The sequence below is a fragment of the Magallana gigas genome, chromosome 6, assembly GCF_963853765.1.
Source record: "Magallana gigas chromosome 6, xbMagGiga1.1, whole genome shotgun sequence".
NCBI classification, from domain to species: Eukaryota; Metazoa; Mollusca; class Bivalvia; order Ostreida; family Ostreidae; genus Magallana; species Magallana gigas.
In genome coordinates, this window is record NC_088858.1 from 46239209 (window position 1) to 46501059 (window position 261851).

Here is a 261851-nt window from a genome sequence, read left to right on the forward strand (position 1 = left end):
TTTCCCCGCGGCACCTTCGATGGGAAAAATTATAAAAATCTGTTGCATCACGAAGTCTAGAATCATACAGCGCGATGTAGGCAATACATGTAGATCTTTCTCAGAGCGATCGTTAACCCACTTAGAAAAGGGATTTGCAATTTGTGTTTTTAAACAAACAACATCAGAAACAATCTAGGTTAAAATCAGAACAGAGAGGCTGTTTTAACAACACCGTTATTGATATTTCTAACAATATTGCGGAGAAAATCGTTATATAAGAAACAGTGCTACCGATCATTTAGGTCGGGTATGCATCGAGAACAAAGCAAGATCGCACCGTCAATGACAAAATCTATAATTTCTAGCGGATACACCATTATGCACACGAAATGGCTCTGTGAAAGCTGAGAGAAACGTCGCAGGTTTAGGGATTTTTTTTTCATCAACGAAATCGTATCACTGCGTCGCGTTCGGAGAGCAGTTTGGTTGTAATAGAGTGAAAATGATTGTCCGGAATTTGATATAAATTTGCGTTAATGACATTGTGACGCGCGGTGTAAAATCAAGGCGATGACAACTGATGTATCGCCAGAGTAGCAAAGGGACAGGTGCAAGTGGTGAGTGTATGTAGGAAAATCTATTGTCTTTGTGGAAAACTATAACGTCATGTGATTTCAACGGCTTATCGACAAAAGCATTTCACTGCTGCAACTCGTGTATACAGAGTAGATGTTAAATTTACGTGCACCTGAACGGTTTGTCAAAGCGCGCGAGCTGATCGCGTGCAGATTGGACATTTACTTTAAAACAATGTAAATAGGAAACGAGCGCTATATGTATTATTAATTGAATTGTATACTGTGTAAGAGCACGAAGGAGGAAATATTTGATGATGTTAGAATATACACCTATTGTTTCATACATCGATTCTGGTCGTCTGCTGGATTTAAGCATAAATTAAATGATATAGAAAGAGTCGCCATTCTGGTTTTAAAAAAGAATTGTTTGTGACAGAATCTGATTTTAGAATTTCACTGAGAGGAACATTGATATATATCAACATTAACGCATTACAAGCCGTTTGCGTAATTTTAAGCCTTTTCTCTGTTATCCGTCATTTTCAACTTATCGCGACGGACAGAAATTCATGTTTAATGTAATTGATGGATGTATTTTTTTCATAATTTGCCATGATAACGAGGAAAAATTTACCAGAAATTACAATTGCCTAGAGGTAAGTAGTGCATATTTTTTTTAATTTGCCGACCTCTCGTAGATCTATTGATTCAGTTCACAAAGTATCTGATATCACTATGTAAAATATTTGAAATCGTTAACAAAAGAAAGACTGTGACATGAAATTATACAAAATTAATAAGGTTATTGATCAGGAGAGAGGCTCTGATGTTTTCTCTCTACTTTTAAGTACCACACCGGATGGTAATTCCGGAATGTGTCTTTTAAAGCGCTGTGATTGATGTTACAAAATGTGAAATTGTCACTGCAAGCCAAAGCGAGCGTCGCCGTTTTCAGAAGAGAGAGAGAGAGAGAGAGAGAGAGAGAGAGAGAGAGTTAAATGACAAGCTATCCAAAGGCTAATGGAAAAGAAAACCTCGCTACTGCGAAGCCTTTTTGTATTTCTTGTAGAAGCAAAAATATAAAAGGAAATAAAGTGAAATTAATTATACTAGCGTTTCAATAACTTCGGATTAAAAATGAGATGGGAAATGTCGGAACTGTTAAAAAAAATCGATGAAGAGATGAAACGGGGTTGAATTATTTGTTTCATTTTAATCAAACCTGGATTAGTTTATTACGTGGATATCTAGACATTATATGGTGGCATGTATGATGTGCTGATGGAGAGGCGGAATAGCATCACACTGCAGCCTATGGTAGCCTTAATAATTCCCTGCATCAAATTAGCTGTAATTTCCCAGGGGCATTATTAAACTATATTACTTTCTACGAATAATGGAGGAAAACAGTCAATATTTTCAGATAGATATACATGTACATACTCTTTAGAATGCAAAATTTAATCATTTAAAAAATCAATACGGTTTTAGTTGAAGAAAATTTGATGCTTGAAAGTCTCAAACTTTTTTGTTTAATTATTTTTTTTTTGTTTTTTGTTTGTTTTGCAGTAAACACTTGAGGCCATGCAGAAAGGTATTCGGTTTAACGAAACTCAACTGCAATATCTGGCAGCCAAATCCCGCCGAGAGAATACCATCTCCGGGTACCTGCACAAGCGCAGTAGTGACACGGGGAAATGGCAACTTCGGTACTTCGTATTGTACCAAAACTTACTATTTCACTTCGAGAGCGAATCAGCTCAAAAACTCTCTGGGGCTACTCTATTGGAAGGAAGTTATTGTGAAAGGGTGCTGAATCCGGCCGCACTAAAAGCCGTCAAAGACACAGAAAAACAGGTATGGACCGAAAGCATCGACAATAATAACAATATGTACTTTCATGTCGTGCGTATTATTTGTAGGTTTACACAACCTAACTGAATTATATCTTGCCAGCAGGTGCGCGGTTTGTTGTTTTTTTTAACTCTGAAGTGGTATACTTAATAAATGAAGTCAAAACGGTTACGGTGATCACGCATAGACAAGAAACAAAACATTCATAAAAATAGAACGAAGTATGCATGTGTTTATTATTACACAACTGGAACAAAACCACAGTTATATTCATTGTTTTTCGAAAGATCTCTTCGCTGCGATGGCCTTTTTTCCAGTTGCCATCGTAATATGTAAACTAATCTATAAAAATAGCTGAAATAGATGCTGTAGCACAACGTATACGTTAAATCACCTGAAGCAACTCAAATTACGTTTATAGGGAAGAAGATTATTTTCTACAACTGCAGATAACGCAAGTATTTTTAACTTGTTAACACGAAGGAGCAAGTCATGATGATCTTTCATTTTACGTTTCGTTTCAAGCTATTTGTAGAGGTTTATCTGAAATGCAATTATGAATTTAGCGTAGTATATGTCTTGCAGTGTTGTAAAAGGATATGAATTGTCTTTACGCGTGGTTTTGGACGGTCGTGAGCATGGCAAACAATACAGTACCATGTTCCAAATGACTACTCTTTTTTTCCCACTTTGAACAGACAATTTGGAGACTCAATTTGGAATATAACATATATGCTCTAACTTCCTGCATGCATAGTGAACCATAGACATGTATTCAAACCATAAGAAAATGATTAGTTTGTTGGTTCATACGAATATTACGGTTGTTAGCATTGCTGACAGACAGACAAAACTTGCATTAGTAGTTTTTCAGCATTTCAGCATTACATATACCCTCTTAGAACGCAATTGAAACATCAAAGATATCCTTTTTTTCATGTTTCACATTTCTTTAATTAATAATTCAAGTACGGGAAATTTTGAACATGAATTAGTATGATGTAATGTAGCTGCAGGTCTGTAGCTATAGTCTGGACCTCCCAGGTCGTCCTTCCGAATTTTTCCGGACCGGGAGTTATATACAGATCTGCAGCTAGAAGTCATGACAAAGGACCAATTTGTACACACTATAGTATCTTAACTTGGTCGTGTCATTGGATGATTGTTTTTTTATCCGATCTAGTTTTAACCGAATACTCTAGGAAGCGTACAACCTCTATTGAACAGTTATCAGTTTTATGACAAATAGCTCATGCAGTTTATATATGAATTGTTTATCATTTTGTGCAATTTTGATTCTTGTACAGGCTTGGATCTTTCTCCCGTTAATTTAACCTACCAAACGATTTTATTTATTAAGAGAGAGAGAGAGAGAGAGAGAGAGAGAGAGAGAGAGAGAGAGAGAGAGAGAGAGAGAGTTCCCAACTAAGCATTATCTCCGATGAATCTAACTAGTATCTAATGACAGAGCATTGGGCATCTATAATTCCGGAATAGTCGCTGCATATACGGGAGCTTGCACGTTGCACGTCTATGTTACAGTTAGAACAGTGTCACATTTGCTGATTAGTATTCTGAAAGTAGGTGACGATAGTCATGCATATTAACTTTCGGAAAAGTTTAGTATTATTTTACATGAAACTGCAGATATAATCTTTCTCACACACTAAATGGAACAATACAAAAAAGCAGCCAGGATTTAGTCATTCTGTTCTTATATTTGGACTATGATGTAATCGGGAAAAAATAATCTGTACATCAATCCTAGTAAGGTTTTATACAACTTAGGTATACGCGTCACTTTTCTTATGGAGATGTCTCACTTTTTCTATAAAAACTTGTGCTCTCTCTCTCTCTCTCTCTCTCTCTCTCTACGATCATCGTTGTGTAGTATAAATAAACAAGACGGAAACGTCTTTCAACATCAACCCAGGTTCATTCTTTTCAGTTTGCCTCTGAATTACAAAATAACAAAGATAACGAAGATTTACAAATTTATTAAGCAAAATCAAATATTGAACATAAATAACATTGTTTGATTCCGGTTATAATCTAAGAAGGAGAAATGAAAATTTACCTTAATGAATGCCGAAAAAGGGGAGAGGGGGAGAGCTTTGTCCGTAGACCAACAAGAGAGTCTCTCGACAGCCCTCTGACGGCTGTATTTATATACTTACAGACAATAGAATTTAAATAACAATAGACAGGGCATCAATAGTCTTAAACAAAATATAAACGGAGTATAAATTTCCGGAATCAAATATATACAAATACATATAGATATACCACAGTTGTATACAAAAGTAACAACTGCCTACGTGATAAATCTCATGCATGCAATGCGCTAGTTTGGTCATCAGTTACCTTTTATCACTGCAATAATTTCTACATTTACTTAGTTTTGTGTACAGTCCAGTATATATCAGGACAGCAAGCAGGTGCTCATCGTAAACATGACCATGATCAGTGTGTATCGATTAATCGATAACCAATCAAACTTTAATGATTTTGTCGTATGTTGTTGTCTATCCATGAGTTTATGTGATGTACATATACATGTATATAAACAAAAATGGGTATGCAGTAGGTACATGTACACTTATTAGTACGTATTTTTGCAGAAGGTTGAAAAGTAGATACCGACACCTTAATTTACCGTACCGGTAACATGATTTACCGTTAATTAACACACCTTTATGAGTTGAAGTGATGTAATCATCCATTGAGAATCACCAAAAACAGTTTTTGAAGAGCACATGAAACAACAGGCCCTGGGGCCATAAAACTGAGACGATCTTACTTTTGATCTAAGTGTCATGTTGTAAATTTTGAATAAATTTACAAGATGACATAAGTCTCACTTTAACAAAATGAATATATAGTGGAAAAGTAAGACTTAGATCAAAAGTGAGCTCGTCTAAGTCTTATGGCCCCGGGGCCAGAGGGAGTCTGTGTTGGCTTAGGATCCGTCCCCTGTAAACAGGACGTCCGTTTCGTTTTGTTGGGCCGTTGGGATACATAAGTAGCGATGTTGTGTTTGACAAATCAATATTTTACATTGACGAATTTATAATACCTTCGACGTGACAGTTGCTAAAAACAGCGTCATTTTCCGGGCGGAAATTGTTTATTCCTCAATATTTGCTTCATGGCTCTGTTTGAACGCCAGTGTTGAATATTCCCAGGAAAACAGAAAAATGCATTGGGAAATTGGTATTAAAAATCGCGAATGCGAGTCGCCTTTCTGTTCTTAGTATTGACTCCCTGTTGCGTTTGAAGCATTGGTAAAATGTGATGCATGCGACGACACTGCAGAAACGGAGACCATCTAGCCGTGCCATAAATACCATAGAAACCATTTTTTTAACTGTAAACTTCCGCGCCAAAACAGTGTATGGAGGAAACTCTAGCTTTCTTGTATCTTTTGAAATTGCATAACATGTTTGAATCTTGGAATTTTTCCTTTTTTATAAGTGTTATTAAAGGTACATACGTATAAATTAAAACTTTCGATATTTCAAATCTGACTTCAAATAATAATATAGAAAATATAAACTGTATATGGTAGGGTATTCAGCCTTGTTTGTGCCGAGAAAAAAACATTGGTATATGTTGGCAGTTTTTGTTTTGAATGTTCGTAACTTCTTTTGATATGTAAAAGTATTTATATGCAGTTGATTAATAATTCGTTTTGTTTTTTGTTTTTTAAATATAACTATATGTAGTATTAAACTGTAGTATGCAAGATATCGATTGCATTTGTTAAAAAAAACTACACAAATTTAATTTCATGAGAATACATCCATGAGTGTCATAGAGTATGTACAAAAGTATTCTTACAACTTGGCACACTCTGGCGAGCCGCTGTGAGACATGTACCTTTTAGTAGAGCCTCGTCTTTCCTTTTAATTGGAGAGTCGTCTTTTAAATCACGTAAACAGACTGAATTTCGAGAAACAGAGGAATCGGTTGATCAACCTTCTGAAGTAATGGAGTGCTTTGTCTTTCGCTTAAAAAATCAATATTTGGATCTTAACCATATTGTCTGTTGTTATCCTCTGAAAGTTTCCAGTATCGAAGATTGGTAGTCTTCAAAGTTTACTTCTTTAACCAAAACGATTCTCTGTCTCGCTGATAATATGCCAGTGTTCAAAGCAACCCAAGCAACAAATAATCATATAAAGTTTTTCAAGAGGTTGGACTGACTTCATGTATAACTGGGAGTATCGTATGGTAGATAGTCCATGGTATTGAGACTCTTTGGCGGCATGAACACAGATTGCTTGATTTATTTTCCCTTCGCTATACTTGATGTAGTTTCATACATGATGTATTTCCCCCTCGCTACAGCTTCCATGAAGTAGTTTTCCTTCGCTATAGCATACTTGGTGTATTTCCCCCTCGCTACAACATACATGATTTAGTTTCCCCTCGCTACAGCATACGTCATGTAGTTTCTCTTCGCCACAGCAACTAGTTGCTGGGGAAAATATTTATTACCATGCAAAGAAAAAAAAACCAGAGTAAAAACACAGTATTAAATCAACTAAATATCACGACATAATTTCTCTGCATATATCATGGTTAACCATAAAACTGGTTTTGGTCACGGTGAGAGGAAATTTTCCTCTTCACAAATTATTTTTAAAAAGGCGCAAAAGAACAACGTGGTTGTTGATAAGAAAAACTGCATTGTGGATGTCGTCTGTTTCTTTATCGTTTTCTGTTGAAATATCAGTCTGAATCTGCAAATCGCAGCAAAGGGTTTTCCGTCAATGAATAAAGAGAGGAAACGGATAATGGGAGTAAAATATAAATAGGACGATAAAACAGCCATTAAATAAACAGCATTAATACTTTCTTTGGTCGAGAAATTGTTCCTGCAAGACTTGAAACGGAAACTTTGGTATTTTTGACCGAACACAACCATAACGAGTTTATTTATAACTATGACGTCAACATCGGTAGATGACCGCTACCGCGAAATTAAGATGGTATGGGACATCTGTCGATATTAATGTGGATTAAAGTACTATGAAATTGAAAAACTTTCACCGGTTTAGAATTTTCAAATTTTACAATATTTAACCAAAAATAGCTTTTAAAAATATTTGAAAAGGTAACAATTGTAAAACCCCCAGCGGGATTCGAACTCATTATATACAGTACATGTTCGTAGTAAACCCTCTGACCCACTGCGCTACGGGGTTAGGTGACCATTTTGGGAAAGAAACTACTTATATAATTACATTTTTTTATTGTTTATTTCGATAAACAATACGTCACAACATGGAAGTGTCCCATACCACCTTAAGTCACTTTGAAATCATTGGTGTGATTTCAAGGAAACATATTTTGACGTCAGGGATAAAAGATATTATCTTAATGTATACATTGTCATTTTAGCAATTATTTCAGTAGAGCATGTTGTTATCAAAAGTTTGTTTTGGGTTTGCCATTCAGGTCAGTACGTTGCTATCAACAATTATTAAGAGCTTAACTGAAAAGGTACCTTTGTATTAAAATATGTGTAGAGCTTTTAGTTTGTTGTTATCTTGACATATATTTTTATCCATTATTTTTCATGCTTGTAGTCGACATGATGAAAGATGTAATAAATTGAATTTCTTTCTTGAGCAAATTACTGCAGCCAAATGGATTTTATTTGCAAAGACAATTCCCAGCATGCTAAAGTACATTAATTAAATGGGTGTTGATTTCCAAGTTTATAACAAATGTAGGGACGTTAACCGAGGCTCTATCTCCTTGTCTAGCCCATGGCATTTGTTTATACGTGATAGAAATGAATGATACCCGTCTGAGATTCGCTCTAAATGCAGTTTATGTACAGTTGTTTTAATAACGCCTCGAAGTATTTAAATAGTAGTAAAAGAGTTTCGTTATGTACTGTAGGAGGAATGTTCATGCAGAATTTGTGTTGTTCACAACATACTCTAACATGCATCAATTTAATATATGGTAGAATTAAAAAAAAAAAACTTAAAGTAAACAAACCAGTAACACTATAATATATCTGTAAAGGATTCTCAAATGATATCCTGTACCATAATGGAATTTTGTCAGCTGGAGTAAAAATTGTCAGCTAGAACGTGATATACGAGTAATTATATAATGTATGAAATTGTTGTTTTGTCACAATTACACACACAACAGGAGCGCATGTCATTGCTGAAGGGTCTAACAATTTACTAATAGAGAAATGGAGAACTATTTCCAGTAACCAAGGTGTCACAAGTCACATAGCTGCTATCGGACGTTTGTGGAACGGCCGCGTCCCTGGCGAACGGAGATTTTATAGAACAGCTTCTAACGAGCCACTGGAGCTTATCTCGTTGAATCAGTGTAATGGGGAAATTAGCATTATCCAATACTTCGCCAACGGCGTTGGCTAACACTGCTTTTTAGGCGGAAGCGCCTATTGCAATTGCTTTCATGACCTTATACGTCATAGGTCAAATTCCTGCCCTTTTTCATGGTAAACTATCGGATGTTATTTAAACTAAGGGCACACAACTCTATACCCCCCCCCCCCCCCCCCCCCACTGTTCGATCCCCGTTTAAACATCGTTTCTGATAATAGAACTGTGGTATGTCTCTAAATTTTTACTTCATCGTATTTAATTATCCATTGAAAATGCTATAGCAAAGATAACAAGTGGTAGATTTACGTTTTTGATAGTACAGGAACGAATGATAACTCTTGCGATGGTCTGCGACATAAACGAAGGATAAGCACGGAGTCTGATGCCTGTAGATGAAATTCCGACGGAAAAAATAGTTCAATTTGAAATTGCGTGTTTATGAGTACAGAACGAAAAATTGATAAGGAATCAGGTAATGAATGCTTTTTTTAAAAAAACAAGGGTGTGTATAAATCTATTTAAAAAAGATTATTTGAATGATACAATGCCTATAAATTATTTATAAACATACCAACGTTTCGCGTAGTAATCTCAGACAATACTGCATTACGTTATGCAGTGTAAAAGATTTGTCAACAAACCCACGTTGAGAACAACTGGTGACTGTCCATCTTCGACATACGTAAGGTAAGTTAGGTAATTAATGTGTTATTGCTCATTGTATAAACGTTTGCCTCATCATTTTAGATTTTCATGTTACAATAATATTGATCGAGGAGCTGGTACATTCTTAATCCGAAATTCCTCTGACTCTAATTCCCGCTTATATATTGTGACGTGCGGAGGAGACATGTCACAATTTAAAAGCGGGGGTTAGAATCAGAGAAATCTCAGATAACTACATAAATTTTATGAAAGAATTTATTTTGTTTGTGTTAGGCATTCATCGATAATTCTGAAATGACGGTCTTTTGTTATGAATACTGTACAAGGCGAGGCCTACAGGATATCTTTAAAGATTAAACTTTAGCACAATGGAATCGCATATAAAGGAAGATAACATTTCCTTTTTTTAAACCTTTAATATTTTGTGACATCTTTGCAGATCTATATGTTCATATGGTGATTTTATAATTTGTTACGAACTGCACTGTATGATATAGGGTTTATTCATTTTGCTTACAAAAAATTACAATATTCAGCTTGGTTTAAAAATGACTCATGAATAATGCAAATGAATTTTCTCTAAAATATCTCAAATATAGCTTTTAAGTATCATACAAGATACAATTCATTGGTTGATATAATACTGATATTAATACATAATATGAATATTCCAGATAGGCTATTGATTGCAAATTATTTAATTGAACATTTAAAAAAAATTAATATGATTTATCCTTTTACCTACTGTATTTACTTGTATCTCAGAATTACCTTATCATTACTCTATAATGAAAGTGACTGAAATTTCCTATGGAAATTTCTCTACATCATAATTTATATGATAATTTTGATGACTGCATCTTTTGTTTTTAAATTTTAAAATTTCCAATTCATGAGAACTTGGACTATATACCAGTATATCTTTGATCTACCATGTTCATGATTAATTGCAATTCCAAAAAGACTCAATTATATACCTGACAATGATTATAGATAATAACCTAACATATATCTTTTTGTTCTATATGTATATGTTCTTTCAGATGAATGTCAAGAAACTGATTAACATTAACTGACAAGAGGAGACAATGAGAGCTCAACATCATTCTTCATCTCTGGTGAAGGGGAGAGTTGCTAAATTTGGGTGCACAGCTAAATTCAAGCAAAACAAAGAAAAAGACGGATGCTATAAAAATGCGGTGTTGGCTTCCCAGTTCAGCACTTTTAAAGAGGGACAAACATTGCACGTTTGCAACTTCTAAATGGAAGCAGGGCATCTGAAATATGCTGGAATCCTCATCTTAGTGGCCTTAACGCCATTTTCAAGGTTAGTACATACAACTAAATTTAAATACGATATTTCCCGTGGTTTTCTTGTTTAAGTATGAACTAATTATACCCATACTTGGATGGAGATGGGGTATATTGTTTTACCCTTGAGTGTCTGTTTGTCTATAACACAAATTTTGTCAAAGATATCTCAGCAACAATCGCAGATCCTTAAAATTTTAACTCAGTCTTTGTTAAGGTAGGCCATTCGGTAAGATTGATTTTTCAAAATATTTGATGTCAACTTCCCATTACATGTAATGTTAACTATGCTTTTTTGTATACTTATCAGAGCAGGGGTATCACTAGTGAGCATTGACTCACAGATATCTTGTTGTCATATCTTTAATAATATAGTAAATATTCTTGTACTAAATGCAATTAAAAACTAAAGAATTTTGGAGAAACAAAATTAAACTTTCATTTACAGTTCAATCACTATATTTTCCATTTGTTGTATGTAATATACCAAAATAACCTTACAACTATTGATAATTCATTTTGTGTGATCTTCTTATATATCTCATCCTTTATTTGCAAAATACATGTATACTTTTGAAAATAAATTATTTAAGGTAAAACACATATAAATTCAAAATATTTTATAGATTAATTTTTTTTAAAATCCATGTTTTCTTTATTGGAGGTCAAGTATATTGTAATGAAATATTGCTTGATAACATATCCATTATTCATTTTTCATCAACACATTTTAGAATATCCTGCTGAAAAAGACAGTTTTCATTGGTATAATGGATGCAAGACAACACTAGTGAATTGAAATTGTTGTTACCACAAATGGCACACTCCATGATAACACGCTTTACAAAAACACCATTACGGCATGCAGCCATAAAGGGATTCTTTGAAAGTCTATGTTCTGTAATGGTGGAAGATTCCATTAGTATTAAAATAAAAACTTAAAAGTTAAAAGTTCAAATGTCTTCAATACTAGAGACCTGTGATTTGACAGTACAACATGGAGCAATTGTAAAGGACAAATAATGTGTACGTTATTGAATATCAATATATAGTTATCCATAAATTACTGGGCTTTTACATTGTATTGTAATTCTCAACATTTGCATATATGTTTGATCTTTGTAAAATATATTTGGTATACAGTACAGTAAGTAAATACATTCTTTCTAAGTTTTAAACATTTGTCAACAAAATATATGAAATGCAATCTGAGGATCAATTAGAGGTCTGCAATTCTCCACATATAAAATGACTTTGAAATCATCCTGTTACTGTTAAACTTGAGAATATATTACGAAAACATCAAAATCTCTTTATTGAATACCTTTTTTTACAACACATTGTCCAGATATTTTGTGTATTATTCTATGAAGCTGATTTCTCAATGGCTATTGCTTCTCAGGTAAGCAAAGTGACACACATACTACTTGATTTTGTAAAATACTGTAATCAAGTGATGTACAAATGTAACTTCTGCATTTTTGTGAAACATTATTGTAAAGAATAAAATACTACAGTTTCAGAAGTTCAGTTTACTAAATTCTAATTCTATAATATTCTTTCATCATTTTGATATCAAAATGAACATTTTTAATAAATCGGCATAATAAATGAAAATGTATTCCTGTAATTTCAGCTTGCATTTAAGTATCAATTGTTATACGAATGTATTTCACAAAACAAATGTTTTGATATTTAAATTGCTCTTCTCATTGAATCTTTATTTAAGGCATGATCCAGACTAATCTGGTGCAGTAACAGAGTATTTCCACATTTACTACATGTATATACCTTAATTGACATATTAGAATAGTGTTTTATATTATCAAACTAATTCTTAAAAAGAAAATAGTTATAATAACACTATGACATTGACAACTTGCAATCATGCTTCCGCCTATCAGTACTTTCAGTACTTTGATTGTTTTGTATAAATTGCCTTAACGAAATATGGTTAGAAAATTTACAAGTCGCTCAGAAAATTGCGTGATTCTAACTTAAATGAATAAACGAAGCACATTCTGTTGTTCATCAATACACAAGTAACAGCCTCTCTTTCACATTAACATACACCATGATATCCTTTTTAATTTTCTAAACTGAAGTAACTTTTAACATGCCGATGTAGGGGCTGAGGGCCTATTGCTTATCCCTACGTCTTACAATAGTTAACTTCCCAGTAATATCAAGATTATTGATAGAAGAATTGTTGTCTATTGTCCCGTCGAGATTTGTTCACTCTGATTGTGACGTCACAAGTTACTGAAATGACTATTAAAGAACTACGTTCATTCATTTTATGTATTGATTAAAATTTCGTTTAGAATTATCTTGTTATTTATTTATTAACGAATGCATTAAAAGGTCAGGTACACGTGATATATCATACAGTAGGAATTCTATGAAAAAATATCCTTGACACATTTTTCCAGAAACAGCTAAAGTTAGGGGGTTATTGTTCAGATATACTAGTAAACAAAAAAAAAAAAGATTTGTATGAAAAATAATAATAATGATAATAGAAAACATTACAATCACTATAAGGTCTTCCGTTGTAACGGAAAACCTTAATGAATAAGGAAATCTTTTGTTCCGAAGAAAAATATTCAAATGCATAATAGATGGGAACCATTACAAATAAAGATATTGTCAAGACATTCGTGTTTGGCAACTTGATGCGATTGCCGCCGATTCAGGCGTCATGCAAAGACGCGCTTCCGAGAGACGGTCACAATAAGGTGTAAGGCAGCAGTGCTCTGGTTGTATTTCGTTTGCCCCAAGCCGTATCGCGATATATAGACAGTCATTACTGTTCGCGCACCTGCCGTCACTGGTTGTAAATATTAATTAAACATATTCATCCATCTTCAAAGCCGTATGTACGCAAATACGGAGATCAGCTGGTTGCTACTTAAAGGTTTATCCAAAACTACAGATCTGCTGGAAACTAGTGTACTTCATCAATGGTGATGGAGCTTTTAACCATAACTTCAAATGTTTTCTCCTCTGATTGCACATGCGATACGTGTGTGAACTGATTAAAAAATCTTTCTAAGAGGGGTGCAGGGACATGATGAACAAAATGTTTCTTGGGTAAATGGAAAAAAGATAGAATGACGTTGCATTAACAGCGTTTTATTCAGGCCAACCAAAGTTGCCCGTTTCAAAGTGTTGATAGAATATTACAAATAACCTTCTTCGGGGCAATTTTTCATTGTCGTGTGACCCATTTTATATTTTTGTTGCGGCTGGCAAAAGCATTGATTTGGTGGTAGAGATTTTATGAGTTGTACAACATTGGAGGATATATCTAGATGATTTTCAAAATACTATTATTAATCATGGCAAATATGGATTCAAGGTTGTTCTTCATTCCGTAGTTTAATTGCTTATATGAGCTATTGTGGCATATCAAGAGTTTCTCGGCTTATTTTGCACCTTAACGGCAAAATGAATGAATGCATACGTTTCCCCCGGTTTCAGAATTTCGCAAGAATAGTTGATTAGCTCCGCAATAAACTGCGGTGATAATACTTAATTTATATCACGTGCTTTAATGGCCCTGGATGTTGGAACAATTGCTTTATCGAAATCGGAACAAGTTTATGAACCCGATCTTCTGTCGTCAGCTATCGGCGACAGCGAATCAATAAACAATGATTAATATGTAAGGAAATCTCAATCAATTACCATAAAACGACTGTAATTCAAGTCCTAGACGCTGTAGTGTGATACTAGATTTGACACTCATCCAAACATGGCTCTTCATAGTGCTAATCATTAGTTTCAAATGAAGCTGTCGGAAAATTTTACTTATAAATTTTCATTTAAAATTAGCTCTTCATTATTTTATTGATTTTTCAAAACACAATCCGATTCGCGGTGAAACTGATGGATCCATCAATCAAAGGGTCATAGGTCAATGTCCATTGAGTTCAAACCACAATGGAAGGCGATGGTCTGATCATCTTCTATCAACTTCTTCCGTTTCCAGATGGTCGATTCGTGAAACTGCATTCATGCTTGAGCAAATTAACATTTATTCAGATTCACAGAATTGAATCCAAATTAAGTTAGAAATTTGAAAGTCAGCATATCGCGATTTTGTGATAGTAGGTCCTAGAGTCGTTGTTCCAGTTGTGGTAGCAATACAAATCAAAGTCGGGTGACAAAATTAGATTACGACTCTATTCGGAATCTGTCTGCTGTTGGGGTGTTTATTTGCTGCTGTTGAGAAAGGTCTGAAGCGCCAAACTCACACCTCGTCTGCAACCGAGATAGAATTCCCGCGGATTGCGTCACGTGATAACTCTCGCTAGATCGTTGGGACCTAATGTCGTTAATCATTTCTTCTGAAAATATCGCTGCTGTATTGAAATAAATGACCAATAAATGTTATTGACCTTCAAACCGAAATTCGCCCCAAAACAAGACTTTCCAGAAATTACTGCAAAGAGTCTGAACCCATTGATTTCACTCGAGACAAGGTACTGGTATATGCAATCGTCCTCGGTTGCATTGTATATTTTTTTTTGTTGGAGTAACTTTTTTTCTAATGACCGAATTTTAAAGCTTACGATATCTTCCCCATTGGTTAGAGAAGGACGACGAGACCAATCGGTTACTAACCTTAAAACATGCATGCTCTCTCTCTCTCTCTCTCTCTCTCTCTCTCTCTCTCTCTCTGACTAAATTGCGATTACAAGGACTCTCTCTCTTTCTCTCTCTCTCTCTCTCTCTCTCTCTCTCTCTCTCTCCTTGTGACTAAATTGTGATTACAGGGAAAACTCAAAATCTGTCTCCGACATGAAAGAAGCTCTGCCCTGTAATTGATTCCATTCAGATTACAGATAACATTCTAAACCCTTGTAATTACGAAATTTATAAATAAGATTTAACGCAACCTATGTATATAACAGTATGCTAGCGACATATGTTTTATCTATATCATTGTCATACCGTAAAATTGATAGAAATATTCAAGCTTTGATTTACAGTGAAAACATGTAGACGGTATTTTGACCGCAAAAAATGGCACATTTTGATACGTTCTTCAAAATCAAACACGTGTGTACAATTATCATTTGTCTATAATTATACTAGTTATACATTTGGACTGGAAATGTCAATCGATGTTGCCTCTGTGGTCAGAATCAAATTTCCTGGAAATTACGATATTTATATATAAGTTTTTCATCAATTATCTCAATGACAGTCAGTTGGAGATCAATTTAACGAAATTAAAATTTCAAAACCAGATACTGGATCACGTTTTTTTTAGGAGTTTAGAATCAAAACCAATACTAGGCAGTGTTTGGATGAATAATTTAGAGCACAGACAAGGATCCGCCTTATACAATGGTAAATCGGCGTAGGTGTCGTCTTTCAGGAAGTTTCCCCAAATGTCTGTTTTCTTTTCTTCGTGCGAATAAACAAACTGGTGCTATGAAATGCTCGGAAAATGTTCGTATTTATTAAGCTATAAATCGTTAGCTTTTTTTTTTTTTTTTACTTTTATAAGGTTTTGGTTGTTTTTTCTTTTTCTTTCAAAAATTGGGTTTTGGATTTCTGTCGAAACTCATAACCCTTTGATTGATGCATGCATAACTTAGTCTCAATCTGAGCAGGGAATATTCACTTTTAATTTCTTTATAATATTACGATATACAACTGCTGTTCAAAAATATGAATAAAAGATACAAGTCGAGTTGTAATTTTTGGCAACTGGTTACTGTCTAGGCCTAATTGTTTATTGGTTTTTCCCGAGCCCTGTCGAAAAAGCTCGACTCGAGAAGATTCGATTGCGAGAAGAGGTGGCAAGGGAAAGTTTCGTAATTTCGTGTAATAATGAGTGTTGTTGCATTTTAGGGCTCTTATATATTGCAGAAATATATGAAATGTTTTTATTAATGTGTATTTATAGTTAGGCAGATATTTTATGCCCCACATTTAGCGAAATCAGATGCGAAACTAACATTAACGTTACTGAAAACTGCTGAAACTGAAAGTTATCAGGTTAAGTTACTGAGTCTGAAAGGATTAAGTTTCTGGGGTGTAAAGTTGCCATATGTAGTCAAAGTCTCCTTTTAAACTGTAAAACTTATCATATGAAAAACCAAGGAAGAGTGAAAGTTGGGTAAGATAATTGAATAACTTTAATAAGAGTAGAGGAGGAAAATTCCGAGAGTAAGAAAGATTGATTAGCAACATACTCATCATTAACTGCTGATACCATGGATCACGATTTCCAAACAAATTGTCAATTATCGCATCTGTGGGCAAAAAATCGTAGTTGAATAGATGAATTGTTATAGAGTGTTTTTGACAATAGTGGTAAAAAACAAATTCCAGGCTTGTAAGAAATCATGTTGGAAACTAACTTACTCCATGGTAAATTCAGGGGAAAATTAACTGCATTATAAGGGTAAAAAAGGCTCTCTCTGTAGCACCTGCAGCATCTCTGTCTATATGAAGCACTCGGGATTTGTCCGAATTAATTTCAAATAAGAAATTGAATTTGTTGGAGCTATGGAGTAGAAGAAAGGCTGTAGGAATTTGAAGCGGTACGCAATGTGATCCATGCTGGGGGAAATGATTTTGGATGATTAGCTTATAATTAGAAGTTGTTGAGAAGATTCTATAGATTAGAAAATAATTATGTTTAATGTTTCATAAATGGTGAATATTGGGTATTAGAAATGCATGTTTATAGCTTTGAAAAAATGCTTACAGCATGTACATTGCAATTGTACATCTAAGAAAAGATGATTTTTTATGGTTTTTGAAAAACTAAATTTCTCTCTCTTTCTCTCTCTCTCTCTCTCTCTCTCTCTCTGATTTAGCATTCAGAGATCAGTCTTCTTTGAAGTAAAAATGGCAGGCAGTAGCCTCAGTAATAGTGCTTTTGAAGGCATGATTTACATCAAACTATAGGTGGATGCTTGCTTATATCTGGAGGATAAAATGTAATGAAAAGATACTACAGCTTCAATGATATTCTCTGGTACTTATTTTCTTAGATTTAACAAAATTTACAGTTTTAAGGATATGTGTTGTAAAGTCAAGGACAATATTCTATCAGTAACATCCTTTGTAACATATATAATTTCTATGAACATTGATTTTGTGCAAAGGATCCAACTCCACAAAAATTTGTATGAAACAAAAAATGATGAAACTGCAGTGTTTTTTGTTCTTTAATCATTTATAATAGAAATCTGAAAACACATCTAGCTTTTCTTTAGAGTTCTCTAAATAGTTCCAACACTCTTTACTGTTGAATCTTTGAAACTCATGGTGCATAAGTTTTTGTAGATTTTATCCCCCCCCCCCTTTGTCCATGAATTTATAACCTTAAATAATTAATACCAAACAGAATATTAATTTTGTATTTACACAAGTAAATGCAAAATTTTACATCCTATATTATAAACCATTAAAAAGCTGTGAATGAAATGATCACCCACACATTTCAACAATTGACCACAGAGAAAGATTCTTTATTATTTTTGTGCTAAATCGCTGAAAGTCGACCTTATTGCCAACTTGATTCTTGAACCTGAAGTATTGTGAAGTACAATGCACCCAGATTTCATTGTGATTAAACTAACCTTCTAACCAACATTGGGAGCCTAGATAATAGGGGTTAAATTATGATTCAGCAGCCAGTAGTACACTAAATGTTATAACATGATGATGTGTTATTTATACTCCGTACTTTCAGTAAATATTAAAATATTGTAACCTTCTAACTGCAAGTAAATCATGAGCATACCAATACTTAATTCTTTGTACATTCTAGCTATTATTTTGTCATGCTGCTGAATTTGGATGAAGTTACTCCATCTGTATTGAATGATGAAGTGAAGCAACCTGAGAAAAATTGTATTTTTTTAATACGGGGTTGTTACATAATTCACAATCTGAGTAATTCATGAAATTGTGCATTTCATGTGAAGAAAGAAATTGCTTTCAACAAAAACAAGTTTCCTATCATAAATCTTTCTCTGTGTTTTTGGCTTAGTTAGAACTTAAAAGATTTCTGAAGTCTGATTTTCTCTACGATTTGCCAGTGTTTTTTAAATGCTTTTATAAAGGAACCTGTGGCTTTAGAATTGGAGCGAATCTTCAGTATTTCGGTCACTTGATTTGATATACAAAGTAGTTTGTTTGAAAACTTACTAATATAAGTATACTCAGTTACAGTGTGTAGCAGTGACCATGATGTTTTGACCATTTTGACCATTATGGTTAATTAGTACAGAGGATTATCAGGATTATGTATTTGCCATGCCCCGTCATATTTTGGACATAATGAATTTTTTTCTGCAACCTATATAACCGTTGAACAGCAGTACATTTTAAGTTTTGCTTGTATACATGCAAATCTAAGACCCTGGGATTAATACTTGTCAGCATGTACGGGCATTATTTAGCAAATCAATACATCGTGTTGTAATGTATATGTAACAGGTGGATTATTTTCTTTTGCAAGATGGATATATAAAAGAAAACCTCCAAAGCCAAACAATAGATGCAATTTTTTCAATACACTGCAATCGGTATGGTAGAAATAAATAATATTCACTGAATGTCAGGATTTTTTTTCAAAATGTCTTCTGGTAATGTTAATTAATGTCATGCCCTTGATTAAATTAAGCTGCAAGAGATAATTACTGCAGTACTTTTAGGTACAAAGTTGTCTGTCGGTTGGGGTTGGAAAATTCATCAGGTTCTATTGACTGACAACATGTAGATTTCTGCCGACGAAAATAAGGATGATTATCATCCAGTAAATGGAGAGATCTGAAGCACTTCATTTATTATTGTGAGTCAAAATATAAGGTTCATGAATAAATGATGAATCTTCTTGTTCCATCAGTGACAAGTGTCTGTGTCATTGATTTTTAAGGGCACCCTGATTGAGAAATCGTCACTGCGGGGATAGATTGCCTCTGTTCTTTAAAAACAATTTGCTATTCTGCATTGTTTTACAAAGACTTGGGTTCTCTTGAACAATCATAATTGAGCCAGCTGCCTCAATGAGATCAAACTAGTGTATGATGAATCTATAGATTTTGATGCAATATTAATATAAATGGCTGTTTTGTATTTGCAGTGTGGTGTTAAGCTCAGAATAACCGCACATCATTTTGAATAGCAGTACAATGTACTTGTCTATTATCGATAACAACTGTGTTTCACACTTGACTTAAATCTTTGAAATAAAGATGAATACTGTAAAGCAACTTTTACTCATGTGCGAGAAATTTTGCAAGTTTTGCTAGAGTTTCGTCGCAAATATTTCTCGCCGCAAGCCAATTATCATTGTTTGGTTGTTATAACAAAAAGGGTGTTGATAAGGCTTGGTCGTGAAAATAAGTTTAAGTCTGTTGAAATGCAAAATAAAGTTCAATGTGGCAAATAAAAGTTTACAGTAGTTAGTTAGTACAGTAAGTTACAGTAGTTAGTATTAACAGTATATCTGTTAATTGACAGTTGTTAAGAAAATAGAAACATACTTCCATTTATGTTCCTAAAGTTGCATACATGCAAATGTATCTACCTTGCTATAAAAATAGAAGGAGGAAAGCCAGTAATGTTGACTTTCAATAATTTTTTGTTTGACATGGACTTTCATATTTTCCTATTTTTAGAATTGAAAAGCCAGTAATGTTGACTTTCAATAATTTAAAAGTCATTGCAGTTCTGAAAAGGACTTTTATATTTTCCAATTAAAATTCAGTTTTGACCTAAAATTTATTTATAGTTTATTGGTTCATGCAGTTTTCTCAAATACACAGGTACATGTATTCATTGAATACTTATAGTAATAAATACATTTTCTATACGATACAGCTAATTTTACAATATCTATATCAGCTTTCTCAGGGCTTAAGCAGATTTTGCAGAGTTGATATATATATCCTGCTACGCTCACATGTGTCTATCAGGCTCATATGAAAATTTAAGAAAACATTTTGTTGCTAGAACAACAAATGCTACATGCCTGTCCTTATCACATATTACATATACTTGTGGACACCCTCTTATTTTTTTCACTTCAGAATTTGTTTGCATAGTTTGCCATTTTTGTTCAAATTCTCTGTAAAATTGCTTATATGCAATATTGCCATTTTTGTTCAAATTCTTTGTAAAATTGCTTCTATGCAATATTTTTCATAATTGAATTATGATGAAAAGAATTCCCTCAGATTACTGTACTTTAAAACGTTCATACTGTTCTTTGTTAAAAAGGACCTAGACGTATATGAGAACCAAAATATTTAGTGACTGTCCTGACTATTGTACTTAACATCATGCAAATAGATATATGTGCCAGCTTTCCAAACATAATGAAGTTCTGCTAATATACATATAGATAAGCTTGACATTTTGAGTCCAGGGAAAAAATCAATGTGATTATGATATGCTAGCTACTGAAATAGATCTATTATGAGATTCAAAATAAATATGATTCTGAATAATAAGAGACTTCATATCTTATATAATCTTTAAACTTTAACCAAATTGCATCCAAATATGATACCAAATGTTGCTATCAACTTGATTGATTTTTTTTTTAAAGTTGCATTATCTGCACTTTTTGTGGAGTAGACAATATGCCATGCATTTGATTATTAAGTTGTAAGCACCCATGAATAATGAATAATGTTAGCCTAAAATCTGTTATGAATTGGAGTGTTTGATTCTCAGGGATTTCAAATGCTTACTCTCTCTTCCGTTGTAAAACCATACAGCATCATTCATCATTGGATTAGATCAACTCCCATGATGCATTAGAAACCTTGAGGAGTGTTCGATTAGTACTGTGAGACATACCTTAAAGGAGTCTATTGTATCTCCTCCCGTTGTCTCCCTCAGGGATCAAAACGCTACAGAAATTCAGTATGGAATGTATGTTGTATTGATTTTGAGTTGAGAAGTTTAAATTATGTGTGAATTAAGGTTGAATTTTCCCACAACTTCTCTGTTGCAGAGAGCAGCCATCATTCCTTGGTATCAATTGTTGTTTCCCTGATGAATTGTAAAAATAATTGTCTTCTCTCTGTGTCTCCTTTTCTTTAGATTATTTAAACGAATTGATGAATCTTTACAGCAGAGATTTGTTTTGAGCAATAATAATAAATAATATGTTTATGCATCTATGTATTCAAAGTTAAGAATGGTTAATCTATAATTATGAATATTTATGAATTATCTTCCTTATTTGGGAACTTGAACTGTTCAATCTTGTTAATTTTTTATTTCTATATTAACCATATTTAAAATAAATGGAAATAAACCTACGATATTAAAAGTGCAAGCTAGTGAAAATGTTGTGGTTTTAACTCTATGAAAAAAAGGTATGTTTGAAAATCACAGATATCTAGCCAGTGAGTAATTTGCAGTGAATATTGGTAAGTTTTTCAGTCGACAAGAACAGCATAGAAAACCTAGTCCATCGTTTGCCAGATTTTTAAATGAGTTGTACAAACCCCATGGATTATTTCTTCGGAGTTCATTTCCTGCTAATTTCCTAACCTCTTGTAGAAATTACTTAGAAACATCAACTTTTCTGATCACCGGGGCACTGATGTGTCAATTCCTGATATCAAATATTCATGGTGACTTTTAAGGACTACAAGCCTCTATTTCCATGACAATCTTTCAGACTGACTTGTACAATAACAAAATTTTTATTGTTAGGTAGACTGTTTCAGGAAGTCATGTTTGATGGCATGCAGAAACGCTGCAGTTTGATGAATTAAAACAAATTTGCAAATAGCAGTGCTCAAAGGGGGTTTTGTATGTATACTATTGGGAATCAAATCAATTGGTGTGATTAATCACCCTGATCATTTTCCACTTGATGATGTGCAATTTTAATGCAATGGAGTCCGGTTGATAGCATAACAAATGTGAAGGTATATGCTCAGCTTCTGACAATGACATCTATTTTTGGAAAGTTAACCACTTAGGCATACATGAAGATTGAACAAAATCTCCAGAAATCATGAGTACATCTAAAAAAAATAACTTAATGACTAAACTAATATATCTGAAGTAAACCATCAGCTATTCCTACCATACACATAGTGGATTTTGATGAAGTTTAAAGTTATGGATTGTTCATTTTCAAAGTATAAAATGATAAATTTCTTAAATAGTACATCATTAATCAAGAATGAAATTAACGCAGCTGAAATTTCTTCCGAGTCCTTTTGATCCCACAATGGCATTTCCATACCATTTATGCTGCACATTACAGGCGATTTGATTTTTGTAGAGTCTCCCGAAACACTGGGCCGGATTATTTCACAAGTTAGAGGTAACTAGATGTTTGGTTCTCTTTCACTGCAGCCGTAGATTCTGCCAGGAGGCTTTCTATGCACAAGTTGTAGAATTTTAACAGCCTCTACATTTTGGTTTTCTCCTACAGCACTGTTTTAGAAAAACATCTTCATTTATTTCTTTTTTCTCCTCAGTTTTTTTTTCCATACCACTTTTATATTCTTGCATTACACACATTGGTGCTCAGTTGTTTTTCTCAAGTTTTCTTCTTGGTTTTAAGTTTTCTATTTTTCTTGAAATAATTGATGAGAGTATTCATTTGGTAGATAAATCATGATTCTAGAATAGTTTTCAATGGGTTAAAACCATTCGGATTTACTTGCTTTGATTTGTTAAGTATCTACAATTAGATCATGCTCAGCACATTCTTGCTCTATAAAGTCTTGAATTTCTATTTCAAAATTAGGCAATTAATTAGCATGATTTAAGTCAAAAATATGCATGCTGATTTTATCTACAATCTTTTGAAATTGATTTACAGAGATTTAAGAAAATAGTTCTTGTATGTTATTGTAACTGCAGAACTGTAACAATATGGGAAATTTTGGTAATGGTCGGTTCCATCAACCAAAATTTCCCATCAAGCTACAACTCAGCATCTAGTATTATTGTTCTTTGCCCTCCGTTGTATAATATATATATATATTTAGACAGCAAAGGGAGATGCTTGATTGGTAAAATTTTGTTTTAAATTTTAAAAAAATCTAAATTGCAGGATTTACAATCAGGACTTTATAATTACAGTACTTGAACCTTAGCGAACCTGCAGATATGATTCCTCTGAATTTTTTCATTAGTATCGTAGTTAGCCATTCACTAAAACATGTTTATTGCAGATTACATATTTGCCACCAAAATCCCAAGTATAACCTCCAAGTTTCTGAGGTGGTAAAACCGAAGTGTCAATAAAAAAGGCCTGTTAGTATTTGTTTTCTGTCAGTGTAACAAACTGTTCAAGTCCTTCTGATTCCAAGAAGACTGCTAAACTAGCTGAAAAATATTGATTATATATTTACAATCATAATGTCCAATGATCAGTGGGCATTAAAACTTGATCCCCGGAAAAAAAAGTTCAACTACAGAACGCAGTGTGGGAGTATTGTATTGCAGATGGAAATGTACAACACCTTGTTTGTATCTGGAGAGGTCAAGCCAAGGGCTAATGAGTGTGTTTGTTTATCAACATGCATGGTCGCCTTCGGGCCAATGAAGGGCGCAAGTCCATGTAATTTATACCTCAGCGCCAGGCGACTTTGGTGCAGTCCATCATTGCTTGACATTAATTAAGTAATTAAGTATGGTAGAAGTAGACTATAAACACCGTTAGTGTTGTTGACGGTTGAAACATGACCCTCAGCAGCTAGTAGATCCCGGCATTACTCAGTCAGCCTCAGCTATAGTGTTTGTCACAGTAATAATGGCTCCTTCTGAATATCACATGATATATACATGTATTTGGTCCTTATACTTCAGAATAAAAGCTGAAGATTCAGAAATTGCAAGTTTATAGGATGGAATTTAACTAATAAACATAAATTTTGTATCCATTAAACCCTTATTTATACTCTTTCAGGTTGCTTTAAATTAATATGCAGACTTTATTGTACTATATGGCCATCATGATGCTTATAATTATGTACCAACAACATTCATATTTTTTAATTTCTTTTCATTTAATGTATTTGTCCTATCTTTAAAGGAAACAATAAAGATGTTGTTTTTTTTCGTTTCAGTATTGTTTTACTATAACTTACAAGAGCCAAAAAAATGAGATAACCAGGCAGATAGACTTCCGCTCGGACACCGAGGCAGAGTGCAATGCCTGGATCGACCATGTCAAGCGGGCTCCGTAAGTAACCAATGGAAGGGTATCGTTGTCGCATCATTCAGCCAGTGCACCACACTGAAACATCATTCTAGGGTCATTATCACTGCATAAGCTTAATATTGTTGTTCAAAATGCCCATAATCGATAAAAAGATTAGAAAATCCATGATTTTAATCCGTAATTGCTATTTTACAGCATTAGTGCATAGCTCATCGGTTCTTTTGAGTAATGTGACACCTTTTAAGTATTTTTCATGCATTCAGAATTGGTGTGTCTTAATATGCAACAAATTAATTGGATAAAAATTATTAGAGAACGAAAAAAAATTCTCTGTATTAAAATTTTTATGGAAAATAAGCTTCTACAGAAGTGAGGATCATTTACCTAAATATGAGGGTAAACAGGCAACCAATCACTCAATAATAGATAACTACCCGGTATTCATCATGGACATGTGTTAATTAAGCCTATCAGATTAGAGACTCTAAGTCATAATCAACCAATCACTATTCATCATGAATATGTGTAGCCTATCAGATTAGAGACTCAATGTCATAATCGACCAATCACACCTCGGAACCAATCCCATTCTACTAGAGTTATTTATCCTTAATCGTGCTAATTATACACATGTACTTATAACTGGAATCTAGTACATGTGTATAATTAACAGAATGGAGGATTAGGAACTCATTGCATAAAAAAATTATGTACCACCACAAATCAAGAGGGAGATAATATAGTATATTTAATTAGTATGACATATGTGCTATACAATTGATGGTATATAGTGCAGTAGAAGGTACATGTACTGAGAAAAAGAAAACCCAACACATTTAACTAAAATTTCGAACATAGAGCTTGGAAAGAAAATCAGGGATCATGTTTCTGAATGTAGAGCATTGATTGATCATACCATGAGAGCTCTCAGTGCTATAATCATCAAATAAACTAGCTCATATTCACTTCATGTGTAGCAAATCATATCATTTATAAAAAGGCTTTGAAAGCACTTGATCAAAAACCAATCGCACGAACAGAATATGAAATACCATGAAATACCACATTCCAAAAAAGAGGTTTGGAATGGCAGGGTACTTTGTTGGAAGCCATGCAATTGCGAAGTAAGGATTTGTCAAAGTACACTTCATTTAAGGTAATTGCCTGTAATACCTTATATATGCTTAAGAGTACACCTCTCAGTTGATGATATAATATGCGCAGTCAACAATTGACTACCTGGAAAGACTCATCATATTGAACTGAAAAGACAACAGAAATTGATACTGAATTACCATGGTGACCATACATACCAACGCTGATAAGCAACGGTCATTCTTATGTACCCTTACTGACTGTGACCCGATTCATTTAGAGTTTTTCTTGTTTTCATGAATATTTATTGTTCTCAAACTTTCAAGGAGAGAACAAAATTCTTTAGTTTTCGGAAATACAAAAATAAAGATCATGTTATGAAAACATATTGTTGAATGATGCATAAACACATTTGATTAGGTTCCCTTCATGAAAGTGTTAAGTAGCCAATCAGAATAGAGCATGATTTATACAGTTTGAACAAGAAAAAATTGTAAGTCGGCCCATGTTTAGAAAGCATGCAAATGCAAGACTGGCCGTCATATGTTTCTGATGATATTGCATACTGAGCTGGTAACTGTATCATATAGAGAGTGACCTTTTGAATCAATAGACCATTTAGTCAACCTGTATTACAGTGAAACTCTGTTATCTCGAACTAGATGGGACTGTTTAAAAACTTTGAGATATCAAAGTATTCGAGATATCGAGATATCGAGAGTGGAATACTTAAAAAATAAGTAGTTGGGACTTACAAATCACTTCGACATAAATTATACAGGTTAATGACATTCAGTCTGAGTCCATATCATACAGACAGACCACATCATGAATTGTTTCTGAACAATCATATTACCATGAACGATATAATTTGACCATATCATACAAATTGACTTGTTCATGAATCATTCAGATAACCAGAAAAGAGGGCTGGATGGTCTCACAAGGGCCAAGCCCGTTTTAACATTAATTTCATAAATGGTTACATTGAAATTAATGTTAAAACGGGCTTGGCCCCTGTGGATTGTCTTGGCCATTTTTAGACAAAATAATGTTCATCTCCTTAAGAAGAAAATCTCTATATAAAGATTACGGAAAATATTCAAACTTATTAATAAAACTAAAACACAATGTATATGAAAATAATAATTCATAACTTTAAGAATATATTCATCTCCTTATGAAGAAATCTCTATGTAAAGATTATGAAAAATATTCTAACTTCAAAAGCTAAAAAGTATGAAAATAATGATTCATGACTCTAAAATAACATCTAAAAATTTAAGGTAAGTCTGATGGCCAATTTTTGACCAGCCAGCCTTTTTAAGCATAGATACAGATTAAAATAATTCATGTTTAAATGGTATTAAATGCCTTATCATAAGTTATTCAGATTAAAAACATTGTGAATCATACTGATTGACCATATTATTTCATGATAAGTATGAATTTTAATTAAGAATGATTAGAATTGAAGTTACATATCCTTCACCCCAGCCCTGGAAAAAAATTCCAAGAATTCAAGTAGTCCTACCAAAAAACCGTCTTTCAGCTCTTATAGATAGTTCATATAAAAAACGTCCAGGACAAACAACCAGCAGTATAAAAAGATAGATAACAAGTCCCAATCTTTATTCTTTAGGATAAATGCAAAGAAAAACAACTCTTTTGTATGTTTAGGAAGAGACCTGGCACTGAATTGAGAGAATTGATTTTATCTTACTGCATGGTGACTAAGCAAAAAACCAAACTAAAATGTGATTTGTATCAAGCCTACAGAAACATATGGTTCATTTTTATAGATGATATATCTGCTTCTGATGCAGGGTCACATATTTTATGTTATTAAATCATTGTGTTATGTTCTCAATTGTCCATTATTGAAAATTCTAAATTCCTGATGAAACTGACATATTGAAAACTCCTGTCAGGCTGTTTAATACTACAGGTTATTTCTCTTTGATTCGGTGCTGTAGAGGGGATGGAATTTCCGTGACAGGTAGAGTGAGGAGCTCATTAACGATCCTATTAATCATTGTCAGGTACAGCAAGGTGCTTGAGCAGCGAGAGGAGCTGGAACAGAAACACCTTCACCTCCTGCAGATACTGGAGAGTGAGCGGCAGGCTAAGTGGCACTATGTCCAACAGACTGAGGAACTGGCCACATCAGTCAAAGAACTGCGGGCAGAGGTACTGGGGAGGGGCACAGATGTCAGAAACAGTAAGGGGGGGGGGGGGGGGGCAAACAAGATGTCAGAAACAGTAAGGGAGAGGGGCAGACAAGATATCAGAGACAGAGGGAGGGGTAGACAAGATGTCAGAGACAGAGGGAGGGGTAGACATGATGTTAGAGACAGAGGGATGGGAGGGGAATGGGCAGGAATAATGTCAATACAAGGGGAGGGGAGATATGACATCAGATTCATTCATGATGTCAAGAATGAGGAGAGGGGTAGACATGTCAAAGACAGAGGAGGGGGCATACATGACGGGGGCATGCATGATGTCAGAGAAAGGGGAAAGGGTTGGCAGACATGACGTCAGAGACAGAGGGGAGGGGAAGGCATGATGTCAGAGACAGAGGGGAGGGAACAGGCATGATGTCAGAGACAGAGGGGAGGGGGCAGGGGTGATGTCAGTGACATAGGGGAGGGGGTAGCATGATGTCAGAGATATAGGGGAGGTTGGGGAGGCATGATCGCAGAGGGAATATAGTAGACATGATGTCAGAGATGGTGGGGAGGAGGAAGGCAGGCATAATTTCAAAGATAAAGGGAAGGAGAAAATATAAGAATATAAACATTTCATTTGGAAAACATGTGTGCACACTGAAGTTAGGACTGAATGAGCAGATTTGGTCATTATTTAGACATGTTACTTAAGATCAATTCTATGTAAGAATCAAAGATTTATAAAAGGATCTGGCCACGCATAGTCACCAATTTTCCTTATATTTCATACATGGACACACATAGGTGTAAAACACAAAAAAAACACTAATAGTTGGTTGCTAGGGGTAACTGTTGCCATAGTTATCAAGGCTAAAGATAGAAAAATAGCAAAACTTACCTACTTGCGTGGCCACCGAATTTTAATTCTTACATAGAACTGATCTTAATAGATAAGTATTCACTACACTAAAAATAATTTTTTTTCACTTAGTGTATGCTGTAAAAAAATTGGTATGCAGTTCTATTCTAAATTTAGTCAAATAAAAAGAAAGGGTTATCTTCCTAAATGCATGCAATATACTGGTCAAAAATAAAGTCATGACTGTCAATTTCAAAAGTATTGTTTCTGTTTAAGTTAAGTAAACCTTAAGTTAATTTAAATGTTCTTATTAAGTGGCTATTACCATTCCTCATTTCTCATTATGTATGTTGTTCAAGTTTCAGATTTTGTGTATTTTTTCTTTGACAGCTTCAAAAATACAAAAAAGAGAGAGTGTCCACCACCAAGGTAGATGAAGAGACAGATGAAATTAAAAAAATCAAAAAGGTGAGTTATTTTATGTTCAATATTTACAATTATCATTAGCAGTAATCAAACGAAGAAGGCAACATATTTATTATTTGATCATTTCAATGTGAGATAGGCCTAAAAATCTAACATTTTTCAAAATTATTTTTTTATGATTTATATATTTTAATTCTATTTATTTAAGAAGTGTTATTTATATTGTTTATTAATCATTTGAGATAAGGAGGCGAGGAAACTACCGTAATTTTAAAAGAATCAAATATCAATATTACTTATGCATATAGGGAATTCAAAAAGAATATTTGCGTGCTGACATTCTATAAACATCCTGTCACAGGTTCAGAGTTTCTTCCGTGGTTGGTTGTGTCGAAGGCGATGGAAACAAATTGTGGAGCTGTACATCCGTTCTCCGCACGCGGAGAGCATGAGGAAGCGGAACAGCATCGTGTTCAGTATGGTGGAGTGTGAGGAGGAGTACAATCGACAGCTCTCCACCCTCGTCACCTGTTTTCTCCGCCCACTAAGAATGGCTGCCTCCTCCAAGAAACCACCGATTACCCATGAGGACGTCAATTCTATTTTCTTGAACAGGTAAAATTTTTACTGCTTGTTTGTTTTTTAAAAGTTGTCAAAACCCTTTAATCAGAATTTGCTGTCTAGTTTTGTTTTATAAAAAGCAGTGAATTCTGTTTCAGGTTAATTATTGAGAGATTAGAGCTAAAGTTATTTGTTTATTGACATGATTAATGATTAATACATGTACTTTTTTTTGGAAACAGTGAAACCTTGCTATTTTTACATCAAATTTTCCTGAAAGGACTTTGTGCTCGACTAGAAAACTGGCCCACTTTAGTTTTAGGTCAGTACCTTCTTGTCCAGTTTCTGTTATATTAAGTGTATCAATCCTTATAGCTGCAAGTGAATTTTAGATAAGAATAAGAATTTCATTAAAATAATAATGAATATCATAAAAGAGGATTCTGCATGGCTTTCATTTCACCATGTTCAGGATCAAAAATTGTTTTATGATTACAGCTAACAGTTAATCTGTGGAAAATATTGTTTCATGTTTAGTTTAATAGATTGATAAAATACCATGATTCCACAACTTTATCCTATTTGAATTTGAGATTTTTGTACATACAGGAGATCTGTTTGATATGCTGCTCCCAATGTTGTGTATATACCAGGAATATGTTAGAAATCACCATTATAGTCTTCAAGTTCTGGCCGAATATAAACAACGACCCGAGTTTAATACTCTTCTGAAACGCTATGAAGAAAAACCCATGTGTGAGAATCGTACATTGGAGATCTTTCTTACATATCCTATGCATCAGGTATAATGTTTTTTAAGTGAGTTAAATTTATTTTTTGCAATCAAATGTACTATTGAAATAATATTTTAAATAATTATATTTAGATAAAAACAGCACAACCAAATTACCTTTTCAAACTTATAGAACTCATGAAAAATTCCATTAAGCCACTTATTTAATTTTGTAAATAAGCTGCACTGAATTATCTTTTAATTAGGGCCATGCACTGCGTGCGTCCTATAGTAATCAGTCTGTCTCTCTGTCCTTATGTCTGTCTATGCATATCAGATGGCTTGTCCGGAGTATATCTTCTCTTCCCTTTGCTCAATCTAGCTCATACTTCACTCACATAGTGTCTATGGTCATAGGGTGTGCAGTGACCTTGAAATAAAGTTTGTAGGTCAAGGTCATATCAGACCTTGCTAAAATCCTATTTCAGAGGATATATACTTTCCACTTAGCCTTATTTCGCTCATACTTCAAATAAACAGAGCTGATGAATAAAAAGTGTGTAGTGACCTGGAACCAATTTTTAAGGTCAAAAGTGAAGGTCATTGCAAAATTGTATAAAAAATCCTTATCTGGAGCATATCTTCTCTCCCTTTTCTTCAATCTGCTCTTACTTCACTCGTTTAGTGCCTTTGATTAAAGGGCATGCAGTGACTTTATATGATGTTTGAAGATTAAGTGTCAAGGTCATATCAGATCAAACAAAAATCTTTTTTTAGAGCATATATATACTGTCCACTTAGTCCTTTTTGGCTTATACTTTACTTAAACAGAGCTTTTTGGTTAATTGTGTGCAGTGACATTGAACCAAGTCAATGTGAAGACCATAGTAGATCTCTTTATAATCAGTTTTATACCATAGATTATTTCCCATTTGGTTAATCTGTTAAGATTGAACAAAAATGCCTGTTTGTAAGTGGTAATGAGATTAAATTAGACATTCTATGCCTGTTGGAAAATTTCGAAGTTATAGGTCAAGGTCAAAGCAAATGTGCTGTTTATATTTACCCCATATGTATTTTATGTGGAAAACTTTAAAAACAACAATGGTTTTCGTGGTTTTGATAACCTCCTCAGCTATTTAAGGTAAAATATGATAGGAAAATTCACAGGACTTTAACTTTGGTGAGTTTGGTGATATTTATTGATTTTGACAGATCCCTCGTTACATCATCACCCTTCATGAGTTGCTGGCCCATACCCCTCATGACCATGTGGAGCGAAAAAGTCTGGAGTTTGCTAAGAGTAAGCTGGAGGAACTCTCTAGGGTGAGCAATTGGTCTTTGTCTATATATAGAGACATTTTAAACATGTTTATTGGTTCTGTTTATTTAAAAAGAATATATTCTTGGAGATGACTACCGGCTTTGTGTCTATAAAAAGAATCTTCAAAGATGAGAACTTTTTTCTGTGTCTATGCATGGATATGGACTCCCCAAACATGGTCTATGCATGTGCAAGGTTCCATAACTCATAAATCTGGAAACCATTTGTTTATGTCATTGAGTTTGGTGTTAATGATAGAACATGCATGTGTAATTATGTAGTGGAGTTGTGTTATCCAATTCAATTATGAGATAGTATTCATCAATGGTAGACTCTGACTCAGTAGTAAAATGAAAATCTTCAATGTTCTATAAAATGGGTTTGTCATACCAGTCTACCCTTTTAAATTTTTTGCACAATTCTGACATTTTTTTAAATTTACTTTTGACAACTTTGCCTGGCAGAATTGCAATAACTTTGTACAACACTTAAATACTATTATGATAGTAATATTTTTTAAATTTAAAATCAGAAAATGAAGAGTACCAGTAGATACTTTATATCCAGTAATTTTTAGGATGATGTAATTTCACTTTTTTGATACATCACAAAATATTCAGAAATTTTTTCTGGTATTCTTAACCATAAGAAACTTTTTAAATTGCAAAAAATGATTGACTGATGCAAATTGGAAAAAAATATGCATTTTCCCCTTTTCTTAGCAGATTTTATGACATATGAGAAAAAACAACCAGATATACTGTAACATATGAAGCATATGAATATCCCTGATTTTATAACCAGTCTGTATTGTTTTGTAGATTATGCATGATGAAGTGAGTGAAACAGAGAACATCAGAAAGAACCTGTCCATTGAGAGGATGATCATTGAGGGCTGTGATATCTTACTGGATGTCAATCAAACATTTGTCAGACAAGGTGAGCTATAGGGTACTCACGCTAGCCCCCTCTTCACCTTCTTCACCTCCCAAGCAACTGCACCCTTTGTTGTGTTTGAAGTAAACTCGTTATTTCAACATTGTTTAGACAGTTTTGAAAGTGTTTGAATTTATTTCAGTCTTTTAGTTTTTGAAAACATTACAGAGTTCTTGAACTTGAAGGTTGAAGAACTGTGTAAAAAGTACTTGAGTTTCATAATTTTCGATCCTTTCACCTATTTAGAATTATTTTTCATCCTGTCACTTTGTCCTATTGTTACTCCAAACCCATCTATTTTGACAAAGTGTTCGAAAGATGAGGCATATGCATACTATCCCGTAATAGTGATAATCCAAGTGTTTTGACAAAACGTGTACAAAGAGCTGGTACGATGTCATTTGATATTTTGATACTGCTGTCATATAATATTTTGAACCCCAAATAAAATATTGAACCCTGGGTTCAAAATATTATGACAGCAATATATTGAATATTTGATGGCTTTATTATTTTATGGTCCTATCTTCACCAAACTTCGAAGGGTGATGCATCTTGTGATAGATACTTACCGGTAGGCATTTGACAGCCTCATTGTTAACCTTACCTCAGTGAGCTCTGTAAAATTTGATTACCTATATTTTTTATGTAAAGATTAAAAGCCTGTAGGACCCATAATCAATTTATGACATGTTTAAAGAGTAATTCTTTGTCATCTGATATTTCATCTTTGATACAGTGGAGCTTCAGATATCTAGATGCCATGTTATGACATTCAAAACAGTAATATTCAAGTTTGTAAAAGTCCCTGATTTATTCAAACTTTGGATCTGTGGGTTACTTGTTTGATGACGTATCCATTATGCCAATTTTACAATGCAACTATGGTAAATCTGTTGCGATGCTCTGTCATAAAAAATGTGATAGTGTGTATATATACCAAGTATAGGCTCAGTATTGCCTCGTTCCTACTAGCATTAGCTAGTAGGTTAACCTTTTAGCTTAGTTGGTAGAGCGTTGGTTTTTAAGCTGAAGGATCCTGGGTTCAAGCCTAGTTGTTGTCATTCCTCCTCTTCTGTTGCAAAAGTAGAAGTCATCTGATGTGGAGTACTCTTGATACCAGTTTAAGTTTGAATTAGTGTTCAAATTAATTGAGGCCCTTTTGACAGATGATTTAGATTAATTTAGAGTGGTATAGGACACCTCCATATTGTGAAGAACATCCTATCAAAATAAACAATAAAATCAAATATAATTTTCTAAATATTTTCTTTCTCCAAATTGTTACCCAACAGTGTTGCACAATGAATTAGAGAGTTCAGTATGAATCTGTAAGTCATGAGTTCCAATCCCACTAAGGCTTTTTATATTGTTACCTTTCTAAAAATTTCAGAACGTATTTTTTTGGCCAAATGTTGTAAAATTTAGAAATTCAAAACAGGTGAAAGTATATTGATTATAATGTACTTTTATCCACGATAATATCAACAGATGTCTCATACCACCTTAAAGCTGTTCTAAATATGATTGCCATGGCTATATAGGGGAAGTTCTGTCATCAGAATTTAGCTGAGGGCAATTGTTAAAGGGGTCGTAAACAGAAAGTCCTCAAATAGTGTAAGTAAAGAGAGAGAGAGAGAGAGAGAGAGAGAGAGAGAGAGAGAGAGAGAGAGAGAGAGAGAGAGAGAAAGAGAGAGAGAGTACCACAGTCCCACAAATTTTGCTTAATTTGACAAAGCATGCATAATCTCTTTGATGGTTAGTAAAATATTGGACATTATGAACAGATATTTTGACTCATTTGTCTTGCAAAAGTAACCCCTTTATACAAGTCTACCATTATTAAATAAAAAGGACTTAGACAAAATTTGACTTCAAATTTTTATTTTTCCATTTTCAATGTATATAATGATAAATATAGAAGTTTATAATGCTATGTCAAAATTTGAAAGTCAAATATCAAGTTATAAGCAAGATATAGAGTTCATAATTCTTTGTTTTGTAAACAAAGCTTGAATATTGTCATTTTTTACCTATCTATAGTATGTGGTGTAACTTTCAATCAAATGTATCTTTCTTTTGTTGATAGTAGTATTTATGAAGATACCGAATTAGTTTAAATTGTTTTTTACGTGTCATTTTGTCGAAGAAATGGTAATTCTGTACAATACATTTTTTGTTAACAGCTTTGTTTACATAACAATCAATTTTTACCACTTTATCTCGCTTGTAACTTGACTTTAATATTTAGTATTTTGGTCAATGATTTAAAATGCACTAGTAATCCATATTATACATAAAAATAATTATTTTTTTTTTTATCACTAATCGTGTCCAAGTCCCTTTAAATCATGCTCCATTTTATAGTAATTGCAAATCAAATAACTAATAGTATTGAAATGCATAAATAAAGTTTACTGTTGATAAAATGCTTCAACAATGAGCATTCGCATGAATTTCACTTGCATTTGAAATTTTTCTGTCATGATTCTTTGTGGGGGATTTCACAAGAGATCATGTGAAGAATTTCTATGCTAATATACTACATTGTTTTCCCTTGGACTGAAATGTCACACTTTCATTGGTTTAAACATAGCACATGATTGCCTCATATATCTCTATATTTGTTCAGTGAGAAATAATATTAGGCAATATGGCCGCCATTGGCCAACGCTTCGCTTACTTATTTTAACATTTCATAGTATTTAATACATAAACCGCATGCTGTAAGTTCTTAAAGTTTATGGAGTAGTTGCCCTTTGAAATTCTTTAAAATTAGAGTAGTTGCCCTTAGAATATTGACGTCACATTGTTTTGTCTGGAGCAGAGCAAAATGGCAGCGTGGACATTTGCTCAAATCTCTGCAGAGGAAAGGGAGAAAACATTTAAAACTGAATAGCAACAAAACATTGTAAGTAAACATGGGTGAAGCAAAGATTTTTAAAGAGTATTTGAAAGGTGAGATTGAAAATTTTGAAGAGTTTCAAATATGCTTTCAATGAGTTAATATGGATGAGACTTGTACATGGCTTTGTGTAGATCATCGCTATTTGTGAATAAATATGTCGTTTGATAGTCCTCGAGAAAACAAGACACTTATTAGGTTATAGTTACTGACTCACTACGGAAATATATGGGGTTGATCAATCTCATAGACGGCTCGGCTTCACCTCGCCATCTATGAGATTGATCAACCCAGTATATTTCCGTAGTGAGTCAGTAATTAACCTAATAAGTAATAATATTCACCTGACCAAAACTCAGTTTGATAAGTACTAGGTATGTAATACCCCCTACCCCTCCTCCCCATAACATGGCCTGGGGTATATAGTGTTACCTTGTTTTGTCTTTCTGTCATTCCATCATTTTTCCTCTGTCCTAATTTCTCGTTTCATCATTCTGTCATCATTAACATTTTGTTCATTAATTAATGGCAACAGTTGGACATCTTTAACTCAAATTTGATGTATGAATGCGTCATAAGTAGGTCAAGTTCAAATTTTGAAATTATATTTTTAGTTTCCACACCCTTACTTTGGAAGGGATAGAGATAAAATGTCAAAATTGCATATACAGGTATTTTAACAGAAAATGCAGGTCAAGCCAGGTCCGATGATTTCTGACAGAATTATACCCCTTGAGATAGGGAAGTTTTAGAAATGTCAAAATTTCCAATCATTACCTCAGTTACAAATGTACAGGAAAGAAATCTTCAGTGCAAACAAATGTAAAACTAAATATTATGGTATATTTGGGGTAATATCGGCCACCTATGGGCATGACATCTAGTCTAAAATAGGATAAGGTGGTCATCTGAAATTTTTAAAAAGAGCAAGCAGTTTATTCAACTAAAGAATCAATAGTAAATAAATTCATGTGGTTATACTTTTGTGACAATTCTATATTAGTGTTAATTTATAATCATTATTTCCATTGGAAATAAATGATTAAAACAGTGAAAGTACATTTCTGCATTTAAATTTTCTCTTTCTTGTTTGTCATTATTTGCATATGCCTAGTGTTTACTTGGGAAATATTGATGTCTCTTTGGGTATGAACAGAGTAGGATGTGTGAACCTAAGCTATGAGATCAAGTCAGTTCTCGGGTTCATCGTCTGTTTTCTGTCCAGCAAGGCTCGGCTAACATCTCTGTCTCATTTAATCAATTCCCAGAAGAGAACCTTTTCCCACTGAAGTCATCCTTTTGAATATTATTGGAAAGAAATATTGATCTGTTTAGGTAGAGGTACATTCACACATTGGCCATTCATTGCACTGATTGCTTAGATTTTCTCTGATACTGTTCAATGTGAAGCATCCTATCTGTTATGTAAGAGTTGTGCTTTTTTTGACCATATGCTGTCAGCAACTGCCACCATATTTTCATGTTTAAAGTGTGGAAAAATAGTAATTTGAATTTAGGCAGATGTTTGCATGGACAGCAAACCCCTGTTTTGTACAAACGTGGATATAGCCAATTCATAGATGTAGCAATTTTCCTTGTAAAATTTTATGGTTATAATGAACTGTAATGAAGGAATATACAAGTGAAATGAGTTGTGTTTACAATTAGAAATATTAAAGTGGAATTAATATTTGTAAGTATGCATGTCATATTTAGAATTACTGGTATAACTCTCCAAAGTAGAGCAGATATGGAATTAGTTACTTTGTTAAAAAACCCAGCAGTCATCTTTCATAAAGCATGTCAATTTGTAATACTGTATGCAGGGTTATTTTTGCTCCATGTTATTTTTGCAAAATGGTTTCTCCCTGTCTTGAATTCAACCAGACAATGTTGTGTTTAAAGAGTGATAATTTGAAACATTTGAATTCGCCCAGTCTTAAATTAAATTCGCCTGCTGACGACGAGGGCAAAAGGGGCAAAATTAAAACGGGGGCGAATATTTCCCTGTATACAGTATGTTTTGTTTTTTTTAAGAATAAGATCTACAGATATAAAGAAATATTCAGATATAAAAAAATTATCAAACAGCTTATGAACTTTTACTGGTTGATAAAATTTCAAGCTTTCAAAAGTCTGGTTTTTGTTGTCAATTTGGATCAAAATAAAAGGGATGCTTTATCATTTCACACACTGAAAAAATGGCTGAGTGATAAATTGAATATTGGTAAGCTGATGATTACCAAATGACAGGTTGATAAATTAGACAAGTTTTTGAAAAATCTATATACTTTGATGCAATTACCTTAGGCACGAGTTTGAAAAATTATTTTCATAAACATGTTTAATTTCAAGGTGAACATATCATATCGAGCTGATTATTGATTAGACATGAAAATAATGTAAAAATATTGATCATTTAGACACATATCACTTAATCATAATATAATATCATTAAGTAATATATGGTGATTAGATTGTGGAGATGCATTTCTAAAGTGTGTTTTCATAACTTAAATGGCTGTTCTGTAGCAGTTATTTTACACAGACTCCAGCTATCACAAACATGTTTTATTTTTGTATTTTTATAGGCTGAATAGCCTGTAACGGAGCTACAGAACAAGGCTGTCCCAATTAAGATTTAAGACTATTGATTTTACATGGAGTCTGCTATGTGCTTCATAATACAGAGTCCGATTTATCCCTACACAAACCAATTATTGGAAAATCTCTACAAATATTGATCATGAAGATCTATACCACACATATCTGTCACATCAGTAACGGGGAGAGGGTGCACTGAGTAAGGGGAGACAAATTGATCCTCCAGTGTACTGCTCCAAGGGTCACGGGGTGGCCACTAGGTGGCGAGTTATTCCCAGTATCCTATGCACATGCCCAGAGAGACATAAGACTACCAAGTCATTGAACCTCAGTCAACGTCTAAGGATCATAAAAAATACAGCAGATAGATAGGACTTATTGCACCAGGTAGTAATACCATCTCTCTTTTTTCTGCAGGTCCCCTAATCCAGGTCTTTAATGAGAAGAGTAAGTCGAGTTGGAGCCGCATTAAGGATCGCAGGGAGAAGGAAGTCATTTGCCAGGTGTTCCTCTTTACCAATCATATGCTCCTGACAACTCGGGCATCCAATGGCAGGCTTCATCTAGCCAAAGTGAGTCTATGTAACAATGTGTTTATCAGCGTAGAGATGTCAACGTTTATGGAGTAGACAAGTCGTAATATTGAGTCCGAGTACGCTTATTTCAATGACAAGTCTTTTCGAGTTAGGAAAGGTCTATATCAATGACACGTCTCGTTTTAGAGTTGAGATATACCTATGACAATGGAAAATCCCATTATGTTCTCCAAGTAGGTTTATACTTAAATTTGTAGGTTAGATTAAGTTACAAGTAAATCTGCGTCAAAGAGTAGTTTCCTTTATGTTGCAAGTGTTGTTACAAAGGGACTTTTTTGGTCAGTGGATATCAATGGCAGTTTATGTCTAAAATGTTTAGTTTTAATGGAGACTTTTTGTGTTTGTATAGAACATCTCTTATTTGACAATGTATGTTTGAAACAGCAACATATTTTGTCAAAGACTGACTGAAAGAGGCATGTCATTGATATAAACAAAGCCTGGCTTCAAGAAGACAATTATGTCACTGATGTAGACACACACAGACTTAGATAAGGCATGTTATAAATATAGACACCCTGACTTAGATAAGGCATGTTATAAATAAAGACACACTCATTTAAATGAGACATTTCATTGATAGACACACTGACTTAAATAAGACATTTCAATGTTATTGTCACATTGACTTAAATAAGACACTTCATTGATATAGTCATAATGTGGTTAGATAAGACATGTCATTAATATAGACATATACTGACTTTCTTCGCCTATATCAATGTTGTCACATCCAAGTCAATGTATAATGTCTATACCAATGGCCGGTCTTGTTGACTCAGTATTAATCTATATGAAAGACATGATTCATGTCTATATTGTTAAGATGTCTCATTTAGTATATGTCTATGTCAGAGACATGTCTTGCTCAGCCTATGTCATGCCATCTCACATTTAGTCAGTATATGTCAATGTCAGATACCTATTTCCTTTAGTAAGAATGACATGCCTCGCTAAGTCTGCTATGTCAATGACATGTCTTGTTAAGTCTGGCTATGGCTATGTCAGTGACATGTCTCGTTAAGTCAGCTTTGTCTATGTCAATGACATGCCCCGTTAAGTCAGCTATGTCTATGTCAATGACATGTCTTGTTAAGTCTGGCTATGTCAATGACATGTCTTGTTAAGTCTGGCTATGTCAATGACATCTTGATAAGTCTGGCTATGTCTATGTCATTGACATATCTCGTTAAGTCTGCTATGTCTATGTCAATGACATGCCTTGTTCAGTCAGCTATGTCTACGTCAATGACATGCCTCGTTAAAGGACAGGTGACACAAAATCATTTTCTTTTAAAAACATTTTCTTTCATAAATATAAATCAGTTTATAACAATTTTTCCATTTGACTAGCATCAGATAAGAACACACAGCTCAATTAAGTATGCTGAAAATCCCAGCTGCAACAGATCTCCGAGTTTTGCCGATCTTTAATGAGATAAGAAACCCCTGTGCGTTATTCGTCAAAGATGACATAGTCAGCTATCGGCTACATAGTAAACAGAGCAATGGACGAGGATTTATTTTCACGTACAGGATAGTGTATTTGTGTTGCAAATAATGATTTCAAAATAAAGCACTATCAGATTAAAGTGAATTTATTAAAAGCATATTTTATTGAATAGCGTAGTGTATGAAGCCTCTCCTGAAAACAAAGTAGTAAGATTATAGAATGTACAAGATTACATGTTGTATTATTGGTTAATGGAGTTTTTGAGAAATTTTGTGTACATAAGATAGTGGTAATAGAAATTGAAAAAAGTAATTAATTTAGAATGAATCTGAAGATTCTGTGATTGATAATGATTTATAGCAGATTATCATCCTGTCAGCCAGACAGGCAACCACTTGTTCAGATTGTCAGTATTCAGTAAAGTTTGAAATATATTGTTTGAATATGCATACTAATCCAATCTTGCAGATCCAAAACATTGATTTGAATAAGTTGATATTAATCTAAATATTTTTTTTCTTAAAAAAAACTAAACTGGGAGCACGATGAGTTATATTTTTATTATATCACATATAAATCCTTTTTTGTGTACTATTTGTATCAATTGGTGTTGCTGTAAAAAATAATTCATTGTCCATCTGAAGCTAATGTCAATATATAAGAAGTCATCAGTGTGCATAACAGATCGTTTTTGGGCTTTTTTTTTTTTTTTAGGTTTGATCAATAGAGAATAAATTATACACAACTCAGAAGTACTACCAAAAATGATCTTCATAAACTATTAAAAGAAAGATCAAATTACATTTGGATAAAATTCAAGGAGTCTGAGATTAACACGTCTTTAAAATCTGAATACTATGTTAAAAAACTACTGTTTCAGTCTTTACTGATTATGAAAATTGGTAGTTCTTTTAATTCAAATTCAATAAACAAACATGATCAAATACCATACTAAAAATGAAATTAAAAGATGTTTGGGTTATAAGTATTGAAATTAAGGTAGACCCCTGATTTTGTGGAACTAATGAAATTTACAAACATATTTGCTTAACCAGGATTTCTGGTAATACTTCTTAAATCAAAAAATCCTTTATTAAGTCCAATTAACTTAATTAGGGTTTATTAAGGGTTTAAGGTCCGGTGAAATTCCTGGTTACGAAAAGTCTCTATACATTATCACTTACTATGTGTTGACAAAACAAAATCCTTTCTTTAGAAACAATGATTCCATGTTTTTTTTGATGACTTTTAAAAATCCAACATCTGACATATATTTTCCAGCATGAAGCACATTGATCAATGAAAAGTTAATAGAACAGGTCACAATTTTTACTCCTATTCATAATTGCTGAGGAAACAGAAATTGGGTTTCTATGCTTAGAATAACTCTGTTTATATACAGGGTCTTAAACTTTTAATTAGCAATGAGCAAAAGTTAATGACTTCAGATTTTAGATAAGAGCAAGTTAGAAATCCCTATGGGTGAAAGATACAGCGAATGGGCAGTGTGTCGGCTATTACGTCGCACCGAAGGTTTCCGATCTCAGAGGCTTCAGATATGCATATTGAGGTCACGTGTCTTATCAGCTCAGTAATTCAGCAATAGCTGTGAAACAGATGGGAGTAGTAAGGAACATTTTGCATAAATTGTGTCCCACTCACAATGTAACTTGTTGGTCAATGTTTTTGTGATTGTGTCACCTGTCCTTTAAGTCTGGCTATGTCTATGTCAATGACATGTCTTGTTAAGTCTGGCTATTTCTATGTCAATGACATGTCTCATTAAGTCTGCCATGTCTATGTCAACAACATGTCATATTTATTCAGAAAAGGATCTATCAATGTCATGTTTTGTTTATTCTATGTCTGTATAAATGACAACCTTTTTTGGTCTGTCTATGTTAAGTCACTAACATGTCTAGTCAGCATTTGTCCTGGACATTGATGCCATGCCTCAATCAATAAGTGTAGGTCTGTGTCGGTGACCTGTGGACTATATTGGTAAGCTTTAAATAAAGTGGTTTCCTGTCAGTGTTTATTATAAATTTCCAACTAGTACTGGCAACAGCTGTTTTGAACAGTTGTTTCACCACAAAACCCTCAACTCCTGTTAAATAAAACGACATTTGAATACATTTCACATCTAAATTGTATAAATTGTAATGAAAGCATTAAACTGCTGTTTGTCCCATATTTGACCTTGCCAAAATTAACATGTACTAGCTTCCTGGTTCAAATGCTCATGTTTATCAAAACTGTAGCTGAAAACATCATTTATATCATAGTTATTTACTAGACGGTCTTTAAAATTCTATATAAAGTAAACAATTCTAAAAAGGAGAAAATATTTTTACAGTATTTTTAGCATGTTCCATGAACAATATGTTTAGTGTTGCTTTGTGTCTGTTATCTTTAACCATCTGCATACTGAGGACAAAACATTTTATGTGAACAACACAGTAGACAACTGTCTGCTTTGTTGCAAACAGGAACTCTGTACATTTAAGAGAGAGAGAGAGAGAGAGAGAGAGAGAGCAAATATTGGATATGGAAACATTCATCTGAATTGTAGTCTGGGTTTTTTTTGTTTACATAAAGATAGCCATCTTTACTGTGTCAGGTTTATCCTTGTATTGATTGATACGTTCCGTCAACCAAATATCTTGCTTAATGTGACATCCATGTGTGTTTAAGAGTTTTTCAACTCTTGGACATCTGCTTCTGACAGATTGGATGGTTCATTGATCCCTACCTAATACAGATGATATGAATTGCACATGCACATAATGTTCATCATTTCATATGTGAACAAATAAAACCTTGTGTTAAGTCTGCTCCTTCCCTGCTGCTGCACAAGCAGACGTTTTACCGTGAGGCCGGCAGGCTCCCAGAATTTTGTCCGGTCTAGGCGCGGTGTCAAGGGCACTGGAATTGTGATCCTTTGTAGTGCTATCGTTTTTGCCCTGTGAGTGTGACGGGGGGCTGAGGTAACAGTTGGCATGGGCTGACACTTCACCGCTACATCGACGGTAAACAGGATGTCAGCGTAATGATTTCACGTTAAGTTTATCTGAAATTGGATTTTAAACTTCATATGAATATTTAATTGAAAATGTTCACAATCTCAATCCAACTTGTTATTGTTTACATAAGGTAAGATATTTTGGTGGTGGTGAAATTTCTGCTGAATGCCTTGTTTGACCAGGATTTATTCACAAGTAGAGTGAAAAAAAGAATTAATATTGTGTTATAAAGTTCTGAAGCTGAAGAGGATATATTATACTTAAGTACTTGACAAACAGGAGTGCTATGGTACCAAGCTTTACCTGGGGTTACTATATGTGTAATTGAATTGTATGTATTTAATGATAGTCCAGTTAATTAAGGGAATTGATTTCTGGATATGGAAAGAGTGAATCAATTCTCATTTTGTAGTTGAATCATAAATTGAAAAATGTACTGGTTAATTTTCTGTTTATTTGAAAGGAATTGGTACCGATTAGTCATAAACATAACCAAAGACAAAAAGTTTTGTACTGAATATTAACAAGATGTGTATCTACATTTTCTGTTGTGGTTTGCAGTGTTGAATGTACAAACTTTTGTCATTTGATTAAGAAATGACAGTAAAAAGGAAGACCATTTTACTAAGTTTTTTACATATATTGATTGCTTTAATGTTTTTTTCTGGTACGATTTGTCGAAAAAAAATGCCCTGAATGTTTTTTTAACTTGATCTGGATGTTTTTAAAGAATAGTCTTTAACTTAAGATCTGTTTTCCTTCCATCTTCAGATTTTGCCTAAAAGGCAGGTAAGAAAGCGTTTTCACCGTTGACATCACCATGGCAACACTGTCATCACTGGCACCTCTTTACTTCATTGTGTAGAAAAAAGACCAAAGTGTTTGGTTTCTGTTTTATTTCCACGCAGTCTCCACAGTCTCCACTTGTACTCCCTGATTTAGTATGGTCTGTATCTGAAAACGTGAAAGCCCTCCATAAAAGCTGCAAAAGATTTTTGAGCATTTAAAAGTTTCTAAGTAAAAAAAACTTTCATGAAATAATGCAAAATATAGAGGAATTAATTTCCCAAAAAGTATGTTAATTGTACTTTCAGTGAATTATGATTCCCCTTTCTTCCCCCCCCCCCCCCCCCCCATTCTATATTTGTCGTGTTAGTATATGCATTTAGAACTCTAGAGTAACCATTCTCTGACACTTGTAGAGCTCAAGGTTGTTTTTTCCAGCTCTGATCTACAGGATGGCATGATCTATCAGTCCCAACTCTTTAGTATACATTCCTGTTACTCTTGTGTTTCTTGCTGAATGATCTTTAGTAATCGATAGTTGTGTACTCAAATCCATTGCATGGACCGTCATATTGAGTTGATTGCAACACCATACTTATAATTTATAGCTGTTAACTTTTAACATTTCATTTAGTTTTCAGATTCTCTTAACAAACCTCTAATCTTGGATATATGCATTTTAATATCTGCAAAATAGTACTAGAAATTTTCTTTAGTTTTTAGGTAGACAAATACCTGTTTTCATTCCAGAAACTTCATGTATACAGTTTCACAGCGAGGATTCTGAGCCAACATGTATATAGTACATCTTGTAGCACAATGTGTAGCACCTATCACTGCTGGTAGACAGTGCTGAAAAACAACACACTATATCGTGGTCCAAAAACCACAATGTTCATGTTCACTTTGCAGTGGACAAGGTCAAAGCAAATTTACTTGAATAAATCTGGAAAGCCAAAAAGATATAGATTTAATTTTTCATTGTCTAAATAAATGTAATCTGAATATGAAACATCATTGCTACTGAATTCTCCAGTGCATGAACCAGTACATATGTATTACCATAGAAACAAAATGTATCATTTCTACATGTTATTAATTCAAGGAATGGACTTTTCTATGAAATTCAGCAGAATTGTCCAAAAAAATAAAAATAAAACTCTATCAGATGTTGCCACATATTCATCTAGCACCTAGAGCAATTCAACAAAACCCTTTTATGATCTTGTGTGTATGGACTTTCATATTATTTCGTATATATTCAAGGTCTAGCTGGCGTATTGATCATTATCTGATTTTAGAGTTTTCATAATACTTGTACTCCTTTGTAGATTTTTCACTTACATTGTTCTAGTTACATAAGCATTGTTTTTGTCAAGGGTTAAATGTTTTAAATCAAAAACAGTCATATTGACACATACATATAAATGGGATATTTGTGTAAAAAATTCATATTAAGTATTGTATAATTTTAATACAAATGATAAGTTATATATAAAAATGTCTTGTTTTTGTCTGATAGTAATGAAAATTGTTGCTTTTCAGAGGTTGTATAATGTTGCATAGGCTCAGTGTCATATATTTGGAGTTTCTTGGTAATGATTTTTTAGGGAGATCAAACTTAACATTTTGAATTTTAGTTTTAGATGATGTATTTGCTTGTGTTTCAGCACTATGGGAAGATCCCACTTATAGACTGCACTCTAATTGAAGATCCAGGAGCGGAGCCCTTTATAAATGACCCGGACAGTAAGTCGTTTGTTGTCTGACTTATAAGTCTAGTACTGTAATCTGTTGCAGCGTTATTTTTGCCCCATGGTGTTTTTTTTTCCGCCGTTTTGCCCTGTCTTGAATTAACACAGACAATGGAATTTATGATAGATTATTTTTCTAATTAACAGTAATTAATAAATTGTTTCAAACTTGATCAGTCTTAATTTGCCCACTGAAAACAAGGGTGAAAAGGGTGAAAATAAAACAGGTGAATATATTTCCCAGTATACAGTATGTAGTACCATATTATTCATCTTTCTCAACAGTGAGCATTGAAATAGTAATTTGGTACCTTTCAAAATATAGACCTATTACAGTCATCTCTCAAAACTAGGCTAGCTATTTACCAAGTACTTTTATTGCTGATATAATGTATATGTATATCATAAAAACAAAAAACCTGGTATATTCATTTTTCCTGGAAGAAAGTTTTTTTTCAGTCTCGATCAATACGGGGTAACAAGAAATTGTAAACTTAGTTTATTGTGTCTCTCAGATAATCGTAGTACCACTGCAGTCATAACAGTGATACTGTTAAGACAATTATAGTTTGCACATGATATGTGCATAACTGGTCAAATCCTTCTGATTGACGAAAGGTAGTAACTGCAGCGTCGTGAAAATCAATACTTGTATCTATACTCTTAAACCTTTATGCAATGTTATTGCCATTTCATACTTACTGTACTCGTCGGAGATTTTATGACTAGAGATATTTTGGTCACATCTTTTTTGTATCTGTTATAGCATCTTCATTAGACTCTATAGACAGTCTGCGTAGTGCTGGATCTGTTAACACCCTGATACAACCGAGCGAAAAAGAAACCCGCACCGATTACAATGGACTAGACTTCAAGATCATCGTGGACACTAAAAGCGGCAACGGAACGTCAATTACACTAGTAGCAGCCACACGGCAGGAAAAGCTAGCGTGGTGCTCTGATATCAGTCAGGTAATATAGAGATATTTGGCAGTCTCAATCTATTTACCCAATCAGAACATCTGGATTATACTAAAACCATTCATTGTTTAGGAAAAAAAATTGTGTTAAAGGTTGCTCGACATAATGTACTCCACGTCTGAACCCATGGGTTTTCTGTCCGTTACACTGAAAGCAGTGTAATGGATAGAAAACCTGTGGGTTCCGGCAATGAGTGTACCATAATATTTTTAGATTGCCAATTTTTTGCATGAATGTTTTGTTTTGAATTATTCTTCATCAGTTTGGAGATGAAAAGAAATTATTTTATAAAATGATATCAAAAACATTTGGTGGTTATACACTGATTACAAATGAAAGCTGCAAAATCACATATACTGTTGCAAGTTGTATTTTTGGAGTTAACTGTTAAACTTGTATGAAGTGTGTATTTACTGTAATATTTTTCAAGGATGACTGTGTAATTTTGTTGGGGTTGTAACCATATACTCTTTTGCTATTGTCAGTGCATAGAGGATCTACACTACAGTGATCTCTTGAATACCTCAATGAGTGAATCATCCTCAGTCACCATGCCTCAATCTGTCAGGTGAGTGTACCTCCATTTACCTCACTCCATCCTCACTCATTACAGCTCATACACACTCATCACACGCAGTAATCAGACAGTTAAACTGAATCTCAAAACTTACGGATACTTCCAGGCACTGACTGGTCTTATCTTACCTATTAAAAAAGTTAATATAAAAGATATAAAAATTAAATTGAAATAAAGTTACCAGTATTGCGCAGTTGCAAAATATGTTTGGCTTACTGTTGATATGTACAGCTGATGCATGTACAAATAAAGATCAAATAGATAACTTAGTCAGCTATTATTCATGGAATCATATCAACATAATGAAAATTTTGTAAAAACTTTATGGGTCTGTAGTTTTATGTTTGGAAAACAAAACAAAAAGAGGAGGTGACACTTGATTAGACATATTACATCTTTCCCTTTATGCCATGCCAGTTTTTCTTGGCCTGCATGTTCTACAACTAATAGTTTATTTATCTAACAGACTAACACATGCATGCTATCTTTCCTATTCTGACCTTTCAGGATATAATGACAGTAAAATGAGTGTAATAACAGAACAACAAAATTCTTGAACTTCTAGAAAACTTTATATTTTGTATCAAATGTAACAGCAAACAGTCATAGAATTAAGCCATTTGTGTAATAGAATGACAATCATAAGTTCAGTACACTCATATTTACTTATTGTTTTATATAATTATTCTTCCAATAAAAAAAATCAGGCAATTAAATTTTATTTTCTTTCCAAGGTTTTTAATACATTATACATTTGGAATATAATAAGTTAAGATTAAAAAGATTCAATGAAAAGATCCACAAATGAAATAATTAGAATATTTTAATTGATAGCAAACTCTTATGAATATGTAAAGAAAAGGGTTAATTAATTGTTTCCCCAAAACTGTTAGATCTGTATCAAAAATTAAATAAAGTTTAGGCTTGAGTGTGAATGGAGAGACAGATGCCTTGTCTATCTCTGAAAATCAATATCTGCACTTACAAAGCTTTTATTGTGTAAGTTTTTGCATTTAAGTTCAGCTTACTACAGCATACTTATTTTTAATAGATTTTTTAGTCTATTTGCCTTCTCTGCGTTTGCAAAATAATCAAACTATTTGTCTCCACTGAATGTTTAACTTACTAGAAACATTTTTAAGCTGATTTTTAAAGTAAAAAAATATCTGTTACTAGTAGATTGAGAATTGTGTTTTACATTAGATATGAAGAATTGATCTAACTTTAATTTTTAATTGGATATAAAGAATTGATATGATTTAAACTTTTAATCATATATAGAACCTTGATGACAAGCACCAATCTATCTGAAGCCATTTTCATTTGTTAATTCATGCAATCATTTCTATATAGCTTGTATATTTTATGCTCAAGCATTTTTGAATTTAGAAAAAAAGGAAACCTAAATTTATTAATTTTTCACGTCAAACTAAGTTTAATGACTAAATTTTAATGTTTGGCCTAATTTATAATGGTGAATGCATGCATAATTTACTAACTATTTACACACCATGGAAGTATGATCAACCAAACCAGTTAATTCTCTGCAATGTTCTGGTATTATTTCACAAAAATTTTTAAAAGTTAAATGTTTTAAAGTCCCCTATTAACAACCAGGTGCTCAGCATAATAATCCCTGTTATAAATTACTAGGTGGTTTGCTTGCCTGCACATTAATATCAAGCTTGGATCATCACAACTGAATCAATGAAGTTTTCTGTTCAACATTTGTCTGTCCTATCAAAATGTACTATAATTATATTATCAGTTCATTTGTTTCAATTCCTTACTTAAATACCAAGAAATCATTAAAATATGTGATGGCCCATTTTTTTGTGAATTTTGTAGGAAATCTTTTCCATGAAATTTATAATCATCTTTACTAAATTATAAAATTTGATGTTTATTCACTATAATGAAAAGCAAATCCATGAAATTACTTCCCTGCAAGCCCTGCATAAGAAAACTTTGATGCATATGCACAAAAAATTTGGACTTCCAAAATTATGAATGATTCAACAGTATCATTGCTTGAACATTATTTAGAAAATTACTTTTTCTCTCCATTAACCAGTATTTGATAATTGTGGCTTGATAATGTTTCATTGAATTTAGATTAATGCTATGAAATAAGTTGTTTATGCGCATGCAAATGGCATAATGAAATGAGGATTTGCCCTATTACATGGTAAGGTTTCATCAAATTCATCGTTGGAAACCCACAGCAAGTCTGGCATATGCTGCGAGACTTACCATGGGTTTCCGACGATGCATCAAATTTGATAACTGTTAGCCCCTCCCTCCCCAGCTTGCCCTTCAGCTTGTGACCTAAGCATCAGGTGAGCTATGTGGCCCTCAAGCTCTGTTTTGTTTATTCACTAGTTTCATTCTTGCATGCATTTCAGATACATCCACAGCACTCAGATATGGTGAGTCCATGTTTTGCCACTACAGGTTGTAGTTGTGTATTGATTTTTAACCGCATGTGGAAAGAAGGGCAAAAAGCAGCAATGGTCGCAAGGCTAAAAATAACGCATACAGATCGTAAACAAAGATTCTTGGAAATTTTCATATTGATTTTATTTCAGTATATGCAGTTTTATTTTTAAAAAAAGATTTTAAAATTATGTGACCATGCAATTGCGCTGAATTTCTACTACGTGATCAACAAAGGTTCGCTCGAAAGGTAGTTTTAAGATTTTGCAACCTGTAAGACTCTCTTTCAAAATTAAGACATGTTACAAATCACATTAAAAAGGAACATTGAAGCAAGCATTTTTATCAGATGTTAAAAATTTCATTAAACATTAATTATTGAACAGCTGGTAAAATTTCGATAATGAGGATTTTTCCTATTTTTCTCAGAAAAAGGATGAAATTGATACTCCATATTTAGATAATGCAAACCATGCAGCTCAGATCATTAAACTCTTAACATGAAAACACAATGAAAATTCAATGATCTCATCTGATGGCTGTTGTTTAAATCCAATCAAAACTTGATAAGACAAATTTGTAAATAGCTTCTAACAGTACAGTGATCAAAGTCTAGAACTCCAGCATTTTATTAGTTGTAAGCAATATATGAAGTTAATATTTATTAAGCATAGCTAAATTTATGTCAAAAAAAGGACAATGAACTGAAATTAGAGACGATTGTTTACTTGACACTCTATTGATTTCATTATCGATTTAATTATTATAGAGTTAAGGTCTGACCCTCTTGAGACTGCATGCACACTTAAATTTCAGAGCATATGGGAGTAGAGTTAGAGTCACTTGCTATTTTTTCTGTAAAATTTTTAAAGAAGCAACTGTAATTTATATTCTTGTAATAATTAATAAATTTCAATCGGGCTCATTAGTCAGTAAATGAATTTCCCCTGTACTGAAAATCTTATGATATTGATCGACCTTCTTGGATTTTAATAGTAGTACATATTCTCTAATTTAAAAATGCAATACATAAATTGAAATACATTTCTTTATACAATGAAAATTTCTCAAAATTTAGAAATGGGTATTTATTATTGTAAAAAGGGACCTTAATTCAGATTGTTAGTATTTCAATATACTGGTCTGTCTTAGCTCTAGTTGCCATTTACATTGTCTATATACGGTAAACTCATAGGAACATAGTGAAATCTTGGATATATTTTGAAGTTTTGTAGAGTTTCAGTAAAATTCTGATTGTAATTGGCAAACTTGCTATCCTGTTAATTACGTTTATTTGTTTCACAGATATAACGAATTATAGATATGGCAAAGTAAATCCACTGGTCCCTAGGAATTCATTTTGTCCAAGTATTACTGTACTCAGTGTTCTGTTAGTGCAGTAATAGAACTGCATCATAGAGTTATAGATGTCCCACTAGTGCGGCTCTGTTATACATATTTTGTTTTGTATGTCAATATCTGTTACTTCTGTGACTAGTTTTAACTGAAAATAATGTTGATATGAATTCATTCTTTGATTATTATGAGGTGATCAAATACAGTCAGGCATGGTCAAATCTATCATAAATTAAGCCCTTTGGGCTTTATTGGATTTGATAAATTTGACTGCATTTGATCACCTCATAATACTTAAACAATGATTCTTAAATATTTTTTTATAAAAGAAATTTCAGAATATTGGCTTTAAAGGACACAGTCTACTAAACAGAATTAAGTGACTTGCATACAACATTGAGTTTCAGAATCGAGCATTTCTTCTCTTTTAACGATGGATTTTTAGCAAAGTTAAAAATGTATTGCTTCACTTGTTGTAAAAGATCATGTCTATAGTTTTAAAAATGTTATTAAATTCTTTGGGAGGTGAAATTGCCAATTTCCATGGTAACTGTGTATGGCTTTTTTCTGATTATAGGTCAGATCGTAGACTGTTTCTGGATGATGTGGACATCAAATTCAGCCGAACTCTCAACTCCTGTAAAGTACCACAGGTATGTCTACAACATTGGTCCTCACTAAAGATTTGTTATTTCAAAAATGTGTTAGGATTTCGAGTAAGTTTTTAGCAAACAAATTAAATGTAATGAAATCAGAGATGTTGAAAACCTGAAAAAAATGAAATGTTTAAATTGTTTTAGTACAATTATTACACTATTTGAATTTATCTTGTATTTATTTTGTAGATTCGACATGCCAGTGTAGAGCGTCTTTTGGATCGTCTGACAGACCTCCGATTTTTGAGCATCGACTTTTTGAACACATTTCTCTTGACATACAGAGTGTTTACTGATGGTAAAACAGTTCTTGAGGCTCTGAAGCGAGTCTACAAAAACCCAGAGAGTGGAAACCTCGAGTCAACCCTGGCATCTTGCCAGTACGTATATTACATTATTTTTTTTCTAGTGATATAATATCATATCACATAAAAATTAAGTCATAACCTAGGACAAGTGCATAAGCTGTAATTGAATGAAGCATTCTTTTGACAAAATGATAGTTAAGAGTGGAACAGAATTACACACCGTATTTGCTCTACAACAATATGCATGTATGTATAGAAATATATATCATATCGTAAACTAATAATTCTAATTGGTAAATGCTGATTGTAGAGGGATGGGGGAAATCACTCTGAGATATACTTTCTTTATGTGATAATTTATCACTAACTTTGTATATTAACATTAAAAAAAGATATCAAGGCATTTTACACAGTAATACACGTACCTGTTTGCCAATCTGAGTTTTTGATGAATGATTCTATCAATACAATGTCTGTAAAAATTGTACTTCAATGAACATATCATTTTAAGGATCAGGTATTTATGATATCGAACAAATATGAAACCACAGCATATACAATTGTATTAAGTATCATTATTAAATTCACAAAGCATTTAGTCAAACAATATTTTGTCTTGATCTACATGTATTGATTAAATTTCTGAATTTGAAGGTCCCAGTCTGAAACCAACCTGTTTGCTGGTGGAAGCCCTCCTCAAGAAATCTCGGGGGAGCTGCCCAAAAACACAACTCACCTGGTGAAGCCATGCCCAGACAACCGCCGAATCAGCACTGGGAGTATGCCAATCTATGAGACAAGGCTTCCCAAGCTGACTCAGGAGTCTTTTGGTAGGGGAGACCTTAGTTCACCAGTGCTAGACTAAGTGTATTAACATTAAATATTACACACCATTTCAAGTTGCTAAGAAGGCAGAATTTGGGTGATGATGACACTTTTTAAGGTAGCAGAATTCATGCTAAATGTTTTTCAAACGGTAGAGGCGAAACGGTTATGTGGCAAGTCAAGGTTACAACATTTCTCAACTTTTAGATATAATTTATCTTTAACCAAAACAATAAAAAATTGAATAATTCTATTTTCAGCTGAATCAGAAGAGGAATCATCTGGGGACACTGGTGAGAGTGATGACGCACCAGACACTTCAGCCCTCGTAATCCCTGGGGCCCAGACGCTAGCTCCTCTTGCCATCTCAGAGAACCTGAGTGAGAATGATGTCCAAGGAATTATCTTGCCTGACTCCCTGCGCGGTGAATCCACAGCTGATAATTTTGACGAGCTGTACAAAGCAGACACAACTGTAGCCACCACTGTCTCAACAAGCTCATACACACTCAAGTCCACTACTAGCTCCGACACCCTGACCCCAGGAACCAGTCCAAAACCCTCCCCCAGGGTCAGTCCAAGGGTGGTGGTCAACGACCAGTCCTGTCAGACCAATGGAATGAGGTCACCCAGCCCTCGACTTGGTGTTAAGTCGGGCTTCTCCGGAGAATCCTTGTTGGAGTCGTTGTCCCAGATCATATCTCCGACCTCGCCTAAATCATCCAAGCCGATCCGCATACCTTCGCCGTCATCTAGAAGTGGACCTACCTCTCCAACGTTCAACCTTCCGTCGTCCCCACTTCATGGACGTACCTCTCCACTGCTTCGCCACACGCCACGATCTCCTAGTCTCAGTCCCAAGCATCCACGACGTACGCCGTCCCCGATGAGTCCCAGCATGTCGTCCCCTAACATCATGACACCCCACAAAATCAAGCAACCTTGTAAGTAAAGATGGACAGGAAATTTGGTATTATATAAATAGTGCCTGTTTGGGAGGGTAAGAGTTGAAATTGACACCCCTCGAAAACCATTGTCAACCAACGCGAAGTGGAGGTTGACAATGGTTTTCGAGGGGTATCAATTTCAACTGTTATCCTCCCAAACAGGCACTATTTATTTTGTTATACTGAATGTCTTAATTTTAAAGAAAACATCACTGCTTTTAGATAGGAATAACATGAATTCTAAAGCGAACCGTACGCGCATTATTTTCGCGCATGTAACAATTCGTAATGTTACCCGTTGCTAAATGCGTTGCTAACGCTGAGGGTAATAAAACAAATTATGAACTGCGTCTAAACCAATCATATTTCAGTATTTAACTTGAAAGTATAACAAAAGCAATTGAATCATTATTGATATCATGAAATTAAAGTTGAACATACATACAACAATGAAAAAATTTTGATTGTTTTATTTTTCTTAAACTAATGTTTGATGTAGATAAAAATTTTATACATGAATTCACTACATAATTGTGTTCTTCAGTTCTGGGAACTCGTGGAAGCCTAGAGGCAGAGTCCCTCATCACAAACACTCGTAGCTGTAGCCTGGTGTCCCAGATAGAGGGCTCCCCTCCCTCAGCCAAGGCAGGCGTGGTGGTCAGCTCCCACCGCAAGTCCAAGAGGAGGTAACTCATCCCTGTCTTTCTCCCTCTGTGACCCTGACAGTGTTAGTGTGTGCTCTCTATGTCATCAATCTTTTGAAATCAGATTCTTCACTGAGGATAATTATAAATATGCTCTCGCTTTTTTAACCAAATTTTTATATTTTTTGTTGTTTGATCTTGAAATTTTACCTGCTTTCACTTTCAGCAGCTTTTAAATTGTATTTCTTGACTGATGCAAGCTAAGCTAACTATCTGTAAGGCTTGTGTGCAAACTTTTACATTAAGTTCACCTTTGGAATGTTTAAAATGTTGGTATATTTGTAAAAGAAGATTTCCTTTTGCATTAAGTATTTACTTTTTACTCCCCAAAATCAACCAAACTGCATTGCAGTTTTTGACACCTGATACAAAAAAAATATACCATGCAGTCAAATTGAAATACTTCTCCTTTGCAAAACAAATACAAGTGTATACGTTTTACGAATTTTTGTAATTTTGTAAGTATAAAAAACATAAAAAGCTGGTTTTGAGCATGGAGGGCCGCAGATTGTTAATAATTACTGAATAATTCAGTGGGCTAGGGCTATATGATTGGCTGATTTTGAAAATTTAAACCACATAGTGTTGGGTATCATGATAATTTGCATTGCATTTTCAGAATAAAAATATCTTGCATAACATCACCACTACAACACTTTCAATAGGTTACAATTATCTTGAACGAAGGTAAATTATTTTGATTTGCCTTTCCTGCACACGGTACAAACATTATTCATGTAATTATTTGGTGTGTTGGATTGTGGGTAAGGTCTCTGTGGGCCTCTGTAAGTACGTTCTGTTCAGTGTGTCTACCCTTTTACAGAGCTACCTGGACCAGTTTTAGCCCAATGTTCTGGTAGGTATGAGGGACATGGTGTAGACTGCCAGAATCGTACTGAACTCTAGTCCGATAGTTATAGTCCATTAGTCTAGTTACACTACATAGTCACGCTAGACGCTGTTATTTATTGCTCGTCTCTAAATTAACTCTATACTAACTTAGAGTAGGGATTTCATTACTAACTTCTTGTTTTTAACAGGGAACTGAATTGTCACAAGTCGGTTTAGTTATTAACAACTGTATATGTCTGTTAGCTTTCATTGGCTGTAGTCTGACATAGAAATAGGTTACTATGTTGTGATTTCGTGAGCTTTTGTTCGGTACAGATGTGCACTGCAGTTTATGTGTTATTCTTTTATGAATTTGAAAAATAAAGATTTAATTGGTTATTTTTTACATTTATCTATAAAGATTTGCAATTGGAATTCTTTTTCACCCCCCAAAAAAAACCAGATGTGGTAAAATACATGCTATTATTTTTGCTCCTTCACCTAATGACCACCTTCAGTCAAGAATAATAATATTGAAACAGTATATTGTCATTAATGTATTATAATAATTTATGTTTTGAAAACACTATCTCATTCTGTTCCACATTATTCATTAAAAGTCATCCTTTTTTTATCTTAGATTACAAAGTCAGTATCAATACTTGTTTTTAATGTGAAATACATGTAGTATGAGTACTAAGCAGTCAATCATCAATTCTACCGAGCCAAGTCATTTCTCTTTTATAATAATAGATGTTCTTATTTTGTTATTAGACAAATACATACGGTATATTTTAAAATATGTTTGTCTATTGTTTCATATCATCCAATGTCTGGAATTGTTAGTTTTTAAATGATGTATGAAAAGTTCATTAAAGAAAGGATCCAAGTAACCTTTATTTGTACAAATACAATAAAATGATAACAGATAACATGTATTAAAATTTTATTAATTTGTTTGAAGACCTATCAATGTATTTCTGTTTTTTTACATCTTTATTATCTCCAGTACAATTGAGTGAAATTTGATGATGATGATGATGATGATGATGATGAAGAAGACAATATGTTAATGATATGTTCTCCTATCCTAGGTCCAGTTCTTCTGCTGCAGTGGCTGCTTTTGCTGCAGCAACAGCTGGCTCAGTGACCCCAGACCAGCAACAAGCACAAGGTCGTCTGCAGCAGGTCTCCATGGCAACAGGAGGTCAGCAGACGGCACAACAGAAACAATCACAATCCTCTCCTCGCTTTCTTACCTCAGGTACAATGTTAAAACAATTACTTTGACCAGGAAGAATGGTCAAATGTACTGGATCAGGCAGAATGGTCAAAAGATAAATAAATCAGACAAAATGGCTAAAAGATAATATAAATCAGGTACAATGTTTCAAAGATTATATGATTTGGGTAAAATCTTCTATTTTGATGTTTAACAGTCATCAATTACAGTTTTGATAAAACTTCGTAGAGATTTTTTCATGCATCTGATTCTTTTTTCTATTTTAGAACAATCAAGCAGAGTGGTGAAGAAGCGTGAGTCTGTGATCAGCACTGCTGCTACCATGAGAGTCCTGAACATCATCAAGCACTGGGTCTCCAAGCACCAGCAGGTAGCCATGGCAACAGTTAGCTGCTGGCTTTATACAACTGTGGCTGACCTTAAAAATCATTTGAGATTAAAAACTATTTAGTCTTATCCTATACTCTGTAATATAATGAACTTTAATGTTCTGTTTGATAGGACTTTGAGTGTGACAAGGAACTTAAAGCAGCAGTGGTCGACATGCTTCAGGAGATGGCCTGCAACACAATGCTGAACCCAGCAGAACACAAGGTACTTTTAATCCAACTTTTTTGGAGTGCTGCAAAATGTTTTGAATATATCTTGTCCAAACCAGTCCATTCCTGTTTCTTATATATAATATGCAAAATTATAGATGTAGGCTCCTCTTAGTACTGCAACTTTGGTATATATACCGGTCGAGAAAGTAACGGTCGGTTGCTTTCCGATCAGAGCATTCAGGTTCTACACACTTTAAAATGCATGAACTACACACCGTAGTTAAATGTTTTTAATAAAGAATAAAGGAAACAACAATCAATAAAATACAAAATACATTTATTCTTTGAAAGAATTTCCAAGGTATCCATTTTATTTTACAAAGATAGTGCTGCCTTACTTCACATGCACATTAACAAACACGTGTGTCGTTCATACAGAGTTCATAAGGTCTGCATCTTTTTAAAAACCCCTGCAGCACTACATCCAACACAGTAGCTAAATCATGGTAAATCCAAGAAAGTAACAACGTAACATCGTTTCCATCAATTTTTGCAAAAACATTCCGTTTATAAAATCCATGCGATCATTGGCATTGCTTGATCTGCCACAGTGTGTGGTTGCACATGTGCAATGTTATAACATACACAGGAAATGTTTGAAGTATATGTTCCTAGATTTCAGTCTGTCTTGTTTTGTCCTTCATTGGATATTTCTTGCCAGTGCAGTGGTTGTCATTATTTTTGTTCAAAACGCATTTTTACACGTCTTTTCTTCCAACGTAACATTTCGGGTGTATGAAATACCTGAATGCGAGGAAGCATGAATAGTGCTCTCGGCCTTATATAGTGGGTGTGTAGCGATGAGCAAAACAATAGAAATCGACAACTAATATGGAGGTAGTCGGAGATAAAAGGGAATTTATGCGTATTTTTTAATTCATGTCAGCTTTAACAGTGCCACATATGACATGGCAAGTTTTATAAATTTTGAGTTTCACGAATTTGTCACTACATGCATAAGGAATGAGAATTTTTTATGCAATATGAAGGAATGTAGAAAGTAGAAGTCCCAACAGTGCTCATTGGATCCTAAATTTCTGCCTTTTCCTTCCAACAGGTGGCCCTATCCTTGCTGAGAACAATAGCTAAAGACTCTGCTGAACAGAAAAACAAAGTGGACTTGGAGAAGTTACTGCAGCCACCAGAGGTAAGTTCTGATACCAAAGAGTGTGTATGGCTGAGGGTTCCTGAAGATTTAAAGAGAATTTGGACTGTTATTATAAATTTATGAATATTGAAAAAGTGAGCCAGACATAATAGTTCTCCACACCTTTGGGAAAAGTTTCTCAAACTAGCACCAACTAATGATTTATTAAAGGTATGATAAAGTAGCATGTGTATGCCTTTAAAATGACAGGAAAAAAAGGGAAATATAGGCATAATTTTAAAAAAATATTGTGCAATACAATTCTAAAACAAGAGTCCTTGCTATATTTGAAATTGGGATATTCATGTTTCAGCGTACTGTCATTAAAAGCATTAGTCATAAGGTGTGGAGGACCCCTATACTCATGACTTAAACACTGCAAGCTGATTGACAACAATGGGAGGGAGCTTGATGTGTTAAAGTTTGTTGTATAGTTTGTTTATGTTTAACTCTCTTTGTTTGGAACAGATTTCTACAAAAGAAAACTTTGACACCCTGTCAGCAATGGACATAGCTGAGCAGTTAACCTTTCTTGATCACAAGATCTTCATAAGCATTCGCAGCGAGTAAGATATAATACTTTCCTTCCTATATATTTAATTAATTTTAAGCAATTAAAACTTTTGACTAATTCTTCTCTCTAATTTTTTTTTTTTTATAACAAAACAAAACTCAACAAAGCCAAGTTTAATATTTTTATAAGTACTGTGAAGTGCACTGGTTATAAGTTGCATATCGCCATTTTCTTTAATACATAATGTAGATAAATAATACTTGGCATAGAAGTTTAGAAACAGTGTAAGAACGTTTTTGTTTCAGGGAGTTACTTGGTCAGACCTGGATGAAGTCAGAAAAGTCAACAAAAGCTCCCCATGTACTGCTGGTCAGCAAGCGATTTAATGAAGTCAGCCGATTGGTTGTCTCGGAGGTAGTAACTCGCACTGTGCTTCAGGAGAGGGTGGCCTGTATTGAGAAGTGGGCAGCGATTGCAGACATTTGTCGGTGCATGAACAACTACAATGGCGTCCTGCAAATCTGTGCAGCGTTTGTCAACAGCTCTGTGTATCGAATGAAGAAGACCTGGGAAAAAGTTCCAAAATCAGTAAGTTCAAAATAACTGTCAATTTTAGTTGGATGAATAAAAACAATTATCTAGTGTTGTAATTTGCAACAAAATATGCAACTTTCCTCTTGCAGTTTTATAATTAAAATCTTGTAAATACTAAATATGCTGGTACATATTTGTACTAAGAGTACACAAATACTTTAAAATATCTAATATATAATAACAGATATTATCAATATTTTTTTAATCTAATTATTATTTAAAAAATATGTATTTCAACAAATGTGACGTAAAACGGTTGTTGTTTTTTTTAGACTAAACAGACAATAGAAAAGCTTCAAGATTTAGTGTCTTCCAATGGAAGATTTAAGAACATGAGAGATGCTCTGCACAGGTAAGACACTTTGAAAAAATATTATCCTGGTCAAGGCACCAAATTATTTTTTTTTCCGTGGACATATTTTTTTTACAAAATGTATACAAACTCAAAGAATAACAACATGTTGTACATTGATCCTGTAGATGTGACCCTCCCTGCATTCCCTACCTTGGGATGTACTTGACAGACCTGTCAATCATTGAGGAGGGCATACCTGGAAACACAGATGAAGGGCTCGTTAATTTCTCCAAAATGAGAACGGTATGAAAACAAAGATATTTCAATAGTGAAGGATAATATTCCAAAGCTATTGCCAGCTGCCCCCTTTTTTGGATGAATAAAGAATAAACTTAATTTTTATTCTAATTTTCAAATTGTCAATAAAAAATGCCACTTTCAGAATAGTGTTAATAGTTTGGATTATTTAACATTATACAGAAATGGTATCATCAGTTATTGTGTTTACCTTTTGGCAGTAAAATTGTTTTTGAAATGACGATTGTAAGAATAAATACCCTTTATACAAAATACTTTGCATTAAAAAATTATTATAAAATCCAAAATATACATTTGTAGATATGGGTTTTTGATATCAATGTTATTATGTTCCTGTATTCTACTGCAGATAGCACATGTGATTAGAGAGATTCGGCTTTTCCAACAGACACCTTATAAGATAGAACACATTCCAAGAGTAAGGAGGACATTTTTTTTCCAAATTTGAAAAAAAATCATGAATTTGTTATTTGCCAAAACTTAGATGAATATAATGCATAATACAAGTATATGATTCATGTGTAATCATATCATTTTTTTTGTAATATTTCTCTTGTTATGTCGTAAAAATACTGTTATTTGAACATAGAAAGTAACAAAAATATAGAATTTTACAAATTAAAGTGTCATTCAAAAAAAGTCATATGATTATTTTCTATTTTGCATCAGGTGACCAATTACCTGCTGGACGCTAATCGTCTCCTTGACGACGACCAAACATACCGGGCTTCCCTGGAGATCGAACCCAAGCAGTCTCGTTTGTCCAACGTCTCAATCAATCCGTCCTGACGGAACAATATCACTGGGACTTCCATTGGAAAAAGCCAATCAGCAAAGGGCTTTTACGGGGGATCAGAATTCCCTTTCAACGACCCATTCCAGACTCTTTCTTCTGTGGTTGTCAAGGCATTCCATGCATAGTGGAGAAACATCGAAGATAGGATGTAGCTGTTGTGAATTTAAGGTGTTTTAAAAGGCTTTTCAGATTGCATTTTGATTGATTTTAAGATGTGCTTCACATCCAAGCATTGTGTATGGCATCTTCTGTTGGTAAAAACCGGTGACTTTCCAACTTTGTCTGAAGTACCAAATTAACCAGAAAACTCAATGATCTTGGATAATTCTTTTTATTTATACCCCAAAATGACACACTATCAACTGTGATCAATCAGATTTTTTAGGAATCACCATGGAGACACATTTTATCACACAAGATGAAAAGACAAAAGGATAGCTGAGTGATTTTTTTCTGCAATCTCTGTGAGGAAAGCGAGTCCAGGTTATTATGTATGTCAACAGTGATCTCATTCGATTTGATGTTCGTGCCATGGTGATGAGGCAATTTGTGGCGTCTCTTGTCTGTTTTCAGCTGTAGTTAACCAGTTGTTGTCATGTCCATATAGTCTCACTCGATATTCTATTTATTATATACTTGTTATATTTCTTTTACAGTTTTGACACTGCATTTGTGAAGATTAACACTTGCTTTAGACTTAGACAAAGTTATTCAATTTCTGGATTTGAATTGTTTGATTTTGGTTTGTAAGGCTGTCTGAGATTGGAGCACATTTGACCCTGAGTGGTGTTTATGTTGTCTGTCACGTTTTCTAACATTTATAATATTTGTAGTAGATAACTTGTATTGGAAAATTTTATATGCTATTTCCTTTCAGTTTTGGATGCACTAACTAAATCTTAAGTAAGATAACAAACTGTAATCGGTGTCTTTGGTAATTGGATTGAAAGAAAAGTTTGGCAATGTTCTTTAATGCTCTTTTTCTCCATTGAAAATTACATTCCAGTATTATGATCACCATACCCCAAAATTTTATTGGGTCATTCCAGATCTGGGCTGATAAGCTATCTGCATTTTACTAAACCAATGCAAAACTTTTTCAGCATGAAAACCAAAGAGCTGAATTATGTACATACACAAAGAATTTGCTTTCAAATAGTATGTATAAGAAGCCCTAACCACAAAGACTTAATCAATGTTATTTTAATTAATTACACACCAACTAAATACCCAAACACAACATTTGACCTGCAAGTAAGAAATGCTTTAACCCCATGAAATTGTTATCAATAATAAACACAAATGTTATGTCAGCAACAAATTTTAAAGCAGATGTATAATTGGTAAATAACACTTTTGGAGCATTATTATAATACGATATTATTGTAAAAAGCAAAATTGGAATCAATTTTAAGTACTGGTATGTTGGGTAAAGAACAATCTCCCCTGGTTATGGATCGGAGAGAAAATTCAGAGTTTTAGAAACTTTTGATGAGAAATTACATGTATATATTTATATGGTTGTTTAATCCATGTTTTCGAAGACAAAATCTTTTAAATTGGTGGTCCAAGCAATTCCATTCCCTAAAGCAGTGTACACACTTTTTCAGACTTATTATTGTTGTGCTTTTTCTCTAGCCCTTCCGGAAGCAGCCTATATTATTATTAGTTGAATGAATGTACTGTTTTTATCTGACATGACACTGTTTATATATCTTCCCTGTCAACTGTTACTATATATATTTAATTCTATTAAAATCTTTCTTTACAAATCTGTTTTCTGTAGTTAATCATATTTTTTTGTATCATATAGTTCATACCAAACAAAACAAAGATTAACGTATATTGCTACTGCAACACAAACAAAAACATTTGTGTACGGAAACTTGTAGTTTTTAAACTTTGTTTAGGCTAACTGAGCAGCAGTGCTAAAATTAACCTGGTCTCCTCAGCGCTTAATATGACAAACTAAAAAATCCCGATGTTACTTCTTATTAAATTTTAATATCCAGTTCTGTATGGATACAAAAAGGAGAAAAATGTTCATCCTATTTTTTAAACCTTGAAAGAAAGCAACAAACTACAAATACAATCAATAAAATAAAAGATAACAATCAAATAGAACACTCGGACAATAAAGGAATTATGGACTGCTTTATAAACTTCTATGAAACACTATATAAGAGCAAAAATATTAGTGATGACGCCATTGAAACATATCTTAAAAATATAAAATGCGAAAAAATCACAGAAAATGTTAAAGAGAATGAGATAAACTGCCTACCATGCGCGAATGTGAAACGGCGATTAAATGTATGAAAAATAATAAATCTCCTGGACAAGATGGACTTACAGCAGAATTTTATAAAATGTTTTGGAATGATTTAAAAGACATAATACGCATCTCTTCTTAAAAGCATTGAAATAGGAATCCTACTATTCTCTCAGCGAAATGCCTTTTTATCTATAGTTTTTAAAAAAGGAGAAAAAGACAATTTAAAAAAAACTATAGACCTTTAAGCTTAACTAATGTTGACTACGAAATATTTGCATATGTCTGAGCTTTACGATTAAAATTATAAATCGTGAACAAAGTGCTTATATTAACGGCCGATACATAGGCGAAAACGCGCGATTGATTTTAGATGTATTTGAATATTACGACTATAATGATTTGGACGGAATATTACTATTACCATATTTCGAAAAAGCGTTTGACTCTATAGAATACAATTTTATGTTTAAAACTTTAGAAAAGTTTAACTTTGGTTCAAAATTTATCGGAATGATAAAAACACTATACAATAAGCCCACATTTGAATTAAAAAACAATGGATGGATGTCAAAACCATGTACAATGCAAAGAGGAATGCATCAAGGCTGTCCTGTCTCTGCGTTATTATTTATACTTGTTCTAGAAATACTAGCTGTTCAGATAAAGAGCGATAACGAGATCAAAGGGCTATCCTTTCAAAAAAAAAATACGTGACAGACGATAGCATAAAAATGATTCAACATGCAGATGATTGCATAAGTATGGTACAAGATACTGCAGTTTTATCGAAATGTATTTGATGCCTTTAATAATTGTAAAATACAAAAATCGCGATTAGTAGTTTAACAAGAGATGAGTTTTTAAGCCAATTTTTATGGAATAACAAACTATTTCAATTCGATTCAAAGCCACTATGCTTTTATAACTGGCATAAGTGTGGCATATTATATGTTAAAGATATTTTTGATGAAACTGGGGAACAAAAATTTGATTGTTCATATGCAAAGTACGTAAATATGAAAAATGATGTACATGTTCTTTTTAAAAACCATGTTACAAAATCTATAAGATCTACCAAAAGCAATTTTTACTACTCAATATTCATTGATAATAAATTTCAAAAATCGGTCCAAGAAAATAAATGGAAGCGAATATTCAACATTAAGGAAGGGTATATATGGAAAATGTTTATGTGTTTAAAATAAAGAATATGTATGAGAAAAGAATAGCAGAATTAACTACAAATTGTTCAATGATATATTAAATAATAATGTATATGTGAGTAAATGAAGTAAAGATGTATTACCATTTTGCACTTTTTGTAACCTTAAAGAAGACATAAAACATTTGTTATATGATTGTGAAATTGTCAAACCTATTTGGGAAAACATTATTCCTTTCTTAAGTTTACTGTTACTTCGAAAATTATTGTACTTGGATTTTACAATGAAGTCAACGAAAAAACATTGGTTTTAAACAATTTAATAGCTTTTGTTGCACATACAATATATAAATATAAGTTGAAATGTAGATTTGATGATGAAACAATATCAAAGAAAAAAATTCGTTATGTATTGAAAGGTAAATTGAATGTCCAAAACACTGTTTTAAGAAAGATTGATTATATAAGAAATAATATCTATCAAGATATTTGTGATTATTTGTGAGTTTGTGAATAGTTATCTTGTCTTGTTGAAACTTCATATTGATGTGTGAAAATATGACATTGATTTTAATATAAAAGGATAAAAAAAAGTATCCATTTATTTAGTAAAAAAAAAAAAAACCAAAAGCAAAACACCCAAAAGTTATATTAATGGATCCGAGATATCAAACTTTAGATCCTGTTTAAATTGTAAAAAAAAACCTACAATTTTTGTCTGTAATTGAATGTTTATTGGCTAAACCTGGACCAAAGGAGTTGTTGGAAACGGTACTCTGTATTTGCAAAATCGAGTTTTTCTCAGACGAAGACTCGCATATCTTACACTAGGGCAATAAGACGATATATTCTAACTCGAATGAATTGAGAACCATGCAATACATTTTTGAACTTTATGATTTTCTTTTGACTATGAACAGCCAGATAAAAGTATCTTTAGATAGACATGGATACTGGAGAAACAACCGACAACACTGTAATGACGTCATACTATGATCGTAAAATTGAGAGAAATTACTAACCAACAGATATTCAAGAAGCTGTGGATATCTGTTGAATGGAATAATGAATTGCAAAACTTTATAGAAAGTGAAGCATGAAAAAAGTATATCTAGTTCAGGAATCCCATAAAGACCAAAAGACTGCCTTTCTTCCAAAGGTTTCAGTATCTTCGATTAGTGAAATATTGCAAACATTACATTGCAAAGGAAAGAACTGGTGAGCAAACTGGTGCCTGAATATTTAAAGCTTTGAAAGAGGTGCTCCTTTACTTTGCTGTAACTGGCAAAACGATTTTACAAAAATCAACAAACGTATACATTTATCATTCAACTTTCGAGCAATAATTCGCATATGAGATTGCACATCTAGAAGATATACTCGCTGCAAGCATGGAATCAAGTGTACAGAATTTGTGGAAAAATTACTTTGAGCCAATGAGACATTGAAAAGATCGATTAAATGTAAAAAAAAAAAATAAAAATCAATTTTGTAGCCAATCGAGGGGTGTTTTTTGGTCGCATAGATTCACTAACTAAACTTGAGTTAGTGCCCACCGTCTCAAATAGGTTCTGCCAGCAAATCATATGCCACACCTCCTCGTGGTGGCCCTAGTAATGCTTTAGTAGCTAAGTGGCAGTGACGAAATGTGAGTATCCGGCGCCTTCAAATAACCGGAACACGTGACTAAGGAAAGGACACTCTGACGGAAAACCACTGGTCCTTTAAGCTTGAGTGAAAATAGGACGACGAGGGGTGAAAGCCTTATGGAAGCCCAACGTCTGACTAGATCTCATGTGACACCCTCAATAGTGAATCGTCTCAATAACAAAGACATAAATACAAAGTTAAAAGACTGCATGAAATTTATTTAGAGGAACACAGACGACACTGAAGATATCGAGAAAAGGCGGGAACAGTAGAAGATGGCATGTGCGAAATAAAATGAGGAAGTACTAGGCTCCTGGAAAGGAAAAGAACAAGCCCTGGATCAGCGAAAACACATGGTAGCTGATAAATTAAAGAAAAACCATTCAAGCAAATATAGACAGCATATTATCAAAAAAAAGTTAAGACCAGATTGATCAAAGATCGTCGAGAGAAAGACAAAGCAGTCAAGAAAAGTTAGAGTGAGGACAAAATGAGATGAATTGCAGAGAAAGCCGAACGAGCACAGAAAGCAGGGGAAAACGGAAAACGAAGGAGCTGTATAACTTCAACGGCTCACGGGAAAGAGTAACAGACAAACAGCGGCAGTGAGGAGCAGGGATGGTGGATTTCTGAGGATCTGAAGAATAAAGAAGCGAGATTTGACAGATGGAGGGAGCACTTCGAGGAAGTACTCAACTGGTACACCATATAGTCATCACTAAAAATGAATATGAAGAGGTAAATAAATTAGACATCTCAGAATTAAGCGACACCCAGCACACAGGAACTAGGAACTGCACTGAAGATACTAAGAAATGGGAAGGCCCCTGGAGCATATCAAATAAAAGTATATATGTTTAAGGCAGACCTTGACTAAACCAGTAAACTCAAACACACTTATGAAGAAAGGAAATGGTGCCCAAGAAGTGGACAAAGGGGTTGATCTTCAAAATTTTCAAGAAAAGGCAACTTGCAGAAGTACAGGAATTGGAGGATAGTGACTGTGCTGCCACTAGCCATCAAAGTACTCAACATAATCCTCATCAACAGAATACTGACGAGAGAGAGAGAGAGAGAGAGAGAGAGAGAGAGAGAGAGAGAGAGAGAGAGAGAGAGAGTGTCAATCAGATCTTTATCCTCTGGAATATTCTGGAGCAAGCCAACGAGTGGAATGCTTAAATCTACATCCATTTGGGACTTTCAGAAAGCACTGTATGATGATTTTCAGTGGTCTGTGACAGATGACAACAGTTCTTTTTGCCCTTGATGACCGGAGTCAAACAAGGCTGCTGCATATCATGTTCCTGGTTCCTCATCATAATAGACTGTGTACTGCAACAGACGGTCACGGAAAAGAGAATGGGAATTCGCTGGAACTTCACCATGCGAAGCCAGCCTGACAGTAGGAAATTGTGCAGCAGAAGAAGTTGACAGCTTCAAATACCTTGGTGCCAATGTCACCACAGACGGCGGGAGTACGGCTGATATCAAAGTAATGTTCAATGGCCGGTACATCCTTCAGGAGGCCAGAGAATACCTGGATGGCTATGAGTATAGGTAAAAACACTATAGTCTCCCTTTTCAAGAGCCTGTGCTGTCTGTACTGTTTTATTTATGTGAGACTTAAAAGCTCAGCAAAATAGAGGAAAAGAGGATAGACACCTTTTAGACTAAGTGCCCTAGAAGAATTCTCAAGAACAGATGGCAGGAACATTTCCCGAACAAGACAGTTCGGAGATGGCAGTTACATAAAACATCAGTTGTGGCGTGAGACGAAGGAGATGGGACTGGATCGGACACGTTTTAAGAAAGGATCCAACGGATGACTGGGTTGTGTCATTCGGGTGAACGCCTGAGGTAAGAAAGAAAAAGGTGCCGATCAAAAAGGACACGGCAGCGGATGGTGGAGGTGAAGCGAAACAATGCAGACTGGAGCTCCTGGACGCGGCACCCCGTGCAGATTTAGATCGACATAAATATCCAAGTTTCTTGTGTCTCCTGGCATAGAGAGAATTAAGGTGAGGTAAGTTTTTAAGGTTACACACTTGATTGTCTTAGACTTATCAAAAGTGTTGGGTGGTGTTAATCTTATCCTACACAGCAGTATTAATGCGGGTTTCGGCTTTGTTAGCAGCCATTACACATTACTAAATATTTAACCCTTCACTTAAATAAACAAATATTGCTTTGATTTGTTTATCAAACAATTGTTTTAATCATTTTATTTTTATTATTAGTCCGTTTTAACTCCGTATAAATCCGTCGTAATTTGTATGTATCATATTCTATCCATTCTGTAGTGCATCCGTACTAACTCCGTATCAATTAACGATCATTAGACTTTCCGGTGTCAACCGTGGAAAATACCGTGGAGTTGATCCGTGAATGTGTGACCACATGGGGCTTAACTCCGTTAATCATGACATTGAGTTGCTCATACTGGTGTAACATAAATGGTAAATGAAAATGGGTGATGAGTACCGAGAGACACTCTGAAGTCGCTAACGCCCGATTCTTTGATTGTTCCGAGTATCTCAGATCACGTGATCAAAGGGTATAAATACGAGATGCCGTGAGTCAGCAGTCAGTCGCAGTGTAGACGCTGAAGTGAATACTCGCAGGTAAGCTTATTGTTCGTAAGTCAATATTGCTCAGCGATTTGCAGGACAATAATACTGGAGTATAGAAGCAACTTGTCTTCGTGAGCGTTGCTTGTTAGATTCAGCGGGTAGACATTAGTTATCAGTTACGAGGGTGCTTCGTGGGGTTGCTTTGAAGTGACCGATAGAAGCGACGGGTTGCTTTGAAGTGACCGATATAAGCGACGGGTCGCTTGAAGTAACTGGTATAAGTGACGGGGTGTGTCGGAGCGACGCATAGAGTGCGGCTAGGGCCCATACATTCAAATATTTATATTTAATTGAATTTTGAATCAATAAACGCTAGGGAAGCGACAAGGAAAATTATTATATATCTTAAACTATTATCATAAAAATCAAACACCTCAGCAAGGTATCTGAGGGGACCCATTATAAATATTAGCGTGTTTAGGCAGACACGTTACACTGGCTACAAAATTCGCCTGTCACTAATTGCCTTTCTTTTTATTTCCACGTCTACAGCATTTTTGCCATGAAATCATAGCTACTGCACTTTTTTTGTGGCGACATCATACGCAATTATTCGCTTGGTCATTGAGCTGAATGAAAAAATTATTATATATCTTAAACTATTATCATAAAAATCAAACACCTCAGCAAGGTATCTGAGGGGACCCATTATAGATATTAGCGTGTTTAGGCAGACACGTTACAAAATTTGGCGCCCACGTTGGGACCACGTTTGATTGTATGATTTTTGTCCATTAAAGTTTTTAAATAATAATCTCGTGTTTTTATTGTAAAAATGGCATTGGAAAATATTACCGAGGAAATACAGAGAATTGAAGCGGAGCTTGAGGAGCTTAACAGGACGACGTTTGAACACTCGATGAAACTTAGAGAAGATATGAAACAGCAGACCTCGACTCCAGCACATCAAACTGTTCGGAAAAGCGACTCTGGAATTATGTCTGAAGGTCCAACAGAAATCAGATTCAAAAGAAGAGAATATAACCAAATGTATGACCCTGAATATCCAGAGGATCTCGATTTAACGGCATCGCCGAGGTTTCGTGAGAAGAATCGAATAGAAGTAAGGGAAAATGAACCGCGAATTACTGTCAGGCGACAACGACCGCTTGAAGCGCCCACAGAAAAAGATGAGGGAGGATATAAAAACCCCGATACTTCTTTTAAGAAGCCATCCAACTATATAAAGCCAGCGACATTTGATGGCAGCGCTTCGTGGCTAGATTACAAATCGCATTTTGAAGCGTGTGCAGCCTTGAATGGGTGGACAGACAGGGAAAAAGGTCTCTACTTAGCAGTGTCCTTAAGAGGAAACGCCCAGGGAGTGTTAGGCAACCTTGCTGGCGAATTAGGTAGAAACTACAATGAACTTGTAAGGGCTTTAGAGGATCGCTTTTCACCTTCAAATCAAACAGAGCTTTATAGAGTTCAATTGAGAGAGCGTAGACAGATAGCAACAGAGACGCTCCCAGAATTGGGCCAGACAATAAGGAGATTAGCACATTTAGCTTATCCAACGGCACCGAATGACGTGAGGGAAACGCTTGCAAAGGAACAATTCATTGATGCTTTGGTGGATGCGGATATGCGCCTAAGAATCAAACAGGCCAGACCACAGAGTCTAAACGATGCAATAAGGCTTGCAGTAGAGTTAGAGGCTTTCATAAAGTCAGATTTCGGGAGAATAGAACAGAAGTCACACTTGCGTGTGGCTAATGGTGACTCCTCCAGAAATAATGATGCCGACAACACCGATGAATTGACGAAGTGTCTAAAAAGCTTACAGAGCTCTTTGAATGATCTAAAATCAGAAATACGAGAGATGAGAAAGCCTGATGATTCAAGGCGACCAGCTCAAAATGGCAGTTACCAAAGACACTTACCGAAAACAGTAAAGTGTTATAATTGCCATGAAGAAGGACACATAAGCAGACAATGTCCATCAAAGCAAAAGAATAGAAAACGTCCAGTAGAAAGCAACTACGGCCCTAAAGCGCCACGTCCTGCATCAGTTAGTGCAGCAAAAACCAGACCGGAGGAAGAGGTTAAGCGACCTTCAGTGGCGTTTAATAGACCGAGTGAGGCCGGAATGTATGCCGTTGTCTTCATAGGCGGAACTGAGATAAAAATGTTGGTAGATACAGGAGCGACTGTTACCTTGCTTTCGGAAAGAGCCTACGACAGAGTTCAACAATCAAATGGCACCTTTGCTATAGACAAAGTAAAGCAAGATATTATGACCGCTGAAGGCAGATCTTTGAGGGTGTTAGGAAAAATTGTGACCAATATTCAATTAGGTGATAGGGAATATCTTTCACAAATAGTAATATCAGACATAACTGTGGATGGAATCATTGGCTTAGATTTCATGACTGAACATAAATGTTCGTTAGATATACCTAAGAAGGTATTAAGCATCGGCAGAGAGAAACACTCGTTGTTGCTTGAAGGTACGCTAGGGTGTTACAGAGTTGTTGCTTCAGAATCGTTCGTTGTTCCAGCTAGAAGTGAAATCATCACAACTAGTGATGTGTGCGTGCCAGATGGGGTATACCTTTGCAGTGGTTTGGGGATCGTAGAGCCAAAGGACTGTTTGATTACGACTAATAGAAGTCTGGTGGGGAGGACTTTAGTAAACAGTGAAACTAGAGTACCTGTTCGGTTTATGAATCTTTCACAAGATCCTCAAACTATTTATAAAGGGACTAACATTGGACAACTTTGTCCAGTCGAAAAAGTGTTAGAGACTACAAAAGCGACCGACCACCAAATGACTTGGTCAAGGGAACTTGAAACTCTGAGTGAAGTCACGAAATACAGGTTGAATCAAGAGCAAAGAAAGTCAGTGGATAAGCTTATTGAGAACTATGCCTTTTTGTTTGCTAATTCAGATAACGATCTCGGGAGAACAAACGTAGTCAAACATAAAATTGACACTGGAGATGCTCGTCCTATAAAGCAACCACCAAGGCGACTCCCAGTCCACATGAGGGAAGAGGCAGATAAATTAGTAGACGATATGCTACGGCGAAATGTCATAGAGCCGTCTTCGAGTCCCTGGGCCTCTGGGGTTGTTCTTGTCAAGAAGAAAGATGGTTCTACACGCTTCTGTGTAGATTACCGGCGTTTAAATTCGGCAACGTTAAAAGATGCGTACCCTTTGCCGCGCATTGATGACATGCTCGATAGTCTGAGCGGTGCGTCATGGTTTTCAACTCTCGATTTGTGCATGGGCTACTGGCAAGTAGAAATGGAGCCTGAGGATAAGCCGAAAACAGCCTTCGCGACAAGAAAAGGTTTATTTCAATTTCGGGTAATGCCGTTTGGTCTCTGCAATGCTGGAGCAACATTCGAGAGGCTTATGGAAACCGTACTTGCCGGGTTGAACTGGGAAATTTGTTTGATTTACTTAGATGATATTATTGTCATCAGCAAAACATTCGAAGAGATGGTAGAGAATCTTTCAAAAGTGTTTGGTCGGTTGGCTGGCGCTGGACTAAAATTGAAAGCGAAGAAGTGTTCTTTGTTCTCTAGGTCTGTAGAATATCTTGGGCATGTCATATCCGACAAAGGAATAACTACAGACAGCAAGAAAGTAGAGGTAATCAAAACAATGAAAGCACCAGCCAATGTCAGCGAACTTCGCTCATTCTTGGGCATATGCGGATATTACAGGAAGTTTGTTAAAAACTTTGCCGGTATTGCAAAACCCTTTCACAAATTGACAGAGAAGAACAACACTGATTCTTTTACATGGAGTACAGATTGTCAAACTGCCTTCGATCAATTGAAAACCGCCCTGATAAGCGCCCCAGTACTTGCACATCCCGACTTTAACAAGTCGTTTATATTGGACACCGACGCAAGTAATTTTGCAATGGGGGCTGTGTTATCACAGGTTCATGAAGGTAAAGAGAGGGTAATTGCTTATGCTAGCAAAGTTCTATCAAAGTCGGAAAGGCAATATTGCGTGACAAGGAAAGAACTCCTGGCTGTGGTGTATTTCACAAAGTATTTTAAGCATTACCTCTATGGGAGGAAATTCATTCTGCGGACAGATCATAGCTCATTAAGATGGTTGACTACTTTCAAGAATCCCGAGGGTCAATTAGCTCGGTGGCTTGAAGTGTTGTCTACCTTCGATATGGAAATACAACACAGACCAGGAAAGCAACATCTGAACGCAGACGCTTTAAGTCGTCTACCCTGTAGGCAATGCGGCTATGATATTGATGATGACAAAGAGCCGCATGTTCGAAGGGCAAAAGCCGATGATAAAGAATTCGCTTTTGACGAACCTTACATAAAGACAATACAAGATAATGACAAAGAGCTTAAATTAGTCAAAGAATGGATGGGCAAGGAAAAGAAGCCAAAGTTTCGCGAGATCTCTAGTCAAAGCGTATTTTTACGCTCACTATGGTCACAGTTAGATATACTTACTATAGAGAACAATTTGGTTTGCAGACGAGTAAAAGACACGGACACAGGATTAGAGAATTTACAAGTTGTTGTACCTATGTCGGAAAGGAGGCGCATCTTGCTGGATTGTCATGAAAAAAGAACAGCGGGTCACTTGGGGATAAATAAAACGATAGCTAGGATATGAAGTAAGTTTTATTGGCCCGGCCTGAACAAGGATGTTCGAAGATACGTGAACGGGTGCGAGGTTTGTGGGAAAAGAAAACCTTCGTTCGCTGGACAGAGAGCGCCGATGCAGATTGTGCAGAGTGGGTTTCCAATGGATAGGTTAGCAACGGACATAATGGGCGAATTGCCCGTGACAGATTCAGGGAATAAGTATATTCTCGTGGTATCCGATTATTTTACTCGTTGGACCGAATGCTTCGCGATGCCGAACATGGAGGCTAAAACAGTGGCCCAGATAATAGTGGAGGAGGTTATAGTAAGATTGGGGGTACCATACACTATCCATTCGGACCAAGGGCGTCAGTATGAGAGTGAACTGTTTAAGGAGGTATGCAACCTTTTGCAAGTAGAGAAAACTCATACTACACCTTACCATCCACAATCCGATGGTATGGTGGAACGGTTTAACAGAACACTGGAGGCCATGTTAAGTTCATGTGTAAACCAAAACCACACCGATTGGGACAAGCAGCTACCATACCTCATGATGGCGTACAGATCGGCGGAACACGATACTACTGGGTTCAGTCCAAATTATCTTATGCTCGGTAGAGAAGCAACGACCCCGTTAGATCTCGTATACGAAATGGAAGTGCAACGAAAACCTATTCCACAAAATCGATGGGCGTGGTTGCTTCAAGAAAGACTAGAGCAAGCTCATCGCATCGTACGAGAAAACACAAAAGCAGAAATGTTGCGACAGAAGCGTTACCACGACAGAAAGTTAAAGTGGCAGATATTTTCCCCCGGAGATAAAGTTTACGTTTATTTTCCGCGAAGAAAATTAGGTACATCGCCAAAACTAACAAGCTTTTGGCAGGGCCCGTTTTTGGTCCTCGAAAAGTGCTCGGAATGCACGTACAAAGTTTCGTGTGGAAGCAAAGGTTCTCCTCAAGTGATACATGTAGATAGAATGAGGTTGGTTAAATCTCAGATTATGACTAATGAAGAGGAGGTCCCTAAGTTAGAGTCAAATTTCAATGAAAGAGAATCTGGTGATCAGATAGATGATGAAAATGATAACAAATTGGGTTTAGTTAATATTGAAACTGAACAAGAGTTACCGCAAAGATCTGTTAGAAACAGACGCGCTCCTGCTTATTTGTCAGACTATGTGTTAGGTTTTGATTAATTTTGAATTGTTGTTTTATATGCCTGTGAGTTAAAAGTATTCATTTCTCGGACTAGTAAATATGTTAAATTGGTTTTTGTATCCTTTCAGAATCAAACCCATGGCTAATAACAAGTTAACTAAAGCGAAGCAACAGGAAGGATGTCCTTTCTGTGACAAGCCAGTAAACGAGCCTTGGCAAGATCATGTTATCTTATGCTCAGGCCAAAAACACAAATGTCTGACGTGTGGAGTTCGTTTTAAGAAGAACAGCTATCTTCTAAAACACATGAAGAGACACGCTCAACCAGCTACAGTAACGCCACCGGCGAAAAAGCAGAAGTTAAGTCCCTCTCAGTCTGCAGAGAAAGCTCCAGAAAGGATCGAATCCACGCTCACGACACCAGGTTTAGAAGAAGATGACAGCCCAAGTGAATGGGAAACGCAAGATCCTGGCAACCTGGAAGAAGTTCTATTGGGATCGTGTAGTGGGACAGATGAAGAGGAAGAGTCAATGGCAAAAGATGAAGACAATGATCTAGAAATCGGAAGAATAGTGAGGAAGAAAACTCAACCTGTCTTGTTCACTGGTCGCAGATCCGAAGAAACCAATCGAGATCAGAAAGTTCGTAACGAAAATAGCAATCTGGGGCCATCTACAAGGGATGTAGCCGTGCAAACAGAACCAATTTTGTATGTACACTCCACGAAGAAAGTAACAACCAAGTGGGAGAATGGAGTGAAAGTAAAGGTGATTGAGAAGAAAAAGAGCCTGAACATGGTGTAGAGACACTCTGTTTGTTGTACGAAAATGGTAGATAACCATTTCTTGTTGTGGAAAACTTTTTGTTTAAACATGTTGTTAAAGATAATCTACGATCATTGTAAATAAGAAAAATTGTATACACTGTTTTTTTGTTTTTATTCCTGGATTCAAGCGAGGACGCTTGAGACGGAGGCGTGGGTAATGTAACATAAATGGTAAATGAAAATGGGTGATGAGTACCGAGAGACACTCTGAAGTCGCTAACGCCCGATTCTTTGATTGTTCCGAGTATCTCAGATCACGTGATCAAAGGGTATAAATACGAGATGCCGTGAGTCAGCAGTCAGTCGCAGTGTAGACGCTGAAGTGAATACTCGCAGGTACGCTTATTGTTCGTAAGTCAATATTGCTCAGCGATTTGCAGGACAATAATACTGGAGTATAGAAGCAACTTGTCTTCGTGAGCGTTGCTTGTTAGATTCAGCGGATAGACATTAGTTATCAGTTACGAGGGTGCTTCGTGGGGTTGCTTTGAAGTGACCGATAGAAGCGACGGGTTGCTTTGAAGTGACCGATATAAGCGACGGGTCGCTTGAAGTAACTGGTATAAGTGACGGGGTGTGTCGGAGCGACGCATAGAGTGCGGCTAGGGCCCATACATTCAAATATTTATATTTAATTGAATTTTGAATCAATAAACGCTAGGGAAGCGACAAGGAAAATTATTATATATCTTAAACTATTATCATAAAAATCAAACACCTCAGCAAGGTATCTGAGGGGACCCATTATAAATATTAGCGTGTTTAGGCAGACACGTTACACTGGCTACAAAATTCGCCTGTCACTAATTGCCTTTCTTTTTATTTCCACGTCTACAGCATTTTTGCCATGAAATCATAGCTACTGCACTTTTTTTGTGGCGACATCATACGCAATTATTCGCTTGGTCATTGAGCTGAATAAAAAAATGCCTGCTTTCAGCGGTTCATCTATGTGGTATTGTGTATGTCTTCTTCATCAGTTAATTGTTCTTTATCGTTAATAAGAATTCATTAATAGACTCTAGACTGGCATTCGAAAAAGAAAACGTGGTCTCCATGAACATTTTGATCATGTATTGGGAGTTTTTGACTGATATGAATTCGTCTTCCATATTCATGTAATTGAAAAACTTTCACTTTGAAATTGACGTGTATTGTCTATTAATTATTTTTCACGTGAAGTATTGTGTTGATCGAGTAAACATGTGAAGACTGGCACAAAATTATTGCAAAATCGACACATACTCAAATGCTCCGATAGTTGCTTAAATTATCTTTGATGCAATTCAATTCAGTTGATGCTCATATATAAACATTTCCAGTGCAACTCGTATCTAGTTGTTCTCTTGAATAAAGGCAATATGTAAACCAAGGTGTAATAATTTATACATATACTTTGTTCTCATCTTTTTAAATTTAATCTGAAAACGCCTACTTTATGTTTACGCCATTTCATCGTTTTCCCGGTTTCAGTGAAGCAGCACAACCTGGTTTTTCTCCAAGTCAGATATTTCAGTTTTTGTTCTCCAGACCTTTCATTTCCATAATACAGAAAACTCCCAAGTGTTTCCGAGAGCCAAACCTATAAGCGTCATTGCTCGAGTTATCTTTCCCTGACGGTGATCATGGACACTGATGGCAGGGTGTATGATATTATCACAAACTCTTTCTTTCACACAAAATGATTGGACTATGCGAAATTGGATCTGAAAAATAGTTTGAACCTTTTTCGGATGGATGAGTATTAACTTTTTTGTGTGTCCAAAAGGTGATTTGAACTTCCTTTTTAAAAATTCTACTTTCTGTTCTTTCTGTTTATCTCTGTTCATTAGATTTAAAAACAGGGACGTTAGTATGGGCTCCCCTTTATCATTTTAAGCTTAAGTTTAATTGTAGAGAAAGCAATTTGAAAGAACATTATCCCAACGAAGCTTTAAATACGAAGAATGACGTAATTTAAAACTGAATATATCTGATCATATATATTGACCAAATATACACCCTGGTTTTCGTATATTTCATTGGTCAGTCACAACAACATAACTGAGTTGCATGTTGACACAAATAAGTTGAATGTCGACATTATTATTTTGCATGTTGACATAAATAAGTTGCAGGTCAGTATATTTATCTTGAATGTTAACATAAATAAGTTGCATGTCCACATAAATCTGTTACCTGTCGACATATTTATCTTGCATGTTAACATAAAGAAGTTGCAAGTCGACATAAATAAGTTGCATGTCGACATAAATAAGTTGCATGTTGACATAAATAAATTGCATGTTGACATTAATTGGTAGCGTATAATTCTAGCATCTTGGGTGTCACATGTTGGCGTAATTTGAGATTTTTTATAGCTCTTATTTGATTGCAGGTTTCTTGCATGTCAACATAGTTATGTTGCATGTTGACATAACTATCTTGCATGTCAATATATTTATCTTGCACGTCGACATAATTAATAGAAAAATAACTTGCACAACAGGGGCAGAGATATGCAACCATACATTATAGACCGTGTCATGACCATATAAAGTTGTTTTATGTAATATGCAAATCCTAAAAAGCTCAACCACTATCCAGGTAAATGTGTTTCTCCTTATTCAAAACATTGATTACAGGCTACTAGAATTTTATTTATAATTCATTTTTTGTTTTATTGTCTTCCTTTTTTGAATAACGTATGCAATAAACCTATCTATCTATCTATCTATCTATCTATCTATCTATCTATCTATCTATCTATCTATCTTTTCTTCTTTCTTTCTTTTCTTTGGGTAATGAGTATATTATATCGGATAAAACAGATTTTTGACATCATATTAGGTTTTGGAAAATGATAACCAAACTTTTACTTTATCTAAAATTGTCTTAGTTATTGCAATTGTTTTGTTTTTCTTTTTTGATCGGATGGCATAATTGATGAACCCTAAGTGATAAAAATATAAATCAAAAAAATGTAGACACAATGCTCAATGATGGTTTTGTTTTATGTTTCTATAATCGGATGCTTGAGTTGCTGAATACAATAGGTCAGAAAGCATGAATTACTTTTCACCAACTAACTAAGGTGCAATCGTTCTTGTTTCCCACTAGTGAATGTCATATGAAAGTCACAAGCAATCTGAAACTATAACACTTGCAAACAGAGCGTTATAGACCGTGCCATGACCATATAAAGTTGTTTTATATTATATACAAATCCTTGCCTATTTAAAGAAATTGTGCTTTATAGATCCACCCTGTTATAATCAGATAACATACTGGAAATACCAACATGTGGAGAGCCCTGGAAAACCGTAACCATGCCCCGCTTTAACTTTGATGTAAAAATATAAAAAGACCATATCAACTTTCATTTCTACAGCTGTAGAACTGATATATATAAATGGCTTTGCTATTGAAAATGTATGACAAGCACAAAAAGATCCCTTTATATCTGAAATATAATCAGATAATTTACATATAGATACACTTTGTCTACAGAATTTGTACAGTTTAAGCTGAAAGAGGAGCAAAAAAAAATTGTGGTAGGTTTAAATACTTTAAAATAACAATTAAAATTACAATTTTCTAAGGCTTTCATGTTTTTATCTTAAAGATGAGTACTAGTAATCCATCTTCTGCAAAGCGGCCAAGAGTGAGATTGGAGAGAGATATTAATACTGACGAAACGGCTAATCATTCTGAAGAAAATACGCACCCGTCCTTTGCTAGTGATACAGTTGAAATATATAGAAGAGAGTGGAGAACAGCAGCAGAGATCGATGGAGACAGGGATGGTAGTCATCAGAAGAGACAAAGTCGTAAAATGAGAAGATCTCAATCGCCCTCACATGGTATATCTAACTAACGTTCCAATTCATTCTACTACTTCTCATTTTGGTTAAGAGACGAGGATGGGAGTTTTTGATTCACGTCATACTTATGGGTAGACCGTTTCTGACTAGACACAATATTTGTCGCTAAATTTTACTGACATCGGTAATGTAGAATAAAAATTATATTTACCACATTCCATTCAAGTAAATTATTTCAAATATCAAAAACGAGACTATAACGAGCACAGTTTGCTTCATACATAAGCTAGGTTTTTTTTTCAAATAAAAAAAAATTGCCAAAAGAATCAACCAATCAAATTACTTAACCTTGCCTATATTACCGGTAAATCAAACGAACTTTTTTAGGTAATTGATGTACATTGACATTGAATCAATTCTTTGCCATAATATCTTTGTCATAGATTAAGGTCAAAGCCAATCCTATGAAATTGTTATAATTTATTATTTAAGCGGGAACCTTTGAGAAAGTCACCATCTCGATGATCTCTAGTTAGTGTTTATTGTAGGTGCCTTTTTCCAACGAAAACCCTTTTTGTTAATGGGTTTTTGGTTGACTACATTATTTCCATTTTTGACACGTTGATATGTAATATGTAAGCTATTTTTAAAGTGCAGGCTTGTCCATAAGTGTTCTCCTAATTTATTAAATATATTGAGTTAAAAATCTCTAGGTTGATGGACGAAAGTTGTAGATGTGTATGAAAGCGTTTAAATTTGTCTGACACAAAAGGCAAGCAATGGCCCAAAATTGAGTAAAAAAAAAAAGATTGTGATGTTTCGTGATTTTCATTGGATACTAGATACTCTATTCTAAAAAATATTTTATAGAGATGAAAAAGTTGATTAAACGTGAACGTTCATCTGATATAAAGAAAAAGGAACTACAGTTATCCAAATTAGAGTTTGTTATAAAAGCAAAATGTTCATCTTTTTATTTATTCACCAAATGATAGCTTTTCTTTCATAATTGTGGATTATGTGACTCCTAGCTGAACGTAATTCTTAAATAATGCACAAGACAAATCAATTGCCTATTTGTTTTAAGAGATATAAACGGGTTATGCTTTTGGTATTTTTAAGTATAATTGTCTTTATTTATGGTAACCTATTTTTGAAGCCGAACACTAGTAATTTTTCTTCAATACAACCTCCATATAAGCATGTGTTTCGTATAGCTTTTTTTTTTTTTTTTGCTTTTAGTTTTTGTCCGTTGTCGTGCGTCTTGCGTTGTGCGTGTGTTTACAATGGAACATTGAAAACTACGTTACATATTATTTTTTAATTGTGTGATGCATTTTTGGGCTAAGGAGTGTATAAAGTGTAAATTACTTAACTCTTGTCCCAACAGGGCCCTAAGAACAGGGACAAAATTTGACCATTTTACGAAAATTGTGAATTTTATGTACCCCGGGGTAAATGTTTTTGTTCTAAGACGGAACCAAAATGATCATATAGTTTTAAAGCATATAGCCTAATGTTTAAAAATCTTCGTCTTTACTTAACTGCATATTTAGAAAAGGCTTTAAAATCCCTCTACCAAAATTGAAAAGAACCAGATACGGTTTCAGTCATATTTTGCCCTGTTTTATAGTTCTTTTCAAAATATCACAAAAAATTGAAATGTAACAATAATAATTATTTACACAAAAATGCCCATAAATTTAGAATTTATAAATCGGCTCATTTCGCGATAACTGCGGTACTACTCTTTTGGAGGGCAAAATTACATAGTTTGGTGAAATTTGACCTAAATTCAATTGTTTCAATGACGTCATTTAATTATCTACCTACTAAAACTTCGCCAAAGTATATCAATTTACCCTGCACGAAAGCAGTGCCGCAGTTATCGCGAAAGATTCTGTAGATTAGACTTTCACAAGTGTAATTGTGACGTCGTAAACAGTGCATTTTCCTTTAATTTTCTTAAAACTGAGCAGAAGACACCATTTATTCAGTGGGTTTTTTTTTAAATAGAAAACTATGTCCGAAGCCGTCGCCCACAATGAAACTTACGTTTCAACTTTATCATGTGATATCACATAAAATATTTTAATTTCGTTGTGGGCGACGGTTGCGGACACATTATTTCTTTTAGCAACTATGAGAAAATATGCCATTTTTCATCATTTTGACTACATCTTAAAAAATATCAAAATGTTGAAGTCTTTATTCGTTTTCTAAAACAGGCCTAGGATTAAAGTATAACTTGGTACTTTGTGTTCAATATGGTATATGGGTATTTTCATGAGATTTAATCAACTTGCTAAATTTAGGACAATTATGAAAGAATCTGTGCCGTCTTCTTTCAAGTCCCACGGGGTAGTGGCATTATATATTAACTTTAGGAAGGGGACCAAATAGTCATACAGTGTTAATGTATATAATGTTAACTTCTTCCTTACTTTTATTAACACTGAACTGAAACTGAATAATTTGAAAAACTATACCATTACATTTAAATTTATTGACCCCTAGGGTAGGGGTTCTTAAAGCTTAGTGCAGAGAGTGAACCAAAATGGTCATATAAAATGTTTTAAAATCTTCTTTACTTTTTCTGACATTAAATAAACACCGACTGCATAATAAGAAGGACAATAAATATGTTTCCATAAATTAAATTCAATGACTCTTAAAGGAAAGGGTCGGTATTGTGGGTAGTATATTAAGTTTAAAATCTTATATTTTTGTTCTGTTGTTATCTTAAGGAAAAAAATGAAAATAATCTAGAGAAGAGATAAAGTTGCCTATCAATGTTAAGATATCCTGAAAACCATTGTCCCATGGGGCTTGAGATCTGTTTTAGAAGGGGGAGGGGTATATGCTTAGCAAGGGCTACATTCTGTTCTATGGATATATTGGGCTGATTCTCCGAACGCCTACTGCCCAATTATCATTATTCAATTATACTGGGCAATTATGGGGCCTTCTAATGGGGCACATATTAGACTTTATCTGTGTTTCCTTGAATGAAAAATAATATAACTGTTTGTCATTTTTGTTAAATTTTGAATGTCTTTAGAATTAAAATTGTTGCATAAATAAAATGAAAACATTGATTCAATTTTAATATATTAATTTAACTAAGTAGCACTACATATAATTTAAAACAATAAAATAATGTTTTAAAATTGCATAACATTTTATATACAGTTTTCTTTTTATTTTGACACATAGCACTGTTTTATAACAAACTCATAAATACATGGTTGTCTAAAACACAAATAACAATTCAAAATGACAGTTTAAAAAGTATAATTCATGCCAGTATATAAACAATATTTACACAGATACGTGCACGGAGTCTGTCTTAACGTCCTTTCACTTTCACTGTCACTATGTCAATGTCCTAGATGAAAAAGTTCCGATGCTGAATCTGCGTAGGTCATAAGGTCGATGATCCCGTCTTGATATCGCTCCTTCAGGGTCTACAGCCTCCTCTTGAACATCATTTATTTACAGCTTGGATGAGTTCAGTTCAACATCTTTACAGTAATTGATTTTAAAACTAATATTTAAAAAAATATCAAAGTGAATTTTTTTTAACCATAATGATGTTCAATTATTTGGCTTTATGACTTTTTAATTAAAAATATTTAAGCTTATATCGTTCATTTATTCACAGCTTGGACACATTTGTTGAAGAAAGTGATTTTTTAATCATACTTTTATCTCAGTCATAATTTAGATACCCACCATTTAAAATCTCTGATTTTAATTTATACCTTAAGATATAATGTTTTATTTTGTTAAGACGTAAATTTAACAAGAGGCCCATGGGGCCACATCGCTCACCTGAGCAACAATGGGCGTTCAAAAGATATTGTGCCATATGGTCCCTCGGTAGAATAACAAAAATAAATATTGTAAAGTATTCGAATTTTACACTTATTTTTGCATACACGTAATCTTTGACATTGTACCTTCATGAAATACTATTTTTCTAAGAAAATCCTACGCAAGATATAAAACTAAACATTTGGTAGGGGTACACTGTTAAGTTGGTAACTTCCAATTCCTTATATTTTCGTTCTGACCCCCTCCCCCACTTTGTAAAGCGATCAAAATATATGAGAGCACATAGGTACATTTTTTTTCATCAACTACTTACTAGTTATTGAATTTAAAAAAATATAATAGTTATTGTTTTTTATTTAAGAAATCCTACATGTATAGATGTGAAAAAGAAAATTGTACCTCAATGTGCTCAATTCCTCAAATTAAAAACATTCAAAAATTTAATTTGTCTTCTCCATTATAATTAAATGACTGTTATTTACCTCGCGTACAAACCAGGCTAATTTTCCGCTGTGATATTTTCTTAGGAATAGCAATAATTACTTTATCCCTGCAACAGAAATGTGTCAGAACCATGGAAACTGTTTTAAAGATGTCGTTTTTATTTACTCGTGTCTGAAAAACTATCAAAATTGATGTAGATTTCACATTATTTATTGTATAAAAAGGGGGCCCCAGAGATATATATATATATATACATGTATATATACCTACATATTTCCGTCAGCGGTATCAAACTCTATTTAAACTGAATAAACTCGAGAAAATGCCGAGCATCTTAACAAAACCTATTGCATTAATCTACCATTAAGCAAAAGATAATGCCGAATTACCGATAGAATGAATTGTATTTCAGTACTTTTTTTGATACATCAGATTTTGCTTAATTTGCGCAGGTAAACAGTTAACTGTTTGATTTACCGAAGTCTCTGTTTGATTTGATACCTAAAAATCACGAAATACAGACGATAGTTCCCAGGTTACAAAGCATAAATAATGAAAACGAAACGAAAATCAGAACAAACTAACATCAACTTCATGTGTGAAAACTGTCAACGCATTGAAATATTTAGCCTCAATTGACTTCACAAAATCGGCACCAATATATTTTGCATGTTTCAAAAATTTCCATTCATACGCGAACTGTTGCACAACAAGCAAATTCATCATAGTAAGATCGACCCTTTATCGTATAATGTCATGGCTGCTTTAAACAAAGAACCTAGTTTTAGAAGTATGGAATACGAGTCTTGGTAAAATGGGTATGCAAACCCGGGCCGGGGCAAACTAAAAGGCCGGGGCAGATCGGCAATCGTCAATTCCAAATACGCATTATTTTGCAGCAATATTTACAGCGAATACAAATATACTGGTCCATCAAATATCCTGAAATTTTAATAAGATTGGCAGATTAATAACTGCCAATCTTTTGTTTTGCCCAGACCAAGTCTTGCCTACCCATTTCACCGGATGCCGAACCCGAAGCTATTAAACTGATTAAAACACGCCTTTCCTTTATTATTATTTTCGTAATAACTCAGATTTGAAACAGAATTATCCCTTAATTTTGCAATTTATATTTTCCTTCCCATAAGGATGATTTATGCTAAACTACGTTGAATTGGACTCAATAGTTCATGAGAAGAAGATTTTTAAAAATGCACCCCCCTTTTTCTACAGTTTCAAGGTTTTCTCCGCTTTGAATACAGATCGGACTTTTATTTCTGCAATTTATATTAGCCCTCCCATAAGGATGTTTTGTGCCAAATTTGGTTGAAATTGGATAAGCGATTTTAGAGAAGAAGTTCAAAATGTAAAAAGTTTACAGACGGACAGACAGACGGACGACGGACAAAATGTGATCAGAATAGCTCACTTGAGCTTTCAGCTCAGGTGAGCTAAAAATGAAGAAAGATTTTAATTTTTATTTTTTTTTAAAATAATATAATAAAGTATACCAGGCCCCTCTCTGATGCTATTTTCCTAATGGTTAAGTCTACCTTTGCAAAAAAAGTGCTAAGCCTCCCTACCCCTGAAATGAAAGTGGATGTTATGAAAGATTGAAATCTGTTAACCAAAAGTGTACAATGTTTTGCCCCTGGAACTAGGTTAAAGACATTCCGAGATTCCTCCAACTTCCCTCCTTCTTAATGAATAAAATATCTTCAAACATGCAGTAATAAAAAGCGGGGATAACAGTCAGAAGAGTTTGAATTATTGTGTAGACTTCATTACGAATCTTAGAATGCAGAAATGAAACCCTTCGACTGGTCAAATAAAGGGCTGTGGTACTCGGGTAACCGTCAAGGCCTGTAGGCCTCTTGTAATAAATATTTAACGAACCACGTTATGATATAAAAACTTTCATCTTAATTTGTAACGCATATTACTATGCTACAATTTACCACACTTATTTATATTTATTTTACATATTCACAGGGAATGATGGTACAGATGTAAAAATGGCAAGACAATTAACGACACTCAGGTAAATATTTGTCTGAAGTTGTCGCTTTCTTCAGAAATGTAGTTCGATTTTACACTTTACATCTCAAACTTGAATTTAAGCACCCTTGAATAGTGAATGGCTTGGTTAACATGTTTTTAATCAAATATTCACTATTTTACAAAAAAACAATATCTACTTTTTATATGATCGATAAAACTTCTATTTAAAATAATGATCCAAGGGGCAAGGTCAAAGTGCATCATCGATGTAAAAAGAAACTAGTCTTTAAAAATCTACTTGTAAATATATTTGAGACTACCATTGGTAAAATTATTGTGTAAGCAGCACGCATATATATAAAAATATATTAAAGGCTCGGGGCATATATATATATATATATATATATATATATATATATATATATATATATATATATATATATATATATATATATATATATATATATTTACTTCGACAAAAGAAATTTTTCGGGTCTCTAAATGCGAGGATTCTCGATGTGGGACTTGCACCTATATTCAGACAGGACAAACAATTTTATTCATAAACGGTACAGTTTTCAAAGTCAACTCTAATATGAACTGCAAATCCAAAAACATCATTTATTGCATGACCTGCGATGGATGCGGAGAAAATTACATTGGCCAAACAGGGACCAAATTAGCCGACGTGTGAGGGTACATAAGCAGCAGATAAGGGATCCTTCTGTTCGTAACACTCCGTGTAGTGAACATTTTGATGTGTGCGGGAGAGGCCGGTTTGAAATTTTTCCATTTTACAAAGTACGCGAGGAAAGTGATCAGCTGCGACTTGCAAAAGAACAATATTTCATAAATAAATTTAAACCTAAACTTAATAGATAATTGCATTATTTATTCTGCATTGAAATTATTTAGCTTTCATTTTAATAACCTCTTAAAACAATATCATCTGTATATATTTTATTACGTTTACATGTGTTTGTAAAAAATATTTGCCGCCATCTCCAAATATTGTTTACACTGTTCGTGACGTTGTCTACTTTATGACGTCATAATAACGGCGTCAACGTTTGTTATTTCTGTTACAATTTGAAATCCACTGAAGAGCCGATCAGGCGAAAGCGCTCTGGATTAAAGTTGAAAGGAATGGATTATTGTGTTATCATCTACTGAAAACCTTTCTCTCTCTCTCTCTCTCTCTCTCTCTCTCTCTCTCTCTCTCTCTATATATATATATATATATTATCATTAACGAACAACCTAACCGTCCACTAATGATATAATTTCAGAATTATATCATTAGCGGTCAAACACCGTAACCTCTAATGATATGGAAAAAAACTGAGAAATAAGTACTATCTAGACCACTAATGATAAACATTTGCTTACATTTTCAATTGCATTAGTGGATGGTTTTGCAACCTTTAATGATATAATTTAATATAAAATTATATATATATATATATATATATATATATATATATATATATATATATATATATATATATATATATATATATATATATATATATATATATATATATATATATATATATATATATCGCATAGCCGCCTAACTCCGTCACTACCCTAACTCCGTCACTTTTGGGAAACTCCTCGCCGTTTGAAATCAAGTACGATTATGACGTCATTTTTTACAAGTCAAAAATCTTTAATCAAATGTCAACAATTTGCAATGGTTAAATTTAAGAATGTGTCAAAAAATAACCGAATTAAACCTTGTTCATTTTATGCACCATTAATTGTGTGAAATCAGCTAAAAAAATTTCACGGGTGCACTAAAATATCGATATTTCTGACATGCGGGCCCATTCGACCATTTACGGTGGTCAGCCATTTTTAGAGAGGTCAAGATGAAGCATTTCACATGTAATACATTTTTTATTTAGGTAAATAATACATTTTTTCAGTCCGCAATAGCCTTTATGCACTACTCTTGATGATAACGTCAAATCGCTCATGCCGATACTTTTGCCTTATACAGGGTATAGATATCTGCGGTATATCGCTATTTAGAATATGCTACATTTCTAAAAATGTAATAAATAAATAATATAATAAGTAATATAGGCTATTAATAATGATATAAAATATTTGAAATATGTAAGGACATAAATCAAACGGCATCCATACATTCTGAAAAGGCCATTGTGATTGTTGTTACATGGACCCATTTTTAGCTCACCTGAACCGAAGGTTCAAGTGAGCTTTTCTGATCACCCGTTGTCCGTCGTCCGTCCGTCCGTCTGTCCGTCCGTCTGTAAACTTTTCACATTTTCGACTTCTTCTCAAAAACCACTTGGCCAAACTTAACCAAATTTGGTACAAAGCATCCTTATGGGAAGGGGATTATAAATTTTTAAAATAAAGGGCACAGCCCTTTTAAAAAGGGAGATAATTGCGAAACAGTGAGTTTAGGGTGCGTGTCTTTAAAAATCTTCTTCTCAAGAACCACTGCACCAGAAATGCCAATTTTTACACAAAAGCTTGTATATATAGTGAAGATTTTAAAAATCTTCTTCTCAAGAACTACTGCACCAAAAATGCCAATATTTCCACAAAAGGTTGTATAGTGAAGATTCTAATTTGTAAAAATCGTGACTCCCAGACAAATAATGGGGCACCAAGAGGGGTTCAAAATTTAAACATTTTAAAAAATATAAAGAAAACTTTTAAAAATGTTCCTCTCAAGAACTACAATGTTATAATTTGTGGAATAACTATGCATGCATCACTGGATTATGTAGATTCTTAATTAGTAAAATCATGACCCCGGACCGATACTGGGGCCCCAAGAGGGGGGTCAAAGTTTATTATTGAAATATACAGGTAACATGTTAAAAAATAATCTTCTGAAGAATTACAATGCTTCACAATTTGTGAGATTACTAGCATGCATACAACCTTGGATTATGTAGATTTTATAGTTTTAAAAAAGTGACCCCTGGACTAATACTGGGGACCCAAGCTGGATTAAAAGTTAAATGTAGAAGTATATATGGAAAATGTTTTAAAATCTTCTTCTCAAGAACTACAATGCTTCAATTCGTCAGATAACTACGTAAGCATTCTCAAATAGTGTAGATTCGAAATTATAAAAGCCGTGACCCTCGATCTAATACTGAACCCCAAGAGGTGTTCAAAGTTTAGCATAGAAATATAGAGGAAAAATGTTTTAAAATCTTTTTCTAGGGAACTATAATGCTTCAGCTTGTGAGATTACTATGCAAGCATCCTTAAATAATGTAAATTCCAAATGAATACAGCTTTTGCACTGGACTAATACTGGGGACCCAAGCTGGATTAAAAGTTAAATGTAGAAGTATATATGGAAAATGTTTTAAAATCTTCTTCTTAAGAACTACAATGCTTCAATTTGTCAGATAACTACGTAAGTATTCTCAAATAGTGTAGATTCGAAATTATAAAAGCCGTGACCCTCGATCTAATAAATTCCAAATAAATAAAGCTTTGGCACTGGACTAATACTGGGGCCCCAAGAGTATGGAACGCCAAATTAACATATATTCAAATATTTGTACCTATCTTCAAATAATTGTACCTATCTTCAATTAATTGTACCTATCTTCAATTAATTGTACCTATCTTCAAATCATTTGAAGATAGGTACAATTGAATTAAAGATAGGTACAATTATTTGAAGATAGGTACAATTGAATTGAAGATAGGTGTAAATAATTATACCTAGGTGCAAATGAATTATACCTAGGTACAAATGAATTATACCTAGGTACAAATGAATTATACCTATCTTCAATTCAATTAAAGATAGGTAAAATTCATTTAAAGATAGGTACAATTGATTTGAAGATAGGTTCAATTCAGACATATCTACAAAGGATTTGAAGATAGGTACAATTCAATTATACCTAGGTTCAATTCGTTTTGTGTATTGTTGAAAATAATGAACGCTCCCTTGAAGACATTTCAACATGGAGGGAAACGAGGGAAGCAGCAACAACGAAGATGAAAGAAGAAATATATATATATATATATATATATATATATATATATATATATATATATATATATATATATATATATATATATATATATATATATATATATATATATGTGTGTGTGTGTGTGTGTGTGTGTGTGTGTGTGTGTGTGTGTGTGCGTGTGTGGGCAATATATTTGCAAAAGGCATCATTTACTTATTAAAATATACATTTATATCAATAAGTAAGCAAAAAACATGTATACCCGAATACCCCAAAAGTGACGGAGTTAGGGTAGTGACGAAGTTAGGGTCACTATATACCTAAATAAAAAACTGGCTTTATTTTTTTTCTATAATTTTATCAAAGAATGTATAATTCAGTTGATAATCACTCTATTTATTAAAGCGGTAACAATTATTATGAGTTTTTGTTTGTTTTAAGGCTCAATCTTTCGAAAAGTTGACAAAATCATATTGCCTATTTTATCATCCCGATCCCGATTTTATTTCGCGCCAGTTGTGACGTAACGGAAATGACGTACGATACAGGGAGTATTCATTATTGTCAATATTTTAGTAATCGAAGATAGGTTCAATTCAATTGTACCTATCTTTAATTCAATTGTACCTATCTTCAATTCATTGCATTTGTACCTATCTTCAATTCAATTGTACCTATCTTGAAATGAATTAAAGATAGGTATAATTGAATTGTACCTATCTCTAATTCAATTTGAAGATAGGTACAATTGAATTGAAGATAGGTACAATTGAATTGAAGATAGGTACAATTATTTGAAGATAGGTACAAATATTTGAATATATGTTAATTTGGCGTTCCATACAAGAGGGGTTCAAAGTTTAACGTAGAAAGATATATTGAAAATATTTATTAAAGTTTTTCTCGAGAACTATAATGCTACAGTTTGTGAGATTACTATGCAAGGATCCCCAAGTTGTGTAAACTCTAATGTAGTGGAACCAAGAGTTATCTTTCTAGATGTTGTTCTGTACAGTCTGAGAATTATTCCTCTTGCTGTGGAACTCTTCTACGTTAATTTTTTAGGCTGTGTACGTGCGGTCCCGCCGCAGCGCTACACATTTTCTTTCCTATGTTACTATTTATGTTGTTAAAGCCAACTATAAACCTCGGACCAATACTGGGTTCCCCTAAAGGGGTTCAATGTTTAAAATAGAAAAAAGCATATGCTACGAAATAGAATGTCACAAGGAACTGCTGTTCAGGTGAGCGATGTGGCCCATGGGCCTCTTGTTTATTCTGGCGATCATTTCATTTCGATAAAATTAAATACAATTTAAATTGTATGCACCATTTTTACTTATTATAACTTGGCCTAGATACAAATGGAGTTTTAACTAAATTGTTAATGTGTCTTCATTCCCTGCCATGTCATAGAGCATGTGGGTTGGAGTTAGGTTCATAAGATATAATAAGCTCGCGTGATAAACGTCGTATTCAGAGAGCTGATTTGAATAAAAATAAACATATTTTTGTTAATATTTCTATAAATTATATTGTTTCAGATTATATTTAGTGATTGCAAATGATAAAAATCACCAACAAATAATTTACAGAGAAATGCAGGAGGTTTTCTGCTTATGGTGACGGAGTTTGGGTACTCGTATTTGAGTAAACCTGCGCTCTATACTTACAAAGGCAAAGTATCAAGGAAAAATGACGATATTTACATTTTGAAAAAAAAATTGCTTAAGTGACGTAATATATGAACAGGTCAGTGACAATGGTGACTAATGTTGAGTCTAATATATTAGACAACCTCTGTATAACGTTGGATAAAGATTTGATTTTGATACGATACTACATAAGAATTGGTTAAAATTTGGGGGGGGGGGAAGGGGGGCAGTTATTTGATCATATATATAGTCCTTTATTGTAAAATACATCATTCTGACATTGCCCCTGATATTTTGCTTTTTTACTTGAACTGAAAATGTCGCATACAGACAAAATACGTATACAATTTATGACTTCGTCTGTTTACTTGAAGATCCAAATTGATTATAATTAATAAAAAAGGAGATGTGCTAAATATTTTTAGTTGAAGTTTGAAGAAAAGCAATTTTACGATATTAAAAAATTATTGTTAAATTTTTAGGGGGATTTTATTAGCATAAAAAAGGTCCAATTCATAAGACTATTTGCTATTGTGGTCTGTAGCACAATTGAGTCACTAATCTGTTGTTAAGTTGAATATGTGGGTTTGTTAATTATAAGTTAGACGAACAAAGAATATCAATTAAAGATGGCTGAATTAAAACTTCAACAATGATGATTATGTCGGTGTAACAAAGAATGTTAACCCGGGTTGAAAATTGACCCGGGTTTGATAAAATCATACAATTAATGGTCGACATCCCGACCACTAATGCAACATTATATCATAAGTGGACGGTGTATTATAAGAGGTTGCTACATACCACGTTTTCAGTCTAATGACATATTAAATGATTGAAGTCGGAAAAATCGACCTTTGAAATGTCAAATTACCCAAGACGGCAAATATAGCGGATAGTATGAAAGAGTTAAAGTTTTGAAACCGAAACTTTTAAGTACACACATGTACAAATAAACTGTGAAGAGCAAGTTACACTTCTGTTCGAAGACAGTTCAAAACTCTGAAGTCGGAGTCAATTTTCAACAGGGCCAGTTTTCAACTTGTCGATGTCATTAGAAGTTTGAAAAATATTTTTCAAGCTGTTGAAAACTGCATGACCCCAGGTATAATTTCACCACTTTTGGTATCAATTTTACAACGTTGAAATATGATATCCAGGTCAAATTGCGTCTTTGTTGGACGTCTATACGGGTACATGTAATAAGTTATGAAAATAATCTTATCCTAAGTGTAGACTTATTGATACAAATAGAAAAACTATATGCATCGTATAAAGTGATATTATGATATAAAAGATTGATTATGATATTATGATATAAAAGACATGATAAATTAAAGTAAATTAAAAGAGCCCTGGTATCCGTTTGATGCACACTTCAAAGATAAAAGAGATAATGGCCCACCTTTCACCCCTATATCATTGTGAAATGCTTAAATATGACAAAGTTCAGGTGAGCTAAACCGACCCTTTTCATTGTCTTTGTTGTATTCGAAGGTTCACGTCAAAATATGGCTGAGACAAATTAATCCCAATTTCACCCGATGATTTTCGCTGTGTTTGACTGCCACATATGATAATTTTCTTATGAGAATAAAATCACAATGCTGGGTGTTCTATTGTCTCATATTCGTAATAATACGATGTCTTTTTAAATTTCGATTGATGTTGTTTCCAGGGGAGTAAAAAGGCCCAAGGATAATTTTTTAACACGTACATGTTCAACTTCGATGTAAACAAATTATCTTGACACACTGGATTGGCTTGGGTTTTTTATTGTATTTGTATCGTTTTATGCTTTTTAATTTACTTTAATTCATCATGTCTTTTATTTCATAATACGTTTGCATATCACTTTATACGATGGATATAGTTTTTCTATTTGTATCGATAAGACTTACACTTAGGATAACATTATTTTCATAACTTATGACCCGTATGGACGTATTTCATTTCTATCCAACAAAGACGCATTTATAACTCTTATCCAGGCGAGCTTTACTGCTTCGGAAGTCGTTAATGCTCGTAAAAATTATTGAGCAATAATCCTTGTGATATTAATTAAAAAATGTCGATAATTAAGTAAGATTTTCTGTTCGAGTACTCTCAGTACTTTGATGAATTTCCTTATTGGCTGCTAGCTTCTACGGGCTTAGTGGCTGCTGTTGGTGGCTGCTAGCTTCAGCCTGGTCAAATTTTAACCCGGGTCAAAGTTCTTCCTTACGACGGCGAATGTGTCATAAATGTCTAATACTCCCTAAACACACCCACAAAAAAGTTTCTGTGTAGTGTTTGTATCTGTATTGAACACGATATTTTTCTGTCAAGTCAAGATCAGAAGCTTATTATTCATCATTTAATATTGTTAATCTTGCAAGTTTAAGAAAAGTTATTGTTAAGTTGAATTAATTAAATAATCACTGATCGCGACTTGTCTGATAAACATATGACAACTGTTCATTATTGTGCTGTCAGTTAATTATCATGACTTCTCAAAATAAATTAAAGTTGAAGCGATTTACCGGAAATATTACATAAACGGCCGGTATTGGTTTGACAATCTAAGCAAACCACGGCCCACATAAACGGTCATGATCGAGAGAGGTATATATAAACGGACTCCGGACCATGGCTTGAGACGATGTTGTTTGACATATATTCCTTTTAGCTCTATCTACACAGTTTAACAACAAGAGACAGATCTAGAGTTATCTTAGTCTTAATAACAAACTGTTGCTATCGGGAAAATAAAAAAAAACAACAAATAAAACAGAAACAAAAATCCATATCAGCATGAATATCGGACATTGTTAGGAATTAAAATATGGAGCTGAAATTTTTTATCACATACATAAAAATTGCGTAGAGCAAGTTCCATTTCAGAGACAGTTCAAAAACCTGTAGTTGGTCAATTTTAAACCTGTGAGGTCATCAGAGATTAAAAAAAAACTTTTTTTAAGCTGTTGAAAAATGACCCCGTGTATAAATTTCACGACGTTTGGTCTCAGTTTAAACGTTAGAAAAGCCCCCCTCCCCATATCCAAAATCAATAATCAACGTTTAAAAATGAAATCCGGGTATACATTTCACGACTTTTGGTCTCAGTTTTCAACGTTAGAAAAGCCCCCTCCCCTCCCAAATCAATAATCAATGTTTAAAAAAGAAACGCGGGTCAAGTTTTAACTCGGGTTAATATTCTTTGTTACAACGACATGATCCCTATTGTTTAAGTAGTTTTAATTCAACCAACTTTAATTGATATTCTTTGTTGTTCTAATCTATAATTAACAAACCCATATATATATATATATATATATATATATATATATATATATATATATATATATATATATATATATATATATATAAAATCTTTTATCATGTTATATCATTAAAGGTTTCAAATCCATCCACTAATGCAATTGAAAATGTGTGCAAATGTGTATTATTAGTGGTCATGGTAGTACTTATTTCTCATTTTTTTTCCATATTATTAGAGGTTACGGTTTTTGACTGCTAATGATAAAAATCTGAAATTATATCATTAGCGGACGGTTAGGTTTTTCGTTAATTATAAAATTATATCATTAGTGGTCATCATTCTGACCACTAATGCGACAATTATATCATTAGTGGACGTTGTATCATTAGAGGTTGCTACAGGGCAGTCTACAGCCCATGAAAAACGGACAGCTGATGAACAGTTTGAGGAAGCACCCTATAGGTGACCCGTGTGTAGACCAGGACTTGCACACCTCTGGTTCCATCATCAGGTGCAGGAGGATGCGTTGCAGGCGGAGGGTGCGACGCAAGAGGCCAACTTCGCTGAAAGCTGTGCTCCTACGAAATGGTGAAGTCACCCCGACAGACAGGAATCTGGGGCAACAGGTGCAGCGCACCAAGGAAACTCCTACAGAATCCAGATGTCCTGAGGCCATGGTGGACTTGGTGAAGGACTCCGTCCCCCAAATCCTGGGGGCAGTCTCACAAGATGAAGATCATGTCATGGCCGTCCATACTGCTAGTGCAGTTAAGCTGAAAATTCGGGAGAACAGCCTGGAGACAGCAGAGGAGAATTTCAAAGTTCCCACCGGAGGACAGCATCAAGGAGAGGCAACAAACTCGGAGTATCCCAGTCTTAACGTCTTGACAGAAGTGATGGATGTACCGCCGATTCCATAATCGCCCTCATGATTGCGAATATCGTGTTACAAGTTTCATAAATTATAAACATTCTTATTTCCTTTACCGGCCGCACAGCCCAGTCCAAGTTAATAACAACGTTTTTATAACATCGATGTACTCGGTTTACCTGAGAGTAATATGCAGCATTCACCGTCTGACAAGAGGGTGCAATCGCATACTCTATAACAAAATCGCTTGTGTCTTTTGTAGATAAACGATTTCGAAATATTTCAATGTTTCCTGTTTTATCCATCATTTATTTCGTTTCTATCGGTGTTTTACCCAAGATGACACAGAATTTTATGATGGCTTGCTGTGTTAAAACGCACTTCGAAAAATCTTTCAGTAAAGTGCGTTAATTTGGGACCAGTTCACCGCGCTTTGAGAATTTCTTTTGGTCAAAGTGTGTTGATATCGACGATATTTATGCACTTTGAAAAAAAATTGTTCAGGGTTTGGTCAAAATATATTAAATTTGACGTCACAATCCATTAGATGTGTAGATGGCATGTCTTGAAAGTGTAATACACCCTTGACTACAACAATATGGTGGCATATCTCTGCCCCTTGTGTGCAAGTTATTTTTCTATCAAATATGTTGACATGCAAGATAAATATGTTGACATGCAAGATGATTATGTCAACATGCAACATAACTATGTTGTCATGCAAGAAAATTGCAATCAGATAAGAATTATACAAAATCTCGAAAAATCTCAAATATCGCCCACCTGTGACATCCAAGATGCTAGATGCTACCTTTTTATGTCGACATGCAACTTATTTATGTTAACATGCAAGATAAATATGCTGACATGCAACTTATTTATGTTGACGTGCAACTTATTTATGTTGACATGCGAGATAAATATGTTGACATGCAACTTAGTTATGTTAACATGCGAGATAAATATGTTGACATGTAACTTATAAATTGTATGTCAATTTAACTACGTTGCACGTCGACATAAATATGTTGCATGTCGACATAATATGTTGCATGTCAACATATCTATCTTGCATGTTAACATAACCAAGTTGCATGGCGACATAAAAAAGTTGCATGTTAACATAAATAAGTTGCATGTTGACATCAATAGGTAGCGTATCTTGCATCTTGGATGTCACATGTTGGCGATATTTGAGATTTTTTATTACTCTTATTTGATTGCAATTTTCTTGCATGTCAACATAGTTATGTTGCATGTTGACATAACTATCATGTATGTCAACATCTTTATCTTGCATGTCGACATAATTAATAGAAAAATAACTTGCACACAAGGGGCAGAGATATGCCACCATAAAACAAGTATTATAATCCTCTATTTCTTACGGAAACTTTTACTTAATTCAATTCATAGTTCTTTAGAAACAGGCAGACTGAAATTGAAACGCCCCTTTTATCGAGTGGTTGAAATCTACAGCGGATGAAACTTACAAGATACTGACAGGACTGGAATTGACACGCCCTGTTTATCGATTGGTCTGAACCTACAGCGACTTAAGAAAAATCACAGACTGCAAGATATAATCATGATGATGTCAGACTCAAAGTCTCACAGGAGACGATTTGGCTGTTTCTTTTAGCTATAGTACTTATACGTTAACAGTAACTACGTGAATTTTACTAACTTTTCATAATGAATTAATTAATTAGTTAAAAGAAAGATGTGAATATAAACAATAGAATGCTTTCTTTGATGATTCATGCAGGTTTTGAAAACAGCGATCATTGCAGAAAAAAATAATTATGTATTTTTTCTGCAATATCGCTACCTTCATATCCCGAATGAATCACCAAAGAAAGCATTTTATTGTTTAAATATATTCAACATGCTTTTTTAGGCTCGGTGATTATTGTATTCCTCAAGTAGCTAAATCATCGCATTGCTGCAATCCCTGTATGTTATTTGTTTAAATTGATATTACATTGCAAAAATGATATATATATATGTTTGTGTAAATTGATGCTCAGGTGAGCAATGTTCTTATGAGCCTTTTGTTTAATTTTTAGGATGAACAATGTCCCTCGTCTGCCTACGAATGTTTATGAAGGACTTTGTGGAAAGTTAGGGACTTCAACAGAGTTGAGATTCAGAAGGGATGTAATTGACATTACTGAGGACTTATTAGATAACAGAAAGATATTTATTGAAAAGAGATACTATAAATTTAAGCTGAGTGGAAGTTTCCGTGAAGGATTCAGACTAAAGACTTCTGATATAGATCATATGGTATGGTGTATAAGTGATAAAGTAATCTGCAGTCCCTCTCAGATGTGTCTCTACCATAACCCACAACACGCAGTGATACTGATGGAGTGTGATGATCTACCTCCAGGGTTTACAAGACTGAAAATTGTTGAAGGTCAACATATTCATGAAAAATATTGTTTGAAAATTAATGATGGACTATATATTACTAATTATGAATTCACCAGAAATTTTGTGAAAACATTAGATTCCACAGATTTTTTGAAGGAATTTTACCATGGACCTGCTATATCTATGGTATCTGTTGCATTGGAAATGGATGTTGTTTTATGTTTAAAGTCAGACCACTGGCCAGATACAGCCATACAATTGATAGCGAGATGTCAACAATCAGGTTGGCCGGTAGAGACTGTTGTGTCACAAATAGTGAATTCTGGCTGCCATGTTGTACCTATCGGTAGTACTTCTGGTGAAAATTTGGAATGGCGAATCTCATTTTCAAATGCAGAACAAATAATTGTATATTCACTTAATCATTGCCAATTTATTTGTTATGGTCTATTCAAAATATTTCTCAAGGAGGTCATCAACGAACAAAGCAAGGAGCCCATATTGTGTTCATATTTTATAAAAACCGTTCTTTTTTGGGTCATCCAGAATGACAGAACTCTTAGATGGACCCCAGACAACTTACTGTGCTGTTTCTGGAACTGTTTCAAATTACTCATTCACTGGGTCAATACAGGTTGCTGTCCGAACTTTTTTATTCCTCAGAACAATATGTTTAAAGTAAAAGTCACTGGGCATGCACAGGCTGCTTTATTTGACCAATTATATGGTTTTTATGACAGTGGGATTAAGTGTTTGTGTTTAAGTCCTTCAATCAAACGTTGCTTTAGTGATGCCATTATCAACAAAACATTGCCATTCACGCAGGAAAAAAGAAGATATCTGAATGACATTCATGTTTGTAAAGAGTTAGAAACAATAAAAAAAATTTTGTTACCAAGCAATGTAAACGATTTAGAAAAAGCTGCAGTGTTGATGGAAAGGATAGAAATATTTCTAAGAGGAAAAATCAAAAAATATCACGCAGCGATAGTTCAGTACATGACAACATTAATTATTCGTTATGCTGGAATGGTACTACAACGTATGTTACAAAAGAAAATGTGTAGAAAACAAACTTATTTGAGAAAAAAGTGGGCATGTTCCATGTTTAAATTTTCTTCTGCAATAGGCAGTGTGCCTGAGCATCTTTATCTAGCCATGTACTATTATGGAAACGGTCAGTATGAACAATCACTGAGATGTACACTGAGGGCAAGACCTTACTCCGTGGAAGGTATGTCATTTAATGCTATGATGAAAAAATGCATAATCTATAACATTTATGTACGTAATGCAGGCACGTTTTTTAGTGAGCTTGTGATAGAGCAGAATGCAAACGCAGAGATTAGTGATGAATTATTCATTCCTTTTGATGTGATGTTACACATGATGTTGATACTGAATTACCATAAATTAGGTGCGAGAGCCATGGCACAACTGTCTTTACAGGACCTCCACACACTGCTGCACTGTGGTAAAAGGTCATATGATGACGATCCATACGATTATGAGCTGTACGCAGACATATCGTGGCAGATACTTGGAATTTGTCAACATGTCTGTGGGGACTACTTGGGAGCTCTTAGTTCATATCAGCGTTCACTAGAGTCTATGAAGCGTCATAGCATTCGCAGAGCAACTTCTCTAAGAATGCTATTATCACTTTTTGCCCTTAAACGTATTCGGATGGTTTACGGCCAAGAGTGATTTTGTAATACGGAGTAATAGGTAACAGTATAATTAACTCTAAAGAAAACTCAGTTTTACATACGAATTTACTAGCTCTGGCTTTGAAAGACAATATGTGGGTGTTTTTAAAAGCTCAGTATCCCGTAAATGGTGGTATGTTTATGTGTAATTGGGTCAATATAAAAAAGACAGTTCAATAGTTCAGGTGAAAATTATAGAAACTCGTAGATGTTTCTGCACCTTTATTAAACTAATAGTAATAATACAACAACTTTTTAAATTAAATTTGAGGTACAAATAAATCTTTAATAATGTGATGTAACAAAGAATAAAAATTAACAGCATTTGGTTATGATAGTGAGTTTTCCTTTTACAGTTTTGACATTAATATGATACATTTTCATATGTTTGAACACAAAAATGGCAAAAAAACAACAACAACAAAATTTAGTAACATACAATCCATCCAAAATGTCAATACTCTAATAATCATGATTTACAAACCACTCAATACATACATTTTAAGACGAAAGAACATTTATATGACTGGTTACTCCAACGACTCGATAGTTAAAGCAATGGCACTTACAGTTTCAGTAACGCCAATAACTTATAAACTAAAATTTTAAGTCTAGAACATCTCAAAGAATTAAAAACAACCTTAATCTTTCATATATTAAGCTTGCTTAATTACAAAGATGAAAAGTGATTTATTAAGTTTAATTCATTAAATGATTTGCAAAAGCAAAATTTGACAAAGTAACACTAATGACATTTGGTTTACCCAATGACAAAATGCAAGCATTCATATGGTAATTACCATTCTTTTTATTTTTTAAGGTCACCTGAGTAAACTTCTTCTTAAAAAATGCAAGTCCAATTGTTACCATTTTTGATGTGAGGCATCTCTATGGTCAGAGGAATCTAAATTGTGAAATGCATGGCTCTACTACTCCCGGGGCACCACAGGTGGAGCCATATATGCAAAAAAAAGGCCAAATTTTCAAAAATATATCTTCTCTACTCCCACACATGTGAGGAAACTGGTTGCATGGTTATGATGTCCATGGAGACCTCTACCAAAATTGTGAAATTCATGGCCCCTGGGTCAGGGGGTCTGGGCTCTGGGGTGGGGCCAATATTGCCATATAGTAAAAATGTAGTGAATCTTAGAAAATCTTCTTCTCTACTCCCATATGTATTTGTTAAAAACTAAATGCATGATTATGATGTCCATGAAGCCCTCTACTAAAAATGTGAAATTCATGTCTCTTGTTTTGGGGGTTCAGGCTCTAGGGTGTTGCCAAAATGGCTGTATAGTTAAATGTATTGAATCTTAGAAAATCTTCTTCTCTACTCCCATATATATTTGTTAAAAACTAAATGCATGATAAGATGTCTATGAAGCCCTCAACCAAAATTGTGAAATTCATGATCCCTGTTTCAGGGGTTCAGGCTCTAAGGTGGGGCGAATATGACCATATAGTAAAAATGTAAAATATATTAGAAAATCTTCTTCTCTACTCCCATTTATATTTGTTAAAAACTGAATACATGGTTATGATGTTCATGAAGCCCTCAACCAAAATTGTGAAATTCATGACCCCTGTGTCAAGGGTTCGGGCTCTAGGGTGGGGCCAATATGGCCATATAGTAAAAATATATTAAATCTTAACAAATCTTCTTCTTTACTCCCATACATGAGGACCAAAAATTGAATACATGGTTATGATGTCCACTAACTCCTCTACCAAAATTGTGAAATTCATGTCCCCTGGGTCAGGGGTTCAGGACATGGAGGGGGGTCTTCTCTATTCACACACATCTGTATGAAAAACTGATTTCATGATTATTTTTATTAGGAAGTCCTCTACTAAATTTTAAATTCCATGTCCCCTGGAGTATGGGTTTTGACTCTAGAGCAGGGCCAAAATGGATGTATAGGTTAGAATGCATATTATGTTTAAAAAGTATCTTCTTTACTCCCACACACCTGAAAGGAAAACTGAATTCGTGATTTTTTTTATACCAGATCTTTTAAGTTTTTCACCAAAATTATGGGTTTTATAGTTTTTTTAAGAGATTCCAGGCAGGGAGGTAGTCGTCATTACAAATTTATCATTTTTCTACTCCAGAATGAAACCTAATTAAATGCATATATGAGACTCCTTGACAAGTCTGTGTAAGGGTTATATGCTACTCAGGTGACCGTTACGGCAAATAAAATAATGCTTAAAAAATCATTCAATTTGGTATCTCTACCTACTAGCTCAGCACACATGTCCGCAATGTTTGTCCATTTTTCACTTTTAAAACATACTTCGATCCAACTCTTATTGGTTCTTTAATCATACACCATTAAACATGTACTATAAGGTCTTCCCACCTTTCAGGTGAAAGACCTTTTGTATTTCTTATTTTTTTAATTTATTTTTTCTCCCCTTTCTTCCAGGGACAGCTTTTTTGTTTTAAAAGATATTGAAACAATGTTTTCGTTATGTTATCATTAAAAGTTATGGTACCAAATGACCCTTTGCTTGATACCTCCCAGAACTTGCAAAGTTATTGTCTTCGTGTAAAAAAAAAAAAACTTGTTATCGCTACTCCCCTTGCGACTTTTCAAAATTTAACTCTTCAGCCCCTACTTTGAAGCAATGATAGAGTTATTGCCCTATTTGTATAAAATGTTTGTTATCGCTACTTCTCATAAACCGTTAGGGAGAGAGACTTGGAACTTTTACCAACGTCTTCAGTACACATAGAGGGTTCTTCAATCTATTATACCAAAAGGGCCCGAGGCCCCCTTCTAGCAGTTATCGCCCCTGAAAGTGTCTTAAGTTTGTTAAAAACACCTACTACTTTTGAACCTTACATCGTAAGGCCATCAAACCACTTTAAATTGAAATGTTGACCTTTACCAGTCAATTTAACATAAAGGTCAAAAGTCAAGGTCAAAATAAAAAGAAATAGCATATCTAATTTTTTTTTTACTTTTTTCTAAGGTAATGAAGAGAAAATGTTTTATTAATTATATTGAAACAAAATATAAAAATCAATGAGATGGAAAGACTTCTAATGTTCGAGAACAATTAGTCTACTAGTTGTTATTTATTATTAGTGATTATCTTAACTGACTTGAATACTGTCCTTCTACAATTTATACAAACTTTTTAAAATGATCAATATATTATACAAGCAAAAGTATTTGTATCAAATTGATGCTAATGTAATTGGCATATATAACATTAAGTATTACATTACATGTCATTGGTGTTACCGTGTACTTTTAAATTTCTTTCATGAGATAAATAGCAAAAATGGAAAAATTTAATTGACATGTATTTTATCCTCTTCTGTTTACCAGCTTAAACATTTCATTATTTTACAAAACAAATATGCATTTTTAAATACTTTTGTCATTGGTATTTCATGCACGTGTCATTGGCTTTATTAATTTGTACCTTAAATTCTCTTTTTTTTTTTTTAGATAAATTGCAAAATTAAAAAAATTACAAACTGATTATTTAAATTGATATTTACATGAAAACAAATGACAATAACAAACTGTCAACCATCTCAAAACTCCATAAAACGAAGTACAAATTCAACGCAGAGCAACACGGGCCTCTAAAAAAGATAAAGGTTACTGTGAGGTAGGATTAGGTGCCTAGAAGTAAGCATCCTCTGTTGACTGGTCACACCTGCCGTGCGCCCAATGTCTTATCGGTAAAAATTATCGGGGAATATGTCGTAATTTGGGGGAAATTTCATGTATTAACCATCTTAATAAGATAAATATTATGTTATTTTACCAAAAAAATGTTCATTTTACAATACTTTTGTCATAATTATTACATGCACAATTCATTGACATTACTATTTTTTCTAAATTTGTTTTTTAATTAGAAAAATTGTTTTAAAAAAGAAATTAAATAACCTTGAATTAAAATTAAAATTGATTGAAATTGTAATTTAAAAATGAAGTTCAAAATATAAAAATATGTGAAATTAAATGTATATTATCTATCAGTGGTGTAACTAAACTCATTGCTGGTGTTACTTTGTAGCAGTTACAGAAACACTAATGACATAAAGTACATATATGGGCTGCTACACTTAAATGCCCTATGAGTGAACAAAGTCATTGTCTCAGTTTGTTTAGTAATTATCTTGAAAATATTTAGTATGATAATTAAACTTCTATCTACAAATGATTTGACATGATTAATACAACACCAATGACAAAGCATTGTTGTATTTCTTACCTTTTTGTCATCATCAGCTCGTTTCAATAACACAATCCACGAAACATATTACTGGCGTCTGCAGTCTTTTACAGGAAGTGATGTCTTATAACTCAGGACTAGTTATGATGTCATTTATTAAGAATGACAAGTAATTAGATCATCTGAATGTACAATTGTATATACTAGAACATGTTTGAGCCATTTGTGTGAAACATAATTTAATCTACAAAAACATTGTGTAAGATTATAAAAACTTCCTTCTCTGTTTTGTATACGAGTTGATTTTTCTATACGAGATGACCTGTGAACGAGATGGTCTGTGTAAGACTTGACTGGACACCGCTCGAGTTGCGTCTCTAATATGCGTCATTTTTGTGCGTCCGCTTGCGCTTGTTTTATGTTGATGTCTGTTCGTTTTGCATTTATGTATGTTGGTTTACCGTTTTGTTGGTTGATTTGTATAAAGATAACTTTGGTTGATTTTATGTATATTTGAATTGCAAGAAGACAGTTGGTTTTGCATTTATGGTCATTGATGATATTGTTTTTGATTGTTGAATTTAAATTACCATTGATTTTATAACAATGTATTTTTTGCCCTCTCCTTTGCCTATATCTTTTGTTATACAACCCACTGTTTTATAATGAATCATAATTTTTCGATTTCTTAATGACAGTCATGAGCAATTTATTTCCAATCACTTCACGCGATGCCAATTTAGTGTTTCAATAGTTTACATATCGAAAACAAATTTAAAGAAAAAATGGGGAGGCGATAAAATTTATCTCATTGGGAGTATTTGCTTAATTTAATGCACACCGGTATGTATATTTTTAACAAAGATTTTTATTTATTTATCAAGGGGGTACATAACTTTTAATAAACAAGTTCATTGGTAAACCAGATAAAACTTTGTACAGTTTTCCTTTTTGAAATGAGACATACACACCGTGTACTCAGTTATCTATTTTAAAGTTGTGTAAAGGTTGTATTTTGTGACAAAACTATTTTTTTTTTATCATGTAATATATTTTTTTGTATATTGTCTGTAAAACTGTTTGTATGTACATACTGTATAAAAATCGGTATTTTAATTTCATTTATTTCAACCTTTTTGAAAAAAAAATTAACAACGACTCTGAAGTATTTTCATATCAAATTTGCGATCGTCATAACGATCACTTTATGGTTCTCTGTTTCTTTGTACCAACTGTTTATAGTCATTTAAAACATATATTTTCGTGTGTTTTTGTTTCTACAATGTATATCACGTCTTAAGAGTAGTTTATATATCTAACAATTGTAACCAAAAAAAAAACAACCCCCAAAAAACCAAAACAACAAAAAACAAAAAAGGAAACAAAAACAAACATAGAACAAAACAAAAAGAATTAAAACAAAACAAAACAACTTTTATTTTAATTTGACATTTGATCTGAAGTTGTTAATCTACAGGAGCCGAAATAAACTCCGCAGATTGTACATAAATGATTGGTACCGTGACTACTTTATTATAGTCTATGAAATGAATACAATAGGTTCGTCGGAGCAGGGTCAGCAGTCCCAACCACAATCTCCTTACCATAAATCTCATCAACAATCGAAAGCAATCATAAGAGCAGCAGGATGAGAGTAACTGCTTGTAATTAAATATACTTTAACCAATTTTAATCAGAATGATTCACACTTTGACATATGGGTATGTGTACAATGTTACATCTAAAATTATTATATTCGTGATAGCATAGTATGATTACCAATACGTTACCACACCATTTGAAGTCCATGGGGGATTAAAAATGATTTTAATTAAAAATACAATGTGTGTATATATATATATATATATATATATATATATATATATATATATATATGAAAAACATATGAACGTCGTTTGCTTTGAATTGTACATGAAGAATAATAATCTTTTGAAGAAGTTTTGTTATAGATGAGAAAATAATATAAACTTTTACTCTGTTCGCGTTAACAAATATGATTTTTTTTATTTGCATCTTAAATGTGCCGAGATCATTTATATTTTAGAAAGCGTGCATTCATAATGTATGTTGCTCAAAGGCAGGCGAACACAATCTAAAGACATACCATAGGTTTTATAATTGTATGCTCCATTTCAAAACAATATAAATATTCATTACGTATTATGATTGTTTAATAATGCATTTTTAATGTATAGATATTTTATGTTCTCATTCTATTGATATATCACATTCAAAATAGAGAGATATATGTATTAATATTAGTGATATTAATATTCATTGAATATACAATTTATCTAATAAATAGTTTAAATAACAATATTGCCTTTTTATCGTTTATATGTATATAAAGTAGTGAACATTGCAAACAACTCGGGCCGCGCTCTGCTAGATGAGTGTGTTGTACAGATTTATATCCGGTCCATGCTTCACATAAATAGTGGATAAATTATGAGCAGTGACCCTTGAACCAGATTTCTAGAGCAAATGTGAGGTCATTGCAGGCTGTTTTGAAATGTTCTCTTCCCTTGACCCAGACTGTATAACAAGACTGTCTTGAGATAAAGGTGTGTGCAACATTATCTAACTGAGCCAAAAGTCAATATATTACAGATCTTTACATTCCTGGTGGTACCAGGTTAACTAATTAAAAAAATATACCTACATCCATTTTCTAATCAATATGATACGCATATAATTAAAATATATATAAATTCTTATAAAATTCTGCCAAATAACTATGTATGTAACTGATAGTAATACGCATCAATCATTCTCAGAGAGTATATATAAGAAACTAGGATTATTTAGAATAGTAGATGTAGTTTACAAAATCTAAAATTGTATTGAAATGGGTTTTTTTAATATTCTTGTCCATGTAACACACAATTAAAAATGAATTTTATGAGAAGGTTATCTCATTATATATGACTTTCGTTGTTAACAAAGAAGATGGGTGGATAAGGCGTGTAAAATGCCCATACACAGTCGGACAAGCTACTGAAAAATTAAAGTATCAATATATCTGATATTTTTTTTAAAAAATCATTTAAAACAATATATATTTAACAAATCATTCATTTTTAACCTATATATAGATATGTTCAATACTTGGAATATGTTGACTCAAACAGGCGTATACGTATCAAAACCTGCAAATACTGTCATGTTTTAGAACTTCGAGGCGTTTTCTTTTGAAGAGTGGGTCTGTGCTCCATATTTTTCTCATAGTCTAAATAAGGTCTATTGGAAAACAAACCGATTCCAATCAACAAAACGTGGAGAGGTGACCCACTATACATTAAAAATATCATTTTGTATCCCAACAATTGAACGTTTTGAAAAAATAATATAAGTCCTGTCGTTCGTGGCAAAAGTCACACATAATATTTAAACAGCCTTCTTTGTTGTGTCTGAAATGGCTCAGTAATTAGAGTACCTGACATAAGCTAACCTTATATATCTAGGGTTTTTATGTTATGGGTTCGATACCACCACCAAAATTACAGACAATATTTTTTCTTATCTTTTGTTAAATATATTAAAAACTGACTATAGTTAGAAATTTGGCTTTTGCAAACTTGTATTATAATAAATTTGAATAGATTTAATCGGGAGAAAATAAATTCAAAATTGTATTTCACTACTAACCCGAATGGGCATTTGCGCCATCTTATTCCCCCATCTTCTTTTACTCATTCATTTGGTTGGTCGGATTTCCATTATCAAGAAGGAGTTATCCTGGAAATTGGAAAATACACAGACGTCATATGAAAGACTTAAGAAACTATTACTCAGTGACAAAAATAAGTTTTTCTTGTTCATAGTATCGCTCTATACTTCCCATTAAAAAAAAGATAAAAAAAAATGTCAATTTTGACCCTCTACGCTAGCCAATGGTTTCTGATCCGCAACGCTGTTCGTGAGGAACGATGCGGATCAGAAACCCTTGGCTAGCCAAGAGATGATTATTGACTGATTTCGATTTAATTCTAAAAAAGCGTCACTTTTGACGTCATATACATCCAGTAATTGCAAATGAATCAAATGAATGTGAAAAATATATCCTCTATCAACTCTTCTAAAAAAAATAACATAAAAGTTAAATGTACCAGAAACACTTTAAAAACTAGTGAAATGGGGGGGGGGGGGGGTCGTCCAAAATTGATATGCAATATGCATATATTTCACGATAGTTTTGCGTCTCCATTGCTTGTACCTATGTCATAAATTACTTCTCTATTTATCATTTACACTTTTAAATTACCGTACCATATATACGGGGTAACTATTACATGTATTTCTGAGTCTATAAATGTCAAGTATAAAATCGGAATTTTTCTTTAAACAAGGTGTGTCTACAAATATCTTTTGCATGGATAATTTACAAGTGAATTAAGGATAAAACAAGATCTTTTTAATTTTATAAAATAAATAAGTTATTTCAAATTTCCTTCGAACATCATGTTGATTCTCAATTCTCTATAAACCTGTGGATGGTAAGACTGCGGAACATTAACTGGCAAGATTGGAAATATACAGCGTACGTCAATTTCACTTGTTGCAGTCAAAAACATTTGAAATGGGCGGGAACAAATTGACACAGACGTCTGAGAAAACATTGGATTGAAACTGTACATGTAGTTATAGGAAATGTACTTTCAATCCACGTCGGCATTTCTAACTTGCTATATACATTTTAATTAAAGCGATAGGAAAACATTATATTTAGTATCAGCAAAGTGATTGAAAAAAAATTATTTTACCAATAAGTATATAATCAGCATATATGAGAGGATCTCAATTCGGGAGAGATAATACGCAAGGCAAGGCATTGTCCGATAACTTCAGAGAATCAGTCGTCACAAGTCTGATATAAAGTAGGACCATAATTGAAACGGGGTTTATTCACAGAGAAGAACAATCAAAGTTCCCATTTATAAGATTTAAATTATATCCAATAACAGAATATATAAAATGTTTCATATAAGAAGTCATAGGACAATGCTTTGCCTTGCGTATGATATCTCCGAATTGGTATCTTTTCACATTTGCTGATTATATACTTATTGATGAAATAAAATGTTTTTCAACCGCTTTTCTGATATAAAATGTTTTCCGATCGCTTTACATTAGTATGCAAGTTAGAAATGCTGAGGTGGATTGAAAATACATTTCCTATAACTACAGTTTCAATCCAATGATTTCTCAGACGTCACTGACGTAAGCTGTATATTTCCAATCTTGCCAGTTAATGTTCCGCGGTCTTGTCAACTTTGAAAATTCATTCTCTCAGAGAAGATGTTAATCTACCGATATTTTAATTTTTTTTTGCAAAGTGAAGACAAAACTTTTATAAAAACATAAAATCAACAAAACACGTTGACAGTGTCATTTATTGTTGAATAAAACTGATCCATGCCACTGAAATAGCACCATTAAAAGACTGTAGGAGATGACATTTCAATATATGTGTAATTTGATCATTGTAACAAATACAGGAGATGAGCGATACATTTCCCAACTAACAAATGTATCAATTGCCTCACTAAACAATGACCATTTGTCATTTTTAATAGTTTTAGAAAGATACAAGGCAGTATGAATAGAGTCCTCATAGCTCATGTTATGTATAATATAAAAAAAAACGAAATGGTGTTAAAAAGGACAAAATCCCTGTATGATAACCAATACTACTGTCATAATATTGAGTCAGCACACAGTTTTAAATGCAGTGGAATGTGTTACAAATATTGGTCCCAATATGTAGGTCATAACAATAAAGACCAAAGACTAGAGCTAAAGAAAGAGACAAAACTATCTACTTCCAACATGTTTAAAGTTCAAATTTTTAAATCAAACTTTGAATTTTCTTGCCCTGGTGGTAAAAGTTTAATGAAAAAAAAAATCATTCTATAATGAAGATCTGATAATAATATTATTATATTACTCAAAAATTTATTCCATTCAAAATTATTATTAAAACACTGCATTTAATATAAGAGATTCCGCAAGCTGAGATTTACTATACTGTGAAAAATACAAGTACATGTATCTGTTCATATCTAAAAACAAAAAATAATTCATTTTTGATTGAACACATTACAGCCTTCCAATATAAGGAATTCTTCTATTGATATAAATATTACAATGCAAGACAATATCCAATTAGCTAAAATATACTCTACTTCCTCATCAAAACGGTACCCAAATAATTTACAAAAATCAATTCTCTACTTCTAGTAAAAGTTTGGCAAATATTAAGAAATATAACATATATTACTAGCAATAAGTAACTCTTGTTACCAGATTGTAAAACAAACTAAAGGTTCTTTGCAAAAGCAGATCTACATGCAGTTTACATATATTTAAAGAATGATATTCAAATACTGGATATAAATATTCATGACCATGTAGCATGTAATTTAAAATTGCATAAAATAAAGCTAAGAAGGGCTCAGTGTTGGCTGTCCTTGGTGTCACACAATGCAGCATAACATGTTTCACTTGGGAGAACTGCAGTCTTCCCATCACAGTGTCAAAGCATTACAATCCGTGACAAGTCAATGATGTCGGAGACAAGTTCCAACAGTTTATTGCACATAGAAAAAGCAAGAATATTTCCAAGTTCTTTTGGGAATTCCTGAACATCTTGTATGGATTATTTTCCAGCACTGTAGAATTTTTTGTTCAGAAGGAAGATGAGCAGGTTGACGTTGACCTTGGCATCGTTGAACAGTTCTATTACAGCCACTCCCTCATACTGAAGTTGCAGCAAGTCCTAAAACATCAACAAGACCCTGATCAAGTTCATCTCATTACAATATCTGGATCATGAAATATTTTAAGGTTAGATTCTGATGTAAGTTCATTTAATTACAGATTATTTGGCGCGAGGATCATAAAATATTTTGAGTTTAAATCTCTTTGTAGTATAAAGATATTATTTAGAAGAACAACAGTCGAATATAAATCTGCCATTGAACCTTGCTTAATTTCACTTTGTCTGCAAATAAAGAATATTAATTTAAGTTAAATCTTGACTCTTGTCTGTTTTATGATTCCTGGGCCTGGTTATATTGAATAATGTACATAATATTTCTATTTACAATTCATTTTTAACAGCAACTTGTGAATAACCAAGTGATTTTTTATTAGAGAGTGAACAAAAAACATGGCAGCTTTACCAATGCTCTTCATGCTGTTAATATGTCTTCAACATCAGAAAGTTTCCGACAACAGAAGCTCAGAGCTTTACCTGGAAGACTAGGTCAATCTTTTTGACCTCCATTCCTAATAATTTGGCCTGAACTTCAAACACGCCAGGATCCGCTGTTTCTTTGATCTCAAACTGCATATTCTTAAACCTGCAAATAAAGAATGTTTTGTTTACAAACAATGTCACCTTCACTCAACATATTCAATTATTCTATATAGAATACTTAGTTGACATGGTTACAATATTTGCTATAAATAACTGGTTTGTAGTGGTCCCATTTCTTTCAACATACTAACGAGTGAACTTGATACTTGTATGTAAATCACTGAAATTACTCACTGATTGGTTGGCAGTGTGCCAATTTCAAGAATAATTCCTTTCTCGTGAAGCTTAGCTGCACTGTACTTCAGCGATTCAAAATGTGCTTTCTGTGAAGCATCTCTTCTGAAAATACCTCTGGACTTCCTATTACTAAAGACAACAAAAGAAGTAATGAAGTTTTCATTTCATATTGTATATACTGTAGCATAAATATCAGTAAATGGAAAAAGAAAGAGATATTCTTACTTTCCCTTTTGCTGGAGATTCTCAATGCACTTTTGAACATATCGATTATAGTAGTCAATCTGAGATTCATAAAACATCCTCTTCTCCTGCAAGCTTCTGACTGTTTCTCTCACTCTCATCAGTTCGTGCTTTCTACTGTTTCTGTAATTTCTTTGATTTCGAATGTCCTACAACATAGGGTAGCAAGGATTTAAAATCATAATGATTCATCACCTAGGATTTTCCCCCTAAAGTCTTAAAATGAAATTTTGTGCTGTACCAATGCCAGTGAAGGACATTTATGGTTATTTGTTGGAATAGTCCAAGAACAACTTTTACGACACTATTTTATTTTATGTCTAATCAGTAGAGCTTTATTCCCTCTAAAGAACTGTGTCATGAGGATCTTGCACTTGGAAAACAAGGTATCTGTGAGCCAATGCTCACTAGTGATACCCCCGCTCTGATGTGAATATGCAAAATAAGCAAAGTCGACATTTAACAGAAAGCTGGCATCCCATTGGTACAGAAATATATCCCACAATATGGCATGCCTAAACAAATAGTGTATTAAAATTTCAAGCATCTGCGATAAATAGCTGCTGAGAATTTTTTGACAAAAATTTGTTTGAAAATTTTTGCTAAAAATAAACAAAGTCGTCATTTAACAGGAAGTTGACGTCTAATTGGTACAAAAATATATCCCACGATATGGCATGCCTTAACAAACACTGTGTAAAAATTTCAAGCATCTGCGATAAATAGTTGCTGAGATAAATGCGACAGAAATTTTTGTTATGGACGGACAGACACACAAGGATAAAACAGTATACCCCCTCTCCTTCGGAGCGGGGGTATAAAAAGCAGGGAAAGACTTCTTAAAATTAAGCATCAGTCATCCATAATCAACATTCTGAATACCAACTCATTTTGAAGATCATAGCATTGAAACCTTCTAAAATTAGACTTTAAAAAATATAGTTTTAGAACCCATTTTTTTTTTTAACAGAAAATTGGTAATGAATGCAATAGAGGAAAATCAGCTCTAAGTTACCTGTGCAATCATGTTGACAAGATCTTGGTAACCATTTTTGCGAGTGACTACTTCATGGAGCTCCAAGTTTTGTAGATTCTTCTTGACCTTTGTTTTCATCATGCTAAGTGGCATTCTATAAGCATCGAAACAAATTTATCATGCAGTTAAAATTTTCAAATTAGCCTCTATTTTGAAGCATTGTAATGTGACAAAATTATCTTTTCTACATCGTTTACTGTTAACCAGCACTTATTGACTTCTTCTTTCGAAATCATCAGGTTAAAGAACATGTAATTTTCAATAACTATTTTACAAAATTAAATTTTTCAAAGTGAGAGGTACTGGCAATGGCAAGAAAATCTGTAAATCAAATAAAAGATGGTTAAATTTTCGGGAGTCGCTCTTCCTACCGAGTATCGCCAGACATGCTCTGCTGTCGCATCAATCCGCCCTCACTGTCAATCTTAGCTCTATGGTCCCTATCATCTCTCTTCTTCACCAATGACTGATGCAGTTCTTCCTGTAAAGAGTTATCAAGTGAATATACGTATGGAAACAAATGGATGGTCATTATTTAAAGTGTGTACAGGTGAATGTACTGCACATAGCTATTAGCAAAATTTTCCCATGGAAGTAATTTTTAATGCGAAAAAGTTAAATTTAGTCATTTAACTGGTACTGATTAACTTTTTTAAATACAACCATTATTGAACAAAACAATTTCCATCATTTATCAAGATTTATTTGTCAATCTTTCACTTTAGCAACTATAAAGCCTTACTGTTCTTAATATCATTTCTGGTACTCATTTAAAAAAAAGAAAAGAGCCTTGTAAGTTTATTTCTACTCTGTCTGACTAGACTAGTTCCCTATCAGACTAGTTCCCTCACCTGTTCCTCTGATGCCGGGCTGTCCAGGATCTGTAGCAGGTTATCACCAGTCTGACAGGCGATCACGTCCACCACCATTCTCTTTGTCCTGAACATAACACACACAATCTATGATGCTTCAAAAGCATGTGATGAATATAGTGACAATGTATTGGTTGGAAAAAGACATGCATTATTTTCACTTATCAAGCAAGCGCTAAAATCAATAAGCTACAACTTCTAAAAATATTTACAAGAAATTAATATCCCTGTTTGTTATGCAAAATAAAATTTGATCTAAATGGTTTTTTTCTTTCTTCATATACTGAACCTATATTTTATACAAAACCCTCTGTACAAGTGTGAACAACTCTATTGTTCATATAACTTCCCTGGGTCATGCATGACATTCTACAAACCTGACAAGCAGTTGTTGGACATCGGCCTGGTCATCCTCCGGAACCTCGAACTTATTGCTGAGGGTAAGCGAGATCTCCGTCTTTCCTAGCTGGGTCTGTAACATCTTCCGCATTTCTTCATCCTCGGGGAGGTCCGTACCTGATTCAAACAAAAAAACTCTCAAAATTAATAAAATTAGCAATACAGATTTATTGAGGTCATTTATCTCCAAGCCCTTCTCTATACAGTAAATATGATGAAAAAGAACATGCTTAAGATAAATTCTCAATTACAGCAAAGTTAGTATCATTCCCCCTGTTTTGAAACTGATAAGAGATAAACTAATTGGTTGTAGACAATTAAATTTACAATGAAACAAAATTGGTCATCCCTGGCAGTTATATTTTACAGTACATGTATCACAGTTTTCTGACAGACTGAGCAGTATGTCTTACCTAGGAGTTCGTCCACACTGGGGACCTCCCTAAGGTCCTCGAGGAGTTCGTGAATTGGATCCTGGGGATCTGGAGCTATCTGATCCTCATGATGTAGTAGCAACTGTTAATGGTGAACAAGATAGAAAGTTAAGGTGGTCATGTTTATAAGTATATCACATACTAGTATATTGCTTAAAATCATTAAGGCATTCTGATATTCATTTTACATGTATGTTTAATGTCACTTAATGCATTACATCTGAGGAAGGAAGACAAAATTCAAGCAAACAAAAAATATCAAAAAAGTTATTATTTATTTTCACAAATTGAATTAAATTATTGTATTTGAGTTGTATACATATATTTAATATTAATATTGAGTTCATATATTTTAGTCTGTTTCATGATTTGCTTTAGTCTAGATTTTGAAAGGCAACCTTGCTTAGTATCCCAATTCAAGATTGTTAAAGGTCCCAAATGTATAATTAATATTCCAACACACAACAGTTTTTTGTTGCTAAAAGTAAAACTAAAATGGAAAAGTCAATTTTTAGAAATGATTTTTTCAACCCCAAAATAGTAATTCTATCAATTTATATGCATGACTGATATTAAATGTACTGATGAATTCCTTTTGATTACCAGTACATGAATCATCTACAGCTCATGTTGTAACACTTTTCAGGTAATACCTTTACAGCCTGTTCTCACCTGATGAGTGTCAATAATTTCTTGAACAGAGATGTATATGGATGGTTTAGCAATGGTGACTATGTCGGAATACTGGTCAATGTGAAAGAAATCCTCGGGCTCTGGGACCTCACAGGCCTCCACACAGTATTTCCTGCAAATCAATGATTAGTTTAAGAAGTCTTTGTCTAGAATGTTACCATTATTAAGTACATTTTATTTGAATGGTCTTTGGTTCCAAAACAAGAGGAACAAACCGTTTTCATAAGTTTGGTTAAAAATAATGCAATTTCTAAAGAGCAACAATATCTAGGAGGCATGTTCACCATTGATGCCATGCTAGGATATTTTCATTCCTCCTATTATGTTATTTTCATTCCTCAAACTAAGGTAAGTTTTAACAAATAAAGAAATACAGCAAAAATTTTAAAAGTTACTCTTTAGGAATGTTTTGTGTTGTTTAATTTCTACTACTGTTTTTTTAATTGAATTTTACTTGAAATTGACTTAAGTACTTACTTGAATTTTTCATGAGATTGTCTGATGTAATCATTCATGGCTGCCAAATAGGAGCTGTCACCACCAAACTGGAAGTCGTGAGATAAAAAGTGTTTGTATAACCTGGAGATCAGTTCCAGACTTTTTGTATGCTTTTGAAAATACATAATATGCGTCACAAGTACTTCAAAGAGGAAAGTCCCTGGGAGGAAAATATCTACCGTACCGGTAATACATATAGTACCAAAGTATCCTCAAAATCTTTTAAAGTCTTTTTAAATATCACAAATAAGAGGTTTTTTTTAATTATATGTTATACTATATACCTAATTATTATTCATTCACAAATTTTACTCCTTGCTAATTCAAAATATTAAGTAAATGCTCAACAAGATAAAATTATTTTTAGGTGCTTTATATGATGAACTGAAACATGCCAAATACCAATAATCCAATCATAGAACCCTGTGTAATAAAAGCAATTTTGAAAGGCTTTACATCTCCCAATATATAATGCTGCCTGGTTGGATGAGTACTATATATACTATACAATGTACAGATTATAAGATGGAAGTTAATATAAGAATGCACAGCTTCTTGAATCACATTTCATTCCCCATTCACTGTAATAGGACACTTTCAATGCATGTGTAAATATAATCAGAAACGGTGCTTTTCATCTTCAATGTCACTGACATTGGTAGAGTCCTTTAATATACGGATGGAGTTAAGAGCTATAGATGTGAAGAAACTTGAGCATTTGTGCATGCTTATCATTAGGCCACAACTCCACTGACTTCATATTTCAAGCATGCGCCTGCGGTGCTTTTAAAATTTGAACATCTTTAACCAGATTATACCAAGGAGATTCATTCGTAAAGACAAGCGCACTCTCATTGAGAGTCATAATTTTTTAGAGGCTTTGCAAAGATGAAGAACAGGAGAATAAAACAGGCAAAAATACATACATCTTCTGAATAATGTTCAAACGATGTCTAAAAATGTCATTTGTAAAGATGTTTTATTACATTAACGATTTGACATATTACTAAACATATTTCGAAGTAAATGTAAAATACAGATCATGGTATTTTAGATTTATTCTTAAACGGGAACTTATTCAAGAAATATATCTTTAAAATTGATTTTCTTGTGTATACATGTACATATTACCAGTATGTGTTGCTTTGTTTAATGAAATTGCAGAGAGAGAGAGAGAGAGAGAGAGAGAGAGAGAGAGTAAAAATGTTATTTATCATACAAAACAGAAATATCAAATATGCTTGCAAACAAGGCATTATGTGATGACATACACCTCTAAAAAACTTGTTTCTCAAAGTCTATGTGTAAAATATAGGTTGCAAGAATGACAATCCATGGCCTTTGTCTAAGCTAAACAGTAACTTGTACAATTTTGAAAAATCTGTAACTACCAAGCGAAATAGTCTGAAGAAACTGGTTGAAAAAGATCTAGAGTTACTGTATCAAAAGATCGATGATTTGAAAGCTAAAAGATGAGCAATACTCCCCTGTTAACTACAAGTAGGCATGATACATAATTTAACTGCCAGGAAAATTTTTGAAATACCTTTGCAAATTACCGATAGCCATGTTTAATAAGCCGATGCATCTCCAGAATGAGTCTGCTGTATTCTAGGTATCAACACTAGACAGTGACCAATAGTAAACATTGTGTGACAGTGACATTACCCACCCCTTTGTTTGATGCAGCAAACTGCAGAATCTTGGCCACAGATCCCAGGTTTCTTCGTTGGTCGTTGGACAGCTGCTTGTCCGCCTCCACATTAATTATGTCAAATGCGTCAGGTGCCACAATGGCAGAGTTTATATATCTATAGTACAGCAAGTTCCCAACAATCTAACAAATAAATATCATCTAAATTAAAAAAAACATTAATCAACATCAAGAAATCTATCAGGATGATAAACTGATAAACAACCGTTACCCTGCAGAAAATAATAATCATTAAAAGCACATAATGTACGACAAAACGAGCTAATGACAAAGTTATCTGACCTGTGCGCTAATTGTCCAAATTAGCAATTTTAAAGTACACACATCTTGTGTCATATCAATTTAGTTGAGAATATCAATAGAAATCACAACTTCGTAAGATCTAAGAGCTTGTAATTTAACCGTAGGTGTGCACTATCAAGGGAAATATTTTTGTCACTCACCTTAAGAACATCTTTTTCTGCAGCTTCAGGAAATTTCTTTTCTAAGGCTGCTTTGAGCACTTTTGCCATATAACGCATTCCATATCTAAATAGCAGATTAAAGATTTATCAAACTATTCAATGTCATCTGTTTTCTGGTTACCAAAAAAGCATAGAATATTCATCATCATTTCAATGTAAAATTTCTCATTTGCAATTGGTTTTTCACCTTGCTTTATTTTTGTCTAATCACTGACAGGTTTTAAAATTGCCCTCATACAGTTGTGATTAAAGAGAGCTTGCAGTTCTCAATAAGACCCATTTTAAATCTACCATATACATTGTATAACAATGTCATAGTTGAAATGGAACAACTTAAAGTCAAGAGTTGAAAACTGAAAAGATAAAAGATTCCCTACATACAAGATAGCATTTGTTCAGATCGTCAAGCATTTGACAAAAAAAACCTACGGAATTTTATCAAGTGATGTGAAGATTGCGTTCAGGAATTTATCGGTGACTTCCGTTAAACGTGTTATGGACTCAGCCAAGACAGCTTTGACCTCCTCATGCTTGAGTGCTTGCTCCGTTGTAACGTCATATGGTAAACCACTGAAATAAACATATATGAAAAATCAACTTTAAGTCTATCTACTTTACTGCAAACATAGTCCTATTTTAACTGCTCCTTTATTGCTTTTAACTTTACGTTGTTAACTTTACTTTTTGCCAATAATATGTTCTACTTGAACCATTTTTCATTTACCGTGTGGTGCTTACCTGGTTACACCTGTTGACATTCACCTGTATGGTACTTATCTGGTTACAACTGTCGACATTCCCCTGTATGGTACTTACCTGGTTACAACTGTTGACATTCACCTGCGTGGTACTTACCTGGTTACACCTGTCAACATTCACCTGACATTCACCTGTGTGGAACTTACCTGGTTACAAATGTCGACATTCACCTGTGTGGTACTTACCTGGTGCCACCTGTGTGGTAATTACATGGTTACACATGTCGACATTCACCTGTGTGGTACTTACCTGGTCACATCTGTCGACATTCACCTGTATGGTACTTACCTGGTTACACCTGTGTGGTGCTCACCTGGTTACACCTGTGTGGTGCCTACCTGTTTACACCTGTGTGGTGCTTACCTGTTTACACCTGTGTGGTGCTTACCTGTTTACACCTGTAGACATTCACCTGTGTGGTACGTACCTGGTTACACCTGTGGAGGTCTCTGTCTGGTTGACCCATGCTTTGTATACCTCCACCGGGTTAGTGTTAATCCTCAAATTCTTGTCCTCAATCACCTCAATTATAAGGGGGTTCAGCATTTCTCTCAGGGAATTCTGTCCCCTTTGGTTTCTAAAAAAAATCATAGAACAAAAAATATAATGATTAACTTACATGATTAATAACATCTTATCAAACTTTTCAAAATTTAAGTATTTTATTCTTTATTAGTAAGTGTGAAATTTGTATTCTGAATTTAATTTCAATTAGGAGCATATATATTCACAATAAATTTTAATTATATAAGCATGTAAATATCACTTGAAAACTAAACTTGATTTATAATCAACATCTACTTTAAACTATCTTAACAAGTTCACGTATAGTACCAAATCTTATGCAATCAGCAAATATGTTAGATTTTTCATAATTACATAAGGACACATATAAAGTAATACATGTATTAAATACAGTACATGTTCTATCATTATTTTGAACACCATTTGTATAATACACATACTAAGTATACTTGGGGAATAGAATATTTATATATTTCTTCTTTTTGAATATAAAATATAATAAACATGTATCATGAATTTGATATTAAACTGTACAATGTTTATCTTCAATGTTATACACATACATGTAGCAAAGATGTAAATTCAATATGTTTACAGTAGTTCTTTAAAAGTCCATCTCTGACATTGTGAACCTGTATATCAATATGTGTATATTAAACAAAATGAACACATGGTTCTGAATTTCAATCAGTATTATTATTCATATAGAACATGGGGGTATTTTCCCTCTTTCTAATATAGCCAGCGTTGACTAAATGAGTTCTATGCCTTAATTGTGTATGATTTAAAAATGGCTGAATGATATAACTTCACAACATGGAATGACTCATTTATTTCAAATGATTTTGTGCTTATGCTCACTCTAATCTAATATACTGGTATGTTGTTTACTTTACAATTTTTCCAATGAATAACATTTACAAATAATGTGTAAACTCAACAGCCCTAATTCTGTATACTAACCCAAACTCATCACTGTAAGACAGAACTGCTAGTATAGTGCTGCATATAACTTGGTTTAATAAAAACAATTAAATAATTAAAATGACTTTTAACCCTTTTAGTTGTAGATGAATCAATAACCTTCCCACCATCACCCCCTCCCACCATCTCCCCCCTCCCACCTTTTAAGGTCATATCCTTGGACGTATATAAAAAATTTTAAACAGAAATTTTGAGTATTAGGCAGTGTAGGGACATGTACCATTTCTTTTACTACCTAGCAGCTAGGTAAATTTCTATTGGACTTGGGACAGATAAAAATAATTAAGGTACAAAGAATCTTAAACAAAAGTATGTTGAAAGAGATCAAAGTGGTTTCATATAGTGTAGAGACAATACCTCAAAAGTTGTACAATATCAGAATCATCAGAGATAAAATTGGTATGAGAGCGGTAGACACACAGATAGACACACAGATAGGGATTACAACATGCAATGATTTCCACCTGGCCGTGTTAGCAGAGTAAATCTCGGGCAACCTGTAACAGAGCTAGTGATACGGTGACTGGTGACTATCACTTCAAAGTCCTCATACAAACAAAACTGTACAGTCAATACATGCAAATGGTCAACAAAATGTCAATCTAAGTGTACTCTTTACTTATCGGTATTTTTTCATTTCAAATTTGAATACAAATATGAAATGATACACATAGCTTAATATGAAACAATTTTTTCAGTACCGGTATATACATGTATATGTATTTGTTTTTTGGCAATGAAATACCTTCCTCAGCCTTTGTCAAGACAATATTTTCTGTTTCATGGGAATCAATGTTATGAGGGAAAATGAAAACCTTTGAAAAGAGAGTTTGTCTTACCAAAGACCACATTTTATTTGAAAAAGTTTAACAATCAAAAGGCAAAAAAATGGGACATCTTTTAAAGAATCAATCAAGCTTTTAAGAGCAAGTATAAACTTTGCTATAAAAAAAATGCAAACACATTTACCTTATATCAACCAAGAACCAATATCTAACTCACAAAAACCGCTTTTATCTACAGTGTTCCTAGATGTCCCACAATTTAACAGGACAAAGACCGAACATCAGCTATACTTTGCAAAAAGTATTTATTTCAACTAAAATAAGCAAACAAACCCCAAAAACTGAATTTTACTAATGACACGGCCTTGCCTCTTACACATTTCAAACTTCATACTGCTTTACAAACACAGTTTCAAGGTCAGTGTTGATATATATTTGTGCATTTTGAAGTTTTAGATGGTGCAGCAGAAAAATGAGGAAGAAAGTAGTTTTTATAGAATATTAATTTACCTGTTGAAGCCGACTATCATTTTGACAACTAATGGGTTTCCTGTAACAAAGTCGCTCATTTTATCCACCTTGGATCTGAAATAAATGAAATTTACAGAATTAGTTAGTGAAAAACAAGTTCAGTGACAATTCTAAAAGTGATACAGCATAATTCAGACAAATGTTTGAATTAAAATGTAAATTTAAAATTTCTTCTCTTTTTTAATTAAAAAATATAACCCTCTGGAAAAAAAAAAGACTGAAAAAAAGAAACTGTACAGTAAAATTCTCTTTTTGTGTTCAAGCTCCATATAAAATGAATTCTGTTCGTGTCTTTAGCTTTCTGCATTATTTTGCCTCTCTCAAAAGTTCCATTCCCCTCTTGTAAAAAGATTGATTCATAATTTGAAATAAACTCCTAAACTAATGAAATATTTTAACTGTTTATGATAATTCTCTTTAATAAGAGAAGGATGAGCAATTAGAATGATCTATTTTCTTTTTACTCCCAGCAGAGGAGAAGGAAACTTCACAGAAGTGTAATTGCTGTATGCCTAACGGCCTCGTGCAGACTTCAGTAAGAAAATTCATACAACAAAACATCCAAGAACAAACTCCATAGTGAATATCTGCCTAATATGAAGTTAATTATTTTATATTAATTATTACTGTCACAGACTGTGAGACAGACACTCATATTATTAATATTACGATTTACTGGCATCACGAGAACATCAAACAAAATTCAATGATTAAGATAAGAAAACAGCAAGTCACTAAACACTACTGGAGTTGGTTCTGATTGTTTTCCTGTACACCATGGAGATAATATTTCAGAAAAATCACACAGTAACAGTTTCTAACATAGCAGCTCCTTCCGAGGAGTCTCAGACTCCCAACAGAGTATAATATTGTAATGAATCAGACCACTGTGACATTTGGCAACCACTTAGGAAAATGAATTGTTTTTTTAATTTATGTGCATTGTCATGCAGATATACTTATATAAAAGTTGCTATTCTAATTAACATATCAATCAAATTATATCTTATATGTTTTTTTTTGGTTTTAGAAAATTTAGAAAATGGTAATTCTACAATGCCCTAGACCTGCAGCCTTTTCAAGTGTTTCTTTATCCAAGACAGAGTCAATGTAGGTAAAAAGTATAATTTAATTGATCACACAGAGTTTTTGATGTGTATCTTTATTCATGTGAACTAAATGTCTGCCTATTTTATCATGCAATTATTCAGAAAGCAACCTATGTAAACTAGCAAATGTGCCTCTTACATAATTTTGAACTAATCTGTATCTACAGTGTGGTTCTAAATAGAGCATGACTACATGATGTTGTTTAAAAACCTAATTAATCAATATTTCATTGATGGGCATGCCAAGCATCACAGGATGTTACAGAAAAACATCTGATGTCAAGAAAGAGCATAAATACAGCATCATCCACTAAATTATAGGGTCACTAAGAGTTTCACCCAGTTTGGGGTCTTTTTTCTGATTGGTGGAAACACCATGCATGAAATATAAGCTGAAAATCAGAGGACACATGTAAAATATGGTATCCAAAATAATTCAATCCACTTTTTCCAAAATTTATGTCCCTTAGCAACACCTTTGGTGTAAAACCCATTGTATTCTCCTAGTAGCCTTTGCATCTTTACTTTTTCATATGTCTGTTTACATTGGCTATCTCGCTGCCCTGGAATGGGAGGCTAAGTAAACATATAAAGAGGTCTTTTTAAAATTGTGCATTCAAATTCATTCCAGCTTGTCCAAATTTTTGATGGCATCAGTACAGGAGAATATTTTTTTCGGTTTGATACAGCCATTGGTCACAAATTTTTAAAGTGCAGATTGAGCTATCATGTCTATTTTAAAACAGAATTTGAAGATTTGCACATCAATATGGGAAAATAATCTAAAACAATACAAATGGTCTTCTGATTTTCAACTTTCATAGTATTTTTTCTTTCTAAGAATGCCTGAAGATACACTAATGATGTAGATGTAGTCCAGAAATCAGTTAAAATGTCTCTATTGATGTGAATACACAGTTCAACACTTCCACAAGGCATGTCCATACTTACAGTCGACTGTAGCATTCAATTAAATGAAACATGATGGATTAAAATTGAATTAGAAATCATGACGAAATTTTCAAAAATACACAATTTCAAATAAAGATCAGAAACAACATCACATGCAGGTTGTCTGTCATGCAATAAGCAGAGTTTTGCTTAGTGAAATATTGATTTTCTTCTATATAAAATATTCTATGAAATACGTCTACACATTTTAAATATATTTACATTTACATGTATTAAAAGTAGACTGCATGAGTATACATAATACAAATTTCAATGGGTTGTTAACTTGTTATATGTCTATAATCATGATTTTGTGATGTACAATATTACCATTCAATTGTAGAAAGTATCCAACAGTACTAGATTGTAGAAAGTATCCAACAGTACTAGATTTTTAGTGCTATGACAGTGTATACAGTTTGTACTCATTTACTTGTCTATGCAATGTATGTTAATTTAAAGTTATTCTTCCTGCCCACTACTTTCTTTCTCCCCTTTATCCAGGTTTCTGTACATTTTATCCATACCCTCACTTACTCAATTTCTTCCTCCAGAGCTTTATGGAACAGTTTCAATAGCAGGAATTCCTCTCTCTGGTTGGCTCCGTAATTAAAGAGAGAGTAAATTACAGCCTCCATGAACTTTGTCATTTTATTCTGGGGCATCTCGAAGATCAGCTTGGCTAGGTAGAGTGGATTGGTTTGCAGTAGATAAAACAGATGCTGGTAAGCCTCCAGGCGATCGTGACAAGCCTTGCTTAAGCCCTTCAGGCCCTTGGGCATATTTTGTCCATCCTCCCGATGTTTAGACAACTTTTTACCATGTGTAACAACATCCTGAAAACATTTTTTAACTTAATATTTTACATCTACAGAGTTTTTGAAAAAAATTCAAACAATCAAATCAGTTCACAATATAATTATTTAATATCTATGCTTATTTTTAATCCAACATTGCACTATAATATTTGCCAAGGTAAAGGTACTTATACATATTTTAAAATTGTTAAGAATACACAATTTCAGGTAGAAAAAGTTTTGTACCTGTAGGGTGACCCGGTTTTTAATAAGTAGGCCAATTTTGATGTCCATCTGATCAAGGTCATCCTCGAGCTGTTTGGTGGACTTTATTTCAGAAACAACCTTCTGGCGGATTTTCTGTAATTCTGCAAAAAAAAAAAAAAAAATCACACATTTATTGAGTGTTCTTAAAATTTCAGTTATGATACTACATAATGAATGCTCATTAAATATATGACTCATTGTTCATACCTATTTCCTCAGCATAGTCAACATCACTGAAATCCAACAAGTGAACGAATCGCTGAACTACAGGTAATGGTGGATTAGCATTATTCACTGAAAGAGAGGTCAGGACAGATATAAAACAGAAGTCAGGTACGTATAAGCTACATCACTGAAAATGATGAACATTAACATTCAATGACATACTACACATGACAAGTTTTAAATGATACAAGTTTTAATCAACATGGCCACATTGAATAGGAACTAATATAAACACCACAAACATTTGACCTTGAGCTTGATGAAAAAGTATCATCTCACCTTTGACCTTTACATTAAAGATAAACGAATTTAAGTTCTATTTTGTATGCAAAATGTTTGTGACAGTGTCATATGTTTGTGGGTGTTAAATTAGACTTACTGACATAGCCATGCCTGGCTTTGTTGTATTGTTGTTATATTTGTTTGTGGCAGTGTTATATATTTGTGGGTGTTAAATTAGACTTACTGACATGGTCATGCCTAGCTTTGTTGTATTGTTGTGATATTTGTTTGTGGCAGTGTTATATATTTGTGGGTGATAGATTAGACTTCCTGAGTGTGACATAGTCATGCCTGGCTTTGTTGTTATAACTGTTTATGGCAGTGTTATATATTTGTGGGTGTTAAATTAGACTTACTGAGTGAGACATAGCCAGCCTGGCTTTGTTGTGATATTTGTGGCAGTGTTATATATTTGTGAGTGTTAGATTAGACTTACTGAGAGTGACATAGTCATGCCTGGCTTTATTGGCTCTGAAGTAGGACTGCAGCTTAATTATCACTGCAAGCTACAAAACAAATCAATCAAATAGACTGTGCAAGAGACAAAAATTTCACATTATTAACGACAACTTTAAAATCATTCCCAAAGTATAGTTTTAAAAATCATGATAATAAGCAAATTTAGCACATTATAAAATGACATGACAGCATTTTTAAGAATTCAATTAAAAGAAAAGCTTATAAAAAAAGGTGAGTAAAAATAAAATATTTGTGCATAAAAACACCAAAATGTATATGATTATTGAAAATCAAATACTTGTATGCATTTTAACTCATATTTTGCTTGCTGTACGACATTTTCATTTAAAAAATAAAATTCTCATTTTGTATCAATACTGTGAGTCGTTGAATGTACTTGCTACAACATATTTGCTTTCAACATGCGTAAAAGCCAAATGAATATTTACATGGTCACAGAAGAATTTCTTTCTGCCCTGATACTCCTTCCTTGCTTTCCAGCCTCGCACCTGAGCTTGTAGCTGGAAATAAGAGAAACATTATATACATAATACTGTATAGAAGGTCATCCTGAGCTTGTAGCTGGAAATAGGAGAAACATGATACATATACATAATACTGTATAGAGGGTCATCCTGAGCTTGTAGCTGGAAATAGGAGAAACATTATATACATAATACTGTATATAGGGTCATCCTGAGCTTGTAGCTGGAAATAGGAGAAACATTATATACATAATACTGTATAGAGGGTCATCCTGAGCTTGTAGCTGGAAATAGGAGAAATATAACAGAGAGAAAACTGTATAGAGGGCTATTCTGTGTTACTTTTGTCATTGAAAAAAACCCCAATTTGGTTCCATTTTAAGTACCCAACTTTAACATAATTATAATAAGAATTTAGTCTTGAATTAACGCTGTTTGAATATGCCCATTAATGGCGCCGGTGATAGGAGCCATTTTAAAATGGAGGCAAAATAAACACTAGTAACACTATGGATCAAACTTAAATTGCTAGTAACTTTCTTTCACAGATGACTTGGTGTAAAAAATACTGTCTATGCAAATTATGTGTTTAATGACTAAGAAGAAAATTTTAGGTCAGGTTTTGGATATGCATAAACCATTCACACCTTAACTGCTGCTTTTTCATTATCCTTCATGTATTCCAGCCTCTCCCTGTACTTATTCTTCTGTAATACCATCTTCCATTTGGACTGAAAAGTGAAAACAATATCCAATGTACATCACTCTGATTTATCATTCCATGGTCGTAGTGCAATGGAGGCATATGCCTCACATTTAAAACAACAATCTATTTTTTATCGAAGTTTTTTTTTATGTCAGAGTGAACTCGCCAAATTTCCAGTTTTTAAAAAAAATTAAATTACAGAAAATATTATAATATCTTTAAAATGACAACATAATGTTCAGTCTTGATTCATATTAAACCCACCAACTCTCAAGCTGCTACCCTCCCTATACCTTATTAATAAGATAAAACTACCCAGATTAGAAGAATATGTTCTCTGAAGAATAGAGCGAGATATTCAAATTAAATCCCATCTGTGTGTTCAAAGCTACAGAGCCACACAGTGCAAAAGACAATTTACGAGATAACCGAAACAATAAGATTTTATAGTCTTATGCTGAAAAACATGTTCCTTTTGCCTCAACTGCAAAATGGGTGTGCTACAATCATTTACTTACCAATGATATTGCTAATATCAGTTTTTTATCAAAGTTTAATCAATCTATTACATTAAAAAAATAAATGATACAAAGATCACTGTCAATTTGAATGCATGTACTACCTGTCAATGACTTATTCTTGAAGTGAATATCATTTGATCCAATAGGTATTGTGTGACTGTTTATATTAGAATTCCAGCCTTTTACCTGTATTTTAATAATCAGTGGTAACTGTCGCTTCATGAAGTCCAGCCTTTCTTTGTAAGCTTTTCTGGCCTGATAGCCTCTGTAATTTGCCTGGATTTTGACAATCAGGTTTTCATTGGCTTGAAACAAAAGTTCTCTGTCGTGTGCTGCTGTAACATCAGACACAACCCGCTGTCAAAGAGAGCAAAGATATAAAAAAAAAAAAAGAATATCAATATGTGTATAAAAAAAACAAAAAAAAAAAAAAAAAAAAAAAAACATTTAAATTGCCGATCAACCCCCCCCTAAAAACCCCCAAATCACATACATTTCACAGATCAAATGAGTACAAAGATATGATCTAATTGGTTAAAGAAATAGGAGCTATATACATTTTTCGTCCTTTATTTATACTTTATATTTTTCAAACACAGATTTCTATAGAGGCTTCATTCAAGACATATATACCTGTACAGCTCACCTGTGTCTCCACCTGCCTATTGACACAGCTCTATCCTATTTTATCACATACATCTGTGTAAATGTATGTGATAAAATAGGATAGATCTTTAAATTTAACTTTAAAAAAAAATGGCGTCCAAAATCGAAAGTTATTCATCCAGGATAGATGTCTTAACTGAACACAACACTTTAAAAATGCATTGCATCTAGAAATGATAACAGAGGGGTCAAACACCAATATTTTTTTATCTAGAATATAGTCATGCTTGATTAAAATGTGCTTATTTGATTGGCAATCTGTAGACTGATTATCCAGAAAAAATTACCCGACTTATAAGAGGGTCAATGGCAAAATCTTGAAAATAAACTTGAAAAATGGTAACCGACTTATAGGCGAACAATACTTATAGGCGAGTATATACGGTATCTTACCTGTATTTCCTCCTTATTTAGCTGCCCGTGATCCTTGACCACCCCGTCGGGGCGGGACCACTTGTATTCCTTTGTGTTATTGTTGTAGTAGAACTTTGATCCATCCTTCAGTCGGTTCATCATCCATCCACTCCCACTTTCTCCTACAATCAAGACCAACAATTTGAGTCCATTATCAATATATTTCTCTTCTATTGTGAAAAACTCAAATTAGCACACAAATACAAGTACATACACACTGAAGGAATATAAGAATCCTTCACTTCTCTCCTTAAAATTGGAAGATATCTTTTGTACATTACATTCTAACAAATGCATAGAAAATTGCTGAAAATACCAGATAAACCAAGAGTACAGTTTATGAGTACATCTAGCTGCCTGTGCTGGTTACCTTGACTCTTCTTGGCTTCCAGCGCCTCCTGTAGTTTCTCCAGATACATGTCCTTACAGTCGGCTATTACACTGTGGATGGCTAGTTCAGGGACAGCCATGCTTTCTAACAACTTGTCAGCATCACTTGTGTCCAACGCAGCATTCGTGCTCTCTACACCCTCTGACACTATAAATAGAAATTCTCTGTGTATGAGTTACTTCTTTCCCAATTCACTGTGAGATATTAGATAGTGTCTCTTCAAAACCTGGAAATTAATGCTCTTCCTGGTTAAAATTCTCAATGTGAGAACCGTATAATCTGATTATTTGAACCACATGTAATTCTTTTGTGGATTTTCAATGTCTAATTCATATATGACTTACATTTAAGTCCAAACTGTGCATCTTTATTGGCATTATCTATTGCAGTCTGAATTTCCTCAAGCCACAGTTCAGCTTCTTCATCAGTATGCCCCTGAAAAACAAAACAAATGTTCAAGCAATATATTCTTGTACATGTATATGGCAAAAATACAATGACATTAAATTTACATGTGCACTATCAGTAAATCTGTAAAATATGAAGCCTAACCTCGGATTTTTTGTTTTTCTCCCGCACAAGAAGCACTTGATAACGGTAGGCCTGGGTATCCACGACGGCCTGGAGTTTGGCCTCGGGGACCTGTAAAGCCTTCAGTGTCAACCCAGGCTCCCCCTTTTCAATAGTGTTGTTTATCTGTTGTATTGCTTCGATTCCTGAAACAAAATCATGAAAATTTCATTTCAGATTTAGATAACCACATGTGGTTTGAAGGAGCTGCGCTAGAATTCAGCATTTGGAGTTAAACATTTAGATTTTGATAAGTATATGTACTTGTGTATACATGTAAAACTCCAAAATGCACTTAAATTAATATTTTGAATAAGATACATCTATATTTATTAATATTAATACATGACTAAGTTATGGCAGAAATAAATCAAAAATATTGATTGGAAATTTGTCCATGTTTATGTGCCACAGTATGCAGCATGTCCCTTGCTTTTCAAATTAATGAGTATCCTGATATTTGACATAAATGTTTATACAGTATAGTGTATCTGGAGACTTACTTTGGTGTTCCTCTATCACCTGGTCATTAACAACATTTATGCAGGTGCAAATCTCGAAGTGGGTCAGTAGGTCACATGGACTCTGCAACAGAAATATAGCGCTAGCACATGTAATAGAAATTGAACTAACACAAATGGATACTGAAGAATAGAATACAGAATGAAGAAAACATCAATAAGGCAGCTATAGTAAACTAAAAACAAAACAATATTTCAACCATTGATTGATATTTTTCAATTCAAAAGTCAAATTTCTCTGATAAAAACAATGATTAGTAGCACAGAAAGTGCCAACACCAACCAATCATATTTTCTTATACACATACAGGATTATAATAGATGAACTAAATTAGTAGACAAATGGCAATACCAGTGAAATAATTGAATCACCATGAAGACTATACATGTATGACTTACTCTATTGATCAGCACAAAATAATAACATTAAATACAACACAGATTTGTGGCATGTTGAATAAAATACAGTTGAACTTCGATATCTCGAACACTGATATCTCGAATACAATGGATATGTTAAAGTGATTAGTAAGTCCCAACCACTTATTCATTAAGTATTTTATCCTCAATATCTCAAATAATCTGATACCTCGAAGATTTTTCATAAACCCATCTAGCTTGAGATAGCAAAGTTTGACTGTAGTTAAAAATCAATACTAAAAAGCTGAGGGCTAACAGTTCCTTCAAATAATGTTGAATATTTTATAGTCAAATATCTTTTTAAAATTTCCCTTGGGACATACCTTATCAATATATTTATTTTTTTCCATGAAATATTAATAAATTCACACTATTTATATCAAATTACATTTCATTTCACATTAATTGGTCCCCAAAATTGAACTTATTCTGCAGTATTTATTTAATAAGTTTCAATCATCAGCAAATCATGTCATTGACTAGAGAAGAAGGTGAGTCTATATTGTCAGCCTTAGATTTTTTTTTGTACAGAAAGTTACAGGTGTATAATTTCTGCATGTGAGAATAACTGTAGAGGTGCATGTATTTTAAGGTATTTTGTATTTATGCATAATATACATGTCCAAATCTTAAAACTTGTGGAGGAAATATATGCAGATAGGTGTGAAATATGTTGAACTTAACATATAAGAGCCTGAAATATATACATGTGTAACATATATGTAAGTATATATATGCTAGAAGCTTTCAATATATCTGTTGTTTGTGAATTACAAAGAGACGAGAATTCTGTGCTGAACTAGTCTTAGAAAGATAGAGATCTTATTGGGAAATGAAAATTAAGCACTAAAAGCAGGACCTTATTTTTCAAAGACAGTAAATTCTTATATTTTTTGGAGAAAATATGTGGAATGATTTTCATATAAGACATTGACTGCAGGTACTGCTAATACTTACATCTGGGATCTTAAAAGATGAATACATAATAACATCAACAATTTGGAAATATTGAAATAAAAGAAGTAATTAATTAAAACTTTCTGAGCTAGGGAACATTAAGTCCTTTTGAAGCTAAGAACCACTTAATAAATCATCAACACCATGAGGACTGACCTCGGATTTGGCCCGTTTGCTTTCCCGAAGCTGGGTTTGGTACCTATCAGCGTTGGTTTCATCCAGGTTACGGATACAAGCCTCGGGAGAAGTGAGGGCTTTGAGCGTCCTCTCTGGATCTCTCACATCTATAGCTTCATTTATCTTTGCCACTGCAGAAAGCACTAGAACAGGAGAACATATTTTATGAAATCTCAGTGAGAAATTATGATCAATGTTTTTGTGTCTACAATAAACAGGTACATTTATACTGAAATATTTACATTTTCAACTGTCCTTGTCTGTGGTAACATTATGAATCAATTTTGAACCTTAAAAACCAATAACTTCATAAAACATGAGTGCTACAAAATGGGCGTGTCTTATAACATAACCAAAAAACAGTACATGTATTTAGTAATACATAGCATGTGCTGCATAAAAAAATATTGGTTTTAAAATAATGTTATTTTAAAGTGTACACATTGGAAATAATTTAAACATAAGTAATAAGGAATCATTCTTTGAATATCATGAGGGGATAATTTCAGTCTGAGCGTGGTCAAATCTATCATAAAGCCCTTCAGGTTTTATTGGATTTGACCACACCCCGACTGAAATTATCACCTCATAATACTCAAAGAATGATTCCTTATTTCTTAAGGTCAGACGACACGTTCCTCGAGAATCTTTTTTGTATCTTCTCGTAATAAAGAGTTCCAATAAAAAATATTAATTTTATAATTACTTTAAAAATGATCAAAATTTACTTGAATTTGGTTATATGTGTACATGGTCGAGTGGTTAGAACCGTGGCCGCTCACTGACAGAAGCGTATAGGTTCTAGAGGTCGTGAGTTCAAAGCCCCGCCCCGGCGGAGATATAGTTCTAATTAAGTGAAGTTCGCTGTGCTGTAGATGTATTTATTTTTATATCAGCAATTCAAGTGTATTTTCAAGAAGATTATATAGGAAATTGCATACTCTAGTATTTTGCAGAAATGCCTGGTAAGGTACCCTAATTTTTTGCAAGAAAGCTTGTCAAAGTAGTAGTAAACCATTAACAAATTCCTGGAAAAAGTTACCTAAAATTGAGGAACGTGTCGTCTGACCTTAAATTATTTCAAAACGTACAGTGTATTTGTCCAATACAGAGATGAACCTCTGATGTTCAAGGAATATTATTTTTGACAATATTTTTTGATCCACCAATTTGATAAAGACTGTTTCACTTCTGCACTTTTGACCAATCAAGATAGATGTTGATCTAATACATGAGAGCTACCCAGCAAGTTTATTACAAATTCTCAAAAGCTTCAGAAAAATAGTGCAGAAAACCGAGTAATAAGACTAGAAGACAGAAGGACAAATTAAACCTATGCTTTCATCCAGTTCATTGATGGAAGACCTAAAGTTGATGTCTGTGCTGCGATTTTACATACACATCTTTTGAGTTGGACTTACCTCTAACAGCAGCCGATATCTCATCATAATCCAACTCGGACTGCTTCTCATCTCGCATGTTGTGGAACTCCTCAAAGTACAGAGCGCAAGCATAGTCAAACACAGGTGGAAGTTGTGCAGCGGGGTTCTGAAGAGCTTTAAGTAACTGCTCCGCATCACAGCTGTCAATGGCTTCGTTGATCAATTCTACAGCTCGGGCTTCTACAGAAAAAACGTATCATTCCATTGTACTGTGGCTAAAATTTGCACATCTGTATTAAATGACTTTTATGATAGATTTTGTTTCTGTAATCTTTTGCTAAATTTTCCATTTCAAAAGAGTCAAATAGTCCTCAAGTATCAAAATAAACAAGCTCAGTGAGGCTATCTTACTCTGGTACTCTTTGTCAGCGTCTAGGTTCGCCTTGTTCACAGCTTGCTGGATTTCCTCTTTTTCTAAGGTCACCACTTCATTGCTATTGTTATTCTAGATTTACAAACACAGAAGTAGGCGAGAAATGTTGAAACTGTACAATTGCTATTGAACATCAAAGAGAAGGTCATGTACAATACATAATAAAACTACACAAAAAGTGATTTGATTTATCAATGTTCTACCTGCTTAATGTCCTTTAACTCATCGAGTCGCTGGACGTAATGATCTACATTTTCGTTCTGTACCCCTCTAATGGCCAGACTAGGAGAGTTGAGGGTCTGTAGAATTAGGGCCCTATCACCCTTCACTAAGGCATCCATTAGTCTGTCCAAACTGACAGTTGCTAAAAAATGTGATAGAAATGTACATAAATATCTCTATGAGAAAATCTTGTGTCCTTTCCTCTTGTTCATAAGTACTTGCTGTCATACTTTTGAATTGAATTTCTTTGAAAATTATGTAACAGCCATTATTACTCATTTTTTTTTTCTTGATGATAAAGAGGCTATGTCATTTAAGGTGGTATGGGACACTTCCATGTTGTGACGTATTGTTTATCGAAATAAACAATAAAATAAAGTGTAATTATATAAGTAGTTTCTTTCCAAAAATGGTCACCTAACTCCGTAGCGCAGTAGGTTAGAGGGTTTACTACTAACCTGTAATGCATGAGTTCGAATCCCGCTGGGGTTTTTACAATTTTTACCTTTTCAAATATTTTTAAAAGCTATTTTTGGGTTAAATATTGTAAAATTTGAAAATTCTAAACCGGTGAAAGTTTTTCATTTATATAGTACTTTAATCCACATTAATATCGACAGATGTCCCATACCACCTTAACTGACTTTGTTTAATACTGCACTTTCCATTTTGGTAGTAAATCACCATTGACCTAGCTTTATATGCATATTGCTCAAAATTTTACTGTAATTATGATTTACATTACATGTGTAAAAACTTTTTGTTAATGATTTGTGAAGCTGACTTAGCTTATATTATTGCCCTAAGTGTGGTTATGACTTACTATTGACTTTGTTTATATTGCCCTGGATTTCTGCTTGAGTTAGTAACTCATCATACACATCGTGCTCAGCATTCTCAGGATCCATACTCTGCAAAAAAACCATATTTATAAACAGTTTCTACATCATAGCCATCATTACATCTAGCCAACACAGGATATAATACACAAGTACTGGTAGAAATAGACTAAATTTATCATTGCTGAATACAGATCTCTAAAAAGATGTCAGATTTGTTATCATCAAGAGCATAAGTAAAACTGGCAGACACTAAAACATACTGTATAAAGGAAAATATTCGCCCTTGTTCAATTTTCACCTCTTTCGCCCTCCATGTGATCGGGTGAATTTATGAATAGGCGAATATAAATGTCTTATAAATAATTCTCTTTATACAAAAATTAATTTGGGCAAATTCAAGAGGAATTGAAACCGTTTGCAAGTGAAGACGTGCGCAAATAACGCAGGATGAAAATAACCTTGTAAACAGTTTTCTTGTCAACACTATATTAAAGTAAGTTGGGAGTACCTTGTTTCTAGAGATTTCAGATTTGGTCATTTTTGCCTCATACAGAGTAGTCTGGTAATTGTCAGGAAGGTCCTCAGCCATATTCAGCAACATAGCAGAGGGGTTCCGAAGAGCCTTCATGGTTTCTTCGGGATCCTCTTTGTCAATGGCTTCATTGATAGCAATAATAGCTGCATGTACTGTAAGTACGATAAAAATATTTCTCTGTGAATTACTGTTCAATTAGGTTTTAAAAATGCTCTATAGGTAAAGAATCTAACTGAATTCTTTTTATATCTGGAGTAATAATAATTTATTTGATTCCAAGGGACTGCTATGTGTCTTTATTTGAAAGATCTTTGAAAATATTGGAAATATGAGATATATAAGAGTGGGAATGGGGAAATGGCAAATAATAAAGGTAATCTTAAAATTAAAGGCACTGCAAATATCTTGGGTATTTGATGTAATTAAAACTCTGCACAATTTCTCATAAGATCAGAGTTTTTATTTAAGTTTAATTTCAGGCTGTATAAATGTTGAAATATTACAGTTTTGGGTTGCTATAGTGTTTCTTTGAACACAATTCAATTTCGTCATCTTTTTAAAAAATTACAAGAGAAACATCAAAACTTCAATATACCATGCTGTGTTTGGAAATCTGGTGTATATTCCTATGTAACATTATACATTTTTACACTTGTATTTGGTAACTTGGAGTTTATCAGGTAAACAGACCATCAATCAAAAGTACACTTGGTAGTTTAATATTAGGCAAAATATTTGATGTCATAAAGGATTTCTATAATAGTGATGTGTACTTAAACTAGATCAACATCCTAATATAATAGTTTCCTGTTTGAGACAAATTTAATAATGAAAGCAGAAAATTCCAAAGCCAGTCTTCATCACAACATGATGACACACATAGAACGAGCGTTTTATGAGATCTATCATGTTTATAAACACGCCGCAGATTTATGATTCTAAAGATATATCGATCACTTTCCTTGCATGAAAACACGAGAGTTTAGAGCATTCACTGTGTTTACCGATTTTGGAAAAGACAATCTTGTTGACTTTTCTTTGTGTACCTATAGTAATGATCCCCCACACTTCAAGAGGGAAACAATGCAAATTACTTAGTAAACCCCCTCCACTATCTTAACGCCAAGAGCTCCTATTCTATCACTTTAAACTAGAAGCAAGTGTTTACAGAAAATATCTTATCTCTGGCAAACATTTAAATGACTAAGATGAGAAGTGTCGGCTAAGTGTCATCTCTACCTGGGCGTGACAATTAAGTTATTCACAACTTTCATTTACTTCAAATTGTGATATACACTCACAATGCATCTGTTGTGAAAAAGTTTACCACTTAAATCTTTACTTCCTTACACTCAAAAATAGAAACTGATTTAAAGTACATTTATAAAAATGGGCCATAAAATAAAATCAATATTACTGATCAGAAGTAAAGACTACAATACAAAACTTACATGCTGCATCATCAACAGTCATCTGAAAAATAAAAATATAAAATTCAATTAAATAATACACAAAAATTCACTTAAGACCATCATAACATCCATGTATATCTTAAATGCCAAAGGAATTTTAAAAGATTTTGGATTGTTTATGCATACATACATAATCTACAACAAATCTGAAGACATTTATTTTGAGGACAAAAAGGACAAGAGCCAAAGCCCTAACATTTTGTTTGTTTGAAAATTACATGTACCCGGTAGATGCCATTTAAATTATTGTCAAAGGAAATGCGTGTGATTTCACGCTAGAGCAAGAACTACGGAATTGTGGAACTTTAATATATAACTAGGCATGTTTATATAATATTACTTTAAAAAATCAGGTTTGAAGGTTTCCTTCTATTTTCATCATTCTCTAACTGCTAGAGCAAGTGGAGCTTCAGATTCATGTAATAAGTGGAACTTCTCAAATAATGTTTGGTATTTTCATTAACTGTTCCAGGTACAAACAGTACCCATCATATCTTGATACCTCATTTGCAAGAATTCCTCCAATTTTACTGAAGGCTGGCATCTGAATTCCATATTTCTCTAGTTCCTGTTTCATGGCACTGATTTCTTCCTCTAACAAAGAAATTTACAATATTAGCAAAACTTCCTTTTTTAAATCATTTATTATTTATTAATTTGCTTTTTTTCAAACAATGTGAACAAGAGAGTTTTAACTTATAAGTGTTTATTATGTTTTTGATCAAATAGTTGACTGAAGATGACAGATTTTGTAAACTGGAGGATATAAAACAAGAAAGTTAAAACTATAGTGATCCTTTGCGACCAGCATTTATGATGATCAGACGGTGATTTATAATGATGTACTATGTGAACATTACCTGTGAACTGAACTTTGCCATACAAGTCTTCAATCTGAGGAGCAATGCCCAGTTTAAAACAGTACAGACTGGAAAAATAAAACAAATTCTTGATTAACATTAAATAAAATTTAGATGAATATCTAGCTGTACCAGACTTATAAACATCCAATTTCATCATTGCACATACACCAGTATGGCCAGTTAGTAGTTTTCTTACACATGCAATACATCAAACCCTATCCTACTTTCAAAAGTTTTTTTTTATATAAAATTTTAAAATGAATTTTTTCTCCAGAAATTAAATAAACTTTATATGAATTAAATTATCTTTGTGATTATTTTCAGCAATGTAAAATATGCACCCAGATCAATTAACTATGAAAAAAAAAATCTTTAAAAAAAATGAAGTACATGTATATCAAATAACCTTTACTCTGCTGAATTTTAACCCTTAGATATATATTTCAAATAAATCTATCAAAGTGATTATAATTGTCTCCATTGATTGGACAAGAGGTCGCTTCGTTTGATTGGTTACCTGAGAGCATGCAGACAGTAGATAACTCGGGGCATATTTTTCCTGTCGTAAACATCTGTCGTTTCAGGGTAAAATATCTATTTAAAAAAAAACAAACACAAAAGCTAATAGAGGGATCAATGCACACAGAGTTATAGTCAATACAACACAGATTATCTGTAGGGTTAGTATTTCGCCTTGTCTTGAGGCTGTGATGAATAATTCATCGTTTTAATCACACAACCCAGTGTTTTAGCAAGTTGGACCTAATGGATCACTTCAGCACATTATCACACTCTAAATACCCCTCCCTTTATTCTGGATCATAAAAATACTTATAGTCCTATTGAAACAAACTATATTGAAAATTAAATTTCAAGCAATACACACATTTTGACATACAAGAACTATACAATCATAGAGGCTTAATATAATATGATGATTAAAACTGATAGATAATCAGGAACAAAACACTTTAATATACAATTTTCTTGAATGAATTTTGCAATAGTTTATAACGAATTTTGTGCCAGTGGGGATTTAATTGTATTCATAAAAAAGAGTTCCCTTAAAAAAGTTTTGACTCCACTCTCAATAAAATGATAATTCTTTAGTATACTTCATATGGGGTAAAAGGGGTGGATTGGTACAAAGAAAAATTTCAAACAAAATGTTTTACATAAGCAGACATAGACAATGTTTTAAAGGGGACCTGCAGTTCAATATACAACACTGATCAATTTAATATTTAAAATACTTTAAAACATAATCTAAACTGTGACATAGCAAATACTCCACAGCGAATCTTTGTAACTGTGTCTCCTAAAAACAGTTGTTTACATTTACAAACTTCCCTCGCCCGGCATAACCTCGGCCATTTCTAGGATGGCGGGAACCAATTTCAGCCTAATCTTGTAAACCAAATCAGACCAAACTTCTGGTTTTTTGTGTTTGATTGCTAAGCTATGGAAACTTAGTTATGCCACCCCAAAGAAAGCTAGGTGAGCAAAAAAAAAGGTGGACAGAAAAACAGTTCAACAGAAAAACGCCAGATAGATCTGCCAAATGCGATCAATGGAACTTTGTATTTGTCAGTAGAGACTCCTACTGTACATAGAGACACAGTGTGTGAATAATTCATTAACCTCTGCACTTGTCTTGCATGCTTCTATCTACATATCTAACTGTGTACATTGGATTGTCTCGTGCTTCCGAATATATTAAATCATTAATTAAAACCACATCTAACTACGCACATTGATGGTCTGTAAGGTGAAACTTGAATTAATGAAGTTCAACTCAATAAAATGCAGAATGTCAACAATGTTGTGAATTCCTACATTCTGGATAATAAAATCTGTCATGAATTTTCAATCCTTGAGATATTCTTGATTAGAGGGAGAATTGCTTTTTTTCTGCATTTCTCTTGTATAACTAAAAATAACAAGGAACAATAATGAAAGCTTCTTTAACTGATCCCATTACTTTTTACAGTTGATCATGCATACTGACGCTTTGCACTTAGATATCCAGGTAATGTGTTGCAATATTATTTCAGTTAAAAGAGAACAATATTTCCTTGTAAAGCTACATCAAACAGATTTAAAAAACAAAATATTAAACAACTTTAACTGAAGTGAAATTTTTTATTGGTGAGGTTCAGAGAAAGAGGGAAGATGGAGAACTTTACCTGTGGTAAGCCCACTTTCTCCATGGCAACAAACCAATGGTTGATATTATCGGTGTGTCGAAAATGTAACCCTCTGGACTGTAAAGATACAATTGTAAATTCATTTCTTAAATCAACAATAAAAATCTTTAACACTATTCAGAAGTAAAATCCACTAAGCAATTTCACAGCACTACTATTGAAAAATCAAATGTATTTATAATTTATGTTTAAACAACATTAATTTTCTAAATCACTTTTTTTTTCAAAATGATAAGATATTGACATATATATATATTTCATTCCAGAGAATGTAATGGGGGAATTCTATTAATTGTATTTTAATTTGTCTCACCTGATATCGAGACTGATCTTTGTCATAAATTTTCTTAAGGGGTACGACCTGAGGGGCCAAAAAGTGGCCCAGCTGGGCCAAATAGACCCCATTTCTGAGCCCCTCCTCCAACTCAGTTGTGGGGGGCAATTCCTCATTAATGCACGCCTGAATCCATCTGCAAAAAAACACAATGGTTTAAATCTTGCAAGACAATATATTAATACTAGTATCACATATCTTTCGCCTTGGTCATAATCAAACTAATATGTGTCTTAGATTTTCTTTGAAGATATTCCCATAAATGTATTATTAACACTACAAATCAATGTTAGAATGGGAAACACAGTGGAAGCTTTCAATATCTCATAGATTATTTATATCATATAGTCTCAAATTCTGTGAGTTAATTTGCTATAAATGTCGGCTGTATATAGCCAAGGTCGCAAAAAACATGGCAGAAAACAACCATCATTATCATAATTTCCCCTCTGGCCTTCACCCCCCGACTACCGAAAGACTTATAGACCAGTAACAATACAACATATAGATCTACTTAGCTCCCCATTTATACATTATATGAAAGTAGTTGGGTGATCTTTTTGATACGTGTGAGAAATGGTGCAAGTGCGATGCCTCATAGGGGCGGTGTCGCTTAATAGGGATGTTACAGTATGAGAATTCATATTCCTTGTCGACCGATCAACTTGAAATAAAAATTAGGGTTGTGGTATGCTATGTTCTGTTGGCCAATCACACGGAACAAACATGTTTACATGTCACAAGGAACCCTTCAAACCTGTCGTAATGCATCACCAAGGAAAGGATTAAAAACTAGATGTAAGACCTATGGTTAGACTCATACCATCAACCATTTGTGGGAATTATTAACTATACATATATACCAGTAGATAGAGACACTTGCAGTTCTAAGTATCTCTACTTACAGCAAATCTCAAATGTCTAAAATCGGGGATTGGTTTAAAATCATGCAACTTGAAACATATCAACATCCCAGTGGACTCTGGAAAGTTTACACCACTTAATATAAGCTCTAGTTTTAAACCAATCCCATCACAGCTATATATAGGTCTGTAGACTATTAATCTGCGAGTCACATGAAACAGATTTCAGCAAAAAATGCTTGTACAAGCATCGAACAATGTTACCAAACTTGTTCTGCATTAGGACGCCTTGTTGTACATGCTACAATTTATTCTCCTTTGGGTCACCCCACTAGTTGGTAGACCTAATCGTCAACAATTATTACAACACAACTACACTCGGTGTTGGGTCTAATTAATTTCGTTCTCAAATTTTCAAGTGCGTACTTGTGTTTATGGAATGTATGTTTGTTTATTTCACCTCTTTTTGCGATGTAAATTTTAATGTTAATGTTGTTGGACTATCTGATGTGTATGAGAACTAATAAATAAAGTGTTTATCATTACAAGCAAAAGCCATCCATCAAACATGCTAAGGACCTCTAATCACAGTATTAAGAATCATAACTTTCTTTTAAGGAAACCTGTTTAAAGAAGTGAATAATTCATTTAATTGTAGTTGAAATCATGCTCTTTCCTCAGATTAGAGTCTGCAATTCCACCCTAATGATAAACATCTTCAAAGGTATTAAACATTTCAAAAGTCTTTGCAGGATTATGGAGTATATGTATATTATATGCCTCGTTATGGTATGTTTAATTACAAATAACCGAATGTATATTATTGGTAAAAAGATAACTGATCCATGATGCCAAAATTTTCCAGACCTATCATATATATAGGATACCATTGAAGAATTCTTTGGTACTTTAGGCAATTCCATCAAACCTATAGGGATGTTGCAGAATTGCATGAAACACCTTGTGATTGGATCACTGATGATGAACACTCTATAAAGTGGGGATCAAGGTTCACTTGTAAAACACTGAATAGGACACGAAATACTAATAATGTACATACTTGTTTCTTGTACATGTACTAATGTGACCCATATCAGACAATAACTAGATCTAAAATCAGACCATAGAGATCTTTGTACAGTGTCAATGCACAAAACCATTCATAAATTTCAAACTTAAAAAAAAACAAGTTCTGACATCAAAATAGTTGTATACTTATATATGGTACATAGTACTCGTGGTAAAATCTCTTATAAACACCTCGCATGAATAAAACCAACAATTATGGACCAATACGCATTTTCATCAATAAAAGCAACATAAATTGTCAATTACTCCCCCAAGCAATATACGGTGTCTAGATACGGTTAGTCTAAATCAATGGTACAAAAGCTGACTGACTGCTGACGAACTCCAGCCAGCCCATAAGGCTCGTTTAATGCTACGCTGCATTTCCACCTATCACGAGAAAACACTGGTTCTAGAGATAGGATTGAATCTACCGATTGAATGTTAGCTGTACAAATATGTCCGAGATTGGAATTCCAGCCTTCTATTGTGTTTAGGGTCACCCCTCTTGCCTGCTTTTTCATTAAATGAAGAGACACCATTTAAGACATGTATAGAGCAGGGGCAACAGATGTTGGTACACCTGTAATTAACACAAAATGAATTCTACCTGTCGACCTCTAGGGTCGCCAGAAACATTACATCTTGTTAACTACACAGACTTGAAGTTTGTTTTACATACTCCCACCTCTCACCACATCTGAGAGCCCTGCCCTCACACAATTTCCTCTCTAAACAAACCCTCCAAGACACAGTCACCAATGAAAACCAATCTAATGGCTACTCCAGTCTGCTACTCCCAAGATCCCTGAACTTTTTGGGCATTCATTGAATTCAAAAATTGTTTCAACTGAAGGAAAAAAAATTAGGCATTGAGCATCTGAAGATTCCAGCATTAATAGCATTTTTAGAAAATACTTAATATAAAAGAATCAAAGGCCTTAAGAAAGAAACACTCAGAGTTGTATAGTGTCAAGACTGAAGCATCCATTTGACATGTAACTTCTCTCTGTCTCTGTGCCCCTAAATATTTTTTATTCTTCAAAATATTAAAGGGGGTGACTTAAACTGCCTGAGACCAAATGGCTAAGAAAGGCAATTAATAGGGAAGGAGATCTTGTGATGAATTAAACTTGGCAATGGCTACTTATAATCCTGTGTTTACATCTGCAGGGTGTTGACATGGATTATAACAGTCCTCCACATGTACATGTATCATATCTACTTGCAGGATATATCAACTTCCTGTCAGCAAATCTAGCTTCCTGTCCCTAATCTGCAGCACAAAGAACAAGTTTCTTTCCTCTATCTGAATCAGACCAACTACCGCTGCACGGCAAGTCCTTGAACACAAAAGACTGATATCTTGTGCACACAAAAAAATAATCGACTTCAATCGAAATGTGCACATACTCTTTTGGTAATCAAAAGATTAGAATGCTCTATATCTAAAGCATACATCTGGAATTGACCCAAACAAAGGATTGAACATGGCTTATCGTCCGTATGCATATATAAAACTTAAGTAATTCCTTTTATTAACATACTGCTTGTGTTCCACGTTCAACAAACTCTAGGGTCTAACAATAAACATGGAAATGAGCTAAAATGGCAATTGTCTGATATTCATTGTGCAATTTATGCTTAAATGCGCATGCAATAAATTTATATCTATTTGGACATCCCAAGAGACTGTCATTTAGTCAGATTCAAAATAGGTGACACACTCTGTAAAGTAAATTTTCAAAATGTTTTGTTCAAAAATTAAAAAGTCAAGATGTCTCTTCTCTTAAAGCTTATTGAATTTTATTCAGCCAGGCAAATTTATCCCTTTTATGTCAATATTATGACATTCAGATCACCTCATAATAAAATCCTGTGCTGACAAACTGAAGAGAGAGCTTGAGGGACAATTTCCTTGTGGTTTTACTTTTCTGCTTGACTGAATCCAGACATTTAACACAAATGAAGTTGATAAAATGTTTCTTAAGTCTAAATCTTTGATCCAATTTAAAAAACAAAGAACCCTAGGGATGTGCAGTATCTGTTAAGTTGATTGAGCGTCTCTTCACAAACCATACGCCATTTTGTCAATAATAACCATCTTAGTTAATCTACTTCCATCAAAATATCTAACATCTCTCCCTTACAATGAGGCATCAATTAGTTAATTCTTTGATGTCTACACCCATTTATATATGCCCAATTTAGTAATTTCGTCAACAATTCATCTGAATTTTTTTTTTCAAGGACACTGACTCTGTTTAAAAATCTCTGTGTAGCAAGCTGAACTTTTGATATTCCTAAAAAATTAAAAGATTTTCAATGCCGACATTCAGACGAATAGAGAGATGAACAAAACATGCCATGGACAGATGGAAAAAGAGAATGTTTTAATCCAGCTACAGTTAGGTACCTGAATTGCAGATGGATAAGAAATCATTCATTCAAGTGTTAATTTATATAGGACACTTTGATATTTCAATGTGGAATTGAAAGTACACATACATCATATTAAAAAAAAAAGCACCTGCAGACGTAAAATAAATTGAATAAAGACATAAAATTTACAATTTTTTATCTTCGAATGCATTTTAAAATTGTTAAAACTCACTATCTATTTTGATCTCATGACTTACAGATCAAAAGCTGATGCGAACTATATTTAAAGTTTATTATAGTTAACATTTCCTTGTTAAATTTAAAAGAGATACGCACAAAATGGAGGTGTCCCATACCTCATCAATAGAAGGTCACTCAACCTCTGTGTTCATTGTACTTTGTATATATAGTCATATGTACTGTAATGTGTAATTGAAGTTTCATTTTAAACAATTACTCTGAGTGGCACTAAGTTCAATTCTATTTTTGATCACAACAAAAAATCATTCATTCCGGCTCAATTAAAATTAACCAGTTTTTCTCAGGACCCCTTATAGTTATGTCACATTAAAAAATGATCCAAGTAGGAATGTGTACAAACACGATATCTTCCTTATTGTCAATAAACCTGATACAGTACACCAAAACATCTACAGCATATATCATAAATCTTAAAATATCGGACTTCAAAAGGCGTAATTTTGCATGGAGTTACAATACAAAATACAACACACCTGTATTTAGGCCACATATAATCTAATTCTACAGGCTGTGATTGGTTGACTACAGGTATACGGTTAATTATTAATCAGTGCTGATCCTATGGATTAGTGTTATGCATTCTTGGCTTCCCAGCTATGTTAGCCAGAGGCCCTTGCTTGTTCTCATCGATACATCACATTTCTAATTACGGTCAATTCTACCTATAAATTTCACCTCTTCTACTTTTCTTTCCGCTGGTTTTAACATATATATACTGACATGTATAGGCAGTAATAGACGGCATTGCATGACAAATAGAAAAAAATGTGTCCTACCAATATATCTTTCTTATCAGTCTTACTCAAAGTACATCACTCAAATTCTGTTTTTGTATTCTAGATTTCAGTGCAGTGGACACTAACTTATTCTCCCTGAACTCAATGAACTTCAGTCATAGAAGAAAACAAATTTTATTATCTATAAAAAAACCCACAAAAAATAATATCTAATCAGGATATTTTTTTTTTCAAATGGAGTGATTGGAAGCCAGCTCAGAAACCAGCCCTAAGGAAAACCTCAAAACAAAACTTCCTTTGACACTCTCTCACAATAAATTAACTTGGTCAAAGTTGTCCCCTTCTCCAATTTTGACAAATTCCCCACCAAAGATTTGCAGAAAACTTATGATTAGAAATGGCAGACTGGAGTAGATTAATGTGCAATGACACTTATAAACAAGGATTTAGTCATAGTGACTATACTTCCTTGATATAAAAACTCGACTTGTTTCGAATTTAAACTATGTACATAAAATACACTATGAAAGCATGGACAGATTGATGTATGTATATTTTGTACATATAATCTTCTTCCATCTTCAGTTTTAGTTTTTGCACCTCAAATGATATGCATGAAGAAAAAAAAATACCTCCTCACATTATACCAGTATCATATATGATATCACTTAAAACTGCACTTGTGATGGCTGGCAATGTTTAGCCTATGTCTGTATATCAGTCTCCTTAAGAAGGACAGATCTATATATGGCTATAAGAAAATATTTAAAGAACTATGTATGATATGAGTCAAATTTGGCCCATATAAACTGTGATTTTAGAAAGTGTTTCAGGTACCTTTTTTTTTTTAGAACAGCTGATATATGGTATGTTTTTCACCTATTTATTTAATTTATTGCACTCACTAGTAATATAACATCAGAAGTGATGCTGTTTTATTTTTTAATCATGCAGCCAAAAATATATGACATATAGTCCTTTAAACTTAAAATATCTGAATTTTTTCTTTACTTAATAGTATAGTTTACAGCTGAAAATTAAAGATATAGATCTGATGGTCAATTTGTTGTGCATAACATATACACAATTACTGATATTAATTAATTACAACAATTAGAATACAAACACTTTGGCCTCCTCTAAGTGACAGAGGTACTCGTAGGCAACATTCTGTTTCCTCTGTTCATCCATTTCATCTGCTGTCATGTGGGCTCTCCCATCACCTGCTAAAAAAGGTCAAGGCCACATGAAATCTTGTTGAAAGTCAAGGTCAAAAACCAAGGTACCAGTTATGAGTATATTCATGTAATTTGTGAAAGGACCTATTCAGAATTGACATTCAGAGTTTCTTATATTATTTTGTATAACTGTGCATAAAATCTCATAATTTTCATTTGACAAAATACTACACATATTTTGAAGTACTCTTGTACCCAGTTTCACTTAAATGTACATTTCTATCTTTGTCATAATAAGACATTATAAATATATATATTTCAGAATTAGCCTGAGCAGTCTTTTAAACTTTATGTATTTTAAAATTTCAATTGAAGGTCTTTTCAATGTTGCAATGTGCACTTAAAATCACTCAGTTGACCTTGTAAATGATACTTTATAGTGATAATAAGTGTATTAAAGGTACCCAGCATAAAATTTCATTGATTTTAACAAAGTAATCACCAAGGAAATGGAATACAATCATTTGTGATCTTGACACGCAAACCATGCTTAAAAAAATTCTAACAGGACTAGAACTGGGACAATATGTCACCATTTTTTTTATGGAAAAAATCATTATTATTTGCACAATGTGTTGGATAAAGCTATGCTGTCATCCTGCGGGAAGGCAGAACCTAAGAAGGAGTTTCCTGTCCTATTCATCTATTGGACTCTCCCAGTCTGGTCACTTCAATCACTTCCTGTTTTTTGTGAGAACAATGGGGAAACTTAACAAATATATACAACCACCATCTCAAGTCATTAAACTGGAAGCACTATTTATAGTGTGTTCTTATCCTAAACAAGACTTTATTATAAGTCAAGCTGTTAACAGAGATGCTAGCTAGTACATTTGTAATTTTTGAGGGAGAGAAAACCAATTTGAATATCCTAGCTTCCATATATTCTCCCCAAACTATACCACACAACAAATTATTATATACTGTATACAATTCAGAAAAAAAAGTTACTTTAGACTCATTATTATTTATCAATCATTAGAAGCTACAAATATCCCATCCTCACAATGTCAGGGGGTCCTGAGTCCACTTGTGTCCCACTGCCTCAGAAGTGGACTCAGAACCCCTGACATTGTGAGGATGCAAATATCATTAACTTTAAAAGGTAAGTGATGCCTTATTAATATTTACTGATAGCGCCATGAACTTACTTTGCAAGACAATAGACATGGCCTCAGCCCCAGGAACATTAAATGACAAGAATTGGTTCAGATTGAACCAAATCAAGACACTGATGAAGTGTGTGAGATAGTGAGCAAAATTTCATCTATAAATGCAAATGTCTAAACTGCCTTGGGTCATTCAGAGTATCAAACATTCCCACCCACCAACCCCACCCCTAGGGTGTAACTTGAGGTATGGCGGGATTTGAATACGGATCAACCATCATGCGAGGCCTAGGGTGTTCATATTGTGTAATCTCTCTAAAGAGACTGTGTTGGCGAGAAAAGGAAAACCCTTGACGGATGTGGCCACTTAATTTCTTCAGACACATTGTGATGCACTTTGGTTCGGGACTAGATTTACGCATAAGATACATAGTACAAACTTGGTAAAATTGTAGCTAAAAGTTTAACCCAGGTCTAACCACTTCAGATTATGAAATCATATGAAACTGAACACCACCTTTTTGTAACATTGCATATTAATCATATTAATGAAGTGCATTCTGATGACTAAGTTGGTCCTCCATTGTATTAGGCCTTGGTGCCCCTGTATCATTCTAAAATCTCAACCTGTGTATTTTCATTTTACACTCCAGTGATCATGGATCATGCAGGGTTGAAATTAAAGCTTTGCTTTAAAAGTCGATTCAAAATCAATTTTTTCATGCTGTCCAAGGTACAACACAGACATTGTGTACATATTTATCTCTCCTCTATTTATAGAGGAGCAGTTTTTTGGTCCAATATATATGCATGTACTGGTTTAATATATTTTTTGATTAAATTTTATAGATGGCGACATAAATTTCGAACAAAACTTGGGCAGATATTGAATTACATCAATACAAGATTTTATCATGGACTCGCAGTAACACACTTTTCATCACTCATTGTTGCAGCAAGTCTCAAGTTCGTGTTAGTAATCTAACAGTACAACACACATTGTGACATATGTAAATGGCTTTCAAGTTTATAATCTGTATTATTAATAAGGATCTTAGCTGTATAACATGTACAATAAGGATGTAATTCATTGGATATTTCTATAGGTCGATTAACCTACATATAATATGTCAGACTAATTAGAAAACATGTCAAGCTAAAACAGAACGGGGAATACTTTATACTTTATCATTGGGATTTAAATTAATGAAGTCAACAGGTCAATGTAAAAAAAAAAGTTAAATATACCACGGGAGGTCCGTTTTCCAGCGGTTCCGTTGTTCGAATCCATGACTGTGTGAAGTAACTGTTAATATCCAGCGATGTGTTATTATGTTAATCAACAATTACACAATTATTCACTCTGTGACACTTCACTCTTTCATCGCAACACATGTCAACAGCTAAAAATACTTCCTATAGAATTATCATCTATATATTCTATAGTTCTGAACAAATTTATAAACTTTAAAAAGAAACAACTTAACCGATGACTGTAAATACATGTAAATCCATTGCCACACACAAATGAGAATTAATTTTCTTCCTTTAAAATCCGAAAGGCTTTTCGGGCACCTGTTAGTAAGTTGAACGAGGCGCGACTGTTGATTGCGCGGCAATGTTGGTATAATTTGACCCCAGTTGACCTCGATTTGTCTCCTACCGCTAGAGGGCACAACGAGCACATTGTTTACAAATGGCGACGACGTAGACATTCAACAAGTGGAAAAAATTGATTATCAATACTTTGCAGGTAAAAAGTTAATATGGTGTTATAATTTAAAAAGTGTTATAGAGACAAACATAATTTTTGGGCACATGAACTTAAATGTCCTTTTATATCAAGATATCAACGGATAGAAATTATTTTGTTGGTGCGTTGCCAAGAGAAATCACCAAGAATAGGCCTTTTTAACCATGTTAACATCGGATCGTATTCAAACTTCTTTGATTTACACACATATCAGGTATCATAAAGAGTGGACATTTTCAAAAATTAAAAAATACAGGAAAACTGATAACTATATTTTACCAGGTTTATCTGATAATAATTGACCTACTTTCATATGCCATTCTAAATTTTCCTAATTCATTGAATAACATTTTTTATTTACACTAAAAACTATCTTCTTGCGCTTAGGTCGATTATCATACAAGAGCACAATGGCCTTTCGTTGTTTATTGTAAAAATTAGTTAACTTGAAGAATAAAACTCAAACATTAAATAAATAAGAATTTTATTTTAAATTCAACAGATAATATATATATTATATATATAAATCAGAATGAACAAACTTGAAGAATGTACTAACAGTATGGTGCTTTTTGAGTAAATAAATAAATAGGAAAGTTTATCACTACCAGAATTGAATTTATTTACATTATGTAAAGACGGCAAGTATGAAATCCCCAAATGACATAATATCAAGCCAGCACGACCAGTTTTCTGACTTGATTGATATCTTTCTTAAGTTTATCTTCCAGCAGCTTAGATTTTCCCTCTAGCACTTTCTTTGCATTTGATATACTGTCATGAACAGATGTAAAGCCTTCTCGAAATTCACGCTTTGCTTTTGCCAGTTCTTCCTGATGGTGTCGGGTATGGGTTTCAAGTCGTTGTAGGATTCGAGTTTCTACCTTCTGCAATGATAAATTCAAAAGTAGAAAAATCTTATATCTAAGTTTCATTTGAATATGTCAGTATCAGTAAATCATAACTGACAAACATAGAGAAAAAATTAAATTATTTCATACAATAATAAATAAATGAGGAATTAATACTAACTGAACCTTTAATAACTGTCATATTTCATGAAATTTAATTTTCTTTTATAAAAACTGTAAGAGTTTAACATAACCCTAATCAGATTTGAACCAGTAACTGTCAGATCAATGTTCATAAACAAACTATAAGGTTTGACCGAATGGTCACTGAAAGACAAATTGTGTTTTGTTGAGAGGACCATTAGTCTGACAAAAAGTTTGGAAAGTGAATAGAATAAAAAAGAGCTATATATTAAAAGTTGGGTATTCTGTAAAAGTTACAAAATGGTGTTTTCATCTACTTCTGTATAAGCATACCATACACCAGAATGATTATTTTCATAGAAATGCAAGATTTACAAAAACAAAGGAACTTTTTTCTGATTTCTTTGTGCTCTCAAATACTAGCAACTCAACAAACACCTGTCCAGTATAATAATTTTTATCTGCAAATTTTGCAAATGAAGGAATTTCTATTTCTAATATTAAGAACTCATAATTTCTTACAGTTGTTGCATATTTTAATAGCACACATGAAACAACATATTTTCAGCTTATTTTACTCTTTTGAAATAAAATGAGACTGAAAACAGTAAAAAAAAAAAAAAGGAAAGAAAAAAGAAAAGAAACAGTTGAGTAATATGAAGAAATGCTGCATAGGCAGCTTAGAACCATTTTGAATGGAAGACTCTCATTAATGGCCTATGTAACTTAGGCATAAGTAAAATAAGTATACTGTAAAGAAAATCACAAAAATCAAAGATAGATATATAGTAACCCCATTTGATACTGTTATTGAATATTCTACATGATTTTTTTAAGAACTGAGAATATGGAACATGTACTTAAGCTGTTCAAGCACAATATTTTTATGTTAACGAATCATTCTCCCCTCCATTTCTCTCATTTATATACCAGTATGGTGGTACTTGGACGTAATATAGCTGCTGTTTTAAGGGGAACAACTCTTACAGCATTGAAATCTCAATATTTACTTCATCTCTCTCTCTCTCTCTCCTTTTTTCTGTCTCTCTCTCCTTCTCTCTTTCTCTTTCTCATTCTAAGACAGTCTTTTGATGGTGTTAATCTGTATAATGCATTTCATCTCTCTCTCTCTCTCTCTCTCTCTCTCTCTCTCTCTCTCTCTCTCTCTCTCTCTCTCTCTCTCTCTCTCTCTCTCTCTCTCTCTCTCTCTCAGACCATATCTTACTGCCTGGAGATCTGAGATAATTTTTCTGTCATAGGCCAAGGCTTCCTCCAACTTTTGCATGCGGACCTCAAGACTGTAAACATTGTCCTCAATCCGCTTATCCACCTTTTCCTGTATATAAAAAATTACAGAATTTAGTTTATAGAAAACAGACTCAGTCTACACCAAATGAACCAAGAGTATCATAGGTCCAGGTCCCTCATTTAAGTTTGAATGCCTCTGCTAGAAACAAAGCTCACTTTCCACACAAATGTTTGTACAACTTAAAGCACCTTGCATTGCAGAATGCACCACACTAGTCCAGTTTGTCACAGGGATATTTTAACCAAGTGTTCAGTATTTTTGTATTGTCATACATAAAAATGGGATGAAAGTTACAGTAGAAGCATTGAACACCCAAGCATTATGCAGACAGAGCAATCCTACCAGAAGACTTGTCCAGTTCCCCGTGGCTCTGTCCAATAGTGACATGACCCTCTCCTCAAACCTGTCCCGATCATTTTCAATGGACAGCTTGTAGGCGGACAGGGTGGCTTTGACATCACTCATTATGGCACTGTTCCTCTCCCCCACCAGGGCCAACTCTCGATTTGTGTCCTTCTTCATGTGGTTCAGCTCTGAGTTCTGTTCTCCATGTATTCTCTCCAGTTCTCCCATCATTGACAACATCTGAGGAGGAAACAAAAAGCATTGTATATATTTTATCCTCTCAGTTTAATATGCAAATCATAGTAGCTACCTAGTGCCATATAGCCTATGAACTTGAAGAAAAATGTAGCTTAGCAATAGCAGCATTAATTCAATTCATCAAATGCATTAATTAGGACCTAGATATCTCCCTTAGCAGCTAGGGTAGCAGCTATGATCAGGAATGCATCTCAGATATGTATTCTTTTAGTCCCCAAGCCCTCCCCCCTCCCCCCATTAAACTTCTTATGATGGTTACTACCATAGATTTCAAAGATGTTTTTAGTATTTGAAAATGAACTCTTATTCAAAGATTAGTGGTATATTGAAAGTCTTTTCTCATTTTAGATTAACTACCTCTAAATCTTCAGTAGTCACAGGCACGTAGCATCAGGGGGGGCCAGGGGGGGCCTGGCCCCCCCACTTTTTCTCGCAGCAACAATTTTTTTAAAATTTACATATAAAAAAATGAAATATAATGGAGTTGGCCCCCCCACTTTTTTGGAAGGTAGTAAAAAATTGATATGAAAAGAAGGAAATGAGTAGTGTAATTGAAGTTACCCCCCCCCCCCCCCACCCCCCCACGGAATAGGAATTTTATGATTTGGAGGGGAAAAAATTTTGGCAGGGAAATTTTTTTTGTGGGAAGTATAGTTGAGTCTCCCCCCCCCCCCCCCCCCCCCCCCCCCCACGGATTAGTATTTTGAAGATATTTGGAAACTTTAAAATTCCACCTATTTATTATTTTTTTTTTTTTGCTTGTCAAGATTTTTTGGATGGGTCTGGCCCCCCCACTTTCAAAAACGATGCTACGTGCCTGAGTCATAAGACATATCTACGTTGTAATTTGTGGATTACAAACTATACTGGTTTAATTCTTTATCAACTTGATAGATAAGTAGATTGCAATACTTTGATCCTTCTCCTAAGCCCTCCCTTTCCATCTTAATCTCCTAGTATAGATTATTACATTTCCACATTCAAAGATGTCTTTCCTAATTTGAGATTTAATGCATCATAGAAATCTTATTTTTGTCATAGAATAATTATTAGATATCCGCAATGACAGAATATAATTTAGATATTCTGCAGTGCCACTAACCTCTGCTTCCACCCGGTGAATGTGTTCCTTTAGGCTTTCTTTCATTGTCTGTTGTTCTCTTACAGCAACATTTATTTCACTGCGACAGTTGCCTATATCTGCTGTATGTTTTGATAGGGCCTGGTCGCAACGAACTATTCGGCTGCGTAAATCCTGTAAACTGGTCACCTGATGAACTTCAATTTTGCCAACAGCAGAATTTGTCCCTATAACTGCCATGTCTCTGTTACGTATTTCATCCTCCAGAGTCTTTACGGAAACAAATTGAAAAAAAACAAAATATAATTACTATTTGTGCTGTACAGCATCTTCACATCATTTGCTTCATTATCATTCTTTGGAATTGCTGAATTATATCTTAAATTATTTATTCATAAAGTAGTGTTCTCATATAAATCTTTTCATGTGCTGTACTGAACTGATCTGTATGATTTTATCATCATAACCAGAATTGCGTATTTTAAACTGAACTTACAGAAATATCCTTGTTCAGGCGAGACACAATGGCCGTGATGTAACTGATGTGGTTTTGAAGTAGATGTCTGGTATTTTCCTCCAGTCTGTCATTCTGTACACGACTGAGGTTTTCGATGAAGTCCTCGCGGTTATCGAAGGCCTTCTGTATAAGTCCTTCAGTCATCCTCTGCTGGTCACTTAACGCCTTTGCCACTTGTTCTTGTTGAGATAGGACATGTGTCTGCTGCTCCAAGGCTTTGGCCACTTTATCCTCTAAAGCCATTATCCTGCCAGACTTTGGAGTCACAACCGATCTTCCATCATCGTAAGTTGTGACTATCTTACGACGTGGACTCTGAACTCGAATCGCATCATATTCTTGCTCAACGACTTCGAACTGGTTCTTGTGATGTGAGCGTCGAATCTGAGGTAACACTACCCCAGTCTGGGTCGCCATTTTGCTCAGCTCTCTTGGATTTCAAGTTTCTCTTGTGTCTTTTGGTTAAATCTTGTGTGTCTTGGTTAAATCAGCTCTTTGAATGAATTGATGCACTCTGAAAGGAAGAAACTCTTGTAAAATTTTCCTTTTAATAGATCTTTTCATTGAAATTCACCAACCGATTCTAATTTAACATCTATATACCAGTATATATAAGTGTAACTGATTTGCATATTAAAAGTTTCTTTATGTATTTATTTCTGGGATGAAATTGAAAGTGTTAAGAATTTTTTGTTTGTTGAAATGATCAACATGGTTACTGCCGAGTTTTTGCCATTGATCAAATGGTGTATGGTGCTGAATATTGTATATCTGTGCTTGGAGTTTTAAAAACATACTCAGAAAAGTCATTAAAGTGAACAATTCAATAGATTTCAATTAATACTTATTTAAGTATCTGGTACACTCTTTAAATTTGTTTTGTCCACAGCACACTGAATATGTTTGATTTCTTTTGTCGGGATGATGAAAGACATTATTTGATCTGTGAGGCGATATTGTGCTGTGATAATGCGAGAGAAGGTATCATAAGGAAAAGAATGGAGGGCCTCTCATGATCCAGCCTAAATTATAGGACATGTAGGAATCTGATTATCACCAGGGTACATGCACCCTCTCCTGTATTCAATAATCAACATGCTTAAATAAATAAATTTGTAAAGGTGACAATCAGATATTTGTATCAAATGGAGTTTGTGTTAATAATGTGAGAACGTAATTGTAATTGGTTTCAAAGAATAAAAACCCATTGTGAATATCATGATTTGGTTGTGAAAAGGTTATGTACTATAAATATGGAAATTGGTGATTTTAAATAGAATTATATTTAAAGATGTATGTTTAAATGTATATGTACATGTTTTTACATGTATTGGTTCATTCTTTACTCAGAGAAGGAATCTTGATTGATATACGCAATTTTGATGTTTCCAAACTCTCTCATTGTGTCAGAGCCATTTATTTAAAAGCTATTCCATTTGTTTAGAAAATTTCCTGTATTGTAAATAAGTTCTTAAAGTTTTTAAAATACATTATGACCTACATGTAATACAGAGTGATTTACTTTACTTTAATTCCTCTTTTCTTTTTTTTATTTTCTCAGATTACATTTTCTTCTGTAAAATTCTTACAAATATTAATCAGGAATAAATAATGCATAATTTTTTACATAAAAAAAAATATATATATACTTGTTAAAATCTGAAAGTGTTTTAAGTGTTTTACAATTTTAATCTGAGCAATTAAAGTCCAAAGGAAATAAATTACAAATTATATAACAATGTCAAATATTCTGAGTTAAAAGAACAATTCATAACCAAATTCATAATATTTTCATAAGTTTACTTACATATATAATTGTACTCCTTTCACTGAAGTTTGAGTCTCAGATTGGTAAAGGATTTGAAATCATTTTCAGACCTGTTTTGAATCCATGTTTTTGATTGGTTGTCAGTGGGCTCTGTTTGTCATTGTACTGCACCAAGATCATCCCATCTCCGACGTAATACTGATGATTGACTCGAGGTATCTCTGGATCAAAATCAGTGAAAGCAGGCAAAATATTACTCACAAAGATTTCAGATTTTATGTTGTCATTATCCTTGATTTAGAAATGGGCCTTTTATGGAGTCTTTTGTTAAAGGAAATTTTGATCAACTGTAGATTCAATTCTAACGGCAGAGAATGGAATCTAAACACCTGTAGAATACCTCATGAAACACATACACTAATCATATTTAAGTATAAGAATGTTGGTAAATGGTTGATGAAAAGATGTTTTATTCGATGATTTACCGCTAGTCACCCTCTTTTACCTGGGATTAAATATATTCTATAACCTATGTAATTCATCCAATTTCCTGTTATGAACAATTTTCTCTATTGACATTTGATCAACTTCTTTGTAAGACACAAAGCGAACTTTTCCAAAGCTTCAGAGGAACAATTCAATGGAGATGCCATTCACGGCTTGTTCACATTTCTAGAGAAAGATAGGTCTGCACATGAAGTTTAATGGTTCCTTTAAAATTCTAGTCTACTCTCTTTAGAATTGATAAATGTTGAACATGGACTATTGTGCTGTATTACTCTTGCAAATCAGTGGTTTATACTTTGCAAAAACTTGATGTGGTTTAAACTTTCCAAAAACTTATGTCGTAGGCATCAAGATTGAATGAATAAATTTTCTACTTCTAAATAATAAACAAAAATGTATAAACATTTCCAGCCCAAACTACATGTATGTCCTCTTGTATGTAAAAGTCTGAAATTGGAAAAACAAGATCAATAAAAGATGTCTCTATAGATTTAAAAAAATATTTTGAGCAGTAGAGGGTGTGTGATGTTTGGGGTTGTATTCATATAGTGTCCTCAGGCGAGAAACAGGTAACCTTTTTAAATATTGCTCTTCTATGGCTCCAAAACACTTTCATATCTTGCAGTGGAATGAATTAATTTAATGGATGTTTTTGTCTTGGTTTTATGTAAAAGGCTTAAAATGTTTTCTTCTTCATTTCTTTTTGATACTAGGTATCTAATGCACTGAAAATGGTGGGGCATATTTAAGTTGCTTTTAGCATTCGATGAATTTAAATGGTGTATCTATAAAATATAAAAAGAATTTTTTTCTACAGCATAGAAACTGAACTTTTGAGACTTGTTTAACATTCTTTAATATGGTGAAGTCTTAATGTATGGGCAGGCTTCAATACAGATTTAATTCATAATATACAAAAATGTACAAACACTTTACTCTAACATTTGTCAATAATCAATTTTTACCATAAGGTATATCATGTATGTGTCTTTCATCTTTAGCAGATGAAATTACATGTAGATGCAAATAGATTAACAGCAAGATAATGAGGTTCCATGGCCCTTTGGTATTTATAATTAATCATAAACAGTAGTGCAGGAGAAGTAAGACACCAAAATATCTGGGATACCCCGTTTACATTGTCTCTCAACAAAGAATATGTACATGGTACAATTCCATGTAAACTCAAAGGAATTACAATTTAAATTCTATACCCTTTCTTTATGTTTTATTTAAAGGTTCACCTGATTAGTTTGTAACTCTTGATTTAGATATTTAAGGTTGAGCTTTTGATATCCTTTACACAGATTATTTCATCATTGAGGTAAACTTTTAAATCTTACATGTACATTATTGGTGTAGCAAAACTGTTTCTGAAATAACATCTTTTGGTAAACATCATTGCTGCCAAGTTTCTAATTCATTTACTTAATTGTGTGAATCATACATGTATTGTAGACCAATGAAAATATACATTTACTTGGATAGTGGTTTCTGAAACATTGCACGTCATGATTTTGTTTATATGTCAGCAATGAATATATTTTTTTTCCAGTTTTACTTAAAGAAAGTTTACTGAACTACACTCATGCAGAGAATGTCCCGCCGTAACCAACTTCCTGTTCTGAGAGCTCCTTATGACACTCAAGACGAGCCATTTCAGCCCAGGCCCAGTCCTCGAAACAATGAACAGGAAACAAGAGTTCTGCCTTATACTGGAAATAACACGGAAAGACAGAGTCGTGGCCCCTCTCGGCTAGATCTACTGGAAGAGAGGCTCACACAACAAGAAAGAAACTCTCAAAATCTCGTTGACCGGGCTTTTAAAATCAAAGAGGATGTCATTGACAGTTTGAATTTTACTCATGGTACTTGGCAGGAGGAAAAACATGCCAGAAACATGTTACAAGAGCATATTCGTACAATAACTGCGGTGGTCAATCGACTCAACAGTGATATATCAGTAAGTAGACTAACTTGTCTAATAATAAGTTCTCTGCTCTGTTCTGTTGGACCTCACATCTCTGAGATAACCGTTGTTCAATCTTTCTATTCTCCGACAGCAATTAGAGGAAAGTATTCGCACTCGGGACAATGTTTCCATGGGAACCAACAATGCTGTGAAGAATCTGGAGGTGCATCATGTAGCATCTCTCACGGACCTCCGAGGACGAATCGTGAGGTGCGACACATCTATAGCTCGTCTGTCCACAGAGCTCAATAATGCAACTGCCGCCATTAAACAACTGTCCCAGCAACAAAGTGACATGCAGGGAAAAATCATAGAGAGAATCCACGATGTGGAGGCTAGGGTAAAATAGAAACAAAATATAAAATACTTTGGTTTCATCATTGTTCGTTCAACACCAATTTTTTGTGGATTCGATGTGGAGTAGATCTACAAAATCAAATGTTTTTCATAATTAGAAATAAAACATCATGACCACAGTTTTGATTGATAGGAACATTGTCAACAAATTGGCAAATCCTGAAAACTTAATTTCACTACCGTAAATCCATGAAAATTAATGCCTCGAATATGATAAAACCTTAGTATAAAGATTTTTAAAATTATGTAACAATAATTAACTAGGCAATTATAAGATTTCCACTCTGTTTCTTTTTTAGTTGGTCACAGTTCAGAACAATCAAGATAGAATGGCAAGCGAAAATAAAATGAAACTCCAGCATTTGGAGGGGGACACTGGTCAACAGATGGCGACACTGGACAGTCGGACAAAGAGCATAATCGACGACCTTAAAAACACCCTCAATATGTACCAGGCCAATTCAGACGCAGAGCGAGAAAAGCTTGAGGCTAGATTGTTGTCAAACATGGAAAGAATCTCTGCTGCCAAAGATGGTCTTATTGTAAGGACAAAAAAAATGGTTGAGTGATAAATGCATGTTTGTTTGATGAACACTCTGAAAACTTAACTGACATTATGCTTTATTCTATTGTAGGAACGTGTTGAAAGAAAGGTTGACGAGAGCCACTATGTGACAGAAAACAGAATTCAGAAGTTGGATGAAGCAATACTAGAGGAGAGGGCCAAGATAGCAGATATAGAACATGTAGGTCTTGTTTATTTGTACCAGGTTATTATAAATCTCTTTATATAAGTAAACAAAATTAAAATGCATGTAGGACATACAGGTCATAGAATGTTGCAAAATCAAAGGTAAATTCTGCTGTAATGTCAATTAAATTAAAATTGACTTTTATCCTTGTTATTATGAACTGAAACCCTTATACCCTAAGTTTAAATAATACATGTATTGAGTTTAATGCTGAACCAGGTATAGCATGTATAGATGGAAATTTCAATTCCTCAAGAGCTTATGGACTCTATTTCCGAGACAGTTTGAGATGATTTAATTTAATTCTGCAGTATGAAATGCTTCATTTGAGTCTTTATCTTGGATGCCTGCATGAAGTTTACTTTGTATAAGAATGTGTAATAAATATATTTGATACAAAGAATAGGTTAAGAGAAAAGTTTCAGTTTTTGCCTCAGATATTGATTTCTACATTTGCCTTCCACCTGAAACACAAACAGGTACTGTAAATTCCTTATATTACGCGAGTACTTAATTCTGCGATCCCGCTGGTTTGAATCAAATCCAAAGAATATAAAATCGCAAACATGGAACTTTTCTCCTTATTTCTTATAGTTTTCAACTCTCAAAAAATAATGGCGAGATTTTAAAATCTGCGAAAGACGCTTCTCAAGATTTTACGCGGATATTAATTTCTCGCATTTAATTAGGAATCTACAGTACTATTAGGATCAGTTGATGCTACAACAATATGTAAATAATGATATCTAGTCAAACTGGATGTGTTCTAGGGCAAAATGCTCTCTACGCTACAGATTTATCTAAAAGCCACTATAGTGAATTAAATGGACTTACAAGTTCATTAATGTGAACAAAAGGGCAATAATTTAGAATATGATCCCTCTGTCAACTATTCAGGGCTTTGGTCTGGGTGGCAGTAAGGTATTGTAGACCAATGGGTGGATCTAAATGTTTGTGTCAGGTGTGGCAGGCTTTTCTAACAGACCAATTGGTCATTGTCAATGTCCCTTATGTATTTCTTTATTCCAGTTGTTTTAATTAAGGTATAAAATAATGAAACTACATGCTCCACGCCATACACAGTCAACAAAAAGGAGAAAAATCAAATTATATAAAGTTTTATGCTCTAGTGGTTATTTTTCAATGAAAAGATGTACATGTATGTAATAGCTAACTAATATTGAAGTTATAATATTTCATGGAAACCAAAATACATGGATTTTGTGCATATACCCATAAACACTGTACATTTGTTTCATCTCTTCAAATTTTGGCATCTTATATCACCTCAACCGAAAATATATTATCTTAAATATTAAGTTACCTGGTAGTCATTTGAGAAAGTATCTATCCATGAAATGTTCAATATGCCACCAATCGCATATAAACAACAATCCATGACAAATGCTTAGATGTATAATGAATATGATTTCAGTATATTGATAAGGAATTAGTTTCATTAAAACCCTGTGATTTATGTAGGGCTTAGGCCTAGGTGCAGAAGAGGTACAGAATAATCTGTGGGTGTCAGAGTTTTAATTGTCAGTCCTGTGGCAGAAAACCAATAATATAATGCTTTATGGGAGTGACTCCAACTGAGTTATTCCCCTTGTATTTGTTGACTTCAAACTGTGGTGATTGTGTTTAACAAAGTCTGAAAGTTGTGATGATTTTGAACAATGTGTTTTTTAGAATGTTTACTTACAAGTGTGAAGTTCAGAGTTATTTTGTCGATAATTTCTAAAGTCAGTGTAGAAGGTATTATTAATGTAATACATGAAAAAGGTAGAATATATATTTTTTCAAAGGCCTGATAAATTAATCTTTCAATATGTACAAGTATTCACATAACTTGCAATGTCAAGAATAGATAAGAAATTATAATGATTTTCCATTTTAAAAAGTTAAAAATGATCTGTACTCAAAAAATGATTTTATTAAATTTTTAATTCAGCATTTGGAAAACAAAATAGTAGCCCGCCTTGAACAAATGGCGGCCACACAAAAGGAAGAATTTGCTCGTCTGAAACGTGAATGTAGAGAAGGTTTCTCAACAGTTCATGAAAGTATCACCAACATGAAAACAGTGATGGAAGGTAAACGGAAAATTCTAGAGGACCAGCTACGAAAGGAAATCAGCCAAATCCGCAAAATGGTGGTCTTGGTGTGACCAGGAAACCTGTGTCTACAAATGACGACTGAAATAACAGGATGTGTTCAATCACGGTCCCTGACTGAGTTTGCATGCATATCTTATCGCCAACCAAAACCAGATCCATTCCAGTTGGCAGTGATGCCATAGTTTGAAGTAGTTAGACAATATGATAACAAATACACATTTTTGTTGCATTGTAACCAAAGGTCACTCAGATAGGGCTACTGCCTTAAACATGTGCACAGTGTATGCACATTTTTTTGTTATTTTTTATTTTTTTTTATTTAAGGTTGCTTTACTATGGAATCCCCTTTTTTGCAGTATTAAGAAAAACAATCAAGTTTAACCCTTATAGTATATATATCTTACAACCTGACCACCAAATCTGGAGTATGGACTCATTTTGTGTAGACACCATGTGTACTCATTAGTACTAATTTTATTTAGGAATTCTGTTGTAGTACATGTACTTCCATTTTAATAGTAATGTGGGTCAAATATATTTTGGCATTGTTGTACATATATTTTGTTGTTATCACTTTTCATCAATAAAAAACCACTTGTTATGCTTTCATCATCATGGTCATCATGCAATCAAATTCTATATTTACAGAGATATATATGTATATGTAATCTAGATGTACTGATAGTCATCTCATACTTAACAAGAGTTAGTTTTACTTTTTATTTTCCTTGAATCAAGAGGGTACACTAATACCTACTATCAAGAGTTAGTTCCCTTTACACAAGGGAGTGTTCAACAACATCAAGTTCTTCCATTTATTTTATTTATCATGCATGTACAGTAAGCATGTTTATGTAGTTCACAATAAATTATTTAGTTTTCTAATATGTTTACTGGTCTTTCTGCCTGCTTGTGCTTGCTAGCCTTTGCTTACATCCTAGATTCCAATCAACTATACTAGTATGCATGTATAAAACATAGTATTTATCAACCTTCAGATTTTGTAAACATCATTATTTAGATGTAACAGGATGGGAGAAATATTGACATAACAGACCAGGATTCAAACCTGGGCCCCCTGAACCTTTAGTCAGGTGCTCTAACCACTGAGCTGACAAAGATAGACGGTCAAACATTCAAATAAAAGTTAAATACAATTTTTCTTAATTTCATATCATAATATAAAAATTCTTGGACAATATTCTGTTTGCTGCTGCTATTTGTATACTTTTGTGATTCCTTTAGCATTGGAATTGATAAAACCGCTGATACATTTATTTACTCAAATTTATTACTGGTTCTTCGACTACAAATTTGCTACAATTTGAAAAATTCATTGCATTCTTTTCTACAAAATCAAAATTTTCTGTTACCACATTACAACACCACAAGAATCTTTTTAATAAGTTGTGCTTTACGAGTGTGTTGGAAAATATGCTATATTCAGTATGTTGAATCATTTTTTTTTTTATAAATTTCAAATATATGTAAGCATAATCCATTCAAGACTTCGTTTTAAAGTGGTACAAATACTCAAATCTGTATTTTTTCCAATGCAAACTTGTCAATTTTCCATTTACAAGACCTTTATATGACATTGAGCATCGTAGTTTTAAAACTCTCTAAGCGTATGATCCAATTTGCATTACTCTACTGCTATTTTAACTGCATACTGTAATTTCATTAATATTCGTTGAACATCATTTTCTGTGGATTGCATTGGGTTGATTCACGAAACTAACAGTTCATTGGTACATATATTACATTGATAGGATTATTGTTCTCAAATTTTTCCTTGATAACAAATATTAATTCAATCCACAAAATTTGATGCCCATGAATATAAATGAAATTACAGTACTGAAAAATTTTCAAGATATTTGCCGGTCTCTCTGTATGCACATTGTAGTCCTGGCTACATTATGATAGAAAAAGAAACGAGTTGACACTTTTATTATATTTAATGACTTTTGCTGCATCATTAAAACAACAAAAACATACTATAATGAAATACATATGTTAAAAGATCACCAGTATGAAAATCAAAACATAATTGTCTACATAGATATTAATCTACTGACATAATACAAAATATTTTTCTCACAGGAAAAAATGAAATCTGACATGATGAAAAACGATTGAGTGCACGCCATGACAATGACATCAATTCTGAATGAATATGAAAGGCAATGCAATACATTTCATGATTGGATAAAATGTCTATCAAGATGGTTGTTGGATTAAGAACCCATGGCAATTTTCTTTTTTCTGTTCATTTCTTCCCACTTTTTTTGAATATATAAAAATTCTTCACAGCATCTCTCAGTACTTCCCAGAGTATCTTTTAACACTAAAAAATAAAAACATTTAAATTGACCACATGAACATACAACATTACCACATGAACATACAATTAAGGTACCTCACTACACCTACACTTATACTTTTTAAGACACTACGTCACAAGATGGCGATTTAAACGTTTTGTCAAACTGTTTTTATCGTTCGATTGGGTTGTATAACGTTGTAGCTCAGTGGTTAAAGTATTGGGCTTCTGAACCGCAGATCATGAGTTCGAATCCGCCTGGGGCTTTTGTTCATGTTTACTGAATTTAATTTTTGAAAATGTAATTTTTCATTCAAAGTTGCACATTTTTTTTGCATATTGGACTAAAATACTTCTCATCCATTACGATATCAATCTTAATTAAGTGATTTTCTGCTGATTTGAGAAAATATTTCAAGGTGTAGTGAGCCACCTTAACAGACATGTTTTCAGTTATTACCAGTACATCAGCTTATTTTGTTTCCAGTACATATTAAAGACAATAACATTGACCGATCATCCTACAAATAAAGGGAGTATGCAAATCTTGAGTTCCTCCTCTATTTTTAGACAATATAAAAACTTAATATCTACAATCACAATCTAAGACAAAATAAAATAACTGATTTAAAACTAATGTAGAAATTGCATGTGCCAGATATACCCTGCATAACATTAACACCCCATGAACTTCCCTTCAACTGAACTGAGGATGAAACGGACTCTGATCACTTTCACAGATCACAAATAAATCACACTAGAAGATAATCTCTGTAAATAACCTCTGTAAATATTAATACAACCCACAGTAGAAATATCAGTACATCTGCCATGTATATTGCAAATTCCTGTAAACTTACAGACTGTATATACAGCTGTAGAACAATCCCGAGTCCAAATTCAGCAAAGAGATAAACCCTCCGAGTTTCAACCAAAACTATGTTAACGGCCTTTCAAATTGTTTACATCATGATAGTTACACTGACACGTAAATCCAGTAAACCAGTTGTTTACAGCATGATACACTGACACATAAATCCTGTAAACCAGTTCAACCCAAGATCACCTTAGAAGTAATTCTAGCAGCATTGGATAGATAGGCTGGTTAGTAGCAAGCACCCACGTGAGATCGGAGAAAACTGTGATTTATTGTTCTGTGATATATATAACAACAAAATCACTAGTCTTCCAGAACTCACTGGATAGAGATTAATAAGCATTCCCATCACCAAGCATGCTCAAGTCCGAAAGTCAGTTAGGTTTAAATTCTAGCAACTAGGCATTCTTATATATTGAGGAAGGTATTCCATCACCATAGCGAAAGGAGAAAGAAGGTATAAGTTACTGACCCTAGACTTTTAGCTTAAAAGACTACAATTTATAACTCATTCAGATTACCATGCCATGAAACAAAAATTCGCTCCATTTTACCATTTAAAATAAATGAAACATTCCAAAATCCAATCTTAATGTTACTTCAAGTACTGAGTTAATTCCATCATGCCAAGAGACTAAAAGTTAAGTGTAACCTCAGGAAAAATTGGTTATACAAAGTGAATACTATAGGAATAAAAGCATGCTCTATATTTCTCATCATACAGAAGGTTAGAATGTATCAAGTTTTATTATTGTAATTGAAGATTATTGCAAAAGATGTATTTTAAGCAAAGAAGACTGTCTAGTCATTATATAATAAGCAAGGGGAATATATAATATTTTCAGTTTAAAATCAAGAAATGCATTGAAATCGCCACAAAACTCACCTTGAAACATTTCTGTGTTTATCAAATCATGCACAGCATTGAAACCTCTACCTTCAACCCTTTGGCAACCAATAATCACCAGGTATGCATGTTTAATGAGGATCAAACCTCATCTAATGTCCACTACGATCTAATGACATGAAATTGTGTCATGTCACTCGTGTAAACCCACCAATCGATGAGCACATAAGTTCTGTCTCCCTAGCAACATGCTAACCACACAGATTGTCATCAAAGTCCACCTAATGACCATATTTTTATAAATATTTAATAGTGGTTTTAACCAGAAGAAATAATGGGTAGGTTAAATGTCACCTTGAGAATAATCTTTTCATGACAGGTGCTCAATTGAATTGTTTCCAATGTCATAATTTACACAAACCAATACCATCAAATCCCACCTTGTATTGGACTCTCACACAATTGGATATTATTATAACATACACTTTATGATCACAACTTTCCACAAGTATTCGCCTCCCAGATATCACCTTACCTACATCTGGAGACAGCTTAAAAACACAGACATCATCTGCTTATAAAATTCCCGAAAACTGAATCCCATGCCAAAATTACAGGGTCTTCCCAACTTAAAGACTTGCAAATAAATCATCCTCCTTGCATTTTCATCCTCACAAACTTACCAGATCCAAAAAGATTTACTTCTCTCTATCTGACGAAAGACCACAGAACCCTTACGGGACTACAATGCTACAGTCCTACTTACCACATCTAGTAGTTGTATCCACCGCCCCCTCTGCTGTAGCGACCTCCTCCTCCTCCCCCTCCACTACTACCACCCTGGAAAAACACAGCGGCTCAATAACTGGCTGTACAAACCCAGCAAGCAGCCATCAAACAAGTCACCTCTTAGAGCCTCTTTGTAGAGATACCCTGTGACTTGTTACTAAAGGCAGTTGACCTTTCAGCATGCCTTTGCCAGCATAAGCCAATACCTCGGACGGACAGGACATTTGGAGAGGGAGCAGGAGGGGAGGGGCACACCTTTAGGTGACAATCTTATTGCCCACAACTAAGATGGACACCTATTACCCACCTGCTTTGTAAAAGAAATTGGGCACTTTGAATCTGTTCATGGGTTCCAGTGATAGTGATGATTCGGTCGTTTGACCCGGGCAATCCCTCATCTATGACTATCTGGGCATTAGACTGTCGGCGTATTTCTTGTATTCGGGCACCACCCTTTCCTATTATAGCTCCTGCAAGCTACAATATGGACACAATTATTTCGGGTGAAGATAGTTACAAAATGCCAAATATTTGGGGTTGATGGTTGAATTTGACAAAGAATCTGGAGGAAAAGACTTACGTCCTTTGGAATGGTGACTTGGGTTGAGGGTAAATTTCCTTCGTTTCCAAACATCTGACCCATACCACCCTGTGGAAAGAGATTTAAGGGAGATTACTCATGGGTTTTGGAATAAGAAAGCCTATACCTGGGAGAAACCTATCCTGTTCATTAGTGAAACTGACCTGCCAGGGGAACCGAGATGAGCAAATGGGGTTTAGAGCTGGGACAGGTTTTTGAAAATGGGCACTGCCTTGATTTGATGGGAGTTTTGAGGGGAGATGACTGGAACCAACGGTCAGAGAGCCTGGGGAAGGGGCATAGGAATGGGGGGTGAGGTATTGACTTACTTTGACATTTCTCTTCATCTAACAGGCTGTCTCGCTGTGGTATTTTTGATTCAAAGGCGAAGTGAATTGGTTTAAAAAACAAACATTGTTTTATAACTGTGAATATCATGCTCTAGACTTTCGACAAGTGAAAATAAACTTAAGAAAGGCAACACTGGTTAGATCGATAATCACCTTTTAAATCTTATTTTATGAAACAATCTCATGAATATTTAGTAATGTTTGAAAATAAACTTTCGTGTCCATCCTTTAATTAAATGACTTACTTTAGAATTATTTTTTCTTTTTCAATGTCAAATAAATTATTCAAATAATTTTATAAAATATTCTTACTTCAAATTTTTTGTTGGTTTATGATTTAAAGATACAATAATAACATTTTGGTAATTTTTTGTATACATGTAGTATATATGAAGTTAGTGGAGTTTTTTTGTTTTTTGTTTGTTAGATATTACTTATTCCTACTCTAGAATGCAAGTTGTTAAACAAAAAAATAACTATTTTGACAGTTTAGTCAAGTAGTTATAATATAAAAACACAGTAAACAATTTTCTTAAATGTTGATCCAGATATTAACATCTCTTTTCCACAATAGTATTGTTATTAAAATATAAGAATTAAACCAATATTTCTGGCTGTTCACTAAGACATTTACAGCATTACATATGACTCACAGAATTATCCTGGGAAAAGTTTTGTCCCATTCCTCCAAAGTTATCATAACCGTCGTCGTAGCTGTCTCCCCCACTTCCAAAGTTATCATAATCTCCTCCTCCATATCCTGACAAATAAAATCAAAATGTACAGGTTCCCAAAAGCATGGCATACAGTTAATGGACTACCATTGGCAGTCAATTTGATCTTGAACTTCATAAATTGACATTGCAGTTAAAAATTGTTTTTCAATGCACTGTTTATATTTTTTCCCTTTTTATAATTTAACGAAAACTGGAAACTGAGTTCTACACTGAAACTGATTTCTCATATAGTTCCCATATTTCATCTTTTAACAATTTAATTGCTAGGGAACTTCAAATTTTTTTTTACAATCTTGTTGGAAGGGAACTTTTTTTTACGCTCTTACAATCTAGGTGGAATGAGAACTTTTTCATTTTAAGAAAATTTAAATGGAAGGGAACTTTTTCTTATCATCCAACAATCTAGGTGGGAGGGAACTTTTAACAAGGTGAAAGAAGTAAAATGTTTTCTTACTGTGTTCCTTACCTCCGCTGCTTCCCATTCCTCCGCCGCCACTTCCTCCGAAACTGCTGCCTCCGCCACTGCTTCCAAAGCTTCCTCCCCCTCCACTGCTACCACCACCACTTCCTCCACCACCAAAGCTACCACCTCTGTGAAAGAAAAAAATAAAATCAATGTATCTTTATAATTTCATTACCAAATGTCAGTATACATTCCTCTGTATGAAGCACCCAGCACCTATGAAACTCTACAATATAAAGTTGAACATTTATAGGAAGAGAGTTTGAGTTAGTTAGACTGGGACCCTATGGCTTAGTTCAGAGATCACCATCATACCCATATCCTCCCATTGGTCCACCTCCCATCGGCCCGCCGCCAAAGTTGCCACCTCCGCCCCTGAAAATAGGAAAAACCACCCATACACTATCCACCTAGGTTTTTCATCCTAGGAAAAAATATACCTCTCTCTACTTTCCTTTCTTCATTACTTTCCTTTCTTTAATGAACATTCTCTTACTATCTGAATATTAATTTAACACACTCTAGTGGATAAAATGCTGGGTATTTCCTTCTACAAACAAGAAAGATCATTCATAGTACATCTATCTCTGAATTGTAACATACCTTCCTTGGCGGTTTCCACCCTGGCGGCTTCCACCTCCAAATCCACCTCCTCCGCTTCCGAATCCACCACTGCTACTACCTCCTCCTCTACCTCCACCAAATCCACTGCCTCCGCGGCCACCACCTCCACCGCCTGACCTCATCATACCCCCACCTCCTCCTCCTCCTCCTCGGCGGAAGTCTCCCCCACCGCCTCCACCACCTCGCATACCTCTGTGAAAGAAAATCAAATGCAATAATGATTACTAAAGGATCAACTTTACATCTTTACTGAGCATACCTTTGTCAGAGAAAAATTCAATGCAATTATCATTACGATTGTATCACATTTTATCTGAGCCCAGCACAATGTTAATATTTTCTGCATCCTTACAAGGAAAGCAGTAATCTTTTTAAAATTTTATCTCTTAACATTGAGCAATGTTAATTTTCAGCAATTCATACAAGAAATTATGAAACCCCATCATCTGGTACCTCCAGATTAATTTTGATGTTTCACATTATTGAGAGGCTGTCTATACCTGCCACCACCGCCAACTCCTCCTCTCATTCCCATGGGGCCACCACCCATTCTACCACCAGGTGGTGCACCTCTTGGACCGCCTTTGCCACGTCCTCCTTCTGATGCACTGTAACCACCATAATCAGGGACCATGAATTCATCCCAGTACAAAGGATCATATGGCTGGTTTGGACCTTTAGGGGGTGCCTGAAAAAAATGCATATAAATTTTTTGAAACTTTAAAATGAACTTATAAAATGACACAGTTTTCTTACTCTGGTTGTTTTCCCTCTCTCTTTCTTTTTATTATTAAAACAACCATCACGATGCACATCTTTTTACCATCTAATTAAAAATCATTCATTGCTCAGCAACTGCACAATCCAGGAGGATTGGACTTACTGTCTGCAGTAGATCATGGATTGTCTCTATACAGTCCACCACTATCTTTGGTTTGCCTCCTATGGCGACCACACGTTCTGTGGATTCAGGACAACACTGGGAATAGACTTTGATTTGTGCTCCCGTCCTCTGTAAAAAAAATATACATTGACAATCAGATATACATTGACAATCAGATACTGCTACAGTCTGATGGCAAGTGGTTTCACTCCCTTAAAAGAAATAACCATTTTTAAACATCCATGCATCTTAAGGTGGTATGGGACTCCTCCATGTTGTGACATTCTATAATGTAGTGTAATGTAATGTAGTCTACAGCTTAATTTTATAGTTTCTTTCCCAAAATTGTTATCTAACAGTGTAGCCCAATGGGTTAGAGGATTCACTACAAACTGTAAGCTACGAGATCAATTCCTGCTGGAGATTTCAATAATTTTTACCTTTCCAAACATTAGTAAAACATACTTTTTGGTTAAATATAGTAAAATTTGAAAGTTCTAAACTGGTTAAAGTATTTTAAATTTTAATGTACTTTTATCCACATTAATATCGAAGGATGTCCCATACCACTTTAACTATTTTAACTCTTTTAGTATGAGTTGATTGTGTTGAAAGAAGCAGAAAAAACCTCTATCATTTGACATTTGAAAGAAAAATAAGATGTGTTAATTGGCTTTAAAAGATTTATTAGACAACTTCAAGATTTGTGCAAAAATTAACTTGCCACATTGAATACATACCGTAATGTCGCGTGTATAACACGCACTTTTTTTCAGCCAAAATTTGATCAAAAGTGGGGGGTGCGTGTTATACATAGGACTAAAATTGTACCCCATTTTTTCAAGCCGTGATTCTTGATACCACGGGAGAAGTTACTGCCGATATAGCGTGTTATGCAAATTGAATGAGTGTATACTAAATTTACTGCATCAGAAATACCTTATTCTTAATTTTTTTCCCCCATGTATTGAAATATTTTTCCTCTCTTAACAATATTTCTTGCATCAAACAAGTTTAAATATCGCCAGTGTATTCGCCATTACGTAAGCAGCCACCTGTTGACTCGGCGCGTGGTCAATGTTTGTTTAACAATTTCCGGTGTCAGAAGCATGCACCTCTCTCGTGTCGGACTTCACAGGGTGTTTTCAAGTGCATGTAGATAAGCAATTATTCTGATTTTATTAAACTTAATTACTGTGTGTCCCGTTATGCAGTTAAACGTTATTGCTTTACATAGACACTGCTAAAATTACATCGATCATTTGTACGACTTGATAATGACGATATACGACATACGTACGTTTCTTCACAATGTTTATTTAAACAACAATCATAGGGTTTGACTATAATTAATCAATTAAATCATTTCTGGTTTATGTCTGCAAACATTATTACTTTTAAGCACTAAGCTCGGTTGCCGTTCTTCTCTACGTATGATGATCTTCTACTTCTCCGATGTTGTAGAACTCTTTACGAAGTGTCAAATGATATTTGATACCGCCCATGTAAATCGTGCCGTCCTTTTTAATTAAAAGTGTAAGAACTTTGACTCTAATATCGCTTAGGCCATGTTCCGATCACGAAATTACAGTAATTACGCTTGGGTTAAAAATTCATCATTAAACATCGATAGTTATTTGGGAAAATGGCGGCCGTCGATTTTCATCGTCTGTGCTGTGTTCCGATCTCAAAATTAAAGAAATTGCGCATGGATTATAAAATTAACATGAAACATCGATAGTTTGGGGGGAAATGGCGGCCGTTGATTTAGCCATTTTTTGGGTGCGTGTTATACATAGGACCTGCTGTTTTTTCGCCTTTTTTTGGTCAACTTTGGGGGTGCGTATTATACACGAGTGCGTATTATACACGAGACATTACGGTAAACAGTTCATACCTCGCGGAGTTCCTTGATTTTGAATCCTGCTCTCCCAATGATACAACCTGCTTGACTTTGATGTACCAGTAGGCGCATCTCACAGTCAAAGTCATTGTTTTTGTAGTTTTTGTACTGAAAAATTCAAAACAATTTATATCAATCACTGTAAAAAACAAAAGGTGCGTTATAAAAAAACAACTATTTCATCATCTTGCTGCACCAACTCACATCTTCCAGTTTAGGAATGATGTCCAGGACACATTCGAGAGCTGTACCCAGGTTAGCTCCAATGGTAAGAACTCTGCAAAAATACAGACTTAGATTACACAATATTCACATGTATCCCTATTATTGTATGCAAAGCAATGGCAGCAATGTTGGGTGCAATTTGTTCAATGAAAATTGAGAAAAACAAATTTGAGAAAAGTTGCATTTGCAGAGTGTCTTGCTCATTAATTAATAGGTTAAAGATTTTTTCTGCATTCCATTACATAAGCATTAGAAAAAGAAATCTCTTTGAAATATTCAGATATATATAGTAATGCTTCAGTGTTGAGGAATCTGTTTCACGGTACTTCACAATGTTAATGGTGAGTCTAAGAGTCACGGCAGAGTGCAGTAGAGACAGCAAAGCACAACCCCTCACTCATGTAAAGGTCAATGAGGTCAAATGGGCGACCCTGACCTGTGTGGAACAAATGCTGAACTTTGACCCTACAACAGGCAGGGCTCTTGATTTGACCTTAACAGAAATGAGGGGTCAAGGTAAAGCTTGACTACTTCACTGGCAAAGTAGACAGAACCTTTAAATAGGTACTTAAGGGTCACATTACAACAATTTAGGAAAAGTCAAAGAGAATATGCATAAACATTTCAAACATTTACAAGACTGGCAAATTTGCAAAATATCAAGGCCATAAGGTCACTCTGTATGGGAATTTCATTTTTGATGTAGAGAAGTGTCAAGCCAATATTAAGAAGGCTTGAAAAATATTTCAGTGGCATCTCAAGCATCTGTTTTGAGAGTATAAAGCCCCAGGATTGTTTGAGCTGCTACCAAAAAAACCCCAAGAACTCCGACCCTCCCCGTGCACTATTCTGTCTGCCACAACGCCACCACTATATCATATACTGTGGGTCAGGCTCATAGCGTGTTATGATTAATTCTAGAGTACCTTCAATTTAAAGAATTTGCTATATATAGTGCACAAATTTTAAAACAAACTAGTTATGATCATCACAAAAATATAGAAATACCAACCAACCCAAATACTAGACCACCCTCATCACGAAAAACACAAACCAACCCTTTACTGTTAGAAGCTGGCCGAGTTTACACAAGGATTTCTATCACACAGCAATTCTACAGGTAGTATTAACAAGGCCAAGCAGTTACAGAGAAAGCACAGATCTGTTTACTTTCACAATCACACTGGTATGATTAAGGACTTCCTCATTTTTTTTTCACAGACTCTCTAATGTGTATTAACTATTAAGTGTAAACTCGCTCAGTTTAAAAAAATAATAATCTTTAATCATTATTATATAAAAAGCTTATAAAACATGTAAAACTATATATGACATATGACAAACTAATTTAATAACAAACAAAGAACATGTAGGCTATAAATATTTTTGACTTTTGAATTTACAAAAAAAAAAAAAAGGTCATGATTCATTATATTCATGATAGCAGCTCAAGGGTGAGTTTATGATTAATCATATGATGAAAAGGAAAAAAAATGAAATGAACCAATTCTGCAATATCGAGAATTGGTGGATGTCATACCGTTCGGGACTTGTCGAGTCGGGCACTGTTACACTGGCTTTGTACTGCATCATGGGATAGGACAGACCATGTGGACCGATCCAGTGGGCGGGTCACGGGATTCAATTCAAACATTTGAATTGGACAGGGCGAGGGGTGGGAGAAAAGGAGAAAAAATTTCACATCAGTTATACAATGGGCATCAGCAATAATTTTATATCTAACGGCATGGTGTTTATATATCTACTGGCAACACTCATTCGCTCATCATAAAAACTTTCTCTGGTTTTCTTTATTGTCTTATGTGAGAAACATTCCATTTTCTCTTTTTATATTTGGATAATGAATTTTGTTTGAATATTTTTTGACCATGGAAAAAAAAATGAGGTGAAAGACAAATGTTGATGCAGAAAATCAGATAGACATTTGATCTTCTGAGGAGCTTTACATTTTAAATCTGGAGGATCATTTGTCTGCAGAAAAGAACAAGACAGGTACATATCAATATTACAACAATGGCATAGTCATAATATACTGCAGATTATAGATATAACAAAGTCCCTGGTCTACAAGGCCCAGGAATCGAATCTTATGCTAGGATCCCAGGGATAATGTTCTATTTATAAGGATCAGACTACATGGATCTCAACTTATTCAAGGATCAGTAATGTGCATTGTCTTGAATTTTGTCACGATCAAGATCTCCAGGCCAACTTGCTCATTCTTTCTATGGAATTATTGGATCTTCTTGTTATTTTTTTAAAAATATTTTCTTTTGCTTTTTTATTTCTTTTTTTTTTTTTGGATGTTTTCCAAATAAATTTCTCATGTGACATGTGATGTGCAGTCATGTTACCATGACAACATATACTTACATCCTGCCTCAGTCGTTTGATATTGCTGCCTCCTTTTCCAATGATGGCGCCAGCATTCTACAAGAGGAAGAAAAACTGTTGTAACCTCTTGTATCTCTTCATAACGCTTGTGATTGCAACTCCTGAAATACTCTTTTAAAATAAGTTCCCCAAATTCTTGTAAATCTTGATTACACACACTTAACTAAACGCTATTTTTCTCTCAATTGACAAGGAGTGCCATCCCAACGAAATGAATTATTTGCACAATAGCATGACTTTCATAACTCTCCTACAAAGGGTTTAATTTTTCATTTTTGTTATAGTCTATCACAAACTGTTATCAACATGGCTTATCTATTATTGATAAACACTAATATCCATCCAATCCCTCTTAAAATCAAAGCCTTTCCAATAAAATCAATAACCGTATTTATAAAATTGATCCAAGCTGTAGCTCCTGGGCAATCCCTCCCAGATCAATAGTTCTGCCTGTTTCACCCTAACATCACAAGCACTTCCCATTCTACGCCCTGCTGAATACCAAACAAGGCAGCCACCATATGTTCACTTAATTGTACACTTCTTTCCCTTTTTGTAACAGGAAGCAATATCAATGTGTGCAATGGACAACACTGCTTGTTCATTTCCTTGTATTTCTACTAATTACTGGATGCTGGAGTTGCAGGAAGCTTGACTATGGAATCAATAAATCAGGCCCCGTTAAGGCCCTCAGGTGACAAACTTTTACCTGCAATAACCCGTTATCTGATCCTAACTTCTCTTATCTGGCTCCAATTTTTAGCAATTATTGAAAATAAAAGGTAATTTTGCCAAATGCAAGAAAAAACCCTGAAATAGTGTCCTACTAAAGCTTCCTTTTTTTCCAATGTAAAGAATAATACCGTAGTTATCATTATACCCTTCAGCGAAACATTTTCAGAGAATAATGTTCAATAATTTTCACACTTAGCCAAGGTATTCTTGCATCTAATTAACATTATTCTCCACTCAGTAAGTGTTAATTACATCAAAGTACTGGAGGAATCTATAAAAGCACTGTGGCTTTCTTTCTACCTCACAATTAGACAACTGCACTTCAACTTTTCATAATTATCATGCAAAGAAGTTAGACATAAGCCAAAAAAAAATGCTATTTTTCTAAATTTGTTCAACTTCCAACCACATAATTAGTATCTTGTCCTTCCCACACAATTGAAAAATGCAGCATCCACAAGCTGTGTTTAACCAGTCTACCTAAACATTACTATCCTTAGGATTCAATGCATTATGATATCTTCTAATATTCGTAATATATCCTACCTTGCTAGCCAGTAGGAACCTTAGCTCCACTTTTGGTCCATCACCCCGTCTCCTTTTATGGTCATCTTCATCTTCTTCATAATCATCATCCAAAGGACGTTTTATTCCCACTGTAAACAAATACAGCAAGTGAACACAATGGTGCATACATTTTGCATATATTTCCTAAATCAGTAAACCAGAGAAAAAATTAATCATTTAGGAAATCTTCCTTGGAGGATATAAAAGACATTAATTTTCTTGCATATTCAAAGTATAGAAAATAACAGTAAATTTATGCAAGCCCACAGTCATTCCTTCTAATCTGAATCTGAAAGACATAAACTACACTGATAGGGAAAAAAAAGGCCCTAGATTTCTTCAGAGAGATCCTTTAGTTGTGAGATGATCATTCCTATCCTCTCTTAATGTCACTAATCCTGCAGCAACAACCCACACAGAAAACATAAACTATAAATCTCCAGTTTGAAAAGAGACTCTTCATAAGACAACACAAGACATTCAGCACAGGAGAAATAATGAATGTGGCACCAAATCAATACTCAACAACTCCCACCTGATCCCGATTACCTAAGGCCATGTGGTACCCATTCTGTCTTTCTCCTTCCACATTCTTCAATCATTCTACCTGGCATCTAAAGATTCCAGGTAGCTCCACTGTCTCTCACCTGTCCACATCTACTGACTGCCCAGCTTCAGGTGACAACACATCATATACACCCTGATCAATTTTCCCTACCTTTCCTTTCTCTCTGTTGATGTGGTTGCTAGGTGACAGCCAATCAGGAGCTGCCACAAGGAAGGTGCTTGAGGTACTAACAGTATAGCTCGTCCGTCCATTGTTGTGGACTATATTACATCACAGTAAGACTATCAGATGATATTTCTCACAGCCCCTTTCCAATCAATAATAGGTACAAAGGAACAGGCTAATTTTTGTCCAAGGATTTTTTTTTTGTTTAATGCAATCATTGTTGTGTGCCTTGATCAATACAGTACAGAACACACAGCCAAAGAGTAGCAGTATTGATTTATTGGAATTTTTTTTAGTAGTTTCATCAATGTAATACACCTGCAGAAACATGAAAAATTGTCTCCGCTACACCCACACAGCACTTTTTTCACCCAAAAGCAATAGCAAAATCAAAGGGAAGCAACTTAAATCACCATTTTAATATTAATCCCACTGAATTTTACAACTCTACCCCGATGCAAAATTCCTACATGATAATGTTGTACCACATTGTTACTTCGGTGCATCATTTAAAATGCAACATCTTATAAGAAGTAAATTCAACGATTAAAAGCAGTAAAACAAATACTCTGACAGGGTTTAAATGAGAAAATATCTTACTGTCATCTTCCATGGTGTTAAGGTTGACTAAATCTCAAATTCTTGATTCCGTTCTCTTTATCCAGAAGCTTCTTTTGTAACCAAATCACTCTGCAAAGAAAACAAAAGAAACTCAACAGATTTACACAAAAAGGCTTTTAAAAAGGTAGAAATACATGAGAACAGGATCCTAAAGAAAGGAAATCAAGTATGAAACAAGCATAAAACAATGCAATTCTTGGATAAACGCTCCGATTTAAAAAAAAAAAGCAAAAAATGTGCCCCTCGATAACCATTAGTCATGGCAAGTGTAGCTGGAATTTTAAGAGGAAGTGGCCTCTCTCGTGACGCAAGATCAAAGTTACCACTTCCAACATTTCAAATTTTCCCATATTGATTTCACCTTATCACTTGATCTTTCTGCTTCATTTCACAATTTTGCAAAGTGAGACAAGCTTAGGTATAAAATATTCAGTACTTGGTTAACAGGGGACAATTTCTGCACAGCATTTGAAAAAGAATTTCTAGTTCACCTGCATTTTTAACGCAGACATCGTGGTTTCGAGCCTTGAAGTTTACATGCACATAACTCAGCGTCAGAGAGCAGAAGTATGCATCTTAACTAATCAGCCTTGCACAGCCTCTGCATAAATATACACTATGATTGCTTCGCAGTTTCTTTTTAAATGGTTTAAATTGATCCTCTAGAACTATTCTGTTGACAAAGCTTTTATTTGGAGACACCCTGGCCCTTTCCCCCGATCGACCTATTCCTCCTTGTTACACCGCGGTTCTTTGAAACGTTTGTCAGCATTGTTTTCACAACAAAGCACCTGCAATTTTTGTCCTGTTGATCAACATCCACAGCAAACAAGGTGAGAGTGACAGACATCAGGTTCCCAAATTTGGTCAATATTGGACAAACATTGTCGGTGCTTGTTTTAAATGGATGCCACAGAATTAGTTTTTCTCATGGTTAAATCAATAACTTTGAAACAGGTAACAAATGGTTTTTTTCCATTGACTTACAAGAGATGTTCAAAAACTAAAAAAATATATCAAGAGATATCTTTTTTCAGATTACTACAGAGAACAATGATTATCTTACATTAGAAGGCAGCTCAGACTCAAATTTATAATTCCTTAGAACTAAATGATAAGAAAATTGTCTAGTAATCAAATTTTCCGTCAGATGTATGGTTTTAAATGATATAAACTCAAAATCAATGACTACATGGGTTCCTCTCTTACTTTATGTTATTTTTATGCTACTTAATTATTTCATATTCCATTCATTTGACAGTCATACTATTTCAAAAGTTTTTAGGCTATGTTTAAATTTAAAACCTTGGTTCAATCGTTTAGGCAAACGACAAGAACAAAATATTCAAAGAATGTTCCCAGGCTTGAACAGCCCCATTTTAAAAATCTTCAATTACCTTTGTGCTCAAATAATACAATCCAACGTTAACAAAGCTTTGGGATCAATTGTTTAAACTTCAAAAATTGTGCTAGACTTTAATTACAATACACTTTTGACATACTCAAGTGGTCTCAAATTAGAATTCAGATCTAACCTTACACGATGTCTCTCAAATTTAACACTGATCATGGATTTCATTATTTACTAAAATTGCAGTAAAAGAAACATTTATAACATTCTGACTGCAATATCTGAACAAACATATAATTCATTAATTAATAAGCAAGAAAAGATTAAATTGCAAACAAATACACAAAAAACTAGTCATTAGATTTTGACTATAAATTTGGTCTCTGATTTAGAGGGGGTGCAACTCACAAAATTGCACCAGTAGAAAAATACTAGCTTAATCTCAATTTACTTTATAAGAAGAGAACAGGTGAGATGAATTTCACATTGTACCATCATGCAGAATTTCAAGACAGACTTGTGAATATATACAAGGACAATTTACATCTATACCGAGAGTATAACATCACCTGGCAACCATATAAAATCAATACTTTAAACTCTACGGCAACTAAATAGAATATTGGCATCTTTGAATTTTCTAGCAGGGAAAAAAGTTCACAATCCCCTTTTCAATCAACTTCAATGCACACCTAAGAAAACTTGGGGTATTGTCTCCCGTAATGATTTTCCCCTCATCTTCAGGCATCTTTGTTGCTGCCCTGTTTTGAATTATTCATAGAAATTGATATAATGTAAAAAGTTGTCGTCCGCTAATGACTTTTGATATAAAAACAGCAGTGTTGTGGTATTGATTGAACAGGTGGAGAAAGCTGTCAGGTGAGAACGTGCTCTCACCTTCGTCAGAGACCGGCAAGCCAATCCGACAAAATCACAGCTTTATTACACAGCTAAGAGACCCACACCAACTTTAATCAGCAAGTTTCCATATCGCCAGTTGTTGAAATAAAGATAGGTTCACTAAAGGTGTGAACTTCTCATTTTCCAGAATTATGACATCATTGATTTTCTGGTTACCTGATTTTGTCTTCTTTCCATTTGATGTTTACAAAAAAGCAGCAGCAAAAACTCCAAATTCTAGATCTAATATCTGATCTTCAAGATATCCAATTTTGATGGTTTTGCAATATTAGAGTGACTAAATAATCTGCAAGATTTAAGATTTCCTAGAACAAGTAATTAGTTACACAAGCTTCCTAATTAATCTGTTACAAAATTACACAAAACAAAATTACTCATGAAATATACATACAAATAAACAGCTGACACCGACTCTCATCTATGCAATCAGAAAAACTCTCATGATGCAACAAAAAAAATTGAACGGGAGCACCTGTATTGGTGAAGGGTTGGTCGACAGATAATAGTCAAATGTTTCAATATCCGCTGTACAACAAACATGCTCAGGCATGACTTAGCCAATATATCTCCTGTTTCTAACTCACGCTTTCTCTAAGTTCCAACTTTCACAAAGTTCTTAAACATTTAGACTCCAATTCAAAACATACTGCAAAATTATGATAAAAATGAATTTTTATCTTATTTCCACTCCTTTCACAACCTACTAAAATCATACATATATTTTTTTAATCTATATCAATATACGCCCTAGTTCTTACTTTATATATTATCAAATTTTAAAACAGTTGAACTTACATGTACCTTGCTAACAGGCTCTCTTGGTGTTATATCACCAGCTCCAAATTTTCCGGCTCACAAAAGCCGAATAATTTAGCTATTGAAAACCAGGAAGTAGATTTTTTAACATGGGATTCCCATAATTTCTAGTTTCACTTTGATAATAGCTTGGGATAGCTTTCAGCACTTGAAATATTACACTAGGGACAATTGACAATGTCTAACCAAAGATTACATAAGTGGTATATTGTGTCCATATTAAATGACACTCAATGGTCTCTCTCATCCTATGCACATCTGCAGCACTTTCAAAACATTGTTGCAAAAATAAATTTATCATAATATGCATGTGAAGTTTAAAGCATGTCATTTTGTTAGAAAAGCATTAAGTCAAATGAAAGTATCTTATCTGGACTTCATAAGTAACTTCCCGATCAGCAACTTCATTCAGTTGCCGATTTAAAGAGGGCAAAAAATTTGGATCGTTTCCTTGTTTGACAATACATGCAAACATGCACCAGTGCAGATCAAAAACTTGTCAAGTCATTTATGTTGTTCATTGATTTTATAATAAAATATCAAATATAGCTAGACTTCCTAGAATAGCTCAAGAAAATGTCCTAAAAACGAACTGAACTGTCGGTCTTTTGCCCCCTCTCCTTTTTTCAACAAATCCTCATTGTAATTCAAGTGTATCAGCTAAAATTTCTTAATCCTGGATGGACTGTTTAATAAGAAGGATACAATTACAATACATACCATCTGTTGAACTGGAAATTATTTTTAGGGCTAGCAAGTGAAACGCAACAGAATTTTTAGAGAGATACTGACAGACACAGAAGATTTTACTTTTTTGTGCAAAGCTTATTGAATTACTTGTGTCACCAATGTTCAATGAATATGGAACAAATGAACTATTATGCATAATAATGATTGTTACCAGGCCCAAAAGAATCGCAATAAATAATAGTATTTCGGCTAAACTATAATTTTTTATTACTGTCTTGGTAGTATCCTTACATGTGATAAATAAATAGCTTTAATACCTATCTACAATTTGGGATGAGTTACTGTCATAAAGTAGCTGTGTCACTAAATTTTGAGCTGAAAACTCAATTATTTTGTCTTTCCATAGAAAATTGATGACCACTAGCCTTTACACATTCAAATACATACACATTCAGTGCAACACCCGAGGACAAAACTGTAGATTTAGGAGCATTACTGGCGTGCGATCAGTTCTCGCCGAGTACCATTTCTCGCCAGTACATTGTGACGTAATTTCTTGTCTATAATCTTATGTGTTGATAAAATGATGTCACAATGTACTGGCGAGAAATGGTACTTGGCAAGAACTGGCCGCACGCCAGTATAGCTAGCTTTCAAGCATTATTTCTAAACCAGTTCTTGGACAATTCTTCTGATCATTCCTTTTTTTATTGGAAGGGGGCAGATGAAATGACTTTTCTGCTACAAATATCATTGTAAATAAGTGAGAAAATCAACTTTGTACTGATATCTTAATCTACGAATAGGTCAAATTATTTGTGTAAAATTGTATTCTATAGCCTTATCTGCAACACATATATTCATAGTTATTTCTCTCACTGGTTATTTAAAAAGAAAAGAGACGCAGCCTTTGCTACACAATTATCATGTTTCCTTTTCCTAAACATCTTTTTTACATGATGAATTCGCTATGCTGATTTGATTTTTTTTTCCCGTTTCCACAAGTGACTCGCTTGAACATGTCAAGTCATTGATCCTCCCAATGCAAAAACCATGTGCTCGTTCATGCATGCGTCATAGTCATTATAAAATGCGGACAAAGGTTTCTTTGGTAATGTGTATTATTTCCAATAAGCTACTTTTTTCATCATTTTAACATAGATCGACCATTGGCATTCTTTAATAAAGACTAGCAAAAACATACAACATGCAACATTACATTACACAGGAACTACAACTCCTGCACGAAGGCGTCAATCACAGCATAACGCACTAACGCAGATTTAACCGCTGTAGCAAATGGAAAAAATAAAGTATCGTTATATGAGAAATCAATGGCATAATAATCATTCATACAATACCTTCTGTCTTCTGCATGGATGGTATTTGTTCCTTTCTTTTCTTTGCCTCTCACAACAATTTAGGATCTACAACAAAATGGCTGCCGCGTGGGTCCAATCGTGTATGTCCGGACTATTCCGTGAACTCATGACGACACGTGAATTTTTCTTGGAAAAACGAATCGAGAAATTCCGAATAGGTGAAAAATGATAATGAATTTGATCTAATAATTTTTAAAAATGTTTTAAAAAATTGTACAAACGACGAATGCATGCAATGAGTCATGTACCGCATTGCTCGCCTGGCTAGCTTTCAGCTTTCAGCAACCACGTGTCATGAGATTATGATATTTACATGCAACTTGATTATGCAAGTCATGCATCTTACAGCATTCTGTAAAGAGGTCTTCACCAAAATCTGTTTACTATAATAATCTTACGACCGGCTGAGCAGATCGATATAAGAAATTTAAACAAAATCGATTACCAATTAAATAAACAATAAAATGGTTTCTTGGCGATTCATGCGGGATAAGAAGGTGGTCATCGACATGCGTTAGCAGACATGTGCAATGATCGCTACCTTCATAACCCGCATGAATCAGCAAAGAAAGCATTTCATTGCCGTTTGTATTCACATGTACATCGATCTTTCTTTTGAAAAAATTAAAGAATAGATTGCAAAAACTTTAAAGTATAGGTAAAATTCAATAAATTACGGTTAATGTACATCAGAACGTTAGCTAAAAGAAACAGCCAAATCGTCTCATATGAGAATTTAAGTCTGACATCATGATCATGATCATTTCGTGCAGTCCGTAATTTTTCTTATAGGTCGCTGTAGGTTTCGACCAATCGATAATTGGGGCGTGTAGATTTCTCGCCTGTCAGTTTCTGGTCAGTTTCAGTCGCTGTACATAGGTTTCGACTATAATCGATCAACGGGGCGTGTAAATTTTGGTCTGGCTGTTTCTTTTGAGCTATGATGAATCAACTTTTAAGTTTCCGTAAGAAATAGAGCTAGGGAATCATACTCGGTAGATGTATGTATAATATTACACGTGCGTGTGCATTAAAGGGGCATAGTCACGATTTTGGTCAAGTTCTATTTTTCTGTTTTTATTATTTACAGTGCTTTAGGAATGCATTCCAATGAGTTATAAGCAAGATACAGGGCTCACAATCGTTTGTCATTATAAAGCATTTTTATTAAGCATAAATAAACAGTTTCTAACGTTTAACACATTCATTTTAGATCTAAAGCTGGAATTTTTACTTCAACATTCAAAATGTAAATACAAGCTTTGTTTACATAGCAAAGAATTGTAAGCTCTCCAACTCACTTAAGACTCAACGAAGGACACTCAAATTTTGGTTGCCTATTAAAAACTCCTCACTGAACAGGCACGTAGCATCAGGGGGGACCGGGGGGGGGGACTCCTAATCCGTGGAGGGGGAGGGGCAAGTATACTTTTAACTTCAATTCAACTGTTTATTTCATTTTTTTCCAATTCATTATTTTTACATGGTCCATAAAAGTGGGGGGGGGGGGCAACTCTATATGCATGTTAATTTAATTTTTTGTATGTAAAATAAAAATAATCTTGTCAATATTTATTGGATGAGTCTGCCCCCTTTCAAAAATGATGCTACGTTCCTGCTGAAACATTGTAAACTTAAACTTCAGAAAATGATTTTTGAATACATTCGTGACCATGTCCTTTTAAAAATGTTTCCAAGGGTGCGGACCGATAAGGGTACGTGTTGCTTTCTTTCAGGCCCAAAATGCAGACTTTTCTGACTATTTTCAATAAATGTGATTGTTTCCGCTTTTTACAAAAAAAAAACTTTATGGCGAATATTTAATGCATCAAAATCAGGAAAATCTATCCTTTATTTTTTTCATTCTCATTCAACTTAAACCCACTAGAGATTGGTACTGACCCCCCCCCCCCCTTTTTTTTTGAAAACCGATTTTTTTCTTATCTTTACATAAAAAAAATAAATACTTGGCCATGCAGTCTCAATTTTTTCGGACATGGTTAAAAATTATAAGGTTCACACATACTGGTAGATCAAATTTTAACATTCGTTCCAAAAAATTGTCCCAGTCCCCCCCGCCCCCCCCCCCCCCCCCGCCCTCCCGGCCGCTTGTGTATTACTGTAGAAATCACTATCACGAAATGGCCAGATATTATACAGGTGTTGTCGGATCTGGTTATTGTTGCAGATTTTTTATTAAGTCTGATAAATTAGGGCCTACCATATCATCAGCATGCATTTTAAAAATGAAGATTTAAAAAGTATATACCTAAGCGTGTGAAAAAGAAAATATCATACTAACAACATGCAAAATCTGAAATATCATACCACCTTAATTAAACATATTGTTTTAAACGATTTTAAAAAAGTATTATCAAATTTTTGTTGTTGATTCTTTAATTTACAATAACTTAAATTATCCGTCATAATATAAAAATATATGCATTTTACACGCATTACCCTTTCATCTTCTTTAAATTATATTGACTATATCTACCTAGCCCCCCCCCCCCCCCCCCCCCGTAGCTTTATGAGAGATCTGATCACGCCCGACCGAAATTATCACCTCATAATATTCATTTGAAGAATTATTCCTTATTACTTATAGTTTATATAATTTTAAGCCATCGTACAATTAAATGTTTAAGGAGGCCGACTTTAGTTTTCATCGCGCATGTTTCTGCTGTGCATTTATACTTGTATAATTTTTTCGATGTCATTTATAAAATTGAACACAATAAACCAAATACAGATAAAAATATTTAAATTGTTTACAGAAAATTTCATTTTTAAACAATTTTCATTGTGCATTGTGCTGTGTTGCCATTGTGCTTTTATGACGTTACGATCAAATGAAGCTTTTGGAGTGCGTTATAAGAAATAACATAAAAGAATCAGAGTACTGAAGTACTGAAAGCCGGGCTCTTTTGGTGTGTCTTTATGCATATTGTGTAGTCTCAATCTATCTCTCTCTCTTTCTCTCTCTCTCTCTCTCTCTCTCTCTCTCTCTCTCTCTCTCTCTCTCTCTCCATATCAAGTGTATTTAGAAACCAACAAATACTATACTGTACATACAGAGTAGCTGCGAAAGACGCTGTATAATGCGTTGTATCATCTCTCTCTCTCTCTCTCTCTCTCTCTCTCTCTCTCTCTCTCTTCTCTCTCTCTTTCTCATGCTTTTAATGTCGGCAAACAGTCAGAGAGCGACCAAATTTTGCAAGCGGCTATAAACAATTATATGTCTGTCTAGTAGATTTTTTACAGTTGCTGCCTTGAATTTTGCAACAAGCGTTATATATTCAACCCCCATTTCTTCAACACGCAGCAAAGTAGTTCACGAAAATTCATGTGCATTGTATGTGTCCAAAATGCATAGTCTTGTATTTAAAACACGTTATTAATAAGAAAACTAAAAAGATAGACAGTTCTCTCGAAATTAAAATAAAAACACATGCAGTGCCAACACTTTTGACAAAACGTGGCTCTTTGTGTAACTATTTGGTATAGCGGAAGCTTTTACTTTAACGCTGTTTGGTTTTTTGTTTACTTTTGAAGTTGTGCTATTTATAGTAACATTGGCTGCCTGCCTACAGCCAGGACTCTGCTTTCAGCAGGGCCAGGCTAAAAAGTAAAAATCATATGCCGTTGAAATTTTATAAACAGAATAATGCAACAATCGGGTGTATTTTTTCTTATTTTTTGAATGAATCCATTATACATGTGATACTCTAAATATATAGCAGAATTAATGGTGCATTTAAATATTTTGAATAGGCCCCCAATAAACACCAGACGGTAAAATTTACTATGTTTTATATATAAGGTAGAAAATGATAATACTAATCAAATATTACAATTTGAGAGAAAAAGCTATTGTAGTATTTTTTAAATCTGCTTCGAAGTGCAAAAAATGACAGTTTCTTAAGGTGGCTGATTTAAACTGAGGCGAATTGTATTTGGACCGCTCTTTTAGAAAATTTGTTAAATGAATAGTCTTAGATTTAATTTGTTAATTGGAAAAATCATTACTTACAAGTAATAAGACACTTTCACGTTGTGTCGTTTTATTTATCGTAAAAAACAATGAAATCAAGTATAATTTTTTAAATGGTTTCTTTCCGATTTTAGATATCTTATAGCGTAGCTCAGTGGGTTAGCGGGTTCACTACAAACCTGGAGGTCATGAGTTCGAATCCCGTTGAGGACAATCAAATTTTAAACTTTCCAAAATTTTCGAAAACGTATTTTTTGGTTGAATACTGGGAAAGAAAATTCTAAACCGGTGAAAGTATATTTATTATAATATACTTTAATCTACATTAATATTGACAGATCTTCCTAACCATCATAAGGGGATGGGAGGGTTGCTTTGCATTTCTATCAGGTTGGGATACATAAATCCTAATAGATTAGTTAATTTTTCCCTTTATTTATTTGACTTAGTTTTGCATTAAAGCGAATAAATTCACTTGTATGGGCCTATAATGAAATATGCATGTATTTATCATTCTGTGGTGATATTTAGGAAATTTTCTTTAACTCAGAAATGAAAAGTCACCAAGATGTTTGGGCCTTAGGACTTAGGAACGATAACTCTTACCTGAGGAACTTTCATACCAAATAAAATTTAAAATATATTTTGTATTTATTTGCAGTGATTTTTATTCAAATTTTTTATGTCACAGTTATTAAAATACATTTTCTTATAACATCAAGCAGCTTTTTCAGATGATTTGTCAACAGAGTAAAAAAATATGAAAAATTATGATTTGGAGAAATACTAAAAAAAATTGCAATAATAAAATTTTTGAATGTTAAGAAGTATTATATTTATTTTTAGGTGTCCGAAGGAAATATCCATCATATGACAAAAAATTTCTCTCAATTTCTTAATAGTTAACTTTTTAAAAATTATTTTACAAAAACACGAAAAAACATTTGAATTTTTTTTTTAAATACCTAAAGTATGCCTATCATCATTTTAATATTTGATAAGTATATGTTTTGTGGTCTTCTATTGAAAATTGGAATAAACTGTGGGTGTATAGAGCCACCTTAAATATTCCTATAGTAAATGTACCTGTATTTTGACAGAGAAGTATATACGCCCCTGATTTTGAGATGGCTCCTAAAAAGAACCAATCAGCCAATTTTCTTAAAACTTCGCACATAAACTAGAGTTGGTTTAAATGGCATATGGTTACAAAATAAAGAGTTTTGCCAATGTAGTTTTTCCACACAAAAAAACCCCAATTCGGCCTCCTTATATATAAATTAAAAAACCCGGCTGGCGCCTCAATTTTGCGTCATTTGAAGTTATGGGTTATATATTACAAAATTGATACGTAGTGTAATCACAGGCAAAGACACTGGAAAAATGTTTATATATCAATATAAACTCAGGTGTAGGTTAAAAAAAAAATCCCGCCAAAATTCAATGCTCATTCGGAATCTAGTGGAGTTTTCCTTATAGCAACACCCGGAAGTTGTGCGGAAATAACGCGGGTTATGACTGACAACATTCAGGAAGTGAGATGAAGTAGATGGGTTGTTTTTGTTTTTGTCGAGGATATTATCAACATGCCAGAGCAAACATGAACGGAACTCGAGAATCTCGTAATTCCAGCTCCTACGACTGGACTCAGGACATACAGCTGCACGGACTGTTGTATAAAAAGCCCATCAACCACCAGAGCAACAAGTGGACTAAAAGGTCAGATAGACAACCTTCCGTGTATTTTAACATTACTTCTTTGTGATTGTCAAGGTGTCAATTTATTTTATACTAGACACAGAAATCAAACAGTTCCGTGAGCATAAAAAGAGGGGCTATATTGTTATCAGCTATAACGTACACATGTATATACATATCTATGAAAAAAAATGTGTATGCATTCTCTTCATGCATATATGCACGACTTCAATAAAAGAAAGATACACCCTCTATATGACAAAGAACTCACATCATTTATCATTCAGAAATAGCCAAAATGGATTCTCAAATTGGGTCTCTCTCTCTCTCTCTCTCTCTCTCTCTCTCTCTCTCTCTCTCTCTCTCTCTCTCTCTTATTGGAATACTTGAACCTTATCTAAGATGTCACCTTTCAAATTAACATCCATTTTTTTAAAACATCATGCAGGCCAAAAGAAAACTCATCAAGCATTATAATATCTGGATAAACATTTATGTCTCCGAAGTTTTTAATTTTATTCATCCAACACCAAACCACCATCATTTATTTACATGATTTATTTATTTTGCAAACAGTACCATACTTCTGTTATTATATTGAAAATGCTTTTTCAAAAGTTAAGTTTTATAATAAAAATTGTTTTTGTCACTCTATGTAGTGTAAGAAAGATGGACGTTTCTTTGTTATGTTTTAAGACATTTTTTGGGGCATTATATAAACAAGCCACTACATGTGCCTTAGATGTCCACCTGCATAAAGTGTTTCTGGTCATATGGTACAATGATTTATTGAATGGTGTTTATGAATGTTACGGTTCATCGATTACCAATAAACTGTGGTCATACCTGGTGTTACAGACTGGTACAACATACAAACATGATGAGTTATGTACAACATAGTAAAAAAACAGCTTGTAAATGACAAAGATACCATGAAAAAAAGGAATAAAATGATTGACCTAACTAAATGGTACAAAAACAATGTTGAGTTTTAGTCAAGTCCAGTAAATGATAACACCATGTTTGAAATAAGAAGGGGACAATAGAAATGATAATGTTGGTGAATAATGTCTTCCCCTCACCTCAAATGAGGAACTTTCTGTTAGTGTTAGCCTATGTTAAGTGTAGATCTATATTGGGTCCTTATTATTATTACTGCATGCAAGTCAATGTACCGGTATTTCAAAATCAGTTTCTATAGTAATAGTTTTGCATATATATAAGTAGTGGTGCTTATTGATATTGGTTTAATAGACTACGGTAATAACTTTTAAACTTGTTTTCATGTGCAGGTATTTCGTAATTAAAGATGGTTTCTTGTTATACTACCCCGACACTGAGAAAAAAGAGCTGGAGAAAAGGAAATGTCTGAATGTTCACCCTAAGGTAAGGCCACACCAATATAATTTCTTGTTCATTGGACCCCGCAGGCTCGTATTTAAATAAAACTCTTCAAATAATATTATCATTAATTTCATGCATCCAGGAAATTCTGCATTGTTTTCTGTTATGTTTCCACTCTATTTTTGGTATTTTAAATAGTTTTAATAAAAAAAAAAGAAACAAGAGGAAAAAATATAACTGTGCGCACAAATTTCCTTACATACCGCCTAAAAAGTTTGGCTATAAAAAATAAAAATATTATTATTGAATGGCTCGCCTGCTCCTACCTTTTTTCATTGGATGTACGACGAACAAGAAATTTTATTGGTGTGGCCTAAGTACAATGTACCACTATAGTATTCAACACAGTGTAGATTCAACTTTACTACCATATATATATATATATTGATTTATCAATGAAGTGTTCTGTTCTGTATATGTTCCACACTGCCTGAAACAATTTTATAGATGCTATTAAAAATCTACCCTGCAGGTTTGAGAGAAGTTTAGGATGTGCACATGGATTATGAGCTGGTTTATAGTCTAAACTTTTCTTGGTTGTCATTTAGATAATAAAATGTTGGCATTGGAGAGACACAAAAGATTGTTTTAGGAAAAATGATACAAACAACCCACACACATGAATCCCAAATGATATTAGAAAGAGTCAGTCTATCAGGAGAACTCATATCCAAGAGAACTTGTACCCTGGAGAACTCATACTTGCTGGGTGTTAAAGTCCGATAACAGTTATTAATTAATTAATTGGTAGATTCTGTTGGATTTTGATTAAATCAGTAAGTGTAATATTGAATGAACAATCATAACCTGGTAACAATTAAGGAAGACCATCATCTGAATGTTTTAGGAGCAGAAATTTTCAGCTCTATGTACCTTAAAGTTGATCAAACTGACGAAGTAAGTTTTACACTTGAGATGTTTAATACAGTCATATTTAATGTGATCATGAAAATTAACTTTAAATATTTAGGTAGAACTGTACACGTTCTCTTGAAGAAGTGGTATTGGGGTATGAGTTCTTTGGCATTCAAGAAATGATAGAGGCTTTGGATTCCATATTTTATTTCTATACTTCACATAATGTCACTGACTCTCTTTAAGAAGTCAAACAGACTGACCAGGCTGGTGATTCCAGTTTTAAACATTTTGGACTTTTGTACAGCATGGGAATGGGACAAACACGCAAAGACATTTTTACATTATGCCTTAATTTAAAAAATTATACAATATCTACCAAATAAAGAAGATGAAGTGCTCTACATGTATTTTTAAAAAAGGGAGAGAACCAGCAGTGAGCTTCTGCCTTGGTTTCAAATGGGCACTCCTGATACTTTCAACCACCCCCTTCAGCTGAGCCTCTGTATCCTTTCAGATTTTCGTCACCCATGGACTCATCTTTGAACCTAAAATTCCAACATGCCATTTTGTTTTTTTTATAAGAAACGTGAACTTCGCAAGATGCATATAATATTGTTTAAGAAATGTATTATTAGTTGCGGGAAATTGTACTGTGTGAGAATCATATAATACCGTATAAAAAGCATACTGTAATACAGTGCAAGAAACGTTGCAGTTTGTGATTCTGAGTTGTTATAATCAGATGTGTCCAAATTAAGACTCTCAACTATTTGATGAAAAGCATGTTGTTTAGTTGCTTCTTTTAATAGTAACTAACATTTTAGTATCAATCATCGATTAAATGTGCTTGAACATATAAAAACGAAAATTTTGTATACAAACTGTTGTAGTGGCTGTTCTTGTGATATACTTCTCCAAGTAAACGGGAATTCAGAGCCTTGTGCAATAAATATGTAAAGGTATTGGGTATGTATACATGTTCAGACTTAGTAATGTCCATGATAATTTTGTCCATTCAAGTCTTTTATTTGTTGGGATTTGTAATCACTAGCCAGTAGGGAAATGCTTATAGTTTAGAACCATGCGTGTGTGGTAAAAACCCTACATCTACCGAATACCTTGGAATCAGCTCACTACTTGGAACTTTATTGAAAACCCTAGGATCTTTATTTAACAGCATGGGATCCTTATCAAGGCCTAAAGTTGAACTGGGCCTTGTTTTATTGTCTGTCAAAAGAATTTTGTTTTCATTTCTTTTCTTGAAAACTGAATTACCTCGGAATTCAATGATAAAATGACCCATCTCTGTAGGTAAATTGGGACTACCAACTAGGAAGTATATTTTGTAGAATGTTTATGGAAAGAAACTCAACAAAATCAGGGGACATATCAAACATTCCATGTCATCTTGCCTTTTCTTATCTGTTTTGAGTGGTATGAAGTGGTCTCGTTATCTTATATGATATCAGTGCTCCGAAAATGTCTGACAGGAGTTTATGTTAAAGACAGCACAATCATATTTTAGAAGTTTGAATATTAATGTCTCTCACAGAGAGAGAGAAAGAAAGAGAGAGAAAGAGAGCAAGAGGAGAGACTGTATTAGGGGTATATAAACATTTGTTGATTAAGCAGATTGCCCATCATTAAAATGACCATAATATTATCTAGGGAAACCCCTTGCCCTCTGCCGATCTTTAATTTTGAAGATATTCATTTAAAAATTGGATTGGACAGCAGACTTGGAGTCTATGAGTGACCTCTCTCTTCACTTGTGGCTGTTGATGACTAAATCATATGGACTAAGCTTTTGGAACATGTGTTCATATATTTAGTTCCTCGAAAAGAGTAAAGAATTTTTAAGATTCTCTCTGCCCATGTTAGATTAAAGAGCTGATTTTCTACCTGTTTTTTTGTGTGTATATATTTTGGGTGATTATAACCCTTCGACATGCAATTGCTTTTAAATTGCCTTTGAGTGATACCATACTCTGACTCATCTAGATTTAAAACTTTGTGAGTGACACTGGAAAACTGACACGTCAGAAATGAATTCATGCATATGCACAATAGTAAACAATTTTATGGCAAAAAAATCACTTATTTAATTGCCATGATCTAACACTCCTGACCCCTGAGATATGTCTAACATTAAAGACCTACCATGCACCATTAATAATGCCAAATGTTTTTTAAAATCCGAGAAAAATATATGGCATAAAGGTGTGCATTTTGAGTAGATGTAGCATAATTTCATTTTAATTTCAATAAGGAAAAATCTTCCAAGACAAACAGGTATTAAAAAATGAAAATTGTTACATTAATGGGGAAAATGCATGTTTCGTACACTTTATCAAGTTCAGAATATACTTGGATCGATTTCAAATTAATATGAAAAACATTGTAGATTGCAGTTTTATTGTATTCTACATCAAATGGAAGAATCCCTTGAAATACTTCCTAATATCAATGTGCAGTGTATCGAGAGTCCCCTTATAAAGACATTTTCTTCTTCATTGCAGGGGATTATCCCCCTTGGCGAGTGCACTATAGAAGCAGTGAGGGACAATGGACAGCCCTATGCCTTCAGTGTGGAGAGCTCAGAAATAACAGTGAGTTCTTACCCTACTTGTAAAGTTATTATAGACATTAACTGCTTGTTAAAAACTTTAATTTGTAATGTTTACAAAAAATTAAAAGATTCTCAAAATGATCCTCACTTTGTGAACTATCAAAATCAAACATAATTATTGAAAGTGAATTCTTTTCTTTTTGGTAGTTGCTCTGATAAACACCCTTTTGAACATTTGTCTTTTATGCATCATAATTTTACCCTGTAGGAACATAAATATTTACATTAAAGTTCAAACCAGTTCACAAAGGATTAAGTTAGCATAGTAACTAATTAAATTGAATTAAATTGAAATTGAATTAATAAACTGGCTTTACTTTTTTTTAAGTAGAAAGAGAGAGTACAAATAATATGTTTTAAAATATAGTAAGTCCAGTAAATATATCAAATATCAAGGAAGTATATATTAGTGTGTACATAAAAGAGACATCAAAGAGGGAAAGAAATGGTAGATACAGATGTGAGCTTTTTGAGGATGCACTCCAGAACTAGGAAACAGGAAATTTGGGTAGAGCTGAAAACCAGTGAAACTGGGAACCGAACCATTGTTATTTTCATAAATTTGCAGTAAGCATATAGTAAATACCCAAATGGTTCAAACATTACCCACCCCATTTCTTGGAAAAGTAGACTTGAGCACATGATATGAGCTTCTATTCATGTATGTAAATAGAACAAAGTTTGAACTTGGCTATTGACTTGAATGGAACCATTTTATTAAGGACTTGGATTTTCGGGAGGGCATTACTTTCTATTTCTTGCATCAAAACAATGAAACAGCAATGAAATAGAAAGGCCTATGTCACATGCTGTTTGACACAATTAACTACACAAAGTCCAAGCTCTTGTTAAAATGGTTCTAATGAAACCAGTGTTCACTCAAGAACAAATTTGAACATGTACGTAACCCAAATATTGACCATGCTTCCTTCTTTTTTGATTTGTCTAGGTCACTGTAAGTATGAGGACTGCGTGATTGTGAAGTATATAAACTGTCATCTTTCTGCAGTTTAGCATAGTCCTTTACCCTCGATTATTAATTATGAAATCATATCTAGTAGAGTATATACATGTAAACACAACATACATGTATAGAATATATTGTACAGTCTCATTTTATATATATACCCATGATGGTACCTAGGGTCCTAATATGTATGCTTCAGTGTTTTAAAACAAAATATGTGAATGTTTTATATGATTTGGCATGACACTATATTTCCATCATAGAGATTATTATGCCTATTCACTCCATATTTATTATGTTTAATCTTTTACATTTTCAATGTGTGCATCTGCACTCTAATGTTACATAATTTTATATGCCCATTTTCATTATAAGGCTGTGTGGGGAGGGGTTGTACAGAGTTTGAGACAATGATAGTGGTTACAAAGCAGTGTGGATTTACATGATGTGGATGGCATTGTAGTGAACCCACCCAATCTGTGTGGCCCATAGAACTGTAGATGGTAGTGTTTATCCCTGCATGCAGCTACTGATGGAAGCTGTTGTGTTTTGCTACAGCGCTATCTGTTTTGGTGTTATGAAAGATTTAATATTAATCCCCACCACATAATGTTTTTATACATGAATATACCTTATGTTAGGATGGGAATTCAAATTAACCTGGTAAATAACTGATGAAATTGTGTACTAGTATTGAAATCATGCATAAATGAACCTACCAGTACTTGATGATATTAATGCTTAACATCAGGACATTTGGATTCTTTGTCATATTCACGAAGAATTGCCATGAAAATTTTGGGTTTAAAACCTTTCAGTAATAATAGGTCTACCATAGTTAAAAAATCAAATTTTGATCTCTTTTTTATGGCTGTTATTTAACAAGTTTTCCTCTGCGAGAGTGGATGGTTATTGAAGAAATTATTTATTTAAAAAAAAATACTGGTACATTAATATGATATATATAGGCACAAATAATATATCACTGAAAGGCTGTTAACTGTATATTTTAAAATGCTAAATCTTTAATTGTAATTTTACTGGGCCAAACTGCTTATACTTAAGCTTTACATACACTGGTTTTCGCTTTTCATGCAGAATTCCAGATACCGTATTCTGAAGAGCAGAAGTTGTCTTTCCTTATTTGTTGTACTTTGAGTTTTCTAACTATTTGTTTAGTGAGCTTATGGATGATGCTGAATTTATCAAAAATATCTATTAATGTTTTAACTTGAATTCTTTTCCTTTGAAGATTAATTCATATGATTTCCTTCTCTGTCATATTTCTCATCTTTTCAGGGATTTCTCCTCTGTCTATCTTATTTACCAATTTGTTCTGTTGAATTAATTTTAATTTTGACACAAAATGAACTTGATTTATTTGAAGGAATGTTTTGGTTTCATTAAAGGGTAAACTTCTGTTGGCAGCTGATAACAGCTTTGAGCGAGACAAGTGGATTGATATGTTACAGAAATCCAAACGCATGTTGGTACTCACTGATTATACTTAATTTTATTTCATTTGTAAAACTATTTTGCACATTATTAAAGCTTGTTAACAAAATAGTTTTTTAGCATTGATGTTGTTTTTTCAAGTTTGTATTCTACATTGTTTGTATGTATACATATAGATATGATAATTTATATTTATATATTTTTTATAATCATGCTTTTTTATTACATTTTCTTTATTGATGAATGGTACAAGTATTTAATTAAACAATTTTATCAAACAGAATTAAAACCAGTCTGATTTAAAGCAGCTCCTTGACTCACTCCTATGTATTGACTTCAGTGACAGTGGATCAAAGAGCAGCTGGTTCTAATCAGATTGGAATTAAAGCTGATATTTTTTAATGTCCTGTTGGATTATTATATTTTTTCAGTTGGAAATATTTTACTAATATTATGATCAAACATATGTATTCAATAAAAAAGTTACAGGCCTCAGTTATAATAACTTAAATATTTATAATGATGGTTGAATACCTGAAGTAATGAATGAATAAGATGTATAGATTATAATTTATGAAAATGTGAAGCCAAAAAAAAAAGGGGGGGGGAGGTTTATGATAAGTTTGTATTTCATTTTTGTGTGATTTTTTGGTGCATTGTCCATCATTTTTACTTGCCCAGAACATGGAAAAGTTCTAGGCTGGCCGATGAAATGATTCACCAGTTGGAGGAGCAAGGACTGCAGATGGCCAAGCAGAGACAGGAGTATTTTGGTAACCTCACTCTTTATGACAACTTCTAGCTCACTCACATGTTATAATGTCCAGTGACACTCTGCTTGATAACATTTTGTTTAATAATTTTCCCCACCTGAATAAAAATGCAACATGAGTTAGAATCATTCTACATGTATCAATCCGTATCTCCTAAAGAAAGTTAACAGTTGTATTCATTGCTGACGATGGTTACACATACATATGGCAATGACCCAAGGGTCTACTTTTTTAGCCTCTTTTGTCTCACTAGTGCTCATTTTATTTTCAACAGACCAACTGCAGTCAGAAGTCATGGCATTGTCAGATGAAAAAGAGAAATCGGAGGTAAATCTTTGAGAGTCAAATGTTTGATAGCAAACTTGGGCAGTGAAACATTCTATAGAGATGTTCATTGTTTACTTGAGTATCTCCTCAATGTATGTAAACTTACTGACCCATGAATAAGAGATTAATTATCAAATTATAGCAATTTGAATTACAAGAAGTTTGTTTCAAATTCAGATTGTTAAAATAAGATTGTGTGTATATCATATCAAATGCAACAGAGAGAGAGAGAGAGAGAGAGAGAGAGAGAGAGAGAGAGAGAGAGAACAATGTGCATTGACTTGAAATAGGTACTGGTATGTTTAAGAAAGATGGAAATATTACAAAATTACTTTGGAAACATAAATATATGTGGGGGCTCAATTTCCAAGGATTTCATGATTTCTCCTTGCCCTCAAATTAACATCCCCAATAAACTATGAAACATTTTTTTTATTGTACAGTCAGATTCTGAAAGAATTTGATAAAAATAAATATTTAAAGCATAAAACATAATGCAAACAATTTTTGTTAAAACATTTACTTACTTGATAATGATCTGAATTAGGCATGGAGAGAGATATAAATAAAGCCAGGTAAATTTGTCACTATCAATAGTGTTGTAAATTTTTAGGAACTTGCCAGAGTAAATCAGGAACTGGAAAAGGAAAAAGAGAAAATGGAAAACTATCAGAAAGAGCTGATGGAGGAATTCGAACAAGTAAAACAGTGAGTGTTCTCATATGTAAAACACAAATGAAACAGTGTTTCAATATGTAAGCCACAAATGAAAACAATGTTCTCCTATGTTAACAAAAAATAAAACAGTGTTTCCATATGTAAACCACAAATAAGACAATATTTTCATATGTTAGCCATGGGAGTTAGAGTGCATCATTATATAACTGTAGCCTGACTATTACTGTGCTGATTGCTTGGTGATTGTGTTGACAAAGTGACTTCCTCCTTATAGGGAACTAGAGGACACCAACCAGTACATGCAGGATGTGAAGCAAGACCGGGAGGCACTGTCTTCAACAATATCCCAGCAACAGGAGAGCTTAAAGGTACACCTAACTAACCAATAAGTCAAGTCAGTTACACCTAGCTATGAAATAACTCAAGTTAAGTTTACTACACCAAGCTAATGCTAAGGTCAAATCAGGATATCTTACAGAGTTACATAGCTAATAAATAAGTCAAATCATGAAAGCTTACAGGTACACCTAGCTAGTGAATAAGTCAGGTCAGGTTTACTTAGCTTGTGAATAAGTCAAATCAGGCACACTTTACTCTTACATAAGTCAGTACACTTTACTCTTACATAGGTCAGGTACACCTAGCTAGTGAATAAGTCAGGCACACTTTACTCTTACATAAGTCAGGTACACTTTACTCTTACATAAGTCAGTACACTTTACTCTTGCATAAGTCAGTACACTTTACTCTTACATAAGTCAGGTACACTTTACTCTTACATAAGTCAGTACGCTTTACTCTTACATAGGTCAGGTACACCTAGCTAGTGAATAAGTCAGGCACACTTTACTCTTACATAAGTCAGTACACTTTACTCTTGCATAAGTCAGTACACTTTACTCTTACATAAGTCAGGTACACTTTACTCTTACATAAGTCAGTACGCTTTACTCTTACATAGGTCAGGTACACCTAGCTAGTGAATAAGTCAGGCACACTTTACTCTTACATAAGTCAGTACACTTTACTCTTGCATAAGTCAGTACACTTTACTCTTACATAAGTCAGGTACACTTTACTCTTACATAAGTCAGGTACACATCACTCTTACATAAGTCAGGTACTCTTTAGAAGTAAATAAGTTAGATACACCCTGCTTGTGAATAAATGAAGTCAGGTTCCCCTAGCTAATGAATAAGTTAAGTCAGGTACACTTTGTTAGTACCTTGCTATTGAATGAGGCAAGTCAGGTACACCTAGCAAGTGAATAAATCAAGTCAGGGAAACTTACAGATAAATTTAGCAAGTTGGTAAATCAAGTCAGGAAAGATTAGAGGTACAGCTAGCTAGTGAATAAGTCAAATTGGGCATACCTAGCAAGTAAATTAATCAAGAATACAATGCTACTGAATAAGTCAAGATTCAGCTTTAACTTACAATTGAAAAGACCTCCTTGAGTTTCAATTTTTAGCACACCCTTTGGATTACATAGATGAAACATTTATCATTTCCAAAATATCATTATGTATTCAGAGTCTAGCTGAGGAAAAACAGAGGATTATTAGTAGTTTAGAGGAGCGAGAGAATCAGAACCAGCCGCTGCAGCAGACACACAGCAATGTGGAGGATCAGCTGAGGAACATCGAGAGCCAGATGAGGATACTCCAGGAGGAGAAGGCGGATACAGAGAGAAGGTCAGAGTCACTGAGTATACAGCCATAGGGGTTAGATAATGCCTAGAATAAGATGTGGTCAAGTATACAGTGTATCAAAGACAGGTCAGAGTAACAGAGTGCAGAGCCATAGGAATTAGATATTGCTTAGAATGAATTGTGGTCAAGTATACAGTATATCAAAGACAGGCCAGAGTCACAGGGTGCAGAGCCATAGGGTTTAAATGTTGCTTAGTATAAAATATGGTCAAATATACACTATACGGTATATCTAAGACAATCTGCTTACTACCATCAGTTATTTTGGCCTAGAATTAGCATATGTTGTTTTTGCTGATTTACTTTTAGTTGACTTCCGTTATGCCTTAGGTTAACAAAGAATAGAATTGTAATTATGTATCCTTTATTTAGATTAAAAGAAAATGAAGAGAAAGCCCACACACTTGAAGAGGAAAAGCAACAGTTTGATGAACAAGCACAGGAGCTCAACGAGACAATTAAGGTGATGCTAATATGAGTTCCAGTACTTCCTGGACTAATTTCCATAATAGATTCTAATATGCTTATTATACCCCACACATAAAGTTGGAAGGTGTACTTTTTTTTTACCTGTCTGTCCATTAGTCAGTCAGTCAGTCAGTCCTGATTTTTTTTATGTGTAACTCCTCTTAACTGCTGCACAGAATTTCAAGACGCTTTGTAGGTATGAAAGACAAAATATGTAGATGTTCATATTACATGTACCAGGAAATTTTGTTGTTGTTAAATACAGAAGTATAAATGTGCATTTATGCGTTTGAGTTTCCATTTGATGATATTTTGGGAGTTATGCCCCTGTATTTATTTATTTTGTGAATTTAATGCTTACCCTTCCATTTATTATAAGTAGCATTGTCAAGTAATTAGGGAGCCTGGGTATGCAAGTTTGATCACTTTTTTTTCATGTTTATTAAAGCTATTTGTGTTCAGATATGACTCTAAAACATTGTTTTTCTTTTACTACTCATCAATTGTCTGGCTTAATAAGAGTGAACCTTTTAAACTTTTTCTGAAGCCCAGGAAATGAATTTTTCAACTAGGTTTTGTATGTAGCCTCCTTCGGGGTAGGGAAACATATTTTGCACTGTCTTCTTACAAACATTAAGGTGTGGTGAAAAATTCCATATTTTCAGTAATCTTAAAAGCTTAGAAATTCTTTCTTTAAATTCATAGGCAGAGAAACTTTATGTACCTAATCAGCAAGGTTACATCCACCAAATTCTGAATTTTAATACTTGAGATTATCGCCATAAAATCTATTGGTGTTACATATATTATGATTTTATTTATCAAATACTGGTATCTTTGAAAGATCAAAACTTAGTAGTTTCTTTCTATACACATACTTAAGTGACAATTGTGCATCCCTGAAGTCAGTGAGGGTTGTAGATTTTTAAAGAATAACTTTACTTTAAGAGGAAATAAAAAGAAATGCTCAATTTTTATATTTTTAATTCTAATCTTTTGATATTATAGGACCTGAGGGCTCAGAAGGAGATGACAGAAGCCGAATTAAAGGTAAGGCCAGGATACATAGATAAACCTGAAAGATTTTATTAACATGTTTTTCCAATCATATTGATAATCATTTTGAGTTGTGTTACAAAAATAAATTACCTCGTGGTTCCTTGCTTTTTTAAGAAACTGGATAAGTTATTATAAAGTACACGTAGTGATAAGACAACATCAGTGTATTGAAGATATTTCATAGGGAACTGTCTGACTGGTAAAATTTGAATGGATAATTTTAACTGTTGTTAAAAGTTTAATTATTTACTTTCACTTATGTTCACTGTTTATTTCTTGTACTAATTGCTCCTATTACCTGTGGACTAGGAGGAAGTGATGGCCAGAATGAATGCTGAGCGTAAACTTAGGGAAGCGGAAGAATCGTTGAGGAAGCTCGGAGTGGCTGTGGATTCACAGACGATGATTATCAAAGAAGATGTTCATCAAGAAATGGTTGTTAATGTCAAAAAATTGAAACGTGAGATTTTCTTTTTTAATTTTGTCAGTTTTAGAATACACAGAACCCACAATAAAAATTCATGTAGCAGAATATAGCAACTGAAAAGAACCCAAAATTTTATTTCCTAGCAAATTGCTTAATAATATTTTTAATATCTGGAATTTTGTCTTTTAAATTGCTCCTTAATACAATGTATGTGTGATCCTTTTTTTTCTTCCAGAGTTTTTTGAAGGACTTGCTATGGAAGCCGAAATAGATGAGGATAAACCTATGATTGTCAAAAATTCCATCCATGCACGCAAAACATTGCAGCGAAGAGCCAAAACAAACAAAATCAAGAAAACACGCTCAAATAGTAAGTCTTTGTATTTACATAGTCTTTCATCATATTTTTAGTATTTTCATAGGGTGTTTCTTTGTGCTTTGGTTAATTCCTATTTTATCTTTTGAAAAAAGAAAGATCATATGCTGCCATATTTATTTATTTTTTATACATTGTATATGCTCATACTTTCTCGATTCTTCTAGTTTATGGTACTGAAATGCATATTTATGAAACAACATGTTAATGTAAATGTATGATTTTCTTTAAATTCCAGAATCTTGTAGCTTTGACTTTGGCGAGTTCTTATATGTTTATGTTTAAGGTAGAAAACTCTGTGTGTAGAAGGAAATGGAACCTAGATTCTTCCCTTGTTTAATACTTATACCTTTTTCCGCTTATTTTGTTTGCAAATTCATTGTTTAAATTAAGTAACCATACATGTACCCATACTTTAAAGATATTTTGTCAGATATCCAAATTTTTATCTTTCTAAATTTTGTAATATTATTTCATCTGATATATATAAAAAAGCCCAATATTTCCACATTTACTAGATTTTATAATGAAAATCTGTGTTATAAGTAAAAATTTTATTTTGACAAAATTCTTTTGACTCACATCCCATCCCAAAATAAACTTCTAGAAAATAAAATGTTAATAAATATTGATAACAACAGGTTAATGTTTTGATCAGCAATTTATAAGAATTATATTTTGTTTATGAGTATAGAATGGTAACTAAATGATAGCACATCAGCAGTCGGACATATATTTAATATTTATGAATTCTGTTCATCAACCACATTCCCCTGATGTTAAATATTTGTCTCATAATAAAAACATGCACCCCCAACCTTACAATACACCTTGCGAGGTATACATTTCTATTACGAGAAAAATATATATATGTCACCCACATTGTTTTGTGTCCCACATTTAGACAATTAAACATATTTAGAGGTATCAGTTAGTCTATTGGTAGATTTCTAAATCAGTAAATGAAATTGGTTAATGGGATTAAATATTTTTGATAACAAGTGTGTGAGAGTTTATTATAAGGTGATAAAAAAATCTCCTCATTATTTTGGAAGAAAAAGACCAATTATTGAGATTATTTTAAAGGTGAATCAAGTTACCAAAGGAGACTGAGGTATAATCACATAGTTTGAATAATTCAGGATTCTTCTTCACTATAAACTTAACTGTTGATGCAATTTTGTTGAGTTATGAATATTTATTAGATTACAGTTCATTAAATTTATGGTTCTTAATTGCATGGGTTGTAGATGGTGATGTGTTTTATCTACAAGTAATGATTTTAAGAATACACAGACAACTAATCAGTTAGCCATATTTTAATTAATTTGTCACAACTTATTTTAATTGATTAAATGATAATCACAGTACATGTACATGTACCATTATTTATTTCAATTGGCAATTTGTATTCTACAGGATTAGGTATTGTTAAGTTGATTTCATATACAGTTGTATAATTTATGATTCTTTCAAAGTAGCAAAACCTCAACAAGCCTAATCATGGCCTAGGTTGTGTTAGATTTATGACTAAATGAACTCACAAGTATAAAAATAAGTTTTACAGCAAGCTCTGACACATCTAAAACTCCTGATTTCTTTTCAGCAGATATAAATACAAACACAAAAAAAAGATTCTTTCTAAAGACCACCACCATTTCATTTTTTGATGCATTGTAATTGTTTATCCTTTACTGTTTAGGTTTGCGAGTGAGGTCATCCAATTTTGACAAAGACAAAGACGGCGATGGACTGGCCCCTATCAGGCGCTGTGTTACAACGGTCAGGAAGAACTTTACGCAATCTGTGAATTTCCCGTTAGGCAGTGGAGTTAAAGTGACTGAGGAAGAGTTTCTGTAATGTAAAATAATTTTTAATATACTCATTATGGCGGCCATAATCTTGGTTTGTTTTTAGCATAATGTTAAAACCAATCATTGTAGTCCTGACATAGGACTACATTATAGTCCAGACATTATAGTCCTGACCCAGGATTATATTACAAAGTTCTGGTAAATAAATCTTGTTCCTTTGTGCCAGCTGTAGATACTGGCATTGGCAGGAAAGATTTTCTTCCAAATGTATCAGTAGTTTTGAACCAGAAAATGTCATACAAGTTAGTTATTTTTCTCCCCAACAGTTGTTTTGTTACAAGGTTTGTTGTAAGTTTATGTATTTTCTGTCTCTTAATTGTTAAAAATTCTAGGGTTTGCTTGAATAAACAAATTACAATGTTATCTATCCAACAATTCTCCCATACATTGTCAGTGGTACAGATATATCAGTATGGGTATATATTGCTGCGTTATGGAGAATCTAGTGTCTTTTGCTATTCAACCTGTGATAACCTGAACTGTCCTCTGTGATCTGTTCAGAATGTTATAGATTTACATTGGTGCTAGGACTTGTTTTGTTTTTATGCAGTGCTTAAGTTTTGCACAATGTAATAGTATTTAGGAGAGCATTTATGAGAGAGTGCATTTACAATGAAAGAATTTAAGTTTCTTGTCTCACAAACATTTATAGATCTGTAATATATATTGATGTATGTCAGAGATTCTTCGTTTCATGTACAGTTTTTGAACATCATATACCACAGTATATATATTCTTTTTCAATATCATATTTTCTTTTTCAGTATCATATATCACAGTACATGTATATATTTTCTTTTTCATACAGATAACCAGTTTAGTAGTACATGTACTTATATGTAAATCTATAGATGTATTTTTATACTTTGTATTATTTTGATATATTTATGTACCAAAGAATAGGAAAGTGCAACTGCTAGATCAATTGTGATGAAAATTAAAGTGCAAAAATATTGTAATGCAGTACGTAAGAAATAAGGCATCAAGTATGCATCATTTTCATCCCTATCTTTTAACCTGTGTACCCGTAATTCATTTATGGTGAAATTGGTGCTTTCCTTATCTATGCTATTTGCTATAGCTATTTAGCTGTTATATAATTATATAACATGTATTTTTAAAAGTTAGGGTAGAATCTTCATCAAATTGTATCTGTTAGAAAGGAGGAGGCAGATGGTCAGCAAATTAGCAATCAGATCTGGCTTAAAATTTCTGAAATGATATTTTTAGCCATGAACATCCAGCTCTCTTATAATCCTGTCTTTTTGCTTACCGTACTTAAGTGTTATAATATACAATTATTTAATGCTTGAGCAGTCAATAGACCAGAATATTTTTCCCGAGGTGCAGGGAACAGCTCAGTATGATCTATTGCCCGAGGCCAACGGCCGAGGGCAATAGATCATACTGAGCTGTTCCCTGCACCAAGGGAAAAAATTCTGGTCTATTGACTGTTCAAGCATTCAATAATTGTTTTATTACCTAATTTCTTTTTTAGTTTTCGGGGTTTACTATTTTGCAGATGGTTTTCGTGCCATTATGCAATATACTAAGATTTTTTTTTTCATCTTTTATATGCAAAAAACATGTTGCATGCATTACATATTAGTTTACACAAAGAAGGGGGGGGGGGTTTCAACCCATTAGATTTTAAATACATGTAGTCTTTTACCTTATATGAGGCTTTAAAACTGTTGATTATTTGATACTCCATTTTGATAACTTTGAATTTGGTTTCACCAAATACATGTACTAAAAACAGAGACTATGTAAAGGAATATACATTCCCTGAGAACTATCGAAAGGATGTAACATTAACATACCCGCGTTCTGAAATACGTTGCCGGTCCAATAGATCGAAGTCTATTGACCGGCGGTCCGATAGATCGCAGTCTATTGACCGGCCGTCTAATAGATCGCAGTCTATTGACCGGCAGTTCAAAATAGACGCAAATATTTCATTTATAATAAAACAGCAAAATCCCTTTGATTAGGTAATAATACTGACTATTTTGAATATAGATGATATATTTTTATAATATTTAAAACGGTCTTTCATTTTCTCACATAATTTCAATTACCAGTTTATTCTTGTTCAACATTTCCATTCATCGGGGTCAGTTGACCTCAGATGACCTATTGCTATCCTTGTTGTCTGTTGTTGTGTGTCATTGATCATCAGTGTTCATGCAATCACCAACACTCATCTCCTCTTGGGGATCAGAGAGTCTGTTGTTTGGGTGGGGCTACATTTAATCAGAATAATAAAATTAAAATATATTAATTTTAATCTTTTTCAGATTTCTTCTCCTAAGCATCTACATGTACATGATTATTCTTTTGCTGGTCAAGAGTGTCTCTACCAAAATGTTATCCTTCACAATTTGCTATTCTCATGTGACTGTTAACGCCTATGGGCCTCTTATTATTGAAGAACCTGCTATTTTGTAAAAATAGAGTTATTGTCTTTAAAACTGTCTCGTTTTTTTCTGAAAAGAATCTTTTTCCTTTTTAGAAATTATTCAAATAATGAATTGTAAGATGTTAAATGCACCTTTTTCGGGCATAAGTGTTATATATTTTAAAATAGTAATACACATACAAGTATGTCTATGAAGGTTGATTCTCCAGGTTTTTATATCGAGATGAGAATATACTGTTACACCCTTGTGTGTGTGTCTGTCCGTAACTTTCTGTCACATTTGTTCACAGCAGCTATTAATCGCAAATGCTTGAAATTTTTATACACTCTTTGTTCAGGCTTGCCATATGGTGGGAACGATGTCAACTTCCCGTCGACTCTGCTTATTTTGTATATTCACATCAGAGTGGTGGTATCGCAAGTGAGATTTTGGCTCACATAAATCTTGTTTCCTCTATTTGATTGAGCTGTTAAGGAGATTTCAGCCAATGTAGGTGGTAAATAATCTATTATTTATTTGTAATATTTTGATATGTTGCAAGTATGTTTTTCCTAAAACACAGAAAAAAGTTTCTATTTCATTAATATGTAGTATCGAAACTTTATGCAGACATGCCCGGTTCTTTTCTCATCTGACATTTAATAAAATTGAATGAAATGCAGATCACTAAATGGTTTTTGCATTCACTAGCTGTCAGTAATGTACTTCAAATATTTGCGAAATATTTATATTATGTTCTTTCATAACTTTGTTGAATAAAACGTTTTTTGCAAAAAGATTTAAATTATGCGTATTTTTTTCTCTTCATTTTATAAATAAGCCTCTAAATAACCCATATCACAGGCGCCTGATTTTAAAACTATTTACTTTTTACTTAAGAAATCAAACGGGATATTTTCTTTTTATATTACCTGTGCTTCGTATAGATAAAAAATGTGTAGAAATTGGCCTGACGATTAAGGAGAAATCAAACATTTTTTTTATTCATTTGATATAACTGTTAAGACCCATATTTAAAAAAAGGGGGCAGGTGTTTGATACAAGTACGATGAAATATCTGAAGTTCTGTCCACAAAATAAACAACCAAGAAATAAAAAATGTTCATGCATATAATTGTGTTATCAATAAAATTTAAAGTTTCCAGTGTCTTTGTTTGTGATAACGGACTACGAATAGTAGAAGCGAATAGTTTAATACATATCATCAGTGACGCAGAGAACCGATTTCCCCGTAATTACACGAAATGAATTTCACCAATCTAATATTTAATCTTACAGTGAAAATTTTATGAATATAAGTGATAAGAAATTTGTTATTGACTGATATAAGATAACCATTAGAACGGTCGGTTTAAAGATCGTTACAAAAAGTTCACGCGTATACACATACATGTAGATTAATTAACCCTATATCCGTTGAACATTATTTGTTAATTAATATTTTGCTGTTATTTAGGGAATAAGGAATCATTCTTGGAGTATTATGAGGTGATCTTTAGGTCAATAAGTGATCAAATTTAACGGATCTTTAAATCAAGATGAAATCGAAGATTTGGAATTATATGATAGGCATAGCATCCAAGTCTCAGTGATTATAATAAATGCAACTCTGTGCTCAGTTGTTTTTCTTTAAAATGGCAACCTGTTCAATCCAACATAATAAATCTTGATCAATAAAGAGTGTTTATTAAGACATTGGTAGAAACATTTTAACAAGAGCTTGGGCTTTGGATAGTTATGTCAAACAGAAATGTGACAAAGGCCCTGCATGGCTAACTCCTTGGTCCCATACAAACTGTGGATCTAAGAACCACGAGCATTATAATGGTACCTGAAGATGAAAGAACGCAGACAAAAGAGCCTGCATAACCACGAACTCGGTGTTACACACGAATACACGCAGGAACTTTGATCATACATACACTGGATATGTCAGAACCTCGAGTATACATGTCCTGCATACAAACTGGTGGTCCCATACAAACTGTGGATCTAAGAACCACGAGCATTATAATGGTACCTGAAGATGAAAGAACCCAGACAAAAGAGCCTGCATAACCACGAACTCGGTGTTACACACGAATACACGCAGGAACTTTGATCATACATACACTGGATATGTCAGAACCTCGAGCATACATGTCCTGCATACAAACTCGTGGTCCCATACAAACTGTGGATCTAAGAACCACGAGCATTATAATGGTACCTGAAGATGAAAGAACCCAGACAAAAGAGCCTGCATAACCACGAACTCGGTGCTACACACAAATACAAGGACGAACTTTGATCATACATACACTCTATATGCCAGAACCTCGAGCATACATGTCCTGCATACAAACTGGTGGTCCCATACAAACTGTAGATCTAAGAACCACGAGCATTATAATGGTACCTGAATATGAAAGAACCCAGACAAAAGAGCCTGCATAACCACGAACTCGGTGCTACACACGAGTACACGGACCAACTTTGATCATACATACACTGGATATGTCAGAACCTCGAGTATACATGACCTGCATACAAACTCGTGGTCCCATACAAACTGTGGATCTAAGAACCACGAGCATTATAATGGTACCTGAAGATGAAAGAACCCAGACAAAAGAGCCTTCATAACCACGAACTCGGTGCTACACACAAATACAAGCACAAACTTAGATCATACATACACTGGATATGTCAGAACCTCGAGCATACATGACCTGCATACAAAATCGTTGGTCCATTACAAACTGTGGATCTAAGAACCACGAGCATTATAATGGTACCTGAAGATGAAAGAACGCAGACAAAAGAGCCTTCATAACCACGAACTCGGTGCTACACACAAATACAAGCACAAACTTAGATCATACATACACTCTATATGCCAGAACCTCGAGCATACATGTCCTGCATACAAAACTTGTTGGTCCCATACAAACTGTGGATCTAAGAACCACGAGCATTATAATGGTACCTGAAGATGAAAGAACCCAGACAAAAGAGCCTGCATAACCACGAACTCGGTGCTACACACGAGTACACGGACCAACTTTGATCATACATACACTGGATATGTCAGAACCTCGAGTATACATGACCTGCATACAAACTCGTGGTCCCATACAAACTGTGGATCTAAGAACCACGAGCATTATAATGGTACCTGAAGATGAAAGAACCCAGACAAAAGAGCCTGCATAACCACGAACTCGGTGCTACACACGAGTACACGGACCAACTTTGATCATACATACACTGGATATGTCAGAACTTCGAGTATACATGACCTGCATACAAAACTGGTGGTCCCATACAAACTGTGGATCTAAGAACCACGAGCATTATAATGGTACCTGAAGATGAAAGAACGCAGACAAAAGAGCCTTCATAACCACGAACTCGGTGCTACACACAAATACAAGCACAAACTAAGATCATACATACACTGGATATGTCAGAACCTCGAGTATACATGACCTGCATACAAACTCGTGGTCCCATACAAACTGTGGATCTAAGAACCACGAGCATTATAATGGTACCTGAAGATGAAAGAACGCAGACAAAAAAGCCTTCATAACCACGAACTCGGTGCTACACACAAATACAAGCACAAACTTAGATCATACATACACTGGATATGTCAGAACCTCGAGTATACATGACCTGCATACAAAACTGGTGGTCCCATACAAACTGTGGATCTAAGAACCACGAGCATTATAATGGTACCTGAAGATGAAAGAACGCAGACAAAAGAGCCTTCATAACCACGAACTCGGTGCTACACACAAATACAAGCACAAACTTAGATCATACATACACTGGATATGTCAGAACCTCGAGTATACATGACCTGCATACAAAACTGGTGGTCCCATACAAACTGTGGATCTAAGAACCACGAGCATTATAATGGTACCTGAAGATGAAAGAACGCAGACAAAAGAGCCTTCATAACCAAGAACTCGGTGCTACACACAAATACAAGCACAAACTTAGATCATACATACACTGGATATGTCAGAACCTCGAGCATACATGACCTGCATACAAAATCGTTGGTCCCATACAAACTGTGGATCTAAGAACCACGAGCATTATAATGGTACCTGAAGATGAAAGAACCCAGACAAAAGAGCCTGCATAACCACGAATTCGGTGCTACACACAAATACAAGGACGAACTTTGATCATACATACACTCTATATGCCAGAACCTCGAGTATACATGTCCTGCATACAAAACTTGTTGGTCCCATACAAACTGTGGATCTAAGAACCACGAGCATTATAATGGTACCTGAAGATGAAAGAACCCAGACAACAGAGCCTGCATAACCACAAACTCGGTGCTACACACGAATACACACACGAACTTTGATCATACATACACTGGATATGTCAGAACCTCGAGCATACATGACCTGCATACAAAATCGTTGGTCCATTACAAACTGTGGATCTAAGAACCACGAGCATTATAATGGTACCTGAAGATGAAAGAACGCAGACAAAAGAGCCTTCATAACCACGAACTCGGTGCTACACACAAATACAAGCACAAACTTAGATCATACATACACTGGATATGTCAGAACCTCGAGCATACATGACCTGCATACAAAATCGTTGGTCCCATACAAACTGTGGATCTAAGAACCACGAGCATTTTAATGGTACCTGAAGATGAAAGAACCCAGACAAAAGAGCCTGCATAACCACGAACTCGATGCTACACACGAATACACGCACGAATTTTGATCATACATACACTGGATATGTCAGAACCTCGAGTATACATGACCTGCATACAAACTCGTGGTCCCATACAAACTGTGGATCTAAGAACCACGAGCATTATAATGGTACCTGAAGATGAAAGGACCCAGACAAAAGAGCCTGCATAACCACGAATTCGGTGCTACACACAAATACAAGGACGAACTTTGATCATACATACACTCTATATGCCAGAACCTCGAGTATACATGTCCTGCATACAAAACTTGTTGGTCCCATACAAACTGTGGATCTAAGAACCACGAGCATTATAATGGTACCTGAAGATGAAAGAACCCAGACAACAGAGCCTGCATAACCACAAACTCGGTGCTACACACGAATACACACACGAACTTTGATCATACATACACTGGATATGTCAGAACCTCGAGCATACATGACCTGCATACAAAATCGTTGGTCCATTACAAACTGTGGATCTAAGAACCACGAGCATTATAATGGTACCTGAAGATGAAAGAACGCAGACAAAAGAGCCTTCATAACCACGAACTCGGTGCTACACACAAATACAAGCACAAACTTAGATCATACATACACTGGATATGTCAGAACCTCGAGCATACATGACCTGCATACAAAATCGTTGGTCCCATACAAACTGTGGATCTAAGAACCACGAGCATTTTAATGGTACCTGAAGATGAAAGAACCCAGACAAAAGAGCCTGCATAACCACGAACTCGATGCTACACACGAATACACGCACGAATTTTGATCATACATACACTGGATATGTCAGAACCTCGAGTATACATGACCTGCATACAAACTCGTGGTCCCATACAAACTGTGGATCTAAGAACCACGAGCATTATAATGGTACCTGAAGATGAAAGGACCCAGACAAAAGAGCCTGCATAACCACGAATTCGGTGCTACACACAAATACAAGGACGAACTTTGATCATACATACACTCTATATGCCAGAACCTCGAGCATACATGTCCTGCATACAAAACTTGTTGGTCCCATACAAACTGTGGATCTAAGAACCACGAGCATTATAATGGTACCTGAAGATGAAAGGACCCACACAAAAGAGCCTGCATAACCACAAACTCGGTGCTACACACGAATTCACGCACGGACTTTGATCATACATACACTGGATATGTCAGAACCTCTAGTATACATGACCTGCATACAAAACTCGTTGGTCCCATACAAACTGTAGATCTAAGAACCACGAGCATTAAAATGGTACTTGAAGATGAAAATACCCAGACAAAAGAGCCTGCATAACCACGAATTCAGTGCTACACACAAATACAAGCACGAACTTTGATCATACATACACTCTATATGCTAGAACCTCGAGCATACATGTCATACATACAAAACTCGTTGGTCCCATACAAACTGTGGATCTAAGAACTACGAGCATTATAATGGTACCTGAAGATGAAAGAACCCAGACAAAAGAGCCTGCATAACCACAAACTCGGTGCTACACACGAATACACGCACGAACTTTGATCATACATACACTGGATATGTCAGAACCTCGAGCATACATGACCTGCATACAATATTCCTTGGTCCCATACAAACTGTGGATCTAAGAACCACGAGCATTATAATGGTACCTGAAGATGAAAGAACCCAGACAAAAAAGTTTGCATAACAACGAAATCGGTGGAACATTGTATATACGAATACACGTACGAACTTTTATCATACTTACACTGGATATGTCAGAACCTCGAGCATACATGACCTGCATACAAAATTGTTGGTCCCATACAAACTGTGGATCTAAGAACCACGAGCATTATAATGGTACCTAAAGATGAAAGGACCCAGACAAAAGAGCCTGCATAACCACGAACTCGGTGCTACACACGAATACACGCACAAACTTTAATCATACATACACTGGATATGTCAGACCCTCGAGCATACATGACCTGCATACAAAACTCCATGGTCCCATACAAACTGTGGATCTAAGAACCACGAGCATTATAATGGTACCTGAAGATGAAAGAACCCAGACAAAAGAGCCTGCATAAGCACGAACTCGGTGCGTACCAAGGAAGAAACGCGTTTTTTCGCGATAAAACTTTCGCGAATAAACGCGTTTGTTTCGCGAGTAAACGTGTTCGTTTCGCGAATAAATGCATAACTTTTGCGTAATAACGTGTAGCTTTCGCGAATAAACGCGAAACATTTGCGATATAACGCGTAACTTTCGCGGATAAACGCGTAACTTTCACGATTTAACGCGTAACTATCGCGAATCTTTTGCGACAAAACGCGAAACTTCTATATAAATAGTGTCAATCCATTAAGAAATCTAATGAAGAACAATGATTGAAAACAAACACAGTTAATTTTAGATAAATACTTATTATTCAGTATTATTATATCATCCGTTTTACGTTGATTTATCATAAGAAAATTATCTATTTTTATATATAGATATAAATAAATCTAATGAAACTTATACAACTATTAAATGTTAGATGTTCCAAGTAGACATGGAGGTAGAACATCATTTTTCATTTGTTTGCCGACCCTGTACTTGAACAGGCACTGTATAATTATCTTTTTTTAATGTAAAATAAATATAAATTCAAACGTAAAAATCTTTAAAATCTTACTACTGATTGTCAAACGCCATGTGTGATAAATGTAGAGGACGAATTTATGTTATCTAAATTTGAACAAAGTGCCTAAAAAGTATATAATTTAAATTTATTTCAATTCACAACTTGACTTATTTTTCTGATATAAAGCCGTCAAACTAGACGTTAACTTATGTCGCGGCGATATAACGTATATAACGTTTTGAACAATGATATTCTTTCAATTTGACAGTAATATTTAATGAAACTTTTAATTCGAATTAAAATTGTCATAATGCAAATGTTAAATAATGTATGATAATACAGCACTGATGAGAAAATTAAAAGTGCGATGCATTATGTCGTTTGAAAATTAGCAGTAAGATTTTAAAGATTTCCCAAGATTGAATTAATATTAACTTGTATGAAGTTTATCACATTTATTCATATCTAAATGTATGAAAGATTTTGTTTCATTTAAAACTAAAATGTGTTTGTTTTCATTTTTTGTTCTTCATAAAGGTCTTTGTAAAAAAATGTCAATATTTATAAAAAGTTTCGCGTTTTTTTGCGAAAGTTACGCGTTAAATCGCGAAAAGTACGCGTTTTATCGCGAAAGCTTCACGTTTATTCGCGAAAGTTACGCGTTTATTCGCGAAAGTTTCGCGTTTATTCGCGAAAGTTACGCGTTTATTCGCGAAAATTTCGCGTTTATTTGCTAAACTAACGCGTTCATTCGCGAATTTTTTATTACCTACGAAAATGAGTTCAATGGGCTTTCGTAGACTACGCAATCGGTGTTTATTTATTTCGCTTGAACCAGCGTCCTTTTGAACTTGTTTTGATGCAAGAAATAGATAGTTACATTCTACTGAAAGTCCAAGGCCTTGTTAAAGTCAAAATGGTTCTAATTTTATAGTTGCTCTGCAATATTGGTCGGGATCGGTGTTCAATGCACATATATTATTTGTTTGTAAACAGCAACCACCAAATGACCATATAAGCTCCCAAATGTTAACCAACTACCAGGACTACTATAAGTGTTTGATTACATGTATATAGTATAAGGGATATACACGTACATTTATTAGTATTATACTAGTGGTTCGTTTTTTATAAGGAAGATTGAAATTAAATGTTGACAAATAGCACCACCTGACCGATTATATAAATAGATTATGACGACATACTTTAAATATCCGATTTATAACGATTGCAAACTTGACAATCTATCAAATACCGCATGTGAGGATAGTCTTATTACTGTGTAGAGATGACAGACTTTAAAAGTGAAAAAAGTAAGCATGTATACTCTGTCTGTCTCTCTCTCTCTCTCCTCTCCTCTCTCTCTCTCTCTCTCTCTCTCTCTCTCTCTCTCTCTCTCTCTCTCTCTCTCTCTCTCTCTCTCTCTCGTATTTAGTGGACAAACAAATTGCATGTCATTGGTGAAGATTTCATGAGTATGTGTACGATATACTAGTATATATTTTCGGTGACGTTTCGAACCAATCTCGACACTTTGTTACTGGTGTAGTTGCAGATCCAGAAAATGTCAGTTATCATTCTGATATTGAATCTAGTGGTTCAACGGAACCTCCTCAAGCTGTTTCCAAGAACAAGGACAAGGTCAGTTTTATCTGTACAAATGTGACTCAATCTAAATCGACCTATTATCTTTTTTTTTTACTTAAATTGAGGCATTTAATTTAACCTATCTATCTATTAAATTTGTTTAGAAACCGGAAAGGGAGCTGACCAAAAGTATGTCCTTTTTTTCTTTTACTCGCAAGATAAAACTAGATGCTAGTAATTTGTAATACGTGCATTTTAGGTTAATGGACAAGGGGTATTGGAATATAGTATATGTTCATAAAAGGGGTTATTCTATTGTGAAGGACGCTCTTCATAAATTGACAAAAAATTCAAAGCGTAAAGAAATCTTCTATCATTACAATAATAAAAAAACGATCCGAACTATTGACACTATATGATCAGAATATGTTTGTTTTAATTTCTTATTTGAAAATGATCTAAATCATGGTAGATTCTTTGTAATTTGAGTACTAAAACGGACGCTGAAATGTGTAATGGGATGGAACCTCATCCTTTGTATGCTCGTGTAGGTGAACTATTTCTCCGAGAGTACATGGCAAGGGCGCTGGGACTGCGGCCGCCGCCCAAACAAATCCTATCTACGGTCAACCTTGAGGGAGTGGCCAAATTGATATCAGAGGGAAAGGTCAAAAAGGTCATCACTATGGCAGGGGCGGGTATCTCCACGTGTGAGTAAGAATAAAGTCTTCGGAAGAACACACACACACACAGACAGAGACAGACAGAGAATTTTAGTAAAGTAAACCAACAAGTAATTCATTTTTTCCAGCTGCTGGTATTCCTGATTTTCGCTCCAAAGGGACAGGCGTATACTACAATCTCGACCAATTCAATCTTCCCGACCCCCAGGCATTGTTTTCCATCAGTTACTTCAAGGTCGGTTAAGTCTCACTTATCACGTACGAGTATACCGTAACCCAACTAATATTCGCCGGCGATTAATTTTCACAGATTGCGTAGACCTGTAATTAAATTCATATACCAATAGATCGAGTTACTATAAATGGCATATTACAGGACTGGTACATGTACATGTATGATAAATTAACATATCGTGTATATTAACTTTTTTTTCATAAACTACAAACACCCAATATTTTTGCTATTCATCGAAATCCCGCTCCTCTTGTAAGAACGCTTAATAGTTTACAGTTTATACTATACAGCGTTCGGTAATATTTCTTGCTTTCTACATTTGGAAATGAAAATACATGTAAGAAATCGCAGTAAATTGACTTATTGAAACTGATTTGGTTTCAGGAGAATCCTGTACCGTATTACACAGTGCGGAAGGAGTTACTACTGGGGAATTACAAGGCAAGTTTATACCCCCTTTGTGGCATGGGAATTTAACATTGACTCATATTAGTTAAAGGTATAGCTTGTTTGTAATAATGAGCTAAAAGATAATCCATTTATTTCATTTTTTTTTAATTAGCCTACCCCATGCCATTATTTCATCAGAATGTTGGCAGAGAAAGGCGTCTTACTCAGACACTTCACACAGGTAAGTACAGGTATTTACCATTATTTACTATTATTGCTGAAGTTGAAGAGTTGCGTAGCGTTTCTAGTCTATGCGCACTGGCCTATGATATGTTTTTAAAATTATCATGTATATTAATATCAAGTCCTGACACTTTGTGTAGTGGATAATGGGTTGGAATATTTCCCGTGACAAAAGAGGCTTTCATATCCATAAATGTACATGTAGATAAATGTCCTTGTCCATTTATACGTCAGAAATCACAGTTTAAATGTCTATGCGCGCATGTTTGCTCTTTCTTAAAAAAAAAAAAAAGAGTTGTGGGCGCTTTACCAAAATATGCTGAACTCTACCAGGAAGTTTGCCAGTACAAAAGGCTACAGTTGTTAGGTCTACCAATGTATTGCACCTAGATATTTTCTAACGGTAAATCTATCACGGCACTTACCGGACATCATTCATAGATCATATTTTAGTCAATTAACAAAAAGAGTTTGCATAAATTAGAAAGGTCAATTTATGAAAATTTAATACGTAATTCGACAGTTAGAATTTGTCATCTGACTTGGGTAGGGATCTCTGATCAAAGACCCTCGATAACTAGGCATGTATGTAGTACCTCCAAACAGTTTTATTAATTCAGCCGTGATTACGGGCATCCATCAGTCAATTAATCAATTGATCACTTTACAGAATATCGATGGCTTGGAGAGGGTTGCTGGGATAGATCCAGATTTGTTAATGGAAGCACACGGATCAAATCAAGTCGGGCACTGTATAGAATGCTCGAAGGAATACACAAATTTGTGGATCAGGGGTCAGTGCATACCTTTAATACTTAACACAGCAGTTTCGTTTTACTTTGCCTGCAGGTTGATCAAACGAAATTAAAATTTTGTTGCGTTGAGAATTTTTATTTTTCACACGGGGAGCGCATGACCCGAGTATTCAAACCTGCGCGCGAAAATATTTCTCTTTGGAGCTTATTATTAGGAATTTTACAGATTGTTTAAAGAGAGACGAAATTCCAAAATGTACTATAGAGTGCTGCACTGGGACAATCAGACCAGGTATGTGTACTTACCTTTTCTACAGTGTACGTGAGGTTATATGCCACCCTGAGTCCAGGCAACAAGCCCATAAACTGAGACCCCTTGACCCAAGACAGACGAACAGACAGCGTGATTATGATGAAGTAGGCCGCAACTATTTTTTTTCTCCTCTACTGTTTTGTTGTTTATTTTCGTATTTTGAGTCGAACTTTTCAAAAGATCGTTATAGATAAAACAATATTCAAACTATTTGAAGATGTACACGTTAAATATACTAGTACACATAGATAATTATATTTATTTGATAAAATATCAAAACAAGATGACTCCAGTGTAGTATGACCTTTCTGTTGGCAGATACCGTCTTCTTTGGCGAGCCCCTCCCCAAGAGATTTTCGGAACTCGTGGACCAGGTATCAGTTGATTTAAAAAAATTACGGATTTTTATTCTTTAGTAATTGATACTTCACAGCATAGCAAATAATATCTAAAACTTTAAGGTATACCTGATAAGTAATGTTTGACCACTTAACTTAATTTTCATTACGATATGCATGAATTCCTAACTAATCTATCTCCATGGAAAACTTTAATTAGATTTACATACCGGGTAATTTATTTATTGTTTTTGAAATTTCATATCTATATAAAGTATTTCGCATAATTCTGTTGGATGCAAATATTTGCAGGATTTCGAACAGTGTGACTTGCTGATCGTTCTTGGAACGTCTTTAAAGGTTCAGCCATTTGCCAGTTTGATAATCAAGTACGTGTTTATAACTTTCACCCCATGACTCTTATATCTAAAGATTTTGGCCACAATGCAAACCACTAGAACTTTGAATATTCATCACAACCAGCTGGAGAGAGAGAGAGAGAGAGAGAGAGAGAGAGAGAGAGAGAGAGAGAGAGAGAGAGAGAGAGAGAGAGAGAGAGAGAGAGATTTTTAATCAAAACAACATGCATAAGAAATCTCGGTGACTCCATCTTTTTCTGCGTTGACTTTACAGGGTTCCTGAGGAAACGCCCAGACTGTACATCAATTTAGAGAAAAACGCGTCAGAGGCGGTGCGTAATCACTTCAATTCTTCTTCTATCTCTATGCTTTCACTTTTGTCAAAATATAAAAAATTCTGTAAAGATTAATTAAAACTAAAAAAAATATATATTCTTTCTATTGTGTTCTTGATTTTAGAAACATCCCCTTACTATTTTGGTGTTTGGCGGTGGATTTAAATTCGATGACGAAGATAATTACCGGTGAGTACTCTCTCTCTCTCTCTCTCTCTCTCTCTCTCTCTCTCTCTCTCTCTCTCTCTCTCTCTCTCTCTCTCCAAGATAGTATCAAGTGTATCCCATTTGATTGTAGCGATGTGTTTCTTGAGTCTGCGTGTGATGATGGCTGTACCAGGTTAGCGGAACTTATAGGCTGGAAAGTAAGTAACATCACGTGACACCGATATCTTTACATAATGTATCTATTTACTATATGTATATACATTGTCGAATTTTTTGCAGTTGTAGATTTAGGATTTTTCAGAGGGGACAGGGGGTTGTTCAATGTCTCGGTTTCTTATAAATTTTCTATCATGTAAATTAACTAACTCTCCCAAATTTCGAAGGCGGGTCGGGACCTCGGCCACACCCCTTTCTAGATCCACAAATGTTGTGATTTATGTGTAGTGTTTGTTTTAAATTTTTAAAAATTCCACAATATATTCTGATTCAATTAAAAAAAAATCGTCTGCAAGTCGTCATTTTATATGTATTTATACGTATTTGTGTTAAATAGGATGAGTTAACAAACCTCGTGGCATCTGAGCATGCTCGGCTCGATAAAGAGTTTTTAGAGGAAGCACAAAAAGAAGCCACGGAACTTCCGACGCAAATGTCCCATCAATTATCAATAAAAGCCGATACAAAAGTACCACCCAATCAAATTCCGATGAAAACCAATCCCAGAGAATCACCCAAGCAGAAACCGTGCCTTACAGAAAAGAAAGCAGAGATATCCAAAGCAACAATTACTTCTGTTTCAGCCTCGGGATCATCCAACCAAAAACCAGGCAATGACAAAAAGAAGCAACAAACCAAACTCTCCACAAAACATATGAAAACTAAAAAATGATATGGTTTTGTGGGAGAATTTCCAAATATTTTTGCTTGATAAGCAAATTTTAGGAAGGCACTTTACTTTGAGTTCGCACTCAGTATATTCATGCATCTTTTCATAGATAAACCTTTTCCGTGCATGAAAAGCAAACGGAATCGCCAATGGGCAATAATAGATCTAGAGCTGTAAAGAAATGACATTCGTTTAAATATTTTTGAATACATGTTTACTTACTGTTTATTCGAAGGCCTTCAAAATATAATGAGTGTATATCTTCGTGAACTTGATCGAAATAGTTTTATCGGCATGAAAAACAACAGAAAGCTTTGGCAGTCCTAATACTACATTCCGTCCATGTAACTTTGGTGTTTATACGGGTTATGAAGGAACTGATCATTGCAGAACAGTTTTGCTTGTATATTCTTCTTTTCCACTTTAATCTCTAAAAGTGGCATTGTGTACTAATAATACATACAAATGTACTTAGAATCTGATGCTAATATAACTCAATAATATCATAAAATTAATACTTTTGTGTTCCAATGACTTAATTTTATAAACTTTTATTGGTTCTTCGATTTTTACAAATATGCAACTTTCATGGAAAATAAATTATTGAGATAAATTTACAGCTACTGAGTATAATTCCCCTCGATTTCTTACGAAACCCAAGGCGACTAAAACTGACAGGAAACTGACAGGACTGAAATCTAAACGCCCCGTTTATCTGCACGAAATGATCATGATGATGTCAGACTCAAATTCCCATAGCTGTTTCTTTTAGCTAACGTACTGATGTACAGTAACAGTAATTTATTGAATTTTACTTACTTTTTACAATCTATTCGTTAATTAAAAAAAAAAAGATGCAAAAATAAACAATAAAATACTTTCTTGATTATTTATGCGGGTTACGAAGGTACTGTTCATTGCAGAAAAAATTACATAACCCGCGTTAACGTTAGCGAGTTGCGTTTTTTTTTAACATGTAATATCGCCACCTTCATATCCTAGTAGTAGTAGTATCTTATTTAAAAAATATTCAATTTTTTCATCACATACTGTTAAGTTAAACATTGAGCTCCTAAGCGACAGACATCGGACAAATTTAGGGCATCAATTTAACCCAAAGGGACACAAAATGAACCCAAAAGGACTCGGGAAAATTCCAAAAGGAGCATAAAATGAATTTATAAATTTCTAATAGTCCGGGGTTTTTGGGGTGTTTTTTTTACTATGATTACACATATTTCAAATTTTATACGGAAACTAACATGGAGATCTTCTCCAATCTTAAAATGCGAGATGTTTTGTCAAACATTGAAATATTTTTAATTTAACATTCGAGTCTTAACAAATAACTATAATAAAAAAAAATAGATCAGAAACACATGCAACAGAATTAGAAATTGATTCTTTGTGATATATGCATTACAACCTATGAGGATGAATGGATTAAGTACATCTTAACTCGAATTATGCCATATGATATAATTCACTTTTACAAACATAAAGCAAGTAAAGAATTTGCGTTTATTACTAATGCAGTAAATGAATCGGCTCACGATTTCAACAATCGCTCAAAAATACATCAGTAACTGACTGTTAGTGTTATGTTAGTGGGATTGCAATTTCCTGCTAAAAACATTTGAAAAGTTGCAATATTGTGCAAGCATTAGAAGAATTAATACAAAATATTTTAGAATTATTAGATGTTATGATATATGTCACAAATATCATTATGAAAAAGATTGTCATAAAAAGCGGTCGGAAATGTTGACTTGGAAATCCCGCCATATTGTCAAATGACCTTGGGATGTCGAGCCCGATTGGTTTACAAATGAGAAAATAGTGCACATTCTTTTTCTATAGGCGTCTCACCAAATACTTTGATAAAATATCACAATAATTTGATTATTTTATTGAATATAACGTTGATCAAGGTCCATATATAACAATATATCAACGTGTTCTGCGGAATATATCAAGTTTTAAAATCCCTACGCAATTTCCTGGTGCTGTCTCCTGAACGAAAAGAGAACCAGTTTAAAAGACTTCGCCCATCACTCTATCCAAAGACGAACTGTATATGGTAAGGATTATTTCTTGTTTGTTTTTAATGAGTTGTCGGTCAGTGGTATTTTTATTATTACATCTTTTGATTAATTTGATATTTTATTCTTATAAATTGTATTTGCGTTTCCTTTTTGTTTATTGGCAAGTACGATTTAGCTTCACTCTTTCTGTCTTTGGACGCCATCTTTTCTCTCTTTCCATTCTCCCGAAAACAAAAATAGATGATCAAAACATGAAATTCGTGAAAGGGGACTGTATTTATTTGTTTCTGTTGTTTGAAAAGCATCAAAATCATATGCACCTTTTAACGTGACTTAATATAAATGCAGTCTTTGTCATAAAAAACTGGATGATGTTATCCAGGGGCGGATCTCAACGTTTAGAAAATTACATATTCTTAACCAAAATTGATCATCGATACAATGCGACATTTTAAATATTGTAGACTAGAAATGATTTTAAATAGTAGGATAATTGCCCATGATGAATTAATCATGAGTTTAATTTCTATAATATTATGAAAAAAACCCATATTTGCTTCAAACCTTAAACAGTTAACTGTTGACAGCATGTTTTCCACTCCAATGAGGCCACAAAATGCACAATACAATTATTTACAGATAACATGCCACAATGGACAGTGTCCCTGGACGAGATTTCCCATACCTTCACCATGACACAAACTTCTGTTCATCTCCAGACATGGAGGAGAGACCGACATCAATGACCTACCCATATTTACCTAACCCAGGCCAGTTTCCCAGCTCACATCCAGGTATTTCAGTCAGTTGATTCCTTGATGATAAGATTTTCTCCTTTTTTCTCTTTCAGCTTTAACTAAAATGTAAATATGATGTTTGGTGTTTTTTTTTGATTTGGTGTCTAGTAGGGGAATGGTGAAAACTTTTAATGACATAATTAACAAAAGACATTGATATACATGTATAGTTAAGTATACATCGTCTTTGAATACACATTCATAGATATACCGGTATATATAACCTCCAGTCTGTGGATAGATATTTTATGATTTAGATTTTTTTCTTATCATTTCAGGACCGGAATTTCCATATCAGCGTTATGATGCCTCGCAGAACCTGGATGCAGTTAGGTCTACCCCTAACCCTCCTCCCCCACTTCTGTTCCCCCACACTTCAGAGGCCCTCAAGGAGGGTCCACCTACATCCCAGCTCAGTAATCTGGCTCACACTAAACTAGTCCCCAGCAACACTGGTGGCATCGACCTGAGCTCTTCGTCTTTGCAGGGAACTCATCTGAAGCCTGGAGCTCTTGTAGGGGGAATCCCTCCCTGCTCCCTCTCCGACAATCAGATAAAGTCTTCTCCCTGTTACAGCCCCTACTTCGGAGGCTTTCACAATCATCAAAATATGCAACAATCTCAGATTAACCAGCTAACAGAGGGCCTCTCCTATCTTCAACAGACAAGACATTTTGCAGAAGAAGTATTCTCATCCCACCATACTGGTGAAAATCTATCATATGGTCCAGGAAGGTCACTCCAAGGTCATTCTAAAAACAATGTTGATCTAGGATCTTGTCACGACAGGTCCGGTTCAATGGCTTTAGGAAGCATGGCTTCTAAAGAAAAGAGCCATTCCTCAAACTTTAGGATCAATGCAGATGCTTTCACCAAAGAAGTAGCTCACAATGGATCGGCAGACAGTCGGAAGTCAGTAGCAGCCAAAGTGTCTGATATGAGAGGACACCCTGGGCATACCACCCAACAGAATAAACCTTTACAGAATGTATCAAACCCCACTCAAAGGAGTCCTTCTAATAACAAAGTAAAATTTCTATTAAAAGGAAATCTTGGGAGACCTTATCCACTGCTGATTAACAACCCCAAACCATTTATAGACTTTTCATTTGAACCTTTCTACCAGTATGATGCAAGTTTGATTGGTGAGGATGTGTATGGAATGGAATCTGGTACTCACAGTACATGGCCATATCATGAATCCAGGCGAAGATTTCCAAGACATATGAACCTCCCTGGAGGGCACTCTAATACCTCTTTCAGTGAAGCAGAGGAGGAAGATGTGTCTGCGAATCCACTGGATTTTCTGAGGGATTTTGTTTTGAATGAAAAAGGACAGCTAAATAACAGTGATCTCAAAAAACTCAAGCAGAAGCTAAACCAGCCATACGCAATAACCTCTCCAAGCTTTAACAGGGCAGCAGCTCGTGCTGTCATGACAACCACTGTTGCTGACAATGCTACCATGGTTACCATATCCATTGCAAATAAAAAGCAAGGACAGTCTAATTCAACAAGCACTGTTGATTCTGGTACTCAAAATGTAATTCCGTCTGCTGGTGGGAGCAAGGTTTCTAAAGATCTCTTTGATGCAAGAAATGAAGAAAAAGAAAACCAAAACCAATCCAATGCAACCAATCGGAACTCAGACCAAAGTTCAGGAGAGGACAACAAGGATAGGTTAGAAATAAACATCCGCATTGATGACTCTCAGTTAGTACAACACGGTGATCAGAAACGTTGGCAGTGTCATCTGTGTGAGAAGTCCTACACCACCAAACACAATCTAGTCACCCACATTTTGGACCACAACGGTATCAAGCCTCACTTGTGTATGGTGTGTGGAAAGTATTTCAAACAGTTGAGTCATTTGAACACCCATATGCTGACACATGATAATATCAAACCTCACGTCTGCTCAATCTGTTCCAAAAGTTTCACACAAGTTTCACACCTCAAAAGACATCAGGCTGTGCACCTCTCAGAGGACCGGCCTCATAAATGTGACGATTGCGGACGGTCGTTTGTTTTTCCCGGAGAGCTACGATTACACAAAGAGAAACATGAAAAAGGAGAGGAAAATCGGTGCACTGAATGTAGTGAAGAATTCAATACAGTAAGAGCCCTCAAGCTTCACATGGGGTACCATGACAATTTCCAAAGTCTTATGTGTAAATATTGCAACAAAGTTTTTCGGTATCCAAGTCAACTAAAAGATCACCTCTTGACTCATGAGGGAGCAAGGCCATATATATGTACAGAATGTGGAATGGACTTTCTTAAAGTAATTATGTTTAATTGCCTCTATAGTATAGGAAACAGATTATAGATAGTCATCTTTTGATAATACATTAGATGAACCTGTTTTCAAATAGCTATTATAACTATTGTGCTCAATAATATGCATGAATGATATCCTTAGATGTAATTTCAGGAACACCACTTGAAAGCTCATGAGTACACGCATAGCGGGAAGAAGCCTTGGGAATGCCCCCATTGTGGGAGGTGCTTCAACCAGAAGGCCAACATGCAGCGCCATCTGTTGATTCACAACGCAGAGCGTAAATTTAAGTGTGAAACTTGCGGGAAGACGTTCACGCAGCCACAGACTCTCAAGGCCCACATGGTGGTCCATGCTGACAAGAAACCACACGAGTGCCATATCTGTGGTAAGGAACAAATAAGTGGTATCCCACTCCTCAATGTTCTTGTATCAAGAATTTCTGGAGAAGTATATCATTGAAATCTGTAGACAAAACACACTTAAAAAATACAAAGATAATGGGAGGTCAGTGTTCATCCCTCTGAGTATGGCCAAATTAATTTGACCTTTTTGCACCTAAAATGCGATTTCAGCCTGATTAGGATTTGTTGTCAGTATTTTTGATTAAGCAAATTTTTTTTCTAGAAATATTGTTTTAATTATGCACAATGGTCATACTGAATAGAGGGATTACGAAAAAATTTGTATGAAGCTGCATGAATTTTTGTGTGACCTTTCTGCACTAAAAATAGACAATTTCTATAATAGTTACAATTTGATTTGAAATAAAAACATTTTGAATATCAAAAATTTTATAAGATTAATCCAGTTTGCCTAGATATGTATTCAGTATCATTTTGATGTAATAAAACATTGGGGTCAATAATGTCAAAATTTAGATATATGGCTTCAAAGGTAAAATTCTCGCAAAATTTGGCCTAAAAAAATTCAAACATCTTCTATATATTTGCATGATTTTATGCTAAACGTCTATCACTCTCTCAAAATTAAGTTTTGTACAAGTCACATAGGACCTATAGAACATGTCACAAACCTATCAAATGTTAAAAATGTGAATAATGAATAAAGTATAATAAAAAGAAAAGTGTACTGAAAATGCATAAAATTGCTTGTTTCTGTCATTTTCGACTAAAAAACCTTCCGCGCTAGAAAATAGTTCCCCCCAAAACTTGTTTGTTTCTTGAATTCATAAGGATTTTCTTTATGAATGTTGTGTAATTATGAAATTAATAAATCATATTCCTTTAAAATATAATGAACATCTGCGCAATGAATCAAAACGTGAGGAGTGAGATACCTTAAGTCAAACTTGACCAATGCATGTGTAGAAGTTCAAAGATCCCATATGAGATTTTTATTACTTCTGATACACATGCACAGTAGTTTTCAAACAAATAAAAAAAATCACGATAACCATAGCTTGATACAGTAACACATGGTTAAAGCAAACACTCTTATAATAAATTGACACTTATAGCAAAGTAATTTTCATTTCCAGTGACTGAAATATATGTTGTTAACTTAATTGATATAACGATTACGCTTATAACGAAGCAAAGTTGTCCATCCATGGCACTTTGTTGTAAGTGTGTTTTACTGTTTAGTGGTATTTTGATTTTGTTAATCAGATCGTATAACCAGTATTCAGTTATCTGGTTGTTTCTTTGTTATTGACAAGCATTCAATTAAAGATTGTTTATTTCATATATTCATTTGTCATATTGTTTTTGCAGGTAAACAGTTTGGTCGACTTCACAATCTGCAAGGTCACATACATATGCACACAAACTCCAAGCCCTATGTCTGTTTCTGTGGCAGCTCTTTCACACTGAGAGGTACAATTATAATTTTTTTATTTTGATCAAACTCTGATAAATATGTATTAAAGATGTTCATGATACATGAAGAGATAGCGATAACCCACAGGCATTCAATCTTCAATAGATTATTTGTTCTCCCAAAGATAATGGGTACGCATTTTTGTAAAAGACTAACATGTCATATTTTTTGTGTCAATTTGAAAATATTTTAATATGAGAAAGTTAATGATTTGCTTTGATATGAAGCATTAAAAAGGTTGAATATAATCATACCACTTTGCGAGTTACCGTAAATTCCTTTTTTTCAAGTTCATCAAAAACAAGACATTTATCAAGAATGTAAATCCCATAAAACAAACCTCTTCAATGAATGACAAATAGTGATGAATACCCAAAGTTTAAATATTTTACATGTAAATATTTTAGTGTGATGTATATCCACAATTTTTTTGGTGCCTGTCCTTGAATGCTAATTTTTTTACCATCAGGTCATACCGGTCATCATTAAAAACTTCAATATTTATCAGTAACTATGATATTTACATTGTGTCCTCTCATGATAAATGAAAATTAAGTGACTGTGTACGGTATATGTCTCAAAATCAGATATTTGTGAATACAAGAATAGTTGATAAATTTAATGCCAGCCTGTTACTTAGTGGAAATGTTGTATATAGTGCTTTCCCCTTCCATTATACTGCCCATCTGTCACTATATCCCTTACTCAAAACATTTTTGATTTATTGCATTCAGCTCTTTTTTACAAATCAAGATAAATTGACATATGTGAGGATCTACCAGGCTTTTTATTCCCCCTTGGACTTTTTTTTATTTTTAAATAGATGGGAATTTTGCTTTATCAAAGATCTATTCAAATAAGAAATACCAAATATTTTGAGTTTTTATGATATGTAGCTATATAGTAAAATACCTATCTACCCACAGAAATAACGTTGGTTCTTATCTGTGGGTGTGAACTTTTAATGAACGATAAAAACTCTCAACTATGACTCAGTCTCTATAGATTTTAAAGGGTCTTCAAGTTTAATGATGTAAGACTCCAAACTACAGAATTAGAACATGGCATTTCTAATATTCCATTGAATTTTGAAGTTAATTGCACTTACGAGTTTTATTTTCTGTCAACATGATATTTATGTCACACAGAAGTATCAGCCTGTTTTAACTCTCCTCACCATTCTGTCAGCAGTAAATTCAAGATGTTTTCCAGATACAGTGTACTAATGATCAGACGAAATTAAAATTTTAGAAACAAACAATCTATTTCTAAATGAATGACAGCATTCTCACACTTTTGATACTTGTAGTATAGATTTGATAGGACCTAGTTGTTATTATTTCTGACGGTAATCTATCATCATTATTTATTAATTAATTTTTTTGGTGTCAGGAAATTTGAACCGCCATAAAAAAGTGAAGCATGGACTGAATGAAAGCACGGAGAATTTGGAGGAGGAAGCAGTCAGTTTTCTGAGTGAGCTCAGCGACAGGACGAGGCCCGAGTCCGAGGTCAAAACAGAAGGACACAAGTCCAATATCCCAGACTCATTTTTATCAGACTCCGATGAAGAAAAGGATTCTGACCAAAGTAACTCTAAGTCCCCAAGGAAAGCCCGAAAGTCAATCCCCCGAAAATATACGTACAAACGAAGGTCACAAGCAGAACCTTCCAATGTCAATTACTCAGAAGACGAGGATGATGAAGATGATGAAGAAGAAGGGGAGGAGGAAGCTGAAATGCTACAGAAAAGCCCAGAGAAGAAAAAGAATCTGCGAGTGAAGAGAAAGAGATTCGAGCCGGAACGAGTGTATGCCTCCGAGGATGAACCTGAAGAATCAGGTGACGAGGATGATGATTATGACCCGAGTCAGGACTCTGATAGCATGGCAGGGAAAAAGAGGAGAGTGTGACCACAGAGTGTTTAACAGACTCCCACAAACTCAGTCTCTCTCTGACTCTAACAAGCTAACACTGACTCAAAGTGTCTCTCTCTCTCGACCAAAACTAGTATTATATGCACGTTTGTATGCAGTTTGTGACCTAATTTACTCGAGGAAAATTCCCAATCATATTAATGGGGGAACAACCAAAAAAGGCAAAAAGTGCAAAGATATTGTACTTTTATTTAAAAATTCTATTTTTCTTTGAAAATAACCAAAAATGTGTGTATTAGAGCACCAAATATGACTTTTGTTATCACTTTATTTAGATTTTTTGCCGAGGTTAGACAAATAGTATTGGTATATTAGTTATGTTCAAACATGTTTTGCCTCAGTGTCAAATCAGCAAGGAGTGGATGTTATTATTTATGAAAATCTGACGGATGTTAGAGAATTATTGGTGCTTGTTTCTAGTTGTAGGGACAACCATGTATTTTAATTTATTTCCTGTGTGGTTCTGCAAAAACCACATGGGCATCATTTACTTAACATTTGTATTTTTTTGTTTTTTTTGTAACAAGGTTACAGTCAATACAGTGTATCCAACTTTAGTTTGCATTGTCAATCAAATAGATTCCTTATTAAAGTTGACGTTGATATAGATCTTTTTTTCTGTAAAATAAACAAATTAAACAGAACATGAATCATCCCCTGTCAAAAGCCAAAGAATGCCCATCAATGTTTAAAATAAAAATCTGAGAAGAGAATGCTGTGGTGTTTTCACAGAAACTTCCGAATCCAGTACATGTACATTTTTTTAACATCTTCATCATAATTCTGTTCTTTAAAAGTGTAAAGAATTTTACAGTATTAGTCTTTATACTCTGAAGATGGCTTTATTAAACAAAATAAGTGAAGAAGAAAATACTTATGACTTTTCTATACACAATAAGCTGCCTCCATTACATCTTCATGATGCCTCTAAAACAACAATGAAAATTGTCAAAGAAAATGCTGTATGTCAAGCTAAATATCCTTCTTTAACTTCTAACCGCATTGGAAAATTCAGAAGTATGATATGATCACACAAGAACAATCCCTTGCTGATTTGAATCGGAAGTACCAGCGCAACATGTAAGGGTTGCTTGCGAGCGCGAGTGGAACTTCACATAGACAGTGTGGTGCAGTGGTGATGTCATCCCAACACCCGCGTCACCGCGATCTCCCCATCAATTAACGATCGCAAGGTGTGTACATCCTTACCTGGTGATCCTAATTGTCTACAGTTAAAGGTATTTAAACAATTTCACGTAGACAGAGTACGTTTATCTTCCTGTAAACGCAATCATGTACTCTCTCTCTCTCTCTCTCTCTCTCTCTCTCTCTCTCTCATGCGTGTTACATTTCGGATAGTCTTCAAAGCACATATAGCTGGTCTAGGCATGATGAAAAATTACATTGATTATAGTAGGTTTTTTTTAACTGTTGTTCTTTCTTGATTTTATTTTATGGAAAGCAAACAAAAAGTCGTGCATTTAGTTGGATCTGTTTGCCTTTCACATGATATTTTTAAACCCTTTTAGACTTGGACTTAGATATTATGTCCCCGATGTTGTCAGAGTCCTTTGACGGTCAACTCTAATCCTTCTCTGGCCTAGACCTCTGATTTGACCTTCTACTTGAAGTCTTTGTCTTGTACAGTTCAAAAGACACTGACGAATTTAAAGGTCACCGACAAACAGACGGGCAAACCAATAGAAATATAGCTTTAGAAATATACTGACTGTATTATAAATGGGAAGTTCTTTAAGATATACTCTCTGAAGATAAATTTAAAGTGTTTCGTAAGTTTTACCATGTAATTAAACGAAGTCATTTCAGGAAGCCGTTGTTTGTTACATAAAAGTGACATTCATTGGTGATATAGACTAAATACCTACAAGTTAATTATTATGTTATGGGACAGATGTGTGTAATTCTCCGCGTGATTGGACAAAATTATTAATGCGTATGGTTCTCACACAAAGCCACCATCTCCAAGAAATCAGAGAATCGGCTTTTTAAAAAACCCCAAAACCAACAAATAAACATTGTGGTATCAATTAATTTGTGTCATAAAACTGAACGAGATTAAAAAATCAAGAGTTGTATCATTACCGAGGTCAAGACTCGAGGTGAATGCGTTGTTTAATTAGTGCGAGGGTGTGAAATTAAGTTATAAACTAATTAATGCAATGAATTATTCATCACATCAAATTAAATTCAAATAAGCTAACAGATTATCGTTGTGGCCACTTTAAAGTCCATAAATCTGGAATAAACATACACATAACAAAATATTATCTAACGATAACTCGTATACGTAGGTCAAACCAAATCTGCAATTATCTAAATGCAAAATAAATTTTAAAAATTGTCATTAATTATAGAAATGCGATTTTTAATAAATTCATTAACTGATATAGCACTGAAGTTTATCATGTATGCTAATGCATTTCTTACAATGTAAGTGACAGTGAGTTAGTCTGCGATATCTCCATAACGGTCAAAATACAGAACAAAGCATTATCAATGTGCAACTATTTTATAACATAACACATCACTTTTTTCTGCAGTAATAGTCATTACCGTTTGAACAAAGAATCTCTCTCTCTCTCTCTCTGTCTCTCTCTCTCTCTCATTATAATTCCGATATAAATATGTTGCATGTTTGCATAATAATATGGACGCAGTTGTGGCAACGCACTTTGAAAATATTACTTTTTTTTGGAAATTTTTCAAAGTGCGTTAGATTTGGGATCAATATTCGACGCATTTTGAGTGCGTTATGAAGGTACATTGACATTGTTATCATCAAGACATTTAACACAATTTGAAAAAATATGTATAAATCACAGGTTTTTGAATTGAATTTCTAATTGATAGTATGATGATAAGTAAATACCAGCGAATCCAATTTAATCCAATCTTTGAAAACGGGGATGGGGAAGTGGGCTAACCAAAGAAACAGGTCAGCATATAATATTCAGCAACTTGGAGTAAATGTAGAGAACGGAAAAAAGAAATGCGCTTTGTTGTAAATTAAGTACAGGGATATTGAAAAAAAACGAACTGGACAAAAAATAATTTTTTCAGTTACATGCTAAAGAATATTCTCTTTTAAAATTCTAATCCAATAGATCACTTCAGTATTAGAAAAGGTACAAACATTTGACAAACATATAATTTTATTATACTTTCATGTTAAATACTGAAATCTGGTTGGTTTAGACGCAGTTTGTAATCCGTTCTATTACCCTCAGCCTTAGCAACACACATGGCAACGGGTAACACAACGAATTGTTACATGCGCGTAAATTATTCGCGTACTGTTCGCCGTAAAATTAACTTCATTTTTATATAAAAGCAGTAAAATTTTCTCTAAAATTAAGACATTCAGTATATAATAAAATAAATAGTGCCTGTTTGGGAGGGTAACGGTTGAAATTGACACCCCTCTTTTCTCGGGGTGTCAATTTCAACAGTTACCCTCCCAAGCAGGCACTATTTATATAATAATGAACTAAACAAATAAGCATAAGGGTATGTGTGTGTGTTTGTTTTTCTAAAAGATCATATTGTTTTTGATAAACATAAAAACGTATCATTTTTTCACATCATTTTTGTTTACAAGCACATGCAATTGAATCCAATTTAGATATATTGTACATTGATCTTCATTTTCAATGTATGGAAATTGTTTTCGTTTCTGGCATGGTCCAGTGTAATTTCCGGCAGACAAAAAAAAAAGAAGAAGGAAAAGACAGTTGCTAAACGATCCAGTTCTCCCGAGTTGTTCTTGTATGTGTAGATTGTCAAACTACGTAAGCTTATGAGAAAAGAAAAAAATTCTAATCGAGAAACTGTTTATCAAGTTAGCTGAGAATGAATTTGGATATTTTTAAATATATCACATTAAGCTTGAAATAAAGATAAAATAACCATTTAATAATGGTTATATGGTTATTATACCGAGCGCAGCGAGAGGCGGGCGAAGCCCGCCTCGCGAAGCGAGGATTAATGGTAACACGTATATATAAGAAAATCAGTGAAAAATGAAAGTTGAGTCAGGGGTACTAAGGCCAAAAAAATTTTCTTCCAGCCCTGGGCGCCGCCATATTGGCAGCCATTTTGTTTTTTAAAAGTTAGTTCGATCATTGATTGACTGGTACTTATCGATGTTTATTGCCCCTAATTAACTTTTTAAAATATTCGTAATACGGAGGCCCGTTGGTGCCACAGGAGAAAAATATTTTATCTGGCGGCCGCCATATACTTTTCTGATAAAACCTGGCTTCCTGATGCGCGCGCATGTTTTAATGGGAGCTTTTTAGGGAGTTGTGGATACACTCTAATTTATAAGTTTTATTAATAATTTCTGAAACTTGACATTAAATATCAATTGCAGAGCTTAGGGTTTTGAAAAACTGGTGGAGTTGAATGTATAGTAGACTTTGTTAAAATCTAAAATGATTTATAAATTACTTTGTGCCTTGTATTGTACATATAATATGTTGTAAACATGGTATTTTATAGATGATTCTGAACTTTTAAAACTGAACTAAACACCCGTTCAGGAAATCTTAACATTAAAAAACCTTAACTTGAGAGGACTGTTATGTAAACATGTATAAGTAAAGGAACGCACTGCCTCCTATATGTTTTAATTTGGTATAAGAATTTACCAACGCAGATTAAAGTCAGTTTTATTGACAGCTAGTACAGGCAATATTATCACGAGAGCGGATCCTGCTATGACTTTATAAGGATAAACTAGGATAAGTGTGTACTCGCATTCGTGGCCATAAAAATGAAACTATTTAACTGACTGTGTTAAAAGCTTATTCCAAATCACAGTAAACTTGAAAGGCAGTACAATAAAAAGATCGTGATCGGCCACAGTCTCTCTGGGTAAAAAAAAACCCGTATGGTCAGTTAAGAGACTTTATATGAATGACATGACTGATGGTCAGCATACCAAATTCATGCGTGAGAACACATTGGCTAGAAAAACCTCAAACAACAGACACACTGGAATTACTTAATTTAATACTTTCCTGAGAGTTTTTTAACATCGACAATATCAACGCAAAAAAAAAAGAATCAAAATGCGTTGACAAGGTCCCAAAATTAAAGCTCTTTAAAAACATTTTTCAAAGTTCGTAATTTTTCAAAGTGCGTTGTAACGTAGAATTTATCTATAGACTTAATGGCATGTCAGAAACAGACATAAATATGACAGTATACATGTGTATAGTTTTGATTGAATTTCGCGCTGTTTGATATTGCATCTCAAAGTCAAATAATAATTAAGGTTTTTATTCTCGAAAGCCAGTAAAAGACCAAAAATAATGTGTTACCTAAATTTTGACCGTGTATTTAAAATCATCTAAGATATCATATCTATGAAATGCTGATTTCAACACATTTACTGGTTATATCGGAAAACAAAAGCTATCGATTCTTACAGCATATTGCTAACTTTTTATAACGATATATCATGTGATTAAAACCTGGTTTTACTACATGTATATATATCTTTTCATTAAATAAGCCTTTACGACTTTGGTACTACAAACCACATGTACGATAGCTTATTTTTACGTATCCATCATTATCATTATTATATTTTTGTTCAATACCTTTTTCATTATTAATAAAAAGTTTTAAAAAGCGGACTGAGGGAGACAGTCGGTGGATTAGCCCGGGGGGTATAAGAGATAAATCGTCTTGTTTACCGAACTGACTGCTATAAAACGCATTATTGATGTTGATATAATAAGGTCAGTCGCGTGATTGACACGTGCCCTGCACTGCACAAACGTCAGTTGTAGTTCCATAATTTGGAATTTATAGAAGGAGGTGGAAAGTCACAACCTTTGATGTTAAATGTTTATTTGGAAACCGATGAACAAACAAACAAGGCAACGCTGCAATTACTACATGTATTTGTATTATTTGATTTTTGTATCTTGTTTACTCTAAAGCCATAACATCCACAATATCTAAAATTAGATAATGTATGAAAAAAAAAATATATTTACGAGTTGACTTATTGAAATTATACATTTTTTGTAATTTTTTCTAGTTCATTTTTTCTTGTAAAATAACAATTTTAATTTCAATGTATAAATAATAGATAATCAAACACTTCAGTAAGACAAGTACGATGGCCTTTTTCATTTAGATTCAAAAATTCTTTTTTCTGGAACGTTCAATTAATAATACCTAAATCGACTTTTATTTCAGTTTTTATGTGTAATTTTCTGCATGATAAATGCCACTTAATAAAATAGTTTCTCTAAAATTTGGACAACAAAACAGCTAGACTTTTACAGTATTCGGTTCAAGCTTGTATCACGTCGCATACATATCTTTACAAACAATATCAACCTCTTAACGACATAAAATTGATTTCTCAATTCCGTTCGACATAGATCGATTTGTCAATAAAATACATATAAAGAATTAATTAGAGTAATTAATTAACTAGCGACGAATGACGCCTCATCACCCCCTTGAACTTCCCCTGTGATGTCTCAAAGCGACAAAAATCCGTAAATCTGGGGAGTGACGGACTGTGACGTAGCGCGCCTGCGTATTCACCTCCCCAAGTACTCTCACCTGTAAGGTGAGATCCCCGCGCCCTGTGATCATTCGCTAGTGTCCATCCGCGCCTACACGCATCGCCGAACGTATATATGTTCAAATAAGAGAGCTATAAGATAACAAGACAGTCCATTTTTCATTCATGATTCCAGGGAAGCTTGCACCGCCCGCTTTTATACACAGATTTATGTGATTTTGTTTTAGCTTGTGAAGGATTATCAACATCAAGAGAAATGGTGAGAAACTATTTTTATTGCAAGAGACACGTGCGACGGGAATTGAATGAAACTTTTAAATTCATCTTTTTACTCTAAAATAATGGAAATATATGTAATTAAATGTAAATTGTAATTTAAATAAAATTTCAAGTTTGTCTATTTACTCTGAATTTAAGAAAAAGGTAAATTAATCGAAAAGAAAAAATATTTTGTGAATACTGTATACAGCTGAGTTATTGTTTTAAGCTGAACGTTTTTCTGTGTGTGTGTGGGGGGGGGGGGGGGGGGGGGCACATTTTCATCAGAAAGAAAGAAGCATTCAGTTGTCTTATGATAGATCTAATAAGTTTTCGGCTTTGATTTAAGCCACTGGACACTTTGCTCTTTTTTCAGTCAAATTAATAACCATAGTGTTGACAAAATGACCCATATCTGACAAAACTGAGCTAAGTTTGTCATCCGAACATTAATTTCCGGTGAGAAAAGTTTCCAAAAATAGCCTATCATACATTTTTCATCGTGGTAACTGTCGCTGGACCATCATTTCATCATCGGATAGCTAGGCGGGTTATATATGATAGGGTAAATGGTCGCACTATTGACCCCGTTCTTATAAAAAAGACTGGATAGATATTGAAGACAAACGTTTACAATTTTATGTACAGAAGTTTTGGTTCTTCGTACAAGTCCCAAAGCGTTCAAAGGTTTTTTTTATTGGTATCAGAATATAGCCACACTGTAAGTGTGAGTGGCATTGTTCCATACATATTGACTGCATGATGACAAAAATGAAATAAAAAAACTTTCGAGATAAATGGAGATCTTGATCTTTTATATTTGGGTTTGTAAAAAAAAAGATATCGTGTTTTCTGTAAGAATTTTTTTTGAATTTGCAACATTGAAATTGCACATTAAACTAAAAAAAGGACACGAAAGGCAAAACAAAGTCCATGGTATTCAGAAAAACAATATGCATCAATGCAAAACTGGACACATTTCACGAAATAAATGAGACAGTTATATTATGTTTATATTATCGTCTTTCTTTGTTTGCCTTTTGCATATTTTTTGCATAAAAATTCTTTTTCTGATTCATTTATAAACAGCAAATAACAGAAAAGTAAAAGTACAAAAGTTCTCAAGACAGCTCAGTTTATTTAATTAATTACCAAAATATGATAAATCATATTTGTTTTTTAAAATATCTATTTAATCAAAACCGCTAAAATTATCATATCCATATTTCATATTCTTTTAATCTTATTCCATTTTGCACTTTCCGAAATACAAAACTGTTGATGAGATTTTAAAAGTGCTTTTCTTGATAAGTAATTGACAGCATGGCCTAATGCTAATGCAACATACCTTTATGATAAATAATATATTTCGCACATAATTACTCATTTAATGCCGCTGCTTCAGTGTTACGGCCATTGTTATTACGGACAAAGTTATCCGTCAACTTGAATATTTATGAATTGAGATGTATTATTCAGGTCGTTCTTGGGAAAAAACCTGTGAAGTAGATTTTCTTTTTTTCTTGTCGAACATTTTAATTTCAACTTATGGACATTTTTCTTACTGCCTCGAAATTCAATTTGCATCTAAATGGTAACTTTTTAATTCAAGTTATTTACTTAATAGTGTGTCAAAATAGCTTCACATAGTCCAAATTAAGTTTGCTACTCAATATTTGCTACATGTATCCCATATACATGAAAGTTACAGAAATTTACGATGATGCCATGAATATGATTTTTCACTTTTCAATATATTATTTATATTTTCCCGTAGTCCATATTTTCCAGATACTTAAATTAGTATATAGAATATACAAAGTATTTATATGAAACTAAAACCATGAACTGTACTAGTGAACATTTTCCTTTTTTATGCCTATTTGTTGTTTACACGGCCAATTAATGGCATTATGCAAGGAGTTGTCTTACATGCATTGTTCTTCACATAAAATGATTATTAGTTATGAGCATCGACAAGAAAGTTACAAGAATATTATTGCCTGTCATTATCAAGACACCGTCAATGGCTTAGAACGAAATTAGGAATTGGCCAACGACATAACGTCATTTTGTTTCGTTTGACCAATCATCGCCTGGTCTTGGGACGCCGTGTTTTACTTCCTCTTCATTGTGCACCTGTCGTTCTATAACTATGGCGGGGGAGGCTAAGTGTTGTTGTTCTACTTAATGGAAACATTAATTACAGGTTTTAGATTCATTAATACCTTGGTATCAATGTTAGTTTGTGTTATTAACCACAGTCTAGCATTGCATCCGATGGCAACAGCGTGGGACATATTGGTTTGGAATACAGATACTCACGAGCAAATAAATAAACTGTTATAGAAGATTACACTGATTGACAAATTCATTTTCAAACATTTGGTCCTGCTTAATCAACAAATTCGAATGCAGTCCGATTTTATTAGTTTTTTTTTATACCCCCCCCCCCCCCTTGTTTTAATCAGATAGGACATCAGAAACCGACACATGCCAAGAACGGATAATATAGCATGTCCGCAAAGTTTTAAAAAAGGCGCACATAGAAATCATTGGTTTGGAGGAAATAATATATATGTCTGTATTTCTGCATTTCTTCACCTTTGAATAACGGACCACAAACGGCGATTATATGTCGCTCCATCAAAATATCGAAGTCTTTGATTTAGAAGACCAATAAATGTGGTCAAACTCCAAGTAAAATGACCGCCGATAGTTGTCATCTGTCAGTCCGTGGTCCCCAGTAGAACCAGTCCTGGGGGTGACTCATCTTGACCTTCACTAACCTGACACGGTGTGGTCTCACTAGCCAATGTGTCCCAATCAAGTGGCCCAATCCCCTTTGTCTTATTTGTTCCGCTTGAAATGTTAGGGTATCTCCGTTCTTACTACATTGATTAGAACTGTCCATCTGTCTTTCTATCCGTCCGTCCGTACTTCAGTACTTTTGTCTGTCTGTCCGGCTGGACAAATATTTAAATATACATGAATGAAACAATCACACTGAACATATTTTGTTTATCAATGTAAATCTTGTAAAGACAATGTAAAAAAAAATTCAAACATTCCCATATGTCGAGTGTCAAGGTCGATAATTCCCTTATAACCCTGATCATCTCATGCATTAGTGTCAAAAAGATTCAAAATGAATCGACTAGATATTGATATTTCAGTAGCAATGTGACATCTGGCTTCAAGAATTAAGGTTAAATTTGACAGGTCAAGGCCATTTTCTGATGTATATTAGGAACATTCTAAAGCATTCTTTAATTACAGTAAATCAGCGATCTAAATTTATAATTAATGTAAAACTTTAAAATCGTTGAAGAACATTTCCAAAATCAGACGAGAAATCTTTATTATCTCATATAAATGACAGTTAGTTCAGAATAAGGGGAAATTCATGATATGGGGAAATTCGGCAACTTTTTATCCATGTAATGTAAGGGAAATTTAGTTTCAATCCATGCAGTGTGTACAAATTAAACTAATGAAACACAAAAGCGTTGAATGTGATTATCGTTATGTTATAATCAAATTATGAACTAGTAAATATAATATATATATTTATTTTGCAGGGTGTTTGGACTTTTCTATCGATATTCTTACTTCATCACGTGGTTTCCGGTCATATGGGTAAGTTGACATGTAAAACGTACAATATTTACTTATACATGTATTTGACTTTCACATTCTATGGTATATAAGTACAATTAAAACAGAATCATTGCAAAATCTTCTTCGATGAAAGATATTCGTAAGTTTTTTTTTAAATTTTGCATCATAGTCCATCTTTTATATCTCTTGTATAACAAATGTAATTTTACGTGCTTGACAAAATTATCTATCTCTAAGAGAATCTAAAATAATAAATTAGTTTCCTTTATTCTAAGATCTTTTTTGGTCAAGATGCAACAAAATGGTATTGAAATGCATAGCTTTAGTTGTACATTGTTTTAAATTATGCGTCTAATAAGTTAAATTTCTTCGGATGTTTCCTAAAGGAGGTAGATGAGAAAATCTTTTAATTAAATCTGATTTTACAGGGTACTCACATTAAGATCTGATCACTTTTTACTGGGCTCTTCCTCTTATTTTTTTCGACTTTTGCAAAACTGATCATGAATTTAAGATTTTTAACGCAAGGTTTCTTCTCTTTGTAATAAATATTTGCACCATTTTATTAGTTAAGCTTTAAATCGCACTTTGACAAAAAAAAAATAACACTAAAGAAAATCAAGAATCTAACCAATTTGAAAGTAAAATTTGACGTGTAGGGACCTTCCACTAAATTCCACTGTTAGTATTTACTAGTAAATGATTTTATATTTGCTTCTTTCTTGATTGATTTTTCAAAATCTTTAATGCATAAAATACATAATACCAAAAATTCTTTATTTCGTGTTTTGTTTTCACAAAATCTACAAAATTTGAACTTTTTCATTTCTTGTTTTGTTTTCCTAAACCTGCATATTATGGACATTCACCGTAAAGAAAAGGAAAATGCAAGGGACTTTTCCTGCACGTGTACATTCGTTCAATTCCAAATTTTAATAACAAAGTTCATCAAAGTCCATGTTTTTTGTTTTAGGTCGTGACCACTCGGAGGCCAGTCGCTGGTACCAGAGAACAGTGCGCGCCAAAGACCCGTTCGCCAAGTTCACAGAGGAGACTCTGAACCTCGGTACCAGGTTCCCGCGCCCGGGAGAGAGCGGCTTCAGTAAATCAGACACGATGCTACCCCCTACCACAACCCCGACGCTGCTAGACTCGTTCCTTAATTATGACTACAACTACGATTACCCCTCAGTGACCCCCGTCGCTTCTACTACGGATGGTAGCAAGAAAAGCACGACCAAAGCGACACAGAGCAACCATTTAGCGCAAAAACTCGACTTTGTGGACCCAGTTCAAGGGGATACGTTTTCGGTCACGTTCGACCCCTTACCCACACAAGTGTATCCAACACCCCCCGGAGGGTTCTTGAACTTTGAGAATACAAAGCTGTATCCTGAGACAAACAATAATCAACAAAACGTTGGTCTGAGTGATCTAGATAGCAACAGTCTGCACAACGACCTAGACTTCTTCTCCAAGCTGAAGAACGAACGGAAGAGGATTCTGGCTGAAAGGCTTGTGAGGAATATCCAGAGACCTCTCAGTTTTCAGGAAAATAATCACTTAAATATCGATCCCCTCTGGGTCTATCTTCTGGCGTCGCAGTAACCGAGCTAAATGACGTCATTATCTACAAACTATTTATACTTCTGTGATACGTGCACCGTACATGGTTGTACAGACAGTGAGTGGTTGAACTGTAGGATAGGTTTACCTGTAGTTTGACCTAATTATTAGATACCCAGTTTTGTGATGTTGCAGCACGTATGACGATATCAAATAATCGACCAATGCACTTATTTAACATTGCTTGTTATATTTGTTGATGTTTTATTTCAATGACATATCAATGTTGTTCTCTGATGTTTTTGTTCATTAAACAGAATAAATATTAAGAAATAAGTTGTCTTATTCAATTTTCTCTCTCTCTCTCTCTCTCTCTCTCTCTCTCTCTCTCTCTCTCTCTCTCTCTCTCTCTCTCTCTCTCTCTCTCTCGTTTGAAGGTATATGAATGATAGAGTGATATGCTTTGAATAGCAGGAAAAAATATCCGCTATTAGTTCTTTCCGTGATCTATATTAAATGACTCACCACCAGCCTTACTGTTACTTATACCTGCCTACAATATACGTGTATATGACAGTCCTGCTTGAGAATCTATCGGACAAATTTTGCGCTATCGCACCACTAAATAAGCTGCTGTCATATTACTTAATTACAAGACTTGGTCATTGCAATCAATACATTATTTCTATGGTAACTGATTTACATATATATGGACAGAGAAAGACAGAGAGGGAGAGAGTATACTGGGTTTTTTCCAGATCAGTAAAAGGTTATTTAGTTTGTATCGGATGATTTTGATGGCGATAGCAGTGATTGCTTTATATATATACATGTATATATCTCTTGAGAATCTTGATAGGGCGAATCATTGTAGGTAAACAACAATCATCTTATAATGCAACACTGATCAATAAAAAATTCCAAAAAAAACAACAAATCGACTAAAATATAGATTTTTTTTATTCCAAAAATAGACAATTAGAACTCAAAGAAACGTAGATATGAACTTTGATGATTATAAAGTTTCTGCACAAAATGGAAACTTACAATTTTTTTCTTTTCTAGAAATCCCCTAAATATCGCTAAATGATAAAAATAATTAGTATTGATAAAAATAATATATTCTGAATGTTCAGTCTCTATGTGCTATCAACCAATCACACATTCATAATCAGTTGGCATTTTATTTTTTTATATTTTAACCATCTTTGATTAATTTTTCAATAAATTTTTAGATACAAAGAAAGAAGTGGTTGAGTAAAAATTTCATAATTTATGCACATGTACGTGTGGTATGGCTGAACTCACTCTGTTTAGAGTGTCTCTTAATTTTTACACCAAACAATACAAAAAGTGAACGTAGAATAACGACAATAGTAAGTAAAAACAAACGAATACAACAACGGAATCAAATATAGGTGAATTAGCAATAAAATCAAAGGTAAATCAATAATAATCCATAGGTATTTCTGTAACTAACTAAATTTGTAAAAAAAAAAAACAAAAAAAAAAAAACAAAAAAAAAAACTAAAGGTAAGACATTTAGTTTTAAAAGTTGTAAATGAATACTAGATGAAACGCCACTTATTTGGGACAAAACGTTATCTTTAATAAATTATCCCGACCTACGTACACCGCGGTAGAGTTATGTCGTCCGATTGTAATGTATGAAGATGTATGCAAGACTGTATGAGATACTAGTCCATGTCTTATTACCATTTCTTATTCCAGTCCTAGATTTCCCTTTGTGTTTCCCTGTACGTTGTTCTGGTTAGATATGAGTGTTATCTTTGGTATTATTCATACCGTTTATTTATCTCCAGTTCTCTCTTTAAGCTTTATTCTTTATTTTTTTCATTATCTATTTATAGTTTTATTCATGGGCTACGTATTGTACAACTTTTGATTTTATTTCAGAGCTTTCTATCATACAATTCAAACTATGGGTTTTGATTTTAAGGTCTCATAGTTTTACTTTTGGGTTTTTGTTTTGTTTTGGAAAATGGTATTAATTCGCTAGCTATTTTTTTAAACCGATTATATATCACATTGATGCCCCATTGTTTTAGTCTGAGAACTAAGAAATACCCATACGTTAAGTCTTTTTAGCAATTCTGATTAATGAATTTTCATCATATGTTTTCCGAAACCAAATTTAATTCGTTTTTGCAAAGCATTAATTTTTATTTTATTTTGAAACAATAATTTTTTTTAAAGAATTATAATAATAATTCTGATGTGTTTGAGACTTTTTAGTTTTATTTGAAAAATATCATATTTGACTTTCTCTGGTGTCTCTAGCTCTACACATTTAAATTAATTGAATTGTTTCATATTTGTCCATCTTCCTAAGTTTAATTTTTTTTCTAATCAGTTATTATTTCTATTAAAAGTGGAATCAAAAACTAAATACTAAAATAAAAAATCATCAATTCTTCATTCATGTGAAATCATTTTTTCCAGTTTATATCATTTGAATACACTTCTTTGTGTAATTATCAACATGATACCCCAAAATCCATGGTCAAGTGTCAGGGTATCTATCTATACTACTATATTAAAATAATAGACTCGAATTTTTGAGCTTTAATATTGATAAATCGGAAGAGTACTGTCTTTTGTTTTATATATTTTAAACATCATTGGTACTTGAAGATTACCAATTTGTTTTTATTTTTTTTCAATCAAGCTTCGTTAATTAATTATCAACGAAAAATCCTCAAAAAATTCCGGAAATGATCTGAATTTTTTTGACTTTACAATCTTGTACATGCGCATTACATTCCCGGTAAATCAGCCGGGGGGGGGGGGGGGGCTCTTTATTTTATGTATCCACAATATCACATTTGCATGGATAAACTTGGAAACGATAAAACAAATGCGTGTTAATTTTCATTGGAAATTTTTTCTGTTCATCAAAGAAAATACGGGTGATAACTCAAACACAGTACATTTACTATAAAAAAAAATCCCGAGAGTTTCAAATGTCAACAAAGTGTGTAAAATATGTTGAATTCTGCAATTATAGAATTTAAACTTTTCGAAGAAAGATATTTACAGCTTCAAAATGGTTTGTTGTGAACAATTTGACTGTTATTTTCAATGCAACTTTATTAATTTTCTCCAAAATCGTTTTGGAGCGATTCTGCAATTTTCTGCTACGTTACGGATATATGGGGACATTTTAACTGTGGTGAAGGCCTTTCCCGAAGCACAGTTAGATTATTCCAACTCAGCAGAGTGTAGTGAAATTAATAGCATTATTGTAGGCTTAAAGTTTGGTTATGCAAATGTCAACAATATACGGTGTTTCGATGTATCTACTTTGTAAAAGCCCGATATCATATGCAATGTCAACCCGTGCACGCACGGGTCAAAGTCTAGTACAATTAAAATTTCTATGTTCACTGACTAAGTTTTGGCTTCGCCTTTTGCCAGCAGTCGCACTGGTTTCGATTTCATATGTACATGTACAATGAGAGACTGTAGAGGAGACGCCAAAGTAAAAAGTCAAACAGCAACAAAACGTAATCAACGTCAGACAAAATTACATGTATTATGGAGTATGGAGGAAATAGTCGCGGAATATCTCAAATCTTCATTAATTTAAAGCACATTCTCTACGATATTATTTTTTTGTTTGAAATTAAGAACAAATTGATTTTGATTTTCATTACCCGCTCCTAGACTGGTTTGATTTTTATTGATGATACATTGCCTTTTCTGGCTATATACGTCTCACAAATAAACAACTTGTTTGATTTTTAATCTTTATTATTTGACGTCAGTGGACCACTGTTTGATTTCAATTAGGTGGGTCAGTCATTTCCTGTTAATATATGATTGATTAATACATATGATGTAAAATTTCAATCTAATTAATTTATTCTCTTAAGACAATAATTGTTTCAAAAGCTACATTTTCTCTGCATAAGAAGCAGAACTTGTTGCTTATAATCTTGTTGTTTTCTCAGATACAAAATATATGTTCAAATCAAATCACGCAATTAAGAGAAAACTCTATATATTTTCTGTGAAAATTGTTGTAATACCTGATATCATTATACATTACTCAGGCACGTAGCATCAGGGGGGCCTGCCCCCCCCCCCCACTTTTTCTCGCAGCAAACAAAAAATTGAATTAACATGGAGTCCCCCCCCCCACTTTTTTGGGATTATGTAAAAGATTGACATGAAAATAAGGAAATGAGGAGTAAAATTGAAGTTATATACTAAGCCAGCCCCCCCCCCCCCCCCCCCCCCCCCCCCCCCCACGGATTAGGATTTTGGGAAACTTTAAATTTTCCTTTCTTTTTTTTTTTGCTTGTCAAGATTTTTTGGATGAGTCTGCCCCCCCCCCCCTCCACTTTCAAAAACGACGATGCTACGTGCCTGTTACTGTAACTACCCACATCGATTCTAAGTGATCTACATGTATATCATAGACCAATTCCAACTTTAATAAAACGCGCGTATCTAGAAAAGCGGGACACACCCATCGCAAAAAGGAAGTTTGTTCAAATCCACTGCAACACTGGAATACAAAAAAGAAGGATCAGCCAATTCTAAACCAGAATAGGCCTGGAAATTCGTCTTTCCTCCTCCGTCGTCGTCAATACACCAAAACAATTTACCGTGTTCTTTGTTTACCTCATACATCATGTAAAATGTGAGTTGTATGTACTCAGTGATATCAAATCAATCAATATAATGCCCCATCCCCTTGATCAGCAACAAGCCGCACGAGGGGATAACAACGTCTAATTTTAGTATAACTAAAGATGAAACAGAGTACAAATAAATATATCATATAGAAAATTTCTCCGTATATTTAGCTAATGTCATTGTGCAAAAATTAGTAAATAGGTAATGTACGTTATGCAGTATATGCCATGGGGGAGATGAACGAAGAAAGCGGGTAATGAAGTCCCGTGGGAGCGATTGATGCGGGTTCACCTGCCCACGGTGACAGGTCACACGTACAGGTCATGACATCACAATCTGTGCAACGTCACCGGAGGGATACAGACGATCTGGAACACATCGTATTGCGAAGTTCACACGAGGCAGTTTTAGCTGAAATAATTGACTAATTACATCTAAGTTGTTTTGCACAAAACACTGAAAGATATAAATAACTTCAATCTCAATTGAAGACGTAGAAACATGTCTGCACCACAGTGCATGTTGTTTGACAAGGTATGTGCTTGCATCAGCTGAGCTATACAAAAAGCATCAATAGAGGATTGATTATGACAAAAAATGCTTCTTGAAAACAGATTTTCGCATATCTCTTAAAATTTCTTGACAACTTCTTTCTCTTTTTCCCCTTCCTTTCTGCTTTTCTGTCTGTCTGCTTGTTGATCCGTCGTTCTGTCTGTTGGTCAGTTCGTTTGTCCGTCCGTCCGTCTGTCTGTCTGTCTGTGTATGTTTGCAAAATATCCATAGCCATTGAAGTGAAGAGATGCAATCTGCTACGCCGATATTCTGTGGTTATGTATGGGAGGCGATCCCTATTGCAAATTCACATATAAGCGAGTGTCTCGACAATTCTAAAGCAGACCAAATTATTTTCTGTATTTTTTAATCCTATTTTATTTGATTTAGTAATTTTAGAACGACTAGGTCCGAGCAACAGAAAAGTCCTTATCGACACAATAGGTAGATTAGAACTTCATTGTTTCTAAGGACGCTACGAAATGACCGCACCAGATTACGAGATTTTTAAATACCCGCAAACAATCCTGCAACAAATAAAATCACTAAATATATCTACATATTTACATTAATGCTTTTTTACACTGCGGCTATTCTTGACAGCTCAAGCGATTGTCGTTCCCTTTTGTGATTTGATTCACGGGTACCAATTCTACCATTCGGGGTCTACCCTGCCTTTGCACCGTCGTGGAGGCTTTAAAACTCCACAATATTTCTCTCTCAATAGGTTGGTCTGTGTGTGATAAGGTATCACAAGATCGATCTTCAACAAAAATCCTCCCCGAAACAACACCAGCAGAAGATTTTGATAACTGGAATTTAACAACTGGTAACTCGAGTCGGCCATTGTGAATCGGATAACAACAACATGTCTCCTCGAGAAACGGGATAGAAATCCCCTTATTGTTATTTTCAAATGAGAGGAAAAAACCGGATGTAGAAAATGACTAAACATAGACAATTTATTCTTGTGATTTCATATCTCGGTAAGTCATTTAAACAAATGTTTAGCTTTCATATCGCGCGGATATGTTGCGACAAGTTTAGTTTTAAAATAACAAGACTTACAAGGTCGAAATATCGTGCATATATTTTTGTTTTCCTCCCTATGAGAGAGAGAGAGAGAGAGAGAGAGAGAGAGAGAGAGAGAGAGAGAGAGAGAGAGAGAGAGAGAGAGAGAGAGAGAGAGATATTTATCTTAAAAATATACGATCTTCGGATCTAACTATTCGTTCACGGAATGGTAACGATAGTACACAGTAAACGTATGACAGTATGTGTAGATCTTCCATTTTGTATACACTTTTTCTAATCGTGAAAGTTGGAAAGTATGATTATGTTCAAAACGTGACAATTTAAATTAAATAAGGTTCTATGCTTGCTCTTGCCAAACAAATTAACTCAATGGATTTTACAGGTTTGTGATATTTCAGTGATGAGAAAGATAAATCAACCTTGGCCGTTGCATTATCGTTTAATATCGACTCTGTTACACGTATTCAATTTTCACACAAGTCTCAAAAGTCAATAAACTACTAACGATATCGATACAACCACCATTTCTTAATGACGCCATGCCATCTATTCAAAGATTGAAAATTATGGCCCAAATCCATACAAATTATTTTCCGTGTAAAAAAACAATGTTTACAATGCTGGTTTGGTTTTTACTTAATAAGAAGGTGCAAAGGTGTATGTTTCGGAAAAAAAAGATTAAGATGTATACATCTCATTCATTATTCTCCCTAAACTCTGGGTGACGTCAATCAATCAGGGACAGCATCAGTTGTGCGTTTTGATGGAAGGGACGGCGGCTTCCTCTAGCCGTGATGGATGATGGGGTCTGACAGATTAGTCCCACAATCAACAAAACAACCTCCTTTTGTATTGAAGTAGCTTTGTACTTTCCTTTTATATTCTTTCAAACCATTGAAACTCGAAACGAACTAACACCGATTTTATTAACAGAAAAAATATTTATCTTTAAAATTAAAGAAGAAAATCAAATCATTTCTTTTCAATGGTTTTTTTTTTCAAGATATCAAATTTATTTCACAATTTTATCAAAGGAATTTATATATGCGTTCTATATCGAGCTTGAATAGTTCAGGGTTTTTAAATCAACATCAAGGTGCCTTAACTTTATACGTATCTATTCTGAGGCGGTAAACCTTTCCTGCGACGAACCTCACACCTACCCTCTGTATTTGGGACAAGGTTTAGAATTCAATTCATCAAAGTTAAAAACACCCGATTAATTGAACAACGGTCTTTGTCAACCGACTTAATTATCCCGCATTCTGTTTGCATTTTGTCTGGGAGACTACACATATTTAAGGAGCCCTGCTCCATGAAATTCACATCAATGTTATTCGTACCTTATTTTAAGTGTATCTCTCTCCGAGTTCAGTTTAAACATATTTCACTGAATCTACATGTATGTACAGAAAAAAGGGATTTAGCATCTATTTTAATGAATGGTACAATTATTATCAAAACAAACTAGGACGATGATCTGTTTCCACCTAATTGTAGAGGAAAAGAAACATGGGGCGTTTGATTTGTTCAATATTATGCTGTGCGATCCGTATGCTTGGTATTGTTACTATACAGCATGATCCATACGTTCTATAGCATTAAATGTCGAAATCCATCCAGTTCTCTGCTTTCAATGTTTCAATATTAACGCACAAATCTCTATCACCACCAGGGAGTTAATCCGATAATTTTAAAATCGGATCATCAAGTAATGAATGATTTAAATTGCAATATACTCCGGATTTCGGTTTTTCATCAATCGATTCGATATTTTCTTTATTAGACTTAAACGCACTTTGAATATAACCCTTTTATTGAAGAGCTTTGTAAACGACGGCCCCAGGGATCGATCGATCCAACCGAGTTTGTTCTGTACACCCATTATAGCAATTATAGAATTAAACATATACCACTTTAAATAATCTCTTGACATAATCGAAAACCTTTTATTCATATATTTAAAAAAAAGTTGCCCTAAACAACCTACTCTGTCTCCCTCTTTTTCGCTGTCATTCTGTCCGTCCGCCTGTCTGTCTATGTCTAAGTTTTTCTCTCTCTCTCTCGCTCTCTCTCTCTCTCTCTCTCTCTCTCTCTCTCTCTCTCTCTCTCTCTCTCTCTCTCTCTCTCTCTCTCTCTGTGTAAAATTCTTAATTGAAAGATTTCGATTTGTTCTGTCAAAAATGTTATGAAAAAATTTATTAAGACGCTATTTCTCGCCACAAAAGACATTTTCCCATTAACAAGCATGGTCATCCACTGTGGCCTTTCACAACCTTCTTATCTCCTCTAAGTGGGGTCGATACACCTGAAGAATACAAAATAAACATTCACGTTCGTCAATATAAGCTGCACTTTCAAGAGTTGCTGTTTAAAGCTAGCACTTGTCTGCAGTCAATAACTCAGTCCAAACCATTGTCGATGATTTATAACCAATACAATCTCTTAATTCCAATCAATAAATGTTATTGGATGTGTATTGTTACCAGCCCAATTTGAGCTGAAGGCATAAACTGTGTTCTTATTCTTTATTAGCACCAGAAATATGCCTAACAAGCTAAATTATACTTATTCATATTCTTTTATTTTTCCAGGACTTTTCTAACAAAGGAGAAATTGGGCCATTTCAAAAGGGGAACGTGTTTATCACTATAGCGGCAAAGGTTTGTTATCGGAAGTGATTTTCTTCCGGAAACTAGCCGTAACTGATATTATTAGCAAATCTGGATTCCAAAGAAGCTAAATCTGCCTCACAGCTTCTCTACCGTCAAATGACAATGACGTCGGAAAAGGAAAAGGCGAAAAAGACGTTCGACTTTCGAATGTCGAAAAAGGTGGCAGAATTGACTCAGGTAGTTCATATGTTGTTCACAAGAAACCACGAGAAAGAAGTGGAGATTGAAGCTCTTAAAGACGCGTATGAGTACGAAATATCACTAGTTCAAGAGGATGCAATTGAACAACTGAAGAAAAGTGAGGAAAAACGAAAAGAACTGGAAAAGTTGTTGGAAAATGAACGCAAAGTAAGTCGTGAGCGGGTAAAAAGTGCCATTCAACAGGAAGCATCTACCAAAGAGGAACAATGGAAAGAAAAAGTTAAACTTCTGGAGCAGCAATTAACAGACGAGAAAAACGAAAGCCAAAACCTGAGAGATTTATTAATAAATGCTCAAAAGGACATTGAAAAACTAAGGCAAGGAGTAGCAGAACAACTACAGAGTAAAAATGAAGAAATTCACCGCAAAAATCAGGAACTGGAAAGACTACGACAGAAAGTGGCCAATCTGGAACACACACAGAGCGAGAGTGAGAAACACTATAAAGAGATCATCCGAGACTTGGAAAAGAGTAACGAGAAGTTAGAACGAGAGTTGGCACAGTTACAGGCTCTGCTAGAGGAAACCCACCGATCAAAAATGCATTTTGAATCCAAGAGTCAAAAGCTTGAAACAGATTTGAAAAATTTGAGAAAGGACTTCAGCAAAAAAGTATCTGAGGTGGTCGCTAGTCAACGGTCTCAAACCACTCACCAGCTACCGGCCCAGCGGCAATATACGGTAAGAATTAGTGTAAATGGACTAATGAATCATACTCCTGTGAGTTGAAGGACAACTGTATCCTTTTTTTTCATCAACCTGAAGAAGTCTCAATCCTTGGCAATTACTTTTTTCGTTGAAGCAACAATTTGTACGACAGTCCATTGGTTTGTAGAACACCATATTGTGGTAGTTATTGTTTGAGTAAAACTGGCCGTATGTTTCTAAAAATTGCATTTTGACAACGCATACAATGAGATTGCGCTGCAACCATTTCAGCTGTCTCTATAAATACTCAATAACTTTTAAATGAAAAAGAGCGAAAATGAAAAGCTTAAGTTTCAAAATCACTAAAAACATGCCAAGAAAATTGAACATTTGTCAAATCAATCTCAAACTCCGATGTCGCTTGGCCAGCATCACTAATCTACATGAAGTATGACTAATTAGAAAATGTAACAATACCCTTCAAAACTTCAACAAATTGGTGTACCATATTCTGTGCACATATATATAATATTCACAGAATTGTGGCTTTTTTCATCGCCACGTGGTTTATTTCAGCCAACCGGAACAATGACGATAAAGGTATGACGTCATACTTGCATGGTGCTAGATTTTTATACATATATGAATTTTTACAATGTATTCAGCATACTGACACAAAGTATATTTCTATTGTTTTTTTTATTAGAAAAGTTCGCGGTTTTGGCTGTTTGCCTTTATTTTTACGAATAAAGTTGTCCTCCCTTCTTCTGATTTTCTTCTGAACCTTCCTTAACACAGCTTGGATAGCTCTCCTTCTGTTCTAATTCATCATTCCAAGTGATGCCTTTTATGCTCTATTTACGTGAAGGTCTTCAAACTTGATCATGATGAAAAAAAGAGAATTGTAACCGGATTGGTGTTTCCCCTTTTTCATTCTCCCATCACGCTGAATTCTTAGTACAATTTCTTGAATGGTGCTTTGATGTCAAATAATAGACCTATGTAACCTTTTCTTTGCTTTAGATTATCATTGAGTATTTTATATATTTAGCTGACCAATTGCAAATTAATTTTCGATTTGACGCTCTCTCTCTCCTCTCTCTCTCTCTCCATGTCTCTCTCTCACACATATATTTTTTCTGAATACATGTACATGTCATACATGATGTGGAAATTATTTTGTTGTTCCCATAATTATTTTGTTGTTCCCATATTATTTCCAAGATTCCAAGTACATAATGTAATTTATACTCTTTAGTCTAAATATATAGTGAATAAAAAAAGATAGGGTCCTGGTTTCCTTCTAGGAAAACAATTGTAAAAATTTGCAAGCATGGATAATATGTCAAAATGGTACCTAGAAATGTATTATCATGGCGTCACTTTTCTTGTAAAATCCAATAGATCCGGAAAATTTATTTTCAGAATTATACGTCGCGTATGGTGAAGGTAATGGCCACATGTTTATTTCATGCCTCAGTCAACAATGAAATCCAGACACCGCATTAATTCTTTTAAAAAAAAAAAAGCACAACAATAATTTATTGTGGAAATTTTCTAAAGTGCGATTTTAGAATTTTCAATCATTGTAAATGAATCGGGGCATGAAATACACAATTATCACGTTTTGGTTAGTTTTGTGAAAAATTACGTCACAGAGCACTTGTTAAGCATATCCGTTTAATTGTTTGCCTTGGAAACGAGGGAATTCTATAATTTATACCTAAGAACTTAACATATGATCACTCGTGTACTATTCAAATGGTTAATTTACACTGTATGACATACTAATATGCTCTCTATCAAAGAATATCGAAACTATCATTAGTCATTATGCATGAAATTAGAGCGCATGCGTAGTCATCATGAAAAATGAATTAACTGATGTACTCAATAAACCTTCCGAAATTACTACATTTTTACATACGGTACCGTTTGAAACTCACTCACTGTTTATGAAATGAAGAAATATAATAAAAATTGTCATTTACTTCGACTTGTTTCCTTAATATGTCAACAGAAATTTTAATGGTAGCCTTACAATTCATAAAATTTAAATGTGCGAAGTAATGTTTTAAGATTTTTTCTGGAAATGTGAGAAGCAGAAAATGTTAATCAACGAAATAACATGAAGTACTCTGAGGAATGGGGGATGTTAATATGGAAATACATATTTACTTTAGGACTAATCAAATGCAAATCAAGGCTCTAAATAAATATAAATAATTCCTCTAAAAACCAATTTTCGTAAAACTAACTCCATAACAACAAAATAACAAAATCAACTTGATGAATGCTACATCTGGTATTTACAACCCTATCTTTCATATTTGTTAAATAAGAATTGGTTTGACAATATTGGACAATAGAATTATGGCACTGTTTAAATCGTCCTTAATTTTTTCTTTCTTTCAGGATTACAACGAGGAAGTAGAAAAATTACGACGGGAAGTGCAAAGATATCGAATGGAACTCAGCAACCGAGACAACAACTTCAACCGGATGTTTACCGACGGACAACAGCTGATGGTGGATCCACGAGCAGGGAAAATCGCCATCACTCAACAACAGGTGCTTGCTGCTGGCCCCACCCAATCTAAGTCGGAACCCGTCCTCGGAAACAGGGAGAAATCGTTCTCCTATGCGTTTGTACAATCTCTGGACGAATCCGTAAGCACCGAGGGTTCCCGAGTGGCGGTAACGTTTGTCGTGAAGCATGTATTGTCCACTAAGCTACATGTATCAGCTATATACTGCATGTAAAACTTTGGCGGTGGTTGGTTATGCATTAACTGCTCCCTTGCATATATCTTTTCATATCATGTTTACCAAAAATATATTTAAAATATCACTTTTTCTTTAATATATCTTTGATTCTGCCTTAAAATCCTTTTGAATACTTTTGAGTTCTTACTAATAAAGTTGCTTTCAGTGATATGATATTTAATAAATACGGACTCAACATCGTCTTCAAATTACTACAACGCGTTTTTCGTCAAAGATATTCTTGATTTTCCTCTGCTTTTTTGTTTCGATTATGCCCGATTACCTTTATTGATCAAAAGATGCAAATAAATCATTAAGATGATTCTGACTTCGTTGTATGATCTTGATGCATTACCGAAATCGAATCTTTCCTTCCGCTATTATTATTCGAGATTTATAGTTGAACTTTTACGGTCTTCTTCAATTAATTACTCTTTGTAAACGCCTTTTTTCCATTGCAGCCAGTGGCGCTAGACTTTTATAGAGATAACCGACAAAGAGCGATAATCACGATAACCATGACTATATACAATTAATAGTTTTTTAAAACTAACAATTATTAAACAAACATGTATCCTTTATGAAGTTATGTATATTTTTTAAAAATATATTTTTAAAATTTCCTTGTATTTTACAGAGAACTTAAAAAAATCATTATAAACATTGGTTCATTTTTGTCGTTGACAGAAGCGGCCAACAAGTTCCAGAGTTTCCTCAGCATCAGGGAGACTTCCGGCTCTTACCCAGGAACAGAAAACACGTCTCACCAAACTAATGAAGCCCCGTCCTCTTCCGAAAGAAATGCTTTATGGGAAATAATACGATTTACGTCATAATTAACTGCTTTAAAATTTGTCTTCCCCAATGACAAAATACAACTTCATATTTGCATGTTTTTTAAGAAAAAATCTTAACATTTGTCAGATGAGACAGATGTGATTTTTACAATTATTTATATTTGTTCTCTTTGTAAACAATTATGGAACAAGTTATTATCAACTTCGGACTCGATGTAAACATTTTGTTAATTTGAACAAGAAACAATAATTTTGAAGACAAAGTTTTTCCTTATACATGGTTTATGATTTATTTGTTATGAAGAGAAAGTGAATTCTTAAATATGAAAATTGAGAGAAAATCTTGATAGTTGGTTTGTTTTTGAAAAATTTCAACTATTTATCACATAAACCATGAAAAAAGAAATTGGATCAACACGTCTAAGAAATATCTCATAACAACTTTTTAATGCTACCTTTTGCAAACATTGTGTATGTATAAATTGAATAAATATATTTTGTAGCTTTTTGTTTTGATTTCTCGCCTAAGTAATGGAATTTTAACATTCTGGTATTTCATAACAATCGTCTATGGAAACAAATAACTCATACAGGTTAACCAAACACGCACATCTTAAAATATGAGTTCATTTCATCTCATGTACGGGATATATCTAGTAACAGTACACGATATCTTCTGGCGATGAATATTTTTGAAATTGATAAGAATATGATAAACACTCACGATTAGATATAAACATTTGAGTCTTATCATTTTATTCATGAAAACATACACATAAAACCTATTTTGAAGTTCACAAATATGGGGAAAATATTTCATATCAGAGTCTTGAACCCTTTCAATATCATCAGGTCCTTTTATGACCTTAAAGTTCTTCACCAAAGGTATAGGTTTCATACTGCTTTTTGAAAGATTTCAGACAGAGAGGTGGTCATCATTAGATTCATTACAATATTTTTTTTACGCCAGAATGAAACTTAATGAAATGCATACATGAGATTCCTCGACAGGTTTGTGTATGAGCTTCGGTACTCAGTTGACCGTTAAGGCCCGTTAGCCTCTTGTTTAATTTTTAATTAGCATAGTTAGGTGCATTTGCATACATGGATATTTTGGTGACTTTGATGCCGACGAAGCGTCGACGTTCGACTGAAAATTGATGTAAACAAGACTGTCGTTAAAAATCGACGCTTATTAATCTGAAACATCATTTTAATAAATTCATACTTTTCCATTCTTGAGATTTATTGTAATGATTTCGTAAAGCTTAAAAACCACAAAAGCAAAGATAAGAAAAAAAAATCAAGGATAATAAACAAACAATTCTTAATCAAATGTGCACGCTTTTTCATAAATATAACAAAACATTTAAAAAATTTATTTGTTCAATATTTAAGTTAAATATGAGCAAAGCAATTAATTTGGATACACACAATATATTTTTAGAACATATGTATATTAACAGTATACAACAACCTGTACATAATTCCTGGTCATCTCCACGTAAAGAACCTATTGTTTCTGCATCATCTTTACTTTCCTCTCCTGGTCTATTGATGACTTTCAATTACCAATCCAGGAACAAAATCACCATACAAAATATCAAAAACGTTACAATGCTGTAGTTTGGCCCATTTGTTTTGTTGACACCTGTTCGTAAAAAAGGAGAAAAAACCCATTTTTATAAACATGTAGCGATGACGCAAAGAGAAAAAAAGATACCTTAAAACTTATTAAAACAAATCTTACCATTATATCTCCATTTGTCTTTCGATTCCAACACTACCATTCCCATTCCATTTGTGTTGTGAAGGTCGATGTGGCAGTGGAAAAACCAGGCACCGGGATTGTTAGCTTTAAAACGAATGATAACATACCCACCCGTCGGAACAATAATTGTGTCTTTTTCAGGTGGATATTCTAATTGGAGACCAGGGATATTGTTTTCAGTCGTTGTCCAATTACTATTAGCCCAACTAGCGACATTGCAGTAGCTTTTGTTACCTAGGCATGCAATATCATCAGATGACAGCAAGAATTTTCCAGATGTTTCATTATAGGTTCCAAATCCCATTTTCATGACATAAAAATAATGGCCATGTAAATGAACAGGGTGGGACCAGCCTTTTCCTTTTCCTAGATTAGTTAAGACAAACTGGTATACTCTGTTGGATTGCAATTCGACATTGTAAGTACAGCTACATATTTTATCTTCGCTACAATCGTTCTTTGAACATTTAGTTGTAAGTTTTTCTTCATCTGTCAATATTGGATAAACAGGAGGAATGAACTGATGTCCGTTGACTGAGCCTGGTGTGTTTCCTGGTTGTCCCGGAAATGCAAAATTAAAGAAGAGTGTCTCATCGGCAGTTTGTATTTCTTGGAATTTTGACTCGTATTCATTACTATTGGCTTTATCAAATGTAAGACACTCTCTGTTTTTATTTTTGGGATAGAAAAGATATGGGCAGTTAAATACTGGGCATGGTGCTCTAGATGTACAGTGACTCTGATCATCAGCTGGTTTATTTGGATACACTAAAGGCACTCCTTCATACAGAATCAACGCTTCGGCTGCATGGTACTCAGGAGGTGTTTTCTTGGAGAGGTCTTCAATACTTTCAGCCACTAGAAGGTAAGTTCCAGGATCTGAATCAAAGTTAACTGTAAAATCCATCCTTTCACCGGGATGAATAATGAAGGATTCCACAACCAAGTCTTCGCTGTTTTTCCCTACGCCTCGAAGAATTTCGAAGCCGTCCGATGCTCGAATAATTAATCTATGATGATTTTGAACGTAGACGCGAAAGGGATACAATGTAGCAGCGCTAATTACACGAAACCTAGAATTACCAGACCTTTTTACTCGAAACGTTTCTAAAGGAGCACCATTATGTGTAAAACTGCTTCCAATATTATTATGTCCTGTGTAAAAGCGCCCTTTACCATTGATCAAGGCAGAATGGATATGAAATCTGCTAAAATTGGCTCCATCAACAGAAGATGTAGGTTCTATCAATGTGTAGCTTTTAAGATCATACACACCATTTAGCATGCGCTGATACAATGTCTCTGGCTCATCGTCATGGTTCCAGTCTTGAAGGATGACGGTGAATCCAACCTGTGGCTGTGAGTAAAACTTGTATCTCGGATAAATAATAAGCCCTCCATAGAGACCCATGCTACGTTGGTCTCCGATATGAGCATGGTAAAAATTGGTACCGTGCGGCTGTGCTTTAAATCTGTACGTAAACGTTCCACCAGGGAGGATGGGAGGCTGGCTGATGAAGGCCACGCCGTCAAACTCTGGAGTTCCTTTTTGATGCATGCCATGCCAATGGATTGTGGTGGAATCTGTGTGCATTAAATTGCGAACATGGATGATCATTGTCTGATCTTCATGTGCTTCAATTGTTGGGCCAGGAAACCTTTCATTAATAGTTATGACAAGACGTGATCCATATCCATCTGCAGTTATGACCTCAGCCATCTTCTCATCAGGTAGTGGAAATCTATAATTTGTATCGTTGTACAGATATAGACTTCCGTTGTATGGTCGAACTAGCATTGGCGGATTCTTTGTCATCATGGTAACTTTATGATCAATTGTAAGCGAACATTCACATGTCGCGTCTTTTTCTCTACAAGTATTAATTTTGCATGTTGGACCATTTTGAGGACTCAGCCACCATTCCTCAGACGAAGTTGTTACAATGAAACAGAACAGGAGAACAAACAACCTGAAGATAAAACATACATGAATATGAAGCATACATGTTAAGCTGTTAACATCATTTGAACAAATGTACAAAATGAGCAGTATGATAATACCATCTAATCACGATATAACTTGGTTTTTCAGAGACCTTCCGTAACCATCAAATGATCAGATTCCATGAAACTTGTCAGTGTGAAACTTAGCAATTAGGAATAAAGCACGTTGAAAATACAGCTTAAAAACTAGAAAACTGACCAGTCAGGAAGGGCCCCGCTATGACAATTACTATAGAGAAGTGAAAAAAACTTTGAATTCCATCCTCTTTATATTAACAATGATGAAAAATAAATGCCCGGCATAAGAGTAAAGAACTGCAATATACATGTATATAAGGTGGTAAAAAAAAATGAAAATTATAAGTAACAACTGTATTTTTAAAATTTCAAGATAATTCCTGAATGTCCAAAAAACTCTAAATAGTAACCTTGTATCTGCTTAAAACAGGGATAACCTCATGTCTTATAAAAATAATAAATTAAATGTGTATTTAAAATAAATTTAAACAGGTGTTTTATAAAATGCAAGCCTTCAGTGAATGCAAATACATTGTATCACCCAGGGTGGACCTCAACTTCAAAACTAGCATCATTTGCAGACAAAGGTGTTCATTAATCTTCACATGACAGATAGAGATAAGCCTCTAAATTTTCTGCAGCAGGCAAGATAATTATTAATCCCAGGGGATTAATTGTTCTGCTCTCTCATCCTTTTCTTCTAAATTTACAATAAGATTTTTTTTCAGAAATGACAGAATGGGGTTATTATCTGATTACCTGTTAAAATTAACAGCATTAAGGCAGAAAAAATAAAATGAATAATTAAAAAATAAAATAGTGAAAAAGGATATCTTGATATATATCTTGATTTTAGAATTCAATAAAATTATCATAAATCATTGTGTACGGTTATTTAACCAAAATAAAGTATGAATATTATATTTTAAATCCATATTTCAAAGAATGTACACAATACTATAGTACCGATCAGACCCAACCTAACAGAAAGTAAACCCCAACTAAACCCTGGGTTTACTTTCTGGGTTTACTAGAGTGGACCCAGAGTAAACCCCAAGTAAACCCAGAGTGGACACAGAGAGTAAACCCCGATCAGAAAAATACCCTGAAAGCAGACGCTACATGTGTATTCGGAATATACAAGGGGCAGGAATGACAGGCAGTAGGATGATAAGATAAAATACAGGTCAACTTCACACTTCAGTGCGTATAGTTGACTCCAAAAGCAATTCTCGAGTAAACCCAAAGTAAACCCCGAGTAAACCCAAAGTAAACCCCGAGTGGATCCAAATTTTCAAAAAGTACACATCATTCAAAATTGACCTTAACTTCAAAACAAAGTTCATTTGCAGACACAGGCAGTGCAGTAATTAATCTCAATGTGACAGATAAAGATAGGGCTTAGGATTTTCTTCCTGTGGAAGGTTAATTAATCCCAAAGGACAAATATTGCACAGCCTTCCAAGTATACAATGGTAACATTCTCAGCAGTTATCTCTCTTTGCCCATTCATTCTTATGCATAGTTAAGGAATCTACCCCACCACCCCAGCTCCAAACCAGAAGACATAGAAAACCAAACTTAGCATCAAAATATGTATTTCTGCCTACTGAACTACTATACCAAATATGAACTTGATTGGACAACCATAAAAAAGTTATTAGAAACAAACAGAAAATTTGTGGACGGAAGAGTGACAGACGGACGGACAGACAGAGTGATAACTATAGGGCACCCGCAAATCCTTGCGGGGCCCTAATAACTTAAATTGATAAATCACGAACACTCGTGATACAAGAGAGTAACATTATATTAATAGTGCCCAGGTGCCTGTTTGGGAGGGTAACAGTTGAAATTGACAACCCCGAGAAAACCATTGTAAACCGACGCAATGCGAAAGTTGAAAATATCTTTCGAGAGGTGTCAATTGTAAAAAAAAAAACAAGAGAAACGCAGTAACATTGTTATTTTCTTGGATTTACTTTCATTTATCTACTGTGCTGGATGTAGTGCCACTGGGGTCTTCAGAAAGATACATCGTTATGCACTGTGTATGAGCGATACTCGTGTTCGATGTGCAAGAGAAGTAAGGCACCGCTATTTAAGCACAATAATACAAATACCTTTGGAGTGATTTAAGTCTTCATTTATATACAGAAAGATCACTGAAAGAGTTGGTTTTAATGATTCGAATATTATTCTTGGTGAGCTACCATTGTCAAACAATAGCAGGGTTATAAACTTTCATGTTAAATACTGAAATCTGATTGGTTTAGACGCAGTTGATAATCCGTTCTATTAACCTCAGCGTTAGCAACACACTTAGCAACGGGTAACACGATATAAATAGTGCCTGTTTGGGAGGGTAACAGTTGAAATTGACACCCCGAGAAAACCACTGTCAACCGACGCGAAGCGGTGGTTGACAATGGTTTTCGAGGGGTGTCAATTTCAACTGTTATCCTCCCAAACAGGCACTATTTATTTTATTATACTGAATGTCAATTTTAAAGAACACTCAAATGCTTTTCTATAGGAATGACTTGAATTCTACTGCGAACCGTACGCGCATCATTTACGCGTAAATTATGCGCGTACGGTTCGCCGTAGAATTCACGTAAAGCAGTAAAAAATTCTCTAAAATTAAGACATTCAGTATAATAAAATAAATAGTGCCTGTTTGGGAGGATAACAGTTGAATGTAATGGATAGAAAAAATAAAAATAATATAAGATAGGTCGCGTCTGACCGTAATGCCAATTTTCACATTGCTGAGATAGAACAATTAAAAATAAGGGAAGATGAGCCATGTCTGATCTTAATTAGACTATGGTATTAATAAGGAGCATAGACTCGCAAACTATAAAAATGATGGCATTGAAAATTTAAAAAATTAAACTTTTTAAAGACTTTAGTTCCGCAAACATCAATTAAAATCAAAATGTCGCGCGTATCGGACATATTTAAGAATTACAACTCTATTTTATATTTAATGTAAAGTACATGGCTTGAAATGGATATTTGAAAGAAAATTAAAAGATATATTAATATCTTTTTAGTATCTTATCCATCCTAATATAGGCATTTTACTTGCTTGCCTTATTTTCCATATTCTTAACAAGAAGACACAGAAGTACATGAAAAGCTAGTTTTGCCCAATGGGAGCTCTATAAAACATTAAAGTGGGGGGGGGGGGGGGTTCAAATAAACAGGAGGACTGGTGCACAATTTTAATGCAAAAACGCCATGATCTTATGCAATGAAGAAAAACCAACGTTTAAATTTGTTTTACAATAATGAGCGAATGAATTGCTGGCCAGGTAACCATGCAGATTAAAAAAATTAAATCCTAACCTACAAGTAACAAAGTCTCGTTGTTGTTATGAATTGAAAAAAATAAAAAAAACCACATATTAGCAAAATACTAGTATATGTACACACTGAACAAGAATTTTAAAAAGAAAATGAAAAAGCGTTCTTTTAATGGAAGAAACATCAACAACCACCCTTTGATTTACTGGTTGTTGTTATACTCAGTAGTTCTACATCAAATATAATGAATTATTCTAAAAAAAAAAACCAAATAATCGGACCTTCCTAAAACAAAATCAAAATAAAACAACAAACCTCGTCATTGGTTAGTATTACAGGAGTTGCTCTCTCACAAAAACTATGGTGTGTGTGGTACATGAAAATCTGGGTTATCAGTCACGAGAATGAGTGCAAAATAAGTTACTGTAAACAAAATTTACACCAATTTAGATTAATTTATTGAATTCCATTTCTACACTGAATAAGTACATGTAACAGTAATCTCTTTTCATTAAAACAGAAATAAATTGTCGTTCATTCAGTTTTAAATTTAACAAAAAAAGTTTGATTCATAGTCAAATCGGCCGGTTGTTTGAATGTGTACAGAGCGATTATAATCGAGTGTTTGATAGGTTATCAGATATCCTCCTGTTGACACTATCAAGAAGCAGATATATGAACTTAATCTATTTCAGCTAAGGATCTCTCACAAAATAGTTTATCTCTGTATAAGATTTATGGCAGTAAAACAACAAAACACCATGATTGTCGTCATGTTTCAGATTATTTATGAAGTTCATAAAGAAATCAATAAATGCATTGTTTGAATTTCTCTCTGAAGAGGCCATAATTGGATTCAGCTAACAATTATAGCAACAGAAATATGAGATTTACAATAAAGTACTCTTAATCGTAATTTAATCGACTTAAGCTTCAACTTTTAAGTATCCATGTAATTACGGTCATAACCGAATCCATTGTTTCTTTTTCTTTTTTCTTACTATTATTAGCGATATCCTTTTCATACACGAAGGCCCTCTTGCTATTCTACAGTTTCTTTTTCTTTATTATTATTATTATTAAGGAATAACGGAAGACCTTATTCGTTCGTGTTCTTTTTCCCTATTTTTTTTAAATTTGGGTCTTCCGTCTCTAATGGAAGACGTTGACGTTAACAAAAAGACCCATCGACCTTTGCTTGTTATAATTCTCTTTCCTTCTGACTCCTTGTTGACGCTATATCCCATAACATTTACACCAAATTTCTTGAAACTGTGAAGCATGATGTGGAATCTTTGTCTTTTAAAATCTGATAAATGTCGTCATTTCCGTTTAGTAATAAGGTCAATTTTAAACTTTTCCAAATGTGATTATGTCCAGGATTATTTAAAGAGACTTTATATTTTCTGTAATTGTGATTTTGTCAATATTTTGACCAAAATCTAATTGCATTTCGTCACTTTTGGTCGAAAGCAGAATCAATTCCATTTTTTTTTTAAATTTCGTTTTTTAGCAAAATTAAAATTTTATATGCACATTGCAGAGATTACAAAAACGTAATACAATACTGACACCGGTTTAAAAACGGGAGGATGCCTTGCATAGATCACCGATTTTTTCGAAAAAAATTTAATCCTTACCTTGGTTACGAAACTAGTATAAAGTTCAAAATTACTTTTCTTACTTATAAAAAATTGAAATTTCAATGATTTGCCCCCCCCCCCCCCCCCACCTGAACTTTTGTTGGAGCATATAATAAATGAAACTGAAAATGAGGAATTAAATTTGAATTAAATTGCAGCTACAATTAGGTTTTTCTTTCATGATTTTGAGAACTCATCCCCTTGCCAACATGTTTTGAACGAAGCTGTCCCGACATTTTTCCTTTACATTTCAATGTTAAAGTAAGAACCCCTCTTGGGGCCCCAGTATTAGTCCAGGGCCACTATTTGATTAATTTAGTATCTACATTGTATGAGGATGCTTGTATTGTAATCTCACATATTACAGCA

General features: G+C 34.0%; 11 protein-coding genes and 2 long non-coding RNA genes across 44 annotated transcripts; 9 read left to right on the forward strand and 4 right to left on the reverse strand.

Annotated features, from left to right (window-relative positions):
• Window positions 1-261: 261 nt before the first annotated feature.
• LOC105346952 (ras-specific guanine nucleotide-releasing factor 2) lies at window positions 262-63084 on the forward strand. 9 transcript variants are annotated; one of them, XM_066087735.1, is made up of 33 exons: window positions 262-1216; window positions 2130-2417; window positions 23064-23105; window positions 24862-24977; window positions 28094-28241; window positions 29472-29549; window positions 29869-30122; window positions 30311-30390; window positions 30678-30871; window positions 32017-32127; window positions 32947-33064; window positions 38988-39142; window positions 44414-44431; window positions 46099-46177; window positions 46949-47154; window positions 47649-47731; window positions 50146-50169; window positions 52110-52185; window positions 52378-52568; window positions 53151-53326; window positions 53582-54265; window positions 54813-54954; window positions 55796-55828; window positions 56898-57067; window positions 57313-57416; window positions 57548-57640; window positions 58706-58795; window positions 59264-59361; window positions 59615-59897; window positions 60176-60255; window positions 60384-60501; window positions 60866-60934; window positions 61186-63084. In XM_066087735.1, exons 2-33 carry the CDS (start codon window positions 2145-2147, stop codon window positions 61303-61305), a joined length of 4506 nt encoding a protein of 1501 aa, XP_065943807.1. In that variant the 5' UTR covers window positions 262-1216; window positions 2130-2144; the 3' UTR covers window positions 61306-63084. The 9 variants fall into 9 exon arrangements, with proteins under 9 accessions (XP_065943807.1, XP_065943808.1, XP_065943809.1 ...); XM_066087736.1 differs by having other exon boundaries at window positions 262-599; XM_066087737.1 differs by lacking the exon at window positions 44414-44431.
• On the forward strand, window positions 9336-12299 carry LOC117691555 (uncharacterized). The gene is made up of 3 exons (XR_004603256.2): window positions 9336-9484; window positions 10507-10790; window positions 11509-12299. It is a non-coding gene; the product is annotated as an uncharacterized lncRNA (long non-coding RNA).
• Window positions 63085-77223: 14139 nt separating the features above from the next.
• On the forward strand, window positions 77224-85808 carry LOC117688877 (uncharacterized). Its single transcript, XR_010714500.1, has 3 exons — window positions 77224-77368; window positions 79205-79442; window positions 85680-85808. It is a non-coding gene; the product is annotated as an uncharacterized lncRNA (long non-coding RNA).
• A 23344-nt stretch (window positions 85809-109152) lies between these two features.
• LOC105346947 (ras GTPase-activating-like protein IQGAP1) lies at window positions 109153-148771 on the reverse strand. 4 transcript variants are annotated; one of them, XM_066087165.1, is made up of 43 exons: window positions 148387-148771; window positions 145918-146017; window positions 139460-139616; window positions 139126-139203; window positions 137457-137533; window positions 136937-137004; window positions 136579-136670; window positions 136056-136077; window positions 134578-134756; window positions 134051-134138; window positions 133209-133369; window positions 132984-133077; window positions 132612-132812; window positions 131170-131333; window positions 129619-129700; window positions 129098-129261; window positions 128890-128980; window positions 128525-128692; window positions 128134-128276; window positions 127261-127431; window positions 126495-126578; window positions 125812-125883; window positions 125340-125409; window positions 124604-124690; window positions 124376-124497; window positions 123870-124168; window positions 121252-121326; window positions 118875-119024; window positions 118118-118258; window positions 117668-117752; window positions 117183-117347; window positions 116437-116463; window positions 115490-115557; window positions 114992-115124; window positions 114299-114401; window positions 113864-114002; window positions 113466-113553; window positions 112986-113095; window positions 112594-112708; window positions 111561-111727; window positions 111333-111464; window positions 111033-111141; window positions 109153-110555 (listed from the first exon to the last, which is right to left on the reverse strand). In XM_066087165.1, the coding sequence occupies exons 1-43, from the start codon at window positions 148427-148429 to the stop codon at window positions 110436-110438; spliced, it is 5004 nt and encodes a 1667-aa protein (XP_065943237.1). In that variant the 5' UTR covers window positions 148430-148771; the 3' UTR covers window positions 109153-110435. The 4 variants fall into 4 exon arrangements, with proteins under 4 accessions (XP_065943237.1, XP_065943235.1, XP_065943236.1 ...); XM_066087163.1 differs by having other exon boundaries at window positions 115490-115620; XM_066087164.1 differs by having other exon boundaries at window positions 115490-115620; window positions 145918-146014; window positions 148387-148733.
• LOC105346949 (protein FAM81A) lies at window positions 147115-161757 on the forward strand. 4 transcript variants are annotated; one of them, XM_034467657.2, is made up of 7 exons: window positions 147115-147134; window positions 157227-157634; window positions 157735-157983; window positions 158300-158542; window positions 158636-158746; window positions 159650-159673; window positions 160707-161757. In XM_034467657.2, the coding sequence occupies exons 2-7, from the start codon at window positions 157260-157262 to the stop codon at window positions 160920-160922; spliced, it is 1218 nt and encodes a 405-aa protein (XP_034323548.2). In that variant the 5' UTR covers window positions 147115-147134; window positions 157227-157259; the 3' UTR covers window positions 160923-161757. The 4 variants fall into 4 exon arrangements, with proteins under 4 accessions (XP_034323548.2, XP_065943250.1, XP_034323546.2 ...); XM_066087178.1 differs by lacking the exon at window positions 147115-147134 and adding an exon at window positions 148768-148891; XM_034467656.2 differs by lacking the exon at window positions 147115-147134 and adding an exon at window positions 156139-156240.
• Window positions 149359-156105, reverse strand: LOC105346948 (protein FAM81A). The gene is made up of 6 exons (XM_011455753.4): window positions 155204-156105; window positions 153376-153910; window positions 152901-153149; window positions 151538-151780; window positions 151112-151222; window positions 149359-149778 (listed from the first exon to the last, which is right to left on the reverse strand). The coding sequence occupies exons 2-6, from the start codon at window positions 153811-153813 to the stop codon at window positions 149563-149565; spliced, it is 1257 nt and encodes a 418-aa protein (XP_011454055.3). The 5' UTR covers window positions 153814-153910; window positions 155204-156105; the 3' UTR covers window positions 149359-149562.
• Window positions 161758-162818: 1061 nt separating the features above from the next.
• LOC105346945 (heterogeneous nuclear ribonucleoprotein K) lies at window positions 162819-181839 on the reverse strand. 10 transcript variants are annotated; one of them, XM_066087171.1, is made up of 16 exons: window positions 181687-181839; window positions 176527-176616; window positions 175173-175282; window positions 173871-173927; window positions 173017-173060; window positions 171456-171528; window positions 171246-171359; window positions 169349-169477; window positions 168966-169153; window positions 168445-168657; window positions 168157-168216; window positions 167845-167969; window positions 167295-167401; window positions 166292-166360; window positions 166019-166188; window positions 162819-163222 (listed from the first exon to the last, which is right to left on the reverse strand). In XM_066087171.1, exons 2-16 carry the CDS (start codon window positions 176537-176539, stop codon window positions 163195-163197), a joined length of 1500 nt encoding a protein of 499 aa, XP_065943243.1. In that variant the 5' UTR covers window positions 176540-176616; window positions 181687-181839; the 3' UTR covers window positions 162819-163194. The 10 variants fall into 10 exon arrangements, with proteins under 10 accessions (XP_065943243.1, XP_065943239.1, XP_065943240.1 ...); XM_066087167.1 differs by having other exon boundaries at window positions 167833-167969; XM_066087168.1 differs by lacking the exon at window positions 181687-181839 and adding an exon at window positions 179615-179754 and having other exon boundaries at window positions 167833-167969.
• Window positions 181840-187192: 5353 nt separating this feature from the next.
• On the forward strand, window positions 187193-205581 carry LOC105326888 (pleckstrin homology domain-containing family D member 1). 3 transcript variants are annotated; one of them, XM_066087126.1, is made up of 16 exons: window positions 187193-187420; window positions 188692-188785; window positions 192181-192270; window positions 194667-194743; window positions 195394-195485; window positions 195760-195812; window positions 196426-196520; window positions 196765-196858; window positions 198024-198184; window positions 198575-198665; window positions 199679-199720; window positions 200039-200189; window positions 200392-200526; window positions 201619-201646; window positions 202235-203690; window positions 204401-205581. In XM_066087126.1, exons 1-15 carry the CDS (start codon window positions 187251-187253, stop codon window positions 202260-202262), a joined length of 1401 nt encoding a protein of 466 aa, XP_065943198.1. In that variant the 5' UTR covers window positions 187193-187250; the 3' UTR covers window positions 202263-203690; window positions 204401-205581. The 3 variants fall into 3 exon arrangements, with proteins under 3 accessions (XP_065943198.1, XP_034323518.2, XP_065943199.1); XM_034467627.2 differs by lacking the exon at window positions 201619-201646; XM_066087127.1 differs by lacking the exons at window positions 201619-201646; window positions 204401-205581 and adding an exon at window positions 200771-200818 and having other exon boundaries at window positions 202235-202347.
• A 7608-nt stretch (window positions 205582-213189) lies between these two features.
• On the forward strand, window positions 213190-219004 carry LOC105326889 (NAD-dependent protein deacetylase sirtuin-2). The gene is made up of 15 exons (XM_011427114.4): window positions 213190-213498; window positions 213735-213826; window positions 213937-213961; window positions 214324-214482; window positions 214584-214690; window positions 215075-215131; window positions 215253-215321; window positions 215994-216117; window positions 216305-216370; window positions 216710-216765; window positions 217042-217118; window positions 217363-217420; window positions 217548-217612; window positions 217722-217788; window positions 218145-219004. Exons 1-15 carry the CDS (start codon window positions 213474-213476, stop codon window positions 218478-218480), a joined length of 1383 nt encoding a protein of 460 aa, XP_011425416.4. The 5' UTR covers window positions 213190-213473; the 3' UTR covers window positions 218481-219004.
• Window positions 219005-220178: 1174 nt separating this feature from the next.
• Window positions 220179-227984, forward strand: LOC105326890 (uncharacterized). Of its 2 annotated transcripts, none has more exons than XM_011427116.4 (6): window positions 220179-220557; window positions 221162-221316; window positions 221598-223435; window positions 223754-223988; window positions 225337-225438; window positions 226835-227984. In XM_011427116.4, the coding sequence occupies exons 2-6, from the start codon at window positions 221175-221177 to the stop codon at window positions 227353-227355; spliced, it is 2838 nt and encodes a 945-aa protein (XP_011425418.3). In that variant the 5' UTR covers window positions 220179-220557; window positions 221162-221174; the 3' UTR covers window positions 227356-227984. The 2 variants fall into 2 exon arrangements, with proteins under 2 accessions (XP_011425418.3, XP_011425417.3); XM_011427115.4 differs by having other exon boundaries at window positions 220181-220557; window positions 221598-223603.
• A 6021-nt stretch (window positions 227985-234005) lies between these two features.
• On the forward strand, window positions 234006-239675 carry LOC105326891 (uncharacterized). The gene is made up of 3 exons (XM_011427117.4): window positions 234006-234209; window positions 237790-237847; window positions 238803-239675. The coding sequence occupies exons 1-3, from the start codon at window positions 234207-234209 to the stop codon at window positions 239435-239437; spliced, it is 696 nt and encodes a 231-aa protein (XP_011425419.3). The 5' UTR covers window positions 234006-234206; the 3' UTR covers window positions 239438-239675.
• A 5511-nt stretch (window positions 239676-245186) lies between these two features.
• LOC105326892 (centrosomal protein of 83 kDa) lies at window positions 245187-253236 on the forward strand. Of its 6 annotated transcripts, none has more exons than XM_011427118.4 (5): window positions 245187-245598; window positions 248242-249204; window positions 249748-249771; window positions 251587-251868; window positions 252625-253236. In XM_011427118.4, the coding sequence occupies exons 2-5, from the start codon at window positions 248419-248421 to the stop codon at window positions 252754-252756; spliced, it is 1224 nt and encodes a 407-aa protein (XP_011425420.1). In that variant the 5' UTR covers window positions 245187-245598; window positions 248242-248418; the 3' UTR covers window positions 252757-253236. The 6 variants fall into 6 exon arrangements, with proteins under 6 accessions (XP_011425420.1, XP_011425425.1, XP_065943780.1 ...); XM_011427123.4 differs by having other exon boundaries at window positions 251587-251742; XM_066087708.1 differs by lacking the exon at window positions 249748-249771 and adding an exon at window positions 250597-250620.
• An 861-nt stretch (window positions 253237-254097) lies between these two features.
• Window positions 254098-260259, reverse strand: LOC105326894 (uncharacterized). The gene is made up of 3 exons (XM_034467624.2): window positions 260155-260259; window positions 254485-256475; window positions 254098-254385 (listed from the first exon to the last, which is right to left on the reverse strand). The coding sequence occupies exons 1-3, from the start codon at window positions 260160-260162 to the stop codon at window positions 254303-254305; spliced, it is 2082 nt and encodes a 693-aa protein (XP_034323515.2). The 5' UTR covers window positions 260163-260259; the 3' UTR covers window positions 254098-254302.
• Window positions 260260-261851: the final 1592 nt, after the last annotated feature.

Coding starts and splice junctions, on each gene's coding strand:
- LOC105346952 (XM_066087735.1), top strand. CDS start 2,145: ATGCAGAAAGGTATTCGGTTTAACGAAACTCAACTGCAATATCTGGCA. Junction 24,978..28,093: donor GACCATGTCAAGCGGGCTCC/GTAAGTAACCAA, acceptor AATCATTGTCAG/GTACAGCAAGGTGCTTGAGC. Junction 57,068..57,312: donor TCCTCGCTTTCTTACCTCAG/GTACAATGTTAA, acceptor TTTCTATTTTAG/AACAATCAAGCAGAGTGGTG.
- LOC105346947 (XM_066087163.1), bottom strand. CDS start 148,429: ATGGATTCGAACAACGGAACCGCTGGAAAACGGACCTCCCGTG. Junction 133,078..133,208: donor AGTTAAAGGACATTAAGCAG/GTAGAACATTGA, acceptor TTGTAAATCTAG/AATAACAATAGCAATGAAGT. Junction 111,142..111,332: donor GGCACACTGCCAACCAATCA/GTGAGTAATTTC, acceptor CTTTATTTGCAG/GTTTAAGAATATGCAGTTTG.
- LOC105346948 (XM_011455753.4), bottom strand. CDS start 153,813: ATGGCGACCCAGACTGGGGTAGTGTTACCTCAGATTCGACGCTCACAT. Junction 151,781..152,900: donor TTCACCGGGTGGAAGCAGAG/GTTAGTGGCACT, acceptor TTTCCTCCTCAG/ATGTTGTCAATGATGGGAGA. Junction 149,779..151,111: donor TTATCTCAGATCTCCAGGCA/GTAAGATATGGT, acceptor TTATCATTGCAG/AAGGTAGAAACTCGAATCCT.
- LOC105346949 (XM_034467657.2), top strand. CDS start 157,260: ATGCAGAGAATGTCCCGCCGTAACCAACTTCCTGTTCTGAGAGCTCCT. Junction 158,543..158,635: donor CTGCCAAAGATGGTCTTATT/GTAAGGACAAAA, acceptor ATTCTATTGTAG/GAACGTGTTGAAAGAAAGGT. Junction 159,674..160,706: donor TTGGTCTGGGTGGCAGTAAG/GTATTGTAGACC, acceptor TTTTTAATTCAG/CATTTGGAAAACAAAATAGT.
- LOC105346945 (XM_066087167.1), bottom strand. Junction 167,402..167,832: donor CAGCGGAGGTAAGGAACACA/GTAAGAAAACAT, acceptor TTTATTTGTCAG/GATATGGAGGAGGAGATTAT. Junction 166,189..166,291: donor AAGTCACCATTCCAAAGGAC/GTAAGTCTTTTC, acceptor TCCATATTGTAG/CTTGCAGGAGCTATAATAGG.
- LOC105326888 (XM_034467627.2), top strand. CDS start 187,251: ATGGGTTGTTTTTGTTTTTGTCGAGGATATTATCAACATGCCAGAGCA. Junction 196,859..198,023: donor AGCAACAGGAGAGCTTAAAG/GTACACCTAACT, acceptor TTATGTATTCAG/AGTCTAGCTGAGGAAAAACA. Junction 198,666..199,678: donor AGCTCAACGAGACAATTAAG/GTGATGCTAATA, acceptor TTGATATTATAG/GACCTGAGGGCTCAGAAGGA.
- LOC105326889 (XM_011427114.4), top strand. CDS start 213,474: ATGACAGACTTTAAAAGTGAAAAAA. Junction 213,962..214,323: donor GGAAAGGGAGCTGACCAAAA/GTATGTCCTTTT, acceptor ATGCTCGTGTAG/GTGAACTATTTCTCCGAGAG. Junction 217,789..218,144: donor CGGAACTTATAGGCTGGAAA/GTAAGTAACATC, acceptor TGTGTTAAATAG/GATGAGTTAACAAACCTCGT.
- LOC105326890 (XM_011427115.4), top strand. CDS start 221,175: ATGGACAGTGTCCCTGGACGAGATTTCCCATACCTTCACCATGACACA. Junction 221,317..221,597: donor GTTTCCCAGCTCACATCCAG/GTATTTCAGTCA, acceptor TTATCATTTCAG/GACCGGAATTTCCATATCAG. Junction 225,439..226,834: donor CAGCTCTTTCACACTGAGAG/GTACAATTATAA, acceptor TTTTGGTGTCAG/GAAATTTGAACCGCCATAAA.
- LOC105326891 (XM_011427117.4), top strand. Junction 237,848..238,802: donor CGTGGTTTCCGGTCATATGG/GTAAGTTGACAT, acceptor TTTTTGTTTTAG/GTCGTGACCACTCGGAGGCC.
- LOC105326892 (XM_011427118.4), top strand. CDS start 248,419: ATGACAATGACGTCGGAAAAGGAAAAGGCGAAAAAGACGTTCGACTTT. Junction 249,205..249,747: donor CGGCCCAGCGGCAATATACG/GTAAGAATTAGT, acceptor GGTTTATTTCAG/CCAACCGGAACAATGACGAT. Junction 249,772..251,586: donor CCGGAACAATGACGATAAAG/GTATGACGTCAT, acceptor TCTTTCTTTCAG/GATTACAACGAGGAAGTAGA.
- LOC105326894 (XM_034467624.2), bottom strand. Junction 254,386..254,484: donor AGACAAATGGAGATATAATG/GTAAGATTTGTT, acceptor TTTTACGAACAG/GTGTCAACAAAACAAATGGG.